This window comes from Aquarana catesbeiana, linkage group LG09 (assembly GCF_042186555.1).
Source record: "Aquarana catesbeiana isolate 2022-GZ linkage group LG09, ASM4218655v1, whole genome shotgun sequence".
NCBI lineage: Eukaryota > Metazoa > Chordata > Amphibia > Anura > Ranidae > Aquarana > Aquarana catesbeiana.
The window spans coordinates 41,756,208-42,004,089 of record NC_133332.1 but is presented as its reverse complement, the minus strand read 5'-3'; the positions used below and the strand labels follow the sequence as shown (position 1 = coordinate 42,004,089).

At 43.6% G+C, this 247,882-nt stretch overlaps 2 protein-coding genes across 4 annotated transcripts; both read right to left on the bottom strand.

Moving 5' to 3' along the window:
* Positions 1-6,167: 6,167 nt before the first annotated feature.
* On the bottom strand, positions 6,168-45,508 carry LOC141107546 (T-cell surface glycoprotein CD1a-like). The gene is made up of 5 exons (XM_073598360.1): positions 45,318-45,508; positions 35,922-36,179; positions 16,428-16,706; positions 11,359-11,619; positions 6,168-6,506 (listed from the first exon to the last, which is right to left on the bottom strand). Exons 1-5 carry the CDS (start codon positions 45,379-45,381, stop codon positions 6,394-6,396), a joined length of 975 nt encoding a protein of 324 aa, XP_073454461.1. The 5' UTR covers positions 45,382-45,508; the 3' UTR covers positions 6,168-6,393.
* A 78,299-nt stretch (positions 45,509-123,807) lies between these two features.
* LOC141107545 (class I histocompatibility antigen, F10 alpha chain-like) lies at positions 123,808-245,014 on the bottom strand. Of its 3 annotated transcripts, none has more exons than XM_073598356.1 (8): positions 244,842-245,014; positions 207,012-207,272; positions 192,980-193,285; positions 156,781-157,059; positions 151,500-151,592; positions 149,991-150,023; positions 126,181-126,214; positions 123,808-124,043 (listed from the first exon to the last, which is right to left on the bottom strand). In XM_073598356.1, the coding sequence occupies exons 1-6, from the start codon at positions 244,912-244,914 to the stop codon at positions 150,001-150,003; spliced, it is 1,035 nt and encodes a 344-aa protein (XP_073454457.1). In that variant the 5' UTR covers positions 244,915-245,014; the 3' UTR covers positions 123,808-124,043; positions 126,181-126,214; positions 149,991-150,000. The 3 variants fall into 3 exon arrangements, with proteins under 3 accessions (XP_073454457.1, XP_073454458.1, XP_073454459.1); XM_073598357.1 differs by having other exon boundaries at positions 193,007-193,285; positions 244,842-245,013; XM_073598358.1 differs by lacking the exons at positions 149,991-150,023; positions 151,500-151,592 and having other exon boundaries at positions 244,842-245,013.
* Between the last annotated feature and the right edge of the window lie 2,868 nt (positions 245,015-247,882).

Genomic DNA, 247,882 nt, shown 5'->3' with positions numbered 1-247,882 from the left:
TAATAATAACATTGTCTTATCATGGAATGTCAACACAAATCGAATCATCTTCCTTGATTTGGATATAAGCAAGGAGGGTGATAGGATCAAGACGATGAATTATTTTAAGCCTACTGATCGCAATGCGTTTATTCCCCTCGGAAGTTTCCACCACATACAGTTGTTGTGCAACATTCCCAGGGGACAATTTGTTCGCATAGGACGCAACTGCACACATGAAAAAGATTATCTCTCTCAATTCCAGGTCCTGTCTACCCACTTTTTACAAAAGGGGTATGATAGGTCTTTGGTAGAAAGAGAAATAGAGACAGTTTGCAAACTGGATAGAAATACATTGGTGTCTGATGTCCGTAAACAGAAACAGAATCAGTCTATGAATATTAGAATGATCTTGGACTATAATGTCTAACACAAGAAGTTTGAAAAGATTGTTCGTAAATACTGGCCTATTCTTAAACAGGATAGAGTTATAGGTCCGGTACTTTCCGAACATCCCCAATTTGTATATAGGAGGGCTCCTTCTTTGAGAGACAAATTGGCCCCAGGAGTGACTGACCCTCCTGTTATGTCTGAAAACAGAATATTCAATTCCCTAACAGGGTTCTACGCCTGTGGCCGTTGCCCTCCTTGTAGACAAGTTAGGGGTAATGTTAAGAAAAGAAAGGAGTTTGTTGCCACCGCCACCAACAAATCATATCCAATCAAAGATTTGATAACATGCTCCACCTCAGTAGTAGTGTACATTCTAGAATGTGAATGCGGTCTTCAGTACGTGGGGAGAACATCCAGACCCCTACATGTACGAATTGGAGAACATGTAAGTAACATTAAAAAGGGCCTGGTTACTTACAATGTCTCCAAACATTTTAGATTGTTCCACGATCATGACCCTGCCAAATTAAAATTTTGGGGGGTGGAGAAAGTGATCCAACATTGGAGGGGGGGCGACTTCATACGACAACTGAGTCGTCGTGAGTCGTTCTGGATCTATGAAACAAAAGTGGGGGTACCCATGGGGCTCAATGTCGAATTCGACTTAAATTGTTTTATTTCAGATCATTAAGTAGGATTTTTTTTATATGGTAGATTTACATTTAGGCAAATTTAGTGTTGAAGGCATGAAGTGGTAATTTTTATCAATCATTTGTTTTCTTTTTGCTGTTGTGATGGGTGGTGGGCTAATGAGGCCATTGAGGTTTTTGCCTTTTGTTATGTTACTAATCCATTATGAGAAGTAACTATATTTTTGCTGTTATGTCAAGGGTGGCTGCGATGACATTACGTTTTTTTATTTTTTTGTATATTATATTTTGTTTTTTAATATTAATAAAATATTTTTTACTATTTACAAGTCGGATATTCATACAAGCCACCTGCCTTTACAGTTGCCCAGCCTTTGAGTGCTGATTGTCTATGGTTCTTATGCGCTGTCCAGCGCTTGTGTCCCCTGCTGTCTGAGCCGGATGCGCACTTATTCTGTGTATGGCCCTGGTATCCCGTTGTCTGGACAACGCTCTATACGAGCGGTGGGTTCTGTGTGACGGAGCACATCCCGTTGCATGCTGGCTGGTGGTTTCAAGTCATGTGCCTATAGTCACATGACTGGGCGTCATGCCGTCATTGGCGTCTTTGTTACCACGGCAACGGACAGAAGCAACGGGAAGTGATACATCCAACCTCTGGGCGTTTCAGCTGATTGGGCGGTGTACGCACCAGTGGGTGGTCTGTTTTGGTACAAACAATTAGGTGGCTTAATATATATAAGAAACAGGAGTACGAGCCTCCGTTAACACTGAGGAAGTCCTGTCAAGGGACGATACGCGTGCGGGAGGACCTTGTGACGTCACTGCAGCCACCTATCTACTGTTTTGACGATAATATGGATGTTTTATGCTCATTTCTATGTTATTCATCCTAGCACTGGGAAATTAGTGCTAGTTTTGTGAAGACCTATCTTTTAATAAAGCTTATGCAGTTTTAGCCATACAGTGTGCACTATATATTTTTTATTGATTTTTTTATGGTATCACGGTCTGGCTTTTCGAATTTAAGAGTGACAACGTGCGGTTGTTTGAAATGGTCGGCTATAGTATTCCAATCACTTGGCGATTCAAGTGTCATCTGTGATCACCCTAGTGGTGAATGCCTGTTAGACCTATCTGTTAATTCAGGGGTCCAGAGATTGAGGTGAGCGGTTTGACTAACTGGTGAAGGAAGCACTGACGACGCACTTTTTAAATGCTTATGAGCACCCTTATCACCGCCGAGGAGAACTTATTTGTCTACTCTTTTTATCTATGTTTCTTTTGTCAAAGGGGACTTTTTACATTTATGTGTTTATTGTATCATTAGCGCTGCACTGCCATTTTTTATCTTTTCTGTTCAAAGGATTATTATATATTGACCTTTAGTGTACAGCTGCTTTTATTCATTCATATGTACTGTACTTTGCGCTGACTGAACCTATATTTTTTACAGGTGTTATAATCCCTCTCCACTCTATTCAAAAGATTTGTTTTGGCCAGTTTAATTTCTTGAATCATGTCACTTTTTTCCTCCCCCTGAACTTTGATTTTGGTTAACGGTAAATGGAACAAGGCAAGGCTGTCCTTTATCACCACTTTTTTTTGTTCTCTCTCTCCCACTTTGTTTTTTACAAAATAATTTCACTTTCCAATGGAACTATAGAAACCTATTTAGGGAATACTATTCTGGCTCACCTCTCAGATCTATATTCTTTAAACTATAGTCCCCTGTTGTCTAACATCTGTAAAGAGCTAAATTATTGGGATGCCTTGAATATCACTTTGTTCAGTAGAATAAATACAAAAAAATTGATATTCTCTCCAGACTTCTGTATCTTTTTCAAACTATACCTATTAATCTTCCTTAGTGACACGATTTACTGTATATGCCACAATATAGTTTCCAGACTTAGATTGAAAACTTGTATGAAAAGTTTTTCTAAGCCCAAACTCTCTGGTGGGATTGGCCTCCCAGATTTTGAAATATATTAGGTCTCTGCATTACTCTCATGACTTTTTTTATTGTTATTGTTTTTGGAATGTATTTTGGAATGCCTTTTGGAAAGTTTCCGAGACTGATTCCATAGTCTTCAAACCTAATAGAAGAGGACATGTCTCCTGTTGCTTTATGGGCTTTACTTGTTCATTTCACACCCTTCAGGGCTTTCACCCCTAATGCGACGTACACACGATAGGATTTTCCTACAGCAAATGTGTGATAGGACCTCGTTGTTGGAAATTCCGACTGTGTGTAGGCTCCATCACACATTTTCCATAGGAATTTCTGTCACACAAAATTTGAGAGCTGGTTCTCAAATTTTCCAACAACAAAATCCGTTGTCGGAAATTCCAATCGTGTGTACACAATTCCGATGCACAAAGTGCCACGCATGCTCGGAATCAAGCAGAAGAGCAGCACTGGCTATTGAACTTCATTTTTCTCGGCTCGTTGTACGTCACCGCGTTCTTGACGTTCGGAATTTCCGACCAACTTTGTGTGACTGTGTGTATGCAAGACAAGTTTGAGCCATCATCCGTCGGAAAAAAAACATGGATTTTGTTGTCGGAAAATCCTATCAGGGCATCACAGTAGCAACTCTAAGTATCTGTTACAAAATTAGATGATCTAATTCTTTGTCTTCTGACCTGAGTCTGTTGATGTCACTTCTTGATAACCCAGACTTACAGTACTTTGTAGCTGTAAATTTTTTGCTACTAGTAATGCCTTCCATTCTTTGTGCCCACAAGCAAGGCATTTTACACAGTCCTATGCAGGTTTACCATCCTTTTTTACAATCCATGCTCCAAAGATGATGGAGGGGCTTACCCAGCACAGAATGAACATTTACTGCAAAAAACTTGGTTCTACAGGACTAATTCAACGTCCTCTCACTGATTTTGAACAGCTGTGTTCTCTTTTGGAACCCCCTTCACTTACGTTAGCTAATATATAACAACTTTAACAAAAAAATGTTACCCAAACACTCTCCTTTTATAACAGTGTTCAACAAAGAGTTGGATTGTGAGATTACCCCTGAAGAATGATATTAATCTTTTATGTTTAATGATTTATGTATGCATAAATCATTGATTTCTAGTTATGCACAGGAAAAGAACTATAAAGTCCTCAACAGTTGATACAGGGACCATGTCTCTTTACATTGTATGTTTATTTCCATATCAACATCTACAATGAACTCTGTGGTGAATCAATATCTCTATTGCCTAAAATACCTCTATTATCTCTTCTACCTGGTCCTGTAGCCTCCCAGAAAAAACTAAAAACTTTTGAGACATTTTCTTTCTGCCGGTAGGAAATTGATCCCTTCCTTTTGGAAAACAGCATTACACCCTCTTTGACAAAATGGGCTAACCTAGTGAACTACATGAGAATGGAGGATTTACTGGCTTTCGATATGGATACTAATTCTAAAATTTTCATACAATGTACAATATGGATTTTTTTTTGCAGTAGATGCATTGAAGCATGGACTTTAAATGGCCTCTTTTTGTTCTTTTTTCTCCTTTTTTGGCTTGATTCCACCAGTCCTACAATTGAACATTGGCTATAGCAGCCAGATGTTTGACTATTTGGAACCATTGATTTTGAATAGAGGCAGAGAAACGCCTGACGAGGCTTAACACTCTGTATATAGTGTTAAACTGCGTTTAACCGCTTTTACCAGCGTCTGGCATTTTTACAGCTCTATCCCTGAAGCCTCAGAATGCGCTGGTCCTGTTTTTTTTTTTTTTTTTTGAGCTTAAAAACGCCTATGCCACTTACAGCTCCTTAACATCTGTGTGTGCGTGAGGCCATAGACTAACATGGAGAGGCGCTTTTAAGCTGTAAAAAACACTCCTAAAAGTGTCTGCCAAAACACTTGTGGGCATGAGGCCTAAGAGTTTATCTCTGGTGCTGTTTTTATCACAACTTTTCCACTTGTTAGGGGTCATTATTGATAGTTCTCAGTTTTGATGCCCTTGAAATCTCATTAATGTGACATTGTAGCTTCTGTTTTTCTACTGTATATACCTATGTTTTGTTGTTTTGGTTTATATTGCATTGACCTTTGACAGCTTTTTTTTACTCCTTTTAATTTGAAAAATGATGATAAAAATATATTTAACAATAATTCAGACTCTTGCTGCCCACATATCACTCTCCCCTTGCGGCCCCCACCAGGGGGTGCCAGACCCAATTTTGCAGTGCGGCATACATGCATATATGCACATCAATTGATATCAATCATTCCTATGCTTTTCTGGGGAAGCTAACCACAAAATGCACAAAATCTGCAGCTCCCCTTTACCTTAACTAGAACTATGGGCTTCCAGTAAAAAATGCAGACAACGATAATAACTTGACAGGTGTTCTATTCCCTCTCCACTCTATCCAAAACTAGAAAAAATCCTTTAGTTATACTGCAGGTGCATAACTTTTCACAGATTTTCTCTGTTCTCTTCTGTGGTACTGTCAGGAGCATGTAAGCGCTCCTGTTCTTTGACAGCAGCTGGTTTCATTCCAGCATCTTGGTTTTTGGTTATGATGCATCCCTGTCCGTCTATCCACCGACAAGGTGGTTGATGTGGCCAGTCTCTGGGTAGAGACCAAACCTGATTTAAGCCAGCCAAGCCTGCAGTCTCATGCTTGTAATAGCGTGTGTAATACGTGCTCAAGCTCTCTGCTGTCTGTCCTCCTCTGCTGTTTGGATTCCCCCGTTTATGACTTCAGATTGATTATCCACTATTCTCTGAACCCTGCCTGCCTTTTGACTATGAATTGGACCCTGACTACTCTAAACCTTGCCTGCCTTGTAGCTGGACTGTCACTGTACCATTCTGCCTGTCTGCCAACCGAAAGTACCTGTTTGCTTTTTTCAGTTTGCGCTTGCCCCGGAGTGATGGCCAGGCACTATAGAATTGTGTATAAGACCTGTGGGCAACTGAGTACCAGTAGGCCTGCTTGCCTTATGGGAAAGGGGGCTGCTATTGGTGGAGAACACAGAAGGTAGCTATAGTGTCTGACCACCTGCGTTATTGGTAAGCGTGACAGGTATCTGCCGATTTTTTGCAAGCAATGCAACATTTTAGCATCATCTCCAGTAACAATTTAGAAGATAAAGAAGGAAATATAACAACATAGACAAAGCCAAATATTCTTATTAAAAGGAAAGAAAAAATTATCATGCACTACAGACTGAAAAATGTAATTTACACATACAATTATATTTTTAAAAATGTTGTTTGAGTGGATAACTAAAATCAAGGGATGATCTTGTGAAGTCATACTTCTAGTGTTTGGTGATGAGTGTGGATTTCAAGGGATGTTTTGCACTGTAAAACATTTATTTTTCTTGATGATGATATCCTACTTGTGCTTTTTATACAACTTATACACAAAGCACGCCAGTCCAAACACACACACCACGACAGCAACTGTTGTTCCTACGACCAGCCCGATCAGATTGTGATGTTCCTTATCTGCAGAGGTGATGAAATTGGGTAAAAAAAATGTTAAAATGTAATGCCGGGCTAAATAAGAAAAACTACTACAACAAAAAAGGAAACATTACATGAAGTTCACTTAAAGTGGAGGTCCACCCACCCCTGCAAAAATTAAAAGCCAGCAGCTACACATACTGCAGCTGCTGACTTTTAATAATAGGACACTTACCTGTCCTGGAGTCCAGCGATGTCGGCACTGAAGCTGATGTTTCCATCAGCTGTAGGGTGTTGCCGCCGCCATTGCGGGTAAGGGAACATGGTAGTGTAGCTTTACAGCTTTACACCGGTTCTACTGCGCATGCGCGAGGCACCGATGCGCTCTCCTTCTGCCCGGACTCCCGGAAGTGGGGACAGGATACCTATCAAAGACAGATATCGGCTCCCACCCCCCCACCCCCCCGAAAGGTGCCAAATGTGGCACCAGAAGAGGGAGGAGACAAATGAGCAGAAGTTCCACTTTTGGGTGGAACTCCGTTTTAAGGTATTTGAACCCAATCACTAAAATCTCATATAAACTTTAAAAAAGAAGTATTACCACAAGTATAACATGTTTGTTAAATACCCCAAGTCTACTGGTCAGCAGATCCTGCCGGATGATGGACTTTGCATAATTGCTTGATTTTAACACTTGTTTGTGAGTATATTATTTTATTCTTAATACATTTTCTGTGTTGCAAGTGTAATGTGCAAGGCTGGTGTGCCCTCTGTCCTTGTTTTCTTTTACATGTACAAATAACACTAGCTTAACTGAGCCCAGACCCTCCTGCTATTTATATTAGGAGATAGATTATCAAGCTCTCAACCACACTGTCACCTACCTGGTGGAAAAGACTGATACGATGAGTAGGGATGAGCCGAACACCCCCGGTTCAGTTCGCATCCAGAACATGCCAACAGGCAAAAAATTTGTTTGAACGCGCGAACACCGTTAAAGTCTATGGGACTTGAACATGAATAATCAAAAGTGCTCATTTTAAAGGCTTATATGCAAGTTATTGTCATAAAAAGTGTTTGGGGACCTGGGTCCTGCCCCAGGGGATATGTATTAATGCAAAAAGAAGTTTTAAAAATGGCCATTTTTTCGGGAGCAGTGATTTTTATAATGCTTAAAGTGAAACAATAAAAGTGTAATATTCCTTTAAATTTCATACTTGGGGGGTGTTTATAGTATGCCTGCAAAGGGGCGCATGTTTCCCATGTTTAGAACAGTCTGACAGCAAAATGACATTTCTAAAGGAAAAAAAGTCATGTAAAACTACTATCGCTAGCACCGTTCATTGATAAAAACGGCATGGAATTTCCCCACAGAACCAAAATTTAAAAAAAAAAAATGTGTGGGGTCCCCCTAAATTCCATATCATGCCCTTCAAGTCTGGTATGGATATTAAGGGGAACACCGTGCCAAAATTTAAAAAAAATGGCGTGGGGTCCCCCAAAAAATCCATACCAGACCCCTATCTGAGCACGCAACCTGGCAGGCTGCAGGAAAAGAGGTGGGGACGAGAGAGCGCCCCCCCCTCCTGAACCGTACCAGGCCACATGCCTTCAACATTGGGAGGGTGCTTTGGGGTAGCCACCCGGTTACGTAAACGGGTGACCCCGCCCCCTCTGACAACACAGGGAAAGCCTTAGGGAAGTCCCTGTGAAGTCCACGTGCGGCAGAGGAGGGCGGGGTCACCGGGTGGCCCCGCCCTCGTTATATAAGAAGTGTCAGAAGAACCGAAGCGTCACATGGGGAAGACTCCCACTGAGGCGGATCGTGCGGACGGATCGGAGAAGAAGCTGGAGGAAGATACGGGACGAGAAGAGCGGAGGAAGAAGAAGATGGAGAAGAAGAAGATGAAGGAAGAAGAAGAACACCGAAGAAAGACCGGAAGAAAGAAGATGGAAGAAGAAGCGGAAAGAAGTAGAAATTAATAAAGGACTTGTCAAAAACCATCTCTTGTGTTTTTTAACCTTTTTGGCACTTTTTTAATGAAATGGTAGGTGTACATTTGTACCCCAATACCAATTCATACGGGGGGGCGGGTAACCTTGTTAAAGGGGGCTTCCAAATTCTGATAAGCCCCCCGCCCGCAGACCCCCACAATCACCGGGCAAGGGTTGTGGGGATGAAGCCCTTCTCCCCATCCCCATCTACTCCAAAGCACCCTCCCAATGTTGAGGGCATGTGGCCTGGTACGGTTCAGGAGGGGGGGGGCGCTCTCTCGTCCCCCCCTGTTTGGCTGCGGCCTACCAGGTTGTGTGCTTGGATAAGGGTCTGGTATGTATTTTTGGGGGGACCCCACCCCATTTTTTTTTTTAATTTTGGCGCGGGGTTCCCCTTAAAATCCATACTAGACCTGAAGGGTCTGATATGGATTTTGAGGAAGACCCCCACGGCATTTTTTTTTAATTCTGGCGCAGGGTTCCCCTTAATATCCATACCAGACCTGAAGGGCCTGGTATGGAATTTAGGGGGATCCCCACGCATTTTTTTTTTTTAATCTTGGTTTGGCGTTCCCCTGTGGGGAAATTTTATGCTATTTTTATCAATGAACTTTTATGTGTATTGCCGGACCGACAATTCATTATAGCCAGCGTTAGCGATAGTAGTTTTACATGACTTTTTTTCCTTTAGAAATGTCATTTTGCTGTCAGACTGTTCTAAACACGGGAAACATGCGCCCCTTTACAGGTATACTATAGACACCCAACAGGTATGAAATTTAAAGGAATATTACACTTTTATCGTTTCACTATAAGCATTATTAAAATCACTGCTCCCGAAAAAACAGCCATTTTTAAAACTTTTTTTTGCATTGATACATGTCCCCTGGGGCAGGACCCAGGTCCCCAAACACTTTTTATGACAATACCATGCATATTAGCCTTTAAAATTAGCACTTTTGATTTCTCTCATAGACTTTTAAATGGTGTTCAGCGGCTTTCGAATTTGCCACGAACACCCCAAATTGTTCACTGTACGGCGAACAGCCAATGTTCGAGTTGAACTCATGTTCGACCCGAACATAAAGCCCATCCCTAACGAAGAGGAAGGCCTTTCTTACACCCCTGACTCTGGGCCCCTGATAGAGCAGACAGGTAGTGCAGGAGTACAGAGCGGCATGAATGCCTATTGGTCTTGCTAGCAGCAGTGCTGAATAGACTCTAATGCCCTGTACACACGATAGGATGTTCCGATGGAAGATGTGTGATAGGACCTTGTTGTCGGATATTCCGACCGTGTGTGGGCTCCATCACACATTTTCCATAGGAATTTCCGACACAAAGTTTGAGAGCTTGCTATAAAATTTTCCGACAACAAAATCAGTTGTCGGAAATTCTGATCATGTGTACACAAATCCGATGCACAAAGTGCCAAGCATGCTCAGAATAAATTAAGAGACGAAAGCTATTGGCTACTGCCCTGTTTATAGTCCCGACTTACGTGTTTTACGTCACCGCGTTCAGAACGATCAGATTTTCCGACAACTTTGTGTGACCGTGTGTATGCAAGACAAGTTTGAGCCAACATCCGTCGGAAAAAATCCATGGATTTTGTTGTCGGAATGTCTGATCAATGTCCGACCGTGTGTACAGGGCATTGGGATCAAGCAGGGGAAGACCATCAGTAGACCGCAGTGGAGCAGGAGTGCCGGATGGACACCGGTAAGCAAGAGACAGGAGCAGGCTGTTACTGGTGATAGCGAACAGGCTTCTGCTGGTAGCAGACTGGCAGTGAGCAGCATCAGTAGAATATAGGCAGAGCCTCACAGCAGGCAGTCCAACAGCGATGGGGACAGAAGCAAAGTCAGACAAACTGGGTCATACACAGGCAGACAGCTCAGGTGCAGATGAATAGTGAAGCAGCAAGAAGAGAAATAGGCAGAAGCGTGGTAAGATGCAAGCCGAGATCAATGCAGGAAGAGTTCAGGAGTAGTCAAGACAAGCCGGGTCGGTTACAGTAGTCAGATGCAGAGTAACAGGTTGCAGGTATGCACAGGAACGCTGTGAACAAGACAGCACTGAAGCATAGCACAAGCTCAGATTAAATAGTCTGCTTGGTGGTAATGCGAGCAATAGATGAGCGCACATATGCATGAATGTGCGTCTGTGCGCATGCATGAGCACGTGAACAATATCTGTTAGCATGAACAGAAATACGAATTAGCCTGTGCCTAAGCACAGAACGCTGTCTAGAAGAACCATCCTGTCTGCTGGAATGTCCTTCCTGACACACACACAGGTCATTCAGCAGTGTATTAAACTGTATGGTGATTATAGCAATCACAATAAGATAACAGTATAACATACTGGACAACATAGCAGTTTCAGTACAGCTTCTGTAGTGTGATTTCATGGTAAGGTTACCGGAGTCTGGCCTCTGCTGGAGAGACAATAGTTCCTTGTATAACCACAGCTGAACTGGCTCACTGTGAGGGATAGTAATAATGTTCCTTAGTGTTCCCTACTACTTCCACTCACCAGGAACCTTTCCCTGTGCTAAGCACTGTTCTTAACCAGCTGGTCCTTTCCTTAACCTTCCACTTGCTTAAACCATGCCCAAATGACCTGGGATCCCTTATTTAAAGGCTCCCTCATTAAGGTTATTGTGTGAACTCTGGTGGGAATTTGGGATCAAATCAGGCACCCAGGGGACTAATGGAGTCCATAAGGGGACAATTTTCCTTATCAGACCCCATTTTCAAAATAGCATTGGCACAGTGCCTCCTACAGGCAGGAAGAATGCCTGCACCTGCCTACACCCATATTTACCAAATGTCATAATTTCCATATATTTTTTTCTAGTAAATTTTTGCATTTCAGTACTTTACAAATTACTTACTCAGATGTACTATGAGTGGTTCTTTCAAGCTGCTATGCTCTACTCGGCAGTAGACACTTTTCTGTTCTAGAAAATGTACATTTATCAGCACTGTTATCTGGTAAGTCCCATCTCCATTCGGTAGAGTCATAGTTGATATTGCATCCTCCATTTTGTTCTCCTTCCACAAGCCTACATTGATTGGTTTTGGATAGAAGCCGGTCACCATACAGATGACTTTGTCAGGGTTAAAAGTCTTGGTGATGTAGACCTGTGGCTGGACTGAGATATATGGAGAAAAGTCAGTTAAAGAATGACACTGGTAAAGGCACATACAGTATGTGATCTGTTTGAGAATAGCCATTTCCATCTAACATAAAGCAGGAAGGACATGTACGGCCAATAAATAGGGACAAATATTTGGTATATATTACCGTATTTATCGGCGTATAACACGCACTTTTTTCCCCTTAAGATCAGGGGAAAATCGTGGGTGTGTGTTATACGCCGATCCCCGCTATTTTGTGATCTATCAGAGCGATCGCTGCGATCGCCGCCGACATTCACATAGCGTGTAGTTTTAAATATTGGGGTGCGTGTTATACGCCGGCGCGTGTTATACGCCGATAAATACGGTATTTAATTTAAAATTTAACGATTATCTACAGCCAAGATTTTTTTCTACATTCGGATACAATGTCTATGATTCCCACTCTTTATTTAATTGGGTGACCATTGTCACGGGGATAGATAGTCCCAGACGGGGAAACCTACAGTTTTACATTTGTCATCCTTACAGGTGGTAAGTAGAAAGGGATGTCTCTTTCCAAGACAACTGTCTAAGAGGGAATTTCCATTCACTTTGTTGAACTCTCCATTCACCTCTTGTTGCGTCTCCAAGAGAGAAATTGAAGGGAAACTTGGCATACAGAGGGCAAAGGAAAAAGCATATCACATATACTCAAGTATAAGTCGATCCAAATATAAGCCGAGGCCCCTAATTTACCACAAAAAAAATGGGAAAACGTATTGACCCGAGTATAAGCCAAGGGTGTAAGTGGAAAAAAAGGGTCAACAATGCCCATCTGCAGCTGCATGCCTCCCTGTGCAGCCTACCTGTGTCCTGTGCAGCCTACCTGTGTCCTGTGCAGCCTACCTGTGTCCTGTGCATGCCTCCGTGTGGCGATCTGCAGCCTCCGTGTGGAGATCTGCATCCTCTGTGTGCCGCTCTGCATCCACCGATCAACGTGTCATAATAACTTTCGGCGGCCATTCCAGTGTTCAAAAGCCACGCCTCCTCCTCGCCTGTGATAGGCAGAACACTCAATTTCCCAGCAGTCAGCTTTCAGCCTATCACGGACATCCGCTCATCCTCATACCACGGACGAGGATGAGAGGATGTCCGTGATAGGCTGAACACTGACTGCTGGGAAATTGAGTGTTCTGCCTATCACATTCACGAGGAGGAGGCATGGCTTTTGAACAGTGGAATGGCCGCCGTCTGTCTGCATGACACTCTGATCATGTAGGCAGACGGCGATGACTCGAGTATAAGCCGAGGGGGGCACTTTCAGCCTAAAAAAAGGGCTGAAAATCTCGGTTTATACTCGAGTGCTTCTTCCTGTGGACATGGGGGGCCCCGGGACAGCAATGGTGCTGTATGTGATCGTCTTTATTTAAAACAAGCTGTTGTGTTTATTGAAGATGCAATCCAGGTCCTCCCTGTTGCCTGCATATTGACCTGTTGGACGGAGTTACCCTGTTCTGCCTGATTTGCCTGGCTATCCTGTCCATCCTCTCCCCACATTGTGGATTGTAACAGGACGGTACTACAATTAGGGGTCTGGTTATTTACAAGCTGTTTCTTAGCTTGCCGCTGGTAAGCATTCAACTTATCCGGTGGTGGATTTTTTTCACGTGGTGTTACTGGAAAGAATATTTTTTTATTGGACATTTTTTTGAATTCACGGATTTGGACTTCATTTTTTCACTGATGTGTTATTTCATATTATCACATGGTTATGCTTTGTTTTTTTTCTTTATTATTTATGTGATCTTTCATTGAATCACTTATAATTTATTTGTTTGAATCGCGGTTCCTACCCACCCATTATACTCGAGTATATACGGTACTTTGTCCAAAGCTAAATAAAAAAGGCTTTTCATACAATTCTCTTAAAAGTCATTAGAGAAATACAGAAACTTCCACTGCTGGCCTCCATCCTTGAAATTTGAACTCTAAGGACAAAAAAGACAATAGAAGTGGTTACCCCTCTCTACTGAAAATGTTACATAGTTAGATTTGTGTGGATGGAGCAATCGTTATATTTTGTTTTTTTGGCCTACTGGTTGTATAACCTGAATTAGGGTGTCTCCACTCTATTGAGGAGCAATGGAGCCACCCTTGGGCAACAGCTTTGGCAATCTGGGGAGAAGGACACAAAGTCAGTTGGCAACCCATCCTATGCATACCCACAACACAACTTGGGTCGTGACCTATAATTTAAGAAACATTTCTATAAAGCCTTGCTCTCTTCAATGGATGCCCTTCAATTTACTGGCAGCACAATTTTCTGGTGAAATTGGGCCCTTCAGCACCTCTAGCCATACATAACAGTGCTCTATGAGAGTTATACCTGATTGAGGTGAACTTTAGTACATTAAAGGGGTTGTAAAGGTAAAAGTTTTTTCACCTTAATGCATTCTATGCATTAAGGTGAAAAAACTTCTGACAGAACCGCCGCCCCCAGCCCCCCCGTTTTACTTACCTGACGCCTCGAAAGTCAGCTTCGCGTTCCCGACATCTGTTCCTCCGCTCACCCTGGCCGCTGATTGGCTGCAGTGGATGGATTGAAAGCAGCGCAGCCATTGGCTCGCGCTGCTGTCAATCACATCCGATGACGCGGCGCGCCGGGGGGCGGGGCCGAGTGATACAGCGAGCGGCTATAGCCGCCGGCTGTATCACGGGAGCGCGCCCGCAAGCACTCACCACCGTGCGAGAGAGCTCGCATGAAGGTGGTAAATGCTTGCGGGGAGGAGCTGAGACAGCCGCCGAGGGACCCCAGAAGACCAGGTTCGGGGCCACTCTGTGCAGAACGAGCTGCACAGTGAAGGTAAGTATGACATGTTTGTTATTTTAAAAAAAAAAAAAAAACACCTTTACAACCCCTTTAAGTTAGTTCCTACTCACACTATTATGTTACAGATATGTGCTGTTAAACATTAGCATTACAGCAATGCACCAAGCACAGTCCAAGGCGATATGATGCCTTTGTATGGCATCCCCAAAAAGCTGTAGCACACACCACAGCACACTGCAATACACAATGTGCACTGTAAAATAAAATGCATTGTGACACATGCATTACTACAATTCACCCTAGTGTGGACTAGCCCTAAGAGAAGAGGGAGGAAAGCCTGGCTCTTTCATGAGAAAAGTATGAGGGCTGCCATTGCTAACTTCTTCCTCCTTCAGAATGTTAGTTCCTTGGATGTTGTATACATGCTGTCTTCAATGCCCTCTTAACCTCTTAGTGCCGGTGCCTCCGGCCCTTTAAGAGGTTCATGGCGCCGGAGGCAAAGCGAGGCTTAAGATCACATGACCACCATGATTGGCTGTCACGGGGGTTACATGGTCCGAAAACCCCCAATCGCAATGAGTGATCGGGAGCTTTCAGTTAGTCAACGGTAACACATATAAAGGTAGAGACACTGTCACCTTACCTATGCAGAGCAAAATGGCAGTGTCTATGCAAAGGCCCCAACCCCTTTTTACTCACCTTTCCAGTATTCCTCTAGTGCTCCTTTCTCCTCTGAAGCTGGCACTGAAATGGCTGTCAGCAACCTTGGGGAGCCATGATGTCACTTCCTCAGACATGTAACAGTGCTTGGACCTAGGGACTGGCTGTTAGGCCCAAACATTGTGACAGCAAAGTAAGGTCACCTGCTCCTCAATATACGAAAGAGCCAGGTAGTGGCTGTTAACCCCTTGACTACTAGGCCAATTTTGACAATCCTCACGTACATGTAGAAATCTGCATTTTTGCTAGAAAATTGCTTATAACCACCAAAACATTATACATTTTCCTGAAGAATAGAATGGTGATTGTAGCAATATGTCACATGATATTTGTGCAATATGATATTTGTACAGCACTGACTGTCTGCTGGTCATCTCTTTCCATAATTTCCTGGATTCCCCGCATGCTTTGCAACTTCTCCTCAGCTGTTTACTTTTAGTTTCTAAGGACTACATATCCCATGGTACTTTGCTGCCCACTAACTGATTCCCGTGTTAACTTCGCCTCCTGAAACTCCCCCTCTCAGCACCTCCTTATTACAGGAGGCAGGATATGTGAAATCTGTGACACAGCAATTCCTACTCACAGGGCATAGTGACTACGTGTCACAGTATTCAAGGAAGTAAAAGTGTGAGGATCTTCCCAAAGTAAGTTTACAAACTTCAAGATTATTCAGATTAATAGGAGTAGGCTCAAGATAATTGAAATACAATGTGGAAATTAATATTTGATTTTACATTTTGACCATAGATACACTTTAAGAATATTGAAGCCAGGCACAACTAGGCAAGTAGTACATGGAAGCCCCCATACTTTTCTTTTGGCTTTTCCATTCCCCAAGGATGTAAACCAAGAGGTACCTTTGCAATCAGCTCCATCAGATGTTTCAGATGCACTACGTCTTAAAATCGTGCAGTCAAAGTAGCCTAAACAGTGGTACTAGTAGATATTTTAAAAAAAGATTGTAATCTCATGGTGAGAAGTATTAAAAAAAGAACGTCAGAAAAAGGACAATGAGGTGACAAAATACCCCGGGGCTTATAATTGAAATTCAGCTGTATTCAATGTGTCGTGTTTGTACAAAAATGATAGATAAATAAGGTCCTCTTTTCTTTAACCATTTTAAAATGCTCTGGTTGAAATGAAATCATAAATGTCTCTATTTTAGAGATGTTGAAACACTCAGAAAGAAATATAGGGAATCCATTGGAAAAAAAACAAAAGCTTAAAGATGTGATTTCAAACGTTTTCCCAGGACATCTGTTTTAAATATCCACAGTTGATACTTACTCTTTCTTGCAAAAGTTTCCCTCCCCAAAGCTGAATATACGGCAGCCAGCGAAGGGCAGTAGATCATCAATATGTTAATAATGGTCTCAGTTATAGCCTTTTCCTTCTTCAGGATCCTCTGAAAACCCTGAGAATGAGAGGCATTCCCAGCCACCCACACTCCTTCTTTGACATTTAAGTACATCAGATCTTCTCCATCTTTAGCCACTCTGTAAGTGAGGCCCTCATAGTCATCCGAAGAAGAGGAGCATCCTGCCCAGGCCTGGATTAGATAGGAACCTGAGGTGGATGGGTTCTCAGTTAATTTAAGCAGTAATACATTCAAACTTTAGGATGGTATGCATTGGTGTAACTATATGTGTTGATGTCAAGTTCCTAAATAAAAAAATATCTTAACCCTTTCTTAAAGCACTGAGTATCATAAACAATTTGTAACCAAAATACACTATATTGTCAAAAGTATTGGGACACCTACCTTTACACACGTGAACTTTTATGGCATCCCAGTCTTAGTCCGTAGGGTTCAATATTGAGTTGGTCCACCCTTTGCAGCTATAACAGCTTCAACTCTTCTGGGAAAGCTGTCCACAAGGTTTAGGAGTGTGTCTATGGGAATGTTTGACCACTGTTCGAGAAGAGCATTTGTGAGGTCAGGCACTGATGAATGAGAAGGCCTGGCTTGCAGTCTCCGCTCTAATTCATCCCAAAGGTGTTCTATCGGTTTGAGGTCAGGACTGTGCAGGCCAGTCAAGTTCCTCCACCCCAAACTCATTCCAAAGATTCATATCTTTATGGACTTTGCTTTGTGCACTGGTGTACAGTCATGTTGGAACAGGAAAGGGCCATCCTTAAACTGTTCCCACAAAGTTGGGAGCATGAAATTGTCCAAAATGTATTGGTATGCTGACGCCATAATGACCTGTACACACAAGCGGACTTTTCGACCGGACTGGTCCGATGGACTATGCGACGGACTTTCGACCGACTTCCAATGGACTTTCCGAATAAACGGACTTGCCTATACACAATCACACCAAAGTCTGACGGATTCGTACGTGATGACGTACGACTGGACTAAAATAAGGAAGTTGATAGCCAGTAGCCAATAGCTGCCCTAGCGTGGTTTTTTGTCTGTCATACTAACATACAGACAAGCGGACTTTTCTATAGGAACTGGGTCCGGCGGAGTTACGACGTAAAGATTTGAAGCATGTTTCAAATCTAAAGTCCGTCAGATTTTCGACTGGAAAAGTCAGCTGAAGGTCCGATGAAGCCCACACACGATCGGATTGTCCGCCGGACTCGGTTCGTCAAACCAGTCCGGTTGAAAAGTCCGCTCGTGTGTACGCAGAATAAGAGTTCCCTTCACTGGAACTAAGGGGCCAAGCCCAACCCCTGAAAAACAACCCTATACCATAATCCCCCCTCCACCAAATGATTTGGACCAGTGCACAAAGGAAGGTCCATAAAGACATGGATAAGCGAATTTGGGCTGGAGGAACTTGACTGGCCTGCACAGAGTCCTGAACTCAACCCAAAAGAACAGCAAGCCAGACCTTCTTATCGAACATCAGTGCCTCACCTCACAAATGCGCTTCTGGAAGAATAGTCAAATATTCCCATAGACACACTCCTAAACCTTGTGGACAGCCTTCCCAGAAGAGTTGAAGCTGTTATAGCTGCAAAGGGTGGGCCAACTCAATATTGAACCCTACGGACTAACACTGGGATGCCATTAAAGGTCATGAAAAGGCAGCTGTCCCAATACTTTTGACAATATAGTGTATGTTCGTGCACTTGCTAAAAAATTTCCTTATCCACTTAGTAAACAAACTCAATTGTGTTAAAGAAAATTATACATAAAAGACTGCTGCATTAGAACCTCCAATCCGGTAAGACTATGTAATAAACTATACAACAAATAATATTCTAAAGTGCACCATCCATATATAATTAATAAAATGTGCATCAATATATCTCATAATAAACTCAATAAAAATACATTGAACATATACTCAACTCATATAATATATATATATATATATATATATATATATATATATATATATATATATATATATATATATATATATATATGTAAAATATAAAGTCCATAATTGATGTGCAAAAAATACTGTGCAGAGCATTATTAATAAAGTGCAAACAATGCTAATTTCAAGAACATCCACACTTCTCTCTTGCGGTGAAAAATAGTAATAATGTGTACCACCATGAAAAGTGCTCCCAAAAGCATATCACCACAAATGGTTAAAAGAGCTCCTTACCAAATGTTCTGATCCACAAAGAGATCATTAAACGCCTTGCTGCACAGCAGCCACATGTACCACGATCCAGAGTGCAAAAATGTCCCGAACTCCTAAGCCAAAATAGACTCCAAGGAAGGGATTAGAATACAAAGAGAGGTCCACATAGTGTATTATTTCACAGAATAATTTTAATAAAACAATGAAAATGCACTTAAAATCAGCATGAAATTACACAGCATGTGTTATAAATGGTCAGCAGGCCCGAGTATTCAACCCGACGTGCGAAATAACGTCACGTGTGAGGCCCCTCCCAATGCGCTTCTCCATAACAGACGTCGTCTGGGGATATGAAGCTCATGCGGGACACCAGTACGTCGAATTATATGCAGCCCGAAGGGGGATATCCAGGCTCGAGACACCTGTTCATAATTATCCAATCTCCAAAAAGGACATATGGAAAAAATGTCCCAAGCTTTAACCCACTACTGAATGTTTAATATATCCCATATGCAAACTATAAAATACATTTCAACTAATTTTTAAGTGATATTAACTGGTTACCGACCAGCCGCCGCAGTTTTACTGCAGTAGAATGGCACAGCTGGGCGAAACTATGTTACCTTACATCGCTTCGGCTTTTGGCCACTAGGGGCTTTTGGCCACGATGACCACCGGGCACCCGCGATCGCTCATGAAAAAGCGAGAACCGAGATCTGTGTGTGTGTAAACACACAGATCCCAGTTCTCTCAGGGGAGAGGAGACAGATCGTGTGTTCATACTACAGTATGTATGAACACTGATCTCTCTCACCTCCTAGAATGGCGAGGAAGAAGACAGCTCAAGAAGACAACACAAGAAGAAGACGACACACCGGGAAATGATGGCCCTGGGAGATGATGGCTCCGGGAGATGACTGCTATGGGAGAAAATGGCTCCGGGCTTCTTAATTGATAAAGGACTTGTCAAAAACCGGCTCTTGCATTTTGTTAACATTTCACAGTTTTTTTGATGAATAGGTAGGGGTACGATGTACCCGATACCCATTCACATAGGGGGGCCTGGATCTGGGGGGCCCCCTTGTTAATGGGGGCTTCCAGATTCCAATAAGCCCCCCGCCCGCAGACCCTGACAACCACCAGCCAGGGTTGTCGGGAAGAGTCCCTTGTCCTCATCAACATGGGGGCAAGCCCCCCTGCCCCAAAGCGCCAAACCCCTCATAATTAGGGTATGCGGCCTGGTATGATCCAGGGGGGGTGCTCGCTCCCTCGTCCCCTCCATTTCCTGAGCTACTGGGCAGAATGCTTGGATAAGGGTCTGGTATGGATTTTGGGGGGCTCCCAGGACATTTTTTTTTAAATCTTGGCCTGGGGGTCCCCTTTGAATCCATACTAGACTGGAAGGGCATGGTATGGACCTGGGGGGGTAACCCCATGCTGTTTTTTTGGCAAATTTTTTTGCCGGCAATTTTTTTTTTTACATTTAGCTTTCATCGGGGAAGCCCCCTGATGGCTGATGATTCATCAGTTGTTAAGGATGCAGTGTCCGGCTTCCCGGCCCCCTCCTTAGCAACCAGCTATGTACAGTGTTTTAAACGAAAAATTGAAAAACGCAAAACACATCAAAAATCGCACCACAAACACAACAATTGTGTTTTTGGTGTGATTCCATTGAAGTCTATTACCCACAAATCCGGGGAAGAATCCCAGACCCTTTCCATAAATGCACCGGCCACAAAACACATTGATGCGAACTTGTATCATAGGACTGTAGTGTGTTTCTGCAAAATGCACTAAAAAACACATATTACTGAACCTAGGGTTAAAATACTAGTATCACCAATCTATATTAAACATTAATTAATACTTGGTATATAAAGAAATTTTACAAAGCTACATATATTACAGAAAAATTGAATACATCTAAGATAGAGAGTGGAGTTATATGTTGGTAAATCAATAATTCTTCCTTAGATACATTAATTCAGATACAGTAGATAGAACAGGGCTCTGTTCATTGCTACTAGCAAGTTAGTGTGCTATAGTGTGCTTTTGTGATTCTATTGTGAGTGTAAAGTATCAATTTAGTGTGAATATAGTGATAATGCAATGTGAGTGTAGTGGTACCGTTGATTTTTACTGTAGTGTCAGTTTAGTGTTTCAGGGCAGGTTACCTGCAGTAAATTGAACTGTGTCAGTGTAGAGTGTCAGGGCAGTTTTACTACAGTATAGGAGTGCATCAGGGCACTTTTACTGCAGTATATTGAAGTGCGTTATTGCACTTTTAATGCAGTACATTGAAGTGTGTTAATGCACCTTTAATGCAGTACATTGAAGTGCGTTAATACACGTTTACTGCAATATATTGAAGTGTCTTAGTAGACATTTACTGCAGTATTTTGTGACAGTGGTAGGGGGCGCTAATGTGTTCATTTGAATAACTAATCAATCAAAAAAAAATATATATATATATAACATATACAGCTTGATGTACATAATAAAGTGCTCTGTGCTTAATAATTTGTGATTTAACACTAAATATACAACAATTGGTGAAAACATGAATATATAAAATCATTTAAAAGTCCATGAGTTCTGTGATATATTTGCCAAAGCTTAACACCATCACCATATGCAGATAGCTTTGCACCTGATGTGTGTGGTTAAATTTCCTAGTAGACATGTGCAGAACGAAAAAATGTTTTTCGTTTCATTTTGTTCCGATTTACATCAATTAGTTTAGTTAAATTCATTTAATTCGTTTTTGTTTTCGGAATTTGTTTTGTTTATTAGTTTTCTAATCAAATTCGAAAAGTTTTCAAATCAAATTTGAAAAGTTTTTGAATTCGAAAAATTTTTGAATAGTTTTCGAATTCAAGTAGTTTTCCAATTTCCAAAAAGAATAAAATAGACTAGAAAATAAAGAAATAGAATAGCAAAACACACACATATATATTTTTTTTATTCTATTCCTTTATTTTCTATTCTATTTAACTCTCTTTGGAAATTGAAAAACTGTTTAAATTCGAAAACAATTTGAAAACTTTTCGAATTTGAAAACGATTTGAATTCGGAAAGGATTCGAAAATGATTCAAAAACGATTCAAATTTGAATTTTGTCAGAATTTTTTTTTCATCATTTCGGATTAGTTTCAATTCGTTACTATTCTAATTCAGAAACTCGGATACATCCGAATTTCCGAATAACGAAAACTTATCCGAATTTTGATTCGGAATGAAACGAACCGCACATGTCTATTTCCTAGAAGGACATGACCTCTTTAACTAAAAAGATTGAGCTTTTTTTGTGGGTCTTTAGACTTGCTTGAATATTAACTGGATATGAACCAGGGTGGCCTTCCATACACTAACCTCCTCTCCACCAAGATATCCCATTGAAAATAAGATATAAAGGGTGCCATAGCTTAAAACTGTTTATTTAAAAATAACACATAAACAGTTGCCAATTGTCTGCTTACATTTAAAAGTGCCTTCTCCCAGTACTAAGGACACTCTCATGTAGTACTTGTGAGGGATTGCCAGCCGCCCTGTACTCGTGGGTCAGCGTGTGTTCCACCACCGTAGTACAGTGAACCGGAAGTTCGGGACCCGGAAGTGACGTGACCGGAATGCTTCTTGACATACGCTTCCTCTTACGACGCCATCAGGAAGCGATTTACTGCAGTAAATTGGAGTGCATTGGTGCCCGTTTACTGCAGTATATTGAAGTGTTCTAGTGCATGTTTACTGTAGTATATTGAAGTGCGTTTGTGCACGTTTACTGCAGTATATTGAATTGAGTTAGTGCACCATTTACTTCAGTATATTGAGGTGCACATTTACTGCAGTATATTGAAGAGCATTGGTGCACATTTACTGCAGTATATTGAAGTGCATTGGCGCACGTTTACTGCAGTATATTGAAGAGCCTTAGTGCACATTTACTTCAGTATATTAAAGTGCAATAGTGCACTTTTACGGCAGTATATTGAAGTTCATTAGTGAACTTTTACGGCAGTATATTAAGGCCTCATGCACACTGGACATTAAAATAACGTTATAAAAATGCCAGTAGCTTTGCAGTGAGTTTTTCAATGTTTTTTACATTTTTGCAATAGCGGTTTTTAGCGTTTATTAGCACTTTTAGCAATTTTTTGCGTTTTTTTTTTAATGGATCAAAAACGTTAAACGTTGGTGAGCTGCATTTTTAAGCATTTATCAGTGTTTTTTTTTAACTTAGAGCGTTTTTACAGCTACAGGTAAGCCTATAATAAGGCTTACCTGTAGCTACCCCAGATATCTCCTAAACCTGGCATGGATTGTGCCATTGCTTGAGCTAGTCTGCCGTTACCGGCGGCTCCCGCGTACATGCGCGGGAGTGATATCATTGTGGCTCTGGCGAATCAGAGCGCAAGAGCCTGCGATCCCCGGAAGTAACTCCGGGAGTGATGTCGCCGGCCGGAGCTGTGTAAGGGGGCGGCTACAGGGGCTTCGATCAAATGTGAGTATTTCATAATGAGCTAGTATGCTATGCATTTCACACTAATCTGTAATCTGTCAGGTATTGTAACCTGTCAGGTATTAACACTGTATTATCACTGTTATGAAATAAAAAAGAAAACTGGTGAACTACAAGTCCCAGAGATCCCACAAGTGGTAGGCAGCAACAATGGCCAGCAACCATGGCCGTGAATCCTCTCCTCCAAAGAACCAGAAATCATAACTATATGAAGGGGAGAGCTGGAGTTGGATGTGCAGTAAAACTTCATGTACAGTAGCGCCAGGTACACTGCAGAATACAGTATACACCGCTGAGCCAATCACGGCGAGCGATGTATTCTATTAATGAATACAAAGCCTGCTCGGATTGGCAGAGGCTGTAACATCATCAGCCCGCGCCTCTCTGACTCTCAAAGCCAATCTGTGCAGGCTACTGTATGTAGCCTGCTCGGATTGGCAGAGGTCGTTACTCCAATATCAGCAGGCTCTGTATTCATTAATAGAATACATTGCTCGCCGGGACTGGCTCAGCGGTGTATACTGTATGTATACAGTATTACCACACATTTGCTAAGCATCTGGCGGGCTGACATCCAGTGGGCGGCTGGTGGTATAAGACAACCCCCACTTTGTGACCTTTTTTTTGTGTAAAAGGTCGTCTTATGCCACGTACACATGATCGGAATTTCCTTCACAAAATACTCGGATGGATTTTCCAACAGAATGACACTCAAGCTTGCCTTGCATACACATGGTCACACAAAAATTCTCTGAACTTTCGACCATCAAGAACGCGGTGACATACAACACTACGTACAACACTACGACAAGCCAGAAAATGAAGTTCAATGCTTCCAAGCAAGCATCAAATTGTTTCCGAGCATGCGTGATTTTTTGCAGGTTCGAATTGCATACAGACTAGCTCATTTTCGGATAGGAACTTTTCCCGACCAAAAAGTAGAGAATATGCCCTCAATCTTTTGCTGGCTGGAATTCTGCCAGCAAAAGACCGATGGAGCATACACACTGTCGCATTTTCTGACAAAAATCTCTCATCTGTGTTTTGCTGGTGACACTTCCGATCATGTGTACACGGCATTATAAGCCGGAAAATACGGTATATCTTTTTTCCATACAAATAGAGCTTTATTTTGGTGGTATTTGAACACTGCTGGGTTTTTATTTTATTTTATTTTTATTATATCAATAAACACATTTTTTTTGCCACACATTTTTGAAAAATGACAAAACAAAATTATTATTTTTTTACACAAAGTTGTCACTTAAATTAAATATTTCTCACATATGCCATGGATATTTGTGGAATTACACCCCAAAACACATTCTGCTACTTCTTCTGAGTATGGCGATACCACATGTGAAAGACTCTTTGTCAGCCTAGCCATGTACAGGGGCCCAAAATCCAATGACCACCTTCAGGCTTTCAAGGGGTGTTAAATATACATTGGATTTCCTGATTATCGATCACAAGGTCCTAAAATGCCAGGACAGTACAAACACCCCCCCAAATTACCCTTTTTGGAAAGTAGACACGCCAAGGCAGTTGCTGAAAGGCATGTTGAGTCAATGGAAGATTTTTTTTGCCACAAGGAATATGACAAACAAAATGATTATTATTATTTATTTTTTTATTTTTTTTACACAAAGTTGTCATTTTAGTGAGATACTTCTCACACACATCATGGGTATACGTGGCATTACACCCCAAAACACATCCTGCTACTTCTCCCGAGTATGGGGATACCACATGTGAGAGACTTTTTGACAGCCTGTAGGATGAATGAAAAAAAGAAGAACATAGTCTTTCATTCACATCCATCAATGTGGATGAAGAAATGTCTGCCAGAAAATGTGTGTGGCCCAACATTAGAAGCTTCCACCACACATCCAACCTCTCTTCAAATGTTGGATATTTGGATAAAACAAGGAGAGAGGCGCCTCTGAGTGTAGACATTTAAAACTTTTATTAATACATAAGGTAGGCATACATAGTCTTTTTTTTAACTGCAAACGGAGAAATCTCCCCCTGCAGCACTGCAAGCACTGACATATGAATTCTGACAGCAGCACCCTGCTGCTGTTAGAATACATAGATTAGGGCTGCAGCTGATTGGCATTCCTGCAAAGCAAACAAAAGTTAACAATAACACACAGTAATGATATAACATTAACTCAATAAAACAACTTTTTTTTTACTTGTTTGTTTTTTTATTTTTATTTTTTATTTACTCATTTTAACCACTTGACAACTGGGCACTTAAACCCCCCCTTCTGCCCAGACCAATTTTCAGCTTTCAGCGCTCTCACACTGTGAATGACAATTACTCAGTCATGTAATACTGTACCCAAATTAATTTTTTGTCCTTTTTTTCATACAAATAGAGCTTTCTTTTGGTGGTATTTGATCACCTCTGGGTTTTTTATTTTTTGCGCTATAAATGAAAAAAGATCGAAAATTTTGAAAAAAAACACATTTGTCTTCGTTTCCGTGATAAAATTTTGCAAATTATTAATTTTTCTTCATAAATTTTGGCTACAATTTATACTGCTACATATCTTTGGTAAAAATAACCCAAATTAGTGGATATTATTTGGTCTTTGTGAAAGTTAGAGAGTCTACAACCTATGGTGCAAATCATAAAAAATTGGTCACACCTGATGTACTGTGATCTCATTTCGTGCAACCCTAACAAGCCAGGAAAGTACAAATACCCCCCAAATGACCCCTTTTTTGAAAGTAGACATTCCAAGGTATTTAGTAAGATGCATGGTGAGCTTTTTGATGTTGTCATTTTTTCCCACAATTCTTTGCAAAATGAAGATTTTTTTTCCCACAAAATTGTCATTGTAATAGGTTATTTCTCTCACATGGCATGTATATACCACAAATAACGCCCCAAAATACATTCTGCTTCTCCTCCTGAGTATTACGATACCACATGTGTGGAACTTTTTCACAGCCTGGCCACATAGAGAGGCCCAACATGCAGGGAGCACCATCAGGTCTTCTAGGAGCATAAATTACACATCTAACTTGTTGACTACCTATTACCCTTTTGAAGGCCCTGGAGCACCAGGACAATGACACGTGACACTGACGTGGCACTGATGACAGATGGCACTGATACGTGGCACTGATGACACTGATGTGGCACTGATGACAGATGGCACTGATACGTGGCACTGATGACACTGATGTGGCACTGATGACAGATGGCACTAATACGTGGTACTGATGACAGATGGCACTAATACATGGCACTGATGACAGATGGCACTAATATGTGGCACTGACAGATGGCACTAATATGTTGCACTGATGACACGTGACACTGATGACAGATGGCACTAATATGTGGCACTGATCACACGTGGCACTGATGACAGATGGCACTAATATGGGGCACTGATGACACGTGGCACTGATGACAGATGGCACTAATACGCGGCACTGATGACAGATGGCACTAATACGTGGCACTGATGACAGATGGCACTAATACGTGGCACTGATGACACGTGACACTGATGACAGATGGCACTGATACGTGGCACTGATGACATGTGACACTGATGACAGATGGCATGTGACACTGACAGGTGCCACTGATGACAGATGGCACTAATATGTGGCACTGGGGACAGATGGCAGTGGGGACAGATGGCAGGGACATGACAGTGGTGACAGATGGCAGGGACATGACAGTGGGGACAGATGGCAGGGACATGACAGTGGGGACAGATGGCAGGGACAGATGGCAGTGGGGACACTTTTTTTTCCACTTACTGCTGCAGCGGTTCGCTCTCCCTCTTCACACGCTGTCTCTGTGTGAGAAGGGAGAGCCGGCGATGATAGATGATCTCATATGTTTACATACGAGATCAACTCTCATTGGCACTGCTGATCGTGCTGAAAACGGCCGCTATGATTGGCCGTTTTCAGCGATCTGTGACTGGCTGTGTACAAGGGACACGGCCAGCACAGAACTTCCCCGATGCGCGCCCGCAGGAGTGCGCATTGCGGAAGTAAACAGGAGGGCGTCCAGGAACGGCCTCCCGGCAGTTAGCGTCTGCGCTGCAGCCGTCTTTCGGCTATAGCGCGGGCACAAAGAGGTTTTTTTTGTAACTTAACTTTTCAGAACCATATACTTTCTAGCCTTTGATTTTTGGGTCTCTCAAAATGTGATGGACAGTTTCCTGACTGACTTCTTTAGAGCCCCTTCTTGTGCAGCATTGTGTGCCATGCTGTATTCTAGACCATGCCGTGCTGTAATCTAAACTAATAGTCCACTAGTGTTTTGTAGCGACAGAAGCAGTCCTTGACGCAGAGGCCAGGTTGGCCCGGACAGGAGGGACAAAAAAAGGAAGTCACGTCTTTTTCACATTTACCACAGACACAGCATCTTGGGGTGACTTTTGTCTTGGAGTAGGTTGGAGAACATCTGGAAAATGCCTCTCATGCAGCCAGCTAACTGTGTCTGGATTTGAGCTTTGGGCCACAGTGCCTTCTGGATACAAAAGGGCTGAGATGATCACTTCCTGAAATTTTAGAAAGGATACAGTTCTTCCACTAGCTTTGTAAATAACAAAAGCATTGTATATAGACAAGTGAAATAAATATATAGACACATTTTTGTACCAGTGTCTAACACTAAATACGGCTTTATCATTTGGTCATTGAAGTCTACATCATGGACACAGAGAGGCTTTTCAATGACACCAGAAGCCGTGTAAATTTGGACCATCCTATCTGGGTGACTGGAAAACAGGATGAATACATCGTGATTGTTCTTCCATTTTACTGTTAATAGCTCTTCAATGCACAAGGTGGCTTTCTCCCCCTTCTAAGTGTGGTGTTAATGAGCCATTGGGGGAAGCCCCTGTGATTAGGATGCACGGTGCCACAGCAGCCAACTTTTTCGACAAATGTCTAAAAAATTGGTACGTTTGTGTAAAAGTTTTCCAAGTACAAATCATACCCCATTTGTCAACAAGTCCCACACTATCTTTCTCCCCTGGGCATTTAGGGAGTTCCGCTTGACCGTCTTTTCCCTCATAAATTCTAAAAAAGTATATATAGCCTGTGTCTCTCTCAAAGAGCTTATACATGCTGACCCCATATCTGGCATGCTTGCTGGTGAGAAAATGCTTAAAGTGATTATAAAGGAAAAAAAATATATATATATATTTCTATACTTACCTGCTCTGTGCAATGGAATTGCACAGGAGGGACCCCGATCCTCCTCTTCTCGGGTCCCCTGCCAGTGCTCCTGGCCCCTCCTCCTTGTCCAGTGCCCTCATGTAAAGCCATGCTTGCTCCCTGGCTCTTCGCTCACTGGCTATGATTGACAGCCATGCTCGCTCCCTGGCTCTTCGCTCATTGGCTTTGATTGACAGGAGTGGGAGCAAATAGTGAAGGGCCAATACTTATGCCTAAACGTTTTTTTACCTTAATGTAAAGAATGCATTAAGGTAAAAAATCTTTAGAACCACTTTAATTGTAAGCCTGACAGTAAAATGTACAAAGGACTTATCTATGCAGATGTTTTGTTGGGGTGTGTACACATCTGAAAATTTCTGGCACAAGTAATTTATGAGGGGCTGAATTTTGTGGAGCCCAGCATAGTCAGGTTCACCCTGGGGACGACAAAGGGTATTGTCACTGAAATGCATAAAACGCATTATTGTCTCATGTCTGCGGACCAATATGACCGCAATCAATTTGTTTTTGTAATGCCTGTGTTATGGGTTTGGCCCAAAAAGTTTTCAATTAGCAATGGCCTGGCAAGGTATGAATTTGGGCTTGAGGCAATGTACTGTTGGGCATGAACATTACTTTGGTCCACAATCAAGTTATAGAGGTCTTCGATGAAAAACAGCTAAAAAAGTCAAGAGTCATTGTTAAGTTGGCTGTTTCCGCCTGAACCTCTGTTAAGGAGAGGTGGTGATGGGGAAGAGCATAGGGGAGTAGATTGCAGGAAGGGGAGAGACAGTCACAGTTGGAGTTGGGAAGTTATTGGATGAACGTCCCACCCTCTCTCCCTGGTATGGGGTATGTAGGCAGGAGGTATATAGGTATGATGGCGGCTGGGACCCCTTGGATGGGGTTACAAATCCATTGGTGGGATACAAGTGGGGAACCATTGATTGGTATGGAATCCTCTGGTTGGGTGTCATCCAATAATAGGCACCACCTGACACTCTGGGTTCAGACTTCCTGTTAGTACTATAAAGCAATAATCAAACAACTCTGTGATATAAGGTTCTGAAATGTTTTACTTGAACCAAATAGGAAAAGTTATTTCACAAAGAAAGGAGTAAATCCGCTGAGATTTGATAACTGCGTCAACTCAGCAAACATACTCCTCAGGAAGACACAAAAACATTTAAACAATGAATAATGCTATATACACAAAGATACACTGTATTCAGATCCGAAGTCACCTCCTAGTGGATGTTTCACTTAACTACATATGTGGCCACACTGAGATAGATGTAATCTAGACAGCATATGCTATTTAATGAGAGAGATAATCTCCACCTGGTGATATATATATATATATATATTATATATATATATATATATATATATATATATATATATATATATATATATATACCGTATTTATCGGCGTATAACACGCACTTTTTTCCCCTTAAAATCAGGGGAAAGTCGTGGGTGCGTGTTATACGCCGATCCCCGCTATCGCTATGTGAATGTCGGTGATCGCCGCTGACATTCACATAGCGAGTAGTTTTAAATATGGCGCCGCGGAGTTCGGAGGGACTCGGCGGTGCTGAACGAGCGCCGCCGAAATCACAGAGCGGAGATACACATACCGGCGCCGCTCACAGTCAGGCCCAGTCCCGCCATTGGACCTGTGTTATGTCCATCATAGGGCGGGACTGGGCGGGACTGTGAGCGGCGCTGGAAAGAGCTGAGAACCCTCGGCTATGTGTATCTCGGCGGCGTTCGTTCACTTCCGCCGGCGCTGAGTCCCTCCGAACTCCACAGCGCCATATTTAAAACTACTAGCATGTGTATGGCGGCGGCGGCGGAAGGCATGGATACTGGGGACAAGGCTGAACTGGGGACAAGGCTGCAGGGACAAGGCTGCACTGGGGACAAGGCTGCACTGACAAGGCTGCACTTAGGACAAGGCTGCACTGACAGACTGCACTGACAAGGCTGCACTGGGGACAAGGCTGCACTGACAAGGCTGCACTGGGGACAAGGCTGCACTGACAAGGCTGCACTGGGGCAAAGCTGCACTGACAAGACTGCACTGACACTGAAAAGGCTGCAATGACACTAACAAGGCTGCAGATGAACACTGATGAGACTGCATTGATGGGCATTTTAATGTAAGTTTCTTTTCCTTAAATTTCCCTCCTAAAAGTTTTTTTCCTTAAAATTCTCTCCTAAACTTGGGGTGCGTGTTATACGTCGGCGCATGTTATACGCCGATAAATAAGGTATATATATATATACATACAGCTTGTATAACAGTGTAAATTTGCTGTCCCCCCAAAATAACTCAACACACAGCCATTAATGTCTAAACCGCTGGCAACAAAAGTGAGTATACCCCTAAGTGAAAATGGCCAAATTGAGCCAAATTAGCCATTTTCCCTCCCCGGTGTCATGTGACTCGTTAGTGTTACAAGGTCTCAGGTGTGAATGGGGAGCAGGTAGGTTAAATCTGGTGTTATCGCTATCACTCTTTCATACTGGTCACTGGAAGTTCAACATGGCACCTTATGGCAAAGAAATCTCTGAGGATCTGAAAAAAAAAAATGTTGCTCTACATAAAGATGGCCTAGGCTATACGAAGATTGCCAAGACCTTCAAACTGAGCTGCAGCACAGTGGCCAAGACCATACAGTGGTTTAACAGTACAAGTTCCATTCAGAACAGGCCTCGCCATGGTCTACCAAAGAAGTTGAGTGCACGTGCTCAGCGTCATATCCAGAGATTGTCTTAGGGAAATAGACATATGAGTACTGCCAGCATTGCTGCAGAGGTTGAAGGAGTAGGGGACCAGCCTGTCAGTCCTCAGAACATATTCCGCATACTGCATCAAATTGGTCTGCATGGCTATCGTCCCAGAAGGAAGCCTCTTCTAAAGATGATGCACAAGTAAGCCCACAAACAGTTTGCTGAAGACAAGCAGACTAAGCACATGGATTACTGGAGCCATGTCCTGTGGTCTAATGAGGCCAAAATAAACTTATTTGGTTCAGATGGTGTCAAGCATGTGTGGTGGCAACCAGGTGAGGAGCACAAAGACAAGTGTGTCTTGCCTACAGTCAAGCAGAGTGATGGGAGTTGCATGAGTGCTGCCAAAACTGGGGAGCTATATTTCATTGAGGGAACCATGAATGCCAACATGTACTGTGACATACTGAAGCAGAACATGATCCCCTACCTTTGGAGACTGGGCCACAGGGCAGTATTCCAACATGATAACAACCCCAAACACACCTCCCAAGAAGACCACTGCCTTGCTAAAGAAGCTGAGGGTTAAGGTGATGTACTGGCAAAGCATGTCTCCAGACATAAACCCTATTGAGCATTTGTGGGGCATCTTCAAATGGAAGGTGGAGGAGCGCAAGGTGCCATGGAGCAGTGGAAGCTCTGTGAAGCTCTGGTGAACTCCATGCTCAAGGGGGTTAAGGCAGTGCTGGAAAATAATGGTGGTCACACAAAATATTGACACTTTGGACATTTTCACTTTAGGGGTGTACTCAATTTTCTCACTTTTGTTGCCAGTGGTTTAGACATTAATGGCTGTGTGTTGAGTTATTTTTAGGGGACAGCAAATTTACACTGTTATACAAGCTGCACACTCACTACTTTACATTGTAGCAAAGTGTCATTTCTTCAGTGTTGTCACATGAGAAGCTATAATAAAATATTTACAAAAATGTAAGGGGTGTACTCACTTTTGTGAGACACACAGTGCGGACAGAAAGTACTCAGGCCCCCTTACATTTTTTACTCTTTCTTATATTGCAGCCATTTGCTAAAATCATTTAAGTTATTTTTTTTTTCCTCATTAATGTACACACAGCACCCCATATTGACAGAAAAACACAGAATTGTTGACATTTTTGCAGTTTTATTAAAAAAGAAAAACTGAAATATCACATGGTCCTAAGTATTCAGACCCTTTTCTGTGACACTCATATATTTAACTCAAGTGCTGTCCATTTCTTCTGATCATCCTTGAGATGGTTCTACACCTTCATTTGAGTCCAGCTGTGTTTGATTATACTGATTGGACTTGATTAGGAAAGCCACACCCCTGTCTATATAAGACCTTACAGCTCACAGTGCATGTCAGAGCAAATGAGAATCATGAGGTCAAAGGAACTGCCTGAAGAGCTCAGAGACAGAATTGTGGCAAGGCACAGATCTGACCAAGGTTACAAAACAATTTCTGCTGCACTTAAGGTACCTAAGAACACAGTGCCTCCATAATCCTTAAATGGAAGATGTTTGGGATGACCAGAACCCTTCCTAGAGCTGGCCGTCCGGCCAAACTGAGCTATCAGGGGAGAACAGCCTTGGTGAGAGAGGTAAAGAAGAACCCAAAGATCAGTGTGGCTGAGCTCCAGAGATGCAGTCGGGAGATGGGAGAAAGTTGTAGAAAGTCAACCATCACTGCAGCCCTCCACCAGTCGGGGCTTTATGGCAGGGTGGCCCGACGGAAGCCTCTCCTCAGTGCAAGACACATGAAAGCCCGCATGGAGTTTGCTAAAAAACACCTGAAGGACTCCAAGATGGTGAGAAATAAGATTCTCTGGTCTGATGAGACCAAGATAGAACTTTTTGGCCTTCATTCTAAGCGGTATGTGTGGAGAAAACCAGACACTGCTCCTCACCTGTCCAATACAGTCCCAAAAGTGAAGCATGGTGGTGGCAGCATCATGCTGTGGGGGTGTTTTTCAGCTGCAGGGACAGGACGACTGGTTGCAAACGAGGGAAAGATGAATGCGGCCAAGTACAGGGATATCCTGGACGAAAACCTTCTCCAGAGTGCTCAGGACCTCAGACTGGGCCGACGGTTTACCTTCCAACAAGACAATGATCCTAAACACACAGCTAAAATAACTCTGTCAACTCTGTGACTGTTCTTGAATGGCCCAGCCAGAGCCCTAACTTAAACCCAATTGAGCATCTCTGGAGAGACCTAAAAATGACCTAAAAATGGCTGTCCACCAACGTTTACCATCCAACCTGACAGAACTGGAGAGGATCTGCAAGGAGGAATGGCAGAGGATCCCCAGATCCGGGTGTCAAAAACTTGTTGCGTCTTTCCCAAAAAGACTCATGGCTGTATTAGATCAAAAGGGTGCTTCTACTAAATCATGAGCAAAGGATCTGAATACTTAGGACCATGTGATATTTCAGTTTTTCTTTTTTAATAAATCTGCAAAAATGTCAACAATTCTGTCTTTTTCTGTCAATGTGGGGTGCTGTGTGTACATTAATGAGGAAAAAAAATGAACCGTGCAGTGTTTCAGCAATGCAGTAAAGTGTTCTTGGGTAGGGATGTGTATTCACTGTGTTCTGTAATGGTGGTAGTGAATAGATAAAGATTGAGCAGCTTGCTCTCTACCCAACGACCCAACTCGATCTGCAGTCTACTGTGCAGAAACACAGATGGCGACACTCCAGGCAGCAGATCCTCTGTCTCAGCTTTCTGTAGGGTCTTTCTCCACATGTCCGTACCGATGGGTAGGCACTGTAAATTATGCTAAGAACAGGATGTTCAACAGTGGGTAGCAGAAGTAGGCCTTTCAGGGCCCCATGGTGGAGGTAGCGTTCCGCATGGTAGGCCGCGACCTCTCTCTATCTGTCACATAGAGAGGTCCGTCTTGCGCCAGGCCCAGGAAGAAGAGAAAGTGCGCAGGCTTCTAAGTTCCTTTTATCATCCTTCCCAGCAACCTTCAGGCCACTGCAAGGGCTCCAGGGATTTGTAGTCTTAGGGTACATGGATGCATAGCAGCAGATTCAAAGAGGACCAACCTCCCCATAACTCACTCTATTGGCGCAAAGGTATGAGGTCACTGGCTGCACGAATAATCACGGGGACAAGCAATGTTTAGAACACTGAAGGGCGTGAGGCTTTATGATAACAGTCTAAATCACTATATAATGTTATTGTTATTTATCATTAATATTATTATTATTATTTTGTTTAATAAAAGGCCTGATGGCCATTTAACTCCACCTTGTGTTAAGCATTTTGTTGGGGATTAAAGGGGGGGTGGAGATTTGGAGGGTTGTGTAGGAGTTTAGGTGGTGACTTCTGGGCTATCCTAGTCATGGGGGGGGGGGGGGGTGCTGAATCTGGGGGTAGCCAATTGGGGTTTGCAAGCACCTCTGGAAGGCTATTTTGAACTCTAGGGGCCTGTGCTCAAATTCTTTGTGGCCGCAGTTGCATTATACTACTAGCACTAGCTATTGCACCAGCTTTTACTGCACTACTGGCACTTGCCACTTCATCATGAAATATTGCAGCACTGGTGTCTAAAAGGCCAGGATGTACTACATTGCTGGTGCTTGCCAGATCACCAAAAAGTAGTCCAGCGCTAGTACTCGCATCGTGCTACATATGAGCATAATCATGCATTTGTAGCACTTCAGCAACATGGGGTTGGGCATGCCTGGTTTTAGGAGGGACCTCTTCCCTGTCACCTGAACTAGTTGTCAGTGTGCGGCTGTTTCTACAGGTTCATATTCTGAGCCTGATTCTGAAAGTGAGGCTTCCCCTTGGCTCTTATGTGTCATGGTCAGAATCCTAAAGGCCCCCTGAAGAGCTCCTGGCTAGCCATCAAAGGCTGCTTGCATGCAGAAGTAAAGTTAACTGCTAGTGCTAGCACAGATCAAGCTGGATTATTCCAACACTGCAGATTGGTGGACAATGTATCAGAGGTGGCAGTGATCAGAAAGAATATACTGACACCGCACTTGTTGCTAAACACAAGTGCTGGCAGGTGTCGGGGCTGATCCTGCTAACACTGCATTTTTTGGATACTATACTATTGGAGACACCAGTATAGTTCTCATTGTGATCAGGATATTGATCCATAGAGATACTATACTAGTATTGGTAGTGTACAGAAACTTATAGTGTGACTACATTAGTGTGGCGGCCAATATGACACTAACTGATACTGACTGGGAGGGACACTATCTGACGTTGCTAGTGACACTAATACAGTGATAAATACTGTACACTATACTAATGATACTGGTGACAGAGCAATAAAAAGAATTAAATATGTCTAACAATTGTATGAAAGTGTATATGTGTTGGTTTTATTCACACATGACCTGGCGTTCTTCTCTCCCTGAATGACAGAATCCAACCATATCCTGTGTCTGTGTTTACAAACCAAACAAGACACAAGGGTGTGCTGTAATTGGCTACAGCTAATCAGCAGGTTCACAGCCAAAATCATTGGTTGAAACCTGCAGACAAACTTGTGCTGTAGCTAATCACAGCGTGGGTCAGCGGGGGCATGCACATGAGCTCTGCCAAACCAGGAAGTACACCGCGGTGTGCGGGTACTTCATTGTGCCTGGCTGTGCTGGCCAATCACAGTATATCTATTGTGAGTGGGTGGCAAGTGGTTAATCATGTGACTTCTGCTGAAGAAGAAAATTAGCGCTCCAAATACTGTTACGATCTCTCACCTTCAATTCCAAGCTCCTCATTGATTTTTCTCAAAAGTTTTTGGGTATTATCCATATAACGTCTTAAAAAAATATCAATAAACTTCCAGTCAAATAAACTAAAGTCAGCTTTCGACCAGCTGTGCTTGAATTCAATTGTTCGCGTATCGTTGTGGAATGCCCCTATCTCAATGTCTTCCATTTCCAATGTGCCCCAGACAGTCTGTATTTCTCCATTTGATAAATAGACGTTCTGTATGCATGTCATTGTGTCAGAGCCTGGGAAAAGAATACGAAGCTATCATGTATATATCTAAGTATGTCTCTCACACAAAGAAAACCTAACATAAAAAATTCTAGTACTATGAAAAGTCTCACAAGCATCAACTTACCTTGCAGTTTGAAGTTTGAGTTTATTTAGTGACAAGAGCAGGGCCACTGTAGAAAAAAAAAATGGGGCTCCGTACAGCGTACTTGACGGGCCCCCCCTCCCCCCACCCCCAGTCGCTTCCCCCACCCCTAAAAAAATGCAGCTTTGTCTTCAAGTGTTATTTATCTTTCTCCAGCCTAGTTATAAATTTGCTTTGGTTATCCAAAAGGAATACTGTTTTCAGATGAGAACAGACATCTTTAATATCCACCAAACGTTATATATTTTCTGAAATCAGAGGCCCTGGTCAATGTTGCAATTTTTTTATGTCACACGATATTTGTGCAACCATTTTTTTAAAATGCACATTTTCAGGAAAATATACATAAATTTTAATGCACGCAAACTTAATATAAAACCCAGTTTTTTAAAATATAAAAGATGATGTTGCATTGAGTAAATAGATACCAAACATGTCAACATTGAAAATTGCGCACGCCTACAAAATGGTGACAAACTTCAGTACCTAAAATTGTCCATAGATGACGCATTAAAAGCCTTTACAGGTTCCCAGTTTACACTTAAAGTGTTACTAAACCCACAACAGTAAAGTCAGTCTGTATATGCAGTAAAGCATGCTTGTTATACTCATGGTGGAACCTAAGGGATTAATCCTCCTCATTGTGTAGAAAGGCTGTTTGATCCTGTCTTCTCTGATCCTCCCCTTCTTTCACTGTCCCCAATCCATCTCCTGATAGTACAGTGGCTAGGGAACAAGCTGCACGTGCTCAGTTTGGTGTGTATTGCTAGAGAATTGTTTTTTTCCTTGTATGAGTGCATGTGATCAGTACAGGGCCAATCAACACTGTCCAGACAGAAGGTCAGGGGTCCTGCAGCCTGATAAGACAAGCATAATTAAATCTCCTCCAAGCTTTAACCAGACACTGGTAGAAGTCACAAGACTGCTACAGTATATACTGCTGATGAGAAAAGGTATTTAGCAGTTTATATTTACTAAAACTATTGCATTTCCGTGTTCTGTGTACTGTGGAGACCATATAAGGTGAATGCAGAGTCCTGGATTTAGTAACACTTTAAATTTGAGCTCTGGCAAACAAATTATTGTTTTTAACACGTTTCACAATTATTTTTTGTTCAAATATATTGCTATCATAAGAGATAAACAATCCTTGTGGTACCTTGGGCAGTGACAGGTACTCTTTATTGCAAGATTAAGGGTCTATTAGACTCCTAATCCCTCCTCTGCCCTCCAAGGCAGCTGATCAAACACAGATTGGTTTGATTGGCTGCTTTCTTGGCTACTACCAGCTAAGTAAACGCAGAACCAGAACTGGACATGATGGAATCATTGTAGCTTCTGGCTTCATTTGCCACAGAGGGAGGGAGAAAAGTGCCCGATTGCACCACACATGTGAGGCATTGCCACGAATGTGAGAGTGAAAGCAATAATTTTAACACCAGAGGTCATGTTTAACTCTAAACTGATAAACTGTAAAGGCTTTTCATTGTCTATGGATAATTTTAGGTACTGTAGTTTGTTGCCATTTTACAATTTTAAATGTTAACATGTTTGATATCTATTTACTCGATGCAACATCGTCTTGTATATTTTACAAAAAAATTGAAAATTTGCATTTGATAAGTGGCCTTCTTCACTGTGAAGGCTTCACTATTGGTTACTTATTTCCTTCACTGGGTATCGTCGACCGATAAACTGAATGCCTTACTTGTGATGTGAGAACCTGGAGAAGCTTGTATAGTGTGAATACCATCGGGAGACCTATCACCTGTCTGTGTGGGATTTTATATAGAAGCTGGAAAAGGGAGATGTGCCTTTGGTTGTTATAACACGCATACCGGTTCCAGCCATCTGGTAAGCAGATTATTTTACCACGTGGTGGCGAGTGCTGCTGTTTACATACACTGAAGTTGGTGACGGGTACATCCATCTTCTCTACTCTGGACTCACTGCAATTTTAAGCGCGGCATTTCTGGACTTTTTTAATGTCCAAATATTGTGTGACATAAAAATTGCAACAACAGATTTTATTTTCCAGAGCCTTTGCTTTTAGAAAATATATAATGTTTGGTGGTTCTAAGAAATTTTCTAGCAAAAAATGCTGATTTTAACATGTATCTGAACAAATTAAAAATTGCCAATGCAGCAAGTGGTTTAAGGAGAAGTCCAACCTGAGCTTGTTTGGCTGGGCTTCTCCTGTTGGTCACAGGAGTGAAAATTCGTTTTGCACTCCTGTGACTCATTTTCAGCAGAGATTGGACTGAGATCCGCTCTCTGCTGACATCACACAGATCAGTCCAGGCACCACGTCATCCCGACTCTGGGAGTCTGGACCCGCCAGGTACCTGGACTGATGGCCATCTCAGCCTCTCAGACAGCCGCTGAGACAGCCACTCCCCGCCCCTCCACAGCTCAGCGCTCCAATGAGCATGGAGGAGTAGAGCAGGAGAGCTGCGGATTGACAGGCAGTAGCTCTCCCCTCAGGGAGGTGAGAGAACCGAGCCATCGGCGATGTTTGATCGGTCGGTTCTCAGTGAAGAGACGCCGGGGGACAGATGCAACACCGGACTGATGCTGCATCCACCTAGGTAAGTATAGAACTAAAAAAAAGCCTAAACCCAGACCTCTCTTTTAAGGACCAGATGAGGTGGTGTGGTTTCAGCTATATGTGTTTTTCTATAAAAAGGGAGTCTTGCCGCCAGGGGCGGACTGAACGGTCGGGTCCATTCAGTCGTGGTCCGAGGGCCGGGCTGCTGAAGGGGGCCTGCCAGCGCCACTTGCTGGAACCGGTCCAAAGCCCAGGGACAAATTTGCGGCCGCAGGCCCCCTGCGACAAACTTTTCGGGCCAGCCCGGGCCACAGCTCTGCCTCGGAGGGTAAGGGGAGGGTGAGCGCTGCTGGATCACGTAGAGCAGGGATCTCCCTTTTACCCAGTGACAGCTGTCATTGGATGTCCCACCTCCTGCACTGGCTCTTTTGATAGACATCAGACTGGTCCAATGCCGGGACATCGATGACAGCGGTTGCTGGGTAAAAGGGAGATCCCAGCTCTGTGTGATCCGGTGGCTCTCCTATCTAACCCCCATACACTGACTAGGCTGAATGAAGGGGACACTTGGCGAGGCTGCATTGAGGGGACACTGATCAGGCTGCATGGAGGGGACATTGGTGCATACCTCCCAACTTTTTGAGATGGGAATGAAGGACTCCTATCAGCAAAAGTATGCAGGCATAGGACATAACCCCATTGCCACGCCCCCTTAAAGGGGAATTGTACAAAAAAGATGAGATTGGTTAAACCCACAAGTGCTTTTTTTACCACTACTATTCCTTTATATTGGCTTTTGGAACTTACAAATGCAGCAATTTAGAAATCAGATGAAAGGTTTAGCGCTGGAAAAGAATTTTTGATAGATAAAAAGTGCATTTTAAATACAGCTATATAGGTCAGACCAAAATGAGGGTCAATGAGGAGGAAAGGGGGACAGAGGGACATTGCTCCAAATCAGGGACAGTCCCTCGAAATCAGGGACAGTTGGGAGCTATGCTGGTGAGGCTGCCTGGAGGGGACACTGGTGAGGCTGCATGGAGGGGACATTGATGAGGCTGCATGGAGGGGACACTGGCGAGGCTGCATGGAGGGGACACGGGTGAGGCTGCATTTAGGGGACACTGGCGAGGCTGCATGGAGGGGACACTGGCGAGGCTGCATGGAGGGGACACTGGTGAGACTGCCCTGAAGGGACACTGGTGAGGCTGCATGGAGGGGACACTGGTAAGGCTGCATGGAGGGGACACTGGCGAGGCTGCATGGAGGGGACACTGGTGAGGCTGCATGGAGGGGACACTGGAGAGGCTGCATGGAGGTGACACTGGAGAGGCTACATAGAGGCTGCATCGAAATCAGGGACAGTTTGGAGCTATGCTGGCAAGGCTGCATGGAGGGGACACTGGTGAGGCTACATGGAGGTGACACTGGAGAGGCTGCATGAAGGGGACACTGATGAGGCTGCATGAAGGGGACACTGACGAGGCTGCATGGAGGGGACACTGGCGAGGCTGCATGGAGGGGACACTGGCGAGGCTGCATGGAGGAGACACTGGTGAGGCTGCATGGAGGGGACACTGGCGAGGCTGCATGGAGGGGACACTGGCGAGGCTGCATGGAGGAGACACTGGTGAGGCTGCATGGAGGGGACACTGGCGAGGCTGCATGGAGGGGACACTGGTGAGGCTGCATGGAGGGAACAGGCTGCATGGAGGGGACACTGGTGAGGATGCATGGAGGGGACACTGGCGAGGCTGCATGGAGGGTTACACTGGCAAGGCTGCATGGAGGGGACACTCGCAAGGCTGCATGGAGGGGACACTGGTGAGGCTGCATTTAGGGGACACTGGCGAGGCTGCATGGAGGGGACACTGGTGAGACTGCCCTGAAGGAACACTGGTGAGGCTGCATGGAGGGGACACTGGTAAGGCTGCATGGAGGGGACACTGGGGAGGCTGCATTGATGGGCACTGAAGAGGCTGCATTGATGGGGGCTATTTCTAACAGACTCTCAAATGGATACAGAAAGGTTCCCCACACACGCATGCAACGTCATTATGTGTTGCGCCGCATGCCTCCTTGCACTGGGCCTGCTGCAAACCTTCTAGTTCTACCGTCCCAGATAGGGCAAAGGCCGCCACCCCTTCCAAGTCCCTCCCACACCTCAGAAAACAGTGCCCGAAATGGTGGAAGAGGAGAGGACACACCAGCCAGCCACAGCAGGCCCAGGGTGCCAGCCAGCAACCCACGCTGGTGATCCACCAACAGTAGGGCCAGGGTCCCAGCCAGCCACCCACGGTGACCCACCCACACTAGGGAGCCAGGCAGCCACAGCAGTGTGCCAGCAAGTCACCCACAGGAGTCAGCCACAGAAGATGCAGGAGCCAGCCAGTCACAGAGTACACGGAAACCAGCCACAGCTACAGTACCCATTGACACTAAACCTTTGTTTTTGTTTTTTTTTAAAATAACAAACATTTAATACTTACCTCCACTGTGCAGTTTGTTTTCACAGTGTGGCCCCGATCCTCCTCTTCCGGGGTCCTCCAGCAGCGCTTGCAACTCCTCCTCGCATCAGTAAACCCCCTAGGAGAAGCGTTCTCCCAAGTCCAGCATTTGCGTCTATAGACACAGAATTCCAGACTCGGCCCCGCCCCCCGGCGTGTGCATCATTGGATTTGATTGATAGCAGCGGGAGCCAATGGCAGGGTGTCACTTGCCACGTCACTTATCAGTGGATGCAGGGTGTCACTTGCCACGTCACTTGTCAGCAGATGCAGGGTGTCACTTGCCATGTCACTTGTCAGCGGATGCAGGGTGTCACTTACCATATCACTTGTCAGTGGATGCAGGGTGTCACTTGCCACGTCACTTGTCAGCAGATGCAGGGTGTCACTTGCCATGTCACTTGTCAGCAGATGCAGGGTGTCACTTGCCACTTCACTTGTCAGTAGATGCAGGGTGTCACTTCACACGCCACTTGTCAGCGGATGCAGGGTGTCACTTGCCAGTCACTTGTCAGAGGATGCAGGGTGTCACTTGCCACGTCACTTATCAGCGGATGCAGGGTGTCACTTGCCACGTTACTTGTCAGTGGATGTCAGTGTGTCACTTGCCAATGTCACCTGCCTTCAGATGGGGATTGTCACTTGCCACATGTTGCAGATTGTCACTTGAAACAATGCCACCTGCCACACATTGCGGATTGTCACTTGTCACATCACCTGCCAAAAATTGCGGATTGTCACTTGCCACGTAACTTGTCAGCGGATGTAGGGTGTCACTTGCCACATCACTTGTCAGCAGATGCAGGGTGTCACTTGCCACGTCACTTGTCAGCGAATGCAGGGTGTCACTTGCCACATCACTTGTCAGCAGATGCAGGGTGTCACTTGCCACGTCACTTGTCAGCGAATGCAGGGTGTCACTTGCCACGTCACTTGTCAGCAAATGCAGGGTGTCACTTGCCATGTCACCTCTCAGCAGACGCAGGGTGTCACTTGCCACGTCACTTCTCAGCAGAACAGGGTGTCACTTGCCACGTCACTTGTCAGCAGATGCAGGGTGTCACTTGCCACTTCACTTGTCAGCAGATGCAGGGTGTCACTTGCCACGTCACTTGTCAGCAGATGCAGGGTGTCACTTGCCACATCACTTGTCAGCAGATGCAGGGTGTCACTTGCCACGTCACTTGTCAGCGGATGCAGGGTGTCACTTGCCAGTCACTTGTCAGCAGATGCAGGGTGTCACTTGCCACGTCACTTATCAGCGGATGCAGGGTGTCACTTGCCACGTCACTTGTCAGCGGATGCAGGGTGTCACTTGCCACGTCACTTATCAGCTTACAAGGAGCTTACAATCTAAGGTCCCTAACTCACATTCAAACATACTAGGGACAATTTAGACAGGATCCAATTAGCCTACCAGCATGTCTTTGGAGTGTGGGAGGAAACCGGAGTACCCGGAGGAAACCCACGCAGGCACAGGGAGAACATGCAAACTCCAGGCAGGTAGTGTCATGGTTGGGATTCGAACCAGCGACCCTTCTTACTGCTAGGTGAAAGTGCTATCCACTACACCACTGTGCCGCCCTATCTTCTTTCTTCTATCGTCTATCTTCTATCTTCCTTCGGTTTCTTCCTCCATCTTCTTCTTCTTCTTCTGGCTCTTCTGGTTCTACTGGTTCTTCCTCCGGTGTTCTCGTCTGGCATCTTCCTCCGCGGCGTCTTCTTCCCTTCGTCTTCTCTAGCCACTCCGCATCCACCATGATGGAAAGCTCCCGCTGTGTGACGCTTCTCCTCTTCTGACGGTTCTTAAATAACGGAGGGCTTCCCTGTGGCATACCCCGTGACGTTGGAGGGGGGTGGGGTCACCCGTTATGTCCCTCTTGTCATTTTTAACATTTTTGACACTTTTTTGTGAAATGGTAGGGGTACTTTTGTACCCCCTTACCATTTCATACAGGGGGGAGGGCTGGGATCTGGGGGTCCCCATGTTAAAGGGGGCTTCCAGATTCTGATAAGCCCCCCGCCCGCAGACCCCCAGAACCACTGGGCAAGGGTTGTGGGGATGAGGCCCTTGTCCCCATCAACATGGGGACGAGGTGTTTTGGGGGGCTACCCCAAAGCACCCTCCCAATGTTGAGAGCATGTGGCCTGGTATGGTTCAGGAGGGGGGGGCGCTCTCTCGTCCCCCCCTCTTTTCCTGCGGCCTGCCAGGTTGCGTGCTTGGATAAGGGTCTGGTATGGATTTTTGGGGGGGATCCCACGCCGTTTTTTTTTTTATTTTGGCGCAGGGTTCCCCTTAAAATCCATACCAGACCTGAAGGGTCTGGTATAGATTTTGAGGGGGACCCCATGCCATTTTTTTTTTTAAATTTTGGCCAGGGTTCCCCATAATATCCATACCAGACCTGAAGGGCCTGGTATGGAATTTAGGGGGACCCCCACTTTTTTTTTTCTTTTGGTTCGGGGTTCCCCTGTGGGGAATTCCCATGCCGTTTTTATCAATGAACTTTTATGTGTATTGTCGGCCCGGCAATTCATTAATAGCCGCCAGTAGTTTTAAATGACTTTTTTTCCTTTGAAATGTCATTTTGTTGTCAGACTGTTCTAAACACGGGAAACATGCGCCCCTTTACAGGCATACTATAGACACCCCCGAGGTATGAAATTGAAAGGGATATTACACTTTTATTGTTTCACTTTAAGCATTATTAAAATCACTGCTCCCGAAAAAACTGCCATTTTTAAAACTTTTTTTGCATTGATCCATGTCCCCTAGGGCAGGACCCAGGTCCCCAAACACTTTTTATGACAATAATTTGCATATAAGCCTTTAAAATTAGCACTTTTGATTATTCATGTTCGTGTCCCATAGACTTTAACGGTGTTCGCATGTTCGAACAAATTTTTTGCCTGTTCGCAAGTTCTGGTGCAAACCGAACAGGGGGGTGTTCGGCTCATCCCTATTTGGGACAAACATAGATCTATACTCAGACAAAAAAGCTCAAAAAAATTATAAAACATTAAAAAACTTTATATTATATATATAAACATTCATATATATATATATATATATATATATATATATATATATATATATGAAAAAAATAGGGCTGACTAGATGGACTACTTGGTCTTTTTCTGCTGTCAGACTTCTATGTTTCTATGAGTAGTAACTATAACCAGGGCTTTTTTTCTCGGAGAATAGGTGCAGGAACTCCCCCTGTCTGAGTCACCCCTTGTTTCTGCCCCTACCCACCTCTGACCACTGTCCCTTGATTCCACCCCTACCCACCTACCAGTACTGCCCCTTTTAGAGAATACAGAACCAAGTACAGTGGAACTTCGGATTACGAGCATAATCCGTTCCAGGAGTATGCTCGTAATCCAAAGTACTAGCATATCAAAGCGAGTTTTCCCATTGAGGTGAATGGAAACGAAAATAATAGACAATAGATTCCCTGCAGCAACACTGTACCACCCACAACAAAATATCAAGCCAGTAACAAAATATCCACCCAAGCAACATCAGACACCCCCCCCCCCCGAGCAGCAACAACAGATCTCCCAGCAGCCAGCATCAATAGATCCTCCAGCAGCCAGTAAAAATAGACCTCTCCCTCAACAGTAGATCCCTTCCAGCAACATAACGCCCCCCAGCAACAATAGATTCCCCATCAGCAACAATAGATCCTCACACAAAATCAGATCCCCACCAGTGACAATATATCCCCCAGCAGCCAATATCAATAAACCCTCCAGCACACCCCACACCCCATGCTATTACATATATTCAGTGCTGGAGGTGACGGAACTGCGTTCCCCCACGTTCCCGCTGAAAAAAAGTCCTGACTATAACACATTGATGTAGTTTGATGATATAAGTTATGATGCATAATGAACTAATTGTACATTAATATAATTAATATAAATCAGATCCATGTTATTTTCTTACCTGCGGCTGTAATGCTCCGTAGTAAGAGAAGGGATACAAAAAAGCATGGGATAAGAACCTTCATCTCGCTTGTTTAAAACTGCTGTGAGAAAAAAAAGAAATCTATTAAAATATTATAATAAAGAGGAAACAAAACTTGTGTGTTTATATTCAGCAGAATAAAGGGAATTCTTCTTATGACTGTACTGTGGTGGAACAAGTACAGATTTGGTAGCACGCAGCTCATGTGGTTGAACTCTGAGCAACCTACTGTCTACTAGGTAGGTTTCAATTTCTATCAGGATCATGTGAAAGACCGCACATGTCATAAGGTTTATCTAAACCCAAGAACAAAAAATATATGTATTTCAGTTTACCAGCGCTAAGACGCGGTGGTTACATTTGTTTAAATTTTTCGGACTATGTACATTTTTATCAAGTACAGAAAATATTTGCTGTTCTAACTAAAAATACAGTGTCCTTGTCACTTTCTATGAGCTTAAATCCCTACTCTAAAAATCGAAAAATCCTCCCTTGCAGTAAGGCTGTATCAGCACTGAAAGATCGACTGCTTGTTTCTTTCTAGGGGACAGGAAAAGCACTTTCCTGATGCCACCATGGCAGCATACTAGTGATAGGCTCCACCTCTTTTCCACTCCCTCAGGACCAGTGAATAGCATAAATTAGCATAAATGAAAGGCCTAGTTAGGCCCCACCCCATTCTTTTTTTTTTCGTCATATCTCCACGCATCAGTGAAGAGTAAGCAGTAGTACTATGTCCCCACCTCTGCTGTGTAGCTGGGTTGGGCCTCTCCCAGTGCGAAGTTCCAGCGCTCGGGACACTAAATTGCACTAAACAGCCTGGGAACCCCTTCTGTGGGTCCTTATGGGGTCCTGCAGTGTTTCCTCTTTAGGAACAAAATCTGCCAGTAAGTACGTGTCTTCAGGTTGAGGCTTAGGGGAGCCAGCTAGTTCATTCATTTTACTCCTTTGGTCCCTTGTATCTCACAGGGCTGCCTATCCCTTTTTGTTTTCCTTTTCTGTCTCCCTATATATTTCCCCTTTTTTACCTTGATCTTTTCCTTTTCTGTGCCTTCTTTGGCTCCATATTTTGATTATGTTTGCCCTTTTGCTTGTTTTATTTATTTATTTTTTATTTACAGGTTTATATATAGCGCAGTCAATTTACGCAGCTCTTTACATATACATTGTACATTCACATCAGTCCCTACCCTTAAGGAGCTTACAGTCTAAGGTCCCTAACTCACATTCATACATACACATGTTAGGGACAATTTAGACAGGATCCAATTAACCTTCCAGCATGTCTTTGGATCCTGTGCTGGACTGTTTTCTCTGTGCTGGAGGCACTCTTGATGACATCATCGGCTGCATCGGTCTGCACATGCATACTGGCTGGCAGGAGTACTGACCACCATTTTTCTTTTGGGAAAAGCTGCCCTCTTGTTAATAATGAGGGTCAGAGTCACAGGGTCAATCTTTAGATCCCCGGGGATATTTGGAGGGGCTCAAGCCTGGAGATTTGGTCAGGCAGAGCCTCCTTTGACTGGCTCTGGATCGCTCTTCCCTCTGCTTCCTGGGACAGGTGAGCTTTCCTTCAATGCCCCCTGCTGTTTGTTTCAGGTATGGCACAAAAAAAACCTTGTGTTTGTATATATGTATGTATACACACGTTCGTATGTGTATGTATGGGCAATAATTTTTTTATTTCCCTTACACTTTTGTTTAAAAGAAAAAAAAAAGGAACACTTTTTCATTTTTTTGTTATCAATGTATATTTTTTTCTCATCTCTAAACCTTTCGCTCTCTGATGCTATTTTCCTTTTCAGCTATCCTTGTTTTTTTCAGCTACCAATCCTATTTGTCCTCAAAGCTTGAATCAGTCACCATTTATACAAAATACCCTCAAATTCAAAGGTGGGAGACCATCTTATGGTAAGTTTCAGGAAAAGAGTGCCTCCCTTTGCGGATCGCTTTGAATTTTTTTCAGCCCCGCATGCTCATGCTCTCTAACTTCAAGAGCCATGGAAGGTGGATGTTCTTTGGAGGTACTTAGCCCTAGAGCCCCCCTCCATTCAAGGGGAAAGTTCCAAGGATGATGTTTTATCGCTTCTTCTTAGAGCAACGCTACAATCCCAGCAAAAGTCCTGCAGCGCCTGTGGCGCAATACCAATGCCCAATAGGCTGGTGAGTAAAGACTGCTTGGAGGCAATCGCAGTTGACAGGTAACACTCAAATATCATTGTTATTGAAGAGAATGGCGTAAAATTTTATGCTGTACTTATTTCAATTATCTCAGCCAGGCAGACCCCTCCTAGTTGCCTGTCACTAGAAGAGCATCCTGGCACCTCGGCGGGTGGCGTTAACCCACTTAGTTCCGCTACTCTGGTGAGTGGGCAGCCTGCGGACAGTGGTAGCACCTCTTCATCAGAGGAAGGCCCAGAACTGCTTGGCTTCAGTTTTCTCTCCATTGAACTATGTATCCAGACAGTGAAGCAGACCAATTGTATGGGTAAAGTCATATTCACCCTTTCTTCAGAACGGCAAAGTCCAGACAGAAAATCTCCTTTATTTGTCTAAACAGGTTTTATCCTCGTTAGAGATTCTATAGCATCGCTTTAATCACTGCCTACAGTAGATACGATGTCTAAAACTTTGGGCTGCGTTTGTTTTCTCAGGCAAGTTTGGTGTAAGATACCTTATAATAGGAAATCTCTGTGTTGGTAGGAAACTTAACACAGCCATACCAGGAGTGACAGGAAGATGGGAAGCAAAGGGATAGGGAATGGTCCTCCTCTCAGCAGGTTCCATTCTTCTAGGCAGATGGGCTGCTATAATACATACATATCAGACCTAGGGGGGTTTTTGTTCTGATTCCATTCACAAAAAGAATATACAGGCTTCAATTCAACGCTGTATGTAGTTTGCAAGGGATGATTGCTAGCATCCGGTTGTACTGTAGATCTGAAGACGTTACATTTTTTTATCCCCTTAGAGATCTTCAAAATGCTATTTTTGGATCTTCACGATGACTATCTAAACATCCCAAAATATTTCTTTCTTTCATAATTGGTACGTTTGCGATTGGCTAGATGCATTTCCAGTTTAACAGTCTGTCTTTTGGCCTCTACAGGTCTCTGAGACTGTTCACAAGGGTTCTCAGTGCAGTGTTATGCCGTGTACACACAACCGGACTTTTCATCGGACTGAATTCCGAAGGACTTTTCAACAGAGTTCCGACGGAGTTCCAACTAAACGGACTTGCCTACACATGATCACACCAAAGTCCGATCATTTTGAACGTGATGACGTACGACCGGACTAGAATAAGGAAGTACATAGCCAGTAGCCAATAGCTGCCCTTACGTCCTTTTTTGTCCGTCGGACTAGCATACAGACGAATGGATTTTTCGATCGGACTCGAGTCCGTCGGAAAGATTTGAAACATGTTCTATTTCTAAAGTCCGACAGATTTTTTGACAGAAAAGGTCCGATGAAGCCCACACACGATCAAATTGTCCGACGTATTTGTTACGTTGGACCAGTTCGGTCAAAAAGTCCGGTTGTGTGTACACGGCATTAGCTCCACTCAGAGAACAAGTTCTCCGGGTGCGCCGCTATCTGGACAACATTATTCTTCTATCCAGAGGTCTGAAGCAATTGCTGATGCACCAAGAGATTCTCATAAACACCCTTCGGGGATATGGCTGGTTTATTAACGCTCTCTAACTCAACAGTTAGTATGCCAGGAGGTTCTCTGCCAACTCCTCTGTTCGGCTTCCACCAGAGAAAAATGTGGCTGTCAAAGAAGGAATGCTGAAGACAGTAATCTACACTTGTTTGACCATTTCTCAGTGCCTCAATCTTTGGAGCACAATGTCGTCATACCAATAATCCCTTAGGCGCTCTGACTTTGACAATTTGAGCTTGGATTCTTAGCACAATAGAGGAAACAGAGTCTCGCACAGTTATCAACTGTCACTCAGTATGAGTAGGAGTATACGGTGGTTGCTGAAGAGGGAGAATCTGATGAAGTTGCACCGTTAGAACCATTAGACTAGATCACAATTATTCATCTCGGCAAAGATAGCCTGGAAGGCACACTGTGAGAAACCGTCGGTTCAGTCCAATGGCAGATTCCCAGCCAAGCGAGGTCTTAAGTGCCCTAGAAATCCAAGCAGCATCTTTAGCACCTTTTGCCGTACTACACAGAATCAAGGGAAGATCAGTCTCTCTGCAGTTGAACAACATGGCAGCAGTTGCCTTTATTCATCACCAAGGAGGAACTTGTGGCAATATGCTATTAAGAAAGGTGAACCCAACGCTGTCGGGGTCAGGAAATCACCTGCAAATTCCGAAAGTAGTTTACCTCCAAGGGGACTTGAACACACAGACAGACTGACCATCATGCAAACTTTCCAGAGCACGAGTGGGCCCTATACTGTAGTTATTCTATGAGCTTGTTCACAGGAGGGGCCAACCACAGACAGACTACATGCTCTCTCACAGCAATTTCAAACTTAGGAGGATGTCTGAATCAGTTCTGCACCCCAAGGCAGAGGGGACAAATGCCTTGATTTTCTCCATGGATCTGCAATCTATTCTATATATTTTCCAAAATTTCTCGTAATGAGTTTCCTCTTAAGGCTGTCAAGAGTGAACATGGTAGTCATATTCATTCATCCATTTTGACAATGAGGGCCTTGAGTTTTCGTGACCATTCATCTCATGAGACAGAAGCCAATTCCCCTTTACACATATGCACGCCATGGCTGCAAGCAGGAAGACTGATAGGGGAAGCTTGAGAACCTAGCCTGCTCCAGGATGATCTCTACCTTGTGGAGTGTGAGAAGGCACTTTACTAACAACACCTATGCCAATATCTGGAACAAGTTTGCGTTATTCCTCAGCAGGGCGAGATATTGACACTACTGCACCTCCGGTGACAGCTGTTCTGGACTTCTTGTAGACCAGATTAGACATGAGCCTTAGCCTTTATTCCTTAAGATTGCAAGTGTCGACTAGGTTGGCAATAACAAGGCTTAAATGTGCAGGAAATCCTTTTGTTTGCACAAATTTTGATGACAGGAGGTTTCGACCACCACGAAGGAGGATCTTTCCCAGTGGAATCTATCAGTGTTGCTGGATTTCAAATCAGTTTGACCGTTTGCTCCAACAGAACAGTGTTCAGTTTGTGACATTATCTACTAGGCCAGTGATGGCGAACCTTGGCACCCCAGGTGTTTTGGAACTACATTTCCCATGATGCTCAACTACGCTGCAGAGTGCATGAGCATCATGGGAAATGTAGTTCCAAAACATCTGGGGTGCCAAGGTTCACCATCACTGTACTAGGCAGTATCTATCGTAAGATCTTCAAGCAGAAGGATGTCTGAGACTCAAGCTATGATAGCTTCAGAAATATATATTATTATATATATTATTTTCTTTCCAGAAGGAGTAGACTTGTGTCCGATAGATCATCTTGTATCAAGGGTAGCAACAGCCCTCCATCTAACAGTCATCTGGGCATTGCCTAACTTCCCAGAGGATCACTCAGGAGGGTCATACAAATTGGACGTGTACAGTCCCTATCCACAATTGCCCTTTCCAGATCATGTAATAAGCCTTTCATCTTTCCGGCTGGAATTTGTCAGGGAAAAGAGGTTACCTCCTGGACTTAGTAGGTTTGGTCGTGCATATAGGGCGAGGGGTTGTGAAACCTCCTTCAGCAGTGGATACATACTCTCACAGAGCAGTTTCAGTCTCATGGGCTGCCCATTCAAAGGCGTCCATGGAATCCATCTGCAGGGAAGTATCATGGTCACCCCAGAATACCTTTTCAAGCAGTACGGAGTAGATCCGGGGGTCTTGCCATTAGTGGACTGCGGAGGAAGGACTGTTCCGTCATCTGTCCCATTCTGATTCAAAATTGATTTGACAAGTAGAACCCACCCTGTCAGCTAGTTATTTATCACTAGTATGCTGCCATGGTGGCATCAGGAAAACTGAAAATTGTATCAAATACTTACCGTAATTTTCCTTTCCTGACGCCAAACCATGGCAGCATACGGACCCATCCTTTGTACGTTTCGGTATGTAGCTAATTACAAAGAATGGGGTGGGACCTAACTAGGCCTTTAATTTTTGCTATTCACTTATCCTGATGGAGTGGAAGAGAGGCAGAGCCTATCACTAGTATGCTGCCATGGTTTGGCTTCAGAAAAGAAAATTACGGTAAGTATTTGATACAATTGTCTGCTTTTTTTCCTGATTCTCTTCTCCTCCAGCAGACAGCATTTCCCTGCACCCCTCCAGCTGTCAAAATACTTAAACAGTGCCTGCATCTGGTTGATGGGACAATCTAGAAAGGATTGTGTGGGGTCTCTTAAAAATCCATGTCAGACTCTTAATCTGGGCATGCAGACTGACTGACCAGGAAATGAGGGGGATACAACCGTGCGTAACAATGCACTGTGACAGACCAAACTGGGACAGAAGCTTTTGGAGTGGACTAGGGGCAAGGCTCCTACCCACTGATTATAGCCCATGGAGGAGACCGGGGATTTTGTCTGCTTCTACCAGTCAGAGCATGGAAAAGAGCTTAGTTCAGCCTCTGATCCCATGGAGAGAGCAGATCATTCTCTAATGATGGACAACAACTAGGGATGAGCCGAACACCCCCTGTTCGGTTCGCACCAGAACTTGCGAACAGGCAAAAAATTAGTTCGAACACGCGAACACCGTTAAAGTCTATGGGACACGAACATGAATAATCAAAAGTGCTAATTTTAAAGGCTTATATGCAAGTTATTGTCATAAAAAGTGTTTGGGGACCTGGGTCCTGCCCCAGGGGACATGGATCAATGCAAAAAAAGTTTCAAAAACGGCCGTTTTTTCGGGAGTAGTGATTTTAATAATGCTTAAAGTGAAACAATAAAAGTGTAATATTCCTTTAATAATAATAATTTAATTAATTATTTTCAATCCGGAAATCATATATGTACACACAGATGTTTGATTCGTTTTACCTTTGATGTGTTTTAAATAGAATCAATATTCGTTATTAATGACATCCTAGGTGTTGAAATGGACATAAGCACCATCGTGGGATGTAAAAAGAAAAAGCTTCAATGTGAAGATGATAGGCAGGTCTGGAAGGGGAGGAGGCAGAGTCAGCCTGCACCAAAATCCAGGACCTAAACAGTGAAAATAACCCCATCAGTGAGCTCTAATACTTAAATATAAAATCTAAAATTAGCCAAGTTGGACAATTTGGGGAAGTATAAAGGCTGCCACAGAGAGAGCCTCCTACCTTATAAAGAGATATCCAGGGATTAGGTGTAGCGGGGAGGAGAGATTCCACCCTCCTTGCTCGGTTGTGTCCAGCAGAGGAATGACAGGGAGCTCAAACAGAACTCCTCGTTTAAGTATTAAACTCCGGAGCGGCTGGCGTCTGACGTCACCGCTGCTCCACGGACGTGTGTAAGGTATCACTGCGCATGCGCTCCACACTAAATAGCAGACGTCTGAGACTTTCTATATTTACACTTGCTGATCACCATTTTTAAAGATCCTTTGCCCTCACTTGATGGGAGGGGAGCTAGGACGGCTTGGGAAGGAGTGAACAAAACTGATAACACAAGACCAGCTGTTCCTTCCGTAATGAAACAAGCCAAATAAAATGTAAAAATATTAATAGAAACAATATGGGAGATAGCGCAGGGAACCAAAAAGGCATTTGATGAGGGGATCATTGATTAGGAACCACAACTAACAAATGCCTGGGTGTCCGTGCAAGTTAGAGAACTAGAGGTGATTCAGGTTAGAGAGACGGGCCATGTATGGAATGTTTATTTAAACATATGAAAAAATATATTCAGTTAATGACAAAAAATTTTATTTAATATATTAATTTTATTTTTTATTATTTTCAGGCTTGGTGATCAATCAGAAATAATTAACAATACATGTATAGTTAATAAACAAAATTATTATTATGGCAAGGTTGGTATTGAAAAAATTAATTAAATAAAAATAAATAAATAAATAAAAATAAAAAATAAATAAAAAATAGAAAATAAATAATAAAAAATAATAAAAAATATTAATAAATAAAAAATAAAAATAAATAATAAATAATAATAAAATAAAAATAAAAAATAAATATAAATAAATATAAAAATGTCCTTTAGAGAAAAGGCTTGTAGCTTAAAGCATCATTCAGGCCAGGGTCTTTTAAAGCATCTAAATTTACGATCCATTTTGCCTCTCACTGTAGTAAAATTTGATCATAATTGCCTCCCCTATCTCCCGGGGAAACATGTTCCAGGGCAACAAAGTGCATCAAGGTGTCATCAAATTGGTGAAATAGGCCCATGTGACGGCTAATGGGTGTCTCCATTCTTTTTTTGCACACCAGGGAGACATGATCTCGTATTCGATGAAAGAATGGGTGCTTAGTTTTGCCTACATAAAAGGCGTTGCAGCCACATGTCATTAAGTAGACAATGCCAACTGACTGGCATGTGACTGAAAATTTTGGAGAATACAAACGGCCATTGGGAAGGGCAATGGTATGTGTTGCGTGAATATACCTACAGAACCCATACTTGTGGCATGGTCTTGTGCCTCTAGTGGTGTTGGTGGTATTGGAGGATGGGTCATAGTAACTGTGGACAATTTTGTCCTTTTATAGACCGTGATCGTCTAAAAGTTATCTCAGGATAATTTTTTTTAATGTTTAGAGACACGTGGATCCCCCATTAGGAGGTACCAGTGTTTCTGTATTAGCTCACGTATTTGTTTATGTTGTCCTGAGAACCTAGTGATCATTCTAAGTGATGAAGAGGATGTAGGTGTTGAGTGACCATGAATAAGGTCCGATCTGTTCTGTTTTTTTGCCCTGGCATAAGCCTTTTTGAGACTTTTATTGCTATATCCGCGGGCCTTTAAGCGAAGTTGTAGGGCCTTGGCTTCATTTTCAAAATGACTATGGTTGCTGCAATTTCTTCTTAGGCGGAGATATTGCCCGTAAGGGATGTTCATTTTTAAAGATAAGGGATGGGAACTGTTGGCATGAAGGAGGGAGTTGCCCGCCGAGGGCTTACGGTAGATAGTAGTGCCTAAGGTTCTATCCTTGTTGATAAGGATTTGGATGTCTAGGAAGGTCAGCTTTTCTTGGCTTGCTTCCATAGTGAAGCTTAGATTATATTGATTCACCTTAAGACTTTCAAAAAACAAGAGTAGATTGGGGTAACTCCCTGTCCAAATGAAGAATATATCATCTATATATCGTCTCCAAATTGGTATTTGTTCAAGAAAGTGTTGCATATTGTCATCAGAAAATAAATCCCGCTCCCACCCCCCCAGATACAGGTTTGCATAGGAAGGAGCACATTTTTTTCCCATGGCTACACCCTGCATCTGGAGGTAGTGGGAGCGTTCGAAAATGAAAATATTGTTGTGCAAAATGAATCGCAAAAGGTCTAAAATAAGATGGTTGTAAGTAAGGGGAGATTCCCTATTTAGAGAAATAAAGCCCTCTATAACTCCAACCCCCTTGCTGTGGGGGATGGAGTTATAGAGGGCCTCCACGTCCAAAGATACCAACCAGGCCTCTTCGGGTAGAGCTAAACCATCAAGGGCTCTCAACAGATCTCTGGTGTCTTGTAGATATGATGTTAGATCTTCCACAAATAGTCTAAGATGGTCGTCCACTATTTGGCTTGCCTTTTCAGTCAGGCAACCATTCCCTGACACTATAGGGCGGCCTGGGGGATCCTTGTGATCCTTATGGATTTTGGGAAGTGCGTAAAAGGTGGGTATACGCGGAAAGAAACATTGAGAAATTGCCAAGTATGTTTGTTAATAATGCCGAGGTGGTAAGCTGAATCAATAAGTTCACGATATCGGACATTCATAAGTTGTACATGGACGTCCGATATTTTTTTTTAATACCAGTCTCTGTTATTGAGCAATCTCTTCACCATGGTTACGTATTGATGGCATTCCATGATGACAAGATTGACACCTTTGTCAGATGGTTTTATAATTAACTGTTTATTATTTTGTAAAGAGGATAAAGCTTCTATTTGAGAAGGTGTTAGATTAGAATCATGGAGTCCCTTCCATTTTGTCTTTTTGATAGCTTCAGTTACTTGTTGGGTGAATGCCCAAACGTTCGGGTTTCCCTGTTGGGCAGGAAAAGTTTTAGATTTTGGTCTATATTCTTTAGGCTGAGAAGATATTGATGTTTTGGTTTGAAAATTAGAGATAGATGAAGAGGTTGAAGGTACCAATTGATCAAAAGCCAGAGATTCTGCCTCTATAATCTCCGCCTGATCAATGTGTCCTTCGTCCCACAGCTCCATTAGGTCTTCAAGAGCTTTGATGTCCTCTAGGCTCGGAACCTGGGAGGGGAGTTTAGGAATTGGGGGTACATCAGAGGGTGGTGTGGGTTTGTCAAAGGAAATACGGAGAAGTAACTTCCTAGCAAATAAGTTTAAATCTTTGATTAACTCAAATTGATCAATATTTTGTGTGGGGCAGAAGGATAGGCCTAGCTCTAGTACGGAAATTTTGTTCTGAAGTGAGAGAGACAGATGAAAGATTGACTATTTCAAACCTTTCAGAGTTTTGTGCGTCGTCGGCTCTGTGCTCATGATTTTCTTTGGGTCGTGCACCGGCTGTGTGAAAATCGGAGCCGGGCGAAAATCCGATTGTGTAAGAGTTTCATTGAAAGTACTTACTTGTGAGGATGAAGATTGAGCAGAAAGTGAATTAGCTAAACCAAGGTGAATGACCGGTTCGCGATGATTCGGTGTGTTGTTGGTGACATTGGCTTTTGCCGTGGTGGCTCTAGTGCTCATCGGGGGTCGACCGGTGTTAGGAGTGCGTTTGAAAGAATTGGGAAGTGCATTCGCATTACCATCCGGGTGTTTGGGGGTGTCCACTTTTTGTTGATTCAAGGAATGTTCATTTACCTGTGAGGAAAAAGAAGAAGCAGAGGAAGTGTCAGAGTCATTGGGTTCAGAATGAGTATCTTTAAAGGTAGGTTTCTTATTATTGCGTTTTTTAGATTTATTCTGAATCCAATTGTAAGCTTGATCATTGTCATATGCTAATTTGTCTCTCATATATTTCTTTTCTTTTGTTTTTAGTATTCCTGAAATATAATTCTCCAATTCTGTTTTTAGAGTGGCTTCACGATTGGGAAAGAGCTCACTAGAGACAATGGAATCATTGTCCCTATAGAGCCTCTCAATCTCTTTGTCCAAAGAAACCAATTCACAGCAAAAATGTTCACACAGTAATTCCATCATTTTGAGGGAGCAGCCCTGAAGATTCTCCTCCCATTTATGTTTGAATTCTGATGCCATATTATTGATAGTAGGAAAAATCTGAATCCTAAGGCCCCATGGGGCAACTCGCTCTTCTATATACCTGGAGAAGTACCATTTATTCCAGTGTATTCTTGCTTTTTTTTCCCAGCATTCTTTGGAGTCTAAGAAAAAAAAAATTATAAATAATATTTTTACATTTTATTTGGCTTGTTTCATTACGGAAGGAACAGCTGGTCTTGTGTCATCAGTTTTGTTCACTCCTTCCCAAGCCGTCCTAGCTCCCCTCCCATCAAGTGAGGGCAAAGGATCTTTAAAAATGGCGATCAGCGAGTGTAAATATAGAAAGTCTCAGACGTCTGCTATTTAGTGTGGAGCGCATGCGCAGTGATACCTTACGCACGTCCGCGGAGCGGCGGTGACGTCAGATGCCAGCCGCTCCGGAGTATAATACTTAAACGAGGAGTTCTGTTTGAGCTCCCCATCATTCCTCTGCTGGACACAACCGAGCCAGGAGGGTGGAATCTCTCCTCCCCGCTACACCTAATCCCTAGATATCTCTTTATAAGGTAGGAGGCTCTCTCTGTGGCAGCCTTTATACTTCCCCAAATTGTCCAACTTGGCTAATTTTAGATTTTATATTTAAGTATTAGAGCTCACTGATGGGGTTATTTTCACTGTTTAGGTCCTGGATTTTGGTACAGGCTGACTCTGCCTCCTCCCCTTCCAGACCTGCCTATCATCTTCACATTGAAGCTTTTTCTTTTTACATCCCGCGATGGTGCTTATGTCCATTTCATCACCTAGGATGTCATTAATAACGAATATTGATTCTATTTAAAACACATCAAAGGTAAAACTAATCAAACATCTGTGTGTACATATATGATTTCCGGATTGAAAATAATTAATTCGATTTTCCATATAAATATAATATTTTTGTCCTGTTGTTTCAATTAGGACATTATAAACTGTGATCAAATAAGTATTACCTCTGCAAGTTATTCGGTGACGCAGGAACTCAGTAAGAGAGGGCTACACTATGGAGGAATTTTTTCATTGCTTGGTGATCCTCAGTCTCACTTTATAATTCCTGTTATAAAAATTATGTCTAGGTAAGGTTGAGAATTTTTCTTTTGTGTCATTATTATCATTTCCTTTTGTAGTTAATACTGTATTCAATCTGAACAATTGTTATATATCAATACAGATCCCTATATGCTTTATATAATGGCTTATGAACTTCAAATTTGACATATGAGCCTTTTTCATTACTAAATGTTTCTCTATGATCTCACATTGTACTGCTTATTCTCTTCTCTATGTAAATTCTAGTTTTTACTAGTGGTACCACATGATCTCCTGAAGAAGCTCCACAGAGCGAAACATGTTGAGAAAACAAGTGGTATCTGTAATGTAAATTGTTGTTACATTTTTTAAACTTACCTTTTTGAAAAATATTGCATTATATGTGGCCTTGATCAGGCTCTTTTTAATCAGTCTGTAATAAAATTTATTTTTTATTTCCAACGTGGTTTCAATACATATTTTGAACATTGACACCTTCAAAGTCCCAAGGCTTTATGCCTAAAGCCCCTTCCTTCTTACTCATGTCTGTATGGGATGTGGTGTCTTAAATATTGGTTTTTCTTGTTTCTATTTCTCATTATTGGGAAAGGTAATGTTATGTCGAGTAAATTGATACCCAACATGTCATGCTTCAAAATTGTGGAATGGCGTCAAACTTTTACCCCCAAAAATCTCCAAAGTCGACGTTTAAAAAATTCTACAGGTTGCATGTTTTGCGTTACAGAGGAGGTCTAGGGATAGAATTATTGCTCTCACTCTAACGATTGCAGCAATACCTCACATGTGTGGTTTTACCACCGTTTTCATATGTGGGCGCTACTCATGTATGCGTTCGCTTCTGCGTGCAAGCTCGTCGGGACGGGGCGTTTTAAAAAAAAACAAACATTTTTTTTGTTTTTCTTATTTATTTTACTTGATTTTATTTATTTTTACACTGTTTAAAAAAAAAATTGTGTCACTTTTATTCCTATTACAAGGAACGTAAACATCCCTTGTAATAGAAAAAAGCATGACAGGTCCTCTTAAATATGAGATCTGGGGTCAAAAAGTCCTCAGATCTCATATTTGGACTCAAATGCAATAAAAAAAAAAGGGATTTGAAAAAATGTGGCAATTCACGTCGCTTCCGCCCTGCAGTGTCATGGAGGCGGGTGGGCGCCATCTTCCCCTCACTCATCTCCATGCACAGCTAGGGAAAGGACGCGATTGCCTCCGCCACTGCCGACGGCTCCGGTAAGCGGCGGAGGGCACTGGATCACGGCGGGAGGGGGGACAAATCCGCCGCAGAGACCACTTTTATCTTGTAGCTGACCGCCGGCCAAAAACGGGGATACCAACGATATCCGCCCCCAAAGGAATTAGAGATCCATATGGGAGAAGAAAAGGGGGGACAAAGGGAAGGAAAAAAATAAAAACCCCATTAATTAATAATATATGTGAAAAATTTAGGAGGAATGGGAACCTACCCATATTGTATTATCCTCCCCTACCTCTTACCCCTAGTCTGTGTATTATATGTGAATTTAATTTGTGTATCCGTTATGTGTGTGGGAGCAAAAAAAATTAAAATACTTCTTTTTTTTTCCTCTTTTTTTCCCTTGTATATAAATTCTCTTTCCCTTCTTAATTTACATTATTAGTGCTATAAATAATCAAAATCTCACTATTGTGTGATATATATCTGTGATTGTGTCGCCTCTAAAAATGTGATACCTTGTTATCTCCTTTACTGCCTTCCCCCTCTCCCCCCAAACCCCCTACTCCCCCCACTCCCAGCCACATACCCCCAACTCAATATTCCAACATGAATCAAAATCTCACTATTATGTGATATATATCTGTGATTGTATCACCTCTACAAATGTGATACCTATTACCCCTTTACTGCTCTTGAATAAAATGTCCGTTGTCAGTGGATTTTGTAGCAGAGTGTTAAATATGTTCTGTAATGTTGGTATTAAGTCCTGTGAGTTCATACTTTCCGGAAGACCTCTGACCCTTATGTTGTTTCTTTTATTTCTGTTATCTAAATCATCCATGATATTTATAACATGTTTTAAGCATTGATCCTGTTCCTGTATTTTAACGTCCGTTTGTGTCAGTTTTTGTTCCATTATTACCAATCTAGTGTCTATTGCTTCCATCTTTTCCTGCGTGTTTAGTACAGATGTTTTAAGATCCTGCATTTCTGTTTTATAAAGGGATTCTAATCTATATACGTATCGGTCCATATCTTTCCTTGTAGGAAGAGAGCAAATATATGCTTTTATATCCCAATTTTTTTATTTCTCCATCTCTTTTGTTTTTGCCATTGATGGTATTAAATTAATTTGAGAGCATCAAAAATTGTAATTACACACCCCTGTTAAACAGGGGCAGAAAAATTGGGCCTTAGGCACTGGTGCTGGTGCCACAACACTGCAACCCCTCACAGATACTGTAGTTGGAGCTTAGGAATGAGCCCTGCTGCAAAGTATTGCATCCAAAATTGTAACTACACGCCCTTGTTAATCAGGGGCAGAAAAATTGGGCCTTAGGCACTGGTGGCAGAACAACCTCTAACACTACTGCACCCTGTCCTGCATCCTTCCCAGCTGCCAGCAGAGTCACCCAGTGTGCGGTGAAAGATAGGTAACGTCCCTGTCCATGCCTACTGGACCATGAGTCAGCGGTAATATGCACCTTGCCGCTGACCGCCCTGTCCAGTGAGGCATGGAAATTACCTTCCACATGCCAGTAGAGAGCCGGAATCGCCTTCCATGAAAAAAGTGGCGTTTGGGAACCTGCCACTGAGGTACTGCACATTCCACAAACTCACGGAAGGGGGTAGAGTCTACCAAATGAAAAGGCAGCAGTTGAAGTGCTAGCAATTTAGCCAAGCTAGCATTCAACCGCTGGGCATGTGGATGGCTGGGAGCGAACTTCTTTCGCCGGTGGAGCAACTGGGGTAGGGAAATCTGCCTGCTAGAATCGGATGTTAGTGTATCGATAGCAGATTGCCTGCAAGTACTTGGCAGTGGCACACCTAATTCTACACCTTCATTCCTCTCAGTGCAGGTTTCTGAGAGGACTGAAGGTATAGTGGGGTTGGAGATCCCAGCTGATGAGGAGGAGCAAGGAGAGGTCCGCCTTGTTCTTTGGTGTGGGTCTTTTAGGTAGTGTTGCCAACAGGCTGCATGGGAGCTCAACATATGTCTGATTAAACATGTGGTGCCCAAGCGCTTGCTGTCTAGTCCACGCTTGATACGCTTCAGACATATGTTGCAAATAGCAATGGTGCGATCTGCTGCACACATCTCAAGAAAGACCGACACCAAAGAACTATTGGAATAACACATGGAGTCACCAGTGCCCTGCACTTGTGGAGCTCTGTGGTGTGATGCAGTCAGTTGGCTGCCCTTAAGCTGACCCCTGGAGGGCATCCTGCCTCGTTGAAGATGTGCCTCCGCCTCCTCCTCCTCTCTCCTATCAGGCACCCATGTAGAGTCAGTGAGTTCATAATCCCCTCCCTCCTGGCATACCCCCACCACCTTGCCCATTGTCACCTGCTTTGAGCCCAAGTGTTTGCTTTCACACTTCACTCAGTGGTTTCTGCATACCTTCATTGGATGGATCTCCTGTGTCAGCCTCCTGCTGTTCCATGCTTCTGTCCCCTTATTGATGTTGATTCGATCACTTATTATATTAACAAGAGTTTGTGATTTTTAACATTGTTTTATTGTATGCTTTTTTACTACAATGCGTTTGCTTTGATAACAGACCCTCTGTACCTGGTCTTTTTACAGTTATCATTGTTATTTTAGACCATTGTCTATTACTGACTCATCACTGGTTTATTAAATCAACCAAAAACTTTTATGCTTGTTGCATTTTGCTTTTTAATTATAGCCTGAGCGCTGGACTATCTATGTCTTTTCCTGTTATGATCTGTTTCCACCAGTTACAGTTCGTCTGGCAGCACGGGCTATCATCATTATGTTTATTGTAGTTTTTCTTTTCTTGTTTTATTCTTGTATATGCAGTATGCTATATATACATTAACATTTTGTAATGGATGGCACATTTAACACATCTATTTTACTCGTTTTGTTTTAACTCTCTGGGTGGCCTACCACTGGCGCTGGGTTACTCTTCTGTGGCTTTTTATCCCCTCCCTCCTCGTCACTGGAGCAAACGTGGCAGTATGCTGCAGCTGGGGGAACATGACTACCATTTTATTTTCCTTCTTGGGCAACCCCTCTCTCTGGGCTCATGTTACTGCCTTCCTCAAGCTGGGTACCATCATCTGAGCCTTCAAAATGCTGCGCATCCTCCTGCAGCATCTACCCGACACTGTGGTCGAACATTTCGGGGGACTCCTCCAGTGGGGCTAGGGAAGGAGTAACTGATGATGACCTTGAGTCCAAGGAATAGGCCACTTTGGCACCTGCATTGGCAGCCAAGGTAGCCTGGGTGACAGAGGATGAGGAGGATGAGGATGGCTTGGTCATGCACTCTACAAACTCTTCAGCATGTTGTGGCTCAACACAGCCAGCTGCCGAGAAAAAGGACAAGCGTGCCCCACGGCCACGTGCTGATGATGTTGCACCGTGCCTGCCCTTGGTATTATTAGGAAGAGAACACCAGCAATTGTCTGCAGTTAGCTTTAGTTGCACACTGTGCACAGGATACAGTACACTGACTGAAAATACTGCAGCTGCCTGCCCTTGGTATTATTAGGAAGAGAACACCAGCAATTGTCTGCAGTTAGCTTTAGTTGCACACTGTGCACAGGATACAGTACACTGACAGAAAATACTGCAGCTGCCTGCCTGCGGTATTATTAGGAAGAGAACACCAGCAATTGTCTGCAGTTAGCTTTAGTTGCACACTGTGCACAGGATACAGTACACTGACTGAAAATACTGCAGCTGCCTGCCTGTGGTATTATTAGGAAGAGAACACCAGCAATTGTCTGCAGTTAGCTTTAGTTGCACACTGTGCACAGGATACAGTACACTGACTGAAAATACTGCAGCTGCCTGCCTGTGGTATTATTAGGAAGAGAACACCAGCAATTGTCTGCAGTTAGCTTTAGTTGCACACTGTGCACGGGATACAGTACACTGACTGAAAATACTGCAGCTGTCTGCTCGTAAGTATATTAGGAAAAGAACAACAGGAACGGATCTAGCTAAACTGAATACAGTGTGTGTATGTGTATATATATATATATATATATATATATATATATACACAACACCTGGGATGCATATATATATATATACTAAATACACTGATTGCAGCTAACTGATTCGCCTGACTGCTCTATCTAACTCAAATGAAATGACACTGTCTCTCTCTCTCTCTCTATCTCTCAGCACGCCAGAACACACTACATAAGGCTGACTTCCAGGTGGCCTTATATAGTGTGGGGCATGTACTAAATCCCCTGAGGCATAATTGGCCAAAGCCACCCTGCCTTTGGCCAATTATGGCTCTCTTCTTAGCCACTCGAATTTGACGCGAATGGCCCATAATGTTCGTAATTCGACGAATGGTCGAACGGCCGATGTTTGAGTCGAACTTACGTTCGACTCGAACTCGAAGTTCATCCCTACTACTGACTATGCTTACGTTTAACTACATGCACAAAATCACACACCCCAATTTCAATTAATAGCTAAACAGTATAAACAATAAATACATTTTAACAATACCAATAAGGGCAATTTGTCTGGATGTATGGCTAAAAAGCTAAAACAGTGTGACAAAATGTGATCATGACTAGGGTTAGGGTGAGGAAAGAACTGGGGAAAATGTGACCTCATTGTAAAGACCACTAATGAGAGAAGGTGTGCACAGCAGAGACCTGAGCTTCAGTGCTGAGCATTAACAAACAGAAAAGGATAGTTAAAGGCTGATCATGACATTTTCCCTCATTTTTTTACAGTAACAGCAATCACTAAACCCAACAAAGGTTCTAACTTGTACTCACTCTACAGAAAGTTAAAAAGGTTTCACTTTTACAGTGATGGTAACAGGCTGAAAATGCAATGCACTAATTAAAAGTTATACTGTAATAGATCAGCTATTAAAAACCTAATGCAGATATGCAAAATGTCAAAGTCAAAAGCAATTCATCTGTTGAAACCAAGCATAAATCAAATAAAAATAAAATAATAGCAAACAGGTAAACGATTTGCTGTTAGAGTAAAGAATGCACAAGAAAGACATTACATGGTAGGAATAAGAATCTTTCTGTGCTGAGATCACTATTAAGAGGACCCATACACCCACTCACTTTTTTACTTCAAGTGTCACATCACTAAGTTATAACAAATTATTGGTCATATGATTGGTATTTTTAACATAAATTGAAAAAACAATCACATTGCTGTTAAAACAGTTATTATGGCAAAATACATATAACCTAGCTTTGTGATTCAAGCTCTGACACAGGGATGGAACAGGATATTCTTTATGTCTATCTTTCAGTTCCTCTTTTTCTCCATTCTATTCTTGCTACCATTGTTTAAACAGTTAAATAGAAAACTTGTGTTTTTCCCATTCAGGGCAAAGCAAAAGGTTTGATTTAACACCCTACCAAGGGAGGACTGAGTGATGGACAGGGGAGGCATTTGCCTCCTTGGGCCAGTAGTAACAAGATATGTTGGGCTGGTGGCCTCAAAGAGAGACACTTCACTAATCAGACATTGATCAGAATGGGGCCCGCATTCAGATGCTGGACATTATATAGCTTCATGCTTCCTGTTCAGGCCAGTAATCACTGCACCTGGCAGAGGGAAATCTTCCAGAACCAATTTTTTTTGTGGTTCTGAGATATCATGTGACTGAATGAGAGATGCAAATGAAGCCGATGCTTGAAGATGTAAAAATGTTTGCCACAATCAACCTTGTCCTTCAGAAACACCTAATTCTCAAACAATCATTGAGGCACCATAGCACACTTTACACTATACACTTTCTTGTATACTCAGAAATCTATATAGAAGGATATTGCCACAAAGGTTTGACAAGGGGTATCAAAATTTCGGCTACCATCATCCTATAATGATATGCTAGAAAGGATGAGGAGAGTATGTCAAGGGCTACACCAAACAAGCCCTACCTCCCCGTAGGAAAGTTGTTGTACTATTGCGGTACCCAAATAGAGAGTAAAGCATAAATAAAATTTGTGATAAAAAAATGTAGCGCTAATAATGATGACAATGAACCAGTCAGAGGTAATATTCACTAAAAACAAAAACGTGAGTGTGGCTATTATGGCACAATACACTAATAAAGTTCAATAGTGTCCAAAAAATGAATGAAAAAAAATGAAATGATAATCCCATAGTGGCAAGTGTATGGAGTGAATCCAACCAGAGTGGAGAATCTTCACGTCTGTGTGTCAATGATAATACGATCTTGAATAGGAAACTGATGAAATACGCTTACCAGAAGTGATGGATTCGGATGCCGGTGACACCAAATCAAACAGGCTCAGAGATCCACGATGGACATGGTGGGTCCAAGATACCCCGGATCTCAAGGGGAATCCTCCCTCTGCTGTCCCGGTCACGACTGCCAATCCAAAACGCCAAGTGGGAGTCCCAGCCACGTGGAGGTCTCAGAGGAAAGGATGGTTCTCAAAAAAACATATGTGAAAGCGCCAATAGTGCAGATCAAAAGGTGTTTTTATTGGATGACACCAATAATCAAAAACCATTTAAAAATAGCGTGATCAGGTAAAAACTATAAAATCAAGTGTAGGGAAGAGTGTAGCTCGCCCAACGCGTTTCGTCCAATTGGACTTCAACTGGGGCATCAAACTCATCCCCTAAACTGTACAAATATTTATATAAAACTACACAGATTGTATGGCCAATCGGGCATCAATTGCAAGGTCACATGGTGAATCAGCACCTGATAGGGCAAAGAGGAGTCAGCTGACTACCGTAAAATGTCCAATGGGACAACCCACCAATGAGAGGAAAGGAGCCTATCTATTAGCCAATGAAAAATTAGTGAAATGAAAGAATGATAAAAATAGGTAAATAAAACAGCCCGCGGGAATGAAATCTCAGCAAAACTGTAAACCTCCATGCCCACTCAGACAGATTCTGGTACTTGTGGAGGGGGGTTTGATCCACATTTTGTACAGAAATAAACTGAAGATCCTATATCAAAAGCTATTAGGGAAAGTGTTCATCCACACCATCTATACGGAGAAGACTAAACAAACAGAAGGTCACATGACCGCGTCTCTTCTGACGTGGCCCCATGACCAACATGTTGTGCATTGCGCAGTCGCTAATGCCAAATCCGTGCAATGTGTGGGGAGAAGAAACAAGAAAGGCCACGTGACCTGTCATCTGACAGAGTCACATGGTCTTAGTAAACCAATGACATCTCAGCCATGAGTATCGAAAACCAGAACACTCGACTTGTCTATGGACAAAGTCATGTGTTCGACAGGGAACAGTGTATATATAAATACTGCGCTGTCAAACAACGAAACTGAAGCAGCTAGCATTAACAAGTGATCTGACTTGTGATATAAACTAAAAAGATAAATGCAGCGCTAAATACAGAAAATAAACATAAATCAGAGATAAACAGTGTCAAGATGTACACATATGATATGTGTGTAGAAGAAAAAATCTACATAGATTGTGTACCCAAAGACTATCTGAAAAAATAAGTCCATATAGCCAAAACTGTTACATGTATGCCAATAGTCCACGGAATAACGTGTGTAGTCACACATGTAAAGGTCCATAGGAAAATATGGTATAGTCATACACCTAAGGTGTAGGGAACACTATTCAAATGTTGATAGTAGGTCCACCACCGTGTTGAAAATGTGGGGGGCTTACCAGAGACAGTGGACACAGATGGGTATACACTCACTGTGTCGATAAAGCTGATATGGCTCCAGATCTCTGCAGATGGAATGGTAGTAGTAGAGATGCTTGTAGGGATTGTATACGGCAAAGATGAGTCACTCGGATGTCCCCAGCGTGTAAGGAGAAAACATGAAAGTACATAGCGTAATACTGCGTAAATGATGCTAGTACAGATAGTTGTATGTATATGGATTCATGGGTAAACCGATCAGATAAAGGATAGAAGCACCCAGAAGTGCAGATGACAAGATATTTTCAGTGGTAATAGTAGGTCCACCACCAGAGGTAAAAGTGGGGGCTTACCAGAACTCGTGGACACAGATGGGTGTACACCCACTGTGTCTATAGAGGCTTGTATGTCTGTGGATCCCTAGGGGCAGGACGAAGGTCGCCAAGGTACTTGTAGGCAGTATGTGGTAACGGTAAATCACATATCAGACCCTATCCTCACAGCTCCAGCCAGACAAAAATATCCCTACATGACAGGGAGAAGTGCAGTGTGCAGCTATGTATAAAATCCTACGATGAATTGTGAAAAATTATGTGGGTGTGAGAGTGTGAAAAAATGGTGTATTACTAAAAAGTATGTAATAAATGAATAAATAATAAGATGTGAAGAATGACTCTCTGGGCACGATATATAGACGACATCCTCCTCCTATGGAAGGGCGACCTCCCTTCATTGCAAGAATTCATGACACTTTTGAATTCTAATGACCATACATTTCTTGGACCTGGAAATTATTGTCCATAAGCGTCGCTTCGAGTTTAGGACATTTTTTAAACCCACCGATCGGAATGGGTACATCCCAGTTGACAGTTGCCACCACCCGCAATGGCTAAAATCAGTACCGCGCAGCCAATTTCTTTGACTGCAACGTAACTGTACCAATAAGGCAGACTACCTCATTCAGGCCAAAACCCTCAAAAATAGATTTATAGAAAAAGGTTACACACACAGAGAATTGGAGGCCGAAATACAAAGGGTTGCGTCTACAGACAGACAGTCTTTATTGGTCACCAATCCGAGGAAGATAGATTTAGGATTTAATAGATAGATAGATTTAATGATACATTTAGGTGGTCTTTTTTTACCACCTATTCAATCCAAGCCAGACAAATTCAGAGTATCCTTAAAAAACACTGGGGTGTTCTCCGAAATGGCGCCTTCTTAGGCCCAGTACTTCCTGAACATGCCGGGGTTATATTTAGAGGAGCCAGATCCATCCAAGGACAAATTGCCCCTAACATCATTGATCCCCCAAAAAACACCTTTTTTTCAAAACTGTAAAGGTTTCTTACCCTGCAGGAAATGCAGGGTTTGTTTCTATAACATTAATGGGAGACAAAAAACGGAAAGTTTTCAGTGCATGGTTACTCAAAATATATACTCCATGAAGCACTTTACTACCTGTGCTACACAATATATTGTATATCTTTTAACCTGTCCCTGTAAAAAACAATACGTGGGTCGTACCAAAAGAACCTTTTCTGTCAGAGTGGCTGAACACCTTACTAATATACAGGCAGGTAAGACCAACCATACTGTACCAAGACATTACCTCACGCATCATAATCGGGACCCCACTGGAACTCAATTCCTTATAATTGACAAGTTCATTGCCAACTGGAGGGGCGAATCCCGAGTCTGGGGTGTCTCCAATTGGATATTCTATTGGATATTTGATTACGTACTTACTCGTCCCACGGGATGAATGTTGAGTGGGATATTAATTCCTTCATCAACCAAGCTTATACTCCCCCTTCTGTCAATTATTATATACACCCCTCCAGATGTATCCTATCACATCTCCCCCAACATTTTAATTTATCCATTCATGTCACTTTTCCCAGCATTTTACTCACTCCATTCATCACTTTTTCCTTTCATTCATGGTAGGAAGGATTCTTTTCATTTCACATACTTACATTCACTCATTCTTCACATCTTATTATTTATTCATTTATTACATACTTTTTAATAATACACCATTTTTTCACACTCTCACACCCACATAATTTTTCACAATTCATCGTAGGATTTTATACATAGCTGCACACTGCACTTCTCCCTGTCATGTATTAATTTGCATGATTTTTTCACCAAATATCCTCTTAACACAGGATAATTTTCATTGTTAGGATATCCTTGTGGAGTGACACCGTGAGAAGTGATACATTTTTCCCACTATGGCTTCCGGATGTCCCCGACCGGGAGACTCACTATTTCTGTACACAATGTGACTAGATCACACTCCTTGCGTACTGCTCTACCAACCAGTTACATTCATTGGTCCCTGTCGAACACATGACTTTGTCCATAAACAAGTCGAGTCTTCCGGTTTTCGATTCTCATGGCTGAGACGTCATTGGTTTCCTAAGACCATGTGACTCTGTCGGATGACAGGTCACATGGCCTTTCTTGTTTCTTCTTCCCACACATCGCGCGGATTTGGCATTAGCGACTGCGCAATGCACAACATGTTGGTCATGGGGCCACGTCAGAAGAGACGCGGTCATGTGACCTTCTGTTTGTTTACTCTTCTCCGTATAGATGGTGTGGATGAACACTTTCCCTAATAGCTTTTGATATAGGATCTTCGGTTTATTTCTGTACAAAATGTGGATCAAACCCCCCTCCACAAGTACCAGAATCTGTCTGAGTGGGCATGGAGGTTTACAGTTTTGCTGAGATTTCATTCCCGCGGGCTGTTTTATTTACTTATTTTTATCATTCTTTCATTTCACTAATTTTTCATTGGCTAATAGATAGGCTCCTTTCCTCTCATTGGTGGGTTGTCCCATTGGACATTTTATGGCAGTCAGCTGACTCCTCTTAGCCCTATCAGGTGCTGATTCACCATGTGACCTTGCAATTGATGCCCGATTAACCATACAATCTGTGTAGTTTTATATAAATATTTGTACAGTGTAGGGGATGAGTTTGATGCCCCAGTTGAAGTCCAATTGGACGAAACGGGTTGGGCGAGCTACACTCTTCCCTACACTTGATTTTATAGTTTTTACGTGATCACGCTATTTTTAAACTGTTTTTGATTATTGGTGTCATCCAATAAAAACACCTTTTGATCTGCACTATTGGCGCTTTCACATATGTTTTTTTGAGAACCATCCTTTCCTCTGAGACCTCCACGTGGCTGGGACTCCCACTTGGCGTTTTGGATTGGCAGTCGTGACTGGGACAGCAGAGGGAGGATTCCCGTTGAGATCCGGGATATCTTGGACCCACCATGTCCATCGTGGATCTCTGAGCCTGTTTGATTTGGTGTCACCGGCATCCGAATCCATCACTTCTGGTAAGCGTATTTCATCAGTTTCCTATTCAAGATCGTATTATCATTGACACACAGATGTGAAGATTCTCCACTCTGGTTGGATTCACTCCATACACTTGCCACTATGGGACCATCATTTCATTTTCATCCATTTGGACACTATTGAACTTTATTAGTGTATTGTGCCATAATTGCCACACTCACGTTTTTGTTTCAGTGAATATTACCTCTGCCTGGTTCATTGTCATCATTATTAGTGCTACATTTTTTTATCACATGTTTTTGAATATTTGTCACATTCATATGTAGCTGCTTCTTCTTACACTTTGGGTTAGCGCAGTGTTATATATATACTTTTTCCATAAATAAAATTCCAATTTATTTTAATTACAAATAGTAAAATATACAATTTACAACAAGAACATCTTAAGGGTTGTTACAAAGTAGACGATTAAAAACACATTAAAATAACAATGAATAAAGCCCCCATGTGTAGATGGAGGCACACTGATGTAGTAAAGGACATTTGACCTCAACAGTTTCGCGGCCAATGCCGCTTACTCGGGAGGCATCCAATCATAGCATCTAGGAAGGTAGATAATCAAGATTGCATTCATAAAGTACAAAAGAATAATAATACATTGTAATACATGATAGTATTGGAGTATTTACATATTTACATGGTTCCGGCACTGTGCGAGCATGGAGTGACCTGCCTCAGCTCCCGCTCCCCCAACTCATCAGCACACATAACCCGCACCACAGCAACAGCCTCAGCGAGCGGCGGATACCGCCGTGATCCGGAGGGGTGGATGGATCGTTTTGTGGAGCGATCTGCTCCCCACCTCACACAGACTCCCCGCAGCCCGCCCGAGCCAGGAGCAGCCACAGCGGCTAAGATGGTGGCTGCTATCCCTGCCGAGGATACCGCCGCTCCACCTCCCCCCTCTTAGGCTCTGCATCTTCCTGAGGACACTGAGGCAGCACATGACAAGATAGCCCTGGCGGTGGCCCAACTCCTCACCCCCATGATTGCAGCGGCAGTGGACAGGGCTGTTCAACATGGCATGGAGCTACTGAGACTGGACATACACAGCCAGAAACATAGGCTGCAGGAGGCAGAGCAACGTATAGCCTCAGTAGAGGAACGATTGCACCAGGTGACAACCTCTATATCCACGCAGGCAGGAGTAACCCAATTCCTGCTGGATAAGCTCGAGGACCTCGAGAATAGGTCCCGCAGGAACAACCTGCGTATTATAGGTCTTCCTGAGTCCTACAGGGTGACCAGGCTAATGGAGCTCTGCAGCCACCACATACCTGAGGCTTTGGGTCTCCGCTACCCTTGTGTGGTGGAACGGGCTCACCGCATAGGCCCTCAGCAAGATCAGCAACCCAAGCCGCGACCGGTAATTGTGCGTTACTTAAACTATGCAGAAAAACACACCCTTCTAAAACACTACCGTAAAGTGAAGGGCCTTTCTATAGACGGCCACAAGTTATTATTATTCGCTAATGACTCGGTGGAGGTCTCCAAACAGTGGAAATCCTTTGCTTCTGTATGCTCACAGCTATACCAGCACAATCTGAAATTCTCCCTGGCATACCCTGCAGGTTCTGCGCCTGCAATCCCCTCAAGGCGACCAGATGTCCTTCACGTCCCCAGCAGATGCCCAGCAATATGTTGAATCTTTGCTGGTGGGGGACATGGCCTCCACCAATATTATGGACGAAACTCCCCCTGCTCCTTCCTCTCCAGTTCTGAGCTCATCCAAGCACCAAAGCAGCCCGGTGAAATACCCATCCAAGCGTGGCCGCTATGCCCCTCTCCCTCAACGATCAGGTATACTCTGACCTCTGACTTGCCCCAATATGTGCCGCTACCTTCATGGTGGTAATATACCTGTTTGTTTGATACTCTCTCCTCCCTGTAGGTTTACAGGTTGGAGAGCTATGATTGAAATTCTGTACCATGTTTGTATTACTACCCAGAAAACGTCAGCTTCACTGCCAAGATACAGATCGGGTGAGATTCTCGGGGCGAGGGCTAAAATTTGTCACTATATCTTGTTCTACCTCTGTTTTACTTCGCCTGATTCGAGAGCAAGGCATATAATGGCGTGACAACAAAACCCATCTGACGGGGGCATGGAAGCTAGATTCTCCTGTGTACGATTTTTGATTTCTTTTTCTCGCACGGAAAAAAGTGAAGTCAATAGTTACATTCGGTTGTTGTTTTACTGTTTACCCCTAGTTAGACCTACATTGACCCATCTCTCCTTTCGGTCAACACAGTACAATCCCCAGTTTCAGCTATCCCCAAACTAGGTAAGCCAGGGTGACCTATCTACTCCCTACCTATAACCTATCCCTATTGGACAAGTGCTAACTACAACTTGAGGGTAGGTTCACGTGCTCTCCCCCTTTTTTCTTTTCTCCCCACTTATTGGGTGGCGGCACCCCCCGAAGAGCTCTTATACTGACTCCATCATGCGGATAGTGTCCTGGAGTGTCAAGGGGCTCCGGTCACCGAACAAGCGGATGAAAATTCTCCGTCATTTAAAACTTATGCGAACGGATATCGCTCTCATTTAGGTGAGCAAGATTTCCAACGTCTCAAGAAACTATGGGTGGGGGAGGTCATTGGTTCCCCAGCATTAGGCCGCAAAGCAGGAGTGATCATCCTTTTACATAGAAAACTGCCATACACTATCCGATCGGTTGACAGAGACCAAGAAGGCCGCAAGCTAACAATCCATTTGACAATTGCCTCAAAGGATCTAGCCATATCCAACATCTACGTGGTCAACTCCCCAGGTACTGCATTTTTCCAAGACCTTTCCTCATGGGTACTTTGCTCCTCAGACTCACTCCACTTGATGGGAGGGGATTTCAACAGTGTTATGAACAAATGTGAGGAGAAATCATTTCCACATTCAGTACTAGGCGCCCCCCCATCATCTATTCAACAGCCCACTACACTACTGGCCACCACCATGTCCCTCTTACATATGTCAGATATTTGGCAACTTACCCACCCTACCGATAGGGAGTTCACTTTCTATTCTCCACCCCATGACACTGGCATGGCAAGTGCTGCTTTAAGGAAAGTCACTCTCCAGAAAATATACAGGCATGGCTAGCTGCTAAATGAGGTTTCGATCTCTGGGCAGATCAAAAGGAATGGATTAAGATCTCTTACCTTTCCCTCCACCTACATAAGTATGGTAACAAGGCAGGCAAACTCCTTGTCAACCTCTGTCGAGTCACATTGCAGCGCTGAGGGACAGCAAAGGGACCCTTACGTCCTCCCAACCAGAAATAACTGCCCTACTGACTGAATTTTATCAACAATTATACGCTGAGGACCCAATTGACCTGGACACAGCACAATCTCTCCTCGCTTCTGTTAAATTACCTACATTATCAGACACCCAACTACACTCCTTAAATGCTCCTATCTCCTTGACTGAAATTCTCTCCACCATACAACATCTATTAAGCAACAAAGCACCTGGCCCAGATGGGTATTCAGCGGAGTTTTACAAGCTGACCAGGGAATATATACCACACACGCTACAACAAGTCTTTACGAGTATTTGGGAAGGTGGGCCATACCTCCCTACGGATTCAATGGCATTCATTAAGCTACTGGCAAAAAAGGAAAAAGACCCAACCCTTCTGGGATCATATCGTCCCATCTCCTTAATTAATGTTGACTCTAAAATTTTATCTAAAATTATTGCATCCCGACTATCCTCTATTCTTCCTACACTCATCCATCCGGCACAGGCGGGGTTCGTCACGGGTAGGTTAGCAGTGCTCAACATTTGCAAAGTCATACTTGCCCTGGAACATGCTAAATGCCACCCTGACAAAGACATGGCCAATCTTTCTCTTAAAGCTGAAAAAGCCTTTGATAACATCAGTTTTCAATGGTTGTTTCTGGTACTGAGGAAGTTTGGGATTCTGGGCCCAGTAGAAAATTTCATACAAACAATGTATTCCGCTCCCACAGCCTGTCTAGTGACGTCCGGCAACATATCAGCCCCAATCCATTTGACAAAGGGAACACGCCAGGGGTGCCCTCTTTCCCCCTTATTGTTCAATCCAGCCATAGAACCACTGTCCCGATTACTGTACTTAATGACCACCCACTCCTTTCAGGTATCCAAATCGGCGACATCAAGATGAAAACGACGCTCTTTGCGGACGACATTTTAATTTTCTGCTCGGCTATGCCCGCTGACCTCCCTATCATTCAATATGTTTTCTCTAACTTTCAACACTGCTCGGGACTACGCATTAACTTCAGTAAGAGCGAGGTACTTCCACTACACCCGACCCATTCCCAACATTGGACTCAATCCTCCCCTTTACAAGTAGCGAAGCATTCTATAACGTACCTGGGTATTAGAATAGGCCGGGATCCCTCTTCTCTATACCACCTTAACTGACGACCTTTCTGTGGAGATCCAAGAGATCACGCATTGCTAGACACAAACTGCATCTTCCGAAACACGAGGGGGGAGTGGGACTACCTGACCTTCGCCTATACAACCTTTCATGCCTTCTTAGACAGGGCATGGACTGGTTATTACATAGATCCAACTACTCTAACTTTGCCTTAGAGGCGGCCTTGGTCTCTCCCCTCTATCTATCAGCAGTGCTCCACTCTCCCCTCAAGGTTTTGCCATCTCATTTGAGAAGCAACTCCTTGATAAGAGACACTGTGGGGGCATGGAGAAAGGTATGTAAGCTTATGAAGGTACCTTATACTATCTCAAATCACCTCCCAATACAAGGTTATCCGTTGTTCCCTGCAGGAATGACACATGAAGCATTCCTAACATGGTCTACCCTGGGCCTAACCTGTGCAGCCTCATTACTCTACCCAGGCACCTGCAACATCCAAACCTTCCAGGAGGTTTAAAAACAATATAGTCTACCCTCACACCATTCCTTCTACTACTACCAACTGGTGGCCTTTGTCAAATCCCAACTGGGCTGAAAAAGTACTAACCTATTTCACCCAGTGGTTGATAAAGCGGTACAACAAAAACATTACTCTATCTCAATACTGTACTTGCAAATCCTGCAATATACTACGTCCTCCACAGTGCAATACTTTGGGAAAGCTTAGTCCAAAGATCTTCCGGACTTGGAGGACACTACACACATCCTGGAAGGATGCAAGACAGTGCGCAAGATCATAATCAATGAGCAATGGAGGGAGACTCAATTTAAAATTATGCATAGGGCATTTATACCAGCCCTGATGGACTGTACTAACCCACTCCTTGCGGTCTGTCCTTGGTGCAACGCTAGCAGACCGACACTTTTACACCGCTTTTGGACATGCACCTCAATTCAGGTTTTCTGGGACCAAATAATTCAATACATTCACGGCATCACATCTACAAAATTACCTAAAGATCCGTTGATTTGTCTGTTCTGCTACTCCCCCCCTATGGTTGCCAACACCCTGAGTGACGGAAAGCCAATACCCCTGACCCCATGGATACATCTAAGCCTCTTAACAGCCAGAAGGGCCCTCCTGCGGGCCTGGACCTCTACACACAGTCCATCGCTATCCATGGTAAAGAAAGATCTAAAACACTCCTGTACTTGGAAAAACTTGATGCTATGCTACAAAACCTTGGAACCACCAAGCGTTTCTTCACCCGATGGAAGGACTTCATAGAATACCCTGTCAATTGCCGGAAATACAACAACTCATGGCCACATTCCAATACACCACCTGGTATGCCAAGGCAAATCTTACTAACTCATTGGGCAAACTAAAGTTACCTGACTCTAACCCCAACATGGGCAGTGAACCCCCTTACCCTAGCGGAGACATGCCTACATCCACCGTCTAAGGGGCTTCCCACTACCCCCTACTCTCTCTTTCTGGAACTGTTTCTACTAGTTATGAATCCGTATAGGAGTATACACATATGTTTAGCACCATGATGTAGCGAATCTAGCTAAAGATACCCATACCCACTTAAGTTTGCACTACTTTATTCTAATTGGTCTGCATATATGTCAGCCTGTTATGTCATTTTTATTTCTGAACATTTATGTATTGTTTAAATCTGAATAAAAATTTTGAAAAAAAAAAAGTGCATTCTGTGCATCCAAAAATATAGAAAATATACCAAATCAAATCATCATTCAACCAGAAAATAATGTCAAAGCAATAACTCCAAGGCAAATAATAAATAACACGTTATCTCCTCTGATTCCGCAACATGTCTGGTTGACGAATGGCCGTTCAGAAACTAACTGAAAAGCATGAAATGAAAAGCGCTAAATGAAAAACGCAAAAAGAAAAGTGCGAATCAACACTCACCAAACTTCTACTAACACGAAATTAGCAGAAGGAGCCCAAAGGGTGGCGCTGAAAAACCACGTAGTACGTCTAGTACATCACTATGTTCGTAATTGTTGGCTAACATTTGTGTGACCGTGTGTATGCAAGACAAGTTTGAGCCAACACCCTTCGGACAAAATTCCACGGTTTTGTTGGCGGAAAGTCTGATCGTGTGTACGAGGCATTACTCTTTTTTTTAATAGGCTTCTTTCCCCACAGCTGAATATATGGCAGCCATTGAAGAGCAATAGTTAATCAGTATGTTACTAACACACTCCGTTGAGACTCTGTCCTTCTGCATGATCCTCTGAACAGCCTGAGAGTAAGGAGCATTCCCAACCACACACACTCCTTCTGTGACATTTAAGGACATCAGATCTTCTCCATCTATAGCGAGTCTGTAAGTGAAGCCCTCAATGTCATCCAATGAAGAGGAACATCCTGCCAAGCCCTGGATTAGATAGGAACCTGAGATGGATGGGTTCTCAGTTAATTTAAGTAGTAATATTTTAAAATTTATGGATGCTATGCATTTGTGAAGCTATACATGTTGATGTCAGGTCCCTAACTTACCCTTTCATGAAAGCACTGAGTATCATAATCAATTGCCAGTTTTTCCCATACAATACTGTTTACACCTTTGGTGCATTCTCTTTTACATGAGAGCACTGTTGAACAGCCTCTTCCAACCACTTCCAAACTGCTCTAGCAGCTACACATACTACTCTTGACCAACTTCCTGATAGAGACAACAGTGGACCGTGTTAGTGTCAGCACAGCCATTTATAATCTCCACTAGGGGTTATTGAGAAAAACTGAACAGTGAGGGGGACAAAAGTGAAATAGCTGACATCCTATAGCAGGAAGTATCTATACAAGGACTATCATGACAAGCTCACCCGGTAATATTTTAACCCCTTACTACGATCGACTCACAGCCCTTTAAGAGGTTCTAAATGCTGGGAGGCGGAATCGGGCATTCCGATCATGCGACCGTTGTGATTGGCAGTAACAGTGGTCATATGATCGGAAACCTCCTGATTTCCTGTTCCCACTTGTAACTGTGCTGGGAGCTCACAAGGCACTCGCTCCCAACACAGAAAACTGTTTACATAGGGCCGCATACAGTAAATGCAGCCTCATGGTGTTAAAGCCCACCGAGAGGTCGTATATAAGCTTACCTCCGGCGGAAAATGGTTAATGAAAACTCTAGATTTTAGAACACTGAAATCAACGTTTGAACATTACATTAGCGTATTAAACCCTATAAAAGATTTTAAATATTTTGGTTTAGAACTAATTTAAACTATCAAAGGGAGCATATACATTGTATTGCTTTTATGTGTTATGGCAGAGCGTTGCCCTGCCAGGGTCTAGAAGGAGGTTGTGTGACCCAGAATTCTCAACCGGTCAGGTTGAGGGGCTCCAGGGAGCTTGTAACATGAAGAGGAAACTGGCCATTCAGTTTCCTCAGAGTTTTTAAAGTCCACTTTGGGACCTGGAGCCTGGGGATTTCTGAGAGATCCGGGTGGGATGAAATCCCAAGTCCTGGGTCCTGATTTTGAGAACAGCCAGCATACTGATTGGTCAGGTGTGTGCTGGGCTTTTAAGAGTAACCTGACCATAGTTCTGGGCTCCACCCCGGCAGATAGGAAGTCTGAGTACCAGGAGTCAGGAGGACTCCACGGGGGAGCCAGTGCAGCAAGAGGCTGCTAGCTATATGCACCAAGGAGAAACAGTCTGTACGAGACAGACAAGGGCCTGGAGTGTAAGGCCAGAGCAGCAGTGCTGCAAGTGAGAGCCAACTGGGCTGAATGTCATTTTGTTGATGGACAAAGGAATGCTGAAAATGCCTGCGAGGGAAACCTATGTTTGTTTGCTGAACTTGCTTTTAATAAAAATGGGCAAACAAAGCCCTTATAAAGAAGAACCAGCGAGTGGCAGTGTCCTGAAAGCCCTACATTTGATACTAGTCCTTCACACGTGGTGGAGAATGTGGGCACAATCCAAGATCGCTGCAATCAAGTAAGTTCATCTGTTATATGAACTGTGTTTTGGTGCATGAGACTGCATAATCTGTGTGTGCAGGTGAGGAGAACCTGCTAGAGAAAATCAACCTGCTTTAAAGAGACAGTGCTCTAAAATTTTTTGCTGGACTGCAAATTTGTTCTGGAGTGACTGTGAGTATGGGGCGTTCAAAGCTCCTAAAAGAAGCAAGAATGGCTGAGATGATGGATAGAACTCTGTGGCTAGAGGAGTTGTTACCACCTGAATGAGCCACATACATGCCTGAACAGAGTTTGCCAAGGAGAAAGAGGGCTGGTGTGTGTTGTCCCTAGCAATACTGGTGCAATGAGTGCACAGGTGACTGTGAGTATGGAGAGTCCACCAAAGTCTAATGCCATGTACACACGATCGAACTTTACGGCATACTTGGTCCAAGTTAAAGAGGAGAGCAGTGTGGGAAGCCCTGATAAGACATGGAACCAAGTGTGCTGTTTGCAGTGAAGTGAGTGGGGGCATGCAGTCTCCAAGTGCCGTTTGTCCCTGGCACCAGTGCAAAGTTACCTAGAAAAGCAAAGGTCTGCTTCTGTGTTTGGGAAGCCTACTCTGAGTGCCAGGAGTGAGCAACAGGCTTTCCAGAAGTTTAAAAGGAGTGCAGTTACCCATAGCAATGCCTATGATGTCAGGTCAATGGACCGCAAGACAATGATATTGCCTACAGAGGATTGTGGCAAGTTTAAAGCAACACCACTTCATAGAGAGAGAAGTCTATGGGTTTGGGAGAGCCAGTAAAGTACAGTTGGGAGAGTGCCGTCTCCCTTAGCAAGAGGAGAAAGTCGCCAAGTACCATGCCAGGAATGTGGTCAACTGGGGCATGGGATCTTTTCTTGTCCCAGCTTGTGGAATATGGCTGCTGATATTTTTGCTGGGCTTAACTCTTCGCCTGCAAACCCAGATTCCTGTGTTAAAATGATTGCAGTCGACCCTGCCAACAGAGAGGAAATTCCTGTTGTGCCTGCTTTAGTTTCATCCCGTGGCCACCAGAGGGAGTAGGCCAGTGGAAGTGCAGTACAAGAAAGTCAACATACTCAAGTGGCAAGACGTGTTACACTGATGGGTAAGATTGTTGCTGTTGAAGTCATGGGAAAGACTGACTGTGTGATTGCTCACACTGAAGTGGAAGTGATCCCAGAGGGGAGATCCACTGTTGGTGCAGAAAATGACTTGCCTCACTGCAGTGCCCTGTCCAGTGGGGAGGCAAGTGTTAAAAAATAGAATGTGATGATGCAAAACTTACTGATGAGTATGATTATACTGGTATTGAGTTGACTAATGCTGATAATGTGATGCTTAATGAGGTAGGGGTGATCGCTAAGCAGGATATGCTATTCCCCTTAGCCACAGTATATAAGGCTGTAGAGGTGTCCCTAGAAACCTCCAGAGAGCTCTGTGTGTTGGAGCCAGAGGTTGCCTGGGACAACTGTGGTGCCGCTCTGATGGATAAGAGGGTACTTGACCTTATTGATGAGAATGTGTCAAATGGTAAAACTAAAATGTCTGAAATTACATGTGGTGATAATGGGTTACTGCAGTTGGTCACTGCTTACTAGGGATGAGCCGAACACCCTCCTGTTCGGTTCGCAGCAGAACATGCGAACAGACAAAAAATTTGGCAGAACACACAAACACCATTAAAGTCTATGGGACACGAACATGAATAATCAAAAGTGCTAATTTTAAAGGCTTATATGCAAGTTATTGTCATAAAAAGTGTTTGGGGACCCGGGTCCTGCCCCAGGAGACATGTATCAATGCAAACATTTTTTTTAAAAACTGCCGTTTTTTCGGGAGCAGTGATTTTTTTAATGCTTAATATGAAACAATAAAAAATAAATATTCCTTTAAATATCGTGCCTGTAGGATGTCTATAGTATGCCTGCAAAATGGTGCATTTTTCCCGTGTTTAGAACAGTACCACAGCAAAATTACATTTCTAAAGGAAAAATTGTCATCTAAAACTGATCGCGGCTGTAATGCATTGTCGGGTCTCGGCAATATAGATAAAACTCATTGAAAAAAAGAGCATGGGATCCCCCCCAGTCCATTACCAGGCCCTTTGGGTCTGGTATGAATATTAAGGGGAACCCCGAGCCAAAATTTTAAAAAAATTGCGTGGGGGTCCCCCTAAAATCCATACCAGGACCTTCAGGTCTGATAATGAAATTAAGGGGAACCCTGCACCAAATAAAAAAAAATGGCGCAGAGTCCCCCCAAAATCCATACCAGACCCTTATCCGAGCACGCAACCTGGCAGGCCGCAGAAAGAGAGGGGGGATGAGAGAGCCTCCCCCTCCTGAACAGTACCAGGCCAAATGCCCTCAACATAGGGAGGGTGCTTTGGGGTAGCCCCACAAAGCACCTTGTCCAAATGTTGATGGGGACAAGGGCCTCATCCCCATAACCCTTGCCCGGTGGTTGTGGGGGTCTGCGGGCAGGGGCTTATCGGAATCTGGAAGCCCCCTTTAACAAAGGGACCCCCAGATCCCGGCCTTCCCCCCCTGTGTGAATTTGTACCCCTACTATTTCACAAAAATAGTGTCAAAATGGTAAAAAAGACAAGAGACAGCTTGGGACAAGTCCTTTATTAAAAAATAAAGAATGGGGGGAAAAAAATGCGCTAAAGTCAAAAAATAAAAGCTGCTAGCACTCAAACAAACAAAGTCTAACATGAATGGTGAAAAAATAGTGTAGTACAAATAATAATGACACAGATACCAATACTGTGTACTCAAAACACAATGTGTGTGTTAGGTGAATGAACAATGTGTAAAAACAATCAGAAATGAATGTGCATGGCACAATAAACACAATGTGTGCATTAAATCCAATTATAAGTATAAACTTCAATTGATAGTGCAAAGTGAAGTCCACATAAACTGGAAGTAGACAGATTGAACTTCTTCCTGTTAAGGTGACACCCATAGGTGTGCGCAGCCTATCGCATTAGGGTGTGCACCCCAAAGCTCAAACACGTAATACCGATCACTCACGATGAAAGGGAAGGGGCCGGTAAGTGTCATATTTACCGGCCCCTTCCCCTACTCATCCTAAAACATCCCCACAGCAACAGCCGGAGGGAGAGGAGAGTTGGGAAGCTGGCAGCACTGCGAGGGGAAGAAGGGGGGGAGCCAGGGCAGTAGGGGGGATCTGTGCTGCACAGTGTGATTAGGGTGTGCCTGGGCACACCTGGCACACCCTGTGCGCACGCCTATGGTGACACCAAACCAGTGGGGAAAATAAACAAGTTGTCTGTAGTCACTCTAAATAACTCTTCAGGGATAAGTAGATGGATACTCTTACCAGCTGAGGTGGACACACATGTCTTACGACAATGGGTCAGTAAAGCTTGAAATCCTGAATGGTCTGGATCAGGTGCTGTACACGGAGGATGGTCAAATGGATTAGGTGCAGGGTCCCCGATTCTCTGTCAATGAACTCCACAGACATTATATGATCAAGATAGGTGTACCCTGGAACAGCTCCTCATAATCTCCAATGGAAAAAACATATGGAAATAGAGCGAGGGGTCCAGGTAGTGCAGGTCAAACCGATAGGGTGGGGGAATACCTCGACACTTTCCTCCAGCCTCTAGTCCCACAGAGCCAATCCTATCTCAAAGATAGTCGAGAACTAATTACACTGTTACAATCCACCATCATCACGGACCAAACCTTACTAGTAACAATAGACATCGAGTCTTTGTATACAAACCTTCGCCAAACAGATGTGTTAGAAGCAGTGAGGTGGGCTCTCACCAACCAATCCACCCTGAAAAAATCACAAATCAAATTTTTGATTAAAGGATTATCTATGGCCATGGGGAATAATTATTTCTGGGCATTAAACGAATACTACAATCAAATTGGCGGTGTAGCCATGGGAGCCCGCTATGCACCTAGCGTGGCGAATATTACGTTAAATAAATGGGAATCAGAGACCATTTTCAAAAACAGACCTCACTCACTTCTTCTGTATAAAAGATACATAGATGACGTGATGATTCTGTGGGAGGGAACCAAAGAAAGTTTTAACAAGTTTTTGGAGAGTATGAATATGAATAAGTACAATCTAAAGTTCACAGCGGAGTACAGTTTGGCCACGGTGAATTATTTGGATCTAACACTCTTCAAACAAGGTGATCATATTAGTACAAAGACTTTTTTTAAAGAAACTGACCGTAACGCATATGTCCCTACACACAGCTGTCACCATCCGCAATGGATAGGAGCTGTACCGAAAGGGCAATATATGCGTATACGGCGAAATTGTGCTAATATCTTGGATTATTTCACACAAGCAGCAATTCTCACCACTAGATTTAGAGAAAAGGGATACCCCGCCCATATCTTGACAAAATTGGTCTCACAGGTGGCAAATATGGACAGACAGTCCCTATTGGTCCCTAAACCAAAAAAAGAATATAAGGGTGACTGTGCGTTCATATCAGGCTTTCATCGCCAATATAAAACAGTAGAAGGTATCTTCAAAAAATTCTGGCCTATCCTACTCAAAGATAAAGATCTCCAGTCTTCCCTGCCCAATAAACCTAAGTTTATCTACCGAAGAGCCCCTACCCTTAGGAATCGCTTGGCTCCAAACGTACCAGATCCCCCCGGGAAACCTCCCACTTTTCTGGATGGTTCTGGTTTTCACTATTGCACTAGATGCAATGCTTGTAAAATAACCAGAAAACCAGGTACCAAGAAAAAGAAGACCCAGTTCCAATCTATAGTAACACAACAACAATTTGATATTAAACCTCTCATCACATGCGATTCTGATCACGTAACATATGTTCTGGAATGCCCATGCTCCCTTCAATACGTGGGCAGAACCACACGCCAACTGAAAGTAAGAATAAATGAACATTTAACAAATATTAAAAAGGGATACCCTAACCATAGTGTATCAAGACACTTCAAACTTTACCATGATAGTGACCCATCACTGTGTACATTCTATGGGATTGACAAAATCTCTAGGGATTGGAGAGGTACCCATATGAAAAGGGCAATATCTAGGAATGAAACGTACTGGCTTTATAAATTACGGACTATGCAACCACATGGGATGAATATAGATCTGGACCTTAATTGTTTTCTTACAAATGATTGAATCCAGGAGTGTCTAGGAATATCATTATCTGTCCACCTCAGATCATGTGAGTGAGTTAGGCACCACTTGTATTATGGTTGAGGTCAGAGATAGCTGTCCAGGGTGCAAGATGGAATATTTTTTCCCCCCCTCTTCTTTGTCCCCTTTATTATTCGAGTCAGACGGGGATAGGTTATATTGCAGCCTTTTAAGGTTTAATAAATGCTATTTAGTTTTGTAATCATTTTTGTATGTAAACCGAGACTGGGGCTGTTATAGAATGCAGGGTTACATGAGTCCCCCCCCTTTTCTCTCTACAAAAACACCACCATTAATTTTATTCACTTATATATTTTTTCTCACTTCCCCACCACCTATATGGGTGGATTCACCTACCTGTTTTTAACCAGTAGGGGGACTATAACAACATGTCGTCTCCACTTAGGAGATGTTTGATATGAAGTCACATTTGTTTTAAGTAAGGAGTTTTTTGTGAACAATATAGTAAATATCCACAAGATGGAGCTAGGCTCCAGACCATAGTTGAACTTTCCAACTTTATTGCTATGAGCACAGTTCCTGTGGTCTATTTTCCAATTACCCGCCCACTTCCTGTTCCTAACAAAAAGTCACATTCGTTTTCAATTAAGGAGTTTTTTGTGAACAATATAGTAAATATCCACAAGATGGAGCTAAGCTCCAGACCATAGTTGAACTTTCCAACCTTATTGCCATGAGCACAGTTCCTGTGGTCTATTTTCCAACTACCCGTCCACTTCCTGTTCCTAATAAAAAGTCACATTCGTTTTCAATTAAGGATTTTTTTTGAACAATATAGTAAATATCCACAAGATGGAGCTAATGCTCCAGACCATAGTTGAACTTTCCAACTTTATTGCTATGAGCACAGTTCCTGTGGCCCATTTGCCAATTACCCGCCCCCTTCCTGTTCCTAATAAAAACCACCATTCCAGTGACCAATGTACGCTTCCCTGAAGACGTTCACTACGAAACGTATGTCGGAGCGGTACGTGGTCACATGTCCTATCACCCAACAACATCCGGATCCTTTGGCTGCCCCCCTGTGTAAGCTGGAACGCACGCCAGCGTGGAGGAGACATGAAAGGCTTTTTCTGACTGTGAAGTCACCCTGACATGCAAGCAGCCCCAGTGCCGGGTAGGCACCCACCAATGTAAGTGGCCATTTGGCTTTTTAATTTGTTTACTTTTTTAATAAATGGTTTTACGCTATGGAGACTGTTTTTGTTTCCTATGTATCCTTATCCTATCTTGAATGAGCTTGACGGGAACGATCCATGCCTATAATACCAACCACAGTCCGGCCATCCATGTGAGCAGGCACAACCCTGCACAAGCGCTAGTGACTCTCTTTTTAACTAAAGGAGTCATTGGTATCTGGTAAGCAGATATCTACTACTTCGAGGTGTTTTCCTTTTTCTTATTTTCCTTTGGTGATGGAAAACCTTTCGTTTACAGCAACAAGATTGGGATATTATTGAAAGATATCATTTCAACCACTTCAAAACACTTTTTTATGTGGACAATCAATCACTATATATTTTTTTTCACTATTGTGGGCACTCCTATGTGTAATCTAATTATGATTTGTCATTATTATGTTTTTCATTTTTTTGGTAATGCAGGATATTTATTTATTTAAAGCACTTGAATAGTATGGTATCTAGCGCCCCCTAGCTTTCTTACATTTCCATTTTTTTGGTAATGCAGGAGATTTATTTATTTAGAGCACTTGAATAATATGGTATCTAGCGCCCCCTATCTTCCTTACATTACTGAAATATGTCATAATCAAAAATGACAAATATAAAAGTGATCACGAAATGTAAAAAGGTATAAATAGCAATGTGGGGTGCAGTAAATGCTAGCCCGACGTGTTTCAACACTAGGGGTCTTGAAGATTTCACTTTGCACTATCAATTAATGTTTATACTTATGATTGGATTTAATGCACACATTGTGTCTATTGTGCCATGCACATTCATTTATGATTGCTTTTACACATTGTTCATTCACCTAACACACAAATTGTGTTTTGAGTACATGTATTGGTATTTGTATCATTATTATTAGTGCTACACTATTTTTTCCCCATTCACTTTATTAAAAAAATAAAAACATGTCCCATGATGTAAGTTCACGCCGCCCGAAGGACCGGAAAAAAAAAGCCGCAATTGATCCGCCTCCATGGAGGCTCCCATCGAGTGATGCGTCTTCTCTGTGACAGTTCTTATATAACTGAGGGCGGGGCCACCCAGTGACATAACCAGGTGACCCTGCACCCCTCTGACACCACGGGGGCTTCCCCATGGCTTCCCTGTGGCATCAGAGGGGGCGGGGTCACCTCTCCCAAGCCCAAGGTGGGAGTGGCACTGCGAGCCAACAGGGTGTAGAGAGCAGTGGGCAGGACTACATGCACTGTGTGCTCAGTGTGCTGCCTGGTGATAGACCTGTCAGCCTTCAGCCCGAGCCCGATAGACCAGCCTGGCGCTGTACCACAACGTGCATGCGGGTATGACTAATGATCTATTACACTTGCTGCAGCGGCATTATTACACTCTGTGTTCATTGACTGCAGTGCAGCCTGTCGCTGGTGCCATGAGCAGCTGCAGAGCAGGGACACCATGCATTTCATTTTGGCTCTGGGGGGGTTTGAACATCTCTGACCCCCTCCCCTTATCTACGCCCCTGCTTTCACAGGGTAATGTTCAGACCTGAAAATGGGCAACACAGGCTTGTGTACTGTCATATGAGTGAGCTCTCCCAAACATGGAAGCCCTGCTCCTTTAGAGCAGTATAGCAGAGTGTCTGACTGATTGGGGAGGGGGCGAGGGAGCACTAATGGATGGTTGTATTTTGCTGGGGGGGAGCTATCAGGGGGTACTGTCACTTTGCCCAGAATGAGCAAATGATAATGTAACCTCAATCATGTGGCTTCTGCTGAAAAGGAAGTTTAGAGCTCCCAATACTATTACAATCTAATCTCTCTGTATAAGGTTCGGCCCAAACATCGCCTATTCGCCCATTCAGTGAACACCCGAATTCACTGGGCACTTGGCAGGCTGCACAGTGCATTCTAGGGCCCTGATTGAAGCAATGCACCCGACCGCTGGTCAGGTGCAAAGCTTTGCCCGATCAGGGCACAGAGCACTTTCAGAGCCCTGATTGGACAAAGTCATGTTGACTTTGCCGACACATGGCTCAGTGCTCATAGTCCCACCCCTCTCTATAAAAGGTTCCTTTGCACAGGAAACGTTTGCAGTGTGTTGTTAGAATGGAGATAGATATGGCAGGGCACAGTGATAGCTAGTTAGTGTTATTGTGACTGAGTGTAGAGTGTCAGTGTAGTGTGAGTATAGTGTAGTGCAGTGTTTAACAGCATTACATTTCATTTAGTGCTGTATGCACTTTTTTTGTTTCTGCGTCTTTTGGTCCGTTGGATCTGTTATGGATTTTAGCAGAAACCCATAACAAAATTAAAAAGAAAAAATCCCACGAGGCTCCACCCCCCAATCCATACCAAGCTCTTTGGGTCTGGTATGGATTTTAAGGAGAACCCCATGCCAACATTTTTTTTTTTAAATGGCGATGGCTCCCCCAAAATTCATAGCAGACCCATGTTGATGGAGGCAAGAGCCTCTTCCCCACAATGCTGGGCGGTGAATGTGGGGGTTTGCAGGCAGGGGGCTTATCAGAATCTGAAAGCCCCCTTTAACAAGGGGGCCCCAGATCCCGCCCCCTCTACCAGACCCTTATCTGAGTATGCAGCCTGGCAGGCCAGGAAAGGGGGGAAGAGTGAGCGCCCCCCTCCTGAACATACCAGGCCACATGCCCTAATTATGTGGGAGTTGCTTTGGGGCAGGGGTCTTTTCCCCCCACCTAAGAGCATTTTGCCCCCATGTTGATGGGGACAAGGGCCTCTTCCCCACCACCTTGGGCGGTGGTTGTGGGGGAGTCTGCAGGCAGGGGGCTTATCGGAATCTGAAAGCCCCCTTTAACAAGGGGGCCCCAGATCGCGCCCCCTCTACCAGACCCTTATCTGAGTATGCAGCCTGGCAGGCCAGGAAAGGGGGGAAGAGTGAGCGCCCCCCTCCTGAACATACCAGGCCACATGCCCTAATTATGTGGGAGTTGCTTTGGGGCGGGGGGCTTTTCCCCCACCTAAGAGCATCTTGCCCCCATGTTGATGGGGACAAGGGCCTCTTCCCCACAACCTTGGGTGGTGGTTGTGTAGTTGTGGGGGAGTCTGCGGGCAGGGCGCTTATTGTAATCTGAAAGTCCCCTTTAACAAGGGGGCCCCCAGATCCCACCCCCCATGTGAATGAGTATGGGGTACATCACGACACCCACTGCAGCCCCTTAATCTCCTCTTCTCAAGAGAGAATAAATTCAGTTCCTCTAATCAATCATCATAGCTGAGCTCCTCCATGCCTCTTATCAGTTTGGTTGCCCTTTTCTGCACTTTCTCCAGTTCCCCCGATATCCTTTTTATGAACTGGTGCCCAAAACCAAACTGCATATTCCAGATGGGGTCTTACTAATAGATTAGAGGAACTGAATTTAGTCTCTCTTGAGAAGAGGAGATTAAGGGGGGATATGATCAACATGTACAAATATATAAGGGGTCCATATAGAACTTGGTATCGAGTTATTCACTTTACGATCAACACAGAGGACAAGGGGGGCACTCTTTACGCCTAGAGGAAACGAGATTTAATCTCCAAATACGGAAAGGTTTCTTCACAGTAAGAGCTGTGAAAATGTGGAATAGACTCCCTCAAGAGGTGATTCTGGCCAGCTCAGTAGATTGCTTTAAGAGGTCTGGATTCTTTTCTAAATGTACATAATATAATTGGGTACTGACATTTATAGGTAAAGTTGATCCAAGGAAAATCTGATTGCCTCTAGGGGGATCAGGAAGGATTTTTTTCCCCTGCTGTAGCAAATTGGATCATGCTTTGCTGGGGGTTTTCGCCTTCCTCTGGATCAACTGTGGGTATAGGATTGTGTATATTGGATTGTATGATATTTATTTATTTATTTATTTTTATGGTAGAACTAGATGGACTTGTGTGTTTTTTCAACCTGACTAACTATGTAAATATGTAAAAAAAAAAGAAAAAAAAACCCTATGAAGCATGGTCTAATTTTCTCCAGAGGTGGAAAAAAAATCCTTCCTGATCCCTGAGGAGGCAATTGGAAATTCCCTGGAATTCTTTGATGCTCTTACCTTTAAATTTTATATTTTGTGCATTTAGGAATGCATACGGCTCTTTTGTAAAACAATCTACTGAGCTGGCCAGAACTAGTTCTTGAGGGAGTCTATTCCACATTTTCACAGCTGTTACTGTGAAGAAGTCATATTTGGAGGTTAAATCTCTTATCCTACAGATGTAAAGAGTGCCCCCTTGTCCTCTGTAATGATCTGAAAATGAAAAACTCAGCAGCAAATTCACTATATGAACACAACATATGTATTTATACATAGTGATCATACACCCCCTACTCGAGAGAATAAATCCAGTTCCTCTAATCTTTCCTCATAGCTGAGCTCTTCCATGCCTCTTATCAGTTTGGTTGCCCTTCTCTGCACTTTCTCCAGTTTCCCAATAACCTTTTTCTGAACTGGTGCCCAAAATTGAACTGCATATTCCAGATGAGGTCTTACTAATTAATTTTTACAGGGGCAAAATGATATCTCTCTCTCTCTGGAATCTATACATCTTTTAATACAAGCTATTGCATGCTATTTTTTAGTCAGTGATCTACCAGAATACCAAGATCCTTCTCCACCATTGACTCCCCAGCTGTTTTCCTCTTATTATGTATAATAAATGCATATTTTAGCCCTCAAGTGCATAACTTTACCTTTATCAACATTAAACTTGCTATATAATAGCCCAATTAAATAGTGCATTGAGGTTGGCCTGTAAGTTGGAGACATCCTATAAAGACATTATTCCACTGCATAGCTTGGTGTCATCCAATCCCATTTTATAAGTGTGTTTAAAGTTAAGGATCCCAACACTAAACATTAGGGTACACCTCTAATAACCTTAGACTATTCAGAGTATAAATAATTAATTACTACTCTCTGAATACAGTCTTTTAGCCAGTTTCCTATCCATTTACAACCTGAATTTTTTATCCTGTACACATCAGCCATATGTGAGGAGCTGTGTCAAACGCATTTGCAAAATCCAAGTATACCATGTCCACAGCCTCTTCTTTGTCTAAGTTTTTGCTTACTTCTTAAAAAAGAAATCAGATTTGTTTGGCAGCTTAGGTCTTTCATAAATCCATGCTATCTATTACTTAAAATATTGTTTTCTAGCAAAAACTCATCTATGTGGTCTTTTATTATAAAGAATTAGACTAGACTCATGCAGGTTGACATGCGAATTGCCATCATCCCTGTTATATAGGAAATATGAAATACCTCAAAAAATTTGATTTTTAGGGCAATTTGTTGAAAGTAGAAATTGTGTATATATATATTCTTAAAAAGATTGAAAATTTATTGATACAATTTTAAACATGATAAAAAACATTTACCAAAATCCAAAAACGACATACAATAGCACAATGGCATCACCCCACTATGCATAAAATACCACACATAAGATGAATGAATGATGTTGAGCAGTGGGAAAATCCGACGCATTTCAATGATATGTATGAATATATAATCTTCTTCAGGGTCTGATGCCACTTCTGAAAGTACAGAGTAAAGTATAAATACAGGTTGAACACCCCATAAATGGATATGGGACATAAAGAACATTTTAAATGCTTCCAAAATACAAAACTTACATATCAATATATTATTGCAAAGGGCATTGCTTCAACCACCAAAGGTAATCCTTCAAGTCTGCAGAAAATACGTCTTTCATCACATATGGGGGTCATAGAATACATCCCAACAAGACACCAAAAAGACATGGAACAGGGGGGGAGACCCAACATTTTTCAATTGGAAAAACTGGGAAAGAAGGAAAAATTTGGTTGTAATAATCTATGTGTCACAATATGGTGTAAGTATAAGTGATTGCGCACCTCCCAGGGGCTCCCCCCAGCCACCAAGGAAAAGGGGGAGCAAATCCTAAGCCAAGGTGGTCACCAGTTCTAGGGATAGGGAAACCCTAAAAAAGGGAAAAAAATTTCCCCAATCTCAAAGGATAGGATCCTCCCAAGGCTAGGGTGATAAGCACAAAAACATAAAGGGGTAATAAAATAAGTACTTGCTGAAGACAACTCTCATATATGTTCAACCAAAGAGCTACAAATGATTGACCACAAAAGGATTTGATCCAACCAAATGGAAAATAGGCCAAAAAAAAAAAATTCCCTAGGACTGGTGAACTCCTTGGCTTAGGATTTGCTCCCCCTTTTCCTCAGTGGTTGGGGGGAGCCCCTGGGAGGTGCGCAATCACTTATACTTACACTCATATTGTGACATATAGATTATTACAACCACATTTTTCCTTCTTTCCCAGTTTTTCCAATTGAAAAATGTTGGGTCTCCCCCCTGTTCCATGTCTTTTTGGTGCCTTGTTGGGATGTATTCCATGACCCCCATATGTGATGAAAGACGTATTTTCTGCAGACTTGAAGGATGACCTTTGGTGGTTGAAGGAATGCCCTTTGCAATAATATATTGATATGTAAGTTTTGTATTTTGCAAATATTTAAAATGTTCTTTATGTCCCAAATCCATTTATGGAGAATTCAACCTGTATTTATACTTTACTCTGTACTTTCAGAAGTGGCATCAGTCCCTGACGAAGATTGAATTTTCATACATATCATTGAAATGCGTTGGATATTCCCACTGCTCAACATCATTCATTCATTTTATGGATGGTATTTTATGCGTAGTGGGGCGATGCCATTTGTGATATCATCTGTATTATAAATATTTAAATAAATTTTGCGCAATATCAATGGTAATTAATAAATATGTGTAAAACTATGTAAACCTAAACAAAATAGTGTCTTAGATAGTGGTTACTTCAGCTATTGTTGCAAGGATCGATGATCTCTATATTGCAATATATAGCAATTACCGCTATCTTTTAGTGAAGTGATGGTAATATAATATGTGTGGATAAAAACATATAAAAATAACTGATAAGGTGTTGTAATAATGAAACTACAATTTCCGTGGGTAAAGGGCAGATCTAAAATGCCATAAATAGATTAACGTAAATAAAAACAAATCCTTGTGAATAATAATTAATCCTTCTATGGTCATAAAAAAAACAAATAATCTGTGCAACCAATCATAAATAATGTCATAAACCATAAACGTGGAAATGGTAAACATCAAAAAACATGTGCAATCACAGTCCACTTCAGTGTAATATTAAAGTGCAGGTGATAGAATAATAAATATAAATATAAAGTTCTTGAAAGGTAGATCAGTGACAATATATAAGTAGTTTGTAGGTGGTTCTTCTATTCAAATCTGATCTGTGTAGTGTTATGGGTATATTGTTCCTGTGGTGGTGCCTCCTAATGTGGTCTCACAGAACCCTCACCTTCAATTTGCAGTAATCAGGCTTTTAATGATTGTAGCTTTAAGGTGTAGAAGCAGTCTCTGGGAACCTCTCTCTCTTTGTTATTAGCTCTCCATGATTTCTTCTATGTGGCTCCGCTCTAGTTAGCTTGGTCCTGTCTTGCTGCCTTCTCTTCGGATGCTTGATCTTTGGCACACCAATGGCCTCTTCACATATGACACACTTCACAGCATTGGCATAGGGGTCATTCAATGGAACCACATTGCACAGTGTGTGTGGGAGGGGTGCCGGTTTACACAAGACCTCGCAGTTCACCTCCAAAGTGCATCAGAATAGACAGGAAAAGAAGTTAATGGTATTCTGTTCTGAACCTCAAGCCAACGCTGTGCTTTTGTCTGACAAAAGCACAGCGTTGGCTTGAAGTAACCACTATCTAAGAAGACACTATTTTGTTTAGGTTTACATAGTTTTACACATATTTATTAATTACCATTGATATTGCGCGAAATTTATTTAAATATTTACTGTACTAAGTGTTGGTGTGAACACCCTCATTTTGCTGCAATATTATCACCTTTTTAATCACAAATATTTATATATAAAAAATCACCTAGTCACTATTATTACTTATAATATTTTCCATTCATCAGCGCGAAGGACAACTTTTAATTTACTATTTAATCATCTGTATTATGATATATGTACATTGTGCTTTTGTATGTCTTTTTCGGATTTTGGTAAAAGTTTTTATCATGTTTAAAATTATATCAATAAATTTTCAATCTTTTTAAGAATATATATACAATTTCTACTTTCTACAAATTGCCCTAAAAATCCAATTTTTTTAAGTATTTTGTATTTCCTGTGGTCTTTTATTAAACTCTCCAATATCTTCCTGACTATAAAAGTTAAACTAACCATTCTATACCTAGTTGGTAAAGACTTTGACACATTTTTAAATATAGACACCACATTGGCCCTGTGCCAATCAAACGGTACTACTTCAATCATTAAAGTATCTAAAAATGAGAATCAATGGCTTAAAAAACAGAGCTCAAATCTTGAGGACAAGTGGGTGTAAACTATCTGGTCCAGGTGCTTTATTGATCGTTATTTTGTCTAATAAATAAAAGCAATGGTAAAATAACTTTAGAACTATGTGCTATCAGGGATATATATGAGACATAAATATACAATTGTTAAAATACAATTTCCATGTTATTATGCAATAAACCCTAAAACAGGAAAGAAAATGGCACAGAATACATAAAAGAAATACAATATACACAGAATGAACATATATATATATATATATATATATATATATATATATATACAGTGCCTTTAAAAAAGTATTTATACCCCTTGAAATTTTCAACATTTTGTCATGTTACAACCAAAAACATACATGTGTTTTATAGGGATTTTTATGTGCTAGTCCAACACAAAGTGGCACATAATTGTGAAGTTGAAGGAAAACGATAAATGGTTTTCAACATTTTCTACAAATAAATATTTGAAAAGTGTGACATGCATTTATATTCAGCCCCCCTGAGTCAATACTTTGTAGAACCACCTTTTGCTGCAATTACAGCTGCAAGTATTTTTGGGGGTGTCTCTACCAGCTTTGCAAATCTAGAGAGTGACATTTTTACCCATTCTTCTTTGCAAAATAGCTCAAGCTCTGTCAGATTGGATGGAGAGTGTCTGTGAACAGCAATTTTCAAGTCTTGCCACAAATTCTCATTTGGATTTAGGTCTGGACTTTGGGCCATTCCAACACATGAATATGCTTTGATCTAAACCATTCCATTGTAGCTCTGGCTGTATGTTTAAGGTTGTTGTCCTGCTGGAAGGTGAACCTCCGCCCCGGTCTCAAGTCTTTTGCAGACTCCAACAGGTTTTCTTCTAAGATTGCCCTGTATTTGGCTCCATCCATCTTCCCATCAACTCTGACCAGCTTCCCTGTCATTGCTGAAGAAAAGCATCCCCACAACATGATACTGCCACCACCATGTTTCACTGTGGGGATGGTGTGTTCAGGGTGATGTGCAGCGTTAGACCCCCTTCACACTGAGGTTTTTTCAGGTGCTACAGCGCTAAAAATAGCGCCTGCATAGCGCCTGAAAAAAGCCTTAGCTGCAAACCTGCTCAGCTGCTTTCACACTGGGGCGCTGCACTGGCAGGGCGTCACAAAAAGTCCTGCCAGCAGCTTCTTTGCAGCAGTGTAGGAGCGGTGAATACTCCGCTCCTCCACTGCTCCGGCTCATTGAAAGCAATTGGGCAGCGCTGCTATACCACCGGCAAAGCACCGCTGCAGCGGTGTTTTGAGGGCGGGTTTAACCCCTTTTTGGCCGCTAGCGGGGGGGTTAAAACTGCACCCCTAGCGGCCGAATAGCGGCACTAAAACGATGGTAAAGCGGAGCTAAAAATAGCGCAGCTTTACCGCTGATGCCCGGGATGGCTCAGTGTGAAGGGGGTCTTAGTTTTCCGCCACACATAGTGTTTTGTTTTTAGGCCAAATAGTTCAATTTTGGTCTCATCTGACCAGAACACCTTCTTCCACATGTTTGCTGTGTCCCTCACATAGCCTCTCGCAAACTGCACACGGGACTTTTTATGGCTTTCTTTCATCAATGGCTTTCTTCCGGCCACTCTTCCATAAAGGCCATTCTCCCACTTGAGATGAGTTTCCATGAGCCTCTTGGCTGCTTCTCTAATTAATGCTCTCCTTGCCCGGCCTGTCAGTTTAGGTGGACGGCCATATCTTGGTAGGTTTACAGTTGCCATACTCTTTCCATTTTTTCCAATGATGGATTGAACAGTGCTCCGTGAGATGTTCAAAGCTTGGGATATTTTTTTCATAACCTAACCCTGCCTTAAACTTCTCCACGGCTTTATCCCTGCCTGTCTGGTGTGTTCCTTGGCCTTCATGATGCTGTTTGTTCACTAAGGTTCACTAACAAACCTCTGAGGACTTCAGAGAACAGCTGTATTTATACTGGAATTAAATTGCACACAGGTGGACTCTATTTACTAATTAGGTGACTTCTGAAGGCAATTGGTTCCACTAGATTTTAGTTAAGGGTATCAGAGTAAAGGGGGCTGAATACAAATGCACGCTACACTTTTCAGATATTTATTTGTAAAAAAATCTGAACGACATTTATCATTTTCCTTCTACTTCATAACTATGTGCCACTTTGTGTTGGTCTATCACATAAAATCCCAATAAAATACATTTACGTATTTGGTTGTAACATGACAAAATGTGGAAAATTTCAAGGGGTATGAATACTTTTCAAGGCACTGTATATATATATATATATATATATATATATATATATATATATATATAGCTCCGTGCTGTGTAATCTGCTTTAAGGGACCAGAATCTGCATTTTTTTGGGGGGGGTTAACACTTTAAGTGCTCCACTACGTGCAGAAAAAATGATCACTTACCATCTACAGGTGACCATAAAAGACCTACAGTGGGGACAGAAAGTATTCAGACCCCCTTAAATTTTTCACTCTTTGTTATATTGCAGCCATTTGCTAAAATCATTTAAGTTCATTTTTTTTCCACATTAATGTACACACAGCACCCCATATTGACAGAAAAACACAGAATTGTTGACATTTTTGCAGATTTATTAAAAAAAGAAAAACTGAAATATCACATGGTCCTAAGTATTCAGACCCTTTGCTGTGACACTCATATATTTAACTCAGGTGCTGTCCATTTCTTCTGATCATCCTTGAGATGGTTCTACGCCTTCATCTGAGTCCAGCTGTGTTTGATTATACTGATTGGACTTGATTAGGAAAGCCACACACCTGTCTATATAAGACCTTACAGCTCACAGTGCATGTCAGAGCAAATGAGAATCATGATTTCATGGAAATCATGGATTTTCCCGCATCCGATTTGCATGTCAGGAGACTATGACCGGCTCTCTATGGAGCCAGTTTGCACATCTCCAGAGCGGCTCCGGAGCAAATTGCACAGGAGTCCTGTGCGTCTTCTAGTCCGTTTCAGGTCCGAATTCAGACAAAAATGTGGACTGAAATTAGACCTGAAACGGTGAACGGACCCCTGTTGTGAGCCGCTCCGTGCAGCAGTGTGAACCCAGCATTATAATGGGACTGCGACATTGAGGTGGGCAAATCCAACACTAAGGGGACCAGTGACACCAATATAGTGATCAGTGCTAAAAATATGCATTGTCACAATAATAATGACACTGGCAGGGAAGGGGTTAACATCAGGGGAGATCAAAGGGTTAAATTTGTGCCTAAAATGTGCTTGATTATTGTGGGGGATGAAAACCTTCTCCAGAGTGCTCAGGACCTCAGACTGGGCCAAAGGTTTACCTTCCAAAAAGGAAATGACCCAAAGCACACAGCTAAAATAACGAAGGAGTGGCTTCACAACAACTCTGTGACCATTCTTGAATGGCCCAGCCAGAGCCCTGACTTAAACCCAATTGAGCATCTCTGGAGAGACCTAAAAATGGCTGTCCACCAAAGTTTACCATCCAACCTGACAGAACTGGAGAGGATCTGCAAGGAGGAATGGCAGAGGATCCCCAAATCCAGGTGTGAAAAACTTGTTGCATCTTTCCCAAAAAGACTCATGTCTGTATTAGATCAAAATGGTGCTTCTACTAAATACTGAGCAAAAGGTCTGAATACTTAGGACCATGTGATATTTCAGTTTTTCTTTTTTAATAAATCTGCAAAATTGTCAACAATTCTGTATTTTTCTGTCAATATGGGGTGCTGTGTGTACATTCATGAGGAAAAAAAAAGAACTTAAATGATTTAGCAAATGGCTGCAATATAACAAAGAGTGAAAAATTTAAGGGGGTCTGAATACTTTCCGTCCCCACTGTATATCATGATTCAGATAGAACCAGAAGTGAGATGAGATAAGATGACTCCACAATATTCATATGCTCCACCACAGATGCTCTCTCATAAGCAAAGGAAACCACAAAACCAATAAAGTAATATAATCATGGTGAACTATGCCGCACTTTGAATAACAATTGCCCGGTCATGCAACACTAAACTGTACATACTGTATATAAGTTTTATCATTAATTTGAGACAAATAGAGCTTTCTTTTGGTGGTATGTAATCACCACTGTGTTTTTTATTTTTGCTAAACAAACAAAAAAAGACCAAAAATTTTGAAGAAAAAAAAAAAAACCTTTTTCTTTGTTTCTGTTATAAAATTTTGCAAAGTAAATGTTCTTCTTCACTGATGTCAGGTGATGAGGCTGCACTGATGAGGAGGCACTATTAAGGCTGCATGATGGGCGACACTGATGGGTATTGATAGGCGGCACTTTTGGGCACTGATATGCTGCACTGATGGGCACTGCTATGCTCCACTGATGGACACTGATTGGCACTGATGATTGTAAATGTGCCCTGTCACAGGATAGCCGGTTATCAGCTTTTCTTTTCTTACACAGTAACAGTGCTGACAAAAGAAAATGCTTATAACCGGTGATCAGCTGTGACTGGACACAGCTGATCACATGATAAAGGGCCACTGTGACTGGCCCTTTACCTCGATTGGCCCTTTTCCTCCCCAAGGGAGTAAGTGAAGAGGCAGGGTTCGGAGGACGTCAATAGACGCCCTCCAGGATGTGTCCGACCGTGCTGTAGCCTTCATTCGGCTATATTAAGCAGTTGGCAAGAGGTTAATAAACATACTGCAGCATGATTATTTTTATGTTGTGCAGAAAAAAAACGGAAGTGATGTGGTTGAAGATTTTGGCGAGTTGGAGTTTTTGTCAGAACACTGGCATCTCCCTGTCCACCATGGTTCCTGTGGCTACTAAACCCTCAGACTGGAGGCGTTGAGGACTTATTCTACCGGGTGTTTATCATAAGATGAGCCTTTTTATCTTAACTTTGATGTGAGTGTTCATTTGACTGCTCGCCCTTTGTACTAAATAAATATTGCACTTAGAGGTGCTTTTCTGTTTCCTTTACATGTCTTTTTCCAGAGTTGGCTTCATTCCTGAGAAGAGCTTTACCCTTGGTGTGTGCTTTTCATTCGATACCTCCTAACTGACAGGTGTTATTCACCTCTTTATGGACTCCCCTTTTTTATGGACTTATTGGACTAATCCTTTTTAATCTATATGCCTTCTATGTACTGTAATTATCCTGTGTGCTGGTCTGAGCGTGTTGTGTGATGTCATGGTACAAGGGAGCTGAGCCTAGCGGCCGGATCCTCGTGTGTGGGACGGGAGCAAGGCTGTCAGTACTGTTTGGACTGAAGGGACACCTGGAGTGGAGAGAAACTGTCACTGTGACTCAGGAGGGGATGTGTCGTGTTGGTGAGTTGTCATCATCATCTGTGCTACTGCACACTGCTGTCAGTGTCACATTGAGAATCAGTTTCATGTGTGTGTGTCTGCCCATTCTAATTTCGTACCCTGCTGAGTTACTTACTGACTATATCGAAAATAAATAAAAAAATATATTTTTTGCCCTAATATCTGCCTTAAATTACATTGCTATTTGCATATTGTACTTGTTTATAGCCTAAATACTGAAATTTGCACTTAAAACGTAATTATGTAACTTTTAGAAATGCCAGTAAAAACATGGCTGTGCTAGTATATTTTGGGTGTCGTGTCAGTAAATTTGAATCTGGTAGGTTGGCAACACTGGGTGGCAGGAGCTAGTGGGGGCAGGAGGTGATGGTGGCAGGAGGAGCTGGTGGTGGCAGGAGGTGATGGTGGCAGGAGCTGGTGGGGGCAGGAGGTGATGGGGGAAGGAGATAGCAGGAGCTGGTGGTGGCAGGAGGTGATGGTGGCAGGAGGTGGTGGGGGCAGGAGGTAGTGGGGGCAGGAGGTAATGGTGGCAGGAGCTGGTGGGGGCGGGAGATGATGGTGGCAGGAGCTGGTGGGGGCGGGAGGTGATGGGGGCAGGAGGTGATGGAGGCAGGAGCTGGTGGCAGGAGCTGGTGGGGGCAGGAGCTGGTGGGGGCAGGATCTGGTGGGGGCAGGATCTGGTGGGGGCAGGATCTGGTGGGGGCAGGATCTGGTGGGGGCAGGATCTGGTGGGGGCAGGATCTGGTGGGGGCAGGATCTGGTGGGGGCAGGATCTGGTGGTGGCAGGAGGTGGTGGAGGCAGGAGATGGTGGGGGCGGGAGGTGATGGGGTAGGAGGTGGCAGGAGCTGGTGGTGACAAGAGCTGATGGTGGCAGGAGCTGGTGGTGGCAGGAGCTGGTGGTGGCAGGAGCTGGTGGTGGCAGGAGGTGGTGGTGGCAGGAGGTGGTGGTGGCAGGAGGTGGTGGTGGCAGGAGGTGGTGGTGGCAGGAGGTGGTGGTGGCAGGAGGTGGTGGTGGCAGGAGGTGGTGGTGGTAGGAGGTGGTGGTGGTAGGAGGTGGTGGTGGAAGGAGGTGGTGGTGGCAGGAGGTGGTGGTGGAAGGAGGTGGTGGTGGAAGGAGGTGGTGGTGGAAGGAGTTGGTGGTGGAAGGAGTTAGTGGTGGAAGGAGTTAGTGGTGGAAGGAGTTAGTGGTGGAAGGAGTTAGTGGTGGAAGGAGTTAGTGGTGGAAGGAGTTAGTGGTGGAAGGAGTTAGTGGGGGCAGGTGGTGGTGGTGGCAGGAGGTGGTGGGGGCAGCAGCTGGTAGTGGCAGGAGGTGATGGTGAACAAAAACTGATGGACTATTATTATATCGAAAATAACAGAAATAACTACCTTAAATCGCATTGCTATTTGCATAGTGAACTTGTTTGTAGCCTAAATACTGAAATTTGCACTTAAAACTGTACTTTTATAACTTTTGTAAAATGCCAGTAAAAATTTGGCGGTGCCAGTGAGTTTTGGTTTTCGCGCCAGTGAATTTCAATCTGGTAGGTTGGCAACACTGCTGGGGGCAGGGCGAAGTCCTGCTGTCTGTGTCAATAGACGCAGCAGGACTTGGGAGAGCGCCCGCACTAGTGCCCCCATGGATTGCGGCTCTCAGTGGGGAACTCAATGCGGAGGAGGAGCCAGAAGCACCGCCGGGGGACCCCAGAAAAGGAGGATAGGGGCCGCTCTGTGCAAAACCCTTGCACAGAGCAGGTAAGTATAATATGTTTGTTATTTAACAAAAACTAACCTTTACAATCACTTTAACCACTTTAGCCAATGAAGAATTTACCCCCTTCCTGACCAGGCCATTCTTTGTGATATGGCACTGCATCGCTGCATCGTGCAATGTTGCACCCAAACAAAATTTATGTCCTTTTTTTCCCCACAAATAGAGCTTTCTTTTGGTGGTATTTGATCACCTCTGCGGATTTCGCCGCATCCAATTTGCATGTCAGGAGACTATGACCGGCTCTCTATGGAGCCGGTTTGCACATCTCCGGAGTGGCTCCAGAGCGAATTGCACAGGAGTCCTGTGCATCTTCTGCTCTGTTCCAGGTCTGAATTCAGCCAAAAATGTGGACTGAAATCAGACCTGAAACGTTGAACGGACCCCTGTTGTGAGCTGCTCTGTGCAGCAGTGTGAACCCAGTGTTATAATGGGACTGCAACATTGTGGCAGGCAAATCCAGCACTAAGGGGACCAGTGACACCAATACAGTGATCAGTGCTAAAAATATGCATTATCACAATACCCAGCATGCCCCGGCGGCTGTGACGTCATAAAAGGCGGGGTCAACCGGTGACATCACACGGTGACCACGCCCCATGCCTATATAAGTCGGCGCACACCTCGCAGATGGCATTACAGCGGGAGAGAGCGTTGTGTCAACATCGGAAGAGGAGAAGAGGGGAGAAGACGACGAAGAAGACCGGGACACCACTAGCAAAAGAGCTGGAAGAAGATAGCGGGGGAGTCCGGCAGAAGATACTGGAGAGCGGAAAAGAACCGGACAGCGAAAGAAGAACCGGACAGCGGGAGAAGAGAATGGAGAAGACCAGGCCACTGCTAGCAAAAGAGCAGCAAAAGAGCAGAAGATAGCGGAGGAGCCCGGCAGAAGAACTGGAGAGCGCAGAGAAGAACCGGACACCGGGAGAAGAAGCAGGAGAAGAACCGGACACCGAGAGAAGAGGCCGGAGAGCGCGGAGAAGAACCGGACACCGGGAGAAGAGGCCGGAGAGCGCGGAGAAGAACCGGACACCGGGAGAAGAGGCCGGAGAGCGCGGAGAAGAACCGGACACCGGGAGAAGAGGCCGGAGAGCGCAGAAGAGACCCCCGAAGTCGGAAGAAGACCCCCGGAGCTGCCTAATAAATTACTTTAAAAACCTGTCTAGTGTGTTTTTTTTCTTGAATTTTTTCCCCCCAGGTGAATGGGCAGGGGTACCATGTACCCCATACTCATTCACATAGGGTGGGGGCCCCCTTGTTAAAGGGGGCTCCCGGATTCCGATAAGCCTCCCGCCTGCAGACCCCGACAACCAACGGCCAGGGTTGTCGGGAAGAGGCCCTTGTCCTCATCAACATGGGGACAAGGTGCTTTGGGGAAGGGGGGCGCAGCGCGCCCCCCTTCCCCAAAGCACCCATCCCCCATCTTGAGGGCATGCGGCCTGGTACGGTTCAGGAGGAGGGGGGGCGCTCCTTCGTCCCCACCCCCTTTCCTGACTGGCCGGGCTGCGTGCTCGGATAAGGGTCTGGTATGGACTTTGGGGGGACCCCCACGCCGGTTTTTCGGCGTAGGGGGTTCTCCTTAAAATCCATACCAGACTGAAGGGTCTGGTATGCTCTTGGAGGGGAACCCATGCCGGTTTTTTATTTAAAATTTGGCGTGGAGTTCTCCCTCAAGATTCATAACAAACAGTGCCTGGTATTGGCAGGAATCCAAGTCAGATCCCCGTGCTTGTCGCTCATTGGGAAAGGAAAAAACATTTTTTCCTTTCCCGATGAGCGAGCCAGCTCGGCGCTGCTATCCGCAGCTGACACAGTGCACTGCGATTACCTGCGGTTATGTGTGGATAGCTGCGCTAAATCGCTCGTGGACGCAGTCAATTCTATTTTTTTCTATCCGCACCAAACCGCATGTAATCAAAACACAGCTAAACGCAGTGTGTGAATGGGGCCATAGGAAAGCATTGTGTGCGTTTAGCTGCGGTAGAAAACGCAGCTAAAAGCACAATTCTATCCGTCCATGTGAAAGGGGCCTAAGGCCCCTTTCACACTGGGGCGTTTTTCAGGCGCTAAAGCGCTAAAAATAGCGCCTGAAAAAGCCCTAAAGAAGTGGCTCCATTCACTCGAGGGATTTCACACTGGAGCGGTGCACTAGCAGGACGATAAGGCCCCTTTCACACTGGGGCGGTGGGGGCATCTATTTTTAGCGCAGCTTTAACAGCGTTATTCGGCCGCTAGCAGGGTGGCTTTAACCCCCCGCTAGCGTCCAAAAAGGGGTTAAATCCACCCGCAAAATGCAGCCGGAGCGGCGTTTTGCCGGCGGTATCACAGCGCTGCCCCATTGATTTCAATGGGGAGGAGCGGTGAGTTCACCGCTCCAAAGAATCTGCTGGCAGGACTTTTTGTGATGCCCTGCCAGCGCACCACTCCAGTGTGAAAGCCCTCACTGGAGTGAATGGAGCCACTTCTTTAGGGCATTTTTCAGGCGCTATTTTTAGCGCTGTAGCGCCTGAAAAACGCCCCAGTGTGAAAGGGGCCTAAAAAAAGTCCTGCTAGCAGCATCCTTGGAGCAGTGTTTAAATGACTCCTGCCCATTGAAATCAATGGGCAGGAGTGGTTTATACACACGTCCAAGTGAAAGAACCCTAAGGCCAACGCCCTTTGTACAAAAATCCACGGGAAAGTTTGTACAAAGTCCCATCATGTGTATGAGGCTTAAACACCAGAAATTCAAGTTTTCATATCTTTAAAGGTCACCATACACTGGCCAATCAGTTAGATCTTCCATAAATTATATTCAGTGCAAGAGCCTGTTTGATTTTCTACAATTAGAAGTAATTCTCACAGTGCATCTTCCTATTACCGCTTTAGCCTAATGCTCTCTTTCCACTATTTCAACCCCAAAGTTGCGTGATTTACAATGTGCTTTTTCGGCTTGTTTTCCACTATTGGGACTTGTCATGCCACTTGGGACTGAAAAGTTGCATCACAAGTTCTACCCCATGATTTATAATGAGTACCGTTCAGATGTGTGCGACTTCAAGTCGCAGCAACTTCAAAGTAGTCCCTGCACTACTTTGGTCCCACTTTGATGCGACCTCAAAAATACACAGGCATTGCTTCAAGTTTCGGCAAAAAGTTGCGGGAAACTCGCGGAAAAAAAACACGCAACTTTGGGTTTGCAATAATGGCATGTCATGCGACTAGTTCAAAACATCGGAGAAAGTCGCACTGAAGTTGGAACAAAGTAGTGCAAGAGCTTTTTTTGGAGTTGCACCATATAGAACGGGGGAACATTGAATTACATGTGTTTTGACTTGTCCTGCGGCTTCACGTGTCAAGTCGCACAACAACTCACAGTAGTGGAAAGAGCCGAAGGCCACTTGGGACTGAAAATTTGCATCACTAGTTGTACCCCATGATTTACAATGAGTACCATTCATATGTGTGCGACTTGCTTATGCACATGCCGTATACACAGCGGCCACACATCTTTATTACAGAAATCCATATTTGGCATGGAAATTAACCACTTGCTTACTGGGCACTTAAACCCCTCTGCTGTTCTGACCAATTTTCAGCGCTGATGCACATTGAATGACAATTGCGCGGTCATACTTAGCCAAATGTTTTTTTTTTAAAGTCCCCACAAATAGAGCATTCTTTTGGTGGTATTGGATCACCTCTGTGTTTTTTTTCTTTTGTTCAAAAAAAAGAAAAGACAGATTTTTATAAATAATTTTGTATATTTTTGGATATTTTGATATTAAATTTTGCAAACAGGTATTTTTTCTCCTTCATTGATGTACGCTGATGAGGCAGCACTGATTGGTTACACTGATAGGCAGCACTGCTTGGGATTACTGGTGGGCATTGATAGGTGGCACTGGCAGGTGGGCACAGATGAGGCAGAATTGCCTCTTCGGGACCAATGTCCCTTGCACCTAAGCCGGTGATCAGCTTTTATTTTTATCCTCATGCTTTCAGCGTGAGGAGAAAAAATAAACAATTACCGAGCTTTAGTTTACATCATGTGATCAGCCATCATTGGCTGACAGCTAATCGCACGGTAAGGGGCCGGGATCGGCCATGAATTCGATCTGTGATCACCCGAGTCTCAGTGCGTCCTGCAGGGAGCACACGGGGAGCCCGTCCTATGACAGCCTCCCAGAAATTCAGGTCCACGCTGTGGCCGTTGTTTGGCTATAGCACAGACACCAAGTGGTTTATAGAAAAACAGATGCAGATTTCTAGGACTGGCCAAAAATAATGTTTAGAGTCAAAGGCAACTGATGACTTTCCATTAAAGGTCTAAATGGTCCATTAACAGGCATCACAATCGAATGTAGGAATGTGTCTTTGCAAAGTTAAACTAATTAAAATCCTTTCTTATTTTTTCTTGGGGATAGACTGCAGAGGGATTAGAAGTTTTGTCAGATGTCTACACCCCTGATAGGGTGAAGACACCTCCCAAATTTTGCCAATTCCTCATTCAAAATTATTCACTTCCTGTCACATAGCCAAACAGGAAGTGAGGGTAAAACCCTACCAATGTATGTCCTTGGGGACACACAGGTCAATCTAAATAGTTTCCCCATTCAGGAAATTGCACTCTAGCATTTTGCTATGTACATCCCAAATTATTATGTATCTTGGGGTTTATTTACTAAAAGGCAAATCCACTTTGCAGTACAAGTGACTTAGAAGTGCAGTTGCTGGAGATCCGAGGGGGACATGCAAGGAAAAGAAAAAAAAAAACAGCATCTTTGCCTCTACATGATTGGATGATAAAATCACCAATGCTACCCCTCTGATTTTCATCAACTACACTTGTATTGCAGAAAGGATTGGCCTTTATTTAAACCCCAAAATACCTAATAATTTGGGGTGTACACAACAAAGTGCTAGAGTGCAATTTGCATGATGGGGACACTAGTTAGATTGACCTGTGTGTCCCCAAGGAAAAATATTGTTAGGGTTTTACTCTCACTTCCTGGTTGGCTATGTGACAGGAAGCTAAGCCAATTTTAAGAAAAGGGACAGAAACCTTTAAAAAAAAAAAAAAATCTTGATTTCCCGCAAATGTCTACAATTAGAATAGGATTGTCTTCAGATTGATTTTAGTTCAGTGCTCTAAATCAGTGCTTCTCAACCCTGTCCTCAAGTACCCCCAACAGGCCATGTTTGCAGGTTTTCCTTCATCTTGCACGGGTGCTTGAAATCAAAAAGTCAATGGCTTTGTATTTTGGACAGCTATTTTAGATAAGATAAATTTCCTAAACATGTCCTGTTGGGGGGGGGGGGGTACTTAAGGACTGAGGCTGAAAACCACTGCTCAAAAAGTAAATTGAATACTTACCATTCTGAAATGTTACTTTCCTGGTCACTAGCCATGGCAGCAAACGCACAATCCATGCATGTGCTACCATGAAGGCACCAGGAAAGTAACTTAAAACTAAAAAAATAAAATAAAAAAGGGATTTGTCTAAGACATGCCAATCAGCCTAGTTAAAGCGGGATTCCGTCCCTGAAAAAACATTTTAAAAGTCAGCAGCTACTAACACTGTAGCTGCTGACTTTAAATAAGTACTTACCTGTCCTGGGTGCCCGCGATGTCGGCCCGGCACTGCCATCCCAAGCAAGGGAAACAGGCAGTGGAGCCTTGCGGCTTCACTGCCAGTTTCCTGCGGCGCTCTGTGAATGGCCCCGTGATGTTCTGGGAACACACACAGTTCCCAGAAGACAATGGGGTCACTCACCGAGGAGCAGAACAGGAGCAGAATAGGAAGAGGCAGATTAGGAAGACTGCCTAGCAACAAGGGTTTAGGTAAGTTTAAACTTTTTTTTTTTTAGGATTTTTGGTTAATTTTTTTTTCTCAGGGTGGCCCTCCACTTTAAGCTGCAGCTGGGAAATCCGTTGCATGAAAAGAAAAAAAAAAAAAAAAAAATTGAAACAATTTTATTGGTCCAAAAAAAAAAAAAACAAAATAAACAAAAAAAACCACAGGACTTGGAAAAGAAGCAAGGAAAGCAAAATACACACATGTATGTTAATTTGAGACACTAACGGAATATGTTGGAGGTTTGACCCTTTTGCAGTCTAAATTAACGGGAGTTAAAAGGCGTGCACCCACAAATGGACATCTATTAAGGATTAAATCATCATTAGGCACAACATCTTGATAAAGAATTAAAAAAAAAAATGCAGCACAGACAGTTAAAGTGGAGGTCCACCCTAAAAAAAGAAAATTCCTAAAAAAATTGGAGGAAAAAAAAAAAAAAAAAATTTAACTCACCTGAAATCGCAGTCTTCCTAATCTGCCTCTTCCTATACTGCGGCGATGTTCAGTCTTCTCCTCCCTGCGTTGTTTTCTGGGGAATGGAGTGCGGTGTGTTATGGGAACTGTGTGTGTCCCACAACACATCACGTCCCATTCACAAAGCGCTGCGTGACTCGCATATGCGCAGTAGGAAACGGGCAGTGAAGCCGCAAGGCTCCACTGCCTGTTTCCCTTAGTTCGAATGGCGGTGCCGGGACCCGAGAGCCGATGGACGGGTCGGGCTCGGGTGGCCGACATCGCGGGCACCCAGGACAGGTAAGTGTGCTTATTAAAAGTCAGCAGCTACATTGTTTGTAGCTGCTGACTTTTAAATTTTTTTTCCCGTCCGGAAACCCCCTTTAAATTAAACAATGTAAAAACAACAAAAATTGCCAACATAAAGATTTCATGGTAAAATAACCACCACCCAAAAAAATACAACAAACCAAAGTAACAAATCAATTGCATAAAAACACATCTGTTTTGCAACAACATAACAAACAAAATACAAATAGAAAATACATGTGTTAGAAACTCGATAAGGACACCCAAATGTACTCTCTTGACACACACACACACACACACACACACACACACACACACACACACACACACACACACACACACACACACACACACACACACACACACACACACACACACACACACACACACACACACACACACACACACACACACACACACACACACACACACACACACACACACACACACACACACACACACACACACACACACACACACACTTGGCTCTTTTCAGGGCAAAGTAAAGAATGCTATCTGCAAGCTTTATATAACATAGGTTTGTGTGCTAATGAGGCAATTGCAAACACATGGACAGTCCATGAAACACACAAAATGCAAGTTCACCCAATGTAGAGAGAACTTCAAAGTGGGTACACCTGTTAAGGATGTCCTTAAATTACTAACCCAAAAAACACACTCCAAGCATGCCCAGAAACATCCAAGTGTTGTTCACACACAAAAAGCACCACCAAAAAAAAACAAAGTCCTCGAGCATGCCCAGAACAACCCAAATGCAGCTAGCACAAAATAAGCCACCCCCTGTCCAAAATTAACCTCCCTGGCGGTATGATTATTTCGGATTTTAGGTGCTGAAAGCGGTACCATTATTTTGCATGGAAATTTGGCGTTTTATATTGTAGGTCTGTAAATCTTAACAATAACACACTTAAATCTGTCCAAACCAGAGTCTAGTAGATATCCCGGGTATGATAAAGTTTGAAACACAAAAACATAAATTATAATATAATAAATAAAAATAAATAAAAAAAAATTAAAAAAAATAGTAATAAAATAAATTTCCCCACAATTCACTATCGCTCAATTCTGCAAGTGTTCTAATTTACTATTGCTGTTTTCTAGCTGGTCTAAAGCCACTTTTGACGTAAAGGGACACTTTTTGGTTGCTATGGACAATCTCCAGTTTCCAGGCAGAAAGAACAGTGTATATCATGTAAAACTGCATGCAGGGCATGGGCCAGAGCACTGGGGACAAAAGGGATGTGAACTCATTTCATACAGTACTGTAATCTGTAAGATTACAGTACTGTATGTGTTATGATTTTGACATTTTTTTGAATTTGCCACCAGGCTCCGCCCCCGTGTGTAGCGCCGCTCGCAGGGAACGGAGCCTGGCACGGAGAGGCTTCGGAGGAGGACACAGCCCTCGGACACTGCGGGGGACATCACAGGATCCCGGGGACAAGGTAAGTAACGCCGACCCAGGATCCTGCAATGTGATCCCGAGTGTGGCTCGGGGTTACCGCTAATGGTACTGAATTTTAACCCCGAGCCACACTCGGGAAAACCGCCAGGGAGGCTACGCACATCATACAGCATGCACCAAAATTACAGATGGGACAAAACAACCCCCAGTCCAGGGGGGCAACTAAAGAGACTAACATGTGCAAAAGTTATACAACAAATACCATTGCAGTCTAAGGGAACTGACTTGGTAATTTTACTAGTCCCCACTTGGCTGGCTTATCTTCTAGTTATTGGCCTTAAAATGGGTATGGGGCCCAGGTCCCACCCTAAGGGACATATATCAATATCACCAATTGGGCAACCCCAAAAACGAAACAAGGAGAAATGCCTTTAAATATGCCAAATTGTTTAAGGGACAGTTCACATCAATGCAGTCCAGTGCATATTTTATGCATCAAAAATACATGGAAAGTCGGTTATATGGTTTTCAATGGCATAGTTCACACCAGTGCTTGCAGTTCCAGTTCCAGAAAAAAAAGTAGAACATGCTGCATTTTTTCTGCACTGGACTGTACTGGAAAGCAGTAAAACGCATCAAAAACGCACTGGAACGCACTTGTCCTTATTTAAGGTTAAGAAAAAATAGGGGGGAAAAAAGCACTGGACTGCATCAAAAATGTACCAAAAACACATCAAAAACGCACTGGAACGCATCAAAAATGCGCATGCAGAAAAGCACCTGGAACGCATCCGGACTGCATTTCTATGGTGTGAACTGGCCCTAAGGGCCAGAACATACCATAGAAACGCAGGGGTTGTGGGGATGAGGCCCTTGTCCTCATCAACATGGGGACAAGGTGCTTTGGGGGGGACCCCAAAGCACCCTCCCAATATTGAGGGCATGTGGCCTGGTACGGTTCAGGAGGGGGGCCACTCTCTCATCCCCCCCTCTTTTCCTGCGGCCTGCCAGGCTGCATGCTCGGATAAGGGTCTGGTATGGATTTTTAGGGGGACCCCACGCCATTTTTAAAAAAAATTTTGGCATGGGGTTCCCCTTAATATCCATAGCAGACCTGAAGGGCCTGGTATGGATTTTGAGGAGCACCCCCACACATTTTTTTTTTTTAAAACAGCATTAAGAAAAAAAACAAAATTAAGAAAAAAAATGCGTGGGGTTCCCCCATAATTCCATACCAGGCCCTTCAGGTCTGGTATGGATTTTAAGGGGAACCCCGCACCAAAATTTAAAAAAAAAATGGCGTGGGATCCCCCTAAAAATCCATACCAGACCTGAAGGGCCTGGTATGGAATTATGGGGGAACCCCACGCATTTTTTTTCTTAATTTTGTTTTTTTTCTTAATGCTGTTTTTATCAATGAACTTTTATGTGTATTGCCAGACCGACATTTCATTATAGCCGCAAAGTGAACCAGCGTTAAAAAAAAAAAAAAGTTTAGAGGTGCGCCCGTTCAACCTATGCAAATGCATTTATGTTGCTTGACATTTACTAAGATTTTGCTGGCGCAGTGAACCAAAGCATTTGAACAAGCGCAAATGCCGTTTGAGCATGCGTGGTGCATAACTTGACCTCCCGCAGTTTAAATGTACTTGCCGGCGCTGCAGGCTTGTTCAGATAAAGTTACTTTCTCATGCTATTTTGGGCATATTTGTTACTTGGGCAGTTATTACTATACTTCCTCACATCACCCCACATTACCCCCATAATATTGGCACTTCCAGCTTGTTTAAATGTTAAGTTAAGGATACCGTGCGCCATGTCTATAGTGGCGTACCGATCACCTCCTCCCGTGCGCCGGGAAGATTATAGTAAATGGGGGATTGCGCTGTGTTTCCGGCGCAAATGTTTTGTAAATAGGAAAATGTCATTTGCGCATCAGCGTGCGCCTCAACTCATGGCGCAAATGCTTCGCAAATCAGCCCCTTTGTCTAAAGCTGTTTACACACTAGGGTTGCACCAATACCTGTTTTGTACCAACAATAGCTCAAGTACTCGCTGATACCAGTTGCCAATACCTTTGCGGTGCAGTCTGAGCCTATACAAAATGAGTGGGCTTAAATCACACTGTAAAGAATCACATGTGATTTGAACAGGAATGTGGTGCGATTCCTGTCTGAATCAAATGTGGTTTCCCACACCACTCCAGTGTGAACCCAGACTGAAGTCATTATGACAAGCCTGGGTTCACACAGGAGTGGTTCGGGACAGGAATCCTGTTCAAATCACATGTGATTCTTTACAGTGCGATTTGAGCCCACTCATTTTGTATGAGCTCAAATCGCACAGAAAGTATTGGTTTTAGATATTGGAGCATTTGCACAAGTACAAGTACTCTTGCAAATGCTTAGTATCAGCAATGATACCGGTATCAGTGCCACCCTAGTACATGCTATTTTTTTTTTCCAGCAAGCTGAAGAGATTCCTGCATCCACTCAAAACAAGGTGGATGGAGGAATCCCCCCTCTGTGCCATTGTACTCTGACAGCAGGACTCCTCCACTGTCAGAATACAATGATCAGCGCTGCAGCCCGCAGATCATAGTTCTAGAGCACCATTTACAATCTTCAGAAATCACCCCTGGGCAGCCAGGTTACTCATTATTGACCGCGAACCAAGCCGTCATCAAAGCAATCTAATTGGCTGTGTGCTTTGTGATCACTGTGATGACCAACCAACCACAAATGTAAATAGTAATACTGGTGCACTCTGCAACCATCACATGTGTTTTTGTGTGCTGCAAATGCTTCTACTGTCCCCTGTGCTCTGCAACTGGGGGGGGGGGCATTTTGGCATCTTCTCCCTGGGCACTGGAATACCTTGTCCCGCCACTGCCTACAGGGGAATGAGATCCTCCTATTAGATACATCAGGTGTGAGGATCTGTCTACTTATGCCACCAGTTCAGGGATCAGTAATATGACATCTTCCCATATCTAATACTAAAAAATCTATTTTGGGCGATCCAATAGAAGATGTCAGATTATATAATGGAATCGTCAGATGTAAAGGAGTTCTATGGTCACAGCATACGCTTTCATTTTATAACATCAGAATTGTAAATACATTACAATTGTTATTCTTGACAATCCAGCATATGCTTATTAAAAAAATCATCTTTCATGTTGGGAATTCTGCCTGTCTGCTGGCCATCTTTTTTTACAACTTCCTGGATTCCCTGCATGCTTTGCACGCTCTCTTCTGCTGTTGACTTTCCATTTCTAAGGACTACATATCCCATGGTACCTTGCTGCACTGACTCCTCCTCCTGAAACTCCTCCTCTCAGCACCTCTGTAGTTCAGAAGGCAGGCTCTGTGAAAGCTGACACAGCAGTGCCTACTCACAGGACATAGTGACTACATGTGACAATAAAACTAATTTTAACATCTGAGAAAACACGTTTTTTTTCTTCATATCAGACCCAAAAGGAGAGATTTACTAAAACTGAAGGGTGCAAAATCTAGTCCATCTGTGCATAGAAACCAATCAGCTTCCAGGTTTTATTATAAAAGCATAATGTGCTTTCAGTAAGAAGCTGATTGGCTACCATGCACAGCTGCGCCTGATTCTGAGTAATCCAATTTTAGTAAATCTCCTTCAAACTGTGGAGCTCCTCACCATGTGTAGGCGAAATACTAAGATGATACATATATACCCACTACAATCCGGCCACCCAGGACCTCACAGTATATATTGCAGCACTGGAAATATGGTGCAGCAAACATGAAAATGTGAAATGTTAAAGTTATATAAAATACTATATGGTAAATATTACAATAACTAATATTATAAGATCACATATTCCCCTTTACATCAGTGACATTGGGCCCCATCAGAAGAAAGTTGACAATTAAGGTGTCAGTTCAGAGGTCCAGGTTACTACAAAGACTTCTGTCATTTATAGTTTAACCTCCCTGGCAGTATGAATATGTCAGATTTTTCATGCTTACAGCGGTACAATGCTTCGCATGGAAATTTGGCATTTTATATTATAGGCCTGTAATTCTTAGTAATAACTCACTTAAATCTGTCCAAACAAGAGTCTAGTAGACATCCCGGGTGAGATAAAGTTTGAAACACAAAATCATAAATTATAATATAATAAATAAGTATACATAATTATAACAAATAATAATATAATAATCATACAATTTATTCAATAATGTATTTAAATCAAAAACACTGAAATTTGCTCAGTCGCTGATTTGTCACTTTCAGTGTTTGATGATGAATTTCCCCACAAATCACTATTGCTCAATTCTGCAAGTAATTCTAATTTATTATCGTTGTTTTCTAGCTGGTCTAAAACCACTTTTGACGTAAAAGGACACTTTTTGGTTGCTATGGACAATCTCCAGTTTCCAGGCAGAAAGAACAGTATATATAATATAAAACTGCATGCAGGGCATTGGATAAACCACTAGGGACACAAGGAGGTGAAATGATTTCATACCATAGGCGTGCGCAGGGGGTGTGCCGGGTGTGCCTGGGCACACCCTAATCACCTTGAGAGGCACCGATTCCCCCTGCTGCTGTTGCACCAATGCCCCCGAATGGGGCTCCAAAAACAATTGTAAAAAATATAATAAAAAAAAAAACTACTGACACTGTCAATTGCTCTACTGACACCAACCTCTGCTCTACTGACACTGTCCACTGCCCTACTAACACTGTCCATGTTTTTAATAAATTTGGGGTGCACACCCTAATGCAATAGGCTGCGCACACCTATGTTTCATACAGTAATGTAATCTGTGAGATTACAGTGTACTGTATGTGTAATGTTTTTGAATTTGGCGCCGGGCTCTGTCCCCGTGCTTTGCGATGCTCATAGGGAACGGAGCTCGGCACTGTGATCGATCGAGCGGAGACACGGCTCGCACACAGAGCGGGGAGACATCGCAGGATCCTGGAGACAAGGTAAGTAAGCTGTACATGGATCCTGTGATGCGATCCCGAGTGTGGCTCGGGGTTACCACTTTTGATAATGACAATTCCCCCCCGAGCCACACTCGGGAATACCGCCAGGGAGGTTAAAGCAGAGTTCCAGCTTCAAATAGTGCAGCAGCTGACTTTTAATATAAGGACACTTAGTCATCCAGGGATCCCATGATGTCGGCTCTCCAAAGCTGATTCGTCCATCAGCTCAGGTGAAGGCGCCGCCATTGCAATTAAGGGAAACCGGCAGTGAAGCCTTCAGGCTTCACAGCTGGTTTCCTATTGTGCATGCGCAAGTTGCGCTGCGCTTTCTGAATGGCCCTGTCATCTTCTGGGACATACACAGGTCTCAGAAGGCAGTGGGGGGGCAGGAGGAGGGGCTGAGGTGAATGTGGAGATGACGTACCTCACCGCGGCAGTTTAGGACAGAAGCCCTGCTGGAAAACAAAAGGTATAAAATGCCCCCCAAAAAAATAAAGGATATCCAAATACAAGAGGGAGTGGGGTGCTCGATTGGATTACACCTACAGTGGTACCCTGGATTTGCGAGAAACGCGGTTAACAAGCGTTTCGCAATATGATCAATTATTTTTTTTAAATCCTGTCTCGGTTTGCGAGTGTTGTCTCGCAAAACTAGCAGGATTCAAGCCTCTGTGGTGTGCAGTACCGCATTTGGCCAGAGGTGCGGGGGCGCCGGTGACACTTGGAGCCCTTTGGAAATAATCATAAATACTCAGAAGCACTCAAAGTGTTTCCGAGCCTTTCCGAGGGTTTCAGAATGCAGCCGAGCGGTCTCCGAGTATTTCTGAGTCTCTCCGGCGCCCCCCAACCTCTGGCCACATGCGGTATTGCATGCAATACAAGTCAATGTGGAACAAATTATCTTCATTTCCATTGACTTCTATGGGGAAACTCGCTTTGATATGCAAGTGCTTTGGATTACAAGCACTCTCCTGGAACGGAATATGCTTGTAATCCGAGGTTCCACTGTACTTTGATTTTAGCCTGGAACTCCTCTTTAACATTTACTGTACATAAAAGCACAACAAAAAAATTTAATTTTTTTTTTTTTTTTACAGAATGACAGTTCTGAAGATCATCAACAAGGAAGCTGAAGATATTGAGCCCATTCTGCTTTCAATCTACCGACTTGTTTTAGCTTTTATTTTTTACTTTAAAGTGGACCTGTCTTCTATTAAATAATGAGCACTTTGTTTAGGATGTTTGGATAATAAGTATCATTTTTAGATGTAAATGTTATACCTTTATACATCATTTTTAGCTTTCTGCTATAAGAACTATATCTTCTTATGCTCATTTTGGATGGTTGGATTTTTATTGGTATCTGTTGCCCAATTGAAAGATTTTATCAGCATGCTATAAAATTTCAAATAAATAAAACAACAAAATCCGTTGTCGGAAATTCCGTTCGTTTGTACACAAATGTGACGTACAAAGTGCCACGCATGCTCAGAATAAATTAAGAGAAGAAAGCTATTGGCTACTGACCCATTTATAGTCCTGACGTACGTGTTTTACGTCACCACGTTCAGAACGATCGGATTTTCCGACAACTTTGTGTGACCGTGTGTATGCAAGACAAGCTTGAGCCAACATCCATCGGAAAAAATCCATGGATTTTGTTGTCGGAATGATTGATCAATGTCCGACCGTGTGTACGGGGCATAAGAGTGCAGCAGAATGCATGTAAGATTTGTATCTGCCTGTAGTGTAGCTAGCTGGCTACATTTGGGCAAAGTAGGTATCCAGAGGTATTGTGGGCTGTGAAAACTATTATAGCTGGTTTTACCTCCCCAAATTAAGTTCTGCTTTCATTCCTCCCCACAACAAACAAGGTCCTAGCCTTGGTTAGCTAATCACTGCAGGCTTGTGTTTTTGACATCTAGTGCCAGCTGAAGGATATTAGAGTATGCTTGAGGGTATACAGCTGTCACCCACGTCTGGACTAGAGAACCTGGGCTTCTTGTAACAATCTTCCAGCATACTAGCTGGTTTCCAAAGACATGCGATATAAAGTAATACTTTGCATGCCAGCTGGCCTCCCTTATTGCTATACTTTTGGTACCTAGGTCTGGGACACTAACATTTGGGCAAAACCTGTGCAGATAAACTGCAAGTGCTGAACTTTAGAAACATCTCTTAAAGTGGTTGTAAACTCTCCCCCACAACTTTGTCCCATGTAAATCAGGATTAAAAACCATAATGAACACTGCTTGTAGATATCTTCTTACTTGCTTAGTATTGCTGTAGTCCTTTATGTTCTTTAGAATGACGTCACTGAGCATGCCCAGATCTCCCCTGATTTACGGCGCACTCTGTGTACTTGTCTGTCTATTATCAGGACTTCCTACGGCACAACACTAAAATCTCACGAGACTGCAGAATCACTCAGAGCTTCCTACTACACCCCATGTGACCATGTGACATCACATGGAGTGTAAACTTGGGCATGGGACAGCATTACTGCAGTCTTATCAGCTGAAGCTGATAAGACTGACATTGGCAAACACTAGATAATCGGCACAAGTAAATACTATGAAATAAAACAAGTCAGCTATGAGCAGTGAAGCAGGGTTGCCATAGAAACGTTGGATTGAGAAGGAGGTTATAAGTACAGTAAGTGCTCAATGTAAGGGCGGAAATACACTCTACTGTGGACTCTTAAAAAAACTATACTTAAGATGGCGCTGCCTAACCCCTGGAAACAAGTTTTTTTAAAGTTTCTTTAAACAGTAAGTAATATGCGATTTGGGCTGGATTAAAGTGGCTATAGTTTGATAATTACTTATTATAATGGACTAAATGAAAAGAAGCATCAGAGTGGGAGAGTTTACTTCCTCTTTAAAAGTCTGTTCTAACCATCAGATGTGCAACTGACCAAAGGCCCAGAGGGTATAAAAGGTACAACGCAAGGTATAAACTCATAAATGCAGCTGTGACAAACAGAATGGGGAGGATGGGTGTGAAATGTTGGACTGCAGAGGACCAACAGATTCCAATAGAAAGGTGGCAATTAATTTAATTAATATATCTTAGATTTCTGCGCATAATGACAGGTTTCCTTTAATGCTTCAGCTGATAAGGTATGGTGTTGGTTTTGTTAAAGATCTCAGTTTTGTATTTGACAAGCATTTTGCTATCAATATTTTCTTCTGTAATGGGTTTCTGTTTGTCCTTTACTGTATCCACATTTATACTCTGTTTATTTTTTAAATCATTTTTATATAAAGAATCATTTACATTTCAAAGCAAAACTTTACTGGAATGAACACTGCAGGCAGGGGGAGTTCAGGGAGTGTCCTGGTACGTAGCATCTCCAAATTAGAGATGGCCTGGGTTCATAAATTGAAGTCCTATACCCCTTTGGTCTTAACATCGATGTAGATGTTAACGCCTTTATAGACAACTCTTAGGCAGTAAAGGTTTGTTTTTGTTTTTTGTCATTACCAGTCTCTTTTTATGATTTTATTTTTCTTTTAAAAGCGTAAAAAGTCTGTCTCTAATGATATATGTGGAGTTTTTGATTAGCTGTTTTTGGAGTGCCCTCTCATTTCAGGGAAAACGGTTTCCTAATTATATATAAAACAAACATTTTATATATGCATTTATTTTTATCGCATAGGTTTTGACCCATTTCTTTATTTTTATTTTTATTTTTAGTGTATCTCTCAATATAATATTTATCTTAATTTTATAATTATATTTTTTTCACACTTGAGGTCGAAATTTTGAATTGTAGTGCACTCATTTCTGTTACAGAAACATGCACACGTAATAGATATTACTTATTTATACATACAGCCCTGTAACTATGAGGGGACTGCATGCACTTTCTATATTTTTTTCTTATATTTTTTTCCTTGTTTTGGTTTAACCCACCAATCTGTTGCAGCAGTAACTCTGCAATTTTTTGGCCACATATGTTTGATTTTGATAGTCTTGATAAAGATGTTTTATATATCATTTTTTTGTGCCCTAAACATCCATTACTTAGGTAACGTTTTGTCCTTGCCCACACTGTTTCCCTTAGACAAGATGGCGCTTTCATCCTGTTGTGGCAATGAGATGTTGTTGATGTGTCTATATAAGCGGTGAGTCGGGACGCTGCTCACATCCCGTGACCACGTCCTGTTGTGACGAAACGACATAGGGAGGAGGAGCTACGTCCCGACGACACCGCGATTCACACACCCGGAAGACACGGGTTACTTTGGAGCCGGCCGGCTTTTTCTCACACGTTTTAAACTACTATGTTTCTGTAAGTGCAACCTTTAATTTTTATATTCAATAAAACGCTGGTTTTATGCTATGTGGAGCACTTTGTTTTTTGCATGGTGACATTTCCTTATTTGCGGAGGCTGGTGGGAGAGAGTCCCTGGATCTGGACGCTGAGTGCCTGCTTTAAAGATCCCTGGCTGGGGTTGCAGCCATCCGCTCCCTGGGTCTCCTGTAATTAAGAGACCATTTCTATCTGGTAAGAGGCAGCAATTTTTCCAAGAGGTGGAGGTCTGTCTACGCACTCTATTTTTCACCACAGCAAGATTTTGTTACATTATTTCACAGAGCACTTGGAGACAAGTCATTTTTTATGCATGTTAATTTAACACGGATGGACTTTTATTATTACTGTTTTTATTGAGCTACGGGCTTTTTTTGGGTTTATTGTATTTTTCTTTATTTTTATTATTTTCCCTCATTTATCATGGTTTAGTTTTTTAGCCACAGATTTGTCACAATAGTATTCCTATAGTTATTTGAGATACTCACCTGTCATTGTTTGGGTCATGCAATATTGATTTTTTCACACGGACATAGTTAATATTATCTGTGTCCCATTTAATTAACAGCATTTAGTTTGGTTTATTTTTAAAGTGTGTATTTACATTGCTCAGCACTCCTATAAAATTCATCCATTTAGTGATTACTATTCACCCTCATATTCCTATGAGGTTTTTTAGGCATTTTCCTGTTGTCACCTTCAGTTTTTAGCGCGACTTTTTGATTTATGGTTTACTACTTTTGAGTCGCAGCTTATATTTATTAGTGTAAGCGCAATTTTTGTTTTTACCTTTCTGGAGTTCAGGCAATGCCTGCTGGGAAATAAAATGAGCATGACCAATTTTCTGTATGGTCAGGTCTGGTACATGGGCGGTTTTCACGACCCAATAAGAGTACAGGAGGGGAGTATAAATGTACAATCAGGGCTGGACAGATGGAATGATCGATCACAGTATGTGACTATATGGGGGTATTTGCTGGGGGTGTGGACTGCAGAATACAAGGTAAGCAGTTACAGTAAGTCTGTATTGATCCTGTAATCCATACAGCAGCGGGATTGGTGAGATCATGTTACTTTAATGATCTGCTGCATGTATGAGCACTTTGATTGCCAAGAGGACCCCCATAAAGAGACTCTCACACTGAGCCTAAACCTCAAACATGTAGTAAGATTTTATAAGGTTTGAAATAAAAATAATTTGTGAAGCTCCTAATCATTCATCTTTCATTCTACCCAAACCTCTCCATGTTCTGAAGCATATGTAACTTGTAAGGAACAGACATCGATATAAGAAAGTATAGTGTGTACATTACAAACCTGTTTTACTAGGGCTTGATCTGACAGCCCTTGCCATCCCTCTGAAAGCAATCATAAAAACATTTGACAAAGGCCTGGGTATATGTCACCTCCTCTCTGCCTGTTTTAACCCTGAAAATAGCTAACCACTGCTTTGCAACTGCATGCATTACACATGGTCACAGGGCAGTTGACGTATAGCTCCATCCACTTGAATAGGTTGTGTTTGAATATTGCAGCCGTGGCATGCGTACAGCCCTGATGGGTGCATGTCTCCTGCTTGATCAGTAGTACATTTCCTGCCCTGTACATATGATTTTAAGAATAGTTATCACTGGTCTTATACAGTGCTGAGTTCCTAATAGAACAAAGTACATGTAGTATTGTGTCCCATCTTCCTAGGTGCCCTGTACCACTAGATGTGATATTGGTCAGGGTGCCCCCCACCTTTAGTGCCCCACAACACAGCTAGCAAGGAGATGACTGCTTTGATAGAAAGCACCTGCCTCCAACTAACAGCACTCACCCAAGGGAAGCACAGGCAAGAGGAATGCAGAAGAAGGTGATGTGTGTCCCATCCCTCTGCATTATTTTTGCCAGTGCTTGCCTAAGGCAGCTGCTGGGAGCTGGAGAGTCTCTACAAAGGAAAGCTGTAGTCTCCTTGCTATCGGTGGTGTTGAAGGGGGGTACCATTTCTGATATCACTGCTAATGTTACTGGACACCTAAGGAGATGGGAAAAGTGCTACATTTACTCCCCATCTGGAACTCAGTATAAAAAATGCAATAATTCCTCTTTAAAGAGGAGTTCCAGCCTGGGGGAAAAAAGTCAGCCACTACAAATACTGCAACTGCTGACTTTTAATATAAGGACACTTACCTGTCCAGGGAGCTCACGATTTTGGCACCCCAAGCTGATCCGTCCATTGGCTTTGGGTGCCGGCATTGCAAGTAAGGGAAACCGGCAGTGAAGTCTTAAGGCTTCACAGTCAGTTTCCTACTGCGCAAGAGCAAGTCACGTGGAGCTTTCTGAATGGTCCCGTCATCATCTTGGACACACACAGGTCTCAGAAGGCAGCAGGGGGAAGTAACGTACCTTGCACGGCAAGATAGGATGGAAGTTCAGATAAAAAACAGCAGGAAAGGTACAGAAAAGACAAAAAAAATTATCCAAAAACGAGGAGGGGTGTGGTGGTCTCTTGTTTAAGAACGAGTTGGATACCAGCGTGGAACTCCACTTTAAGTCACATTTTTCTGACCAGAAGAAGCAGTTTGGATGGCTGTGGAATGTTGTAAACATAACATAACAAGTCCAGTTATGTGTGACTATGCCTCGGTTCACACTAGAATGCGGTGCGGTAAACTTGCAATCTGTGTGGGTTTCCCGCAACACATTCAAAATCTCACTTGCAAACGGCAGCAGGTGTCAGTGCAATGTTAACTATAACCCAAACACATGTTGCAAACGCAGTACATTTGCCTGCACCAGATCACATGGTACAAAATGATTATGCGATCTGGTTGCAGTGCATTTTCAGAATTGGTGCATGCACAATGCGGCACAATTTAGGCACATTCAATATGTTTAGGCTCAAACTGCACCACACTGAATGGTATGTGAATTGCACATTAATGGGGTGCTCATTCCTGTGCGATTCATAGTGTGAACCGAGGATAACTACTACTAGAGCCACCATGACCTGGATAAATGAGGACCTTCACAGACATATTGCCAAATCTGCAAAAACAAATTATCAGTACAGATTTTGATAAAATAATTTGTCTTGATTTGAAAACATCATGATTTTCCTGCAATAAAAACAAACCTTTTGTGAATCTGACAATTATTTATGCAGAATTTTGTAATGTAATAGAGAGAAATTGCATTTTGTTAATACACTGATATATAATTGCAATTTTCTTATTTGCATATTTGCACTGTCAATAAATCTTTTCTAAAGAAATGTCTTTATTTTTCATATTTTTGAGATTGGGTCCATGGTGGCACAAATAACCACACTGGGTTTATTTAGTAAGGCAGTACATAGAGGAAGGATGCCATGCAGTAATCTCTATCGACCAATCACATTCCAGTGTCGTCAGACTGTACTGAGATTCAGAGGTCCTACAGTGGGGCAATGGAAGGATCAACATGTGTGACATCTAGTACAACTCTTCAAGTGAACCTGTCTGCCAAGATACTCGGAAAGTTGAGCCTCTAGTGAGCTTGATATACTGAATCACGTGCTGAGTGTGGCAGACATAGTCTGGCTGCCAGGATGAAAGCTGGCCGTGCATTATACAATTTTCTTTGTTCACTTTCCTTTAGATTTACCATCAACTATGTAGTGCAAGGACCTGTCTGACTGCATACAAATTGAAAGGGTTTAGGTTTGACCTCATATTATATGGTTTTGGTAAATCTAAAGGAAAGTTGTACAAGAAGATTGTATAATGTGTAGCCAGCTTTAATGTGTGCTCTATCCCTTAACCTCCCTGGCGGTATGATTATTTCGGATTTTAGGTGCTGAAAGCGGTACAATTATTTTGCATGGAAATTTGGCGTTTTATATTGTAGGTCTGTAAATCTTAACAATAACACACTTAAATCTGTCCAAACCAGAGTCTAGTAGATATCCCGGGTATGATAAAGTTTGAAACACAAAAACATAAATTATAATATAATAAATAAAAATAAATAATTAAAAAAAAAAAAAAAAAAATAGTAATAAAATAAATTTCCCCACAATTCACTATCGCTCAATTCTGCAAGTGTTCTAATTTACTATCGCTGTTTTCTAGCTGGTCTAAAGCCACTTTTGACGTAAAGGGACACTTTTTGGTTGCTATGGACAATCTCCAGTTTCCAGGCAGAAAGAACAGTGTATATCATGTAAAACTGCATGCAGGGCATGGGCCAAAGCACTGGGGACAAAAGGGATGTGAAATCATTTCATACAGTACTGTAATCTGTAAGATTACAGTACTGTATGTGTTATGATTTTTACTTTTTTTTTAATTTGCCGCCAGGCTCCGCCCCCGTGCGTCGCGCCGCTCGCAGGGAACGGAGCCTGGCACGGAGAGGCTTCGGAGGAGGACGGAGTCCTCGGACACTGCGGGTGACATCGCAGGATCCCGGGGACAAGGTAAGTAAAGCCGCCCCAGGATCCTGCAATGCGATCCCGAGTGTGGCTCGGGGTTACCGCTAATGGGACTGAATTTTAACCCCGAGCCACACTCGGGAATACCGCCAGGGAGGCTACGAGTGACTGGCCCATAATTGGTTGGTGCCTGGGGGAGAGTCATAGGTGCTCCCACAGTATAGAAATGTGGATTATGACCCCATGTGTAAAATAAAAGCTTGGCCATGTAAAGAGACAGGGATGTGTATTATTCGCTCTGCTGCTTTTCACATGTTCACAGAAAAAGTCTTGACCATAAAGTACATTAATTTATCATCAAGTTAAGAATATTAAAGCCCAACTTTTTTGAACCCCTTCCCAGTCCTTTAAGAGGTTCTAAATGCCGGGAGGCAGAGGTGGTCATTCAGGTCATGTGATTGGCAGTTACAGCGGTCACAAGATCAGAAAGCTGATTGCAAGTAGGTATCGGGAGCTTTCCGGTACCTATTGTTAACTGTACTGGGAGCCCTAAGGGGAAAAGTGCTCTAAGCACAGAAATATTTACATTTGGGAAGCATATATGAGTACAGCTGATGAGAAATGGTTAGAGGAAACCTGTACATAGAGAAATATAGAGTCTACCAACACTAACCTTGTTTAATGAATGCTGTTTGCATGGTTGTCATGATCCAGTGGCTTTGATATTTCCATTTAGTCATGGATCCAAAATAAATATGCAAAGTTGAGGAATAAGATCTAAGGGGTCTATTTATAAAAAAATGCTGTGCAAATGTCTCAGCATTCAACATCCATTATAAATCCCTGTAATGTGTCCAATATGTTTATTTCCTATGGTTGTCAGCTCCATCTAGTGGGCATATTGTTTATTTTTTTTCCTGAATACAACATTCATGAAAATAACACATTATGTCCACTAGATGGAGCTGATGATCATAGGAGATAAACATATTGGACACATTACAAGGATTATTCACAATGGCTATTTTTTTAAAGAAGAGATTAGCCTCCATAGTTCCCTAGTAGAGGTTTACTTTACTTTCTTTGAATAGAAAAAGGTTAGAACCTGTCTGTGTAACTTGAGAAGGTTTCCTTTCATGTCACCTAAACCAGCTCTTGCTTGTGTGTGTCTTTTTATCTGAGATGTAATCCTAAAAATAAATCAGGACCAGGAACAGGAGCGATGAAGAAGGGAGTTGGGTGAGTGTGAAGGATTCAAAGAGCTAGTAGGATCTACCAACAATATTCAAGTACAAGGACCTATCTGATTACATAGCAAATAACAGGGTTTTTTTTTTTTTGGAAAGTGTTTATTTATGAATTTTCTATAAAAACACAACATTAAACAATGCAATAAAATTAAATTTAATACAAAGGCACCAGTTTTATATATATATATATATATATATATATTTATTAGAAGACCAAATACATCCATTTAGGCCTAGAAACTAGGATGTATGAATTCGGGTATCTAGAAAACAAAACAAGATAGCACCAGCCATACACACGCTCACACACATACATACACCATGAACATGCACCAATCCCTATATGCCGTAATCTCAGGTTTTGTAAAACAGGGATATAGTACAATACAAGATCATCCCAATTTTTTTTTTGTATAATGTGAAAGAGGATGTTACACCACGAGAATCGTGATCTTTATTCTAAGCAAAAAAAAAAAATTGTGATTCTCATTTTAGCTAGAATCTGGAACACAACATGGCTACTAGTATGGATATTTCTATCGGACAGTAAGAATTCCAAGCATACTTTAGTAAGCATAATGGAACATGTAATAAATACTTTTCACAAAAATGACCTCAGTGTTCTGCATCAAAATATCAAATCAGTCATGAATATGGAGAACCATGGAATTTCATCTAAAAAAAATGCAGAATGAATGGTTGCCATATATCCCACCAGCTGCAGAATATATAATACTTAAAGTGCACCTGTCACTCACATATCTGGTGTGTGTGGTATAGATTCTAAAATTTCCTAACATGTCTTCTGAAAATGTTCTAAAAATCCTAACATCATAGAAGTGCACATGAAAAGTACGGTAGGTATTTCTAAAAAGTGCAGCAAAAAATGATATACAAATAAAGGAAGCCATCTGCATTCTTCTCCTTTGTGGACCTGCAAAGAACAAAAAGTATATATTTATATAGTCCTATGTTAGAAGTTTTGTTACTCTCAGTAGAAGTTTTACTTATCAGTCCTATATACATAAATGTGAGGAAAGGTACAGTATTCATCCAATGTGAAATGGAGCCTTTACTCAACAGGGGAGATTTACTAAAACTGGTGCACACAGAACTGGGTGCTGCTGTGCATAGTAACCAAGAGGTTTTATTGTCAAAGCTTTAATTGAACAAGCTGAAGTTAGAAGCTTATTGGCTACTATGCACAGCTGCACCAGATTCTGAGTCCTCCAGTATCAGTAAATCTCCCCCAACTTGAAAACCTTAATCGGCTTTATATGTTCTATATTTGTGGATAGTACAGCTTTTGTTCTATAACACTAATTTGGATACCCTGTTTCCCTGAAAATAAGACCTAGCGTGATTGTTGGTGATGGCTGCAATATAAGCCCTACCCCCCAAATAAGCCCTAGTTAAAGTCCTTGTAGGTCTTATTTTCAGGGTAGGGCTTATTTTCGGGGAAACAGGGTAGAGCTTATTTGGGGGGTAGGGCTTATATTGCAGCCATTACCGACAATCACGCTAGGTCTTCTTTTCGGGGAAACAGGGTAGTATAACATTTCCTTGCACACCTTGCCTGTTTAACATAAAATAGAAGACTTGTGAAAACAAGACAACAAATTATATTTGCAAGCTTCTTCTACCATTCACATGACCTAAACAAGAGAACTGAGCCGTTTTGAAAGCTTGCAATTTTCATTGACTCAACCAAAAAGAATGTACCATTTAGGGCCAATTAACTGTTATATGTTATAGTAATAAGCAAAGTGTGGTGTGGTGCATTAAGGTGCCATTCACTAAGCGCCAAGCGTTTGTTAACCCAAAAAAATAAAAATGTATCCTGTTCCCTTAAAGCATGTTATACAGCACAGTGATTGTGCTGTGTGATATGGCCTCCTGTAACACCTGAAATACCTGGCTGATCCTACCAGTTTCTACCCTCCCCTCTGTAAACTGACCACAATATATCAGGGCTACTGAGCCCCGACACTGTGGTCAGTGTACATGCCTCCGTCATCCACTGCTATCTACAGCTCTTTTGTGTCTCCCTCTGTCCTCCTCTCCCCACCCCTCCCTGTTTGTCAGCTCTCACTAGCGCTGCTCTGCTCCCCTTCCCAATGATACAAAACAATCTCATCTTCATTTCATCCCCTCTGTCAGATAAAAAGCTGTATCCTAGTGCCTGTGCTTTTTTTTTTAAAAAAAAAAAAGCCGATTTCTACCTGTTTTAACAGCATATCCCAGCGATCACGTGACTCCAGGCTCTCTCCTTCTCTCCTCCCCGACTGACGTCAGCGGGGGAATATCGGCCCCGCCCGCTGGAGCTATCAGACAGGGGGAGCAGAGAGCCTGAGTCATGTGATCGCTGGGAGATTCTGTTAAAACAGGTAGAAATCGGCTTTTTTAAAATAAAAACAGGCACTAGGATACAGCTTTTTATCTGACAGAGGGGTCAGTATAAAGATGAGATAGTGACTTAACAACCAATTTAAGCAAAGCGCTCCAATGCAATTTAACAGTAGCAGGCATTGCGTTAGAAAACAAGGATCAGGTGCATTTTCCCATGTTATGGGGCACTGCCAGACCATTTAAAATTAATGGGCTCCCCTATTGCACTACACCCTAAAGAATGGTAACACATTGTATTTACATAGTTGCATTACCACAATTCCTAGTGTGACTTGGCCCCAATATGTCCAGAGACAATTTATAGTGATACAAAATCAGTAACAGCAAATACAAGTGATGACTGCAGGGCTGTTTTTTTTTAATGGGTAAAAATTACATTGGCCAAGGACCACCTGTACAGGAGCTAACCAAGAGACTTAGTAGGTGGAAGTAAATGAAGATCTGAGTTTAAGGGCCCCCTAAAACTTTGACTAGTTCAACCAGTTTTAAATGAGTGCAACACTTTCATGTTCACAATTTTCTTTATAGTGAATACCAAATGTTATCAAAGATGTGATTTATAACCTTCCTTGGAAATATGAGGCAGTATCTAGTTGGTTCTCTCTGGGCAACATGTGTCATATGTGGCAAATTAGAACATTAATAGTAAACTAAAAACTTACATTCAGGCCTTCACTTCCTTGGAGTTGTCAGAAGCTGTAAAATATAAAGCAATGATTACCGTGTCTTCTATTAAATTACTAACATGACTATATCAGTGTAATATCAGATAAATCTCACACATGGCCAGTATACAGAGCACTTGAATGGAGTAACAAGATGGATGGCAGAGGCGGCAACCACTACCATACCTGTGGTGGGGTCCGACACTGACTCTAATGCCGTGTACACACGGCCGGACTTTTCAACCGAACTGGTCCGACGGAACGAATCCATCGGACAATTCGACCGTGTGTGGGCTTCATCGGACCTGCAGTGGACCTTTTCGGTCGAAAATCAGACGGACTTTAGATTTAAAACCTGTTTCAAATCTTTCCGACGGATTTGAGTCCGGTCGAAAAATCTGTTAGTCTGTATGCTAGTCCGACGGATGAAAAGCGACGCTAGGGTAGCTATTGGCTACTGGCTATGAACTTCCTTATTTTAATCCGGTCGTAAGTCATTACGGTCGAATCCGTCGGACTTTGGTTTGATTGTGTGTAGAAAATTCCGATTCGATGGAAGTCCGTTGAAAGTCCGTTGGAAGTCCATCGGAAGTCCATCGAACAGTCCGACATGATTCAGTCTGTTAAAAGTCCGGTCGTGTGTACACGGCAAAATACAAGATCATGGGTCATTACACCAATAACAATATTAGAATGATGTGTTTGCCAGTTAGGTGATGTTTGTATGACAACAATTTACAATGACATCATAGCAACAAGTAACAGCTTCTATTAGGGATGATCACAAGGTTGTTTTAACAGGAAAAATCTAGTGATGGGCAAATGTGTTTGGGGTTGAATTGCAGCAAATACATCCAAAAGTCTGCAAATTGGAAACATTAAAGAAAAACTACCCCTAAACTACTACTACTACTACTAAAATTACCTCTATTTTTAAGGCAAATAGGAAAACAATTGTCTAATATAGGGCATGGATAGCTGGGCACTGCCCTGGAGAACAGGAACCAGTGAGAACAAAATTACAGCTAATCGGGGAGCACTAAACATTTAAAATACAAAATCCATTTAACACTTTTAATGCCAGTCATCTTTGCATTTTTTTTGCACACATGATTAAAGAGGAACTGCAGTCTGCTCATATAATTTGTAATAAAAACATCTTGGCCATTCTGAAACTTCCCTCCAATCACTTTGCAAATTATTTTATATATACTGCGATTCTGTACTTGCCAAATATGCTGCAGAAATCTCCCTCCACTAAGTCTGGCTGCAACCATTTTAACTGTGGGCAGCTGAAGCTGCTGCCTGTTCACTTCCTGGATTTACACAGGGGCACTCCTCCAGCTCTGCAGCTCTCATTGGCCCTCTTATGACTCACCCCCCCTCCCTTCCTGGCAAACTCTCACGAGAGAGAGAGAGAGAGAGAGAGAGAGAGAGAGAGAGAGAGAGAGAGAAAGAAAGAGAGAGAGAGAGCGCTGTGCATGATGTCATAAGCCTAGGCTTTTTACCAGACAAGAAACAGGAAGTGGACTGTATAAGGTATTTACTGGCAGAAAAAATAGGATTTTTATAACAGCTCACCTGTAAAATCCTTTTCTTGGAGTACATCATGGAACACAGAGCCTAAGTAATAACTTAATGGGTATATAAGCACCTTCAGTTAAGGATACTGGTATACCCAATCCAGGAAGTTCACTCCCTATATAACCCCTCCTCCTTCCAGGAGCACATCAGTTTTTGTAGCAAAGCAATATACTTAAACCCCAAAAGAGGGGAGGGACCTCTCTGTCCCATGATGTACTACAAGAAAAGGATTTTACAGGTATATGTTATGATGTTATATATATGTATATAACACATTAACATTATATATAATATAATGTTAATGTTATATATATGTTATAAAAATCCTATTTTCTTTATTGTACATCATGGGACACAGAGCCTAAGTAATACCTTAATGGGACGTCCCATAGCAATGCTACTTGAGGGGAGGGAGTCACAACCCGTAGGGTACCCCCAGACTTGAGGACCTATACTGCTACCTGCAGCACACTGCGCCCAAAAGGCGATATCCTCATACCTCCTTACATCCACTTGATAAAACTTGGTGAATGTATGCACTGAAGACCAAGTTGCGGCCTTACAGATCTGAGCCATGGAGGCCTGATGACGCACTGCCCAAGAAGCACTAACCGACCTGGTAGAGTGCGCCTTGACTTAAAAAATGGGGAATCTTACCCCTTAAATTATAAGTCTGAATTATAACTTGCCGAATGCACTTATCGACAGTGGATTTTGACACTGCCTTTCCTTTCTTAGGACCCTCTGTCAGAATAAATAAGACATCAGTCTTACGAATCTGAGCAGTTGTCTTTAAGTAGACTTTCACTGCTCTCACCACATCAAGACAATGTAGTGATTTTTCTTCCCTGGAACATGGTTATGGAAAAAACTATGGCAGGACAATATCATGGTTCAGGCGAAAACCTGAGACCACTTTTGGCAAAAAGTCTAGACGAGGGTGTAACACAACTCTGTCCTCATGAATAATAAAATATAGCTCTTTACAAGAAAGAGCAGCCAATTCCAAAACCCTCCTTGCTGAGGATATAGCAACCAAAAATACCAACTTCCCTGTCAGAAGGACTAAGGGAATATGTTGTATCGGTTCAAATGGCTGTTTTTGTAACACAGACAAAACTAAGTTCAAGTCCCAAGGGTTCAAAGGAGGTTTGACTGGCGGATTAAGCCGCATCATCCCTTGCATAAAACCCCAGACTAAAGAATGTGAAGAAAGCGACCGATAAAGCTGAGACTTGGCCTTTAGTAGTACTCAAGGGCAATTTCATCTCTACCCCTAATTGTAGAAAGGCAAGAATTCTGCCTATGATACATCTCCGAGGGTGCCAACCCTTGGATTCACACCAGGAAACATAAGCCCTCCAGACTCTGTAATATATAGTTCTGGAAGCTGGCTTCCTTACATTAATCAGGGTAGAGATAACTGACCCGGAAAGCCCATGTTTCTTCAGAATGTGGGTTTCAATAGCCAAGCCGTTAAATTTAGAGACTGTAAGGTAGGATGGAATATCGGTCCCTGTGAGAGCAGATCTGGCCATAGTGGGAGGGGCCATGGACCCACCACTGCCATCTTTACGATTTCTGCATACCATGACCTTCTGGGCCATGCTGGTGCTACCAGAATTACCGGCTTTCTTTCCAGTTTGATCCTGCAAAGAAGTCGAGGCAGCAACTGAATAGGGGGAATGCATAGATCAGTGAGAACTGATTCCACAGGGTCACCAACGCATCCGTTCCGCATGCGAGTGGATCCCTTGTTCTGGCCACAAAGTTGACTAACTTCAGGTTGAATCTGGACGCAAAAGGTTTTCGTCCGGAGTCCCCAATCTTAGGCAAATAGTCCAAAAAATGTCGGGTGAAGACTCAAGTATGGCAACTCAAGTATTTCGCCTGCCAATTCTCTACTCCCAAAATGAAGACTGCTGATAGGCATGGGACATTCCTTTCTGCCCAAGCTAGAATATGGTTTACCTCTCTCTGCGCTGAGAGACTCTTGGTGCCCCCTTGGTGATTGATATAGGCCACAGCTGTGGCATTGTCGGATTGATCCTGACAGAACAATCCCATAACCTGTAAGTCCAGGCCTTTAGAGCCAGACGCATTGCCGAATCTCTAGGATATTGATGGGCAAGGTTCTTTCGGCTCTTGACCACTGTCCCTGGACAGTTGTCTTTTCTAGTACTGCTCCCCAGACTGAAAGCCTGGCATTTGTCGTTACCACTTTCTAGATAACAGGTCTGAAGGATTTTCCTTTCAGCAGATTCTGGGTTAGTATCCACCAACTGAGGCTTTGGGACACCCTTGGGGACAGCCGCATTGGCAAGTCTAAAGCTTAAATTGTTTTGTTCCAAGCAGACAGGTACTGTTTTGTAACAGTCTTGAATGGAACTGGGCATAGGGAACTGCTTTGAATGAAGCCACCATGTTTCCTAGCAACCTCATGCCAAGGCAAATGGAGGGATCGCCTTTTGACCTGACCATCCACACCAGCTCTCTTATGGAGTTGATTTTTGCTTGAGGCAAGATCACTCTTTTCTGGGCTGTGTCTATGATCAGACCCAGGTACTCCAGCCTTTTTATCGGTTTTAAGGAAGATTTCTCTAGGTTGAGAATCCAACCCAAACTTTCCAGGTAATTGGTTGTAATGTACACGCTTTGCTCCAAACGAGCCACTGACTGGTCTATTAGCAATAGATCGTCTAAGTACGCCAAGACTGTTATGTCCTGTGCCCTTAACCTGGCTAGAGGTGGGGCCAGGACTTATGTAAACACCCGGGGTGCTGTAGCTAGCTCGAAGAGCAAGGCTACAAACTGGAAATGCTGCTGTTCTACTTCGAACCGCAGAAACTTTTGGTGAGCGGGAAATATAGGAACATGCAGATATGCATCCCTGATGTCGATAGACACCAGAAGTTCTCCTCTTAGTAGGATAGAAACTACTAACCTGATTGTTCTCTTGTGAAAGGAGCGGATCTTCAGGAACTGCTTTAATTTTTTAGATCTAGAATGGGTCTGACATCTCCATTTGGTTTTGGTACCATAAAATGGTTTGAATAAAACCCCAAACCTTGCTCTTTTATGGGGATCTGTATGATTACCCCCTGAGATATTAATCAGTCTAGTGCCCAAAACAGAGATTGCCTTTTCTCTGGATCCTTGGGAACTCTTGACCTCAGGAAATGAGGTGGAAAAGTGGAAAGTCCCGAAATTCCAGCTTGTACCCCAGCGTTACCGTGGAGATGACCCATCTGTCCTAAATTTCATCTTGCCAGACTTCTGAAAAACTGCAGAAGTCTTCCCCCCACCCTGGCGAGGGGGGGTGCCTCTTCATGATGAGGCTTTAGGATTCTGCTTTGCAGGTTTCCGGCCTAAGGACTTCTTTTGAGCCTGGGCCTGACCCTGAGATTTTCCTCTAGAGTCTAATGGTGGGCCGTTTCCACTGCCTAAAGGTGGAAGTCCCTGGCGCAGGAGAAAGAGCCCGTTTAAATGAAGGGCTTTTATACTTTCTTTTAACTGGCAAAAGAGTACTTTTCCCACTAGAAATTGTTTGAAAATATTTGTCCAAATCATCCCCAATAGCCGCTCCCCATGAAAAGGGAACCCAGTTAGGAGGGTTTTACATGGTGCTTCGGCTGACCAATTTTTTAACCACAGGATTCTACACATATGTACTAGTATAAGCGTAAGGCGGGACGGCTGGTGAATAGAATCTTTAATGGCATCTATGGCAAAGCATAATGCTTTTGGTAGTTCGGCCAATTACCTCTTTAAGGGCCTGTCTAAATTGGTCCTTTAGGGATTGACAGGTGCCTATTGCAGCGACTGCAGGCTTAGTAATGGCACCTGCCAAGGAAAAAGTAGATTTTAACAGGATATCCAACCTTTGATCTGTTGGATCCTTAAGCATTTGTGCATTGTCTACTGGACAAGTTAGACTTTTATTCACACTGGAAATCGCAGCGTCAACTGCCGTTACCTTCCATTTTTTGGTAAATTTCTCCTCCATGGGACAGAGAACTGAAAATCTCTTTGGAGGAAGAAAATGCTTATCCGGGTGATCCCATTCAGCATAAATAAGCTGTTCTAGTAATGCATGGACAGGAAATGCATGCAAAGGCTGTGAAGGTTTTAAGGAACCCAAGGAAGAAACTGAGCTTTTAGGAGACTCCGTTAGGGGTAACATGAAAGTAGAGCAAACCATCTCCGTAAGAGATTGTATCAGCAATTTATCAGATTGTGAGGCTGAAAAAGGTTCATCTACCATTGTTTCCTCCACAGAGGAATCATCTGTTTGTCTTTCCTGATCGCCTGAGGGTAACACCTCATCCTGTGCCCATTGTTCCCCTTGCAAATGGTCTAAAGTAAGGGAGGGGGATCTAGAATGCTTCCTATCCATTTTAATGGAGGATGCAATTAATGCCACTAATCTTCCTTCCAGACCCTGCAGGGTGGAGGAAAGGACATCTTCAGTCAGGTATCCAATGGGTCACCCTGGCTTGCCATAATTGGTTATTCAGGCAAGGATGACAGGAGATGCGACTGGAGATCCTAGCGCCTGTGGGTGAAACCTTTGGTACCTTTTTGGTCTTTGTGGTGTCTTTTTTGGTACATATAGTGCTAAGCACAAAAGCAGAGACACTATTAAATTGCACTTAATCACTGAACATAGTCATGACAGCAATGCCGCTATTAAGTTCAGCCTAGTGCTTGGAAAAAAGTCCTTCCTGTATCAGGAACACCACTTGCCCACACTTACCTGCCCCACTGCTCCTGTGTCCCAGTGTAGGCTGCTTGCTTCCTCTTCCCTGCCGAGGAGAAACTGCTCCAGCTGATCCTTTAAGCCTCCGTACATCCTCGTGGATGTTGCACGGTGCTGCGCCTAGGCCCCGCCCCCTTCGTAAACCCGCCCCCTCCTTTTCATTTGAAAAAACATTCCCGTGCTTCGGCAGCTTTCGGGTCCGCAGGCCTAGCACGGGGTGGGGGGGCAGAGCCCATTACACAGCAGGCAAAGGAAACAACTTTTTGATGCAAAAAAAATAAAAACAGGACCTCCGCACCCCCCCAGAGTGAGGTATTACAAGGGGGTACAACCACAGCTGTCTCCCTAACCCTTCCGGTCTCTTTAGGGGGTAGAAAAGCATTTTCAGATCTCTTACCTTGAGAAGATTTCCCTGCACAAGCTGCTGCAGCCACACACAGACTGACACTGAGCTGAAGTGAAGACAACAGATTAAGGTATGTGCATACACTCCCTCTAGTGGAGATTTAAGACATAACAACATTTTTTCCCCTTAAAGAAGAAAGCATAGGTGGACTTTTTAGTTCCTAAGTTTTTTCCCTTATCCCCGCCGAAGGATTTACTGAATTAACAGACAATCCAACCTTCACCCAACACGGCGGGCTGCGTTTAGCAAACCTTCAAGGACCGGGTCCCTTTTTATCGGGGTTCCACTTCCTTGGACCTGTAAAAAGCACCCCGCCAGGAAAAAGTTTTAGGTAATGTAGCATGACCAAATCCCTGGGTCTTGGGGTCCAGCCCTCAAAGAGACGTTACAGGCAAAACCTTGTGCTTCAGATACGAGGCCCAGGTACCATCCACTTTGTCCTCAGTGGCACTTTGGATGGATCTGGTCTATGAAGGCTATTTAAATCCAGCATGGATTCCTCCTGGAGCTCCTCGGAGCACATCTTCACTCGTGACCAACACCTTAGACACTGGCGAAAAAATTGATGTGCTTCTGGAAGGAGGAAGGGTTAAATAGGAAGTGAACTTCCTGGATTGGGTATACCAGTGTCCATCACCTGAAGGTATCTATATACCCATTAAGTTATTACTTAGGCTCTGTGTCCCATGATGTATGATAAAGAAAAATGTTTTACTATCCAAAGCTAAAACAATAAGGGCAGAAGATTTAATAGATGGAGAGTTCAAAAAAATGATTGAAGGTCCGCTTTAAAAAGCCATTTCAGACTTGAAGATTAGTTTACCCCCCTCAAAAAAAAGATATTATATATTTTATTAAAGCAGAGACCCTGGAGAATAAAATCATTTTTATAATAGCTCAATGGTTTATCAATCACAACATTTCAGTAAAAAATACACCAGTTAGTTAGAGCACACAAACATAATCACTTAACCATTTTTTTAAATAGAGAATTTAATTAGAATTGTTTCATTTTAAGAAAATTCATTAGCTCATCTAATCATTAGTGGGTAAAATTGAAGTTGGTTTTCAAAAGCAGTGAGGAGAAAATTAGAAAATAGAGAAAATTATTATGTTCGTGGCTTCTGTTCCTTCTTCCTCCGCACACAGAACGTATGTACGACACACGTGTGTTAACTTTATATACACTGCGCATGCGTGAAACTTCGCCCATATCATCCGCCCCGATGTTCTTTCTAGAATATGCCCCGTCTCATTCATCGCAGTGGGAGAGAACCATGGCAGAGACACAGCAGGTGCATAATAGCACTAACGAGGAGGAGGAAAGCCCGGAGCCAGAAATGTCACGATCCAGGAGGAGCTTTAAGGCCTCAAATATGTCCTTTGTAGAAATGTTGGAGATGGTTGACATATTGAAGAGGAATGACTATGATAGTGATTATGGACCGTACCCAAACCCAAATCTGAGAAATGCCAAGATCATGTCTAAAGTTGTGAAGAGTCTGCACAGGCATTTTGGGGTACGACGATCCAAGGATCAATTGAGGAAACGCTGGTCAGACCTCAAATTGAGGGAGCATGATCAGTACAGAAACATAACATAACATAAGTTCTTCGAAAAAGTAAGTAGTTGTCGTGTGTTCCTATTATTACTTGCATGCTGCTCCATGTGCTTTTCTTACTGTTGGACAGTTTAAAATGGCTACTTTCATGTTCGTGGGTACAGTTATCGGTCGTAGTAAACATAGTTCGTTTGACAACTAAATATACAATGTTTTTGCCAGATAGAGGGATAACTACATTTGGTCGTGATAATTTGTATTAAAAGACGTTTAGGACATTGTCGTCTAGATGTGTTTGAAACTAGAAGGAATTGCAAACTTGGTTCAGTGTAATGGAAGGAGAGGACACTCAGCAGCTGTTTACACATCTGGACTCAGGAGCACTAGTGTGGGACACAAGAACAAACTTTTTAGGGTGTCACACACAGGTGCTCCAGTGGATACTTGGGGTGTTTCCAGGTGTGAAATTTGTCCAAAAAAGGTTTGGTAAGGGAATAAATCATGTCTTCAGCCTGGAACTCTGCCAAAACAGACAATTGTACCCCACTTCCAAGCAATGTTTCATATTCCTATTTCTGGCCTCTAATATCTGTGTGCTAAGTATACCTTTTGTTTCATTCTCACAGGGGAGCAAAGAATCAGGAAATATGAGGACACCAGGAACCCCCCTCTCCTGAAGAAGGGGAACAGAGGTCACAACCTGAGGATGTGGAGGAAGGAGAGGTGGTCAAGATTGACACCACAGCAGGTGAGTGTCTGACACCACAGATTCAGGTAAGAGATGTATGCCTGCATATTTATAATACATGGTGTGTATTTGTTTTTTTTGTAGGTGATGTACAGGTTGTGGAAGAACAATCACATCATTTCACCAGTGACAGTGCCCAAAGCCTTATCCATGACATAATGTGTAGTCAGGATTTAGACCTTACCAAGGACAAAACCAAGGAGATTGAACAAAGACTGAAGAACATGATTGATGTACTAAGAATATGCTGCAGAAATCTCCCTCCACTAAGTCTGGCTGCAACCATTTTAACTGTGGGCAGCTGAAGCTGCTGCCTGTTCACTTCCTGGATTTACACAGGGGCACTCCTCCAGCTCTGCAGCTCTCATTGGCCCTCTTATGACTCACCCCCCCTCCCTTCCTGGCAAACTCTCACGAGAGAGAGAGAGAGAGAGAGAGAGAGAGAGAGAGAGAGAGAAAGAAAGAGAGAGAGAGAGAGCGCTGTGCATGATGTCATAAGCCTAGGCTTTTTACCAGACAAGAAACAGGAAGTGGACTGTATAAGGTATTTACTGGCAGAAAAAATAGGATTTTTATAACAGCTCACCTGTAAAATCCTTTTCTTGGAGTACATCATGGAACACAGAGCCTAAGTAATAACTTAATGGGTATATAAGCACCTTCAGTTAAGGATACTGGTATACCCAATCCAGGAAGTTCACTCCCTATATAACCCCTCCTCCTTCCAGGAGCACATCAGTTTTTGTAGCAAAGCAATATACTTAAACCCCAAAAGAGGGGAGGGACCTCTCTGTCCCATGATGTACTACAAGAAAAGGATTTTACAGGTATATGTTATGATGTTATATATATGTATATAACACATTAACATTATATATAATATAATGTTAATGTTATATATATGTTATAAAAATCCTATTTTCTTTATTGTACATCATGGGACACAGAGCCTAAGTAATACCTTAATGGGACGTCCCATAGCAATGCTACTTGAGGGGAGGGAGTCACAACCCGTAGGGTACCCCCAGACTTGAGGACCTATACTGCTACCTGCAGCACACTGCGCCCAAAAGGCGATATCCTCATACCTCCTTACATCCACTTGATAAAACTTGGTGAATGTATGCACTGAAGACCAAGTTGCGGCCTTACAGATCTGAGCCATGGAGGCCTGATGACGCACTGCCCAAGAAGCACTAACCGACCTGGTAGAGTGCGCCTTGACTTAAAAAATGGGGAATCTTACCCCTTAAATTATAAGTCTGAATTATAACTTGCCGAATGCACTTATCGACAGTGGATTTTGACACTGCCTTTCCTTTCTTAGGACCCTCTGTCAGAATAAATAAGACATCAGTCTTACGAATCTGAGCAGTTGTCTTTAAGTAGACTTTCACTGCTCTCACCACATCAAGACAATGTAGTGATTTTTCTTCCCTGGAACATGGTTATGGAAAAAACTATGGCAGGACAATATCATGGTTCAGGCGAAAACCTGAGACCACTTTTGGCAAAAAGTCTAGACGAGGGTGTAACACAACTCTGTCCTCATGAATAATAAAATATAGCTCTTTACAAGAAAGAGCAGCCAATTCCAAAACCCTCCTTGCTGAGGATATAGCAACCAAAAATACCAACTTCCCTGTCAGAAGGACTAAGGGAATATGTTGTATCGGTTCAAATGGCTGTTTTTGTAACACAGACAAAACTAAGTTCAAGTCCCAAGGGTTCAAAGGAGGTTTGACTGGCGGATTAAGCCGCATCATCCCTTGCATAAAACCCCAGACTAAAGAATGTGAAGAAAGCGACCGATAAAGCTGAGACTTGGCCTTTAGTAGTACTCAAGGGCAATTTCATCTCTACCCCTAATTGTAGAAAGGCAAGAATTCTGCCTATGATACATCTCCGAGGGTGCCAACCCTTGGATTCACACCAGGAAACATAAGCCCTCCAGACTCTGTAATATATAGTTCTGGAAGCTGGCTTCCTTACATTAATCAGGGTAGAGATAACTGACCCGGAAAGCCCATGTTTCTTCAGAATGTGGGTTTCAATAGCCAAGCCGTTAAATTTAGAGACTGTAAGGTAGGATGGAATATCGGTCCCTGTGAGAGCAGATCTGGCCATAGTGGGAGGGGCCATGGACCCACCACTGCCATCTTTACGATTTCTGCATACCATGACCTTCTGGGCCATGCTGGTGCTACCAGAATTACCGGCTTTCTTTCCAGTTTGATCCTGCAAAGAAGTCGAGGCAGCAACTGAATAGGGGGAATGCATAGATCAGTGAGAACTGATTCCACAGGGTCACCAACGCATCCGTTCCGCATGCGAGTGGATCCCTTGTTCTGGCCACAAAGTTGACTAACTTCAGGTTGAATCTGGACGCAAAAGGTTTTCGTCCGGAGTCCCCAATCTTAGGCAAATAGTCCAAAAAATGTCGGGTGAAGACTCAAGTATGGCAACTCAAGTATTTCGCCTGCCAATTCTCTACTCCCAAAATGAAGACTGCTGATAGGCATGGGACATTCCTTTCTGCCCAAGCTAGAATATGGTTTACCTCTCTCTGCGCTGAGAGACTCTTGGTGCCCCCTTGGTGATTGATATAGGCCACAGCTGTGGCATTGTCGGATTGATCCTGACAGAACAATCCCATAACCTGTAAGTCCAGGCCTTTAGAGCCAGACGCATTGCCGAATCTCTAGGATATTGATGGGCAAGGTTCTTTCGGCTCTTGACCACTGTCCCTGGACAGTTGTCTTTTCTAGTACTGCTCCCCAGACTGAAAGCCTGGCATTTGTCGTTACCACTTTCTAGATAACAGGTCTGAAGGATTTTCCTTTCAGCAGATTCTGGGTTAGTATCCACCAACTGAGGCTTTGGGACACCCTTGGGGACAGCCGCATTGGCAAGTCTAAAGCTTAAATTGTTTTGTTCCAAGCAGACAGGTACTGTTTTGTAACAGTCTTGAATGGAACTGGGCATAGGGAACTGCTTTGAATGAAGCCACCATGTTTCCTAGCAACCTCATGCCAAGGCAAATGGAGGGATCGCCTTTTGACCTGACCATCCACACCAGCTCTCTTATGGAGTTGATTTTTGCTTGAGGCAAGATCACTCTTTTCTGGGCTGTGTCTATGATCAGACCCAGGTACTCCAGCCTTTTTATCGGTTTTAAGGAAGATTTCTCTAGGTTGAGAATCCAACCCAAACTTTCCAGGTAATTGGTTGTAATGTACACGCTTTGCTCCAAACGAGCCACTGACTGGTCTATTAGCAATAGATCGTCTAAGTACGCCAAGACTGTTATGTCCTGTGCCCTTAACCTGGCTAGAGGTGGGGCCAGGACTTATGTAAACACCCGGGGTGCTGTAGCTAGCTCGAAGAGCAAGGCTACAAACTGGAAATGCTGCTGTTCTACTTCGAACCGCAGAAACTTTTGGTGAGCGGGAAATATAGGAACATGCAGATATGCATCCCTGATGTCGATAGACACCAGAAGTTCTCCTCTTAGTAGGATAGAAACTACTAACCTGATTGTTCTCTTGTGAAAGGAGCGGATCTTCAGGAACTGCTTTAATTTTTTAGATCTAGAATGGGTCTGACATCTCCATTTGGTTTTGGTACCATAAAATGGTTTGAATAAAACCCCAAACCTTGCTCTTTTATGGGGATCTGTATGATTACCCCCTGAGATATTAATCAGTCTAGTGCCCAAAACAGAGATTGCCTTTTCTCTGGATCCTTGGGAACTCTTGACCTCAGGAAATGAGGTGGAAAAGTGGAAAGTCCCGAAATTCCAGCTTGTACCCCAGCGTTACCGTGGAGATGACCCATCTGTCCTAAATTTCATCTTGCCAGACTTCTGAAAAACTGCAGAAGTCTTCCCCCCACCCTGGCGAGGGGGGGTGCCTCTTCATGATGAGGCTTTAGGATTCTGCTTTGCAGGTTTCCGGCCTAAGGACTTCTTTTGAGCCTGGGCCTGACCCTGAGATTTTCCTCTAGAGTCTAATGGTGGGCCGTTTCCACTGCCTAAAGGTGGAAGTCCCTGGCGCAGGAGAAAGAGCCCGTTTAAATGAAGGGCTTTTATACTTTCTTTTAACTGGCAAAAGAGTACTTTTCCCACTAGAAATTGTTTGAAAATATTTGTCCAAATCATCCCCAATAGCCGCTCCCCATGAAAAGGGAACCCAGTTAGGAGGGTTTTACATGGTGCTTCGGCTGACCAATTTTTTAACCACAGGATTCTACACATATGTACTAGTATAAGCGTAAGGCGGGACGGCTGGTGAATAGAATCTTTAATGGCATCTATGGCAAAGCATAATGCTTTTGGTAGTTCGGCCAATTACCTCTTTAAGGGCCTGTCTAAATTGGTCCTTTAGGGATTGACAGGTGCCTATTGCAGCGACTGCAGGCTTAGTAATGGCACCTGCCAAGGAAAAAGTAGATTTTAACAGGATATCCAACCTTTGATCTGTTGGATCCTTAAGCATTTGTGCATTGTCTACTGAACAAGTTAGACTTTTATTCACACTGGAAATCGCAGCGTCAACTGCCGTTACCTTCCATTTTTTGGTAAATTTCTCCTCCATGGGACAGAGAACTGAAAATCTCTTTGGAGGAAGAAAATGCTTATCCGGGTGATCCCATTCAGCATAAATAAGCTGTTCTAGTAATGCATGGACAGGAAATGCATGCAAAGGCTGTGAAGGTTTTAAGGAACCCAAGGAAGAAACTGAGCTTTTAGGAGACTCCGTTAGGGGTAACATGAAAGTAGAGCAAACCATCTCCGTAAGAGATTGTATCAGCAATTTATCAGATTGTGAGGCTGAAAAAGGTTCATCTACCATTGTTTCCTCCACAGAGGAATCATCTGTTTGTCTTTCCTGATCGCCTGAGGGTAACACCTCATCCTGTGCCCATTGTTCCCCTTGCAAATGGTCTAAAGTAAGGGAGGGGGATCTAGAATGCTTCCTATCCATTTTAATGGAGGATGCAATTAATGCCACTAATCTTCCTTCCAGACCCTGCAGGGTGGAGGAAAGGACATCTTCAGTCAGGTATCCAATGGGTCACCCTGGCTTGCCATAATTGGTTATTCAGGCAAGGATGACAGGAGATGCGACTGGAGATCCTAGCGCCTGTGGGTGAAACCTTTGGTACCTTTTTGGTCTTTGTGGTGTCTTTTTTGGTACATATAGTGCTAAGCACAAAAGCAGAGACACTATTAAATTGCACTTAATCACTGAACATAGTCATGACAGCAATACCGCTATTAAGTTCAGCCTAGTGCTTGGAAAAAAGTCCTTCCTGTATCAGGAACACCACTTGCCCACACTTACCTGCCCCACTGCTCCTGTGTCCCAGTGTAGGCTGCTTGCTTCCTCTTCCCTGCCGAGGAGAAACTGCTCCAGCTGATCCTTTAAGCCTCCGTACATCCTCGTGGATGTTGCACGGTGCTGCGCCTAGGCCCCGCCCCCTTCGTAAACCCGCCCCCTCCTTTTCATTTGAAAAAACATTCCCGTGCTTCGGCAGCTTTCGGGTCCGCAGGCCTAGCACGGGGTGGGGGGGCAGAGCCCATTACACAGCAGGCAAAGGAAACAACTTTTTGATGCAAAAAAAATAAAAACAGGACCTCCGCACCCCCCCGGAGTGAGGTATTACAAGGGGGTACAACCACAGCTGTCTCCCTAACCCTTCCGGTCTCTTTAGGGGGTAGAAAAGCATTTTCAGATCTCTTACCTTGAGAAGATTTCCCTGCACAAGCTGCTGCAGCCACACACAGACTGACACTGAGCTGAAGTGAAGACAACAGATTAAAGGGGTTGTAAAGGTAAAAGTTTTTTCACCTTAATGCATTCTATGCATTAAGGTGAAAAAACTTCTGACAGAACCGCCGCCCCCAGCCCCCCCGTTTTACTTACCTGACGCCTCGAAAGTCAGCTTCGCGTTCCCGACATCTGTTCCTCCGCTCACCCTGGCCGCTGATTGGCTGCAGTGGATGGATTGAAAGCAGCGCAGCCATTGGCTCGCGCTGCTGTCAATCACATCCGATGACGCGGCGCGCCGGGGGGCGGGGCCGAGTGATACAGCGAGCGGCTATAGCCGCCGGCTGTATCACGGGAACGCGCCCGCAAGCACTCACCACCGTGCGAGAGAGCTCGCATGAAGGTGGTAAATGCTTGCGGGGAGGAGCTGAGACAGCCGCCGAGGGACCCCAGAAGACCAGGTTCGGGGCCACTCTGTGCAGAACGAGCTGCACAGTGAAGGTAAGTATGACATGTTTGTTATTTTTAAAAAAAAAAAAAAACACCTTTACAACCCCTTTAAGGTATGTGCATACACTCCCTCTAGTGGAGATTTAAGACATAACAACATTTTTTCCCCTTAAAGAAGAAAGCATAGGTGGACTTTTTAGTTCCTAAGTTTTTTCCCTTATCCCCGCCGAAGGATTTACTGAATTAACAGACAATCCAACCTTCACCCAACACGGCGGGCTGCGTTTAGCAAACCTTCAAGGACCGGGTCCCTTTTTATCGGGGTTCCACTTCCTTGGACCTGTAAAAAGCACCCCGCCAGGAAAAAGTTTTAGGTAATGTAGCATGACCAAATCCCTGGGTCTTGGGGTCCAGCCCTCAAAGAGACGTTACAGGCAAAACCTTGTGCTTCAGATACGAGGCCCAGGTACCATCCACTTTGTCCTCAGTGGCACTTTGGATGGATCTGGTCTATGAAGGCTATTTAAATCCAGCATGGATTCCTCCTGGAGCTCCTCGGAGCACATCTTCACTCGTGACCAACACCTTAGACACTGGCGAAAAAATTGATGTGCTTCTGGAAGGAGGAAGGGTTAAATAGGAAGTGAACTTCCTGGATTGGGTATACCAGTGTCCATCACCTGAAGGTATCTATATACCCATTAAGTTATTACTTAGGCTCTGTGTCCCATGATGTATGATAAAGAAAAATGTTTTACTATCCAAAGCTAAAACAATAAGGGCAGAAGATTTAATAGATGGAGAGTTCAAAAAAATGATTGAAGGTCCGCTTTAAAAAGCCATTTCAGACTTGAAGATTAGTTTACCCCCCTCAAAAAAAAGATATTATATATTTTATTAAAGCAGAGACCCTGGAGAATAAAATCATTTTTATAATAGCTCAATGGTTTATCAATCACAACATTTCAGTAAAAAATACACCAGTTAGTTAGAGCACACAAACATAATCACTTAACCATTTTTTTAAATAGAGAATTTAATTAGAATTGTTTCATTTTAAGAAAATTCATTAGCTCATCTAATCATTAGTGGGTAAAATTGAAGTTGGTTTTCAAAAGCAGTGAGGAGAAAATTAGAAAATAGAGAAAATTATTATGTTCGTGGCTTCTGTTCCTTCTTCCTCCGCACACAGAACGTATGTACGACACACGTGTGTTAACTTTATATACACTGCGCATGCGTGAAACTTCGCCCATATCATCCGCCCCGATGTTCTTTCTAGAATATGCCCCGTCTCATTCATCGCAGTGGGAGAGAACCATGGCAGAGACACAGCAGGTGCATAATAGCACTAACGAGGAGGAGGAAAGCCCGGAGCCAGAAATGTCACGATCCAGGAGGAGCTTTAAGGCCTCAAATATGTCCTTTGTAGAAATGTTGGAGATGGTTGACATATTGAAGAGGAATGACTATGTTAGTGATTATGGACCGTACCCAAACCCAAATCTGAGAAATGCCAAGATCATGTCTAAAGTTGTGAAGAGTCTGCACAGGCATTTTGGGGTACGACGATCCAAGGATCAATTGAGGAAACGCTGGTCAGACCTCAAATTGAGGGAGCATGATCAGTACAGAAACATAACATAACATAAGTTCTTCGAAAAAGTAAGTAGTTGTCGTGTGTTCCTATTATTACTTGCATGCTGCTCCATGTGCTTTTCTTACTGTTGGACAGTTTAAAATGGCTACTTTCATGTTCGTGGGTACAGTTATCGGTCGTAGTAAACATAGTTCGTTTGACAACTAAATATACAATGTTTTTGCCAGATAGAGGGATAACTACATTTGGTCGTGATAATTTGTATTAAAAGACGTTTAGGACATTGTCGTCTAGATGTGTTTGAAACTAGAAGGAATTGCAAACTTGGTTCAGTGTAATGGAAGGAGAGGACACTCAGCAGCTGTTTACACATCTGGACTCAGGAGCACTAGTGTGGGACACAAGAACAAACTTTTTAGGGTGTCACACACAGGTGCTCCAGTGGATACTTGGGGTGTTTCCAGGTGTGAAATTTGTCCAAAAAAGGTTTGGTAAGGGAATAAATCATGTCTTCAGCCTGGAACTCTGCCAAAACAGACAATTGTACCCCACTTCCAAGCAATGTTTCATATTCCTATTTCTGGCCTCTAATATCTGTGTGCTAAGTATACCTTTTGTTTCATTCTCACAGGGGAGCAAAGAATCAGGAAATATGAGGACACCAGGAACCCCCCTCTCCTGAAGAAGGGGAACAGAGGTCACAACCTGAGGATGTGGAGGAAGGAGAGGTGGTCAAGATTGACACCACAGCAGGTGAGTGTCTGACACCACAGATTCAGGTAAGAGATGTATGCCTGCATATTTATAATACATGGTGTGTATTTGTTTTTTTTGTAGGTGATGTACAGGTTGTGGAAGAACAATCACATCATTTCACCAGTGACAGTGCCCAAAGCCTTATCCATGACATAATGTGTAGTCAGGATTTAGACCTTACCAAGGACAAAACCAAGGAGATTGAACAAAGACTGAAGAACATGATTGATGTACTAAGAATATAAATACCCAAAAAATGCCACCATTTTTTTATTTTTGTGCACCAATTTTTTACACATTTTAAAAGCCAAATTTTGAAGATGCACACAGTGTGTCAACTTGTGCTATCTGCCATCAGGGGATATCAATGTACGCGTTTTGTGACTGCAACCCCTTCCTCAAAACTCTAGTAGGTGAGAGGAAGGGGTTGCCCCCCAAAACACGTCCATTGATCCCCATGATGGGAGATAGCACATGTTGACATTATGCATAAGATTAGGAGGGAAATCCCCAGGTTTTACTCCCAATTTGTGTGCATCTTCAAAATTTGGCTTTTACAGGGGTGACTTCACCCCATCTGATGAAGGCAATATCAAGACATTTTGGACACTATTATGTCTGATATTGCCTTCAGTTTTTCAATGTTGAACTTTGTAAGTTCCTAAGTTGTGTATGTTATTTTTTGAAACATGCCTGTTTATGTACCCTAAAAAAAAAAAAAAAAAAAAGGTTAAACTTTAGCAAACCAAGAGTTTTGTTTTTTTAAAAACGCACATGTGAATGTGAACGGAGTAAAAGCTTTTATACTCAACAATGTGTGGCTTCTTCTTTCAATGATCAATACCATTTTTTGTATTAAGTTGGTGTTTTTAGTGACAATGGGTGTTATTTAATAATGTAAAAACCACTTGGCACTACAAGTACACTAGGAGAACCTAGGAGACAGCAAAAAGAAACCCAAGCAGTAAATGAAAATCAAGATTTTATCTGAGAAAAGTGAAAATGTATTCCAAATTTGTTGGCAAAGCAATGGCCCCCCTACCCGTAAAAAAATTGTACATATTTTTCACGCACTTCACGGGTGGTTTGGGGGGGCAAGCCAGGACGGCCAGCTTCCAGGGCCAACAGTGTTTCCTGAAGTCTGGCCTCAGGCCCAACGGAGGCAATAATTTGGATTGTTCCGCTTCAAAAAATTATGCAGGATGCAGCAACATAAAATTATGTGATTTAGTTTGTATTCCGCTATATTTAAGGCTGTTTGAAATAGGCGGAACCGGATGGCCAGGATCCCAAACGCATTCTCCATGACTCTTCTGGCTCTGGCCAGCCGGTAATTAAAAACCCTCTTCTCCGGGGTGAGGGTTCTCTGGGGGAATGGCCTCATCACATGGTCACCCAGACCAAATGCCTCATTTGCAACGAAGACAAATGGCAGTCCTTCAACATTCTCCTCTGGAGGTGGCAATCCCAAGCCTCTCGAGACGTCAGTAGAACTCGGTCCGGGCAAATATTCCACCATCTGACATCCAGCCATTCCTCCCCAACGTCCACATACAGAAACTTGTATGTCACCAACACCACCGCCATCAACACAATACTATTGAACCTCTTGTAATTATAATATTATGACCCCGAATGGGGTGGTGGGATGATGTGGACGTGCTTCCCATCGATTGCCCCTCCACAGTTGGGAAAGTCCCAATGCTGGGAAAACTGGGAGGCCACAGTCTGCCATTCCTGTGGCGTTGAAGAAAACTGTGGAGTCAAACAAGAAAAAAAATAGTCATTTTGCACATAAACATTGCAAGCAGATTAGACAAACATTATTGTCCAACATCAGTATAACATTTATTTGAAGGAGCATTAAAAGGCAAAAATATAAGGGCCACTTATCAGATTCCTCACCCCCTCTGATGACCCCTTGGAAATATTTTAGGGGGGGTATGTTTTGTACAGGTAACTCTCTCCACTTCATTGAGAGCTGAATGCATAAATAATGTGTGTTACTTTGGCCAGCCCCTCTTTACTGACACTATTGGCAGCCCACGGGACAGGTAGGAAGTGTCATAATATAAAAAAAAATACACTGTACAAATGGAAGCACATTTTTACATTCTGCAATTACCTATCAAGATAATAGGGGAACAAAACTTTAAACAGTACCATTTGAAAGTATTCAGGCAGGCCCTTGCACTACATGCTTTGGTGAATTCATGCATAAATATGACCACAAAAGAGGTAGGTATAGTGTGTATGGGTTTGGCAAAGTCAGCAGTTAGAAGATTAGTATCATTTGACTTAGCGGCTGGGGGGAGGGAGGGTTCCAAATGAGTTTGGGACCCCCAAAAAAAGCCTCTGGCACTCTGCATGAATTTAAGGACACAAATAACATTTGTACACATTTTAGGGGGTATTTAGGGTAAAGCACTACAATGGAGCTGACAAAATATATTGTTAAGTGACTAGGATAGGTGTATATGGGCCCAGGATAGCATGCTGTGAAGGTTAGTGAGGGCAAATATGCATGAAGGACTACAAACAAACTTTAAAAACTTCCAGCGTGCATGAGGATAAAGGGGGCATTCACAGCATGTTACAATCATGGTAATTAGGGAATGATGAAAGAAATACAATACATTAGCAAACAGTAAATACATAGAATGTGATGTTAAAGGAGAAATCTTACCTTTATATAGTCCTTCTACAGGACCTGGATGATGGCAGAACAGGCCTCTGGGATAATGATCCCCAGAGCCTGGGGAGAGATGCCTGTCGAGAACTTGAGGTCCTGAAGGCTTCTCCCAGTCGCCAAGAACCGCAACGTGGCGACTAGCCTCTGCTCTGGAGTGATGGCTTGCCGCATGCAGGTATCCTGCCTGCTGATATAAGGGGTTAGCAAAGCCAACAAATGGTGAAAAACGGGGTCTGTTATTCTGAGAAAGTTCTTAAAATCATTAGGGTTATTCTCCTGGATCTTTCGCAGCAAAGGCATGTGAGAGAATTGGTCACGCTGGAGCAACCAATTTTTCGTCCATGAACTCCTCCCCACCCTGTTCATGGACTGGGCTTGTGTCAAAGCAAGAAGCCCAACACCAAGCCCCTGCACAGCACGAACTCTATGACAAGCCTGTACTCGCAACATGGCCTCAAAACGGTCGGCTGGTCAGAACGAATGAAACAGAAAGCACTGAAAAACAGCAAGGCCTGAAAGAACAAGCTGAAAATCAGAAACGAGCGGACAAGAACGCACTGGGAATCAAATACGGTACTATAAATAGCACGCAATGACAAACAAATGCGAACTGACTACACACACTGAAAACCAGATACAAACCCACAAGCACAACCTGAAAAGCAGCCACGATCTGAAGCACGAGTCTGAAAAGCGCGAATCGTCTCTAACCAAACTTCTACTAACACAAGATAAACACGAGATTAGCAGGAGCCCAAAGGGTGGCGCACTTGTTACTGAACTTCCTTTTTATAGTCCCATCGTACGTGGTGTACGTGACCGCGTTCTTGGTGGTCGGAATTTGGTGTGATCGAGTGTATGCAAGACAAACTTGAGCGGAATTCCGTCGGAAAAACCATCCAGGGCTTTTCCGACGAAAATTCAGATCATGTGTACGCGGCATCATGGGTTCCTAAGTCTTTACCATGGGTTACATGTGTGTGCTCAGGTGATTGGACAAAAAAAAGGGTGCCAGATATACCAATATAACCCTGCCCACTACCAGACAGCCTCAGGATTGTAGCAAGCATAGGGAGATCAAAATAACAGGGAGAGAAACCTGTGTCCTGTACTGTACTCCAAGAAACGGAGTTTACACAGGATCTATTGTTTTTATCATGGGATGTCCCAAACACCCACAGGTCCAGGCAGGGCCACCATCAGGGGGGTACTGCCATTACAACTGTAAGGGGCCCCGAGGCCCGCCTGGGCCAGAAGAAGGCAGGACGGGTGAAGGGAAGCCGTGCTGTGCATTACAGAAATTATCTCACAGCGTGTGCTCTCTGTGGCATTGAGCTCAGACATCAAGCTTTTTACTGCCACCTCTGGCTACTATGTGCATGTGCACCCCTCGTGTACTGGGTTTTTCTGTGTCAGCAACATGTCAGCTTTGTAAAAACGAGCTGGGACCAGGTAGGAAGAAATGCTTTACAAGTATGGGCTGTGACAGAAAGGGAGGGGGGGCTGTATGTGTACAGGGAGGGGCCAGAGCCTTGTGTGTTTACAGACTTGTGTATTTGTGGGGCTGACATTATATATATATATATATATACACACACACACACACACACACACACAAGTGTGGGGGGCTGGTATGTCATATATACAGGCAATGGCGGTGAGCCCATTAAGGGCGCACAGGCGCTGCCCCCTCCCTCCAGGCACTCACCTCTATGTATCATGGATAGATTCCTGTGTTGCATTGCATGAATCTATCAATGGCCGCTGTAGTCACCCCCTATTCAGGCGTCCAGCCCCTTTTTGGGCACCGGGCACCTGAATTACAGCGGCGGGGGTGTATTATTGAAGCACCTGATTAGAGCCATAGGCTCCAATAGGCTTCAAAAAAGGTGCACTGTGAGCGCAGAGCATTGTGCTCGCAGTTCACCCAGGTGTGTTAGAACAGCGAATGAATATTCGCTATTCTAACACTGAACTGCCTCTCTGCCATTCAGGAAGCGCAGGTTTGTTACCCGTCACCTGATAAACACTAAAACGCCAGGCGCTGTGATTGGAAGCCTATCAGGAGGAAGAAAGGAGACGCATGGAGGATACAGCTTGCCACCATCACCCGTTGCACCACCGAGATAGGGTAAGTCCCGGGCAGACAGCGGGCGGGGGGCCACAGTGTTAACTTTTAAATAGGCACAGTGGAGGCATTTGCTGGGCACAGGGGCTGCATTTGATGGGCACAGTGGCAACATTTGATGGGCACAGTAGCAACATTTGATGGGCACAGTGGCTGCAATTGATGGGCACAGTGGCTGCAATTGATGGGCACAGTGGCTGCAATTGATGGGCACAGTGGCTGCAATTGATGGGCACAGTGGCTGCGTTTGATGGGCACAGTGGCTGCATTTGATGGGCACAGTGGCTGCGTTTGATGGGCACAGTGACTGCGTTTGATGGGCACAGTGGCTGCGTTTGATGGGCACAGTGACTGCATTTGATGGGCACAGTGGCTGCGTTTGATGGGTACAGTGGCTACGTTTGATGGGCACAGTGAGGCTGCAATTTATGGGGTTTTTTTTCTGAATTTTTTAATTTGTTTGCACCCCCAAAAAATCTTGAGCACCAGCCGCAACTGTATACAGGTGTGTGTGTGGGGGGGCTGGCATTTATACAGGTGTGTGAGGGGGCTGACATATATACAGGGGTGAGGTAGGGCTGACATATATACAGGTGTGTGGGGGGCTGATATATATACATGTGATGGGGGGCTAGCATATATACAGGTGTGAGGGGTGCTGCTGAGAAATATACAGGTGTTGGGAGGGCTGACATATATACAGCTGTGAGGGAGGCTGACATATATACAAGTGTGTGTGGGGAGGCTGACATATATACAGGTGTGTGTGGGGGGCTGACATATATACAGGTGTGTGAGGGGGGCTGACATATATACAGGTGTGAGGGGGGCTGACATATATACAGGTGTGAGAGGGCTGACATATATACAGGTGTGTGGGGGGGGCTGACATATATACAGGTATGAGGAAGGCTGACATTTATACAGGATTGAGGATGGGCTGAGTACGTACAGGTGAGGTGGCCGGTGTGGGGATTCGGTAGGATGGTCTGTGGGCAAGCCCTGGGAAATGTTGGTGGTCAGGCTCGTGGGGGGTGTGGGGGGGGCAGTCCTAAAGCTGTGTAAGGGGCCCAAAAATTTCTGATGGCTGGTCACAATAAGTGAAGAAGAGACATACTCATCTCTAAACAAAAATGGCCCAGGACCACTTTCCCTTCTTTCTGTACTTTGTGAGAGGCATTAGTGTGTATGGAAAGCAATAATACCAATAATGAGGAGGTTGTCAGTGCCGTCTGGATTACATTGTTCATCAGACTTAGAGGATCCTTAGAAAATTCTACATAAGGATTACAGTCTACAAATCATAACAATATACAATATTACACAGAGGAGTACAGCAAACATTACTCACTGTTGGTGCTTTAGTAGCCTGTCTTGTTTTTCTCTGAAATATGAAGACATGGAGTTAGGAACCCAAAAAAAAAAAATTCAACCCATGAACTATATTTTGAATATTTTCAACCAGACAACATCACAGATGAAAATTAGAATTGTAGAATGGAATGCACAAATTGACGTAAACACAATCATCTTTGTTTTGTTCATTTTGTACATGGGGCAGTCATATTTGTCTATTAGATATGCCGGCTCTGCTTTCTGATTTGCTCTGCTACATGATGGTTGGGCTTTACTAAATTGGATGCTTTGGACAAAACTGCAGAAATCCCAGGAGCCGTTTAACTTCTTGCTGACCATCCGCCATCATTATACAGCGGCAGGTCATCTCTCCTGTGCGAATCACCATAGCTGTACTGTGGCTCGCGCTGGCGCAGTTGCTCGTGCACGCTGCTGCAGAAGTGTGTCAGTGGGTCAAGCGGACTCGATGTCTGCCGGCGACCCATGATTGCCTAGTAGAGAGGCAGAACAGGGATATGCCTTTGTAAACAAGGTGATTCCACGTTCTGACAGGAGACATGACAGAGATCTACTGTTCCCAGTGACCGGGACCAGTGATCTCTGTCATGTCCCTGGTAGCCCATCCCCCCTACAGTTAAAACACACCCAGGGAACACAGTTAACCCCTTGATTGCCCCTAGTGTAACCCCTTCCCTGCCAGTGTCATTTTTACATTGATCAGTGCATTTTTAAAACACTGATCAATGTAATAATGTCACTGGTCCCCAAAAAGTGTCATTTGGGGTCAAATTTGTCTGCCACAATGTCGCAGTCCCACTAAAAATCGCAGATTGCCGCCATTACTAGTAAAAACTATTTTTAAAAGTCCCTAAATCGCAAACCAATTAATATACGCTTATTGCGATTATTTTTACCAAAAATATGTAGAAGAATATATATCGGCCTAAACTGATGAATATATATTTTTTTTATATATATTTTTTAGATATGTATTATAGCAAAAAGTAAAAAAAAAATAATGTTTTTTTCAAAATTGTTGCTCTTTGTTTATAGCGCAAAAAATAAAAACTGCAGAGGCGATCAAATACCACCAAAAGAAAGCTCTATTTGTGGGGAAAAAAGGACATCAATTTTATTTGGGTACAATGTCGCACGACCACGCAATTGTCAGTTAAAGCAATGCAGTGCCGTATCGCAAAAAATGGCCTGGTCATGAAGGGGGGGGGTAAATCTTCCGGAGGTCAGGTGGTTAACGAAGAACTTCAGGAATTGCAGCAGTTTTCAAAGTCCGATGGCTTATAAGGGGCTAGTTCCAACTAAGTGAATGCCACAACATGGACTTCTCTCTTTTATTTATGGTTTGCATTTTTACTGAGCACTAGGAGTAGTACAGCTATCTCTATACTTTCTACACTCAGATATAGAATCAGAAGAGTTGCATACAGAACTCTGCCTGGTATTAGTGTGCTAATAAAAATTATTATTATCGAATCCTTATACTTACTTTTCCAACAAACTGCGATAACAACAAGAAGAACGATGATTCCAACAACAGCACCAATGATCACTCCGAGTGAGAGTCGATTGCCTGGTGGATCTGACAGAGATAAACATAAAGACAATATGAGATATTAGAGACTTTGGAAATCTTGTATATAATTAAGTTTACAAAATTCCAAAATGTATTGGCCACCTTTAGATACATTATTCCTGCACTATATAGAACAGTGTGTACATTACTACAATGTAGTAAATACAAATTACAAGATGAGGTATTAAAGTGGAAGTCCAGTCAGAAATGACATTTTTCCTATTAATAGTATGTTAAATATCTTTATCTTTGATATTATTCATTTTCTGGCTGATTGTGTCGCTTAGAAAGTCTAATCTAAGCCAGACAATCAGTTACTTTCTGTTCTTCACCTCAACTCTATCTCCCATTATCTGAACTTGCTAAGCTGACTTTCACTTCCTGAAAAGGTTGTTGGTCGTTCTTAGACAGGCATGCCTAGACCTGCCCAGCCCCACCCCCATCCCTCCTATCCTTCACAGAACATGATCTCCTGTTTTGTTTTGGCCAGCAGCTCCTGAAGAAAGAGAGAGAGAGACTTTTGACGTATGTTCTGCTCACTCCTCATGGTTCCAGCAGCACATAATACACACACACTATTTGTTAGAAACTGTAATATAGATTACAATGCAACATGCTGCAGATTTTCTATAGTGTACAACCACATGGTTGTTTCTGCATGGCACTGTGATGGGCACTGTGTACCTGGTGTGGCACTGTGATGGGCACTGTGTGCATGGTGTATCACATGCCCAGCTGCTGTGAACCGCAGAGGGGGGAAAGAAATGTCACGTGACTGGCGCAATATATGAAAGAAATGGGGTACAAAGGAACATTTTTGAAAGTTTGGAAGGATACAGATCGATTTCTATTGCTCATTACATATGAGTAATGAGTTTCAGGCTCCCTTTCCACTAGTGAAACTTGTCATGCGACTTTGGACACAAGTCGCATAACAAGTCACAGCCAATTGATTTCAAAACAACCCGTCAAAGTCACATAAATGTAGTGCAGGTACCTTTTTAAAGTCGCTGATTTTCAAAGTTGCATAGATGGAAACAGTGTGTCACTGAAATCAATGGGCTGTGACTTGTCATGCGACTTTATATGTCCAAAGTCATGTGACAAGTTGCACTTGTGGAAACGGAGCCTTAATCAAAGTTTCCACTATTGCAACCCCAAAGTCGCACGATTTGGAGTGCAACTTTGATCCAACTTTACACTCTCTGGATCAAAGTCACATCAAAGTAGTGCAGGTACCTTTTCAAAGTCGCATAGATGGAAACGGGTGTCCTTGAAATCAATGGGCTGTGACTTGTCATGCAACTTTGTGTGTCCAAAGGGGCATGACAAGTTTCACTAGTGGAAACGTAGACTTAAAGGGGTTGTAAACCCTCACATTTTTTCACCTTAATGCATCCTTCTGTCACTGACCCCAGCCCCCCCATTTTACTTACCTGAGTCCTGTATTGCCCTGCCGGAGATGTGCTCTTCCCCTCTTCCCAGGGTTCACTGCTCTTGATTGGATAGATTTATAGCAGCACAGCCATTGGCTCCCGCTGCTGTCAATCAAATCCAATGATGCGGGCCCCAGGGTGGGGCCAAGTCGTACATTTGGCGTCTATGGATGCCGAATGCTGGACCCGGGAGCGCACCCGCAAGGTAACCCCAAGGAGAGCGCTTCTCCTAGGGGGTTATACGATGCAGGGAGGAGCTACCAGCGCTGCTGGGGGACCCCAGAAGATGAGGATCGGGGCCACTCTGTGCAAAACTAACTGCACAGTGGAGGCAAGTATGACATGTTTGTTATTTTAAAAAAATGAAAAAGAAAGCCTTACAATCACTTTAAGGCCCGCACACATGATCTGAAAATCGGATGGAAAAATTTGCAGCACAGCACAGCTATACTGTATATGTGCTCTGCACCTCCCCCCCAGGTTCTGTGTGGATGGGACTTTTTTATGTCTTCTTTCTATGATGAATTAGGATGTACAATGCAAGACCACCTTCACACTGGAGAAGTTTTCAGGCGCTTTAGTGCTGGAAATAGCCTCTGCTAAATGCCTGAAAACCACCTCTCTATTCATTCCAGTGTTACTTTTCACACTGGGGCAGTGCACTTGTGGGACGTTATGAAAAGTTCTGCAAGCAGCATCTTTGGGTCGGGTTGGGAGTGCTGTATACATCGCTTCTAAACCGCCCCTGCAATTGGAATGAATGGGCAGTGCTGCCGAAGCACCTGCACATCACTAGCAGACGAAAAGCGGTGCTACAGCACCACTTAAACAGCAGTAAGGCACCACAAAAACAAGCAGCGATTTACCGTCACTGTGGAGCTGCACCAGTGTGAAAGGGGTCTTACTGATGAGAGAACACTGGGCGGGAACCTATGATCAGCTCCTCCCATCCTGCATACATCCACTGGCTACACAGGAACAGTGCCCCTCCCTGGAACTGATGTCATTAGCCTTCAGTAACCACACCCACTTGCTGCTTTTAGACTCAGAAGGAAGTAGAACTGAAGTCTGGTGACGGCACTGGATACTACAAAATAAAGGTAGAAAAACTGGGATTTTTTCATTTTGAGACATAAGGCTGAACTTAGCTCACATTAATGATTGCAGGGGAGAATTTAAGTGTTAGGGTGGACTTCCACTTTAAGAGGGGTTTCAATTCCTGTTTTTTAATATAGAAAATTGAATCTTCCAAGAAATGAGTGAAGAAGAGAAGGCAGAAATTTCCCAATAACCTCCTATACAGCACTGTGTGATGTGTATAGATGGAGTGTACACACAAAAGAAGAAAACAGGAAGATAAGAAACTTTCATGCAGAGGACTCAATTATTAGAAGGACAGATAGGGCAATCTGTCACAAGACAGGGATCGCTGAACGGTATGTTGTTTACCAGGTGCTCGGGTTAGGCATATGGAGGATTGGATGGACAGATTATTGGGTGGGGCTGGAGAGGACCCAGTGGTCATGGTAAACGGTACCAATGACAAAGTAAGAGGAATGTGGAGCATACTAAAAAATTATTTCAGGGACTTAGGGACTAGATTGAAGGGAAGGTAGTTTTCTCAGAGATACTACCTGTACCTCGAGCCACACCACAGAGGCAGCAGGAGCTTTGGGAACTTAACAAGTGGCTGAGGAACTGGTGTAGGAAGGATGGTTTTGGTTCCTGGAGAACTGGGTTGACTTCTCAGTCAGTTACCGACTCTTTAGTAGGCACAGGCTGCGCCTTAATGGGGAGAGTGCAGCTCTGTTGGAAAAAAAGATGGCCAAGAAGTTGGAGGGGCTTTTAAACTAGGTGTTGGGGGGAGGGTTCAGAGGAAGTGATAGCTGGCAGTGAGCAAAGGACAGATAGTGGATCAGTAGTGATAATATAGCCATAACATCTAACCCCGGGGTGAACGAGATGACGAATCAAAAACGAAGCCTGAGAAAAAAATAAGGAGAAAATAATATGCAGCCACATAATACTGGAGCGGAGTATACACAAATGCCAGGAGCCTAGCTAACAAAATGGAGGAACTGGAGCAGCTGTTACATGAGGAGGACTAAGACTTTGTGGGAATAACAGAAACTTGGTATGACAGCTCACATGACTGGCTGGCAAATATTGAGGGGTATTCATTGCATCGGAGGGATGAGGGGGTAGAAAAGGTGGAGGGGTGTGCCTATATATCAAGAATGATTTACGGATGGAAGAGAGGAGTGATATTGTAAATGGGGCAAGGGGGAGGTGGGATCCATTTGGGTGGAACTTCAAAGGGAAGAAGCAAGTGGGAAATTAATATTGGGGGTATGCTACAGGCCCCATAACCTAAATTTCAAACAAGCAAACTTTTCTGGACTGTGCTTAATACTTCAAGACATCAGTTGGGACCAAATCCTAGAAACATTGAAAATGGAGGAAAAACGGGAATGCTTTAGGAACATATTAAACAAAGATATCATATGCATTCCAATGGGCAATAAATATAGACGAGCGAAGGGTAAACCTGGGTGTCTAAACCATAATGTAAAAGGTCTTATTAACAGAAAAAAATGTCTTTAAAAAATATAAAGTGAATGGGTCATCGTCAGCATTTCAACACTACAAGTAATACAATAAGAAGTGTAGGAACGCAGTAAAAAAAGCAACGTCTGCGCACATTGGCCACATAAAAGACGACAAAGTGAGGATGGTTACAGATGACACAGAGAAGGCAACTGTACTGAATGCTTTCTTCTCCTTGGTTTTTACACAGGATCTCAGTTTTTGGGGACAACACAAAAATAAACAGGGCAATAACTTCACATCAGGATATAGAAATTTTACAGAAAGACCTGTATAAAATAATGGTGTGGGCAACTACATGGCAAATTAGGTTTAATGTTAAAAAATGTAAAGTGATGCACTTGTGGGCTAAGAATATAAATGCAAACTATTCACTAGGGGGAGAACCTCTGGGGGAATCCAGGATGGAGAAAATTCTGGTGGTCCTAGTAGAAGACAAACAGCAATAGCAGGCAATGTTAAGCTGCAGCTACCAAAGGCAGCAGACTAGTAGCTTGCATAAAAAATGTAATTTACTCCAGAGATAAAACAATTATCCTGCCACTATATAAATCTTTATTTCGAGCCACATCTCGAGTATTCCATCCAGTTCTGGTCACCAGTCCTCAGGAGGGATGTGGTATAGCTGGACAGAGGCCAGAGAAGGGCAACTAAATTGGTAGGTGGACCAATTGGAGGACCTCAATTATGAGGAATGACTGCAAGCACTGAATTTGTTCTCCCTGGAGAAGAGACGCTTGAGAGTAGATATGATAGCAATATACAAATACCTCAATAGTTATCTCAGCATAGGAAGAAAACTTTTCAGTCTTCGGGAGTGTAAGAAGACATAGGGCCACACAATGAGTTTGGAGGAGAAGCTGTTTAACCTCAAGCTGCATAGGGGATTTTCACTGTCAGGGCAATAAGGATGTGGAACTCTCTTCCACAATTAGTGCTGTCAGTGGGGAGTATTGATATTTTTAAAAGGATCTTGGACGTGCATCTTAGTGAACACAACTGGGACTGCAATGTGTGGAGATGAAATGTTCTTGATATTTCAATTTTCGAATCCCATAGAAAATTGATATGTCACATGGAATAAACAAACAGTTTTTTTTGTTGCTCTCTTTTCCCAATCTTCTAAGTTTAATGTATTCTGTGTAACTTACCCCATATCACACTGAGAGTCTCATCCTTCAGACTGCTGTGGTCCACATGACAGGAGTAAGTATCTCCCTCCCTTGTTGGCACTTCCACACTGACTCTGATCTGATAGGTGCCATCAGGATGGGGGAGAATTGGACTCATTTCATCTGAAGGAACATCATCCTCCCCATTCCTCACCCACTTCACATCCACAGGTCGGGGGTGAAACCCGTACACCAGGCACTGAAGCCTTGTTACATCATCCGACTGATGATGACCCCACACCTTCACCTCTGGGGGCACTGGGAGAAAGAGAAAAATAATGCTGGTTGTACAGGAAGTCACATGTTCATCTGATTTAAATAATTTCCTGACTCCAAAAACAAATATTCCATCTCTTGGACAAACTCTACAAAAAAAAGTCCAGGTAGACTATTCCCACAAACTCCTAAATGTGACCTAATGTGTGAGATTACCAAACCTATCAGATGAAGAAATCCAGAATGATTACATGAGAGCCGGCCAAACATTGGGAAGGTCATGACATGTTAGACTTGGTGAGATAATAATAATATAAATAATTCATGGGGTTTGATAGGATTTCCACACTCAAATGAATCCGCTTGCCAACCGGATCACTTACATATACAGTGGCAGGGCAGCTCTGCTGTGCAGGATCACATACCAAGTACACGATTCTGGACTTCTGGGTCTGGGGCGCACATGTGCGCCGCAGGTGACCTCCTCCTGCTGTGATTATACACAGTGAGAGCTGATCTGCTGGCACCCGCCAATCATTAGGCAGAGAGCCAGAATGGCGGTCTGTCTATGTAAACAAAACAGATCACCGTTGTGTCAGTAGGGAAGGCATCGATCCTGTGTTCCTGCAAAGAAGGAACATGAATCAATGTCTTCCCCTAGTAAAAGCACCTCCCACACAGTGCACAAACACCAGCTAGGCACATTGCTAACCCTTTTATCACCCCTGATGTTAACCCCTTCCCAGCCAGTGTCATTAATACAGTGACAGTGCATATTTTTAGCACTGATCACTGTATTAGTGTCACTGGTCCCCAAAAAGTGTCAGTTAGTGTCAGATCTGTCCGCCACAATATCGCAGTCCCACTATAAGTCACTGATCGCTGCCATTGCTACAAAAAAATAAGGAAACAAAAATTCCACAAATGAATCCCATAGTTTGTAGATGCTATAACATTTGCGCAAACCAATCAATATACGCTTATTGGGATTTTTTACCAAAAATATGTAGCAGAATACATATCGGCCTAAACTGATGAAGAAATTAGATTTTTTTACATTTCTTTATTAGATATGTTTCATAGCAGTAAGTAAAAAAAGTTGTTTTTTTTCAAAAGTGTCAGGCTTTTTATGTTTGCAGCACAAAAAATAAAACACAGAGGTGATCAATACCACCAAAAGGACATACATTTCATTCTGGTACATTGTCGCATGACTGCACAATTGTCAGTTAAAGTAACGCAGTGCCGTATTGCAAAAAAATGGCCTGGTCATGAAGGATGTGGGGGGGGGTTTAATCATCCGGAAGCCAAGTGGTTAAAAAAAGAATACAGTGCCTTAAAATAGTATTCATACCCTTTGAAAATTTCCACATTTCGTCATGTTACAACCAAAAACGTACCGTATTTTTCACTCCATACAACACACTTTTTTCCCCAAAAAAATGGGGGGAAATGTCTGTGCTTCTTATGGAGCGAATATTGACCAGGCCACTTCCCCCGTCGATGCCACTGCTCACTCCGTGCACACACATGGGACACACCACTGACTCGGGCCGCCCCCACTTTTCCACAACTGGTTACATTAATACGCAGTTTCACACTCCTCTAACTAACCATAAGCCAGTCCCACCCAAGCCAATGCAAAGGGGATGCTGAATCGCCTGCAATTGCAGCACCGCTAGCCCAACATGGGGTTGTGACGTGGGAGTCTGCTGTCACCAATTGTGGCCATCCCCATGTCCTTTCTAGGGATGCCTTCCTCCCGGGCTGCTGCGAGCCAATGGGGGCAGAGGGAGGCGGGGCCAACTGCCAGAATTAATGGCATTGGCGGTGAGATGGAGAAGTAGCTGCCTGGCTTTGAATCAAAGTAACAAGGGGAGATGAGAGCGTCAAGTGGCGTGTGTGTTTAGAATGCTGAAATATATGCTTGAATAGTTATGGGAGTATTTACAGTTGTGCATACATACCCTGGCAGAATTTATGATTTCTTTCTGAGGATATGAATGATAACACAAAAACTTTTCTTTCACTAATGGTTAGTGTTTGGCTGAAGCCATTTATTATCAATCAACTGTGATTACTCTTTTTAAATCATAATGACAACAGAAACAATCCAAATGACCCTGATCAAAAGTTTACATACCCCAGTTCTTAGTATCGTGTATTGCCCCCTTTAACATCAATGACAGCTTGAAATCTTTTGTGGTATTTGTGGATGAGGCTCATTGATGAGCTGTCCATTCGTCTTGGCAAAAAGCCTCCAGTTCCTGTAAATTTGTGGGCTGTCTTGCATGAACTGCACGTTTAAGATCTCCCCAGAGTGGTTCAATGATATTGAGGTCAGGAGACTGTAATGGCCACTCCAGAACCTTCACTTTATTCTGCTGTAGCCAATGATGGGTCGACTTGGCCTTGTGTTTTGGATCATTTTCATGTTGGAATGTCCAAGTACGTCCCATGCACAGCTTCCTGGCTGATGAATGCAAATGTTCCTCCAGTATTTTTTGATAACATACGGCATTCATCTTGCCAACAAGTTTGACCAAATTTCCTGTGCCTTTGTAGCTCACACATCCCCAAAACATCAGCGATCCACCTCCATACCTTTCATCATAGGCCTTGTTGACTCCTCTCCAAATGTTGCATTTATGGTTGTGGCCAAAAAGCTCAATTTTGGTCTCATCACTCCAAATGACTTTGTGCCAGAAGGTTTGAGGCATGTCTCTTTGCTGTTTGGCGTATTGTAAATGGGATATCTTGTGGCATTAGCATAGTAATGGCTTTCTTCTGGCCGCTTTCTTCTGGCCACTGACCATGCACCCCATCTTTCTTCAAGTTCCTCCTTATTGTGCATCTGGAAACAGCCACACCACATGTTTTCAGAGAGTCCTGTATTTCACCTGAAGTTATTTGTGGGATTTTCTTTGCATCCTGAATAATTTTCCTGGCAGTTGTGGCTGAAATTTTAGTTGGTGTAACTGACCGTGGTTTGATTTCAACAGAGCCCCTCATTTTCCACTTCTTGATTAGAGTTTGAACACTGCTGATTGGCATTCTCAATTCCTTGGATATCTTTTTATATCCCTTTCCTGTTTTATACAGTTCAACTACCTTTAACTGCAGATCCTTTGACAATTCTTTTACTTTCCCCATGATTTAGAATCCAGAAACTTCAGTGCAGCACAGGATGAAAGATGCAAGGGTCTGTCAGGAGTCCAGAAACTCATTGACCTTTTATACACACACACTAATTACAAGCAAACAGATCAGAGGTAAGGATGTTTACCTTTAATAGCCATTCAAATTCCTTTGTGTCAACTTGTGTGCATGTTATCAGGCCAAAATCACCAGGGTATGTAAACTTTTGATCAGGGTCATTTGGGTAGTTTCTGTTACCATTATGAATTAAAAAGAGTAAACACAGTTGATTAATAATAAATGGCTTCAGCCAAACACTAACCATGAGTGAAAGAAATGTTTTTGTATTATCATTCACATTCTCTGAAAAATGGCCAAGAAATCATAAATTCTGCCAGGGTATGTAAACTTATGAGCACAACTGTATGTGGAGACTGTAACAAAACATACCACACTCTGCTTGAGTGCTTTCGTCATATACCGCTTTCTACCAGTCTGAATATAGATATCAGATATTTCAACCGCTAACAACCACAACCAAGACAATATTCATTTGGTTGCTGAACATGGACTCTTTATTGAAAACACAGGTACACAGGTAATACTCTGGACATTCCCCCAACCTTTGCATTCCAGGTGGGGTAGACTGTCCAATCAGCAGTGAGAGCTATTGCAGGAATTTGCCCCCACCAATCTCACAGCTAATCTAAATACACATCCCATAATACCCAAGGCAGATAGACACAAAATAAAACATTGGAATACAGCCACACCCCAAACAGCAGAGACCATCATGGCCTCCCTAATAATGTCCTTTTTAATTACATAACAGAATATCTTCCTAAATGCTTGTAGCTCCCTCAAATGCCAGGGCCCATTGTCGGTAGGCAGGAGATGGTCAGAGACTGCGGACATACTACAGGAGAAGGTCAGAGACTGCAGACATACTACAGATGATGGTCAGAGATTGGCGACATACTACAGGAGATGATCAGAGACTGCGGACATACTACAGGACATGGTCAGAGACTGGAGACATAGTACAGGAGATGGTCAGAGCCTGCGGACATACTACAGGAGATGGTCAGAGACTGGAGACATAGTACAGGAGATGGTCAGAGATTGGAGACATAGTACAGGAGATGGTCAGAGACTGTGGAGATACTACAGGAGATGGTCAGAGACTGGAGACATAGTACAGGAGATGGTCAGAGACTGTGGACATAGTACAGGAGATGGTCAGAAACTGTGGACATAGTACAGGAGATGGTCAGAGATTGGAGACATACTACAGGAGATGATCAGAGACTGCGGACCTACTACAGGAGATGGTCAGAGACTGGAGACATAGTACAGGAGATGGTCAGAGACTGTGGACATAGTACAGGAGATGGTCAGAAACTGTGGACATAGTACAGGAGATGGTCAGAGATTGGAGACATACTACAGGAGATGATCAGAGACTGCGGACCTACTACAGGAGATGGTCAGAGATTGCGGACATACTACAGGACATGGTCAGAGACTGTGGACATAGTACAGGAGATGGTCAGAAACTGTGGACATAGTACAGGAGATGGTCAGAGATTGGAGACATACTACAGGAGATGATCAGAGACTGTGGAGATACTACAGGAGATGGTCAGAGACTGGAGACATAGTACAGGAGATGGTCAGAGCCTGCGGACATACTACAGGAGATGGTCAGAGACTGGAGACATAGTACAGGAGATGGTCAGAGATTGGAGACATAGTACAGGAGATGGTCAGAGACTGTGGAGATACTACAGGAGATGGTCAGAGACTGGAGACATAGTACAGGAGATGGTCAGAGACTGTGGACATAGTACAGGAGATGGTCAGAAACTGTGGACATAGTACAGGAGATGGTCAGAGATTGGAGACATACTACAGGAGATGATCAGAGACTGCGGACCTACTACAGGAGATGGTCAGAGATTGCGGACATACTACAGGACATGGTCAGAGACTGGAGACATAGTACAGGAGATGGTCAGAGACTGCGGACATACTACAGGAGATGGTCAGAGACTGTGGACATAGTACAGGAGATGGTCAGAGACTGCGGACCTACTACAGGAGATGGTCAGAGACTGCAGACATACTACAGGAGATGGTCAGAGATTTCAGACATACTACAGGAGATGGTCAGAGACTGGAGACATAGTACAGGAGACGATCAGAGACTGCAGACGTAGTACAGGAGACGATCAGAGACTGCAGACGTAGTACAGGAGATGATCAGAGACTGCGGATGTACTACAGGAGATGGTCAGAGACTGCAGACATGATACAGGAGATGGTCAGAGACTGCAGACATAATCCAAGAGATGATCAGAGACTGCAGACATACTACAGAAGATGGTTAGAGACTGCAGACATGATACAGAAGATGGTCAGAGACCGCAGACATAATACAAGAGATGATCAGAGACTGCAGACATACTACAGGAGATGATCAGAGACTGCGGACATACTACAGGAGATGGTCAGAGACTGCGGACATACTACAGGAGATGGTCAGAGACTGCGGACATACTACAGGAGATGGTCAGAGACTGCGGACATACTACAGGAGATGGTCAGAGACTGCAGATATGATACAGGAGATGGTCAGAGACTGCAGATATTGTACAGGAGATGTAAAAAGGATGGTTTATGCGCTGAAATCATTGCTGAGTACCTCGTCCTGAACAGGTGTTTACAAGCCGGCAGGCTGCTGTTTTTATCCCATGCTTTTAGCTGCATTTTCTACGTAAGTGCAACCTTTAATTTTAATAAAATTTGGGCTATAACTGATATACACTATGGTCTGTTTTCTCATTTCTTTGGGTCCCTCCTGCTGACTGCCTCACATGCCTAACGGACGGAGACATCCTGTTTGTCTCCAGTTTCATATTGGGGAAGTCGTGTTGTGACGGTACCACTGATTGGGCATCAGGTTGCTATACAAGCTTATATAAGCTTGCCCTCTGGTAGGCGTGCAATTTATACGGTGGTGGATCTCTTCACATGGTGGTATCTGTGAGACTGATAAGCCTCATTTCACCTCTACTGAACATCACTGGATCTTTTATTCACGGACTTTATATGATTCCTTTATTGCTGGGACCATTCATACATGTTTTTCCATCACTTTATCATTGTTTTTGGTATCTATGGTGCTTGTTTTTTGATACACGTCTGGGTCCATCACGGATCTTTTTTTTCATTTATTTTCTACATTTGTTTTTTGTAGCGCAGCTCACGTCATTTTACTACTTATTGTATTTGTGCACATCTCACAATATTTGAGCTGCAGCTTTTTTCACATTATTCACTATTTGATTTTAGGTAGCGCGGTAATTCTTTCTGCTTCATATAGTACAGGAGATGGTCAGAGACTGGGGACATGGTACAGGAGATGGTCAGAGACCGGGGACATGGTACAGGAGATGGTCAGAGACCGCGGACATGGTACAGGAGATGGTTAGAGACCGGGGACATGGTACAGGAGATGGTCAGAGACCGGGGACATGGTACAGGAGATGGTCAGAGACTGGAGAAATAGTACAGGAGATGGTCAGAGACTTCATTTATGGCTGAACCCAGTGTAAAAGTGTAATGTATCATAGGGTTGCTCCACTCTAAACCATCTCTGCAAGATCAAGTCAGTAATCTTCCTTGAAAGTACATCCATGTGACAAAAGACAGCACCACATCCAATTTCCAAAATACTAATTGTCTTACAAACAGTGAACTGGTCAGGATTAGTGGAGGACAATAAACAGTTAATGGGTCTGTGAAGCTTCTAGCCTGAACTAGCAGTAAATCCTTCCAAGAAACATCACACAAACAGTGCAGCACACACAGAGCTCTGGCTAAATAACTGAAAAGAAGCTGAAATGGTTAACAGTCAGCCATGTGCCACATTATCACTGGATGGAGAATGCCCAGCAGATCTTATCAGTGTGTTATAGCAGTGTGCAGGAAAGGCAGCTATAAAAAAAAAGTACAGAGCAAGACAAGAGGGAGAAGAGAGGACAGATTGGTAACCTGCACACTGCCTGAATGCATAGATTTCAGAAAGACACTGCAGCCAGTGTATATGTGACATTGCTCCCGAGTCCCACCATCTTGTTCCCATTCAGCTAGCACTCTGTGCTGCAGGGCTGATTTTGCTGTAGCTGTGGTCATACCTTCTTGTATCGCATCGGCTTCAGATACTGTGTGTTTTCTCCTTCCTTGTGCCTCATTTAGCCCCGCTCCAGCACCTGTGCATTCAAATGGGGCGGGCTGGAGAAGGTTGCACCACCTGCTGATTGGCTGTGGATGTGTGGGAGGAGCAGAGCAGGTCCTGGCTTATACTCTCATAAGCAGAGGAGCGCAGAGACTCCGGCTGTCTCTGTAAACCGGCCCACTAAGCCCACAGGTAGTCCCGATGGCCAGCCCATCCCTGGGAACATGGGAGACATCCTGCTATAGATCTACACTGTATGTCTTTAAAAAATCCAATTACTCACTCAACAGATTATACTCACATAAACACTGGTGTATCTTTATTTATTATAGGAATATATACCACTGGCTAACATACATTTATTTACCAGGCTTCTGTATGGGTCAGAATATTTTTTTCTTGTTTTCCTCCTATAAAACCTAGGTGCGTCTTATGGTCAGGTGCGTCTTATGGAGCAAAAAATACTGTAAATGTATTTTATTGGGATTTTATATGATAGACCAACACAAAGTGGCACATAATTGTGGAAGGACAATTATAAATTGTTTTAATATGTGAAAAGTGTGGTGTACATTTGTATTCAGCCCCCCTGAGTCAATACTTTGTAGAACCACCTTTCCCTACAATTACAGCTGCAAGTCTTTTTGGTGATGTCTCTACCAGCTTTGCACATCTAGAGAGTGACATTTTTGCCCATTCTTCTTTGCAAAATAGCTCAAGCTCTGTCAGATTGGATGGAGAGCGTCTGTGAACAGCAATTTTCAAGTCTTTCCACAGATTCGGAGTTGGATTTAAGTCTGGACTTTGACTGGGCCATCCTAACACATGAATATGCTTTGATCTAAACCATTCCATTGTAGCTCTGGCTGTATGTTTAGGGTCATTGTCCTGCTGGAAGGTGAACCTCCACCCCAGTCTCAAGTCTTTTGCAGACTAATGCCCCGTACACACGAGCGGAATTTCTGTCAGAAAAATCTTGGATAGTTTTTCCGCTCAAGCTTGGCTTGCATACACACGGTCACACAAAAGTTCTCTGAACTTTCGACCATCAAGAACGCGGTGATGTTCAACACTACAACGAGCTGAGAAAATTAAGTTCAGTGCTTCCAAGCATGCGTCAAATTGTTTCATGCGTGTTTTTTTTGCGCGTCGGAATTGTATACAGACAAACAAAATTTCTGTCAAGAACTTTTTCCGTTGGAAAAATAGAGGACCAGCTCTCAATCTTTTGCTGGCAGAAATTCAGACAGAAAAAGTTGGATGGAGCATACACACGGTCGGAATATCCGACCAAAAGCTCCCATCACACTTTTTTTGACGGAAATTCCGACCATGTGTATGTCTAGACTTTGGGCCATTCTAACACATGAATATGCTTTGATCTAAACCATTCCATTGTAGCTCTGGCTGTATTTTTAGGGTTGTTGTCCTGCTGGAAGGTGAGCTTCCTCCCCAGTCTCAAGTCTTTTGCAGACTCTAACAGGTTTTCTTCTAAGATTGCCCTGTGTTTGGCTCCATCCATCTTCCCATCAACTCTGACCAGCTTCCCTGTCCTTGCTGAAGGAAAACATTCCCACAACATGATGCTGCTACCACCATGTTTCACAGTGGGGGTGGTGTGTTCAGGGTGATGTTTAGTGTTCATTTTCTGCCAAATAGCATTTTGCTTTTATTCCAAAAAGTTCAATGTTGGTCTTATCTGACCAGAGCACCTTCTTCCACATGTTTGCCATGTCCCCCACATTCTTATGGCTTTCTTTCAACAATGGCTTTCTTCTTGCCACTCTTCCATAAAGGCCAGATTTGTGGAGAGCATGACTAATAGTTGTCCTGTGGACAGATTGTTCTACCTGAGCTGTGGATCTCTGCAGCTCCTCCAGAATTACCATGGGCCTCTTGGCTGATTCTCTGATTAATGCTCTCCTTGCCCGGCCCTGTCAGTATAGGTGGATGGCCATGTCTTGGTAGGTTTGCAGTTGTGCCATGCGCTTTCCATTTTCAGATGATGGATTGAACAGCGCTCCTTGAGTTGTTCAAAGGTATTTATACTGAGATTAAATTACACACAGGTGGACTCTTTTTACTAATTAGGCGACTTCTGAAGGCAATTGGTTCCAATACATTTTAGTTAGGGGTATCAGAGTTAAGGGGGCTTAATACAAATACGTGATACACTTTTCAGATATTTGCAAAAAAAAAAATTGAAAACCATTTATCATTTTCCTTCCACTTCACAATTATGTGCCACTGTGTGTTGGTCTATCACATAAAATCCCAATAAAATAAATTTACGTTTTTGGTTGGAAAATGACAAAATGTGGAAAATTGCAAGGGGTATGAATACTTTTTCAAGGCACTGATTCAGACCCCCAATGTCTCTGTGTGCACCCAACAATACCAGAACAAGACTGACCTAAACCACCTATTATGGTAATTTCCCTATAATGGTGGATGTATACAGAGCAGTGTATAAAGTTTAGTGGATTCATTTATAAGGTATAGAGGTTGACCACCTGGCAAAGTGAACGTTTATTTTTCAGTGTTTAAATAGAACTAAAGTCAAAACGTTTTTGTTTCATTTGGATAGCATAATGGAGGTTTTTGCTATGTGCACCTCTGGGGAGATTTTTCTTCACTTCCTGTCCCATAGCCAAAACAAAAAAGTGAGGAAATCCCTGGTTGTCACCAATCCCCATTGGAAGATTTCCTCTCTATTCTTGTTCTGGTGACAACCCAAAATTTGTGGATTTTCTTTCACTTTAAAGGGGTTGTTAATCCTATGCATTAGGCTGCTTTCACACTGGGGCGGTGGGGGCATCGGCGGTAAAACAGCGCTATTTTTAGCGCTGCTTTACCGTCGTTTTTGTGGCGGTTAAAACTAGCGGTGCGGTTTTAACCCCCGCTGGCGGCCAAAAAAGGATTAAAACCGCTCGCATAGCACGGCTATAGCCGCAGTATTGCCGCGCTGCCCCATTGATTTCAATGGGCAGGAGCGGTTTAGGAGCCGTGAATACACCGCTGCTTCACCGCTCCAAATATGCGGCTTGCAGGAGTTTTTTTCTTCTCCTGCCAGCGCACCGCTTCAGTGTGGAAGCCCTCGGGCTTTCACACTGAACAAACAGTAGCGGCTGTTTTGGGTCGGGTTGCAGGCGGTATTTTTAGCGCAATAACGCCTGCAAACCGCCCCAGTGTGAAAGGGCTCTTAAGGTGAGAAAACTTCTGACACTGGTAGGGATGAGCTTTATGTTCGGGTCGAACATGCGTTCGACTTGAATATTTGCTGTTCGCCCGTTCACCGAATAGTGAACAATTTGGGGTGTCCACGGCAAATTCAAAAGCCATGGAACACCCTTTAAAAGTCTATGGGAGAAATCAAAAGTGCTAATTTTAAAGGTTAATATGCAAGTTATTGTCATAAAGTGTTTGGGGGCCCGGGTCCTGCCTCAGGGGACATGTATCTGGGGGTGTCTATAGTATGCCTGTAAAGTGGCGTGTGTTTCCCATGTTTAGAACAGTCCGAGAGCAAAATGACATTTCTAAAAGGAAAAAAAGTCATTTAAAAGTACTAGCGCTAATGCCGGCTATTAATGAATTGTCAGTCCCCGCAATACACATAAAAGTCATTGAAAAAAATGGCATGGGATTACCCCACAGTCCATTACCAGGCCCTTCAGGTCTGGTATGGATATTAAGGGGAACCCTGCGACAAAATTAAAAAAAAAATGGCATGGGGGTCCCCCTCAAAATCCATACCAGACAAGGGTCTGGTATGGACTTTAAGAGGAACCCCGCGCCAAAATGTAAAAAAAAAAAAAAATTGGCGTGGGGGTCCCCCTAAAAATCTATACCAGACCCTTCTCCGAGCATGCAACCTGGCAGGCTGCAGGAAAAGAGGGGGACGAGAGAGCGCCCCCCTCCTGAACCGTACCAGGCCACATGCCCTCAACATGGGGAGGATGTTGAGGGCATGTTGATGGGGACAAGGGCCTCATCCCCACAACCCTTGCCCGGTGGTTATGGGGGTATGCGGGCAGGGGGCTTATCGGAATCTGGAAGCCCCCTTTAACAAGGAGACCCCCAGATCCCGGCCCCCCCTGTGTGAATTGGTAATGGGGTACAAGTACCCCTACCATTTCACAAAAAAAGTGTCAAAAATGTTAAAAAAGACAATAGCCATTTTTTGACAATTCCTTTATTAATGTCTTCTTCTTTCCCCGCTTCTTCTTCCATCTTCTTCTGGTCTTCCTTCGGTTTTCTTCTTCTTCCTCCATCTTGTTCTTCCCCCATCTTCCTCCGGTCCTCTGCCTCTGATCTTCTTCTCCAGCTTCCCTGCTATGTCCTCCGGACGATCCACCTCAATGGGAGTCTCCCGCTGTGTGACGCTTCTGTTTTTGTGACAGCTCTTATATAACGGAGGGCGAGGTCACCCGGTGACCCCGCCCCCTCCAACGCATGGGGACTTCCCTATGGCTTTACCCTACGTCACCGGATGGCCCCGCCTCCTCTGACGCTAAGGGGAAAGACATAGAGATGTTCCCGTGCATCAGAGGGGGGCGGGGTCACCGTGTGGCCCCACCCTCAGTTATATAAGAGCTTTCACAAGAACAGAAGCATCACACAGCGGGAGACTCCCATTGAGGCGGATCGCCCGGAGGACGTAGCGGGGAAGCTGGAGGAAGATGCCGGCGAAGACCAGAGGAAGAAGCAGAGGACCGGAGGAAGATAGAGGAAGAAGCGGGGGAATAACAAGATGGAGGAAGAAGAAGAAAACCGAGGGAAGACCAGAAGAAGATGGAAGAAGAAGCGGGGAAAGAAGAAGACATTAATAAAGGAATTGTCAAAAACCGGCTATTGTCTTTAACATTTTTGACACTTTTTTTGTGAAATGGTAGGGGTACTTGTACCCTATTACCAATTCACATAGGGGGCAGGATCTGGGGGTTCCCTTATTAAAGGGGGCTTCCAAATTCCGATAAGCCCCCCACCCACATACCCCCACAACCACCGGGCAAGGGTTGTGGGGATGAGGCCCTTGTCCTCATCAACATGGGGACATCCTCCTCATGTTGAGGGCATGTGGCCTGGTATGGTTCAGGAGGGGGAGCCACTCTCTCGTCCCCCCTCTTTTCCTGCGGCCTGCCAGGTTGTGTGCTCAGATAAGGGTCTGGTATGGATTTTTGGGGGGACTAGCTAGCATATGTACATTAACATATATGAACAATAGATATAAAATATTGAAAAATAGAAAAATAGCAGATGGTGATGAGAAAGCAGTCCATAGTGGATATAGTTGGTGGACCTAAAATTATCTGTTGACGAGTGCACCTTTAACCAAATTCCTCCAAACTGTGTGGATTTCCCAATTCCTGAGGCTTTCCATTGTGGCTCTATTTGTGTATATGGCAGGTAGGGATGAGCCGAACACCCCCCGGTTCGCACCAGAACTTGCGAACAGACCAAAACTTTGCAAGAACATTAGAACCCCATTGATGTCTATGGGACTTGAAAGTTCGAAATCAAAAGTGCTCATTTTAAAGGCTAATTTGCATGGTATTGTCCTAAAAAGGGTTTGGGGAACCAGGTCCTGCCCCAGGTGACATGTATCAATGCAAAAAAAGTTTTAAAAACTGCAGTTTTTTCGGGAGCAGTGATTTTAATAATGCTTAAAGTGAAACAATAAAAGTGTAATATTCCTTTAAATTTTGTACCTGGGGGGTGTCTATAGTATGCCTGTAAAGGGGCGCATGTTTCCTGTGTTTAGAACAGTCTGACAGCAAAATGACATTTCAAAGGAAAAAAAGTCATTTAAAACTACTCGCAGCTATTAATGAATTGCCAGTCCTACAATACACATAAAAGTTCATTAATAAAAACTGCATGGGATTTCCCCACAGGGGAACCCCGAACCAAAAAAAAAAAAAAAACTGGCGTGGGAGTCCCCCTAAATTCCATACCAGGCCCTTCAGGTCTGGTATGGATATTAAGGGGAACCCCTCGCCAAAATTTTTTAAAAAAATTACATAGGGGTCCCCCTCAAAATTCATACCAGACCCTTCAGGTCTGGTATGGATTTTAAGAGGAACCCCGCGCCAAAATAAAAAAAAAATTGGCGTGGGGTCCCCCCAAAAATCCATACCAGACACTTATCCGAGCACGCAACCTGGCAGGCCGCAGGAAAAGAGGGGGGATGAGAGAGCACCCCCCTCCTGAACCATACCAGGCCACATGCCCTCAACATTGGGAGGCTGCTTTGGGGTAGCGGCCCCCCCAAAGCACCTTGTCCCCATGTTGATGAGGACAAGGGCCTCATCCCCACAACCTTTGGCCTACCATTTCACAAAAAACTGTCAAAAATGTTAAACCCTGGGTCCCCAAACACTTTTTATGGCAATACCATGCATAGAAGCCTTTAAAATTAGCACTTTTGATTTTTCCCATAGACCTTTAAAGGGTGTTCCGCGGCTTTCGAATTTGCCGCGAACACCGCTAATTGTTCGCTGTTCGGCGAACTGGCGAACAGCCGATGTTCGAGTCAAACACTGGAAGCTCATCCCTAATAGCAGGATACTGATGATGATTGAGGCCTGATAATTGCATCATTCTGGTGAGTTTAAACCCCAGCGGGGTGTGTGGAGCACAGTTTCACATTTGGTGAAAGGTGCACTTGTCAACAGATCATTTTAGGTCCACCAACTATATCCACTACGGACTGCTTTCTCATCACCATCTGCTATTTTGCTATTTTTCAATATTTTGTATCTATTGTTCATATATGTTAATGCACATATGCTAGCTAGTCAATGCAATTTTTTTGACAGGAGCGGCGCTTTGATGAGTATTTATTTCTGTTTGAATTATTTGTCACATGTGAGTTTGTAAGGTGTATATACCATGTGCTGTGACTATATACAGCACTGTGTACATAGAGCCGTGTCTTTACAGTGTAGTATTTGTACTGTACATAAGGGGTGTATATACAGTGTGTAGACATAACATATATAATGTATGTAGTGTAGTGTGTATCTATGGTGTATAGATTAGGGTGACCAGACGTCCCCGGACTGAGGACAGGGTCCTCGGAGCCAGACTGTTCCCGGTTTTGTCCACGGATTGCAGGGGTGGACAGCAGTGGTGTTGCGGAGCACACCTAGGTGACACCAGAGCCGCATTGAGAGGCTGTGTGGCCTCCCTGTCACACCTGGACAGGAGAGGAGGCAGCGCGGCATTTGTTAAAACCGATTAGAAGTATTGAATCCTTCTGCAGCTGCTGATCCTGCCGCCTCTCTGCTTCATGTGCTCCTTTCTTCTGTTGCCCAATCAATGCCCAGCATTCTTCCCCCGCAGCACTGCCTCTCCCGCCAGCTGATGGGGGGTGTTGACAGCCCGCTTCCAGTTGTGTTGCCCGAAACCTTGGGTGCGCAGACTCAGAGGAGTGAGGCCAGAGCGGAACATCTTTCCTATACGGATGACGATCTGTGTGGGATCCGGCCACCCTCAGTGTATATTCCTGCCTGGTTCGCTGTCACCCGAGGAACCACAGCAACATACAGTGGGAAGTGGCTTAGTGACTGCAGAGGTGGGTGGCGATTGGGCGAGATGTGGTGAGGGAAGGGTACAAAAGTGTACTAGGAGGTATAGAAGTGTGCTGAGGGGTAAAGAGATGTGATGGGGGTGCAAGGGTCCTGGGGGTACCATGTAGACTGGGGGGACAGAAGTGTGCTGGGGGTGAAAAAACATGCAGATGGGTGCAGAAGTATGCTTTACAGAGGTGTGCTGTGTGGGGTTACAGAGGTGTGCTGTGTGGGGTTACAGAGGTGTGCTGCGTGGGGTTACAGAGGTGTGCTGCGTGGGGTTACAGAGGTGTGCTGCGTGGGGTTACAGAGGTGTGCTGCGTGGGGTTACAGAGGTGTAATTCGTAGGGTTACAGAGGTGTGCTGTGTGGGGTTACAGAGGTGCGCTGTGTGGGGTTACAGAGGTGTGATTCGTGGGGTTACAGAGGTGTGATGCGTGAGGTTACAGAGGTGTGATGCGTGAGGTTACAGAGGTGTGCTGTGTGGGGTTACAGAGGTGCGCTGTGTGGGGTTACAGAGGTGTGATTTGTGGGGTTACAGAGGTGTGCTGTGCGGGGTTACAGAGGTGTGCTGTGTGGGGTTACAGAGGTGTGCTGTGTGGGGTTACAGAGGTGTGCTGTGTGGGGTTACAGAGGTGCGCTGTGTGGGGTTACAGAGGTGTGATTTGTGGGGTTACAGAGGTGTGCTGTGCGGGGTTACAGAGGTGTGCTGTGTGGGGTTACAGAGGTGTGCTGTGTGGGGTTACAGAGGTGTGCTGTGTGGGGTTACAGAGGTGTGCTGCGTGGGGTTACAGAGGTGTGCTGTGTGGGGTTACAGAGGTGTGCTGCATGAGGTTACAGAGGTGTGCTGTGTGGGTTACAGAGGTGTAATTCGTGGGGTTACAGAGGTGTGCTGTGTGGAGTTACAGAGGTGTGCTGTGTGGGGTTACAGAGGTGTGATTCGTGGGGATACAGAGGTGTGCTGTGTGGAGTTACAGAGGTGTGCTGTGTGGGGTTACAGAGGTGTGATTCGTGGGGTTACAGAGGTGTGCTGAGTGGGTTACAGAGGTGTGCTGAGTGGGTTACAGAGGTGTGCTGTGTGGGTTACAGAGGTGTGCTGTGTGGGTTACAGAGGTGTGCTGTGTGGGGTTACAGAGGTGTGATTCGTGGGGTTACAGAGGTGTGCTGAGTGGGTTACAGAGGTGTGCTGTGTGGGTTACAGAGGTGTGCTGTGTGGGGTTACAGAGGTGTGATTCGTGGGGTTACAGAGGTGTGCTGTGTGGGTTACAGAGGTGTGATTCATGGGGTTACAGAGGTGTGCTGAGTGGGTTACAGAGGTGTGCTGTGTGGGTTACAGAGGTGTGATTCATGGGGTTAGAGGTGCGCTGTGTGGGATTACAGAGGTGTGCTGTGTGGGTTACAGAGGTGTGATTCATGGGGTTACAGAGGTGCACTGTGTGGGGTTACAGAGGTGCGCTGTGTGGGGTTACAGAGGTGTATAGTTTACCATTTGGAAATTAAAAAAAATTAAAATATGTCCCCGGGTTTCATTTTAAAAATCTGGTCACCTTAGTGTAGCGCTGGTAGATTTGCAATCTACCACATGTTAGGTAAATTTAGTAAATTGTTCGTTAGGAAGGTTAAGTTTGCCTCTGTTCCAACTTGGCTGACGTGTGTGCTTCCGTGCTGACCGGTGGGTGTTGCTGTTATCACTGGTTAGTGTTGGAAAGGCAACGTGTTGAAGCGTATGGATGCTCTGTCCCGGAGACAACTCGGTGGAGGTGGTCCTCCGAGTTGCATTCTGGGCGAGGGTATTTATGGGACAGACGCCATGTTTTGGGGTTCATTTTACAGCCAACTGCTGGCCCTCCTGGCCGACAGGTATGCATTAAGGAGCTACCTTGTGGTCCTCTGTTCGGGAGGCCCACGATACTGCGGCGCAGGGGTGGGTCCAGAGGCTTGTCTGGGGCCTACCACCGCGGCCGAGGGATGGTCCTGAGCTGTTGGTCCTGTGTGACACAGCCGGACAACCAAGGAGATCCCAGGGGAGGGCCCGTCTTGGAGAGATCACGCAGCGTGCTGGTCTATAGAGGGCCCTGGTGACTTGGTTGGAGAACGTATCCGAAAGTAACTATACAGCATAGTGTTGCCGGGTTGGCTTAAAGGTTTAGGCACTGTGACTGACATTCATTACAGGAAATCTGATACATCCTGTGGCGGAGGATCGTGCGGGTTTTGTTCCCAAGCAAGTCTGTGGCAGAGACTTTGATTCGTGCTGCCTGCTGGCTGCTGGGCTAGTGAGAGAGGCCTATCCAGACGATCAAAGAGTGTGTCCCACGAGGGGAGCGCATTCCATACAATATCTGAATTCTACCGGGACATTTTTCAAAAGAACCCCACAAGAAGATGTTTGAGTTTCTTCTGCAGTTTCCTTTCCACCTCTTTCCTGCTATTTCCTAAGTGAAGTGTTTAATAAAGCATTGAAAACGTACTCCAGTGTTGATGCGTGTGTCGTCCAGAGGTAAACTCAACGGAACCCTAGACCCGGTGCCGGTGAAACAGAGGGAAGCAGAGTGAAGGTAACAGACCCGCTTAAACCAGCACCTCCACCGAGAGTTATTGCTACATGTGGGGGCTCGTCCGGTATTTTTTGACTGTCAATTCTCGCAACCCAGTGGAGTGTTTTACCGTGAGTTTACGGAGAGAGCTGGACTTTGAAAAGAATCTTTCAGGAAGAGAAAAGGTAAAACTGCAGGACTTTATTTCTGAGTGCGTAGATGGTGGGCGCCAGTAAAAGGCCCGAGAGCTACATGACTGGAAGAATAAGTGGGAGGAGTTACCCTACTTGCTACCACGTGGGACGCATGTGTGTGTTTGGCGCCAGAGGAAAAGAGGAGCCTCGTGATCGTGCTGAGAAGATCAGAGTATGGCTATGTCTTTTCCGGCGATGCAGCCAGTTGTGGGACCGAGAATGTTCCCTACAAGCACCGTGATGAATACTGTGCTATCTGGAACTCTGCTTACGGATACTGGAGTTCATTTAAAGCCGCAGGGGAGGTTTGTCCTGTATACCTCAGGAGATGTATATTTGCCAGATTTGACTTAGTGCTCCACCACCACCTGTGAGATTGGCCACTCACCAGATGTTTCTTTAAAACTACACCTTTGGTTCATTCATAGGGATAACCACTCCACTCAAAGGGAACTTCTTCAACAGTTATGATTGGACCTTAGTATTCCTCATAAAACATGAATAAAACGATCATCGCGCAATACCGTTTAAACTGTTTATTGTATAAAACAAATAAAAACTGTGCACTCACATTTATATGTGCCCTTGAGCCGGCACCAAGCTATTCTAACAGTTAGGGACGGGTAGGTATAGCAGTCTAGTTCGCCTATTGTGTGCTGTGCGACCTCCGTTCCTCCCCTCGTACCCGTTCGCGTCCTCACCAACCACGTTCGTACTTGATCACGTGGGTGTGTATCTCCCAGCAGCCTCTACGCGTTTCGCAATTTGCGTCATCAGGAAGCTTAGAGGCTGCTGGGAGATACACACCCACAGTTTTTATTTGTTTTATACAATAAACAGTTTAAACGGTATTGCGCGATGATCGTTTTATTCATGTTTTATGAGGAATACTAAGGTCCAATCATAACTGTTGAAGAAGTTCCCTTTGAGTGGAGTGGTTATCCCTATGAATGAACCAAAGGTGTAGTTTTAAAGAAACATCTGGTGAGTGGCCAATCTCACAGGTGGTGGTGGAGCACTAAGTCACTAGTACATTGAATTAGCACAAGAGCACGCCGATCACGGCAATTGATAGAAGATTTGAATACATCACTGGGAGACTTTGCCACAAATGTGACACACATCATTGAACTGTTGAATTTTTGGATTTTTTTTTATATAATTTTTGATATAATTTATTTTTTAATGTAATGATTCTATATGGATCCATGTTGTATATGGAATAAGTTTGCACTTTATGGATAGGATATAAGCGAATTTAGATGGGAGCAGCGCATTCACACACATAGCATCTGTAATCTATTTTTATGAGAGTTTTTTTTGGATGCAGCAGCTAAGGTAATCACTATTAAAGTAATCGGTAAATATTGGTTGTGCGCCGGTGACACACACATACTACTACAGACACTGGCTGGGTCTATGGTGAGCAAATCACTGGATTCCTGTGTACCGCTTGGTATGGGGAGAGACAGATCGTTGCCAAAACTTGCTCGCTTACAGAGGATGTTGAATAAGTGTGTGGCTGCCGAGTATGGTTTGGAGTTTCCCTATGTGGCCCCGGATATCATGCAGGAGATTGAAACTAATCGGGAACTTTGGTGCAGTGAAGCTGTTTGGGACTATTTGTCTGTGCCTAAGCCCTTCAGAAAGACTGGATGCTCTGTTAAGATGGATGAACGTTTTAACGGATGCTTTGAACATTGGACTTGCGGTCGGCACATCTATGCTGACAAAGTGGTAATTTGCAGGCCGGGAAAGGACAATGTTGTATATTTTATTACCACCGTGGATAAAGAGGGAAAACCACTGACATCGCCAGATCCCCGGTTTTACTGGTAAATATGGACAAAAGAACTTTGAAGTTATTTAGCTAGATAGCGTCAGGATAAAGAGATCTGCCTGGTCAAGATCTACCTATTCTGTTCAGTGTTTAAATCCAAGGACTTCCTTTTGCTAGCTGGATTTTTGTTTCATGTGAAGATAAAAATAATTTTATATAGGGATGGACTCCTAAAGAATATTTTTGGGGTTTGTTTTACAGCCACCTGCTGGCCCTCCTGGCCGACAGGTATGCATTAAGGAGCTACCTTGTGGTCCTCCGTTCAGGAGGCCCACGATACTGCGGTGCAGGGGTGGGTCCAGAGGCTTGTCTGGGGCCTACCACCGCGGCCGAGGAATGGTCCTGAGCTGTTGGTCCTGTGTGACGAAGCTGGACAACCAAGGAGATCCCGGGGGAGGACCCGTCTTGGAGAGATCACGCAGCATGCTGGTCTATAGAGGGGCCTGGTGACTCGGTTGGAGGACGTATCCGAAAGGAACTATACAGCATAGTGTTGCCGGTTTGGCTTAAAGGTTCAGGCACTGTGACTGACATTCATTACAGAAAATCTGATACATCCTGTGGCGGAGGATCGTGCAGGTTTTATTCCCAAGCAAGTCTGTGGCAGAGACTTTGATTTGTGCTGCGTGCTGGCTGCTGGGCTAGTGAGAGAGGCCTATCCAGACGAGCAAAGAGTGTGTCCCACGAGGGGAGAACATTCCATACAATATCTGAATTCTACCGGGACATTTGTCAAAAGAACCCTACAAGAAGATGTTTGAGTTTCTTCTGCAGTTTCCTTTCCGCCTCTTTCCTGAGTCAAGTGTTTAATAAAGCATTGAAAACGTACTCCAGTGTTGGTGCGTGTGTCGTCCAGAGGTAAACTCAACGGAACCCTAGACCTGGTGCCAGTGAAACAGAGGGAAGCAGAGTGACGGTAACAGACCCGCTTAAACCAGCAGCTCCACCAAGAGTTATTGCTACATTAGTATAGATATAACATATTTCCTGGCCCACCTCACATCAGCACACAACGGGTTAACACCTCCTCTGGAGCCCCACAGAACCACCTCTTCCTAGCTAAATAAAAGATAACCCTTCCCCCAACAGAAGCGTTCTTGTTTGGTCATGCTCCAAGCCACCTGTTGATTGCAGTTTGTAAGTACTTTTGCTTGCTGCAGTATATCCTCCACTGCCAAACCTACCCCTCCATGTTCAGCCTCTCATGGAGTTGGAAGACCCTGAATGTTGGATGGTAAACCCTCCTAAAAACTGTGTGCCAGGCCGTGGGGAAAAAGATGCTTAAACAGCATTGATATTGTACAGGTGTGGTATCATAAAAGCTCTGCAATGTCATCATTGCCTCTCACATGGGGTTTTTCCTGTCTTTTATATACAGCTCACCGCACTGCTCTCCTGGCTTTATTGTCAGTCTGAAAGTGGCTGTGAATGATGTCACAGGGGGCGGGGAGATGGGCAGCACAGGATAGTACCTGCCAGTCACCATGCAATGGCATAAATGATCTTGGAGGTCTGCAGTTGAGAGGGCTTCTCTCACTCTCTCTCTCTGCAGTCCTGCCAGGTAAAGACTTACCTCAGATTCTGACCGTGTCTGCTGTCTGCCTCTGGATGTGCTGTCCTGGCTCCCCAGCCATGCTGTGTACTTCTGTGGGTTTGACAGTCTGACTGGTTTTGTCTCACACTCTGACTGTGTCTGCATCTGGAAGTGTTGCCAGAGCTCACCTGCTGCTACTTCTGAAGTGAGTGGATGAAGGCAGATGGGTCTTAAAGACACAGTGTACCTGTTTTTTGGTGAGCGGTAATATGATTTTCTCCATATATTATGTGCAAATATGAGCTTGCCACACCTGTTAGTGGCACAGAAGTCTAGCAAAGGTAGGAGGGGGCAATGTGGGACATGGTTTTTTTGAAAGAGTGCTCAAGGAAATTCAAATTAGGGCATTTTGCATTATTTTAGGAGCAGAAACCCTGAACACAAACGCTCCAAAAAACATATGTCCCGCCAACAATCATCTTATCCTGACCAGGACAACCCGCATCCCATGAAGCCCCCACAGGGCGGCTTTCATGCTCCCCAATCACTCCATGTGGCACTGGCTCACATGCATTTATGTCAGCATGATAGGAAATGCCTTGCCAAGCTCAGGGGGCATTTTGGACCTGCATGCAGTCTGCAGTGGCAGAGAAATGACACTGCACAAATTGCCTCACAATGATGCGGTTGTGCAAAAGCCCTATTAAAGCGGCTATAGCAGAAAGCGTGCTGCAAACATCTAAGTCACAAGCAACACAAAAAATCCATCTAAGATTTAAGATGGCTGATGTAGGTTTATGCACTGCCCTTCCAGGGGTAGATGCTGCCCTCTACTGTCTGGCGCATCAAGTGTCTTTGCCTTTTTAAAACTCAGTTGCCTTTTGAAATCCTAAGGATTTGAAAGGTGGACTTGTTCACACCACATGCAGTCCAGTACATTTTTGTTCTGCATCAAGAATGCATGTAGAGTGTATAACTTGGATTCCAATTGTTTCTGTATGGAACACATCTGGATAGTGGCAAAACGCATTGAGAACGCATTACAAAGCATCATAAACATCCATGCAGAAACACATCTTGAACGCAGAAATTGAGGCGATCTGGTTTCTATCATCAGGTTTGTAGAGAATCTATACAGTGACAGGTTTTGCCTGTCAACCAGCAATAGCATTAACTTCAATATATAAACTGTTTAGAAATGGCATTAAATTCAAGACTGAGAACTGCAAGATTTGGCACAGTTTCTGGAGGAGTTGAACCTGGCAACTGACTTTTGATGGATGTTTTGATGGACATAGTACAAGCATTCATGAGAAGGAAGTGTCACCAGCACACCAGGATCTCCAAAATTGGGTCCAAAACTTTAATCACATAGTATCAAAAAAATAAATAGAAGGGACATTTTGGAGCCATGCAGGACCCTTTCATCACATGCCTGATGAAGGGGTCCTGTGTGGCTCCGAAATGTCGCTTCCATTTTTTTTGATACTATGTGATTAAAGTTTTGGAACCAGTTTTGGAGATCCTGGTGTACTGGCGACACTTCCTTCTCATGATTGCAGTCGGTTCCAGCCGTTGGTCATTTCAGCACCCAATCTAAGATACAGCCGTGCAGGAACATGTGCGTTGGGAGTATTGCATTGCCAGTACAAGCACTGCCGCACTCAGTCACTGCCATGAGAGCATTGTGGTTAGGCGACTGGAGGGCAGGTGGAAATTCTACACAAGCCTTCAACATTTCCTATAATGGGAGGTTATTGTTTGGTCAAACGCTGAAAAACGCAACTAAGCGAATGACAGAAGGAAAAGTCTGGACTGTGGCCACAGACAAGTAAGAGGAGGCCGCCATCTTTCACTCAAGCATATTGAACTTCAGAAGGGTGCAGGAGGCAAAATCTTATATCTCAGGCTGCAGATTTAACAGATCACAGTGGAGGTGCCTCAAAGTTACTTTTTTACATGAAATCAAGTCCAGAGCAAGTTGCTAAGATGGCTGGTAAGTCTTTTGAAGGTGCGTCCAACCAGGCCCCGCCCCCCATTATTTAAGAACCGTCAGACGAGGAGACGCCGTCACACATCGGGAGCCTCCCTCCATGCCAGCATGGGTGCGAAGCGGCCCGGAGAAGAAAATGAAGAAGAGAAGAAGAGAAGAAGATGAAGAAGATGAAGAGAAGAGCGGGAGACTCCCCCCATGCCATGGGTGCGGAGCGGCCAGAGGAGAAGAAGATAGGAGATGCTGGACGAGAACGCCGGAGGAAGAACCAGAAGAGCCAGAAGAACCAGAAGAAGAAGATGAAGGAAGATAGAAGAAAGAAGAAGCATTTAAATAAAGGAAAAAACTGTCTCTTGTCATTTTTAACATTTTTGACAGTTTTTTAGTGAAATGGTAGGGGTAAGTACCCCCTTACCATTTCACACAGGGGGGAGGGCCGGGATCTGGGGGTCCCCTTGTTAAAGGGGGCTTCCAGATTCCGATAAGCCCCCCGCCCGCAGACCCCCACAACCACTAGCCAGGGTTGTGGGGATGAGGCCCTTGTCCTCATCAACATGGGGACAAGGTGTTTTGGGGGGTTACCCCAAAGCACCCTCCCAATTTTGAGGGCATGTGGCCTGGTACGGTTCAGGAAGGGGCGGCGCACTCTCATTCCCCCTCTTTTCCTGTGGCCTGCCAGGTTGCGTGCTCGGATAAGGGTCTGGTATGGATATTTGGGGGGACCCCATGCCGTTTTTTTTTTTTTTTTGGCGCGGGGTTCCCCTTTAAATCCGTACCAGACCTGAAGGGTCTGGTATGGAATTTAGGGGGACCCCCACATCATTTTTTTTTAATTTTGGCAGGGGTTCCCCTTAATATCCATACCAGACCTGAAGGGCCTGGTATGGAATTTAGGGGGACCCCCACGTCATTTTTTTTTTAAATTTTGGTTCGGGGTTCCCCTGTGGGGAATTCCCATGCCGTTTTTATCAATGAACTTTTATGTGTATTGTCGGACGGCAATGCAATAGCCGCGAGTAGTTTTAAATGGGTTTTTTCCTTCGAAATGTCATTTTGCTGTCAGACTGTTCCAAACACAGGAAATATGCGCCCCTTTACAGGCATACTATAGACACCCCCCAGCTACGAAATTTAAAGGGATATTACACTTTTATTGTTTGACTTTAAGCATTATTAAAATCACTGCTCCTGAAAAAACGTCAGTTTTTAAAACTTTTTTTTGCATTGATCCATGTCCCCTGGGGCAGGACCCAGGTCCCCAAACACTTTTTATGACAATAACTTGCATATAAGCCTTTAAAATTAGCACTTTTGATTATTCATGTTCGTGTCCCATAGACTTTAACGGTGTTCTCGTGTTCGAACGAACTTTTTTCCTGTTCGCATGTTCTGGTGCGAACCGAACAGGGGGGTGTTCGGCTCATCCCTATTCTTTAGTCTATGAGCTGGGCTGTCTATGAATCAGAAAATCTTTGTGCCTATACAAGTTCAGCAAGAATTGGAATTTTGGACATCGTCACTGTGCCTCTTTCAGGGCATGCCTCTCAGCCCAGGGGATAGGATGACTCTGAAGCCAAATGCCAGTCTCTGGGGCTGGGGAGTCTACAATCTGAAAAAAGAAGTGCAAGGCCATTGGAGCGCGGTGGAGCGCAGACTCCCAGGTATCTTGAATGGAAGGAAGCCTTTTCTAGCATTGCAAGCCTTTCAGGATCTTCTTCAAGGGGGCCTGAGTAAAGTTGATTGATAACAAGACAGTAGTAGCCTACGTTGCCTGACAAGGGGACACCAAAAGTCTTTTCCTGTTACATCATGCAAAGAAACTTTTTGCGGAGCAGAGAACCACTTACAGTCAGTTTAGGTTGGCCTTCTTGCCAGGAAAGCAAAATCAACTATTGGTTTGGTTAGGCGGAATATTTTTCAACAAGTGCCTCAAATCAATATTGGCCTTATGGGGCTTTCCAGCAGTAGTTCTCAGGGAGACTCCACTGAAAACACAACTTCTGATATTTGCAACAGGATACCAATACAAAGAATCCATCATACAAGATAGGTTTACCTTGCTATGAAATTTGCTGTTTGATCTTTGTCTCTCTCCAGTGTCCTTTTGAATATAAAGGTGCTTCTGAAAATTTGGACAGAACAAATCTATGCCATACAGGTCCTTTCCACCTACTGAGAAGGCCTTGGCTTTCACTGCTCCCCCAGATGTCATCAGCACCACCAAACACATTTCTGGTAAAAGTAATATTTTTCTGGTCAGTGACAGCACCCCAATCCAATGAGACTAATTTTAATAGTCTGGCTATGGAATAGGCTAGACTAGAGGTGCGGGGATTCTCATTCGAGGTTCTTTGGAAGATCATCCATGAACGTTACATATGAGAGGATATGAAAGAAGTTTGTTTTGTTTGCTCAGCAAAAGCTTTCTCTCCTGTTTTCCCTGCTCTAGCCAATATCCTTGACATTATACAGTCAGCACTAGAGGTTGGTCTGGCATACAACTACATTTAGGGTACAGATCTCTACCATATCTTTCACAGGCTGCAGATGAGTGGAAAAGCCAGTGACCAGATGCTTCTTGCAGGTGAAATCTATATATGACCTTGAGGGAAATCCTTGTTCCCACTGTGGGGCTTGGATCTGAGAGCACCCTTTGCACCTAATTTCTATTGAAGTGCCCAGGCACACCCTAATCCCCCATGTGCATTAATGTTATCGTTCTGTGTAGCAACAGGAACATGGGAAAGATCTCCCTCTTACTGGCTCTGCCATAAGAGAAGTGTTTATCCTTTTCTCTTTCACTGTACCAGCAGGGAGATCAATGTGCCGGAGTCATATATATGTAGATACATACACATGCATGTGTGTTTGAGCTTAAGGGTGCACACCCTAATGCATTAGGCTGTGCACACCTATGTGAAGTACCTTACGGTACAACTAGTTCTTCTGGCAGCAAATACTTCAGACAGAAGGATGTTGAAGATTGAAACACTTTCCTGCAAGGGCCCTTTGGTGTCTTTTTTTCTTTCTTTTTTTTTTTTTTACCAGAAATAGGAATACTATGTCTATTTCCAAAAGTTCAACTTTAAAGTGGTATCCAGTTTCCAGCAAAATTGGGAAGTTCAGTGATACCTTGATTCACAAACACTTCTGTTCACGAATAACTTGGTTCGTGAACAGAAAAGTTCATAAAAATTTGCTTCGGTATGCGAACTCCGCTTTGGTTCATGAACACGAGCTGCGGCCATTTTCCCTGCTTTGACACATGGTTGCGACTTCCTGTAGGTGGATCGCAGTCACAGAGCAGAGTACTGTGTGTGTACTGTATGACACTTTTGAATCTTTTTGGTGTGCTTTTTAGCACATACTGTACTGTACCGGACATCCAGTATGGCTCCAAAGAAAATTAAGAGCAAGCATGGTGGTAAAAAGAAAGTGCGGTGCAGTAATGAAGGTGACAAGAATGTGAAGATCGGTAATGAAGGTGACAAGAATGTGCAGAGCGTTAATGAAGGTGACAAGAATGTGCAGAGTGGAAATGAAGGTGACAAGAATATGCAGAGCAAGCATGGTGGTAAAAAGAAAGCGCAGAGTGGTAATAAAGGTGACAAGAATGTGCAGAGCAGGAATTCCAAGAATAAAGTTGTAAAGAAAATAACCATTGAGCTGAAGAAGAAAATTATAGAAAAGCGTTGTATTCGTGTAACTGATCTGGCCTCGGAGTACAAGATGGCGTAGTTGACAATCTCAACTATTTTGAAGAACAAAGCTGCCTTTCAAAAGGAGCTGATGTGGCAAAAGGAGTAACGAGGTTAACCAAGCAGAGGACACAAGTGCTGGAAGAGGTGGAAAAACTTTTGTTAGTGTGGTTGAAGGAGAAACAGCTGGCAGGTGATAGCGTTAGTGAAGCTATGATCTGTGAAAAAGCCAGGAAATTGCACAGTGATTTACTGCAAACAAACCCCTCTACAAGTGCAGCAAAGTGAAGAATTTAAAGCCAGTAGTGGGTGGTTTCAAAAATTCCGCAAGAGAAGTGGCATCCACAGTGTGATAAGACATGGTGAGGCTTCCAGTTCTGACAAGGCCGGTGCAAAAACGTACAAGAAAGAATTTGCAGAATTCATGAAGACAGAAGGATACATCACTCAACAAATGTTCAACTGTGATGAAACATGGATCTTCTGGAAAAAGATGCTGTCACTGAAGAGACGTTCTTGACTCTGAATGAATTCTGGAAAAAAACATTTCAATGTTCTCCATTGCATTAACCTCATTGACAAAGTCTGGGAAGAGGTTATTCACCGAACCTTAAACTCAGCCTGGAGGTAAATGTGACCAGAATGTGTCACTGAAAGTGACTTTGATAGGGTCTGATGCAGAGGTAGTGGAGGAGATTGTGTACATGGGCTAGAGTATGGGTCTGGATGTCGATGGTGCATAGGTAAGAGGAGCTTGTTGAGGAACATAAGGAGGAGCTGACCATGGAAGAACTTTCTGAACTCCACAGTGAGCAGCAGCAGGCGCTTTTTGAGGAGCATTCCACTGAGGAAGGAGGAAGACAGGAAGCAGGTTAGCAGTGATGCCATAAAATCCATTATGGGAAAATGGAATGAGTGCCATGATTTTTTTGAGAAGCACCATCCCAAAATAACTGTAACGAACAGAGTGTTAAATCTGATTAACGATAACGTGGTCTCTCATTTCCGGAGGGTTATCCAGCACAGGAAAAGATTAGTGACATTGAACAGATTTTTCAGCAAAACTGAGCCTGCGTCTAAGAGACAAAGAAGCGAGGAAACCCCTGAAGGAGATCTCCCCTTATGCAGAGGGACTTTCCCTCCAAACAATAACCGCCTCCCACCCGCCTTCCTCCACGCCAGAAGTCACCTCAAACAAGGTTAGTGTTTTCTCTCTTCATACTGAACTTTGTTACATATTTTTGTGGTTCAAAAACAACAAAAAAAGTTCAGAACGAATTAACCGGATTTTCATCGAACCCTATGGGAAAATTTGCCCCGGTTCATGACCAAAGTCATTTCACAAATTAAGTTTGGTATCACTGTAGTCCCTCAGAGTTTTCACACAAGAGTCACTGAGTGCATAGCAGGAAGACTTCAGTTCCTTACACATGGTCAAGTTTCTAACAGTGTACTTGGTCACAAGAGGAAAGTGGACAATCTTTTTATTTAGCCATCAGGTCCTCAAGAGTCATCCACTGTTGGGTTATCAGGGTGATTAGATTGGCATGCAGGAAGTAGGCCTTTCTGTTTTTAAACACTTGCAAGCTTATTTGACAAGAGGGGTAGCAGCCTTTGGGACAGTTATGCCAGGATCGGTTGGAAGATATATGTAAGATAGATAGCTTGAAGGTCTTGTGCGTCCTTCATTCAACCTTACAAACTTACTATGTGGTCAGCAAGTTTGGGATAAGAGAGATCAATTCTTTTTGGCTTTAGCAGCTTTTCTTTGATTAGCAGTGTAACTGAACGTTCCCAGCACCGAGTTTGGTGTATCTGTCAGTATACAGCCTATTTCAGTCTGAACATCAGAGATCAGATATTATAGCCGATTGTACAACACTAGCCAACAATAGATCGAGTTTCAATAAAAGTTTTCAATGTTCATACAAACAGAATATATATACCCCACAGGAGGACATTCCCCCCTCATGATAATATTACCCTAGCAATAAAAACTGTAACTAAGAACATAATTAACATGAGCTAATTAACTTGTCATTTAAAGCGGAGTTCTGACTAAAAAAAAATTTCAAAAAGTCAGCAGCTACAAATACTGCAGCTGCTGACTTTTAATAATCGGACACCGACCTGTCCCAGGGATCCAGCAATGCAGGGGAATGAAGCCCCACTCATCTTCCCCTCCTCTCTGCGGCACCGGCATTGTCACTGCGGGCACCCGGCTGTGGCTTCACAGCTGGGCAGCACTGCGCATGCGCAAGCTGCGCTGCACGCTGTGACTGGCAGGGCAATCATCTGGAACCTGTGACATGTCCCAGATGATTGCCAAGAGGGAGGGGAGAGAGGTGAACTTGCTTCCGTCACCGCGGTGCCCCGGGAGGAAGTGGGAGCTGGAACCCTCTAAAAAGATGGTTTCTGCTCCCCCAAAAAAATGACTTGCCAAATGTGGCATGTCAGGGGGTCACCTTCACTTAAAGCGGAAGTTCCATTTTTGGGTGGAACTCCGCTTTAACCCACCTAGGTGACTCAATTAAATCTCCACTTCAGGTTAGACTTGCGGTCACTGAGCTCAAAGTTCGATGCACATTATCATAAGTATAAACACAGAACACCTTCAGACAATAGCAGGACACCCCAGTAGCAGACTGTCCAGCTCCTATCTACAATAGTCTTAGGCAAAGCTCATACAATGTTCCATCATTCTGATACAGTAGGAATAATTTATCATATATTTCTTGAGGGATATTGTTGATAAATATTACTGTCCCATTTGAAGTAATCCAAACCACATTCTCTGTGTTCATTAAGTAGTTGTCCATCCTTTTCTCGGTCACCTTGTGCCCCTAATAGACACAGGGTCACTTACACATAAGAGGTACATGGAGAGCTGAAACAAGGGTTTCCCAACCTCTGCAAGGGAAACTGGGTTCCATGGGCCTCCCCTCACAGTCAGTGTCCCTTTAATTTGTTCTCTCCCACCCATTAATTCAGCTATGGTATATCATGTTGTGTGCTGACGTGAGGTGGGCCAGGAAAACGGAAAATTGTTATCAAATACCATAATTTTCCTTTCCTGGCCCATCCTAACATCAGCACAGCACTCCCTCCCTAGTGGCCTGTCGCAGGCTAGGTTATCAAACACTTCAGTTCAGGGAAGGGCTGTCTTATTTAGCTAGGAAGAGGTGGTCCTGTGGGCTCCAGAGAAGGTGTTAACCCGTTGTGTGCTGATGTTAGGATGGACCAGGAAAGGAAAATTACGGTAAGTGTTTGATAACGATTTTCTGCTATATAGTGCAGTGTGTACATACGGTGTGTAGTTCTAACATATATGATGTATATAGTGCAGTAGACATGTGCAGAATGAAAAAAATTGTTTTGTTTCGATTCATTATTTAGCTGAATTAGTTTTGTTAAATTTGTTGCATTCATTAGATTTGTTTTCGGAATTCGTTTTGTTTTTGAATTCGAAAAAATTTAACCGCATTCAAAAAAAATTCTACCTAAAAAAACGACCATATTCAAACTAATTCGAAAACATATTGAACCTGTATCGGAATTTTTTTTTTTTTTTTGCTTTAAATGCAGCTTTTGCATTAGATTATTGATGCTGACTGTTTGGCAATTCAAAAATTAGTACTTTAAATCATACAATTGCTTTATTTATGTTAAATAGAAAAGAAAATAGAATAGAAAAACAAAATAGAAAAAATATAATATAGACCTTCCGAAATTCGAATTTCGAATAGAATGAATTCCAATTCTCGAACAGAATTAATTCAATTTGAATAGAAAAGAAGAGAATAAAATAGAAAAGAATAGAATAGAAAAATACAAGAACAGAATAGAATCAAATAGAATATATAACCATCTTCCGAAATTCGAATTTCGTATAGAATGAATTCAAATTCGAATAGAAGATATACAATGAGAGAATAGAAACAAAAAGGATAGAAAAACAATAGAAAAGAATAGAATAAAATAGAAAGAATATAATATATAATCATATTCTGAAATTCAAATTTCGAATAGAATTCCAATTTCGAACAGAATGAATTCAATTCGAATAGAAAAGATAATAGAATAGAATAGAAAAGAATAGAATAAAAAAACAACAGAACAGAATAGAATAAAATAGAAAGAATATAATAAATATATAACCATCTTCTGAAATTTGAATTTCGAACAGAATGAATTCAAATTAAAATAGAAAAGATTATAATAGAATAGAAAATAATAGACTAGAAAATAAGAGAATAAAATGGAAAAGATGAGAATAGAAAAACAATAGAACAGAATAGAATAAAATAGAATATATAACTTTCTTTTCCAAAATTAGAATTTCAAATAAAAATGATTAGAACAGAATAGAAAATAATAGAAAAGAATAGAACAGAAAACAAGAGAATAGAACAGAATAAAAAGGAATAGAATAGATACATAGAATTGAGTAAAATAGAACATATAACCATCTTCTGAAATTCAAATTTTGTATATAATGAGTTTGAATAGAAAAGATTAGAATTGAATAGAAAATAGAAAAGAATAGAATAGAAAAACAATAGAACAGAATAGAATAAAATAAAATATATAACCATCTTCCGAAATTTGAATTTCTTATCGAATTAATTTGAATAGAGAAGATTAGACTAGAATAGAATAGAAAAACAATAGAACAGAATAGAATTAAATATAATATAATATTATGGGTTATAATATAAATATAACCCATCTTCCAAAATTCAAATTTCGTATATAATGAATATGAAAAGAAAAGATTAGAATAGAATAGAAAACAATAGAAAATAATAGAATATAATCGGAAGATGGTTATATATTATATTTTTTCTAAAAATGGAATTTCAAATAGAATTAATTCCAATTCTGAACATAATGAATTCAAATTCGAAGAGAAAAGATTAGAATAGAAAAACAATAGAACAGAATTTTGTATAGAATTAATTCAAATTTGAATAGAAAAAATAGAATAGAATAGAATAGAAAATGATAGAATTAAAAATAAGACAATACAATAGACCAGAATAGAATAAAATATAATATGTGTATATATAAACATCTTCCGAAATTCGAATTTCGTATAGAATGAATTTGAATAGAAAAGATTAGAATAGAATAGAATAGAAAATAATAGAATAAAAAATAAGAGAATACAATAGAATAAAAAAATAGAATAGAAAAACCATAGAAAATAATAGAATAAGATAGAAAGAATTTAATATGTAGCCATCTTCCGAAATTCCAATTTAGAAGAGAATGATTTTTTTATTCTATTCTGCTCTTTTCTATTCTATTCTTTTCTATTCTATTCTAATCTTTTATATTCAAATTCATTCTGTTTGAAATTGGAATTCATTCTATTCTAAATCCGAATTTCAGAAGATGGGTATATATTATATTCTTTCTATTTTGTATTGTTTTTCTATTCTATTCTTTTTTATTCTATTATATTCAAATCTTTTCTATTCTAATTTATTATATACGAAATTTGAATTTCAGAAGATGGTTATATATGCATATTATATTTTATTCTATTCTATTGTATTCTCTTATTTTTTATTCAATTATTTTTCTAATCTAATCTTCTTGATTCAAATTCATTCTGTACGAAATTCGAATTTCGGTAGATGGTTAATATATTATATTTTATTATATGCTGTTCTATTTTTTTCTATACTATTCTTTTCTATTCCATTCTAATCTTTTCTATTCAAATTCATTCTGTTCGAAATTGGAATTCATTTTATTTGAAATTTGAATTTCAGAATATGGTTATATAATATATTTTATTTCATTCTATTATTTTCTATTGTTTTTCTATTCTTTTTTATTCTATAGTATTCTCTTATTTGTTATTCTATTATTTTCTATTCTATTCAAATTTATTCTATACAAAATTCGAATTTCAGAAGATGGTTATACATACATAGTATATTTTATTCTATTGTATTCTCTTATTTTTTATTCTATTATTTTCTATTCAAATTTGAATGAATACTATACAAAATTTGAATTTCGGAAGATGGTTATATATGCACCATATAACCATCTTCCGAAATTTTTATTTTGTATAGAATGAATTTGAATAGAATAGAAAATAATAGAATAAAAAAATAAGAGAGTACTAGAGAATAAAAAATAGAATATAATAGAAAAACAATAGAAAATAATAGAATAAAATAGAAAGAAATATAATATATAGGCATCTTCTGAAATTCAAATTTAGAATAGAATGAATTGCAATTTCGAAGACAATGAATTTGAATAGAAAAGATTAGAATAGAATAGAAAAGAATAGAATATGTATTGAAAATAAAATAGTAAAGAATAGAATAGCAAAACAATAGAACAGAATAAAATACAATATATAACCATTTTCTGAAATTCAAATTTCAAATAAATGAATTCCAATTTCGAATAGAATGAATTTGAATTGAAAAGATAATAGAATAGAAAATAATAGAATATAGAAACAATAGAATATAATAGAATATAGAAACAATAGAATAAAATAGAAAGAATAGAATAGAAAGAACAACATTTAGAAAGAACAACATTTGAATTCAATGTTATTATAATCTATATTAATTGTTTTTCTATTATTTTCTATTCTATTTTCTATTCTATTCTTTTCTATGTATTCTACATTCACACTCAAATTCATTCTATTCGAAATACAAATTTCAGAAGTTAGATAGATAGCTATATATTTATTATATTTCTTTATATTTTATTGTATTGTTTTTCTATTCTATTGTATTCTCGTATTTTCTATTCTAATCTTTTCTATTCAAATTCATTCTATTAGAAATTCAAATTTTAGAAGATGATTATATATTTTTCTATTTTTATCCTATTCTGTTCTATTGTTTTTCTATTCTATTCTTTTCTAACTTTTTTTTATTGAAATTTCAAATTTGAAATTCGAATTTCGGAAAATGGTAATATATTCTTTCTATATTATTCTGTTCTATTTTTTTTTCTATTCTATTCCATTTTCTTTTCTACTCTCTTATTTTCTGTTCTATTATTCTGGATTTTATTGTTTTTGATTATATTCTAATCTATTCTATTCAAATTCATTCTATTGCGTTTATATTCTATTCTTTTATATTATTTTGGTTTCCATTGTTTTGGATTCTATTCTAATCTATCCAAATTTGAATTTATACTATTTGAAATTTGAATTTCAGAAGACGGTCATATTCTATTATATTTTATCCTATTAAATTATATTCTTTACATTTCTTTTATTTTTATTTTATTGCTTTATTATTTTATATCCTATTTAATTGTATTCTTTCAGAAAATCGATTTCTATTGTTTTGTAATTCGATTTTGATTCAAATTTCGTCCGCTTTTTTAAATTTGAATCGTTATTTCAGAATAGTTTAAATTCGTTACTATTGTAATTTGGATGCTTCCGAATTTCTGAATAATGAAAAATTTGTCAAATTTCGACTTGGAACGAAATGAACTGCACATGTCTATAGTGTAGTGTGTAGATATATGATGTATATAGTTTAGTGTGTATATACGGTGTGTAGATATAACATATATGATGTATATAGTGTAGTGTGTATTTACGGTGTGTAGATATAACATATATGATGTATATAGTGTAGTGTGTATATACGGTGTGTAGATATAACATATATGATGTATATAGTGTAGTGTGTATATACAATGTGTAGATATAACATATATGATGTATATAGTGTAGTGTATATATGGTGTGTAGATATAACATATATGATGTATATAGTGTAGTGTGTAGATATAACATATATGATGTATACAGTAGAGGTGGACCGATATGGGTTTTTCTCTGGCCGATGCCAAAGCCGATATTTAGAAATCGCGGTGGCCGATGGCCGATATATGATGCAGATTTTTTTGGGCCGATATATTAGGCCAATTTTTTTTTTTTTTTTTCCCTTCATCTCATAAAATCTAACAGTTAGACCCCTTTCACACTGAGGCGTTTTTCAGGCGCTTTTGGGCTAAAAATAGCGCCTGTTAAAACGGCTCCCCTGCAGTCTGTGTGAAAGCTCGAGTGCTGTCACACTGAGGCGATGCACTGGCAGGATGTTAAAAAAAAGTCATGCAAGCAGCATCTTTGGAGCGGTGTATACTGCTCCTCCACCACTCCTGCCCATTGAAATGAATGCGCACCGCTGCCGAATCGCCTGCAAAGCGTTTCGGCAGCAGCGCTTCAGGGGCGCATTTAACCCCTTCTTCGGCCGCTAGCTGGGTTATAAGCGCCCCGCTAGCAGCCGAATAGCGCCGCTAAAATGACGGTAAAGCGCCGCTAAAATTAACAGCGTTTTACCGTCAACGCATGCCCGCTCCAGTGTGAAAGCAGCCTTAAGTAATAAGTGATACAGAAATTTTTTTATATTTAAACATTTATTAAACAAAACAAACCTCCGATCAGTTCACTTGTATGTAGAATTTAGATTAAAAAAAAAAACTATATCTTAAATATTAAATACACAAAAACAGGTAATCAAAACTTTTGGACGAAAAAAAATGGGCTAACTTTACTGCTCTTTTTTTTTTCATTAGTGTATTTAAAAAAAAAAAAATTGTGTTTGAAAGACCGCTGCGCAAATACCGTGTGACCTAAAATATTGCAACAACCGCTATTTTATTCCCTAGGGTCTCTGCTAAAAAAATATATATAATGTTTGGGGGTTCTAAGTGATTTTATAGCAGAAAATACAGGATTTTTACTTGTAAGCAACAAGTGTCAGAAAAGATTTAGTCTTTAAATGGTTAAACTGAAAACTTCTCCACGGAGTTCAGTCTATTGATAAATGAACCTGAAAGAGATACAATGTATCTTCTTATCAGACTTGGCAGGCTGCCCAGAGGAGGAGAGAAGAAAACTTCAGACAACTTGCAATTGACTTCTATTACAGAGGTCATTTTCAAGTCCACTGAATTGGCTTTTTTTATCAGCACAATCAGCCGATGCCGATTAAGTAAAAAAAGCCAAATATCGGCCGATATATCGGTCGACCTCTAGTATATAGGGTGTGTAGATATAACATATATGATGTATATAGTGTAGTGTGTATATACGGTGTGTAGATATAACATATATAATGTATATAGTGTAGTGTGTATATACAGTGTGTAGATATAACATATATGATGTATATAGTGTAGTGTATATACAGTGTGTAGATATAACATACTGTATATGATGTATACAGTGTAGTCACCTCTCTTCTCCAAATCTTCTCTCCCATTGTTGATGTGTTTCTGTAGGATTTCTATACAGTCATTCTCCAGATAATTCTTGTATCTCTTCCCCCATCTCACCTCTGGGCTGTTCCATATCTGTGTGGTGATCTGAGCCTCATTCATGGTCGGGATATAGATCTCTCTCTGTGTGTCCAGAGACATGAAATCTCTCCCATCATATCCCTCCTGATCATACCCCTCAGTGGTGCCGTCATCTCTCAGCTCACAGCCAGTCATTGTCTGTACAATATGGATCCCTGCAGAGAGAGAAGAGGAAGATGTGACCTGGGATCAGAGGAAGTGATATATGTAATATGTGATGATGGAGGAGGTGATGCTATATGGAGGAGATATGTACAGGGATAGATGTGTGTATACAGAGTGTACATATACAGCACAGATCTCATTATAATGACATGGCCAGTACTACAGATATATATCCTCCACTATGGCAGAAATCTCTGATACACTCAGTATTGAGGAAGAAGAAGATCGGATCCTAGTGACACCCCAGAATGTTCTACAGAGGGGTCACCGACTCATCACACCACTGAGGAGAGGACACTCATCAATGATTGGCTGTCCTGACAAACATTTCTTTTCACAAATCAGGTGTGACATCTTCAGATCTTCATCTCATTGGCTGCTATTTCCCTCCATTTCCTAACAGTCAATCACACACTGTGTAGATGACCCCTCCCCCAGTGATGGTGACACAGGATTGGTGGATTATGGAATAATTAGAATCAGGGCTTTTTTTTTCTCAGAGAATAGGTGCAGGAACTTACCCTCCCCACCCAACTCCCCGCCCCCAACCACGCCCAAACTCCGCCCCCAGCCACACCTTGTTTAGAGGGTAGAAGTACTGCGGCATCAAATAACTGTAATAAGTTAAGGATTAGAACTGCATATCACACAAGGCACGTGGTTCAGGAATGTGTATTGTGCAGTGGCGAGAAGTGAGTATCATACAAGGCACAGAAAAAAAATAAAAATCAGCAAAAAGGACAGTACTTACATTCAATCCAAAGCATCCCTTGTGCTCAGGTATATGCAGCATATAGCCCTATGTACAGAGTGCAGGGGTCAGGAATAGGTAACAGAGGGTATCACACAGAGTGCAGTGGTAAAACGTATGTAATATGCAGACGAGCATACAGAATGCAGGGCTCAGGAGTATGTAACGCAAAACCCATTGTACAGAATACAGCATGCAGTAGTACCATCCCGAGGCCTTTAATATGTGACATACAGCCATGCATTACATACTCCTGCTCACTGAACTCTGCATGTGTTACTGTCCCCCATCCCTGGTCTTCCCCAAGCAAAAATCCCCCTTACCTCAAATATCCTACCTCTGTGTCCCCTCTTCCACAGCTCACCTTTGCCCCCCCCATCAACATCTCACTTCTGCACCCCTATAACCACAGCTTACACCCCCAGTCCACAACTCACCTCTGCACCCCCATCCACATATTATCTTATTATCTCTGCACCCCCATCTAAAGCTCACCTTAATCCACAGCTCTCACCTTTGCCACTCCCCCATGTTTCACTTCTGCACCCCCAGCTTCCCCCATGGCTCTCACCTCTGCACAACCTGTCCCACCCTCCACAGCTCTCACTTTGCACAACCTGCCTTCTGCAGCTCTCCCCTCTGCACAGAGCTCCTCCTTCCCAGTTCTCCTCTCCCTCTCTGCACAAATCCACCCCCATCCACACTTTCCAAGTTCTCCTCTCTTCACACATCCCCCCAGCTCTCCTCCATGTACAAATCCCCCCAGATCCCTTCTCTGCACACAAATCCCTCAGGTCCCCTCTCTGCACACAAATCCCCCCAGATCCCCTCTCTGCACACATCCCCCCAGCTCTCCCCCATGTACAAATCCCCCCCAGATCCCCTCTCTGCACACATCCTCCCAGATCCCCTCTCTGCACACATCCCCCCAGCTCTCCCCCATGTACAAATCCCCCCCAGATTCCCTCTCTGCACACATCCCCCCAGATCCATTCTCTGCGCACATCCCCCCAGATCCCCTCTCTGCACACATCCCCCCAGATCCCCTTTGCACACATCCCCCCAGATCCCCTTTGCACACATCCCCCCAGATCCCCTCTGCACACACCCCCCCAGATCCTCTCTCTGCACACACCCCTGCCAGATCCCCTCTCTGCACACATCCCCCCCAGATCCCCTCTCTGCACACGTCCCCCCAGATCCCCTCTCTGCACACGTCCCCCCAGATCCCCTCTCTGCACACGTCCCCCCAGATCCCCTCTCTGCACACGTCCCCCCAGATCCCCTCTCTGCACACGTCCCCCCAGATCCCCTCTCTGCACACATCCCCCAGATCCCCTCTCTGCACACGTCCCCCCAGATCCCCTCTCTGCACACGTCCCCCCAGATCCCCTCTCTGCACACGTCCCCCCAGATCCCCTCTCTGCACACATCCCCCCAGATCCCCTCTCTGCACACGTCCCTCCAGATCCCCTCTCTGCACACGTCCCCCCCAGATCCCCTCTCTGCACACGTCCCCCCAGATCCCCTCTCTGCACACGTCCCCCCCAGATCCCCTCTCTGCACACGTCCCCCCCAGATCCCCTCTCTGCACACGTCCCCCCAGATCCCCTCTCTGCACACTTCCCCCTAGATCCCCTCTCTGCACACTTCCCCCCAGATCCCCTCTCTGCACACAAATCCCCCCCAGATCACCTCTCTGCACACAAATCCCCCCAGATCCCCTCTCTGCACACAAATCCCCCAGATCCCCTCTCTGCACACATCCCCTCAGATCCCCTCTCTGCACACATCCCCCCAGATCCCCTCTCTGCACACATCCCCCCCAGATCCCCTCTCTGCACACTTCCCCCCAGATCCCCTCTCTGCACACAAATCCCCCCCAGATCCCCTCTCTGCACACTTCCCCCCAGATCCCCTCTCTGCACACAAATCCCCCCCAGATCCCCTCTCTGCACACAAATCCCCCCCAGATCCCCTCTCTGCACACATCGCCCCAGATCCCCTCTCTGCACACATCGCCCCAGATCCCCTCTCTGCACACATCCCCCCAGATCCCCTCTCTGCACACATCCCCCCCAGATCCCCTCTCTGCACACTTCCCCCAGATCCCCTCTCTGCACACAAATCCCCCCCAGATCCCCTCTCTGCACACAAATCCCCCAGATCCCCTCTCTGCACACATCCCCCAGATCCCCTCTCTGCACTCATCCCCCCAGATCCCCTCTCTGCACTCATCCCCCCAGATCCCCTCTCTGCACACATCCCCCCCAGATCCCCTCTCTGCACACATCCCCCCAGATCCTCTCTCTGCACACATCCCCCCAGATCCCCTCTCTGCACACATCCCCCCCAGATCCCCTCTCTGCACACATCCCCCCAGATCCCCTCTCTGCACACTTCCCCCCAGATCCCCTCTCTGCACACATCCCCCCCAGATCCCCTCTCTGCACACATCCCCCCCAGATCCTCTCTCTGCACACATCCCCCCAGATCCCCTCTCTGCACACATCCCCCCCAGATCCCCTCTCTGCACACATCCCCCCAGATCCCCTCTCTGCACACATCCCCCCATCTCTCCTCTCTGCTAACCCCCCTTTCACTGTACCCTGCACAAATTTCTACCCGGTCTTCTCTCAGTACATATTCAGCTCAGCGAAGCTGGACCCCTACAATCAGCACAAATAAAAACTCAAGTGTGTTTCTTTAGTGCTACATTTGTGCTGTTTTGTGCTGTAAAAATTTACATTTGTACTGCTTTTATTGTTAAGATATTAGCAATTGTTTTTTCCAGACCATGACTTCACCTAGCCCCCCTACAACACCCAAATGACACAAAACTGGTCTTGTTGGTTAGTGCTACGTTTGTGCTGTTTTGTGCTGCTAAAATTTCCGTTCTACCTTTTATCGTTTTTGCGTTAGTAATGAAGGCTTTCGCATTGCACAAATTATGTCTCCCTGTACATACATATGCGCATGCGCAGACTGGCAACTGGCTGGGCAGATGAGCGTGAGCCTGTCACCAATGCTGGCACCAGACAGACTATTAAAACAGGCTGCAATTTGGTGTGCTGCTTCTGTGTGTTCATTCCTGATTCCTGTGTTTGACCTCTGATCCTAACCCAGCTTGCTCCTGACCTCTGTTTGACTGCTACCTGCCCTGACCTTGGCTTGTCTCTGGATTCTGTTTCTGCCTTCTATTCTTGCCTGATCTACCTCCTGTTGCTGACTTGGCTTGTGACCCGACTATCCTGTTGTGTGCCATCTATGCCTGATCTGCCTGACCATTATGGACCCGGCTCATCTGACCCTGCATCCTGCTCATCCAGCCTGCTACAGCTCTTCAGCCCAGCAAGGTCTTATCTGTCTCCTGCTTCCAGCTGCTTACCCACAGTCTGCCACCAGCCAAGCTCAGTGCCAGCTCATCTGCCACCAGCTGGTTCTGCCGCCACATCCACCTGCTGACTGCTGCCACCATGCAGTCTACTGGACTGATCACAGGCACTCATACCTCACTGTGCTCCTAGGGCTGCTTTCTAACCAGGAGCTCACTAACCAGGTACATGACAGGAGAGCAGGGTGATGTCATCATCTGGAAAAAGCAAATTGCTATTATCTTAAAAATAAAAGCAGCACAATTTTTTATTATTATGACACAAAAAAGCACAAATATAAAAACAAGCTGTTATAACTAAAAAAAAATAACAGCACAAATAATTTTAGCAGCACAAAACAGCACAAACGTAGCACTAACCAACGAGACCAGTTTTGTGTCATTTGGGTGTAGTAGGGGGGCTGAGTGACCTTTGGTGACCTTTAAAAAAATAATTAATAACGCGAAAACGATAAAAGATAGAACGGAAATTTTAGCAGCACAAAAGAGCACAAATGTAGCACTAACCAACGAGACCAGTTTTGTGTCATTTGGGTGTTGTAGGGGGCTGAGTGACCTTCAGTGACCTTTAATAAATCATTAATAACGCAAAAATGATAAAAGGTAGGACGGAAATTTTAGCAGCACAAAACAGCACAAATGTAGCACTAAAGAAACACACTTGAGTTTTTATTTGTGCTGATTGTAGGGTGGGCAAAGTGAGTGGGGTTTGAAAAAAAAAATAAACTGTTATAACTTATAAACCATAACAGCACAAATAAAAATTTTAGCAGCACAAACCAGCACAAACGTAGCACTAACCAACGGGACCACTTTTGTGTCATTTGGGCGTTGTAGGGGGGCTGACTGACCTTTGGTGACCTTTAATAAATCATTAATAACGCAAAAACGATAAAGGATAGAACGGAAATGTTAGCAGCACAAAACAGCACAAATGTAGCACTAACCAACGAGACCAGTTTTGTGTCATTTGGGTGTTGTAGGGGGGCTGAGTGACCTTTGGTGACCTTTAATAAATCATTAATAACGCAAAAACGATAAGGGATAGAACGGAATTTTTAGCAGCACAAAACAGCACAAACGTAGCACTAACCAACGAGACCAGTTTTGTGTCATTTGGATGTTGTAGGGGGGCTAGGTGATGTCATGGTCTGGAAAAAACAATTGCTAATATCTTAAAAATAAAAGCAGCACAAATGTAAATTTTTACAGCACAAAACAGCACAAACGTAGCACTAAAGAAACGCACTTGAGTTTTTATTTGTGCTGATTGTAGGGGGGCCAGCTTCGCTGCGCTTACATATTCCCCCTTCCGCCACACCTTTACAGTGCACTCCTCTGTACAACTTCAGGCTTTGGCAATCCCTCACCTCTTCCGACGGCCACTGGTCTCTCTAGGAAGCACGGGTTTTTATTTTTTAATTCAGCAGAGTAGAGAGCTCTGCCTGCTGTAGCATAGAGCCGAGGAGGAGTTTCAGAGCTCCGCGGCTCCATGCTACAATGTCTCAGTAGCAGAAGCGTGCACAAGGGCTCGAGCCTCAAGGGCAGCAGCACTGAGTGCCCAGAGATAACACAGAAAAGCCAGTAGAGGAAGTGAGCTGTGCAGGTAAACGTCCTCTACTGGCTATGAGTTTACATGTCAGGTCGGAGAGGAGAGGGCTGCCAGAGGTTCCGGAACGCAGTTCCAGCTGAAAAAAAGCCCTGATTAGAATATCTTCCCTCATCATGGCTGCAGATTGTACAGAGAGATCATGTCACTGGAAATCTCCTCAATAATGACCTCCAGATGTCCCCTGAGAGACAATACACGGCCATTGTACACCTTCCTCATCCATCTTCTACTATTCATACATTGACAATCCACATCACAGGGTGGTTCCTGTAGAAGACTGACTACAAATATGTCTGTAAACCTTCCCCCACAGAACAGGAATGGGAGATTCCATATTATACATCTGCTGGGAGGAGGAGTCTGTGTTGTGTCATTTCTGGTGGATCCTCCATGTATAATACACACAGGAGACCTGACAGGGGACACATCTCCATACTTCTCTATGGAGTCCCCAGACAGGAAGTCAGCTGTGCAAGGAGGAATTCCTTCCCCTCACTCTGGAGGGGGCGTGTCCTGTGTTCACTTGGAATATTCATCTTTTGGAAGCACGTGATTGGTTGCTTGAAGCACATACCGCTTACATTTATTTCATTACTTTCACTTTGCTTAGTGAATAACTTCTATTATTTTTATAAATCAATCCAAAAGTGTCCCATAAAAGGAATCACCAAGAGGGGTCACACCCACCATCATCCCAATCAGAGGTCTCTGGGACCCTCAGAATCTGACATCCCCCCTCCCTGGTATTGGATGATCTGTATGTACCTACCCACAATGCATTGCTCTGTACATCCCACCCATAGGTCAGGTGAGAGGAGCGATGTGTCTTCTCCATCTATGTCACATTACAATTACAATATGGATTTATCTCTGGCTGCTTCACACTTGTGTGACATGACTTTGCTGTACAACTTCCCTGCGACTTCCCCTGATAAGAAGCATTCCTGTGCGACTCTGGTGGGTCAGGGTTTGGTGTTTTTACCCCCCCCACCTCTCCTCCTTGGTCATTCTTTCTGCCTAAAAACTTCCCCCCAATCACATCCCATTCACACCTCAGTGTAGGCGAAATGGATCTTCCCACTCACACTGTTTTGCACATTTTTCAGCTGTAAATGGGCGTGGCACATTGGAGATCCCATTCACTGGAGTGGGCTCCCCTCCCCCAACAAATGTCACAAAGTATCTCCAGAACATTGTCAGTCGTGAAGTGTCACTTTTTTTCTGTGTGCATTTTGGCAAGTTTGTAGAACATTTTGTCGCATAACAAATCACACATCTGATAACCGTGATTGGGGGGTCATTAACAATTAGGCTGCATTTACATCCGCATGCAACTCACACAAAAAAAACGCATGACTTACCGCACATTTCAGAAATTGCCATAAAGACAAGACAAGCGTGATGTGCGTTTCTGAAACATGTGCAAAGTGAGTGTTTTCTGTGCTGGTTGTCGCACATTTGGAAACGCACAGATGCAAACACAGCCTAAATGGTAATACAAGCATGACGCACATCGCTGTGCATTTTTAAAATACATGACAAAGTGTGCTTTTTCTTACAGGTTGCCATGTGTTTGGAAAAGGCGTAGATGTGAATGAATGGTAACGCATGCGTGATGCATGTTGCTATGTGTTTGAGACACACAACAAAGTGCGCATTTTCGGTGTAGGTTGTCTTGTGTTTGGAAATGTTCAGAAACGCAGAGATGTGAATGCAGCCTAAATTGTTCCACAAGCTGGACACACATTATTGCACATTTTCAAAATGCACGGCAAACAAAGCGTGCGTTTTCTTGTGGGTTGCCATGCGTTCAAAAATGCACAGATGGGAGAGAGATCTGGGTCGAACCTTTACGGAAGAGCAGTGTACTAATATGATACACAATATATTTGAGTCGTCAATCTGCATAAGAATGCAGGAGACAAATTTTAAGATTCTGTCCCGGTGGTACCGCACCCCCGCATTCCTAGATGCTACCCGGAGGTATCAGATAATTGCTGGCATTGCGGGGGGAAGGAGGGGACGCTAATGCATATTTTTTGGTCCTGCCCCAGAATAGAGAACTTTTAGAAGGAAGTCCGGAGAATTGCTCAAAAATGTAGTGATCAGGAGATTCCGGAGGATCCATCTTTCTTCCTATTACAAGATACTAAAATCCCAGTTAAATCATATAAGAAATCTATTCTATGTCATCTGCTGAATGCAGCTAGAGCATGTATTCCACTCACTTAGAAGCAGGCACAACCACCAACGGTAGGATTGTGGCTTAAAAGAGTAGAACAATTGAACCTTATGGAAGATTTGGTTTGGACATCCCGGCAAAAAAGAGGGATATATCAGAAAACATGGTCTCCATGGAATCTTTTCATTAATACAGAAGAGGGAAAAAACCTTATAGATGTAAGTTCTAATGACTGAATACAGAAGACGTGGCCATTGGATTCCTGGCAGGGGGGGGGATGTGGGGGAGAGGGGGAGGAGGAGGGGATAGGGAGGCAGGAGATGGGCTCTGCCCCTCCCTCCCTTAGGGTTTTATTTATTTATTTTTTAGTTTAATTTTTTTTTTTTTTATGTCTTTGTTGTGTTTTTTTTTTGTTGTAAATATAGAGGTAAGAGAGAGTTAGACGCTTACAGCCCTTGCACACTGGGGCAGTTTGCAGGCGCTATTGCGCTAATAATAGCGCCTGCAAACCGCCCCGAAAGTGCCGCTGCTGTGTATCCAGTGTGAAAGCCCCGAGGGCTTGCACACTGGAGCGATGCGCTGGCAGGACGGTAAAAAAAGTCCTGCCAGCAGCATCTTCGGAGCGGTGTGTATACCGCTCCTTTACCGCTCCTGCCCATTGAAATCAATGGGACGGCGCGGCTATACCGCCGGCAATGCGCCTCTGCAGAGGCACTTTGTGGTGGTATTTAACCCTTTCTCGGCCGCTAGCGGGGGGTAAAACCGCCCCGCTAGTGGCCGCATACCGACGGTAAAACGCCGCTAATAATAGCGGCGTTTTACCGCCGACGCCGCCCCCCGCCCCAGTGTGCAAGGGCTCTTAAGGAAAATATAGATAGAACCCCCCAGGACGGAGTTGGAGATATATATTGATTAGGGACGAGAGAGGATCTCTGCCTTAATGCGTTTGGGGGATTGTAATGGGGTTTTGACTTTATTGTAATTAGAGAGCATGGTCTTGGCTTTAGAAGAAAATTAATTTATTTGTATATTAGATTAGCATATAGACATGCATAATATGTTATATTTGATGTTGGTAAAGTGTATGCCTTTCTTCCTCTTAAATCAGTAATAAAAATATTAAATATGGAAAAAAAAAATGCACAGATAAAAGCACAGCCTAAATGGTAACACAAGCGTGAAGAACATTGTTGTGGGTTTTCTAAATACATGGCAAAGTGTGCTTTTTCTTGCAGTTGCCATGTGTTTGGAAATGCACAGATACAAATGGTAATGTAAGCATGATGTGCGTTGTGGTGCATTTTCAAAACACACAGCACTTGCGGGTTGCCGTACATTCAGAAAAAAACATGTGAATGAATGGTAATGCAGACACAACGCATGTTTTCAGAATGCTCAGCAAAGCGCGTGATTTCTGTATAGGTTGCCCCACAAAAGGGAAACACACAGATGAGAACGCAGCCTAAATGGTAACACAAGCTCAAGGTGCGTTTCCGTGTGTTTTTGATACGCACAGCAAAGTGTTCATTTTCTGTGCTCGTTGTTTTCTGCTTAGAAACGCACAGATACAAACGCAGCCTAAATGCCGATACAAGCACAATGTGCATTTCTGCGTGTTTTTGAAATGCACAGCAAAGCACATGTTTTCTGTGTGAGTTGTCACACTTTCAGAAACAAGCAGATGTAAACGCATGTGTTTTGTAAATGTTCAGCAACGCACATGTGTTCCTATTCAGGCTGCGTTTGGATCTGCACATTTCTGAATGTACAACAACCGGCACAGAAAATGTGGTTTACAAGTTATGTTGTGATCACATCTGTACATGTCTTAATATGTGTTGTGTGTTTTCTGTGCGGGTTGCCATGCATTTGGGAACGCACAGATGTGATCGCAGCCTAAATGGCAAAGCAATGCCTGCCGGGTGTTTACTAATCACATGGCAAAGTGCGTGTTCTGTGCAGGTTACCACACATTCAGAAATACACAGATGGGAAATGAAACTCAATGGTGGTTGTCAGATGTGCGTTCTGCTGTGTGCCAAAACATGCTACAAACGCACCCAAATGTGTGACGCTGTGTGACCAAAAAGGTTCCTGAGCTACCTTGAGGTGTTTGTTGTGTATAGGGCTGCCCATTCAAGTAAATGGGCTGCCATATGTGCGATGTGCGTTTAGGAGTGAAAAAAGCACAAAAAATGTGAGCAGACACATGCGTTTCTATTATACAAAAGATACGCTGCGCTAAGGTGAAAATATCAATCTGAAGATTATTAATGCATATGAGGTATACTGAAAATATCGCATAAGCAGCTTAACCAGCCACAGCAAGGCACAAAGGATATATATAAAAAACAAGTGATTTTAAAGTGCAATGTGTAAATAATATACTAGATGTATACCATTAGAATGAGAGTAGCGATTACTGAACTACTACCTGTATATATAATGGATGAAAAAATCATTTATATAGTCTAAAATTTACCGTAAAGAAAAAAAATTTAATAATAATTTTCCAATGTGCGTGCATTAATCTTGGTGCTTAGTGCTCAGAATTCCATGCTCAAGTGCCATCCAGTGACCCCCCGGGACAGCCGCTCAACTCAGAGCATGCGACTCAGCTGTGAGACTGAGTCTAAACACGCTTATGAGCAATCCCACGGCTCAGTGATGGAATCCAGATACACAGTTCGGAATAAAGGAAAAGAAAAACTGGATCGTGTGATATCGTTTATAAATATCACACTATGTATTTTGGGGGTGCAGATAGGTCTTTGAACTTGGGGATGTTCCCATTTTGTAACAGATTGTTGCTACCACATTAGGATGTTGATTTTAAATATATCCATAGTACACACTATTATTAAGTAACACTACATATAATCAACATGGTATTAGGGATATACTTAGAAGTCATCCATTACACATGAGATTTGATTGTGGATATTTACTGTTAGATTGCCTTGTCATAGGTCATACAGTAGCACTGGTATATTTTGTATGTTTGGGATAATATGTGCTAAACATCGGTCTCCGTCCTGCACAAACATCACATTGGCTGTTTATATATTTTTATATATGTGGATATTTCCTTTTGGGCTACGAGTTGGACTTTATTAACTCGTTCCCCATATACACAGCTGTAAATCCTTGTTTCGCAGATGCTTGTTGCTTTCTGCGGCGCCATTCAATACACTGAGAAATAACACATGGAGCCTGGCACTAGAGTTTCTGCAAATCCACGGCGAAATGGCCGCGATTACTATATTTAGGCTGTAGAGCTTCCATCCAACACGCGTAGGGGAGGGGCCAGGACGGAGCACGGAGCCTTTCACTCCACTGAGATGCGATGCACAGCTTATCCCTCCTGACAGGCAAACTTTGAGACAAACTTTGGAGACTGTTATCAGATTGGTGCACTCATGCACCTTGCAAATGTGAGTATCCTAATGTAGGGAGCTTTTTCCTAATAAATATTTATAAACGATATCACACTATCCAGATTTTTCCTTTATTCCTAACTGTGGAGTTGCTGCTGAAAACTGTGTATCTGAATTCCATCACTGAGCCGTGAGATTGCTCATAAGCGTGTTTAGACTCAGTCTCACAGCTGAGTCGCACACTCTGAGGTAAGCGGTTGTCCCTGGGGGGTCACTGGATGGCACTTGAGCCTGGAATTCTGAGCACTAAGCACCAAGATTAATGCACGCACGTTGGATTTTTTATGGGCTCTATGTGCATTTCTTTCATATATTGGAATTTAATTATCACGTACCACATCTTGGATTTGATATTCACACTCATTGTGTGGCACTTGGCACTTTGTTATATTATATATATATTTATTTATTTATTTTCTTCACAGTAAATTTCAGACTATATAAATGATTTTTTCATGCATTATATACAGGTAGGTTCAGTAATCGCTACTCTCATTCTAATGGTATACATCTAGTATATTATTTACACATTGCACTTTAAAATCACTTGTTTTTTTTATATATCCTTTGTGCCTTGCTGTGGCTGGTTGAGCCGCTTATGCAATATTTTCAGTATACCTCATATGCATTAATAATCTTCAGATTGATATTTTCACCTTAGCGCAGTGTATCTTTTGTATACATTGTATTGCACGGCATATGAAACGTGTTCTGCGCGGGCAGCTAGGTGATTTCCACATTTGAGGCAATATACCACTGTGGCTCGCAAAATACCCTTTTATCTATGCGTTTTTATTACACCGAGGTTTGAATGGGATGTGATGGGGGGAGGTTTTTGGGCAGCGAGGATGACCAGAGAGGAGAGGTGAGGGGTAAATAAAGGATCCTATAAAGTAACATTCTTATCTATAGTGATGGGACTTCTGTGAGATAACATAGAAGTCTATGGGGACAAGTCACACTGAAAGTCGTACAAAAGTAGAGCAGGAACTCATTTTTTTGTTGCTGCGACTTGAGTTGTGGAAATTAAAAACGCACTGATTGAAATACGTGGGATGCAACTTTAAATTTCCAAATTGCATGACAAATCACATTGGTGTGATCCGGGGCTTAGAGTGTGTGGCCCCTGAGAGCCAGGCTGATAAGGTCCTGATATGTACTGGCCCCTCATCATACCTTCATCTAATTAAAGTCTATGTATAGAGGAAGATGTTTTAGTTGTTAGATGGAGTAGGGAAGGATTACACCCCATTAGGTTATATTTGCTGTCTCAGTATTTGGAATATTTCTCCTCACTTTCTGATTTGCTGATAATTTTCACAAAGACAAATCCAGATGAGAAGAGAAACAGATCACACCTGTTATTCCACCAATCAGCTTGTTTTACCCCCTAACTGTCATCATGATGATCCTGTACTCCATTACATCTGTATGGCTGGCAAAGGGTTCAAATAAGACCCACAAGCTGTACAGAGAGAAATCTGCTCCTCCATTGCTGACATTCTCCTAGAACTGATGACTGTCTGACTATTTTTGCACTAATACTTTGATTCACTCACATGGGAAAAGCATGCAGCAAGTGAAGTCAGAGAGAAGACTTAAAGTGGATGTCAGACAAAAACTTTTCTTTCCAGTTATGGAGAGAGTGGGGGAAGGATTACACCTCCTGCAGAGTTTTTATTGCTCCCCGGGGCTCCATTAGAGAGAATTAGGATCATTTCCTGTCCTGCTGACAATTCACCAAACAGGAAGTGGGAAAAACTCTGCAACAAGGACAAAGCCAGAATTAAAAAGCTGACATGAGTTCTAGTCTTCCTCTACTCTATTACATAAAATCATACTTATTTCTAACTGTGTTGCTGTTGGAGATTTCCCCCAACTTGCTCTTTGGTAAAATGTAGTCAGTAGGACAGGAAGTGAGTGTAAAAACCTGGCAGGGGTACTTACCTTTCCCCACTTTATTCAAAACTAAGAGGAAAAGTTTTGAGCAGACATCCACTTTATTCTATCTGCTTGTTCTGGGGTCATGACCCCAAATCTATGGAAAGTAATGAATCCGTATGACAGGCCGGCAGATAGGAGCCGAGTATTAGAGATCAGCTATGGTGTCCTCCATATCTCTCTCTCTCCAGGTTTCCTAGAAGAAGTAGTTGTGTATATTTTATAGGTGAGGAGATAATTCTGATCAGATGAGGGAGGAATTTATTGATCAAGCTGTGATCTTCTATAAATCTGTCTCATAGAATGTCTCATCTCTCCAGGGTTTGCCCCCCCCCGTATCCTGTCTGCAGAGTTTGTATTCCGTGTAATAAAGAAATAGAAATGTAAGAATTCTCTCACCTCCAGTCTGATTGAATCGGCTCATCAATGTCTGTACATTGTGCTTGGAAACAGGCTCATCATTCCGACCTCTTTGTGTGTTCCTCTCCCAGTAATCAGATCCCAGTTTCTTCATCCACTCAGTCTTGGGAAGATACTGACGAGTGTCACTGTTATAATTTGATATCTCTCGATCATCAACATATCCAACTTCAGAGTACACAGGGAGTCCGGATCCCGGAGAGGAGACTCCAGTTTTATAATACCGCAGAGAGTGACTGTCTGATAGAGAGATACAGAGTGTTATTATATACAGTATCTCACAAAAGTGAGTAGACCCCTCACATTTTTGTAAATATTTTATTATATCTTTTCATGTGACAACACTGAAGAAATGACACTTTGCTACAATGTAAAGTAGTGAGTGTACAGCTTGTATAACAGTGTAAATTTGCTGTCTCCTCAAAATAACTCAACACACAGCCATTAATGTCTAAACCGCTGGCAACTAAAGTGAGTACACCCCTAAGTGAAAATATCCAAATTGGGCCCAAAGTGTCAATATTTTGCGTGACCACCATTATTTTTCAGCACTGCCTTAACCCTCTTGGGCATGGAGTTCCCCAGAGCTTCACAGGTTGCCACGTCCTCTTCCACTCCTCCATGATGACATCACAGAGCTGGTGGATGTTAGAGACCTTGTGCTCCTTCACCTTCTATTTGAGGATGCCCCACAGATGCACAATAGGGTTTAGGTCTGGAGACATGCTTGGCCAGTCCATCACTTTTACCCTCAGCTTCGTTAGCAAGACAGTGGTCGTCTTGGAATTGTGTTCAGGGTTGTTATGTTGGAATACTGCCCTGCGGCCCAGTCTCCAGAGGGAGTGGATCATGCTCTGTTTCAGTATGTCACAGTACATGTTGGCATTCATGGTTCCCTCAATGAACTGTAGATCCCCAGTGCTGACAGCACTCATGCAGCCCCAGACCATGACCCTCCCACCACCATGCTTGACTGTAGGCAAGACACACTTGTCTTTGAACTCCTCACCTGGTTGCCACCACACACGCTTGACACCATCTGAACCAAATAAGTTTATCTCGGTCTCATCAGACCACAGGACATGGTTCCAGTAATCCATGTTCTTAGTCTGCTTGTCTTCAGCAAACTGTTTGCGGGCTTTCTTGTGCATCATCTTTAGAAGAGCCTTCCTTCTGGAAAGACGTCCATGCAGATCAATTTGATGCAGTGTGTGGTGTATAGTGTGTGCACTGACAGGCTGACCCCCCCACCCCTTCAACCTCTGCAGCAATGCTGGCAGCACCATACATTCCCAAAGACAACCTCTGGATATGACGGTGAGCATGTGCACTCAACTTCTTTGGTCGACCATGGCGAGGCCTGTTCTGAGTGAAACCTGTCCTTTTAAACCACTGTTTGGGCTTGGCCACCGTGCTGCACAGTTTCAGGTTCTTGGCAATCTTCTTATAGCCTAGGCCATCTTTATGTAAAGCAAAAATTATTTTTTCAGATCCTCTCATCCTTTTTTCAGTATGAGAGAGAGAGAGCGATAACACCAAATTTAACACACCTGCTCCCCATTCACACCCGAGACCTTGTAACACTAATGAGTCACATGACACCGGGGAGGGAAAATTGCTAATTGGGCCCAATTTGGACATTTTCACTTGGGGTGTACTCACTTTTGTTGCCAGCGGTTTAGACATTAATGGCTGTGTGTTGAGTTATTTTGAGGGGACAGCAAATTTACACTGTTATACAAGCTGTACACTCACTACTTTACATTTTAGCAAAGTGTCATTTCTTCAGTGTTCTCACATGAAAAGATAGAATAAAATATTTACAAAAATGTGAAGGGTGTACTCACTTTTGTGAGATACTGTACATCCTGTACACATCACACAGTATAATGCATATAATGATTACATACAGAGTGTTATATATACAGTGGGGATGGAAAGTATTCAAACCCCCTTACATTTTTTGCTATTTGTTATATTGCAGCCATTTGCTAAAATCATTTAATTTCATTGTTTTTCCTCATTAATGTACACACAGCACCCCATATTGACAGAAACACAGAATTGTTGACATTTTTGCAGATTAATTAAAAAAGAAAAACTGAAATATCACATGGTCCTAAGTATTCAGACCCTTTGCTTTGACACTCATAAATTTAACTCAGGTGCTGTCCATTTCTTCTGATCATCCTTGAGATGGTTCTACACCTTCATTTGAGTCCAGCTGTGTTTGATTATACTGATTGGACTTGATTAGGAAAGCCACACACCTGTCTATATAAGACCTTACAGCTCACAGTGCATGTCAGAGCAAATGAGAATCATGAGGTCAAAGGAACTGCCTGAAGAGCTCAGAGACAGAATTGTGGCAAAGGCACAGATCTGGCTAAGGTTACAAAAAAAATTTCTGCTGCACTTAAGGTTCCTAAGAGCACAGTGGCCTCCATAATGCTTAAATGGAAGACGTTTGGGATGACCAGAACCCTTCCTAGAGCTGGCCATCCGGCCAAACTGAGCTTTCGGGGGAGAAGGGCCTTGGTGAGAGAGGTAAAGAAGAACCCAAAGATCACTGTGGCTGAGCTCCAGAGATGCAGTCGGGTGATGGGAGAAAGTTGTAGAAAGTCAACCATCACTGCAGCCCTCCACCAGTCGGGGCTTTATGGCAGAGTGGTTCGGCGGAAGCCTTTCCTCAGTGCAAGACACATTAAAGCCCGCATGGAGTTTTCTTAAAAAACACCTGAAGGACTCCAAGATGGTGAGAAATAAGATTCCCTGGTCTGATGAGACCAAGATAGAACTTTTTGGCCTTAATTCTAAGCGGTATGTGTGGAGAAAACCAGGCACTGCTCATCACCTGTCCAATACAATCCCAACAGTGAAGCATGGTGGTGGCAGCATCATGCTGTGGGGGTGTTTTTCAGCTGCAGGGACAGGACGACTGGTTGCAATCGAGGGAAAGATGAATGCAGCCAAGTACAGGGATATCCTGGATGAAAACCTTCTCCAGAGTGCTCAGGACCTCAAACTGGGCCGAAGGTTTACCTTCCAACAAGACAATGACCCCAAGCACACAGTTAAAATAACGAAGGAGTGGCTTCACAACAACGCCATGACTGTTCTTGAATGGCCCAGCCAGAGCCTCGACTTAAACCCAATTGAGCATCTCTGGAGAGACCTAAAAATGGCTGTCCACCAAAGTTTACCATCCAACCTGACAGAACTGGAGAGGATCTGCAAGGAGGAATGGCAGAGTATCCCCAAATCCAGGTGTGAAAAACTTGTTGCATCTTTCCCAAAAAGACTCATGTCTGTATTAGATCAAAAGGGTGCTTCTACTAAATACTGAGCAAAGGGTCTGAATACTTAGGACCATGTGATATTTCAGTTTTTCTTTTTTAATAAATCTGCAAAAATGTCAACATTTCTGTGTTTTCTGTCAATATGGGGTGCTGTGTGTACATTAACCACCTCAATACAGTGCACTTACACCCCCTTCCTGCCCAGACCAATTTTCAGCTTTCAGCGCTCTCACACTTTGAATGACAATTACTCAGTCGTGCAACACTGTACCCATATGAAATTTGCGTCCTTTTTTTCACACAAATAGAGCTTTCTTTTGGTGGTATTTAATCACTAGTGGGTTTTTTATTTTTTGTGCTATAAATAAAAAAGACCGTAAATTTTGTGAAAAAAATGCCTTTTTCTTTGTTTCTGTCATAAAATTTTGCAAATTAGTAATTTTTCTTCATAAATTTTGGCCAAAATTTATACTGCTACATAGCTTTGGTAAAAATAACCCAAATTAGTAGGGCTGAAACAACTAATCGATTAATCGACAACTAATCGATTATGAAATTAATCGATTACTATTTTCATAATCGATTAATCGGCCAGTAACATAATGGGGTTAAACAAAACCCTAAAATGAGCCCTTTACAGAAGAACAAATAATCGCTACTGCAAATATTACTTTCACAGTTCTACACTAAAAAAAATTAACCCCTTACAGTAGTGATTATCTGCTTTTTTTGTACTATAAAGGGCTAATTTTAGTTTTTTTAACCCCATTAAGTTACTAAACGTCTTAGACCTGGTTCACATCTATGTGTTTTTTGGTGCTTTTTGCAGAAACGCACTACAGTTCATTTACATGTTTTCCTATGAGACACGTTCACACAAAACGGTGCTTTTTTGGTTCAATATACTTCAATGTAAAAGCTGCAGAAAAGCATGTAATGCGTTTTTGCAGCAATTTGTGTTTTTTATTCTGCCCAACAAAAAATTGGCCAAAAAAATGCAAAAATGCAAATCGCAGCAAAATCACGTGAGCAGAAATCAAAACGCACAGCAAAAAGCACTGCAGAAACAGATCAAAAGCCAACAGCATAGGTGTGTACTGAGCCTTATGCTGGCCACATGAATCAATTTTCAGACGAGAATATTCAGACAAAAATCTTTGTACATTCGCTGAATGAAAGAACAAACATTCTTAAAATGACATTATTTTTGAAGGAAGACATTGTTTTTGTTTTTAATAAAAAAATGTGATCACTGAGTCTGATGATATTTACCAGATTCGCCCTTTAATAGTATATACAGTATATATCCTCTAATAGTATATACAGTGTATATCCCCTCTAATAGTTTATACAGTGTATCTCTTCTAATAGTATATACAGTATATCTCCTCTAATAGTATGTACAGTATATCTCTTCTGTCTGTTATTCTCAGAGTGGATTCGATATTTTGCTCCCTAACCATATAGTTGGTTATTTATTTTTACCACTGCATAGAGATATGTAAGAATAAATTACCTTTTTAAAAAAACTTTACACATTAAGTAAATTATACACCACACTTTTTTTTTAAGGTTATTAACCGAATAATCGATTAATCGAAACAATAATCGGCCAACTAATCGATTATGAAAATAATCGTTAGTTGCAGCCCTACAAATTAGTGTAAATTATTTGATCTTTGTGAAAGTTATAGAGTCTACAAACTATGGTGCCAATCACTGAAAATTGATCACATCTGATCACACAGATGTAGTGATGGTCTATCTCATTTCTTGGTACACTAAGGCTGGGTTCACACTGGTGCGACACGACAGCCGTCCTACTTTGGATCCGACTTTGCCCTGCGACATGAAGCCGGCATGTGTCCGACTTTCAATGAACGGGGATCCGACTTGGATCCCCGCCAATGCCGGCACTGTGTTTGGTATGAATCTTTAGGGGGGAACTCCGCGCCAAATTTTAAATAAAAAACCGGCATGGGTTCCCCCTCCAGAGGCATACCAGGCCCTTGGGTCTGGTATGGACCTTGAGGGGAACCCCCTACGCCGAAAAAACGGCGTGGGGGGTCGCCCCCAATCCATACCAGACCCTTATCCGAGCACGCAGCCCGGCCGGACAGGAATGGGGGTGGGGACGAGCGAGCGCCCCCCCCCTCCTGAACCGTACCAGGCCGCATGCCCTCAACATGGGGGGTGGTGCCTTGGGGGAGGGGGGCGCGCTGCGGCCCCCCCACCCCAAAGCACCTTGTCCCCATGTTGATGAGGACAAGGGCCTCTTCCCGACAACCCTGGCCGTTGGTTGTCGGGGTCTGCGGGCGGGGGGCTTATCGGAATCCGGGAGCCCCCTTTAATAAGGGAGCCCCCAGATCCCGGCCCCCCACCCTATGTGAATGAGTATGGGGTACAGCGTACCCCTACCCATTCACCTAGGAAAAAAGTGTCAATTTAAAAAAAAACACTACACAGATTTTTAAAGCATTTTATTAGACAGCTCCGGGGGTCTTCTTCCGACTTCGGGGGTCTCTCCGGTTCTTCTCCACGCTCTCCGGATCTTCTGCCGGGCTCCTCCGCTCTCTTCTGCTCTTTTGCCGCTCTTTTGCTAAAGCGGAGGAGCCCGGTCTTCGGTCTTCAATCTTCTGCCTTCTGCCTTCTGCCTTCTGCCTTCTGCCCTCTTCTCCTGATGTTGACACGACGCTCTCCCCGGCTGGAATGCTCTCTGTGCGCTCTGCTCTGACTTATATAGGCGGTGACCCCGCCCCCTTATGTCGTCACAGTCCCTGGGCATGCTGGGACTGTGACGTTTTAGGGGGCGTGGTCATCACCCGATGACCACGCCCCCTTATGCCGTCACAGTCCCAGCATGCCCAGGGACTGTGACAGCATAAGGGGGCGGGGTCACCGCCTATATAAGTCAGAGCAGAGCGCACAGAGAGCATTCCAGCCGGGGAGAGCGTCGTGTCAACATCAGGAGAAGAAGGCAGAAGGCAGAAGGCAGAAGGCAGAAGGCAGAAGGCAGAAGGCAGAAGATTGAAGACCGGGCTCCTCCGCTTTAGCAAAAGAGCGGCAAAAGAGCAGAAGAGAGCGGAGGAGCCCGGCAGAAGATCCGGAGAGCGTGGAGAAGAACCGGAGAGACCCCCGAAGTCGGAAGAAGACCCCCGGAGCTGTCTAATAAAATGCTTTAAAAATCTGTGTAGTGTTTTTTTTTAAATTGACACTTTTTTCCTAGGTGAATGGGTAGGGGTACGCTGTACCCCATACTCATTCACATAGGGTGGGGGGCCGGGATCTGGGGGCTCCCTTATTAAAGGGGGCTCCCGGATTCCGATAAGCCCCCGCCCGCAGACCCCGACAACCAACGGCCAGGGTTGTCGGGAAGAGGCCCTTGTCCTCATCAACATGGGGACAAGGTGCTTTGGGGTGGGGGGCCGCAGCGCGCCCCCTCCCCCAAAGCACCAACCCCCCATGTTGAGGGCATGCGGCCTGGTACGGTTCAGGAGGGGGGGGGGGCGCTCGCTCGTCCCCACCCCCATTCCTGTCCGGCCGGGCTGCTTGCTCGGATAAGGGTCTGGTATGGATTGGGGGGGACCCCCACGCCGCTTTTATCGGCGTAGGGGGTTCCCCTCAAGATCCATACCAGACCCAAGGGCCTGGTATGCTCTTGGAGGGGGAACCCATGCCGGTTTTTTATTTAAAGTTTGGCGCGGAGTTCCCCCTCAAGAACATCTCAGCACAAGTCGCGTGCCAAAGTCGGATCATGCAAGACGGCAATCCGACTTTGATCCGACTTCAATGATAGTCAATAGGCTGAAGTAGGATCAAAGTCGGACCAAAGTAGTACAGGGAGCATTTCTAAAGTCGGAACGACTTGTGTCGGACCAGTTAGGACGGCTCCCATAGGGAAACATTAAATTTCACACGTCATGCGACATGAGCTCCCAATGTCGGAGCGTTTGTCGGACCAGTGTGAACCCAGCCTAAGTCAGAAAAGTACACAAGTCACACAAGTCAGAAAAGTACAAATACCCCCTAAATGACCCCTTTTTAGAAAGTAGACATTCCAAGGTATTAAGTAAGTAGCATGGTGATTTTTTTTAAGTTGTAATTTTTTCCCACAATTCTTTGCAAAATGAAGATTTTTTTTTTTTTTTTTTTACAAAATTGTCATATTAACAGGTTATTTCTCTCTCAGAGCATATGCATACAACAAATTACACCCCAAAATACATTCTGCTACTCTTCCTGAGTATGGCGATACCACATGTGAGACTTTTACACAGCCTGGCCACATACAAAGGCCGAACATTGAAGTAGCATCTTCATGCGTTCTACGAGCCTAAATGACACATCTCATTTCTCAACCACCATTTACACTTTTGAAGGCCCTGGAGCACCAGGACAATAGAATTGCCCCCAAACTGACCCCATTTTGGAAAGCAAACACCCCAACGTATAATCTATGAGGCATAATGAGTCTTTTGAACGGTTCATTTTTTTCCAGAAGTTTTTGGAAAATGTGGAAAAAAATGAAAACACATTTTTTTTTACACAAAGTTGTCCATTTATCAGATATTTCCAACACATAGCATGTACGTAGCAAAGATGACACCCCAAAATACATTATGCTACTCCTCCTGAGTATGGCGATACCACATGTGTGAGACTTTTACACAGCCTGGCCACATACAAAGGCCCAACATTGAAGTAGCATCTCCATGCGTTCTACGAGCATAAATGACACATCTCAGTTCTCAACCACCTATTACACTTTTGAAGGCCCTGGAGCACCAGGACAATGGAATTGCCCCCAAAATGACCCCATTTTGGAAAGCAAACACCCCAACGTATAATCTATGAGGCATAATGAGTCTTTTGAACGGTTCATTTTTTTCCAGACGTTTTTGGAAAATGTGGAAAAAAATGAAAACGCATTTTTTTTTTTTACACAAAGTTGTCCATTCATCAGATATTTCCAACACATAGCATGTACGTAGCAAAGATGACACCCCAAAATACATTCTGCTACTCCTCCTGAGTATAGCGATACCACATGTGTGAGACTTTTACACAGCATGGCCACATACAAAGGCCCAACATTGAAGTAGCACCATCAGGCGATCTACGAGCATAAATGACACATCTCATTTCTCAACCACCTATTGCATTTTTGAAGGCCCTGGAGCATCAGGACAATGGAATTGCACCCAAAATGACCCCATTTTGGAAAGCAAACACCCCAACGTATAATCTATGAGGCATAATGAGTCTTTTGAACGGTTCATTTTTTTCCAAAAGTTTTTGGAAAATGTGGAAAAAAATGAAAACGCATTTTTTTTTTACACAAAGTTGTCCATTTATCAGATATTACCAACACATAGCATGTACGTAGCAAAGATGACACCCCAAAATACATTCTGCTACTCCTCCTGAGTATGGCGATACCACATGTGTGAGACTTTTACACAGCCTGGCCACATACAGAGGCCCAACATCAAAGTAGCACCATCAGGCGTTCTAGGAGCATAAATGACATATATAATTTCCTGGCAACCTATCATTTTTGAAAACCCTTCATATTTCTAACACATAGCATGCACATACCAAGAATTACAATCCAAAATAAATTCTATTGCAGAAAGGGTAAAAAAAAAGCATTACCTGTGCTTTTAGTAGTATCCACAGAGGAGAGCACTGGTCCAGGCAGCAGGCAGGGAGGTGCTTAGCGACAGCAATATTAACTATCCAGGCAGCAGGCAGGAATATTGTCTATAGTCGGCACAGCACAGTCCATAGAAATTGTCCAGGCAGAGACAGCCAGCACAGCCATAATATTGGTCCTGGTACACTGTTAACTGCAGACACTCATTATTGTACCGCGACAGGCATGGGCATGGTGGCAGTAAGTCAGCAGCAGGCTGAGGGCCACAATCAGGTAAGACCTGTGCACAGGGGCACAGGGGTAGAGGCTTCGACCCACCCAAATCTCTATGAAGCCTCCGGACTCCAGACCCTAATTCCGAAACCCGGAGAAAACAAAAATAATTGTTTTCTCCAACCGGAAAAACAATTCTGGAGCCCCTCACATATGTGAGACCCCTGTGTACTACAGTAGCAGGGCAACAGATCAGTCCAAGCGGTAGGCAAAAGCATAGTCCATAAAACAGGCCAGGGTCAGTTCACATGTAAGCAGTCCAAGCGGTAGGCAGTAGAGTAGTTGATAAAACAGGCCAGGGTCAGTTCACGTGGAGGCAGTCCAAACGGTAGGCAGAGGCATAGTCACAAAACAGGCCAGGGTCAGTTCACATGAAAGCAGTCCAAACGGTAGGCAGAGGCATAGTCAAAAAACAGGCCAGGGTCAGTTCACATGGAAGGCAGTGGCATGGTTATTTGGGAAAGAATGGAAAATGGTCAGCACAGATGATGAAAATGGGGAAATGGTTAAAAATATGGGCTAATAGTTTATGGATGTGTGATAAATTTGGAAGCATTCACCAATGCAAAGGCCAGGTTGGGAGGGACACTGGGGACAATGGTAGCTGGTATCTCTTCTAAATCCTCTTTTGGTGCACACGCGACATTTTTTTTGCCGTCTTCGGCCTGCTTCAGATGGTGGAATGCTGAAGAGGAAGTGGCGCTCATGGAGTTGGCAAACAGCCTCAGAGCGAAGGTCTTCTTGGGGGGGTCTTTGGTGATAGATGAGGGACGTGACAACTTCTTCTATGAATTTTAGGAAGGGGGCGGGGCTTTCAATGGATTTGGTGTAGACTACGTAGGAATTGTAAATGGCCAAATGGATGAGATAAATTGCTACCTTCTTATACCAGAATCGGGACCTCCTGATTGACAAATAGGGCTGAATCATTTGATCGTTAAAATCTACCCCCCCCATGTAGAGATTATAATCTTGGACACATGTTGGCTTTTCAATGGGACCTTGTCTTCTTTGTACCACAATTGCAGTGTCTTCATGGATGGTGGACATCATGTGCACGTCCCTCTTATCCTTCCACCTCAAGGCCAGCACTTCGTTGCATCTCAATGATGCTCTTTCCCCCCTTCGCAGCTTTTTGTTCACTAAAGATTGTGGGAAGCCCTTTCTATTTTTTCTGGAGGTTCCACAGGCCAGGGTTTTTGCGATGTATAAGTGTTTGAAAAGGGGCAGGCTGGTGTAAAAGTTGTCAACGTAAATGTGATATCCTTTGTTTAGAAGTGGGTATGCCAGGTCCCATACAATCTTTCCAGTTGTGCCCATGTAGGCCGGGCACTCAGGGGGCTGGAGCTGGGAATCTTTTCCTTCATATATGCGGAATGCATACAAATATCCCGTGGCTCTCTCACATAGCTTGTATAACTTTACTCCGTATCTGGCCCTTTTGCTAGGAATATACTGCTTTATTCCTAGCCGGCCTGAAAAGGGTACCAGGGACTCAGACGCAAATTTTCTGATCGGGGACATAGAGTTCTGCAAATTGTTGAGAAAAGAAACTTATCATTGGGCGAATCTTGTATAACTTGTCGTAATTTGGATGATTGTGGGGAGGGCACTGGGTGTTGTCGCTGAAGTGAAGAAAGCGCATTATCATCTTGTATCGGGACCTGGACATTAGGGCAGAATAAATGGGCATATTGTGGATGGGGTGGGTGGACCAATAGGCATGTCCTTCATTTTTTTTTGTAATCCCCATGTTTAGGGTGAGGCCCATAAACATTTTGAACTCCTCCAAATTCAGATCTCTCCACTCAAAAGGACGGGCATAGGATGATTGGGGGTTGTTGGCAATATATTGCTGGGCATACAAATTTGTCTGGTCCACAATAAATTGCAGCATAGTGTCGGGCAAAAACATATGAAAGAAATCAATCTCTGAGAAATTTTGGGTGTTGGTCTGCACACCTGGCAGTGCTGTGAACGGGGGAATAATTGGCGATGCCGAGTTGGAAGGCAGCCATATTGGGTTGGCAAGACCATCTGGCATGTATGTAGAGGCCCTGGCTCTTGGGGGGTGTGACACTCCAGTAGTTGGATTGGAATTTCCTGTGCTGGTACTCAGGCGTGATGTGGCAGGACTGGTACTGGGTCTGGGCATTTGTTCCTGGGGCCTATCGCCGGCGGCAGTGCTGGTACTGGGCAATTGTTCCCAGGGCCTAACGCAGGTGGCAGCGCTGGTACTGGGCCTGGGAATTTGTTCCTGGGGCCTATTGGTGGTGGCAGCGCTGGTACTGGGCATTTGTTCCCGGGGCCTAACGCTGGCGGCAGCGCTGGTACTGGGCCTGGGAATTTGTTCCTGGGGCCTATTGGTGGCGGCAGCGCTGGTACTGGGCATTTGTTCCCGGGGCCTAACGCTGGCGGCAGCGCTGGTACTGGGCCTGGGAATTTGTTCCTGGGGCCTATTGGTGGTGGCAGCGCTGGTACTGGGCCTGGGAATATAATCCTGGTTTCCAGAGTGCCGTGCCCTTTTGGGAGGGACCCATTCTTCCTCCGAATCATTTGTCGATTCACTATTTGGTTCAAATGCTGAACTTGAATCAGAATCCAAATTGGAATCTGATGAGAACTCCCCGTTGCTCTCATCGGTCATGGAGAGGATCTGGAACGCCTCCTCACTGCTGTATACTCTTTTGGACATGACGCGGTGTGACAGGTGGCAGGTGACGGTCACTGATGGGCTGTGCGATAGGTGGCAGCTGACGTTCACTGATCGGTGATGACGGTGTGACAGGCGATGGTCACTGATGGGTGACAGGCCACGGACACTTTCTGGTGATGGGCGACGGTCACTAAAAGGTGACAGGTGATCGGTGATGGCTGATGGTCACTGATGGGTGACAGGTGATGGGTAACGGGTGATGGCTGGCAGTCACTGATGGGTGACGGGTGATGGCTGGCGGTCACTGATGGGTGACGGCTGGCGGTCACTGATGGGTGACGGGTGACGGCTGGCGGTCACTGATGGGTGACGGGTGATGGCTGACAGGTGACAGGTGCACCGCTGATGGTCACTGATTTGTGACGGGTGACAGGAGCACCGCTGGCGGTCACTGATGGGTGATGGGTGACGGCTGGCGGTCACTGATGGGTGACGGCTGGCGGTCACTGATGGGTGACGGGTGACGGCTGGCGGTCACTGATGGGTGACGGGTGATGGCTGACGGGTGACAGGTGCACCGCTGATGGTCACGGATTTGTGACGGGTGACAGGAGCACCGCTGGCGGTCACTGATGGGTGACGGCTGGTGGTCACTGATGGGTGACGGCTGGCGGTCACTGATGGGTGATGGCTGACGGGTGACAGGTGCACCGCTGATGGTCACTGATTTGTGACGGGTGACAGGAGCACCGCTGACGGTCACTGATGGCAGTCCCTTATGTGACAGGTGCACTTTATTGGGTGACACTGGTGACTGTTGGGTGACAGATGACAATTGGGGGGGCGATGGGACAGGTGTGGTGTTGGTGCAGACACTACAGAACACAGATTGGTAACTCACTGCTTCTGGCTCTTCTCTCCTCACACTGGAAACGGTGTGTGAGGAGAGAAGAGCTGGTAACAGCTAGTTACCGCTCTGTGTTTACATTTATGATCGGCTGTGAATGGATCACAGCCGATCACGTGGGTAAACAGCCAGCCAATGGCTGTTTACCGGCGTCGGTGACGAGTAGTGTTCCAGGGAACACTCCGTCACCGACGTGATCGCGCGCGTGCGCCGTGCACAATGGGGTGGACCTATCTGTGATCGGCCGTGACTTCATCACGGCCGATCACATGGTAAACAGCCATGTCCAATGGCTGTTCACCCCCCACGGTGGCGAGCGGTGTCTCCGTGACACGCCGCCACCGAAGGAACAGGGATGCGCACGCACGATCGCGCGCATTCCCTGTTTAAATGGGAGGACGTCATATGACGCCCTCCTGCAACGAGAGCCGCGCCGCCTGGCTGTCAATTGACGGCCGGCGGTCGGGAGGCGGTTAATGAGGAAAAAAAATGAACTTAAATGGTTTTAGCAAATGGCTGCAATATAACAAAGAGTGAAAAATTTAAGAGGGTCTGAATACTTTCCGTCCCCACTGTACATCTTGTACACATCACAGTAAAATGTATAGAATGATTACATACAAGTCTCATCACTGACCCCGATCACTGGTGGAATAAGAAGATCACATCATGTCTATTCAGGTGTCCGTTTATAAAGCAGTGAAATCTATTCACTGCTTCATTCTCCGGCATTCACAGTGAAGATCTTTCTCCTCTGTGTGCCAGTTTATGAAGCTTTGTAGATCGCTTCACCTTTGGAGGAGTGAAGAGATCTACAAACGCTTCCAACAGTGGAGAACGGCCCCTGATACTGGAATCTCGTGAGACTTTACGAGATTACAGCACCAGAAATACAGAGATGTCAGTTTATTAAGCAGTGATAAATTATCACCGCTCAATACATGGACAGACAGCGTGGATTAATGTTAATAAAATAATGAGTCCCCTACATTATATACATATGTATACACACACACACATTATATATACATGTATATATACAGTACATATACACATTATATGTATATATATGTATACACATCAATATGACAGGGGGACATGCTTACAGTGTTGGGGGGTCTGAACGAGGCATAAAGAAGTTAAAAATCTTCCTCCTTCCCCCTCAGATCCCCCCAGATTTCCTCTTCACTCCCCGATTCACCACCTCTGAGCTGGTGAACCTGGGAGTGTGAATTCTGACACAGATCGCCAGTGAAGCGGTGAGATCACCGCTTCATAAACTGGCCGTTACTGTGACATTCAATGAGGATTCTCCATGTGTAGAGATAATCGGCGGGAGAACAAGTTCAAACACTTCTCCCCCAATTATCACTGCTTCATAAACTGTTTATGGACTGTGATCAGCGGCAATCCTCTGGATCACTGCTGATCACTGCTTCATAAACGGACATCTCAGTGTGAAGAGAACAATGTAGTGAAATAATCCCTCCAATGTGATAAAGATGATCTGAATTTACTATTATTAGTAGAACAATCCCATCTATGAACTGTCATTCCAATCTTTTATCTCTGATCTCCACTCACCATAATGTATGATGTAATGGCAGCCAGTCCTGTCCCTCTATAATACTATGGGGAGGGGAGGTGGGATTAGGTCTTGTAGTGTCACAATGATGTATGAAAGTAATATTGGCAGCATTGCAGCTTTATTATAACTGCTGTAGAGGGAATCAGATACTCTCAGTGGTTTATGAAAGCAAATAAAGAGCAGATATAAATCCTTATAGTACACCCGCATTGTGGGCCCTGTGATTGTGCAGATGGTTGTGCCTATAGAGCTTGCAATCATTAACCACTTCAGCCCCGGAAGAATTTGCCCCTCAATGACCAGAGGACTTTTTACAATAAGGCACTGCGCTGCTTTAACTGGTAATTGCGCGGTCATGCAATGTTGTACCCAAACTAAATTTGTGTCCTATTTTTCCCACAAATAGAGCTTTCTTTTGATGGTATTTGATTGCCTCCGCGATTTTTATTTTTTGCGATATAAACAGAAAAAGACCGAAAATTTAAAAAAAAAAGATATTTATACTTTGTTATAAAATAATACAATAAACTCAATTTTAGTCATACATTTAGGCCAAAATGTATTCGGCCACATGTCTTTGGTACAGAATCACAAGTGATTGAAAAATGACAAAAAAAAAATACACAAAGTTGTCACTGAGACTCCATTCACACTAATGCATTTTTTGATGCATTTTGCAGAAATGCATGGAAATTTTTTAACATGGGTTCCTATGGAACATGTTCACATCAATGCATTTTTGTGCCTCTGCGTTTTTGGAAAGGGTCAGGGACTTTTTTATACAAAATGCAGCATTTTGCATGTAATAGAATTCAATGGACCAGCATAAAAACGCAAGTACAGCGTTTTTACAGTGTTTTACGTTTTTTTTTTTTTTTTTACACTGTATACTACTCATCTTTCTCATTTTATATGTTTGCCAATTCTTCTTGCCTTTTTGCTATCTTTTTGACACGCTTAATTAATAGCAAACCACAATCATCATCACCTTTCGGAATCCTTCCAGTTTAAAAAAAAAAAAAACAAAACAAAAAAAAAAATCCTGCTTTGTGATTGAAACTGCCAAAAAAAAAAAAAAAAACACACAAAACGCTGTAAAAACGCTGTTCAAAAAGGCAGCAAGCACCACTAAAAACACTGCAGAAACGCTCAAAAGCAACATGCATAGATGTGAATCGAGCCTAAATGATATATTGCTCACACATGCCATGGTTATATGTGAAATTACACCCAAAAATACATTCGGTTGCTTCTCCTGAGTACGGGAATACCACATGTGTGAGACTTTTTGGGAGCCTAGCTGCTTACAGGACCCTAAAAACCAAAGCCTTCAGGCTTTCTAAAGGGTGTAAATTTTTGATTTCACTCCTCACTGCCTATCACAATTTCGGAGGCCATGGAATGTCAAGATAGCACAAACCTCCCCAAATGACCCCATTTTGAAAAGTAGACACCCCAAGCTATTTGCTGAGAGGCATGGTGAGTCCATGGAATATTTTAAAATTTTGCCACAAGTTTCGGGAAAATGTATTTATTTTTTCTTTTTTACACAAAGTTGTTACTAAATGATATATTGTTCAAACATGACATGGTTATATGTGGAATTACACCCCAAAATACATTCTGCTGCGTCTCCTGGGTACAGGGATACCACGTGTGAAACTTTTTGGCAGTCTAACCGCATACAGGACCCCGAAAACCAATCGCCGCCTTCAGGCTTTCTAATGCCGCATACACACGAGCGGACTTTACGGCAGACTTGGTCCAGCGGACTTTGACGGACTTTCTGAATGAACAGACTTGCCTACACACGATCAACCAAAGTCCGACGGATTAGTACATGATGACGTACGACCGGACTAAAACAAGGAAGTTGATAGCCAGTAGCCAATAGCTGCCCTAGCATCGGTTTTTGTCCGTCGGACTAGCATACAGACGAGCGGACTTTTCGACTGGACTCGAGTCGGTCAGAAAGATTTGAAACATGTTTCATTTCTAGGTCCGTCAAACTTTTGGGGAAAAAAAGTCCGCTGGAGCCCACACACGATCGAATTGTCCGACGGACTGCGGTCCGCCGGACCAAGTCTGCCGTAAAGTCCGCTCGTGTGTACTCGGCATAAGGGCATACATTTTTGATTTCACTCCTCACTGCCTATCACAGTTTTGGAGGCCATGAAATGCCAAGATAGCACAAACCCCCCCCAAATGACCCCATTTTGGAAAGTAGATACCCCAAGTTATTTGCTGATCTCACTTTTTGCCACAAAGTTTTGTAAATTGAAAAAAGAAAAAAAAATGTTCTTTCTTAATTTTCAAGAACAAATGAGAGCTGCAAAATACTCAACATGCCTCTTAGCAAATACCTTGGGGTGTCTACTTTCCAAAATGGGGTCATTTGGGGGGGTTGTGCTATCTTGGCACTTTATGGCCTCCGTAACTGTGATAGGTAGTGAGGAGTGAAATCACCATTTTACACCCTAATGCTGTTTACACACGAGCAGACTTTTCGACGGACTAGGTCCAGCGGACTTTTGAATGAACGGACTTGCCTACACACGATCAACCAAAGTCCGACGGATTCGTACGCGATGACGTACGACCGGACTAAAATAAGGAAGTTGATAGCCAGTAGCCAATATCTGCCCTAGCTTTAGTTTTTGTCCGTCGGACTAGCATACAGATGAGCGGACTTTTCGACCGGACTCGAGTCCGTTGGAAAGATTTGAAACATGTTTTATTTCTAGGTCCATTGGACTTTTGGAGAAAAAGAGTCCGCTGGAGCCCACACATGGTCAAATTGTCAGACAAAGTCCGGTCCGCCGGACCTAGTCCATCGAAAAGTCCGCTCGTGTGTACGCGGCATTAGAAATCCTGAAGGCGGTGCTTGGTTTTCGCGGGGTCCTGTACACGGCTAGACTCCAAAAAGTCTCACACATGTGGTATCCCCATACTCAGAAGCAGCAGAATGTATTTTGGGGTGTAATTCCACATATAACCATGGCATGTGTGAGCAATAGATCATTTAGTGCCATTTTCCCGAAACTTGTGGCAAAATATAAAATATTCCATGGACTCAACATGCCTATCAGCAAATAGCTTGGGGTGTCTACTTTCCAAAATGGGGTCATTGGGGGGGTTTGAACTGTCCTGGCATTTTATGTACAACATTTAGAAGCTTATGTCACACATCACCCACTCTTCTAACCAATTGAAGACAAAGCCCTTTCTGACACTTTTTGTTTACATGAAAAAATATTTTTTTTTGCTAGAAAATTACTTTGAACCCCCAAACATTATATTTTTTTAAAGCAAAGGCCCTACAGAATAATATGCAGTCAAAATTGTGTTAATTAAGCGCACTCTGGGTAGGGGTGCAATATTTTCAGAGGGCAGACAAGTCATCCACACTTGTGCAGAAAGAGCAGACTGTAGCCACGACTGCAGTGGAGCCCAGCTGTCAGGAAGATCCTGCCAGTAATCGGCGTCCCAGGCTCATTGGTGTCACCGCGGGCGCATGCATCCCTGTTGGCACCAGGCGGGCTATTTAAACCTGCCTGTCATACTCAGTCCCCGCTGTCTGCTCTACAGCGTTCTGTGTGCCAAAACCTGATCTGAGACTTCCTGTTACTTGACCTGGCTACCTGTTTTGACCATCCAGCTATCTGCCTGCACCTGACCCCCGGCTTGCTTAGACCATTCTCCTGTTTGATCCCTGGTACCTTTGCTGTCCACCTGATATTGACCACTGGCCTGTCTGACTATCCTTCTGCCTGATCCCTGCCTGCTTACCTGCTGTTGTTCCTGGTTCCAGTCCAGCATTCCAGTATCCAGCCTGCTACCTGCTGTTGTTCCTGGTTCCAGTCCAGCATTCCACTTTCCAGCCTGCTACCTGCTGTTGTTCCTGGTTCCAGGCCAGCATTCCACTATCCAGCCTGCTACCTGCTGTTGTTCCTGGTTCCAGTCCAGCATTCCAGTCTCCAGCCTGTTACCTGCTGTTGTTCCTGGTTCCAGTCCAGCATTCCAGTCTCCAGCCTGCTACCTGCTGTTGTTCCTGGTTCCAGTCCAGCATTCCAGTATCCAGGTTGCTACCTGCTGTTGTTCCTGGTTCCAGTCCAGCATTCCACTATCCAGCCTGCTACCTGCTGTTGTTCCTGGTTCCAGTCCAGCATTCCACTATCCAGCCTGCTACCTGCTGTTGTTCCTGGTTCCAGTCCAGCGTTCCAGCTTCCAGCCAGCTACCTGCTGTTCCTGGTTCCAGTCTAGCACTCCAGTCTTCTGCCTGCTTACCTGCTGTTGTTCCTGGCTCCAGTCAGCATTCCAGTCTCCAGCCTTCTCTTCAGTTCCAGGTTCCTGGGTCCTAACCACTCCTGGACTTCTGGGTGACTGTTGATCCTGCCAGGCACCCATACCACTCCTCGCTCCTTTGTCCTCTGTCCCCATTCCAGAGGGCCGTGAGTGGGAGCCGTAGGGGAGGTCTCTCTCTTCCGGCTCAAAACCTACCAGGTACGTGACACCAGCGCTATCGATATCCTTCGCCCGGGGGCCTGCGCTTTTGCTATATTTCCTTAGAACGGTTCATCTCTAGCTGGTATGTAGATATTAGACATACACATAGATGTCTAATATCTACATACCAGCAAAAGGTGAAGCCTTCTAAGGAAATATAGCAAAAGCGCAGGCCCCCAGGTGAAGGATATCGATAGCTCTGGGCTCCACCACTGCACACTATATTGCCCAAATGTTTGATGAAATAAAAAAGATGATCTTATGCAGAGTACATGGATACCAAACATGACATGCTTTAAAACTGGGCACAAACGTGCAGCGGCGACAAACTACATACATTTTTAAAAGCCTTTAAAATCCTTTACAGGTTACCACTCTACATTTACAGACGAGGTCTACTGCTAAAATTACTGCCCTTGATCTGACCTTCGCGGTGATACCTCACATGCATGGTGCAATTGCTGTTTACATTTGATGCCAGACCGCCACTTGGATTCACTTTTGCGCTTGAGCACAGGGGACAGGGGTGCTTTTTTTTATTTTGCTTTTTATTTTAATTTTTAAACTGTTCCTTTCATTTTTTTTTTTTTATCATTTTTATTGTTATCTCAGGGAATATAAATATCCCCTATGATAGCAATAGGTAGTGACAGGTACTCTTTTTTGAAAAAAAAATGGGGTCTATTAGACCCTAGATCTCTTCTCTGCCCTCAAAGCATCTGACCACACCAATATTGATGCTTAGATATGTGAAAAAAATGCTCTGATAGAGAAGTAGTTAAACACAGTCTGTGTACCCACAGAGAGATTAATGTTCTCTTCCTGCTCTGTGTGACACCCATTATCTGGACAGGAAGTAAGGGAAAATCTCTCTCATAGCACAAAGAGTAATAAAATTCTGCCAGATGTCCTAATCATTCCCTGATCTATCCAAAACTGAAATAGAAAAATGTATAAATGGAGTTGTTTGGTTCTAAAGAATACCTAGAGCCAAAACATTTTTTATTTTTAAAGTGGGATTCCATCCCTGAAAAAAAAAAAAAAATAAATGTCAGCAGCTACTAACACTGTAGCTGCTGACTTTAAATAAGTACTTAACTGTCCTGGGTGCCTGCGATGTCGGCTGCCCGAGGCCGACCCATCCCTCGGCTCTCAGATCCCGGCACCGCCATCCTAGGTAAGGGAAACAGGCAGTGGAGCCTTGCGGCTTCACTGCCAGTTTCCTACTGCGCGAGCGGCGTGGCGCTCTATGAATGGCCCCGTGGTGTTCTAGGAACACACACAGTTCCCAGAAGACAACGGGGCCGCTCACCGAGGAGCATTACACGCCGCGGAATAGGAAGAGGCAGATTAGGAAGACTGCCTAGCAACAAGGTTTTCGGGTAAGTGCATTTTTTTTTCACGTTTTTTTAAATTTTTTTTTTTTAATTTTTGGTGCAATTTTTTTTTTGGGTGGCCCTCCACTTTAAGTAGTTGTGATGATACTGTATGTTCAGTTTTACTAACACATGTCAAAGTTACAAAACTGTGTTCAGGCATTAAGGGGTTAATATCACCCTAAATATTTATAGTTTAGATCACAAAGATAAAACTGAACACAGCGCCCCCTCCAGGATGAGATCTATAAGAGGAAATAGGTGTGATGAGTGAGAAGGTGAAATGTATTGTCAGCTGATACATTGTAATGTCTTCTGACCCCCTGACCTCTCCGTCCATCATCAGCTCCGTACACAAGATCAATAAAGATCCTTCAGAGCTTGGAGAGCCGTATTGTCATCTTCACACAGACAGGACATGGTTGTCACTTCCACAATACTTCTACCTTTATCACTAAACATTGATTTCTACCATTCTATACAACACTTGGAGGAAATCCCCCCCACTGACAAGTAGGGATGAGCTTCAAATTCGAGTCGAACTCATGTTTGACTCGAACATCGGTGGTTTGCCAGTTCGCCGAACAGCGAACAATTTGGGGTGTTCGCTGCAAATTCGAAAGCCGCGGAACACCCTTTAAAAGTCTATTGGAGAAATCAAAAGTGCTAATTTTAAAGGCTTATATGCATGGTATTGTCATAAAAAGTGTTTGGGGACCTGGGTCCTGCCCCAGGGGACAAGGATCAATGCAAAACAAAGTTTTAAAAATGTTCATTATTTCGGGAGGAGTGATTTTAATAATGCTTAAAGTGAAACAATAAAAGTGTAATATTCCTTTAAATTTCGTACCTGGGGGGTGTCTGTATGCCTGTAAAGGGGTGCATGTTTCCCATCTTTAGAACAGTCTGACAGCAAAATGACATTTCAAAGGAAAAAAGTCATTTAAAACTACTTGCCGCTATTAATGAATTGTCGGTCCGACAATACACATAAAAGTTCATTGATAAAAACGGCATGGGAATTCCCCACAGGGGAACCCCGAACCAAAATTTAAAAAAAAAATGACGTGGGGGTCCCCCTAAATTCCATACCAGGCCCTTATCTGAGCATGCAACCTGGCAGGCCGCAGGAAAAGAGGGGGGGACAAGAGAGCGCCCCCTTCCTGAACCGTAACAGGCCACATGCCCTCAACATTGGGAGGGTGCTTTGGAGTAGCCCCCCAAAACACCTTGTCCCCATGTTGGACAAGGGCCTCATCCCCACAACCCTTGCCCGGTGGTTGTGGGGGTCTGCGGGCGAGGGGCTTATCAGAATCTGGAAGCCCCCTTTAACAAGGGGACCCCCAGATCCCGGGGCTCCCCCTGTGTGAAATGGTAAGTGGGTAAAGTACCCCTACCATTTCACAAAAAACTGTCAAAAATGTTAAAAATGACAAGAGACAATTTTTGACAATTCCTTTATTTAAATGCTTCTTCTATCGTCTATCCTCCTTTGGTTTCTTCCTCCTTCTTCTTCTGGTTCTTCCTCTGGTGTTCTCATCCGGCATCTTCCTCAGCGGCGTCTTCTTCTCTTCATCTTCTTTTCTCGGGCCGCTCTGCATCCACGATTGGATGGGAGGCTCCCGCTGTGTGACGCTTCTCCTTTTCTGACGGTTCTTAAATAACGGAGGGTGGGGCCACCCGGTGACTCCGCCCCCCTCTGATGGGGACTTCCCTGTGGCATTCCCCGTGATGTCAGAGGGGGGCAGGGTCTTATACTGCCACCTACTGCTCTGATGTAGTACTGTAACAGCATCTACATATAAAAAAAAAAATAGTATTATTATTATTTCAGGTAATTATATAGTGCCGTCAATTTTACGCAGTACTTTACATATATATTGTACATCAGTCCCTACCCTCAAGGAGCTTACAACCTAAGATCCCTAACACACATTCATACATACACATACTGGGGCCAATTTAGACAGGATCCGATTAACCTACCAGCATGTCTTTAGAGTGTGGGAGGAAACCGGAGTACCCAGGGGAAACAGCAAAATGGAGACCTTTGCCAGGTTACCCCCCATATCAAAATTTTTGAAAAAATCTTATGCAGTTTGTTAGATCTTTGTTAGATCAGGTTAGATCAACCATTGTAGATCTCACACAAAAGAAGATATATTAACAGTTATTTGCTGGGGGGGCTAACCCGTCATCAGCCCCCCTTTTCAAAAAATTGACCAAACAGTTATTTATTTTGGAAGCTATTTGTTAGATCCGGTAAGATCAAGTGGTTTTAACATTAGATCTCACATGTTTAAAGACTTATTAAGTGATTGAGGGGGGCTGGCCCCCCTTATCAAATTTTCTGCCCAAAAATCATTCAGATCAAGTGGTTTTAACGTTAGATCTCACATCATTTCAGAGATATTCCACATCAGAATAGAGATATTAAATGGTACATATGGACGGGTTAGTCCCCCCACATGTAATTTTCTGGCTAAAAATCATTCAGGCTAATAGATATTCATTAGTTCCGGTAAGATCAAGTGGTTTTAATGTTAGATCTCACATCATTTCAGAGATATTCCACATAAAAATAGAGATATTAGGTGGTACATAAGGACGGGATGGCCCCCCACATGCAATTTTCTGGCCAAAAATCATCTAGGCTAATAGATATTTCTTGGATCCGGTAAGATCAAGTGGTTTTAACGTTAGAGATATTAGGTGGTGGTACATAAGGATGAGATTAGATCTCACATAATTAGAGACTTATTAAGTGATTAATGAGGGGGGCTGACCCCCTCTTATCAAATTTTCTGGCCAAAAAATCACCCCGGCTAATTGATATTCATTGGATCCAGTAAGATCAAGTGATTTTAATGTTTGACTATCCATAATTACAGGGATATTATGGATATTTGGTAGCGATGCACGGATATCCATACTAGTGACTATATCGGAGCCGATAATGAGCATTTTCACATGTACCAGTGAGGAGTGCCATTGAGCATACCAAAGTAAAGAGGGACACCTTCGAAACATGTTAGCCAGCAGCGGTTCGTATGTCCTCTCCACAGGACCTGGAAACTGCTACTAACAGACCAATCGCCTTGTGACTGTATAGTGCGATTTTTCTTTCTACCTTTGTGAGTAGATTTTATCTTGGTTTTAATAAATTTACCTTGGGATAATGCACTAGGCTGGTGCACTCTCTCTTTTTTTTTTCTTATCGTTCACTACTAGGATAATCCCATCCTGGAGAGCAGCAAGGCCGAAATTCACTGTCCTTTCTGAACCCTTGGAAACATCTAGCTTACACATCTGTGCGCAAGAGTATTTGCTTCTGTAGTAGCATACCGAAGTATGCTGAAATTATGTGGGACATTAATCGACAGGTGTGTCCAAGCCCAGTGAAGCTTGAAGCACAGTGCCAGAAGCCAGAGGGAAGCCAGAGGGAAACTTCGGAGGGCTCTGGTGAAAGAGCCAACCGGGTGCCCATCTACGGTAGCTGGCTCAAAACCAATGACATGAAGAGACAGCAGCGAAAGTCCAAACCCTTGCAGAGGGCCCCCCGTCGTTGCCTCCAAGCAACCCAGTGTCCCGCTTCCTTTCCTTTCCTGACATGCTGCCTGGTGTTGAAGAGTCAATGAACACCAGACTCCCAGAACTTAGCGCAGACTTAAGCCCGATCAGAATCTCTGCAGAAAGGAGCGTGGATACAAACCACCGAACAGGCCAGGGCCACCAATTCCTCTATGCTCCCTGACAAGCTGGTGGGACCTTCTCCTGTTGTTCCCATCCAAGTAAAGGGAGTCTACACCAAGGCCCTTCTGGATACTGGAGCTTACAGAGACTTCTATGGTTAGTGTCCGCAACATAACCGCTTCGCCAGTGAAGATGCCGGCTCAGATGTTGCTGGGACAAGTGAATCTGGCCACCCCAGTCTGATTTGGTGGGGGGGAGCAAAGGATGGGATCTCTGTGGAGGAGTTCTATCCGAAGAATACTCCCCTTTTGCCTGAATGGAAATAAAGGGCCAAGAATCAGCTCCTGAGATGGCAGGCTGCATTCTCCAAGAGTGAATTTGATGTGGGGTGTGCAAAAAGTGCCCAATACCGAATCCATCTCTTCGAGTGCATAAGTCGTTCAGGGAAAGAGTTTGATGGATTCCTTTAGGGCACTTGGAGGATCTGCGTGAACAACTGGCAAAGTTGAAGAGGACAGGTGTCATCCGAGAGTCCCAGAGTCCATGCGCTTCCCCAATAGTGGTGGTACAGAAGAAGAATGGGTCACTGAGGCTGGGTATTGACTACCAGACACTGAACCGAAGGACATTCCTGATTCGGTAAGACCCTGGAAGAGCATGAAGAGCGTCTGCAGAAGGTCCTGAAGAGACTCCATGATGAGGGGGATGAAGCTGTCTCTGGAAAAGTGCCAGTCTTATCAACTCTCAGTCAACTACCTTGGCCACATTGTGTCTGCTGACGAAATGGCTACCGACCTCTAGAACCTGGAAGCTGTCACCTCCTAGCCGAGGCCTACCAACGTAACTGAGCTTAGGTCATTTCTGGGATTCTGCTCTTATTACAGGAGATTTTTCAAGGGATTCGCTAAGACGCTGACCCTGATCTGGCAAAGCCTGTCAGACCAGCTGGAGGGCCCAGAAGACCCAGAGAGTCCATTCAGGAACAATGGACTCCGAAAGTGTGAAGAGGTTTTAGGCAGCTGAAGTGAAGCCTAACAACCGCTCCAGTCGTGGCCTATGCAGATCCAACCAAGCCATACGAGCTACACTTTGATGCCAGTCGAGATGGGTTGGGTGGGGTACAAGAGCATGACGGCCATCTACGGCCTGTTGCCTACGTGAGTCGGAACTCAGCCCCCGCCGAGAACTACCCCATGCACAAACTTGAGTTCCTGGCCTTGAAGTGGGCGGTGGTAGATAAGCTGAGGGATTACCTGTATGGAGCGGAGTTCGTGATCAAGACAACAATCCTCTCACCTACAGCCTCACTACCACCAAGTTGGACGCCATGGGTCACATATGGTTGGCTGCTCTATCAGGGTTTATTTTCAGCCTGAAGTATCGACCGGGGTCGGGAAACAAGATGCAGATGCTTTGTCAAGAAGGTCAGATTGTTCCAGAGACCCTCCAGAAGAATAGGCCCAGCTGACACCTAAAGGGCAATGAGCCTTATGTCAAGGAGCAGAACATCAACCTGGAGTAGGATCCAGAACCGATGGGGTTGGTGTGTCAGCCGCTGGTGTCCCCAGATGTTATTGCAATGTCACCCAAGTTGGGGATGAAGGTTTCAGGTGCACAGAGGGTTGGTCTACCGAAGGGGCCCCTCTGATGATTCTGAAGAAAAATGGGAGCTATTGCTATCTGAAAAACATAGGGAGACAGTATTAACTGCCCTACACGACAACCATGGCCAGCTAGGGCCCAAGAGGACCTTTCACCTGGTGAGGGACCAGTTCTACTGGCCCTGTATGCAGGCTGAAGTTGAGGACTATTGCCACTCCTGCATCAGATGTATCCAAAGGAAGACTTTGCCTCACTGAGCTGCCCCAATGGGCCATCTTCAGAGTCAGGGACCCATGGAGCTGGTGTACATTGACATTCTGTGCTTGGAGCCTGATCAGAGCGGGCAGGAAAATATCCTGGTAGTGACTGACCATTCCACTCGGTATGCCCAGGCGTTTTCCACGAGGGACCAACAAGCATCCATGGTGGCCAAGATCTTCGCTGAGAAATTCTTTGTGCACTATGGTCTGTCCCAATGCATCCACTCTGATCAAGGGAGAGATTTCGAGAGTAGTCTCATCAAGAGACTTTTAGACCTGTTGGGCATCAGGAAGTCTAAAACCACTCTGTATCATCCTCAAGGAGATCTTCAACCAGAGAGTTTCAACCAAACCCTCCTGGAAATGCTTGGAACTCTAAGTTCAGAACAAAAGCAGCACTGGAGCACGCATATAGTGTCTATTATGCATGCTTATAACAGCACCGCAAATGATGCCACAGGTTACTCGCCCTATAGTTTGATGTTCGGATCATAGGCCCGGCTGCCAGTAGACTTGGCCTTCAGCACATCCCTCGACCATGCCTCAACAACTTCCCACAGGAAGAGCAAAGTTGAAATATACACTATATGTATGTACATGAAGGATTTCTGCTACAACAAATCTTATGTAATTGAAAAAAAAATGGTGACATTGATCGATGGATAATATGTGAATGTTCAATAAAACCTTTTTTGATTTAAAAAAAAAACAACTTCCCACAGAGGGTATGTGGATCGCCTGCAGAGACATCTGAAAATTGCCTATGATAAGGCTCAAGCTGCCTCATATGCCCGAGGACAGAGAAACAAAATAAATTTTGACCTCAGGGTATGAGTACAGGACCTACAGCCGGATGACAAGGTAATGCTGAGAAACTTGTGTGTCCCAAGAAAGCACAAGTTGACTGACCACTGGAAGTCGCAGCCCTATGTCGTTTGCAAGCATCTGCCAGGACACCCAGTATATCAAATCCGGCCAGAGGGAAGCACAGGCCTTGGCATCGCAATCATGTTTCCTCTGTCAGAAGCAGTTCATGTACCACCACAGCCAGATTTACAGCCCACACCCATGGCCTCTCAAAAATCCCGGCCAGTGACTAGATCTCACTCTGTACCCCTTGCTGAAGATGAAAACAGCAAGGATGAAGAGAGAGATTGTCTGTGGCCATCTCAAATGAAAGGGCCCACCACCCCCCCTTTTCTTTGCCTCCCAAGGTGACTGAGGTGACTCTCAGGCCAGAGGCTCCTGAATTTGTACCTCAAAGTTTTGAAGAGTTGGAAGACCCTCAATCTTCCCTGCTGACAACAGACCCCTAAGACTTTCCATCCTTCTTCATTGAGGAAGCTGAAGCTGATATGCAGGAAGAAGAGACCAGTGTGCCTGTAACCCCAGAACCTAAAGAACAGCAAGAGCGAAGGGTTATTCACCTGACCTAAAGAATAACATATTATACTTTGGGTGAAAGCTCTGAGGAGGTCGTTCTCATTGTAAAAAGAACTCTTGAAGTAACTGACCCTTCCACCGCAGATTTGGTGGTGGGCAATCCCAACTCACTGTCAGGGCTGGGCTCAGCCCTTCTTTCTCTGAGCTGGCCGCTCAGCTGACGGCTAATTGCCAGCTCCTATCTCTCCACAGTTACTCAGCTGTTGATGATATCCTGCTCGTCAGTCTTGCCTACTTAAGCAGTCCAGTCCAGAGGATCTCTGCCTTCGCCTTGGTCAACATCACAGAAACAATCTCCTGCGATCCTGTTCAAGACTTGCTTTGCTGACATCCCTTCTGGCTCCAGATCCTGCTTGCTGTTCCATTACATTGATCCCTGACTTCTGGCTGGGCTGACTATCCGTTCCGGTTACTGAACTTTGGCTATGTTTTGACTACATTTGTTCTTTTTACTTTTATTATTAAACAAGTGCGATTTACTGTACTTCTGTCTCGGCCTGATTTCTTGGTTTCTGACACTAACCCCTGGCACATCTAACTGGGCCATTCCAGTTAAGGTGGCCTGTAGGCAGGACAACCTCCCCTCCTATGCTAATTGGTGGGATGTTCCTCTGCCAAGGTTTTTTGCAAATGTAAATTATATGCTTTCCTGTGCACACTAACCTGTTTTTTTTTTCGTGGGTATATCAAAAGCACGTAAAAGGTCATAGACTCTTTACCTCCTTTGGCAGACCAAAGGTTCTTTGGTGGGGGGAGTGTGTAGCAGGGGCTACTCTATCACTTGTGGTCCCGCACCTCCCCCCATTCCCGCCAGCGACCACCGGATTGAATAGACACTGACACAGGCACTCACTGAGGGAGAACACGCCTGTCAGTCCCTGTGGGGTATTTCTCCCCCTCCATCTCCTCTTCCTGTGTCCCTATTGGCAGGGAGAGGGAGCCAATCAAGCAGCAGCAGAGGACCACGGGACTTGAAGTCTCATGACAATGCAGCCCCAATGATTTCTACAGGGGGTGGAACTACCAAGCCCAGCCTGCTTTGCAAGAAGGGGGCTATCTAAAGACTTAAGCTTGTTGGTCTGAGGAGAGATCACTATGAGGCAGGGAGGTGAACGGAGGTGTGAGGAGAGACTACACGCACCCGCTGAAGAACCATCCAAAGACTGTTCCAGAGACCATCCAGAGACAGTTGAAGATGGATGTACCTTCTGTACCACCTAATATCTCTATTTTGATGTGGAATATCTCTGAAATGATGTGAGATCCAACGTTAAAATCACTTGATCTTACCGGATCTAACGAATATATATTAGCCTGAATGATTTTTGGGCAGAAAATTTGATAAGGGGGGCCAGCCCCCCTCATTAATCACTTAATAAGTCTTTAACTATGTGAGATCTAACCTTAAAACCACTTGATCTTATAAATAGCGTCCAAAATAGCTATTTGGTCATTTTTTTGATAAGGGGGGGCTGACATCATGGCTCTGTCCTGAGTGGCTCTGTCACAAGTGATGCGCAGTTTCACCGACGCAGTTTAACGAAAGCAGAATAACTAAAGCTGCATGAACAAGAACTCTGCTCCGTTCTGCAAGACGACAAGCAAACCAGCTTTGACATCTATTTTAGATTAGGTTCGTTTCCCACTCTCTATCCACTAACATGCTCCTTATTCTCGTCCTTCTCACATTGGTGTCTTCTATCCTCAAATTATCTTTACTCTACCCCTCCTCTCTTCCCTGCAGCATGCACATATCACCCTCACTCCTACCCTCTCCCTACTATGGCACCCATCATCTCCTGCATTTGCTGCACCCACATGCTGACAAACACCAGGGCCACTAGACACGTGTGCTCATGCACATCCCACTCCCACCTTGCCTTCCTCGCCCTCCTCCTTCTAGTCTCAGGTGACATTTCTCCTAATCCTGGTCCGCCATTTTCCAAATACAAGCCACATATCCAATACCCCTCCCCCTCTGGCAACCACCACAATCCACTCAGTTTAATTTCTATCCCCCTGCTTCCTCAAAGCACCCCATCAATCTCATGCGCCCTTTGGAACGCCCGCTCCATCTGTAACAAGCTAACATCTGTACATGACCTCTTCATCTCTCATGGCTTGAACATACTCGCCATAACAGAAACCTGGCTTCAAAATTTTGACTCAGCTTCTCCTGCTGCCCTCTCCCATGGTGGTCTCCATTGGACTCACTGCCCAAGACCCAACAGACAGAAAGGAGGTGGAGTTGGCTTCCTTCTATCCCCACAAAGCACCATCCAAGTCCTTCCTGTCCCTCCCTCTCTTCTTTCGAGATGCACTGTATTCGTCTGTTTTCTCCCATTTCTCTTAGGATTGCAGCAATTTATCGGCCTCCAGGACCGGTATCGCGCTTTCTTGATGACTTTGCTGCCTGGCTACCCTACTTTCTCTCCTCTGAAATACCCACCATTATTCTTGGTGACTTTAACATTCCTGTCAATGTTAACAGCCCAACTACAGCTAAACTTCTCGACTTAACCTCATGTTTTGACCTAACCCAATGGACACATACTTCCACTCACTCCAGTGGTAATACCCTTGACCTTGTATTCTCCCATCTCTGCAACCCTGGCAACCTCACCAACACCCCCTTTCCTCTATCTGATCACAACCTCATTACTTTCAGTGTATCCTTGCCTCCAACCACCCATCCCTCCAAGCAGCAAACAATTACTTGTAGAAACCTTCGCCACTTTAACCCTTCTCTTCTCTATTCTGCTACTGACCACCTATATGACATAATCTCTCCCCTGTCCTGTCCTGACCTGGCCACCTCTGTCTACAACAGTTCACTCTCATCATCACTAGATGCACTTGCTCCGCTAACCACACGCAGAATCAGGCCCCGACCGTTACAACCCTGGCAAACTGACAACACTAGAAATCTCAAGAGACATTGCCGTACTCTTGAACAGCTGTGGCGTAAAACCAAATGCCTGCAAGACTTCACCCTATATAAATCTGCCCTTCTAAAATACAATTCATGCCTCCATGCTGCCAAACAAGCCTACTTTGTCTCTTTTATTAATTCCTTGTCATCCAGTCCCCGTCGGCTCTTCTCAACCTTTAACTCTCTACTTCGTCCACCACCCCCTCTACCCACTAACTCACTCACTGCCCAAGAGATTGCCAATAACTTCAAAGACAAAATCGATGCAATTCGTGAGGACATCTCCACTGTGCGTACGTCTTCCCCACCCAACATACCTTGCCTAGCAGCACATTCTCCTCTTTTGAATTGGCTACTACGGAAGAGGTTTACAAAAATTTTCTCGGATGCCCACCTAACCAATTGTCCCTTGGATCCTGTTCCCTCACAACTACTACGGTCACCCTCTTCTTCTATCCTATGCTCCCTCACCCACATCTTCAATCTCTCCCTCTCTAGTGGCATCTTCCCCTCCCCTCTAAAACATGCGCAGATCACTCCCATTCTTAAAAAGCCCTCACTGGACCCTACTGACCTGAACAACTTAAGACCCATCTCATTGCTCCCATTCACCTCGAAACTTCTAGAACGCTTAGTCTACAACCGTCTTAGCTCCTACCTCAATGAAAATAACCTTCTTGACCCCTTACAGTCTGGCTTTCGCTCGCAGCACTCCACGGAAACTGCCTTACTAAAACTCACTAATGATTTACTAACTGCTAAAACCAACAGCCAGTACTCCATACTCCTACTACTTGACCTCTCTGCGGCCTTTGATACTGTTGACCCCCCGCTCCTTCTCAATAAGCTACATTCCCTTGGCCTCCGAGATTCTGCTCTATCCTGGTTCTCTGCCTATTTATCACAGCGCTCCTTCAGTGTCACCTACAACTCTGTCTCCTCCTCTCCATTGCCCCTTTCTGTGGGGGTCCCCCAAGGCTCGGTTCTTGGACCCCTTCTCTTCTCTATCTACACCCCCTCCCTCGGTCACTTAATAACTGCCCATGGCTTCCAATACCACTTATACGCTGATGACACCCAAATCTATCTGTCTACTCCTCACCTCACTCCTTCAGTCTCCTCTCGCATTACTAACTTACTAACTGACATATCAGCATGGATGTCGCACCACTTCCTTAAACTAAATCTCTCTAAAACTGAGCTATTAATATTCCCCCCGTTCCCCCCCCCCCCGCCCGTGAACCCCTCCATGACTTTTCCATCAAAATCAACAATGCAACCATCAGTCCCTCCCCTCACGCCAGGGTACTAGGTGTAATCCTAGACTCTGACTTGTCATTTCAGCCTCAAATCCAATCGTTGTCAAAAGTTTGTAGAATTCACCTCCGTAACATCTCTAAAATTCACCCCTTTTTAACAAATGAAACCACCAAGCTCCTCATTCACTCCCTTGTTATCTCTCGCCTTGACTATTGCAACTCCCTTCTCATTGGCTTACCTCTCCATAGGCTATCCCCTCTTCAGTCTATCATGAATGCTGCTGCCAGACTTATCCACCTTACCAACCGCTCAGTGTCTGCCAACCCTCTACTCCAATCCCTACACTGGCTCCCAATCACCCAGTGAATTAATTTAAAAATACTAACCACAACATACAAAGCCATTCACAACTCTGCCCCGAGCTACATCGCTAATCTTGTCTCCAAATATCATCCAAATCGACCTCTCCGCTCCTCTCAAGACCTCCTGCTTTCAAGCTCTCTCATCTCCTCCTCCCATGCTCGTCTCCATGATTTCTCCAGAGCCTCTCCCATCCTCTGGAACTCGCTACCTCCATCTATCCAGCTATCCCCTACTCCTTGCTACCTTCAGGCGATCCCTGAAAACTCATCTCTTCAGGAAAGCCTATCACGTCTCCAACTAATCTCCTATCACTTCCACCAGCTCATTCCCCACAGTTACAACCTTTTGTACCACCTGCCCCACCCTATTAGATTGTAAGCTCTTCTGAGCAGGGCCCTCTTAATCCTCTTGTATTTTATTGTATTATAACTGTATTGTCTCCCTTTTTATATTGTAAAGCGCTGCGTAAACTGTTGGCGCTATATAAATCCTGAACAATAATAATAATGACGGTTTAGCCCCCACCCGAATTATTGTTAATATTGCTTCTCCTGTGTGAGATCTAATGCAAACAACGGTTGATCTAACCTGATCTAACAAAGATCTAACAAAGATCTAACAAACTGCATAACGTTTTTTCAAAAATTTTGATATGGGGGGGCTAGCCCGGCAGAGGTAAACGGAGAACATGCAAACTCCAGGCAGATTGTGTTGTGGTCAGGATTCGAACCAGTGACCCTTTTTGCTGCTAGGTGAAAGTGCTAACCACTACACCACTGTGCTGCCCCAAATTGCAGAATATGTGTCCAGGTCATACAGAGCATTCTCATCAGAGGGACCGGCTTACTTCAATCAGTGGCTTTAGCCCGGATTGCTGACACAGTCAAATCCAACAAACTAAAAATGTTTTTTTAATACAAATTGCTCATATGAACCTCTTATTAGCCTTTAGTGAACCCTTATTATACCTAATAATTACCTTGTTTGCCCTTTTCTTTTTTATATTATTGCAGCTTACCAGTACTTAGCAATGGCTGCATTTTTTTGTTAACTTTTTAATTTTTTCCACCCAGTAATACTGCCAGCAAGTCTATTATTTTTTTTAACTTACTTTACCAGACCAAGCTGTCCAGCAAAAGTAGCAGTTGGAAGGATGAGACAAACCATTTGCCACTGACAGGGGTGCTTACAATGAACAGCTTTTATTTTTAATGTAAAATATTTACCCTAAGGCTGGGTTCACACTGGAACCCGCTGCGGATCACACAGGAGCGCTGTGTGTCCCTGTTCCCCATTTCAGGGATGAGTCAGGGCCAAATCTATGCCTGAATTCGGCCCTGAAATGGAGCCAAAGATGCACAGCGTTTCTGTGCAGTGCGCTCCGCAGCCGCAACAGAGATATGTGAACTGGCTCCATAGAGAATCAGCCACATTCTCCTGTTATGCGAATTGGATGCGGGGAAATCCACATCTAATTCGCATAGGAGTAAACCCGGCCTAAAAGAAAAATGTTGTAACTACATTTGCTTTAATTTGTTAGTCAAGTCCATCTAAATCAGCCTATGTATCTAACACTACCCTCCCCGACTGACAATGCTGCTGTTCAAGGGTGTCTCTGCTGCTCCTCCATCCAGAGTGGAGACACCCTAACATGGGAGGTGTGTTACTGGCAGGATCAACAAGCAAAAATAAAGGGGAAAAAAAAACCTGATATAACCAGTGCAGCCATCACAAGATCAGTAAGCTGCAATATATAAAATTATTATTTTTTTCAATGTAATACCTCTTTATGTTTTCTGTTAAATGAAGACATCACAGCCGGCCTTGTGAATTCTCAAAGCATTTCGTGGACTGTGTGTCCTTTTTTTCAGGAGATAAGTGGAGGTAATATTCCCAAATAACATATTTTCATGGTCAGTTGTGACATCTCATACAAAATACCTTAAATGACACACTACATCATTTACACATTGTGATAATGCATATTATTTACATATCTGTTAATATCACAGCTTTGTCCAATCACAGGAAGCCAACCCAACACCAATTATTCAAAGGAAACCACAAAGGGCACATTGGAAGCCGGTCTATATCCTTCAACTACAACAAATATGTAAGGGAAGTAAAGATGATTGTAACTCTAAAACAATTCCACCCTATGTTGGGTAGAAAGAGACACCATACTCCACCATCCCATATCCCCATCACAGTATGGGAAACACTGACTATATATACACACTATAGTGCCAAAAGTATTGGGACACCCCTCCAAATCATTGGATTCAGGTGTTCCTATCACCTCTATGGCCACAGGTGTATAACATCGTACATCTAGGCATGCAGATCACTTCTAAGAACATTTGTGAAAGAATGGGTCACTCTCAGGAGCTCAGTGACTTCAAGCGTGGTACCGTGATTGGTTGCCACCTGTGCACAAGGTTGCAGGGCACTTGCAGAGCGGCCTCATTCACTTGAATGGGTCATGCTTGTCGGGCGCTACACCCACCGACCATGAGAGAGTGTATAACTCCTGTTGTGGCTGTGAAATGTGTACACCCCTGGCCACTGTAGCTAAAGGGGGTTTGGGTGGGTGTAGTAAAAACATGTCTATGGGGTTTTACCACCCCCCAAACTGCAAATGTAAATGAACCCCTACTGTTCTGAGCCCCGTATAAGGCTGTGTTCACCTGCATCTGTGACCTTCCCGGCTTAGCTGCACTTTGCTATAGACTTCTATTATATCCTGCAGGAGTGGTACATTTTGTGAAAGCACCAAAACTCCTGCATTCAGAAAATGCACCAAAACCCGCAGGATATAATAGAAGTCTATGGCTAAGTGCAGCAAACCCACAGGAAAGCTGCAGGTACACTGTACTGCACCCATGGTGTGGGTAAACCGCAGCACATCAGTGTGAAAGAAGCCATATACTATAATGCCCAGTGTATTGCTTCACACTGACCTGAAGATCTCTTCTTTCCCCCTGCTGGCACCACTCTGGAGACCACTAGCCGGGAAAAGAGGTGGAGTGCAGTTGGTATCACTCCCCATGGGACACGAGCCGACACTACAGAGTAGACATCGGATTATGTGGCTCCCTACTACAGATCAACTTTACAAGTAGTCCCTCTGCATTGCACTCGGATGCTCTGGGATGGCCGGTCAGCAAGCCCAGACTGAGATCTACCAGTCACCGGTCCATGATCTTCTGGTAGATCTCAATCTACAGGTTCCTGACCCCCTGGTTTAAAGGGGTTGTAAAGGTAAAATTTTTTTTTTTTAAAAATAACAAACATGTTATACTTACCTTCACTGTGCAGCTCGTTCTGCACAGAGTGGCCCTGAACCTGCTCTTCTGGGGTCCCTCGGCGGCTGTTTCAGCTCCTCCCCGCAAGCATTAACCACCTTAATGCGAGCTCCCTCGCATGGTGGTGAGTGCTTGCGGGCGCGCTCCCGTGATACAGCCGGCGGCTATAGCCGCTCGCTGTATCACTCGGCCCCGCCCCCGGCGCGCCGCGTCATCGGATGTGATTGACAGCAGCACGAGCCAATGGCTGCGCTGCTTTCAATCCATCCACTGCAGCCAATCAGCGACTAGGCTGAGCTGCAATGGAGATGACGAGAACGAGCAGCGGAGATTCGAGGCGTCAGGTAAGTAAAACGGGGGGGATGGGGGCGGCGGTATTGTCAAAAGTTTTTTCACCTTAATGCATATAATGCATTAAGGTGAAAAAATGTTTATCTTTACAACCCCTTTAATGCATTCCCTGCATTAATGTACTGTATAAAATGCCCCACCAACTGTTATACCCACCTCCTTCCTAAACACCTACCTGACTCCGGTCACCACTCCAGTGCTGACCCAGCTGCAGTACTTCTCTTCTCACCTCCTGGTCTCACAGGAGACACTAAGGGTGGTGGGAGCCATAGGCTCCTCCTACTGTCAGCCCCATATTCATGTCCCTTTCTACAACAGGTACACAGATCTGTCACCTCAACCAACATTTGTTGTGCGGAGGAAGGTCAGGATTATAAATAAGGATGAGCTCAGGTGTGTTCACAACCCGCACATGTAGAGCCCACCAGGAAGTCGGCACTGCACAGCGCTAATCACAGGCAGACATTCCTCGATCTCTGCAGCCGCAGATCTGGAAAATGTCTCACTGTCTGCGATTAGTGATGTGCAGTGCCGACTTCCTGGTGGGCTCTGCATGTGCGGGTTGTGAACACACCTGAGCTCATCCTTAATTATAAAGTGTTTCTTAGACACTCCCTGTGAATTCCCTGAATGTTTCTTTTTCTTATAGCCAGAGGGGAGGAATGTAAAAAAGTAATACATGCAAAATAAAGATAAAAAGGTTCGATCAGAGCCTGATTGAGGATAATGTCAGGGTCAAAAAAATTAGGTAGGATTAAAAAAAAGTTACATCATATATTTTATGTCCCTACTATAGATACAAACTGCAAATAAATTACACTTTTGTGCTCTCACCATGAACATCAGATGTAGGAATATTTATTTTGGAGGTTTTTTTTGTGGTCATGGAAACCGCAAAAAATATACAGTTAAAGTTACAAAAAAAAGTTTTGTTTTACTATTTTCAGTAAATTTTCCTTTGCTAATAAAGCCTCTTGCACATGAGTGGAAAAACGCAGCATTTGTAGCTGTGTAGGTTTTTTAAAGAAATCTGAACACAGATACATTGTTACTTATGGGACAATCCCCACAGCTGCAATAAGTGCCGTAATGAAGCAATGTGTTCAGATCCATAAAAAAGAACATTATATGTTTAAGTGCAGTCATTTCAATAAATGTATACACAAATATACATGAATGTATATACATACATTGAAACACTGGCAGCTAGAAGAGTATGAAGATATATTTGATGGGCTCATGTACACTGCAGCTCAAAAAAAAGCTGCTTTATTTCTCTGTCTAAAAGCCTGAAGAAGCTTGTGCTTTTTGTGCTCTTTTGTGTTTTTTTATTGCATATTTTGAGCTTTTTTGAGGTTTTGTGACTATAAGCGTTTCAATAACCCTCCCCTCAGCTAATTTTTTCATTGTTTTTTGTGCCTTTTCACACTTTTTTGGGTGCTTAGGTTTATTTTATAATTAAAAGCTTTGAGAGGTCAAAAACATGAGTTTGGTGGGTTTTTGTTTCTGCCTGTAAGCTCATATGCCTGTAATCTCCTAAAAGAGCCATAGTGTGTATAGTGTGTATGGACACATTGGCTAACATGGAGGGGAGTTTCCAGGCAGAGAAAATTGAGAGCTCAAAAAAAGCTCAAAAGCCTGTAGGAGCCGCTTGTTTGAGACGTAGTGTGCATGATCAATAAGTATGTACATGCAAATGAACATTTATACACCTGTACATGTGTATACTTAAGGCTTTTACGTTTTTAATCAGAAACTTTTTGCCAGCAAGATTCTGCATATAAACAAACATCAGTAAATTATTACATTGGTGTGAAAGAGGCCCCCCAAAAATAGAGATATCCATTACCATTTTATCCTGAAAAAACAAAATAAATTCTCCTGGATACAGTAAGTAGTTGTGATGATACTGTATGTTCAGTTTTACTAACACATGTCAAAGTTACAAAACTTTGTTCAGGCATTAAGGGGTTATCACCCTAAATATTTATAGTTTAGATCACACAGATGAGACTGAACACAGCGCCCCCTCCAGGATGAGATCTATAAGAGGAAATAGGTGTGATGAGTGAGAAGGTGAAATGTATTGTCAGCTGATACATTGTAATGTCTTCTGACCCCCTGACCTCTCCGTCCATCATCAGCTCCGTACACAAGATCAATAAAGATCCTTCAGAGCCTGGAGAGCCGTATTGTCATCTTCACACAGACAGGACATGGTTGTCACTTCCACAATACTTCTACCTTTATCACTAAACATTGATTTCTACCATTCTATACAACACTTGGAGGAAATCCCCCCCACTGACAAGATGTCATCTATATTGTCCTCTACTTACCACACTCCACCCCTGACACCCCCAGAATAATCAGGATGAGGGGGATCATCATCTTCATCCTCCCCGCTGTCATCTATAGAGAGACCCCAAAACACGACAACCTTCCACTTCACCCAGATCAGGACAGTCTGTGTACAGGAAGGCAGAGCTCAATGCTGATTGGAGGAGGCTTCCCCTCTCTCCAATAGGAAAATGAGGAGATGGAGGATCAGCAGTTACCAGGCAGAATGAGATTACGAAGGTTGGAGATGAGAAGCCACAAAGTGAAAGTGAAACCTGCAGACATTCCACCAATAGAGTTCTAGAAATCCAAAGATTGTAAATGTGCAAATCCCCCAATCATCTCCTAATACTGGGCATTGGTGAGATCCACAAGAAATCCCAGAGACCAATCACAGGAGGGATCTCTACTTATTGATCTGAGAACCCTCCGCACCATTCCACACCAGAGAAGGAGCTTACAATCTAATGACCCCCCACCAGTGTTGCCAACTGCCCATATTTTTACGGGCAGCTCGTAAATGCAGGAGAAAAATGCCAATAAAAAAAATGTCTGCTACTGGCTCTGATCATGCACAGTTCCAGAAATTCCCAAGCCAATCTGATCCTCAGTTGAACCTGCATTCGGGTGGCGCCGGTGGGCAGTGCTCAGCCTGCACTCATAGTGCATAGCTCCCAACTGTCCCTGATTTTGAGGGACAGTCCCAGATTTGGAACAAAGTCCCTCTGGTCGCCTAGTCGCCTGACAAGTCGCCTCCTGTTCTGTACAATGGAACCATTCTAATCGGAGCGACGCAAGTTGCTCCGACTTAGAAAAAGGTTCCTGTACGACTTTGGGGGCGACTTGGGGCGACTTGCATAGACTTCTCTACAGAAGTCATTTTGCAAGTCGCCGCGGAAGTCGCTTGCAGGTCGCCTCGCCGAGGCGACCTGCAAGTCGTGTTGCCCCTGTGTGAACCGGGTCTAAAGGGTTGTTTGTTCATCCACGTTTTAAATGGTCACCAACCACTATGCAAATCGGAGACAGGGGCTTTAATATGTTACTAAACCCAGGACCCTGCATTCACTATATCTGGTCTCCCACAGTACACAGAACATGGAAATGCAATAGCTTAGTACATATAAACTGATAAATACCTTTTCTCATCAGCAGTATATAGCAGACTCTTAGAGCCACACTAGACTTATTTACAATAAACCCATTATAGCAGAATTGATGACATTAGCATTTAACAGTACGAGTCCCAACAGTATAAATCAGTCACCATTCTAATATGGCATATAAAGGGTTCCCAGAGTGTGTGTTTTTGGGGGGACATGGAGCTGAATCCAAAGTAATACCAACCCCAGGGTCCCCAGGCATACAGCTCACAGAGAGCACCATTCCCCCAAATGCTAGGGCCCATAATCAAAAGGCAACAGGCCCGCACCCAGTCCTCTCCAACAGCCTCTGTCCCGGCTAGGTCCGTCACATTTCTCCCCTTTAGGCAGGAGACTAACACAGGAGGAGACCCCAGACGGGTTGACTCCGAAGTTAGTCCATAGTTCCAGTCCTCTACTGCCTGTACCCACACAGTACCCCAAACAAATTATTCCAAACAGAGTATTACTCACCCAGCCATCCTCTGCCTCTCTCAGAGAACATATCCGCCGCTGGGGAGAGGCCCGGACTGGCCCTTCTCCCTGGAGTCCTTTCTGCCACTGGAGAGAAGACAGGGGGACTGAGCTCACTCCATCCTGCTGTTGGGGATCTGGGCCGACTGCCCAGCATCCCTGGGGTATACAGGTGAGGACTGAAGCCCCATCAACCGACACCAGATCAAGCTGCAGTTGTGAGGTGATGACTGCATTCTCTCCTTGGATCCTGATCTGCAGCTCGTGATAGACTGCCACCTCCTCACCTTGGGCCTCCACAATTGCTGCAGGTGTGGGGCAGAGGTCTTGGACCCTCTGTCCGGTTGCCAGCACTTCTGCTGGGGGTTTGCCAGGTGGTTCCTCCTCTACAGAAACGTCTATGAAATCCCCAGTCTCTGGAATTGGTAAAAGTGTGGGACAGAGGTCTTGGACCCTCTGTTCAGTTACCAGATCTTCAGCTGGAGAAGTTTGTTTTAACTCCATAGATGCTGCTGGCAGAAAATCACATGTCCCTGTCAGTGTTGTGGGAGAAAGGCCGAACACAGTGAACTTTGGCCCTGATAGCAGCTCTTCTGCTGGAGGCTCATCAGGTTGTTCTTCCTCAGCAGAAAAGTCTATCAAACCCCATGTCTCTGCAACTGATGTCTGGGGATAGAGGTTCACCATCTCCTGTCCATGGAACCCAGAAGATGCTATCATTTCTGGGCAGAGGTTAGCAGAGCTCTGCCCTGTTGTCAGCACTTCAGGTTTGGGGACAGCAATCTCTGGATTTTCCACTGCCGATTCTCTGGCATGCTGCTGAACTTGTTCTAGCAGTTTCCTGTATGCCCTTTCCAGATGCTGTTCCTTCCTTAGTAAATGGTCCAGATCAGGTTTGAGCTCTGAGACCCCTGCAAGACCGAGCATAGACTCTCTATAGTCTCTCAGGTCCTCAAGGTCAGGTTCCCCTTCATCGCCAAACATAAAAAGATCTGTAAGGTTCTCCCACAGCAATCCAGGGTCGCCAAAGTCATATCCCTCCGGAGAGCATTCTGTTGTCTCCCCTAAATATCCCTCCTCTGCGTGCCATTGCAGACGCCGATAACGATTGTCCAGCTCTATCTTCTGCTGGACCAACCTGTCCAACTCAGTCACCCATTGCTCCTGGGGCCGCTCTCCCAGGAATGCCATCCGCAATGCCCGTTGGTCACTGGCCCATTGCTACTGGGTTGGAAAGCACTTGCCCTGTTTTATACCAGTGAGACGGAGGGCTGCAATCCAGAGCTCCACCCAAATTTGCTGCCTAAGCTCCAGGTATTCATCCTCAGACACAGTCCTGGTGTATGTTGAAAGGATGATCTGAAGCAGCCCCGGGAACTCTGATGCCAGGTCCATATCTCCGCTGGGGTGACTGAAGTCTGCTATGC

Excerpts from the sequence above, each read along its gene's own strand:
- LOC141107546 (XM_073598360.1), bottom strand. The coding sequence starts at position 45,381 with ATGAAGGTTCTTATCCCATGCTTTTTTGTATCCCTTCTCTTACTACGG. Across the intron at positions 36,180-45,317 it reads ACGGAGCATTACAGCCGCAG|GCTCTGACACAATGACATGC; the intron begins GTAAGAAAATAA and ends TTCTTTTCCCAG. Across the intron at positions 6,507-11,358 it reads ACCACTCATAGTACATCTGA|ATAAGGAACATCACAATCTG; the intron begins GTAAGTAATTTG and ends TCACCTCTGCAG.
- LOC141107545 (XM_073598356.1), bottom strand. The coding sequence starts at position 244,914 with ATGACAGCGGGGAGGATGAAGATGATGATCCCCCTCATCCTGATTATT. Across the intron at positions 207,273-244,841 it reads GGTGTCAGGGGTGGAGTGTG|ACAGTCACTCTCTGCGGTAT; the intron begins GTAAGTAGAGGA and ends TCTCTCTATCAG. Across the intron at positions 150,024-151,499 it reads TATCGCAGTTTGTTGGAAAA|AGAAAAACAAGACAGGCTAC; the intron begins GTAAGTATAAGG and ends TTCATATTTCAG.